The sequence below is a fragment of the Dermacentor albipictus genome, chromosome 5 (assembly GCF_038994185.2).
Source record: "Dermacentor albipictus isolate Rhodes 1998 colony chromosome 5, USDA_Dalb.pri_finalv2, whole genome shotgun sequence".
NCBI classification, from domain to species: Eukaryota; Metazoa; Arthropoda; class Arachnida; order Ixodida; family Ixodidae; genus Dermacentor; species Dermacentor albipictus.
The window spans coordinates 162,825,838-163,114,195 of record NC_091825.1 but is presented as its reverse complement, the minus strand read 5'-3'; the positions used below and the strand labels follow the sequence as shown (position 1 = coordinate 163,114,195).

At 47.5% G+C, this 288,358-nt stretch overlaps 5 protein-coding genes, 1 long non-coding RNA gene and 1 pseudogene across 10 annotated transcripts; 3 read left to right on the top strand and 4 right to left on the bottom strand.

Annotated features, from left to right (window-relative positions):
* Positions 1–4,096: 4,096 nt before the first annotated feature.
* On the bottom strand, positions 4,097–21,998 carry LOC135904009 (uncharacterized). Of its 3 annotated transcripts, none has more exons than XM_065434541.2 (3): positions 21,706–21,998; positions 6,523–6,630; positions 4,097–6,076 (listed from the first exon to the last, which is right to left on the bottom strand). In XM_065434541.2, the coding sequence occupies exons 1-3, from the start codon at positions 21,985–21,987 to the stop codon at positions 4,949–4,951; spliced, it is 1,518 nt and encodes a 505-aa protein (XP_065290613.2). In that variant the 5' UTR covers positions 21,988–21,998; the 3' UTR covers positions 4,097–4,948. The 3 variants fall into 3 exon arrangements, with proteins under 3 accessions (XP_065290613.2, XP_065290615.2, XP_065290616.2); XM_065434543.2 differs by having other exon boundaries at positions 21,627–21,847; XM_065434544.2 differs by lacking the exon at positions 21,706–21,998 and adding an exon at positions 7,617–8,014.
* A 22,201-nt stretch (positions 21,999–44,199) lies between these two features.
* ATPsynO (ATP synthase subunit O, mitochondrial) lies at positions 44,200–88,497 on the bottom strand. The gene is made up of 8 exons (XM_065434537.1): positions 88,428–88,497; positions 88,074–88,121; positions 87,587–87,697; positions 81,307–81,379; positions 67,787–67,846; positions 58,832–58,944; positions 57,738–57,824; positions 44,200–44,556 (listed from the first exon to the last, which is right to left on the bottom strand). Exons 1-8 carry the CDS (start codon positions 88,455–88,457, stop codon positions 44,443–44,445), a joined length of 636 nt encoding a protein of 211 aa, XP_065290609.1. The 5' UTR covers positions 88,458–88,497; the 3' UTR covers positions 44,200–44,442.
* A 295-nt stretch (positions 88,498–88,792) lies between these two features.
* Positions 88,793–94,205, top strand: mRpS6 (mitochondrial ribosomal protein S6). 2 transcript variants are annotated; one of them, XM_065434539.2, is made up of 3 exons: positions 88,793–88,936; positions 92,770–92,909; positions 93,834–94,205. In XM_065434539.2, the coding sequence occupies exons 1-3, from the start codon at positions 88,865–88,867 to the stop codon at positions 94,075–94,077; spliced, it is 456 nt and encodes a 151-aa protein (XP_065290611.1). In that variant the 5' UTR covers positions 88,793–88,864; the 3' UTR covers positions 94,078–94,205. The 2 variants fall into 2 exon arrangements, with proteins under 2 accessions (XP_065290611.1, XP_065290612.1); XM_065434540.2 differs by lacking the exon at positions 88,793–88,936 and adding an exon at positions 92,492–92,669.
* A 12,147-nt stretch (positions 94,206–106,352) lies between these two features.
* On the bottom strand, positions 106,353–192,438 carry Chd64 (calponin 3). The gene is made up of 4 exons (XM_065434536.2): positions 192,196–192,438; positions 119,474–119,610; positions 114,883–115,093; positions 106,353–107,136 (listed from the first exon to the last, which is right to left on the bottom strand). The coding sequence occupies exons 1-4, from the start codon at positions 192,247–192,249 to the stop codon at positions 106,966–106,968; spliced, it is 573 nt and encodes a 190-aa protein (XP_065290608.1). The 5' UTR covers positions 192,250–192,438; the 3' UTR covers positions 106,353–106,965.
* Positions 192,439–192,604: 166 nt separating this feature from the next.
* On the top strand, positions 192,605–197,133 carry LOC135904005 (uncharacterized). 2 transcript variants are annotated; one of them, XM_065434535.2, is made up of 2 exons: positions 192,605–192,744; positions 193,990–197,133. In XM_065434535.2, the coding sequence occupies exon 2, from the start codon at positions 194,025–194,027 to the stop codon at positions 196,206–196,208; it is 2,184 nt and encodes a 727-aa protein (XP_065290607.1). In that variant the 5' UTR covers positions 192,605–192,744; positions 193,990–194,024; the 3' UTR covers positions 196,209–197,133. The 2 variants fall into 2 exon arrangements, with proteins under 2 accessions (XP_065290607.1, XP_065290606.1); XM_065434534.2 differs by lacking the exon at positions 192,605–192,744 and adding an exon at positions 193,183–193,385.
* A 5,105-nt stretch (positions 197,134–202,238) lies between these two features.
* Positions 202,239–223,597, bottom strand: LOC135904004 (uncharacterized). Its single transcript, XR_010564988.2, has 3 exons — positions 223,405–223,597; positions 223,270–223,305; positions 202,239–208,251 (listed from the first exon to the last, which is right to left on the bottom strand). It is a non-coding gene; the product is annotated as an uncharacterized lncRNA (long non-coding RNA).
* A 40,947-nt stretch (positions 223,598–264,544) lies between these two features.
* LOC135904041 (uncharacterized) lies at positions 264,545–267,950 on the top strand (annotated as a pseudogene).
* The last annotated feature ends 20,408 nt before the right edge of the window (positions 267,951–288,358 follow it).

Below are 288,358 nucleotides of genomic sequence, written 5' to 3'. Positions count from 1 at the left end.
TCTTGTCATTTGCCCTTGCCGAGGTTGAAATAATTCAAGCTGCTCCGTAAGCGCGATTTTTGCATGCTACTCAACAAAAGAAAATTGTGACGACCTCGTCGTCTGCTGGGGATCGAACACCTCCTAGGACTGACAACTCGCAAAGGCGCACGAAGCAAACGTGAAAATGCACTTCATTTGCTGTGTAGCGTGTCAACAAACGCATAGCAATAGGAGAATGCAATCTGTACAAGTTTTTTATTCTCCCTTAATTCGCGCACGTACCTAATTCGACGATCCACGTCTCCGCGATTGCACTTGTCGTGCGAGACGCCATCAAAACAAACCGGCGAAATAGCTCCGTTGACAGCTCTCCGCGCAATTTCGACGGAAAATCGCAGCGATCGGTGCGACGGTGCGACTGTGCGACCAACCGGTTGGTCGCAGCCGAAAATCGGGGGGTCGGCACTGCGACTGCGATTTTCATCGCAAACGACGGAAATCGCACTTCCGGTGCGACGAAAATCGCATCATGTGAAACAGGCATCAGGCGTGCGGCGCTTGCTCAGGCGCACATTTCGTTGTCGCGCCGAACGCTGCGTTGCTCGACGCTCACCGCGACCGATGCGGGGGGCGACGCCGCGAGCGACGGCGCGAGTTGGAGCCCCGTTTCTCCTCTATCGTGACGTCACGGTGTCACGTGGTATTGAAGGCGACACCGCCGCGCCTGAGGAGCTGGGTTGAGCTCTAGTAATATGCTTCGCATAAAAAGAAGCGACGAACATGACGCTTCTACAGTTATCATTCGAGCCGCCTAACGTATCCACTTCTCTGCTGTGCTTACGTAGGTGTTTTTCTAACCATCCGCGGTGGGCGTAGTACGTCTAGAATCGCACCGTCTTGCGCCCTACGCGGTTGTACGGGACTGGCAGCCAGGCATCGTTACGTAACTTCCCAAATGACAATACGAGTCGGTTGCGGCACTTCACTTGGTAGAGCAGTAAACGAGGGATCCAAAAGAACTGTGATTGCTCTGCAAATATATATTTCTCTATAATTCTTCCAGAGCAAATTCAAAAAAGGCTACTATAGCCGGATACAAATTACATCTGCAGTGAAGCCCCGCCCACGCCCTTATAACCGCCAGCCACTGTTCCTCCGCGAGGCTGCAAATAATTCGTACTTCAAACTTTTTCTTTTACTCAAATAAGGCGGTAACCGCAAAAATAAAAATATTTGTGCGTAATTTTTCACCTTTTGTCTCGCCTATTATAGTGGAATGGCCAAAGCCTAATTTTTTATTGAACTGAAATAACATGCTTGCTTTGCTGCAACTATTTACTGCCAAGTTTGACTTCAGTTGGCAGTGAAGTTCTATGAGTAAAACGGGTTCACCAGTGAAATGAACGGCACCGCAGACTTTTGAAAAGTAAAATGCTCAGACTCCATACACTTGGTCCATATCTGTTGCACACCTCATTGCTTCCATCGATGAAAAAACTCTTCAAAAATAGCAGACGCCCCGAAAGTATCAAGTACGACGCCATTTTGAAAAGGCCGCATGAGAACGATTTTGTTAGCTCCTGTGATTGGCTGGCGAAGTAACACAACTCCGCGCGGTTTGTGTGCCTTGGTTGCCAACTGCTGTTTTTAAGTTGTATACTACTAAAGTGATCTCTATTTTACACTTTGGCTTCTGTGCTTGTTCTTGGCAGTGTTCTTCCTGCGTTTCTTTCCTACGCAAGTCCATTTGACGTAGTTCCTTGTTTGCCAAGCAAAGGGGAGGTGTATCGCACAGGCGTACCTGTAAAATATACCTTATTTCATTTGTATTTTGCAGATTTACACGTTTTTATGGCGAATGCTGGACGTTATTCACATTTGTACGTGTAAAGTACACCCCCCCCCCTCATTTGCATAGAAGTTACCTTGAGTTGCGCCCCCCCCCCCCGCCCCGCCGGAAAGAAATCCTGGGTACGTGCCTGATAGAACCCCAGTACTTATTTTGTCAAAATAAAGATACTTCACACGAGGCTCGAACAATGACTGCACAGCGCGTACGTCACGCACCCCACGTGCGGACACAGTTGCGTAGACTTGGCGCCCAGTTCGAGCAGGTGCTGCAGAATAACATGGATATGCGTCGAACACTGAGGGCGCGCCACATTTCACCTTTGTAATAGTACTTGAAAATTTTCGAATCTTCTAGAAATAATTAGAAAGCGCCCGCTGGACGTTTCTGTGGTGCAGTTCACCGCCATGGTTATAACCCTGTCACTATAGTGACAGAACCTTTTTGTCTAAAGCAAGTGCTTTCTTGCCCAGCGTTTTCTGTGCACAGTGTATGATTGCTGTAAAGCGACAGACGATGCACATTGTGAAATTTACCATTCCATTAAGAAGAACATCGCACTTTACATATACACACACTCTTCCTCTTCTATGCCACATGCTTTGTTTACTTATTTCTTCAAGTTCCAACAGATTAAATCCGCATCGCTTGCTGCAGATTATTCCACTTCATCAGATGCATCACTGAAACAGGCAGACGTTGCTTGCACGAGAAATCGCAATGCTTAGGTGGCAGATTACAATGTTTCTCTTTGAAATAAACAATATGTCCGAAATATCTTCCCGCTGCCCCACGCTAAACTCACTTGACCACAGTCATCGATATTCAGAATGCTTCAGACAGGGTCGTTCCCCTCGAGAGGCAGACTGAGCCGTTATTCACCAGAAGTAGAGCCGCAATGTCCGGATTGTGGCGCATCGTACTGCTCGCTAGCGCATATGCTCTGGCAATGCTCCGCGTTAAGCGGCACCGTGTTCACTAAAGAAGAAGACTGGGTGGACGCCCTGCGAAGCGACGACCACCAGATCCAGCTCCGGGCCGTCCAGAGGGCTCCCGAAAGGGCGGAGGCTCACGGGCTTCCCGTCCCAACGTGGGTGCGGCCCGCGACCCCTGCCGACCACTAAACCAAGAGTGGGTGGGGAGGGGTTCCTCGGGACCCAATAAAGTTATTTCCTCCTCCTCCTCCTCCTCCGAAATATCTGCTGACAAGTGAATCGGCGTTGCGGTTAATTTAGTCCTGATGTGCGTGAGCTAGGCTTTCGGAAAACCATTAATCCAAACGCCAATGCGTTTCTCAGCACCTCCTGGAGACGGCTTTAGACTTCTGTTAAATAGATACTACCCGGCTCCAATTCAATGTTTACAACTTGTACACTTAAATAATTAGTAGAAGGCTGCTAATTAGGTGTAGCAACATTGAGTAGTTGTGCCAGTTATGTCCCCCTTGCTGAAGGGGCCCAACCACGCTGCGTGCCACGGGGGATATCATTGAAAATATGTTCGAAGCAAGCAAACAACGAAACAGTCGAGAAAACGTTTTGCGCAAGCTGCACAGCCCGCATTTATCACATTTCGACAGAACCGCTGACCGTTATAAAAGGAATATCAGAGTGTCTATTAGAATCTGACTAAAACATAAATCACTGTGTTGAAATCAAGTACGCCTCTCGGCATCCGAGTGCCCTCTAGACTGGTATATTTCGGCTCCGTGTGAAACTGGTGTCCTAGCAGGGCCAAATCAACAGTGCCCACGTGGTGCCGCAGTGTAGATGTATTTACAGACGTCGATGACATAGGCCATGGAAGTCAGTGAATGATGCGGCGGCCGTGCTGATGCAAAGTCTATGCAGTGCATGCCTAACTGTGAGATGAGATGTTTATTTAATACAATAGAAATGTTGAGACGGATGCCAACATCCTGTACGGGACTGGCAAAAAAAATATTTTCAGCATGTTTATGTTCACCACAGCCAGTTTATAATCTGTTCTCCAAAATTAAGTTCTTTGCTAATACATATATGCACAGCGCAGAAGTACCAATTCCGCCTGATATGTAGTCTTTATGCATAATATGCTAAGAATACACATTTTCAGAAAAAGGTTATGTACGTGTTCTTTTCCGCATAAAATTGCGTTCAAATGCGCGAATGTTCCGGTTAAGTCCTGACTCTCGTTAGTATATAGGTATGGTGTACCTTTTTCGGTGTCTATTTCTGCCGGACACAATAAACAGACGCGAGACAGACACACACACACACACACCTATACAGTAAACGTGTTTATTTCTGCAGCGTATTTTCAGCCGCCTTGGCACCACGACAAAAAAAAAAAAGCACAGGAACTTCATCTCCGAATTCGAAAGACGTCGGCACAACTGATCCTTGAGTCCGCGCAATGTAAAGTTGCGACAAGCCTGAAGGAATGAGACGGTCCGGAAAGGCGCGTGCCGAAAATCGCGACCCACGCTCCTGTAAGACCAGCTTTAGGCCTGCGAATGCCGCCAGCTTATTTCTTCCAGCCGAAACAGGATTTACTTTAAAGCTTGTCTGAAAGACAACGAACGACAGTGCGCAGCCAGAGGCACCCGTGCATCTCGACACAGCAGCGCGAGTACAGACCGGCGGTGTGACGAGAAACTGTGAGACGCTGAGAGATCGGTGGGTATCATCCTAAATGCGCGAGCGTATTCCACCGCACGTTGTTTGCAGCGGCGGCGCTGCACTTACAGTTGGCAGTGCAATCGCGAGTAGATGTTTGCTCGACGAAAGATCAGGAAACGCAGCCATCCCGGAATGCGTCCGCCTTGGTGGGTTTCCGTCACGGTTTCAGAGAAGTTGACGTCAAGCGGATGCCTCTTGGCGAGGTACGACTGCATACGTAGGAGATCGTGACGCCCTGCGCACTGTCGGGCCGTCAAGCCCCTGGATCGACCCTCTTCCCAACTGGCCGGCTTAAGACGTCATGCAGGGGCTTTATCGGGCCGGAATGATACGAGAACAGGGAAGCATAAGTGTGGATCATCTCGCGTACCCGCCGCCAAAGATGCTTCTGCAAAACTGAGCGTGCGTCAGAGTGGGAATAGCGCATAAAGGCGAACGCGCGCGATCTCGTTTGCTCCTAGAAGGGGAACGCCACCACTGGCGGCAGGAAGGGTGCGTGGTAGGGCCACTTGAGCTGGCCGAAGGGAAAACCCGCGTGGCTCAGCTGCGCAGAGTGGAAGAAGGCGGACGCTAACGCTGGGTTCGCGTAGAATACCGGGTGGAAGGCACCATCCGGGTGGCTTGGGGCGAAGGACGACAGTTGGGGCACACCGGCGGGAAAGTACCCGAACGCGGCCGGCGAGAAAGGCGGGTGCCTCGCCACCTTGAACGGGAATCCCCCGTGAAAAGCGGCCACCTGGAAGCCTCCGGGCCTTCGGTGGAAAGGCACTGCCGGTGCCGGGTGAAAGGCGGGCCCGACGATGTGCACGTCTGCTGCGTCCACGTAGAACGGGTACCTGGGCATACTGACTTTGCGCCTCGGAGGGGCGCCGGGCCTTTTTGGAGATGGACCGGAAGATACCCCGCCGATCTCCTTAGCTGCCGGAGCAGCCAATGGCACGGACGGAGGGGACTCCGAGGGCACGGGTCTGGGCGCCGGAGACGGCGGGAACACGGGAGGCCTGGGCTTAGTGCGGCGACGAGCAGGCGGCTTCGCGCTAACCTCATCCGCATCGGTCAAAACTTCGGGCGGGGCAACGTCGCCTCCCGCATGGACACTCACAGACGTGTCCGCGTCTTTGGCTGCACCAGGCTGATTTTGGATAACGTCGGGCTCGATGCTCACTGGAGGCACCACCGTCGAACGACCCGAGGTGGAACTCGTCGACAACGTGGGCGCCGCAGGCACATCCGCGGTGCCTTCTGCAGGTAGCTCGGCCGTGGGTTCTGCGGTCACTGTAGCCACAGCCTCTTCGTCCTCGTCGGAGGGCTCGCCTGCCGTCAAGTCCGGCAGAGCAGCGACCGGCGGCGGGCCGCTTATGGTGGCGCCGGCGGGGTCCTTCATGGGTTCCACCCCCGGCTCGTTGGTCCGCACGTCGGCGCGGAATCCTTGCGCATCCGCCACGTAGTTGACGACGCGGACGCGGCCATCAATGTCTCGCAGCCCGTACGACCCCACTTTGACTCCATTGGAGCTCTCCTCTTTGTGAAAGCTGCTGCCCGAAGAATGAACTACGTCGTAGCCGAATCTGTAGTTTCCTTGGCTCTGCAAGGAGCAAGAAATGGATAACGCGTCGCTTGAAGGTCAAGAAAAATTGCTGATTACATAAAGTGCGCAAAAGAAGCAAGCATTCACGTTCGCCGAGTACATGAGTACCCATGATCTCTTTACTGTAGTACGTATAAGTGTGCGCCTGCATAGGCAGCATGTAAGACGCTGCCTTTGGGTGGGAAAGAAGCATTCCAATAAAACGAGCTGAAAGAAAGTAAGAAATGGCCTAAAATGGCATCAGGTTTCACGGATACATCATCACTTTCGACAAGAACATTGGATTGTTTTCAAGAAGTCGTTGCTGCCGGCTGCTCCATGCAGACGAAATTCTCCATGCTCACACTTAATACACCAGTGAAATTAGTTAAAAGACGATGGTGGCGGCGGCCATGGCTATAGACATCACATAATCAAAGGAATATATGGACGCAAATACTCACGTCCTGTGTCTTGAAGTGCGTACTTGTGCCGGTACGCGTTGCAACCCTTTGCTGGCTCACTGAACCTCCGCTCGCGAATGCGAGGACAGTCGCCAGTACTAGAACAGGCTGCGAGTGTGAACGCCAAAAATTAGCGCGAGGAAGATCACTATACGATTCGCACACTTGTAAACTTTTTTTTACGTCTTTGTGGCAGCAATGAAGGCTTTCCAGGCCCACACATTTTACAATGTACAAAGAACCGCGCGACCGCCGCCGCTTTACATCAGATTCTGGCTCACATAAGAATAGTAAAGAAAAATCCTCAGGTCATCTCATGTACATTGATGACATTCGGTGACACTGTTTAGATCAGCCCATAAGCTTTCACGCCTATCTGCGGTAGTAGCCGCCGACGTGATTTACATCATCGGTGAAACGTTGAGCACGGCCCCTACAGGAATTAGAGGAAAAGGTTTTGCAAAGCAAAATACCACCCACACAATTAAATTTAGCAGACAAAATGACAAGCCGATCATTTTGAATACCCCAGTTTTTAAGCTCAGATGATGTCGATTACAGAGCTGTCGGATACGGGCGGGAAAGGTACCAAACACAATTACTTTTGCTTGCAAGCCCCAAAAGAAACGTACGTACGTTGAGCGCAGACTGGGGCATCAGCACGCGCGTCGAAAAATAGGACTTGCCTAGCGTGGGTTAACTACGCAGGTCTCAGCGGTAAACATTGCTCAAACCTTCGACAACAGCGTCTGTTACAGGCAACGAGAATCGTATTCGAGCGGTGCACACATTGAGTGTCTTAGCTAGCTGCTGAGAGCAGAGTAGCAGAACTTGAGGCTACTACTATCTTTCCTCAATCAATTCTCATCTCTCTCTCTCTCTCTCGCTAAATGCTGCAAGTATAACCACATAAGCGACAAGTCTGAGGCTCAACTCTTCGCAGTGCCACGGTCACGCGTCTGTACCAGCCTGCACGTCTACCTCCGACAACCGTTGGACGCCGTGACAACTAGTGACGCGTCCATGGTGTACGCTCCACGTGGTGCCGCACAAGAGGCCGCAAAACACCGGCGTGGTGATCGCGCTCAGCTCACCGTCATGGTGCGCGGCTCCGCCGCGACGCGCACTGGGTGTCCTGCTCGTGAGAAGAAGCCTCTGCCGGCGCTCGCGTTAGCCTGCGCGCAATGGGCATCCGACTTGCCCCTTTATAGAAAAGCACACCGGCGCACACAAACATAAGCATATAGGCGGTCACGTGACGCTCCCGTGTAAACGGCCTGGGACAGCATCATCACCTCGCCAGGAAGGAAGCGCCGTTCAAGTTCATCCCTCCTCGCCGCTCGGGTGGCTTTCGCCGGAGCGGCGGAGACGAAAACAAACGTGGCCAAAGACGGGCTGGGAAGCCGTTGCTCCTTCGCCGTCACAACCGGACAGGCCGCGCCTGCGGACGTGAACCCCGGCGGTCACTGCGCGAGCGGCATCCATTAGCCGATCCCCGCCCATTATGCGGCGCCCTGTCACGAGCGCGCTCCGCCAGGGCGCGCAGCGATGCCCTTCCTCGAGACGACGCCGCGAGAGAGTCGAACGCGGATGTCGTCAACGGTCGGCAACGATCGGTGCGTGGCAAACGCGTATAACAACGCTCGTCGTCCGGAAACGGGACGATCTTGTGTTCTGCTCTTCGCGTACTGTAACGCATGCCTTCCGTGCAGCGACTGCTCTTTCGACCCACACACTTCGCACACCTTGGATGCCATTGTACACTCAGTCATCGTTCTGCATTTCTCCTCAAAAGCTCAGGCGCAGTAGTCATTCGGGCAGCCACTCACCTGTCACGTGACGTATCTGTATATTGCATATAGTCGGATTGCATTAGGATATTCCGATAGAGCGACTTTCTCTGGTCTCGATATGGTCGGCCTCAGTGCGCTTTAAATGATTGTGTAGACGCTCGGTCTGGATTAGAATCACAGCGGTACACCTGGGTCACCTTTGCTAGCAGTTCGCACTGCGTGGCCGCAACAGGTTCAAACTTATTCTCGCAGTGAGAAGGAAGAAATTAAAGTCACTAAATTATACTGGTATACGCGGGAAGACAAGCAAGAGACTGCCGCCGGAACGTTGACAATTAATGCGAGTTGACGTCCCCGCCGCATGCGTATAAGCTGGAAGCGCGCAGCTAGAACCGCTCCATCTTCGAGGTGACGGAAGAGCGCAATCGGCGCAGCTTCCCCCCTTCTCCCCGGCGCCACAAGCTTCGAGCGTAAAAGTGGTCGGAAGCGATGCTGTTCCTGGCAGAGAAACCACGGCTGCAGTCGCATCGCTTCTTCTTGCAAGCAACACAGCGGCGACCTTGAACGCGCTCCTCGAAGTGTGTTACGCTTCGCGTCCTCTATGTTGCTCCCGTTCGTCTGCCGTTCGTGCTCATGCCTCTCCGCAACAAGCAGTCCTAAAACCGCGCAGCACTGCGAAACCGACTGCGGTGCTGAATTCACAGATGTGGCTCTCCGGTTACAGACGGCTATGTTTGTCTCGACTTACACAAAAGGCGGAGAAGCGATTAGTGGTTATGGAAAATTTTGTTAATGGTTCGAAATACTTCGACTGGCCCAACAGAACAATATTCTAAAGCGTAAACATTAATTTCACCTGCACACGCGGGCAGTCTGCTGCGACACTTTGCCACAGCCGTGCAATTGCGCATATTTACCCAAATATCGTAGACATTTGTGCATGTTTTTTTGTGTCCTTGCCACTTCCACCTATTAGCCGGTGCTTTTCAGGTATTAACCTAGATGGTGCGGCGGCCGGCAGCCCATTCGCTTATCCTGGTCCTTTCTTTTCATTCGGTAAACAAACCAACACGGCCGACCACCAAACCACTAATAGGTGGTGAGATGTCTTGCGCGGTCATTGTTTGCCTGACTTGCATTAGCAGTGCGTTAGCAGTCACGATAGACGACAAAACAATGTGCAATGCAGCTACCAGACGCGAATCGTTCCCTCGAGCGTGTCAACGGTGCGGCTCTTCATTAGGTAACGCAGCAGCTCGCGCTGCACGGTTTTAGCGCCAACTAAAGCCCATACGGGGAGCGTCATGCCAACGAACTGTCGAAGAGGATGGGTGACCCGATGGGGGTTCCACCTGGAGCGGCGTGATTATGGTAATGCGGAGTCTTGCTAAATATGCACAGGCGTCGCCCACCAGAGGGCGCCGTCTGACATCTTGGGGAACGCCGTTGCCGCGCGTGTGCCCGCTCGAGCGCCTCGCGCGGATCCATTGCCCGGTCACCAACCTCTCCTCGCCCACAGCAGCGATCGAAGAAGTGCGGAAGAAAGCGCTGCAATGCTTGCGGCACATGCAGCTCTTTGAGCAAGAAACGAAAAAGAAGAATCGCGAGAGAAATCCGACCCAAGCTATTTAAATACGATTATAGCATTACAGGCTGAATGGTCATGCGGAATGTCGTTTTAACTTGTTCTTCGGTGCATTCCGCACGCCTTGCCGACACTACGGTAACAGCAGATGAGCTGAGTTCCCGCCGAGTTTCGATCTCATTTATTTCAACCAGTCACTCGGCTGGACAGCTTTTATCAGTCGTATGAGGGGATTCACACAGGTTCGCGTATATATAGACCGAGATTGAAGCATGCGAGATTTCTGGTTCAACGGACATTTCATTTGTCTGCCGCCACAAGATGCTCCCACTCCGCTGAACCGTGCTGAAGCGTATATATTGATGCGCGAAGGCGTTACTGGGTCTGCTTGAAATTATTTGCACACAAGCCCCGCCAGTCTGCCACACGTAAACGTCGCTGGTTGCAGGGCCATCGAAAGGCGTATCAAGGCAAAAAGCGTCTTTCTGCTCAAGAGCTGTGGTCCTTCGCGGATGGAGGCAGCTCGACCTGTGTGCGACTGCTTCTTGCGCACAGAATTCCGTAAGTGCGAACGAAAATGACCTGCAGCGTCGCTCGATCGCAGGCATCCTGAGGAGAGACACACGGTGTCTATCAACACACATCGTAAAGATCAAGAAGCTGAGCACTATTCTCGCGTCACCTCTCGAAATTTGTGCGTAAGTTTCTATCAATTATGCATGCAACATCGCGATGTAACTACACCTGTAGGAAGCAAAAAAAAGAAAATGCCTCTCGCTGCAAGATCGCATCACCGGCAGGGCTCCGAGTCATACGCCGGTACTGACCGCGAACGCTCGTAACCTCGCAGGAGTCGTGTATGTTCGAGCATTGGCGCAATCTCCCATGAACAGTCGCGGGGAATTGAGGGAGAGAGATAAAGAGGAAAGGCAGGGAGGTTAACCAGATATCAGTCTCCGGTTTGCTACCCTACGCTGGGGATGGGAGATAGGGGTTAGAAAGAGGACAGAAAGGAAAACGTTAAAAAAAACACGCACACACGGAGGCACACACACACAAGAGGCGTTCCAGTTAAAGACGTTCACTAAGGCCGGTAGATCGCAAAAAGCGCAATAGTGCTTGCACGGCCTTCTTCTGTGATGTTAGGTCCTTTCGATAGCGCAAAATTATTTTTTCCGATAGTGGTTGGTCGTCCAGCTGGTCAAGTTCGTGGCGAAGGCATTCCCACTGTGGACTGTACTGCGCGCAGGCGCACAATATATGTTCAATCGATTCTTCATGGCCGCAGTGGTCACAGGTTGCGGTGTCGGTCATCCCTATGCGGAATGCATAGGCTTTCGTGAAGGCAACGCCCAACCACAGTCGATATAGAAGCGTGGCGTCTCCACGGCGAAGCTGTGATGGCGCTCGAAGGCTTAATGTTGGATCAAGTGAGTACAGCTGCGTATTTCTTAAATGTGGCTCATTACATTGCGACATGGTGCACTGCCGAGCAAGTAGGTGGAGCTTCCGTGCTGCGTCAGTTCTAGAGAGTGGAATTAGGACGTGGTGCTCCTCAGTATGGACTGAGCGGGCAGCTTGATCCGCCCGTTCATTGCCGATAATCCTGCAGTGACTTGGAAGCCACTGGAAGGTTATTTCATGGCCTGCATCACTTATACGGTGTAACGTCTCCATAATATGAAATATTAGTTGTTCGTGCGGTCCGCGTCGTAAAGGTGACAGTAGAGACTGCAGTGCCGCCTTCGAATCGCAGAATACCGTCCACTTGTGTGGCGGTTCATCACCAGTGTGATTAAGGGCAGCAAAGAGCGCTGCGAGCTCTGCTGCCATCGATGTTGTCGCGTTGGTTGTCTTCAATTTGATTGTTGTAGCTTTCGCTGGTATGACGATTGCCGCCGCGGAGCTGTTTGGAAGGACAGATCCGTCAGTGTAAATATGTGTAGAGTCACGGTAGTTCTCGAACAAATGTAGCAGCGTGAGCTGTTTAAGGGCTGGTGATGATAGATCAGCTTTTTTCGAGATGCCAGGTATGGTGAAGTTGATTTTTGGCGGAGCGAGGCACCATGGAGGAATCGAGAGGTCTCGCAGCCGGAGTGAAACAAGCTGGCAATGGTTCATCATATGCGGTTATCGTTTGGCTGAAAGATGTGTGTGGCCTGTCCACTGGTAAAGAGGCTAAGTGGTGACGAGGAGTCCTTGCTAGATGCCTTATATGGGTCCTGAGCACTTCAATTGCAATGTGGGTCTTGACAAGGTGTGGGTCTCTAGCGATTTTTATCGTAGCCACTGTTGAAGCACTCTGAGGCAGGCCTAGACAGATCCGGAGCACTTGAGCCTGAAGACTTTGTATTGTGCGTAGATTATTTTTACCTGTGTTGGTTATTTCTGGCAAGCTGTGGCGCAGAAATCCTAGAAAAAGCACCCTGTACAGTTGTAACATGGCACTTGTCGACATTCCCCAGGTCTTGCCAGCGAAAAACTTGAACAGGTGGCAGATGCCTGTCAACCGTTTTTTCACGTATGATGCGTGAGGGCTCCATGACAAGTCCCTGTCAATTATGACACCTAGAAACTTGTACGATCGGACCCGTCGTATTATTTGGCCATTTATCATTGCGCTGTAGTTTGCCATGGGTTTGCGCGTAAATGGCACTAGTGCGCATTTCTCGGAGGAAATTTCCAGGCCTCGATTACGGAGGTAGATAGCAGTTTGTGTGGCGGTTCTCTGAATCCTCGCTCGCAACTGTATCCGTGTTACTGCAGACGTCCATATACAGATGTTATCCGCGTTCACTGATAGCCTGACTGTGGTTGGCACGTGCTCAAGGAGAGCAATTAGTGTTAGATTAAATAACACAGGGTTAAGTACGCCGCCCTGGGGGACGCCGCGGTAGCTATAATGTAGACTAGTATGGCCTTCCTCGGTGCTTACAAAAAAGGATCGCATGGAGAGATAGCTCCGTATCCTCCGTATCCATTGGAACATCCGACCACCCACTCCTACCTCTGCGAGAGCAGAGAGGATGGCTTCATTCATGCGCAACGTTGTCATACGCCCATTTAACGGCGAGGAATAAAGAAGCGCAGAGACGCTTACGGCATTTCTCATGCTGAATGTAGGTGACCAGGTCGAGACGTTATCGAGACGTTATCGACTTGCTGACATTTCCTTGATGTGTGATCTTGTGCAGATTGTTACCGAGTACACCAGAGAGGCTGGCAGCGCCCATTCTACAGTCGACCTAGTCTTTTTAAATTATAATTTATATAGTTACGCTGTCGCAGTTGACGATGGCATTTCAGATCATAAAGCAGTGTTTTGTCTTTCCGTACTGGCGAAAAAAGTGCACAGACAGGGTACAAGACATGTTGTTAAGGATTATTCGAAGTCTGACGACCAAGCCATTTTGGATCATCTGTGGCTTTTATGTGATATTCCTGATAATGTGTCCACCGTTTGGAATGAAATAAAATCTCTCATACATTGCTGTATTAATAGGTTTGTGCAGAGCAAGCATGCTAGTAAGAATAGAAATAACCCATGGGTTACTAGAGATCTAGTACATTCACACAGCAGACTAAAACGTGCCAGAAAGAAAAAAAACACACTGCAGATTTACTTCATTGAAGACCCAGCTTGCGGCTTGGTTAACCAAAGCCAAGACGAGAAACCATAACCACTCACTCCCTAACCTCTTGAAAAATAACCCTGGTAAATTCTGGCGGTACCTAAGCGACAAGAACAAAAAACCGACCGAGATATCAGTGGACGGCCAATCATGCCACCAAAATAGCAAACCAGTCCAATTGCTGTTTCCACTCAATATTCATTCAGTAACACCAGACTGGCACTAGTAATAATTCTCTTCATGTCATATCTGCCGATTTCGTAGCTGTCGAAGTTTTTCTTTGTTGCTGAACCTAAAGACTAAATCTTCTGTCGGTCCTGGCGGTCTACCTAATAACGTATTTCTGCAGCGGCACTCCGAGCCCGTATTTTTCGTCTCTCGTTGAATGATCGGCGTACGGCGCGTGTATTTCCTGTCCTTAAGAAAAGTGATCGCCTGCATTTTGAAAACTGCTGGCCTTATCGATAGCTTCCGGCAAACTTCTGGAGCATACCATATCTAGAGCACATTCCTTCCTCAAAGTAGACTCTACAGCCAAAGGACATCGTGCTTATTCAGCTGCTGGGGACTGAGGGCCGGGGTTTGATTGTTGTGTTCATATAGGAGGTTGTGGCCAAGTACTGCACCAGGTTGGCCAATCCTGCTCTGCTGAGGGAGTGCATTACCGGTTCTGGTCACAGGGATCAGGACACACTCCAGACCTCTTTATGCAATTTCATCAACACGCGGATTTTTTTTTAATCCGGTGGAAAATTGCGCGGCACCGGGATTCGAACCACGGACCCTCTTGCACGCGAGGCGGGTGCTCTACCTCTACGCCACCGCTGCACTCTACGCCACCGCTGCACCCTTATTGGTCGGTATCAACCTTATCGCAATCGATCCGATCGTTATCAATCCATATCTGTTCTTGCCAACCTTATCGGATATGATCGGACCTTTATCAACTCTTATCAGTCCTCAACTTGATCGGACCCTTACAACCCTTATCGCTGCGTATTAGCCTTATCAGAAGTGCTCCGACCATTGTAAGTCCTTATCGCTCTACACCTTATCCATCTGCGTCAAACCATTATTAACCGTGATTAGACCCATATAACCCCTCATGGATATTTATCAACCTTATCAACTCTGACTGCTTATCTGTCTGTCTTGCGCGATGTGAAGCGCATGAGCCCTCAGATATTGGTGGTATTTCGGTCGGCGAAGTAACGCCCCAACGGAAGGCGCATCCTGCGACCCCCGAAACGCATCGGGAATGTGGCGCGGGGGTGCGCGCATCGAGGCGCTCTTAAAGCCCATTAAACTTCGTAAAGTAGCGTCACGCATTGAAGAATGCCACTCCTCCTCGCGAGCTCTGGCCGAAGTCAACGCCGCGTCGCTATTGGCCTAATAGCATCTCGTTGGACCTCGCGCCGTGCATCAGCGCCATTTTTGCTCGAGAAGCGTCTACGGAGTGGCGAGGAGCTCATGTTGGCGCCGTTGCTACGCTCGAGCAGTGTAGGCGGCGCCACGGTCGAGGAGGGAACGTGAAAGAGAGGAGAAACGAGGAGTGAAGGCGGAGGAGGAGAGTGCCGCTACTTTACGAAGTTTAGGGCGTTCTACGCGTCGTCTGTTCACCAAAGTGCTGTGTGAGCGGTGGTCTATCTGCGGCGGCTGCTGTGAATCGCGCCCACACGTCATCCACGCTCTGCCTCTCGCGATCTCCCATTAGCGAGGCAGTCGCGCCACACTTCACTCATTTCGAACGTGCCGCACGACACACAGACTGTCCGCGCCAGCCAATATATCGCGAAATAAAGACACGTATAGAGAGGCGCGCTCAAATTTCCCATTAGAGAGTACCGACGGTGGTTTTCTTCCTTTCGATTTTATTGTTCTACAAATATTTCTATAGCAATTCGTCTTACGTGACGCACGGACGGGTTTCCTCATTTGTAAGCATGGAAATACGTATTTTAAAAAGGAGGCCTCCATGACTTACAATCAGTTGCCGGAAAACAGGCAGTGATTAAAATTACAAAAGAAAAATGCCAGAACCCATCTCAGGATGACTGGCGACATTTTTTTTACTTCACTTATTTCTCATTCTTACATGAATTGTACAAAAAACTGTTGGGCCCGTAGCCAAAGGCTAGTGTCGACCCATAGTCAGTCTACATTAGCAGCTACAAAATTTACACATATCTACTTCCCAATGCGATTAGCAATGCAGCGAAACACCCTATTGCCACTGCCGAAACGCGTCTCTCGCCCTTCCTTCTGGATACGTTGCGCCATCTAGTCCGCGCGTGGCGCGTGTGTAAATATTTTTTTTATTTCAAACAAAATTTGAATATATATTACGCTGGCCCGATACCTCCCAGCACCGGAGCAATATTAAAGGATTTTTTTGTCATTGAAGAACGCCTCATATGTGGTAAGCCATACGCGGTGACCCAAGTTGGCGTGAAAGAGGTTCAGTGATGAATGGCACATACCCGATGGCACATATCCAGTGACCCAATTTAGCGTCAAAGACGTTCATTGAGGAGCGGCACATGCCCACGTTTGTGCGAAAGATGTTTAGTGAAGAGCGACATACACCCACTCTCACGTACCGAGTCCCCGAAGTTGGTCCGATTGTTCGTTTCGAACTCTGTTCCCGCGGTACTATAGCCCGATGCGCCACGAACGCTAAACTCAGTGAACCCCACGCTGACCCAGTGAACCAAGTTGGCGGGAAAGAAGTACCGCAAGAATGATAATCGCATTACAATGTCTCGTTTTATCTTGGTATGGTCGCAAGTCACCTGCATCTCTTTGTTCGCTGGCGAGGCTGGGTGGCACCGTGCCATTGCTCACCTCATAGGCTTCCATTGTGTCGATCTTGCAAACAATCGTGCTCGGGCAGCGTGTAACAGGAGCACCTGGCTCGTTTCTTCAAGACCAGCCCGCACATTAAGGATTGCATTTGTCATTTCAGTAGGCATTCAGCTTGCTGAAAACACACTCAATTCTCTCTTTTTCCTAAAGGACCATTGATAAGCTACATGTCTGCCACACTTGAAGCACAAATTATTGTAAAATTTAAGTTTATGTACGTTCAGAAAGGAAGGCAACAGTAGATGAAAATCGCTAAAAAAGCCACCGCCCGTAAGGGAACAAGTCCGCCCGCTAGACAGCGCAAAAAAACGCTAAAACCGCAAGAAACAGTTAACCCCTGAGGTTGTTTTCTCTGATCCGGTGAAAAACGAAAAACCCCGAACTTGAGCTCTCCTTTTTCTCGTTTAACCGGAACACAGCCGCAATGAACTGCCCTTGGGGTCGTTCCTTCCTATGGGAACCACATTCCTTGCTCCGTTCTGTTCTCTTTACAAGAGTGGCGATTTCCAAGTATTTAGACCAGCATAAGTTGCCTGGAACAAGGAAAAGGTCACGGTAGTGCCTAGGACAAGCTCCCCCCGCAAGGCACTCTACTGTTTCCACTCGAGTAGAGCGATCGGAGGAGAGGAGGGAAGTCCCTCCTGGCCCTTCGGCGTTTTCCAAGCCACGGTAAACACCCATTTCTCTCTAGCATTGAAATTAGACACCGAAAAACACCGATACAAAGGGCAAAATGAGCACCAATAAGCAACCCTGAATGCGTTGAGCTTTCAGGCCTCCTGCGTCCGTGTTCCCACTTACGGTGCACATCGAGGTACTACAGCGAGCACGCGCGTACAGCAAGTGGTTTTTTTTTTTTTAAGACTAGTCGGGGGAACCTATTTCTGGCATTGATCTCTCATTGCATCTGCTATCTGAAATGCCCCCCCGTGTGCATGAGCGATGCGCCAACATAGTGTGCAATGACGCCACTTCAGAGGATGAGCCAGCTGGGCATATTTCTTTAATTCATCCTTAAATTTTTATATTAGGCTTAAACATCCTTCCATACCGCATAAATGCGACTACTTTCCCAACATTTTTTTTTTTTCACGCACAAGAAATCGTAATGAGACAAGGTGCAAAAATTTCGTTATCGAGTCGCAAAACGTTCCAAACTTTAAAAGCGCGTGGTATAGACAACAGTTTTCTACACGTTAGGCCTTTTACTCCACAGCCATACCAACTCTCCCACTGAATCAAGGCAAGCTGAATTTAATTATTCTTCGCCCGACAATTCGCGAAAAAGTGAGAGGCTCATATGTTTCTATTCTTTAAGGCACCTTGGATTAAGAGTTCAGTTTAAATTTCTTTTTTCTTCGTTGATCGTTAAGTGCTACGCGATTTACTCTCGCTTGAAATTGGAAGGCAAATTCGAAAAAGTGGGCATGAAAAGTAAGGTTTGCGCCTATCTTTCTTTTCTTTAAATAAAATAATTCCAGATCTGCAAAATTACTTGAGTCAGGCATGTACCCAGGATTTTTTTTCGGGGAGGGCCCAACCCAAGGTAACTTATATGCAAATGAAGGGGGGGGGGTGTACTTTACTAGTACAAATGTGAATAACATCCACCATTCTCCATAAAAACGCGTAAACCCAGAAAAGAAAAATGAAATAAGTGTATTTTAAAGGTACGCCTGTGCTATACACCTCTCCTTTACTTGGCAAACAAGGGACTACTTCAAATCGACTCGCGCAGGAAAGAAGCGCAGGAAGAACACTGCCAAGAACAGGAAGCCAAAGTGTAAAATAAATATTACTTTATTAGAATACAACTTAAAAAATAGCAGTTGGCAACCAAGGCACATAAACCGAGCGTAGTTGTGCTACTTCGCCAGCCAATCGCAGAAGCAAACAAAATCGCCGTCATGCGGCATATTGAAAATGGCGTCCTACTTGATACCTCCGGAGCGTCTGCTGTTCTTGAAGAGTCTTTTCATCGGCGGAAGCAATGAGGTGTGCAACAAACATGGACGAACTGTATGAAGTCTCAGCATTTCACTGTTCAAAAGCCTGCGGTGCCGTTCATTTCACTGCTGAACCCGTTTTACTCATAGAACTTCACTGCTAACTGAAGTGAAACTTGACAATAAATAGTTGCAGCAAAGCAAGCATGTTATTTCAGTTCAATAAAAAATTAGGCATTCGCCGTTCCACTATTATAGGCGAGGGGAAAGGCATAAAATTACGCGCTAATGATTTTATTTTTGTAGTTACCACCTTATTTGGGTAACAGGAAATGTTTTAAGTACGAATTATTTGCAGCCTCGCAGAGGAACAGTGGCTGGCGGTTATAAGGGCGTGGGCGAGGCTTCACTGCAGATGTAATTTGTATCCGACTATAGTAGCCTTTTTTGAATTTGCTCTGGAAGAATTATAGAGAAATATATATTTGCGGAGCAATCACAGTTCTTTTGGATCCCTCGTTTACTGCTCTACCAAGTGAAGTGCCACGTACAACCGACTCGTATTGTCATTTGGGAAGTTACGTAACGATGCTTGGCTGCCAGTCCCGTACAACCGCGTAGGGCGCAAGACGGTGCGATTCTAGACGTACTACGCCCACCGCGGATGGTTAGAAAAACACCTACGTAAGCACAGCAGAGAAGTGGCTAGTTTAGGCGGCTCTAATGATAACTGTAGAAGCGTGATTCGGAGCACACGGAACTGTTCTACATTCCATTTTTCTGTTCTACTTCCTTTTTAAATAAAAACATGTTGATCCATAAATATTTTCATAAAGTTAAATTTGTTAATTTTCGCTTTTCCTTCCTGTTTGGCTGTTGCCTCTCCCTTAGCAGATCACCTGATTTCTCAACTCCTTGCGGCTCTTGTTTCCAGATGGCAATTTTGCACGAAAAGAGCTCTACAATTAGGGAAAAAACCAGACGACTTAACGGGTGATAGTCATATTGCCAATGAGTTTAAGGGTTATTGCAGGATTTGGTGATGGACGCTGTCTCGCATTTTATTTTCCACCTTACCTAACCCATATCGCGGGTATATGGTTCCGAGAATATCTGTTAGCGTCGCGGCGAGCCGTTACTCGAGGAAATAATGAAGCAAAAGGAAAAGTTAAACGCAATTGGCGTTTTCTCTGGCCGTAACTCATTCCACGTGCATACGGACAAGCTGACCACGAACCGAATCCCTTTCCTGATCCCTGGACAAGTCTAAGCAAAGAAGGTTGAACTAACGAAGCAACAGCGATGCGCGTGACCGTCGAAAAGACGGTGACAACTAAATGCATCTCGAGCAAATCACGTGGGCACCGAATCGATGAGGAAACTGGCCTTCACACCCCAGGAAGTGCCGATAACTACTGCAATCCAAAAGGAGTGAAAAAGGCAGCAAAATGTTTACCACCGAATAGCTGTCAAGTTTCAACATTGATTTGGCGGCGCTTTAGGAACGCATGTGAGAAGTGGTAGCGTGGGCAGGGACGGGGGGGGGGGGGGGGGGGGCTATGCGTCTTAAGGTGGAAAGGGAGGGGGCGGGCCCCCCTGGGCCCGCCCTTGGGTACGTGCCTGACTTGAGTACCATCTCTTTATTAGCTTCCTGCAAAAATGTGTTGCTATACTCCGCAAATGATAAAGGTATTCAAGGTAGACTAGTAATATTTATCCGCTTCACTGTTCAACGGCGTAGGTAATCATGGTGAATGGCATACTAATCCCGATTTTGTTTATACAGCAACGAACTTTCACGGTTGTGGGACTTGATTGCAACAATGCACAGATAACCCGACCATTATCGTAATACAAGGCTATTTAGAATCACCCCACGAGGCAAATATACGTTGGCTAATTTATCACTCGCAAGGTTGTTTGAAAGGGAGGGTGTGAGGAAAGTCATATGTAAGTGCGAGAATCGCATCCTAAGGTTTAGGAGCTCTCAGAGAGTTCATTTGCATTATCCACAACCGGCAATAAGCAGTCGGGCAAGCAAATTTTTCAAACTACAAATTCACACCTTCTTCCATTCCGTGTTTGCGCATTATGCTACGTACAAGGAATGCCGTCGATCAGATTTTACGGTCTTCCAAATGTGGGTGGTCTGAATTCTTCGCAGCCACCCGAGACCTTTATTTTTTCTTTCGTTATCCGAAGGCTTCTCATTCACCCTTGTTCACGCGCAGTAAGAAAACCTTTTTCAATTTACCACCTACAATGTTCACAAAAATCACTTGTGCATGAAATGACCTCGGCGGATGGCGATCGCAGGTTATGTCATGTGGCTTGGTGTTTGACAAGCCCACCCACACCGTTGCAGGCATTTTTGCCGTGTCCTGTAGCCGTTAAAATTAAGCCACTTGGTTATCTTAAGCTCACTGCATTGCAACTCGTGCAGTTGGAAGCAATTCTTAAAATGGGCGGTTGCACCATCGCTCACGTGCCAATTGGAGAGTAATCCTCAATGTGTGCCCTGACTTTTCTCGGAGCCAAGCAAGCATATGCGGATTCGTAGTGGGCGTCATCGATAATCAGGACGTAGCCCCATGTCGACTTTCCTGACGATACAACGCAAGATGCTCATTCGCGCGCTCCGCGAATGGTATGATTAGATCTGGGAGTACGACGGACCAATTTTCCGCCACGCCGAAGTGAAAAACAATAGAACCCTTTTCACAACACTGCTCTTCTTCGTGCATGGCACTTGCTTGCGTGCGCCTAATGCAGTTACGAGGGATCCATTTCATGGTCACATATTGAAACTCCGTTAAAAATTCTAGAGGCATCATAGGCTTGTTTATTAGTTCGTCTGATTCCCAAGTAGCAACAATCATCTCTCCTTCAGGTTCAATGCCGAGAGTTTCCAGGGCCAGATCATATTTAGAGGTCATTGCACACTCGCCTAAGAAACATTTCGTGCTAGGCTGCGGGCATACACAGAGCGTCTGCACATCTTCGGTCGACATTGACGAGCCCGACGCATCTCGAACCAATAAAACAGACCTTCTAATTTGCACACTAAGGATTTTAACAGCGGAGCTGTGTAAGCTTTTAGTTCCGCCGTGGAGCATTACCAGAATACTCGGCCCAGCTGTGCGCAGCCTCGCATCGCCTGGCAACCAGCTGCCTACAGCACCGAGCCACGTAACGTCCTCGAACCCTACGCGCGTAGGGCGGAGTCGTGACGACACAGGCGAGCAAAAGCTCGGAACAGCCGGCGCGGCGACACACCTCTCACCTCCTCCACTCCGTGCGTACGTGCTGGTGCCATGGGAAGGCGGAATAAAGTCCTGCCGCCCGAAGAGGAAGCGGCTTACCAGGAAGAGCGCCGTACTGCCAAGCGAGAAGCGATGCGTCGCCGTCGAGCGGATCTGGAACACCGCGCCGAAGCTGCGGCAGAGGAGAGGAGACGCCGGATGCCGAGTTTCAGTCCAGGGAACGCCAACATCGGAGCCTGAACGCTTGACGTCGCCGAGAAAGCGATCCCGGCCTGCGACTGCACGTAAACTTCCAGCGTCAAGACCGCCAAGACAATATTGACACGTGTACTTATCTTTATCGGGCAACCACGTTTCGCCGCTTAACAACTGTAATCGCATACCGAGGGACGCGCCTGCATGTATCCGACGTTTCTGGAAAGTTATCGACGCTTCTATCCGCGTGTCTGTTGTCGCCGAACCTTGTGTTATCAGATTTCATCGCGTGACACGAATGGCGTAGAACTTTGTGGAAGACACGCGGGTCCCATCAGTTAATCTGGAACATTCGACGACTGATCTATAAAAGCCGACGCGCTTGACCCGCTGATCAGTTTTTCCGACGATCGCCGACCGTGTTCGCCGCTATCGTTGTGCTATAAGTGTAGCCTGTTTTTGTGGGCACAGGTTCGCCCAATAAAAGCTAGTTTTGTATTCCACCGTATTGCTTCTTTCTTCACCGTCACCACCACGTGACATCTGGTGGAGGTGCTGGGTAAGTCCGGTCATGAACGGTAATTCTTGCCGTGCAGATCCCAGTCGGCGTAATCAGGTGTCCTCCAGCGGTTGTCAGGATTGGGGGCTTAATCCCATCGTCCGTGGTCCTTTGCCAAGATTGGAGTACGGCATGAATTCGGAGGTAGCTGGCCCATGCCGTCGTCCAACTTATTTACGCTGAGATCGTTGATGAAGTGAAGAACTGCTTCTCATCGAGAACGAGGAAAAGGGTTTATTTACAGAAATTAAATCAGTCTAACATGACTGCTTGAGAAAAAGAGTAACAGTTCAACATGACTGCATGAGAGAAGTGACTCAGTCTAACATGACTGCTCAAGAGAAGTGTCCTCAGCATTCGCACAACCCCAGTTTTTATACACTCGATCCGCCGGTCCTACGACGCGGCGACTGTTCGTTTACTCGTCACCACCTCGCCGCTGCTCTGCTGATCAGTTTACAGACACAAAGGCACACACATTCCGAAGCCCAAGCGACGGCGTTGAAGGGGGTGCCGTTCCGGAAAGTATCGACGCCGCTCGAGGGTCGCTCGTTGTTTTGCGTCTGCCGAAACGTGAGAAGCGCAAAAATACGTCGTTCCCGCGGCAGCTTGTCCAGGCGTGTCAAATCAGCTCCGCGTTGGGGAACTCTGGAATCATTGTCCACACACCGAACTCGTCCCGTCACAATGTCGATGGGGCTGGAGGAAGGAAGCGGGTTTTCAGCACAAAGGCCGCTTCTTTGAACGCCTCGCAGCTGCAGCGACGGAGAGGGAGAGGTGCGCGTCTTGCACCCCTTGTCGTAATCGGGTGGCAAGGTGGCAATCCTGCTCAGCGGCTCGCCATTCTTGACAGCGCCTCCATGGCCCGAAAAATCTCGACTGTCTAGCGCTGACAACCGCTAGGCAGGAAGAGAACGGCTGCTGGTCAGGGGGGGATTGATGTCTTGGCTCGCAGCGACCACTTGTGCATTGATGTCACCGCCCCAAAACATCCAACAAGGACAGGCAACTGCAAAATGAACCCCACAACACGGCTCTGCGCCGAGATGGCGTGCATTGGCTATCACTTTAGACTTGCTAGGCTTCAAAAAAAACAACAACAACATAAGTGCAGAAGCAAACAAAAAATGCTGCATTTCGCTATGCCAATTTCTGAAGCAAATTCCTGCTGACACATTCAGCAATCATGGAGGGAATCCTGCCAAATGAGAGGGGATCTTCTTCGGTTAATAAAATTAACACTAGTAACCCTCAAATTTAGGCGGGACCCCCAAACGCAGAATTCAAATTAGCCTGCTCAAACCATCCGCATTGCTATGCAACTTTCCCTTCTTATATCTAACGGAGAAGTTGTACTCTTGGAGAGTGAGGCTCCATCGGAGCAAGTGGCCGTTTTTGTGTGACATTTGATTGAGCCACGTCAGAGGACAGTGGTCGGTCTCGAAGATGAACTTCGCTCCGTACAAGTAACACGACAACTTCTGGGCGGCCCAAACCAAACAAGCGCATTCCTTCTCTGAAGCGCTGTAGGCTTCCTCTCTTACATTTAGTTTACGGCTGGCGTAGAGGATAGGATGCTCCTCGTTATTGTCGCCGACCTGACTAAGTACCAAGCCCATACCTCTGTCGCTTGCGTCGCATTGAACTATGAATTCCTTTGTGTAGTCTGGCGCGCGAAGCACAGGGCGAGAAACCAATAGCGTTTTCAAACTTTGGAAAGCGTTCTCCTTGTCCTTATCCCAGTGTACGTTACTCGGTGCTCCCTTTCGGAGGGCGTCTGTCAACGGACTTGCCAATTGCGAGTAATTCGGAATGTACCGTTGATAGTACCCCACAAGTCCCAAAAATGAACGAAGGTCCGTTTTCGTGCGCGGCTGAGAAAAATCTCCAATCGTCGCTATTTTCAGCTCAGCCGGCCGTCTCATGCCCTGACCGACAACATGGCCCAGATAAGTAACCTGCGAACAACCAAACCTACACTTTTCCGCTTTCATCGTTAAGCCGGCTTCCCTCAACCGTGAGAACACCTGTTTGAGGTGCGATACGTGTTGTTCCCAGCTGTCCGAAAAAATGGCCACATCATCAAGATAAGGTAAGGCGAACTCCTGCAAGTCCTTTAGGACAATATCCATTAACTTAGAGAAGCTAAACGGCGCGTTCTTCAGCCCGAAGCTGAGTGCGAGAGGGCGAAAAGTGCCTACAGGCGAGATGAATGCGGCATAGCGGCTGGCACTTTCTGAAAGGGGAACTTGCCAGTACCCCCGCACGAGATCTATAGTTGAAATGTATTTAGCAGCGCTAACTCTTTCAATTCGTTCCTCAATGTTGGGTATCGGGTACAGCTGATCCCTAGTGATGGCATTTAACTTCCTGTAGTCAACACACGGACGAGGGTCCTTGTTAGGGGTTTCTACGAGTATTAGCGGTGACGTGTAGTCACTCTCAGCGGGCTCAATAACTCCCAACTCTAGCATGCGCTGTATCTCTGCCTCCATAATCTCTCTCTGTCTTGGAGACATCCTGTAAGGTTTTGATCTTACTGGTTCGGTAGAGGTCAGCTCAATTTCATGCGTTATCAGTTCGGTTCTACACGGCCGATCGCTGAATCTGTCGAGATATTCCCCTAACACCCCCTTTAGCTCATCTAGCTGCTCGGGTCTTAGAGCATGCGAGCTTACCGAGTGTTCTACAACTTCTTCTAGGCCGATTTCAGAGTTGGAGGTCGTCCTATACTCCTTAAACTTGGTACCAATGCCATCAGGCTCTTTGACGGTATAGTTAACGACTCCGCTCCGCTCTACATACGGCTTCATCAAATTACAGTGATATATCCTCACTTCCTTCCTGCGACCGGGCATTCTCAAAGCATAGTTGGTATCTGAAAGTTTGTGCAACACTTTAACGGGCCCGTCCCAGTGAACTTCAAGCTTGTTCTTTCTTGAAGGTTTGAGGATCATTACCTGGTCTCCGGCGTTAAACGTACGAAGCCTCGCATTCTTGTCGTAATAGAATTTGGCGTTCTTTTGAGCTAGTGCCATGTTCTTTCCGACTAGTTCTTGGGTTGCGCTTAGCCGCTCCAGTAAATTTAGCACGTATTCAACCACGGTTGGACTCTCCCCTCTTTCCTTCCACATCTCTCTTAACATTCTCAGTGGAGACCGGAGTGTCCTCCCATACACTAGTTCTGCTGGTGAGAACCCTGTCACCTCATGTGGAACCGTTCGCAAAGCAAACAAAGTTGCCGGCAGACAGTTCTCCCAGTCCTCCTTGTGCTCGTAACAGAGCGCACGCAAAACTCGCTTAAGCACCGAATGCCACCTCTCTACACTGTTTGACTGAGGGTGATAGACAGAACTGTGTATTAACTTTACCCCGCACTTTTGCAAGAATGTGGAAGTCAGTGCGCTCGTGAATACTGACCCTTGATCTGCCTGAATTTCGGCTGGAAACCCAACTCGTGCAAACACTGTCAAAAGCGCGTCTACTACTTCGGTGGAGCTGAGCTCTTTCAAAGGGATTGCTTCTGGAAACTTGGTAGCCGGACACAGCATGGTAAACAAGTACCTGTAGCCTGATTTTGTTTTTGGAAGAGGCCCCACCGTATCTATTACAAGTCGTCTGAAAGGCTCTGTTATTAAGGGCACTACCTTCAGTGGAGCTTTCCAAGTCTCTCCTGGTTTACCAGAACGCTGGCAGGCGTCGCATGATCTTACAAAGTTTTCTACATCTTTGAAACAGCCAGGCCAGTAGTATTCCATAAGCAATCTTTCCTTTGATTTGTTTATGCCTAGGTGGCCGGACCACCCATTTCCATGACAAAGACTCAAAAGGTCCTCCCTATACTTAGTAGGTATGACTAACTGATCTAAAATCCTACCCTTTCGATCTCTGTAATGCCGATACAACAATCCTACTCTCTCATGCATCGTTACGTTGCGCCTAGCAATGCCTTCTTTAGCTGTGTCACGTAATTTAGCTAAGCTCTCATCATTCTTTTGCTCAGCTGCCAGTGACTCTCTATCCACGCGTAAGAGTTGATCAAAGTTCTTTGAGGCCGGTGATAATAACGACCCTGTCTCGCTTGTGAGCGCGTCTGCTTGCTCTTCCTGCAGGCTAGAACTCTGACACTCTAGTGCTACGCTCTCATTGAGCTGGTCAACTGGCAGGCTCTCCTCAACTGTTCTTTTGTCCCTCGGGCCTAGCTCGGATTCGGGTATTGAAGCTATCCCCTTTTCTGCTTCAGCTGGAGGAGCTTGAGCATTTTCAGCCGAAAGCGCCGCGATCTTACGAGCTTGGCCTCGGGTCAATGCCTGTACTATGCCCTCTCCCAGTTTGAGCCCTCTGTCACGCAGTAACTGATTCGAACGATTCGAAAAGATGTAGGGATACTGCAGTGACAAAAATTTGGAAACTGCAGCCTCAGTCTCTAGCTCCCCGAATGGTCCACTGATTTTGACTTTGGCCATGGGCAGACACACGCTGTGTTCTTCTACAACCTGTTTTATCCATGCTACTTCTCCGGTGAAGTCATCTACCATCACGTAAGACGGATGGACAATGTCCAGCGTGGCGGCACTGTCTCTTAGCACTCGGCATGGTTTTCCATTAACTTGCAGGTCGTGGAGATATGGACTTAAAAGTTCCATATTCTCATCTTTTTCCTCCACGTAGGAAAAAACTACGCTAGACTTCTCGCAGTTTACAGCTATATGCCCCAGTTTGTGGCATTTGTAACAGCGAATTGGTCTAACAGATTCGAATTTTCTTTTCTGTTCTTTTTGTGCGGTTTCTCCGTTAAGTTTCTCCTCGCTCTTTTCTGCGGGCTTTTCCGCCATGTCTACAGGCTCTGATCGTCTAGTTTGCGCACCCTTTTTGAACGGAAATGGTTTCCGCGGTCCATTTCGACCGTCCCAGTTTCCCTCCTCGGCGTTCAACTTTCTACGGGTTGCGTACTCTTCGGCTAATTCAGCCGCCCTTTCCACAGTGTTTACATTACCTCTGTCTTGCACCCACAGTTTCACAGCTTGGGGGATGGTTTTGTAAAACTGCTCTAGACACATGCATTCAATGATCATGTCTCTGCTGTCGTACGCTTCCGCGCTTTTAAGCCACTCGACTAGGTTGGCCTTTAAGCTATATGCAAACTCCGGATAGCCCTCGCTATCTTTCTTGCCTGTGCTCCTAAACCTTTGCCGAAAAGCTTCGGCTGAAAGGCGGTATTTCTTCAGGAGACTAGCCTTAACTTTTGCATAATCATATGCATCCTGCACACTCAATCTGGCGATTACTTCCGCCGCCTCACACGGCAACATAGACAGCAACCGCTGTGGCCATGTACTCGGGCCGAAGTTCATCTTCTCGCAAGTCCTTTCAAAATTGCATAGGAACAAGCCTATGTCGGTCCCGACCTCAAATGGCTTTAATAGCCTGTCCATGCGGTACGATTCTGCCTCACTTGATCGACCCAGAGCGCCTTCACTTCCTTGAGACATCTCCAAACGTTTGCTTTCAAGTTCCAGTTGCATTTTTCTTAACTCGCGATCTTTATCGCGTTCCTCTCTCTCTTGTTCTTTTCTCTCTCGTTCTTCTCTGTTTTTCAGAAGTTCAAACCCCCTTTCAATTTCTTCCTCACTGGCCTTTTCGGAAATTAGCTCCAATAATTCCGATTTGAGCATTTCCTTGCGTACATCTAGGCCCAGTTCCTCACCAACAATCAACAACTCGTCTCTCAGCAGTGTCCTTAACTCCATGACTGCTGCTTTACTGCCTTGATTCTGCTCTCTAAATCTAGCTAGGAAAACACAACCTAGCTAACACACAACAATCTAGCTTCCCTACTGTTCTAAACAGAACAACCACAAAATGAAGCCTAGAGAGTCAAAGCAAAAACCAAGCACTCACCGCAGATACAGCACCATGTCGCAAAGTCCATCCCACCGCTGCCACCAGTTGTCAGGATTGGGGCCTTAATCCCATCGTCCGTGGTCCTTTGCCAAGATTGGAGTACGGCATGAATTCGGAGGTAGCTGGCCCATGCCGTCGTCCAACTTATTTACGCTGAGATCGTTGATGAAGTGAAGAACTGCTTCTCATCGAGAACGAGGAAAAGGGTTTATTTACAGAAATTAAATCGGTCTAACATGACTGCTTGAGAAAAAGAGTAACAGTTCAACATGACTGCATGAGAGAAGTGACTCAGTCTAACATGACTGCTCAAGAGAAGTGTCCTCAGCATTCGCACAACCCCAGTTTTTATACACTCGATCCGCCGGTCCTACGACGCGGCGACTGTTCGTTTACTCGTCACCACCTCGCCGCTGCTCTGCTGATCAGTTTACAGACACAAAGGCACACACATTCCGAAGCCCAAGCGACGGCGTTGAAGGGGGTGCCGTTCCGGAAAGTATCGACGCCGCTCGAGGGTCGCTCGTTGTTTTGCGTCTGCCGAAACGTGAGAAGCGCAAAAATACGTCGTTCCCGCGGCAGCTTGTCCAGGCGTGTCAAATCAGCTCCGCGTTGGGGAACTCTGGAATCATTGTCCACACACCGAACTCGTCCCGTCACAATGTCGATGGGGCTGGAGGAAGGAAGCGGGTTTTCAGCACAAAGGCCGCTTCTTTGAACGCCTCGCAGCTGCAGCGACGGAGAGGGAGAGGTGCGCGTCTTGCACCCCTTGTCGTAATCGGGTGGCAAGGTGGCAATCCTGCTCAGCGGCTCGCCATTCTTGACACGGTGCGTATTTGAGGGCCTTCCCATGCAGTCTTAACTTTCCTCAACTGGGCGGCGATGGATCCACTCATGACGGAGTAATCGGCTCCTGTGTCTATTAAGGCGGTGACTGCGTGGCCGTCGAGTAGCACGTCGAGGTCGGTGGTTCTTTGTCTGGCATTACAGTTAGGTCTCGGCGTTGGATCACGGCTGCGTCGTGTTGAACTGAAGTTGGAACGTCGCGTCGTCAAGTCGTCGTTCGTCGGTGTAGTCTTGCTTTCCTGACTTCGTCGGGACGGCGGCGTGTCGTTGTTATGTCGTCGAGATCGTTTCGTCGTCGTCTTCGTCGGCGGCGGAGGATCTTCGTCAGTTCGACGAACAGCAACCGCACCTCCATCGGTTGCTGCTTTTAGTTTTCCGGATATGGGCTCGCTGACCGGCCCCGGGCTGGGCCAGTATATGGTCGGCGCTGCGGCGACAGGTAGCGGCCTGGTGACGGCGAACGGGACGGCCGTCGAGGGCTCCACTGAGTAGCGGCGAGGTAATCGGCGATGTCACGTGGGCGCTCGCCAAGCTGTGGACGCGGCGCATTCACGGCGAACCCTCGCAGTCCCATCTCCCGGTAGGGACATCGTCGGTAGACATGACCCGCTTCTCCGCAGTGGTAGCAGAGCGGGCGGTGGTAAGGAGCGCGCCAAATGTCCGTCTTCCTCGCGTAGGTGCGCTGGGCGACGGGTGGTCGTTCTGGCGGTGGCGGCGGCGGACGACGGAACTGCGGCGTGACAGGGCCCTGGCGCGGTCGCGGAGGGGGTCCTTGACGGCGTGCGACGGCGGCGTAGGTCATCGCTTCTGGCTGGGGTTGCGGTAATTGAGGTTGCACCTCCGGAACTCCCAGCGACCGCTGAACCTCATCTTTGACGATGTCAGCGATCGAGGCCACTTCAGGCTGCGACGACGGCAGGACCTTGCGCAGTTCTTCGCGCACAATGGCCCTGATGGTTTCTTGAAGGTCGTCCGAACCTAGTCCTTGGATGGCATACTGCGGCGTGTGCCCCTGGCGGTTATATTGCCGGGTGCGCATCTCCAGAGTTTTCTCGATCGTCGATGCCTCTGCAGAAAACTCAGCCACAGTCTTCGGTGGGTTACGAATAAGTCCGGCGAAAAGGTCTTGCTTGACGCCGCGCATCAGGAAGCGAACTTTTTTCTCCTCCGACATTTCCGGGTCGGCGTGCCGGAAAAGACGGGCCATCTCCTCCGTGAAGATTGCGATCGTCTCGTTTGGCAGCTGCACTCTGGTTTCTAGTAGAGCTTGGGCTCGCTCTTTTCGCACGACGCTTGTAAACGTGTGCAAGAAGCCGCTTCGGAAAAGGTCCCACGTCGTTAAGATGGCTTCCCGATTCTCGAACCACGTCCTGGCGGCGTCTTCCAATGCGAAATAGACATGCCGCAGCTTGTCGTCGCTGTCCCAACTGTTAAACTTAGCTACCCTCTCATACGTTTCGAGCCAGGTTTCCGGATCCTCGAATGTTGATCCGCGGAACGTCGGAGGTTCCCTGGGCTGCTGCAGCACGATGGGGGACGCTGGGGCTGCCATTGGTGTTGCCTTGTCCACAATCTTCTCGGTCTTCTCAGGTAGAAGTCCGTGCTCCGGGGGCAGCTGTTGAAGACGGCGGCTTGCTCGATGCTCCGGGACTGCGTTGGTGTTCTCTTTGTGCTCCGGGCTTGGATCACGGCTTGTCGGGGACGTCCGGTACATGAACGAAAAGCACCTCCACCAGATGTCACGTGGTAGTGACGGTGAAGAAAGAAGCAATACGGTGGAATACAAAACTAGCTTTTATTGGGCGAACCTGTGCCCACAAAAACAGGCTACACTTATAGCACAACGATAGCGGCGAACACGGTCGGCGATCGTCGGAAAAACTGATCAGCGGGTCAAGCGCGTCGGCTTTTATAGATCAGTCGTCGAATACGACTGATAGTCGTCGATAGGAAAGAATACTTTCCTGTCGAGAATACAGGAAAGGTATTACTGGCCGCGTCTGACCGCCGACGTCGCCCGTTACGTCAAGACATGCCGAGACTGTCAACGACGCAAGGCACCACCGACAAGGCCAGCAGGATTACTACAGCCGATCGAACCTCCTCGCCGACCATTCCAGCAGATTGGGATGGATTTGTTGGGGCCGTTTCCGATATCAACATCCGGGAATAGGTGGATCGTCGTGGCGACGGACTATCTCACCCGCTTTGCTGAAACTAAAGCTCTACCAAAAGGCAGCGCAGCCGATGTGGCGAAATTTTTCGTCGAGAACATTCTGCTGCGACATGGTGCCCCAGAAGTCCTCATCACCGACAGAGGAACGGCTTTTACAGCAGAGCTCACCCAAGCCATTCTGCAGTACAGCCAGACAAGCCACAGGAGGACAACTGCCTACCATCCGCAGACGAATGGTCTCACGGAGCGCCTGAACAAGACCCTCGCCGACATGCTAGCAATGTACGTCGACGTCGAACACAAGACGTGGGACGCGGTCCTGCCGTACGTAACCTTTGCGTACAACACGGCGGTGCAAGAAACAACACAGATCACGCCGTTCAAGCTGGTCTACGGCAGGAACCCGACGACGACGCTTGACGCCATGCTGCCGCACGTAACTGACGAAGAGAATGTTGACGTCGCTAGCTATCTCCAGCGCGCCGAAGAAGCCCGACAGCTCGCCCGCCTACGGATCAAGACCCAGCAGCGTACCGACAGCCGACACTACAACCTCCGACGACGCTTCGTCGAGTACCAGCCCGGCGACCGTGTTTCGGTATGGACCCCGATACGCCGGCGAGGACTCAGTGAGAAGCTGCTGCGACGCTATTTCGGACCCTACAAGGTCATCCGACGTATTGGCGCACTAGACTATGAGGTCGTGCCAGACGGCATTTCGCACTCACAGCGGCGCCGCGCACGATCTGAAGTGGTCCACGTGGTGCGCCTTAAACCATTTTACGGACGCTGATGAACTTCCTTAGTTTGTTGTTTTCTTTGATACGAGTGCTTTTATTTGTTACTTTCGTTTGTTTGCAGCATCGGGTCGATGCTTTTTAAGAGGGGGGTAATGACACGTGTACTTATCTTTATCGGGCAACCACGTTTCGCCGCTTAACAACTGTAATCGCATACCGAGGGACGCGCCTGCATGTATCCGACGTTTCTGGAAAGTTATCGACGCTTCTATCCGCGTGTCTGTTGTCGCCGAACCTTGTGTTATCAGATTTAATCGCGTGACACGAATGGTGTAGAACTTTGTGGAAGACACGCGGGTCCCATCAGTTAATCTGGAACATTCGACGACTGATCTATAAAAGCCGACGCGCTTGACCCGCTGATCAGTTTTTCCGACGATCGCCGACCGTGTTCGCCGCTATCGTTGTGCTATAAGTGTAGCCTGTTTTTGTGGGCACAGGTTCGCCCAATAAAAGCTAGTTTTGTATTCCACCGTATTGCTTCTTTCTTCACCGTCACTACCACGTGACAATATAGCAAAACCTAGCATAACCTCGCAAAACCTAGAAACAACTTAGCCAAGCCTACCATAACCTCGCAAGACCTAGAAGCGACTAAATCAAGCCTGCCAACAACTTAGCAAAACCTAGCATAACCACACAAAATCTACAAACAACTTAGGTAAGCCACGTAAAAGCTAGGTAATCACATACTCCGCTGTTGACTCCAGCCTTGCACCACCAGTGCAAGCTGCGCACGTCTTTATATGTCTGGTATAAAAACTTAAGCGAATATCAAAAACAATCAGGACCGGTTTTGCGATTGTCCTCATGTGAACATACCCAGCTGATTCATCCACGGCAGTGACGTCATCGCGCTTTCCCACTATGCTGGCGCATCGTTCATGCAAACGGGGAGCAATTAAGATAGCGGATGTAAACAGGGAACAATGCCAGAAATAGGTTCCCCCCGACTTAAAACTTAAGTCTTAAGTCTTAAAAAACTTGCTTGCTGTACGCGCTCTTGCGTGCTCACTAGACCTCAAAGCGCACCGTAGTGGGAACACGGACGCAAGAGCCCTTAAAACTCAATTCATGGCGAAAGAGAGGAAAAAATGGCACAATCCGAGTCTGTCTTTACAATAGAAAGAGAGAGAGAGAGAGAGTAAAACTTTATTGATGTAAATAAAACAAGGCACGATGGTTGGAGCCCCTATTCCAGGGCCCCACTGGCACGAAAGAAGAGTCCAGCATTCAATAAGAATGCGATTTTGATTTTATAGTTAGAACGAGACAGATCGTTGGGATGATCATACATGGGTTTAAAAATGGGTTCGATTTCCTTACTTAAGATAATGCAACATGTTTTTGCAGTACTAGACTTGCCAGTCCTGGGTGGGTATTTTATAAATTTGCCGTAATAATGGGCGGTGGCTATTTCTTTAGATAACCCTAAAATATTCCAATTATTCCTCTTTGCAATTTTAAAATTTTATAACAAAATACGTGTTTTAGCAGCACACTTTTTAGTTTGTGAGATACCTTTTTAAGATTTGTCAGAAACATGTTTTAGCTTCATCGCCTTAGCTAAAATGGCGCAAAAACCCTACGATTTCAGGGTCAGTCAGAGGCAGTTGCTCGAAAGCCTCAGCTTGGCAATTTTTCAAACACACTGTGGGTGACATAAATGTAACTTCCCGTGGCCAATAGTGCTAGTGGTGTAGATTTGCCGAAATTTTTGGCGGGGTAGAATGCGTTAATTTTAGAGCAATAGATCGTCGAATTTCTAAAATCTTCAAGTCGTTAAAATGCTCTTTTCCATCTTTATTTAAATATTTTTTGCAAGAAACCCATGCTAAGTTTCACCAAACGAGCGCCGATTCCTTCCTACCGAGACATTCTCCCCCCTCATATTAAATAAGGGACGCTACATAAGGGACATAGTACAGTAAAAGCTCGTTCATTCGAACCGCAAGGGGAAGCCGCTTCAGTTCGAATTAACGAAAGTTCGAACTAACGAAAGTGAAAGAGCAACAGTACACTGCGATTTAGAAGCAGTAGGGCATGTCAGAAATTTGGCGTGTCAAAAAGTGATGGCGTGTGCCGCGGGCACACGCCATCTTGAAGTCGAAGCTCTGGGTCCGACTGTGCCACACTACCGATGTCCACCGAAACGAACGTTAGCCGAGGCTTAACACCATCACAATGATTCGCGATGGCCGATACCTCCTAAGCTGAAAACAGACGTGCACAACTGATGAAGACGGCCGAGGCAAAGACGTTGATTATGTGAAGGTGGCGAAGGCCCTGATTCGTTGGTTCTTGATTGCAAGCGCAGCTGCGACGTACTTGCTTCGCTGTGTTACGATGGCGCTTGCCATGCCATCTCCGCACAACATTAGCAGCTGTAGAAGATTTGCAAAGCCTCCGAGATTCGCAACGGGCACGAAGTCTCGGAGGTTACGTAGAACGGAGAGGCGGCAGCCGCCGCTGCCTACTGGCTGACCCCGCGTCGGTTAGATTTTTTTTCCGATTTTGCCTTCTCTCGCCGTTCTCTCCGTTTCGGAGGCAATACAGCCTTGTGTGTAGGCAGTAGGCGCGTTTCTCTGGCCGTGTGCCAGGCGAGCGTAGTTCGAATTATCCGTGAGGGAACCTTCTCGCGTTCGAATTAACGGACTTTTTTATACATACACTTCTGTGGAGCTTGGCCGGACCAAATCGTACAGTTCGAATTATCCATAAATTCGAATTATTGAAGTTCGAATTAACGAGCTTTCACTGTATATATATTGTGACGAAGAAGATCGGTAGGCTGAAAAGCCCCGTTGCCATCGCGTGGCTCGTACCCCGTTCGTTCGCTGGCTGCGCCCTACCTGTTGGTGCTTACCTTGTCGCTGCTGCTGCTGCTCTACGAGCCGAATAAACCCCCCTTACAATTGGTAGAGCTGCTGGGTACAACCGGAATTCTGGAACTTCGTAATCGGACACTGCAGCCCGTCTGCATTATGACGGAAGGAGGAGCGCCATAACCACAACCCGCTGCCCCGGTGGCTACCGTGGTCTGCCCCGGCCCGCTGCGTCAACGCGACCCACCCATCTTCAGCGGTAGCGAAGACCATGACGGAGAAGACTGGCTCGCTGACTACGACTGGGTGAGCATCCACAACCACTGGGACGACACCAAAAAACTGAATTACGTGTCGTTTTATTTGAGCGATGTCGCCAGCGTGTGGCCCCGCAACCACGAACATGATATGACGACGTGGATGGCCTTCGCCTTCAAGACTAACGTGACAGAGGTATTTAGGAGCCCCGCGGTTCGCAAGCTTCGCGCCGAGTAAAGTTTGCGTGGCCGTGCGCAACAGTGCGGGGAGACATTTACCAGTTATATAGCAGATGTTGTCGACCTCTGTAACCGCGTTGACGTCACAATGGCTGATGCCGAGAAAATCCGCCATATCTTAAAAGGAATTGAAGACGACGCCTTCCAGATGCTGTAGGCGAAAAATCCGGTAACAGTCTCTGAACTCGTCAGTCTCTGTCAAACCTCCGATGAACTACGCAAACGCGTAACCACCCGCCAATCTACACCTCTGGCCACTTCAATGTCGAGCTTGGCTGTTGCCCTGGATAACACTTCGCTGCTGCTGCAGATCAAGGAGTTCGTCCGTGAAGAGGTGGCTCGTCAGCTTTCTTTGATTCCACTTACACATGGCCAGTCGAGTAATCCGTTGGCGCCCACTCTCAAATCTGTCATCAAGGAGCAGGTAGCCGACCACATTTCGCCTTCTCTCCAGCAGGCTCCGACGGCCGCTCCCCTGACGTACGCCGAAGTCGCGACGAGGCCTGCGCCACAGACCTACGGCCCCCGGCCTTCGCCCACCTTTGCGCCCGCCCCCTCCAGTCCGGCCACTGGTGCACTGTGCACGACCTCAAGACCATTGGCGCACAGAAGATAATCGTCCGATTTGTTTTTATTGTGGCCGTGCTGTACACGTGGCACGTCACTGTCGCCTGCTTACACCGAACGTCCCCACCAATGTGCGTCCATATATATATATGCGCCACGTTTCCAACAACGCCGCAACTATTCAGACACCTTTGAATCTCCTCCTGCCGTCGAGACCGCATTCTCCGCCGCTCGCCGTTCACCTTCTCTTCGCCGCCGCTCCCTTTCTCCCATGCACCGTCGGCGGAGCCCTCTGCGTCAGGAAAACTAAAAATCGCAGTTCAGGAGGCGACAACTGCGGTGTCAGCGAAATGTATAAAGCTCACACTTCCCCGAAGAACGTTATTGAAGTCGAAGTAGAAGGAACATTGACGCTAGCACTTGTCGACACCGGCGCTGCACTTTCAGCGATAGATGCCCGTGTTTGCCGCAAGATAGCAAAAGTGACGACGCCGCTTTCTGGACTGTCCCTTCGGACTGCCAACGCGCAGCACGTCGAGCCATCCGGCGCCTGCACCGCTCGTGTCGGCATTCAGGAGGTCATATCATAGAATTCATCGTGTTGCCATCTTGTCAACACGACGTCATATTAGGTTGGGACTTTCTCTCCACACATCATGCGATCATTGACTGCGCCCTCGCCGAAATCGAGCTGTTTCAGTTTTCGGGCGATATTATCACTGACCACAGGGACCGTTGTCGCAAAATCGCTGTTTCAGAAGACACCGTTATACCTGCCTGGTCTTCCACTCTTGTCAGTATCTCTTGTGACTGTAGATGACGGCACAGTACTCTTCGCTCCGTCTGAACTCTTAGTTCGCCGTCCTCGAGTTCAAAGCTGGCGCCTCCCTCATGTGCGTCTCAAACCCATCGGCTGAACCAATTACTTTACGCCACGGTGAAAGCCTTGGCAGAGCAGAGCCACTGACCACGTCTTCAATATTTGACACGATGGACAACTCCACTTATCTTGCCGCTCTCGAGACATCGCCTCCTCAGTCACTGCCGCGTTCTTTTACGCCAGCTATTGCCAGTGACCTTACGACGACGCAGCGTGACAAACTTATTCTCTTGCTCCAAGGCTTCCTCTTTTGACTGCCAAGCAACATCACACGGCCGCACAATGACTGTTTCGCACACTATCGACACTGGGAGCCACGCACCAATTCGACAGCGTCTCTACCGAGTATCGGCGACTGAAAGACGCGTTATCAATGACCAGGTGAATGATATGCTCAATCGCCCGGACCAATTTACCCGGACCCAGAACTGCGAGCATATGCGGCATGCGATGCTGTTGGCAATCCTGCTGCCTATGTCTAGGCATTCTTCATTACAATGGTCCCATCGGAAAAAGGAGCCATCCTGGCTACTTAGACTGAAGATGAGGCCGCAGAATCATGATATGGCTTGAGCCGCTGGACGTGGACGAATTCGCGGTACGACGACGCATGCACGGATGTCAGACGGCGGTGTGAGTGGCTCTATGAGGTAGCTGACGGGAGCAGTTCGCTGCAGAACGCCGTGTGGTCCATCGTATTTAGAATGTGTGTTGAAGCGAGTCCTGGTGTGCGGGTCGGTACGGACAACCAAACGAGGGTTCCCGGTAGAAAAGTTGGAGTCGAGTTGCGAACATCGTGTTTTGACTTTTGGCGATTCTGATCGACCGAAGCGAAGCGGCGGGCCAACTGACGACATTCTTCAGCTTGTCTTGCGGCGTCCAAGATTGGCAGGCATTCTGACGGGTCCGGGTGGTAGGGCAGAATGGTATCGATGGTATGAGAAGGATGATGGCCATAAAGATAGAAGGGGGAGAAACCGGTAGTGGTTTGCGTAAGAACTAGGTCCCAATTGGAGCGGTCAGATGCGATAAGTCACCACGGGTGCGATTAAAGCATTCCGTGGCACCACTTGTTTGCAGGTGATAGGCGGTGCATGTGCGATGAACAATAGCGCATTCAGCGAGCAATTTTTCAACGACTTCAGACAAGAAGGCGCGGCCTCGGTCGCTGAGTTCGCGAGGGCCTCCATGGCGAAGCACAAAAAGGCGCAGTATAAAAGTGGCGATTTCCTGCGCTGTAGCAGCTGGGAGGGCAGCAGCCTCTGCATAAAGCATGTTAAATGGTCGACGGCAACTATAATCCACCGATTGCCGGACGTAGACAAAGGAAGTGGACGATATAAATCGACACCGACACGATCAAACGGTTGAGATGGGCATGGCAGGGGTTGGAGTTCACCGGCTGGGAGGTGCGGCGCAAATTTGCGTTGCTGACATTCCCGGCAATAGCGGACACAGTTCCGAACGAAGGTGTACAGCCCCCGCCAGTAGTAGCGGTGCCGAAGTCGCTCATAGGTCTTGAAAACGCCGGCGTGGCCCCACTGGGGGTCCGAGTGGAAAGAGGAACAGATCTCTGATCTCAATGTTCTCGGGATGACGAGCAACCACGTACTTACATCCCTCTGGTGCATAGTTGCGTCGGTACAGGAGCTGATCACGGATCGCAATATGAGGAACTTGGCGCCGAAGTGTTCGAGAGGCTCCACGACGTCGTGAACAGACATATCTTCCACTTAAGGCTGCGCAAAACGTTATCCATCATTCTTTCGAAAGTAGCAGGCACGTTGCAAAGTCCGAGAGGCATGACGCTGAACTCATATAGGCCATCTGGTGTAACAAAAACAGATTTTGGGCGATCGGCCTCAGTCATCGGGACCTGCCAGGATCCTGACCGCAAGTCCAATGAAGAACTCGGCTCCTTGTAACCTGTCCAGAGCATCATCAATGCGGAACAATGGTTAAACACCCTTCAGCGTGACCTTGTTTAAGCGCCGAAAATCTACACAAAAGCGTGTGGAACCGTCGTTCTTTGTGACAAGTACCACAGCAGAAGCCCATGGGTTCTGTGAAGGTTTAATCACGCCTCGACTGAGCATGTCGTCGACCTGGTCGACGATGACGCGGCGTTTCGCAACAGATACGCGATACGGGAGTTGGCGCAGCGGTGAGTGGGAGCCAGTGTCGATGTGGTGCTCGACTGTTGATGTGCGTGTGCGACGCCGAAAGTTCGGAAGTGCTGCAGAATGGTCAGAAGATGGGATCGCTGCGAGGGTGTCAGATCATTGGCGATGAATGGGTGAACACCGCTCTATTCAATGTTGGCGACAGCATCAGGTGAAATCTTCGATGTTGTCTTAGAACTTCTTTTCAAAGGATAGGCACAAAATGTGGACAAAGACGTTTTAAATCTATTATTCAGACTGCCTGCTTCAGGAGGCCAGTGTATGTCTTGACCTTGGTTGCAATGGACATGTCAACAAACTTGTCACCTATGCTGACAAGCATGCCACCCATGATGCTGGGGTCCACCTGCAATGAATGTTGGATCAGGAGCATAGGGCGCTCAGGTCAAGGACAGCCGTAGGGCCGCCTCGTCGAGGACGGATACAATCTCCAGAATCGATGGTCTCGACGTGGCCAAGGCATTCGTGACGAAGAAATGTGAGTGGGGATGAAAGCGTGTTATAAACGGGCATTGTGCTGCAACCGGCGGCGAGGTCAAGAGTAGCAAAAGGCAGAGGATGAGGTCGGACGGCATCAAGAAGACCGTTCCATCGTAGATAGCACCACATGAGACTGGTACAAGTGCTGACGAGCACGGCGGTATATCGGTGTCTTCCTTCACAAGTTTAGCAGAAGAATGAGGATCAATTAAGGTGAGGTCACTGAGCTGGGTGAAGTAAACCTCAGCGCGAGCGCAATTGATTATAGCGTTGTGGGAAGAGGGAAAATCCCATCCTAGAATAATTACGTGGGAGCCCGATGAGAGCATTGCAGATTCTATAAAGTACATAACGTCTTGAATAGGGACACGGGCTATACAGGCTGCGGTTGGTTCGACGGGTTGAGCACTTGCAGTCCGAAGCGACAATCCAGAAAGAGGCGTCGTTACCTTACGAAGTGATCGGCAAAATATGGCATCCATAACAGAAACAGCTGCGCTGGTATCAACAAGAGCGACTGTAGCGACACCTTCGACAAACACGTCAATAACATTAGCAGGCAAGGAACGAGGACTTCGGCATGCCGAAACTTGCGCAGTTCTTGCCTCGGGAACTGTGTCGTCTAGTTTCCCTCGTTGGTAGAGACGGGCCGCCGACGCATCGGCGAAAGCGACCCGCGACGTGGGGATGGCGAGCGGCGGTGGTCGAAGAGAGGACGATCAGTCAGTACGAGATGGCGGTGGGTCGGATGGAGTTAAAGGGCCCCTGAAACGGTTCGGACAAATTTTGTAGGCGCATAGGGTACAGCTTAAGTAGAACATTCGCACCACAATTTAAGTGAAGCGTTACGTATTAATGGAGTTACAAGCGATTAGAAGTTACCCTCCTCCCTAGCCATGCCTTTCCTCCTCAACTCGCTCGCCGAGCGAGCGGCGCTAAGCTCCGCCTTCACTGGTCCTGCGTCACGATGCGACGTCTCATCGTCCACTTCCGGTTGTTGGAGCACGCCTCCTCCCGCGCGAGACCTCTCCGCTGGCCGCTTGGCCGTCGACCGAGAGCCATTTCCTGAAATCGGGTCCCTTTCCTGAAACGATTTTCGCGATTTTCTACAAACGTACCGAGTCGTTAGAGTAGGTCCTTCTGATCATTAATTGACACATCTAAGTGATCTGCGTAAAGCGTGTAATTTATTATAAGGTTTTAAAAATGCACATCGCTGTCGATCGCAGCGCACTGCTCGGCGGAATTTTAAGCCGCCCCTACCCATATGATGCAAATAACCCATATGACGTCACATGGGCGAGCTATCTGATTGGCTGACCAGGGCGCGTGGTCGATAATTTTTCCAACTTTATGGTGAACAAATGATGCTCGTAATAGTTGGAATGTTAGTTACTTTGTTTTTGTAAGAAGAAAATAACTTAAAGAGAATACACAAGAATAGTTTTTTAGTACACTTGAGCACTTCCTGCACACAGCAAGTGTCGTCTGCTTGTGTTACAACGTGCGCAGTCTTTGACGAGAGCTCCGCCGTCAGTGTCGATCAGTCTTTTCGTGAGCACGATGAATCACCCTTGTTGCGTTGTGGGCTGCAGACGTAGCGACTGGAAAGATGTGAAGTTGCGAAATCGTCTCTCTCTGCAAGGCAGCATACGAGCGAACTGGCTGCTGCGCATCGGACTGCGGCTATCCGATAGGCGCAAGGATTTGCGCGTTTGTGGCCGTCACTTTACAGCGGAAGATTACTAACGCAATAGCGTTTCGCAAGTCCGGTATTAGGGCAAACACAAGCGCAAGGGGACAGGGTCTGGCCGCTTGACTGCGCCGGGACGAGCCATGAGATGAGCAGAAAGGTAAATGTGAATGGTCTGCACGGTGCAGCCACCTGGTGGCACAGAGCTCAACCATACACAGTAGCAGCAATTAAGTGCATTCTTCTTTGCTGCTGGTGTGTATTTTTCGCAGGAGTGCAATCATCAACACGTTGTTCTTATAAATGCTTAAAATGTTTTACACTTGGTTAGAGCAATATTAGCGCTTCGTTTGACTGGTTAAGCGCTGCGCCAACAAGTGTCTGGACAGTGCAGACCGATCAGGCTGCTCACGTACGTCTACTCTGAAGTTCCTTCATCAGCTTGAGTTTATGCCTCCAGTCATTTGCCGAAATGACCAGCTTGCCTGTGGTTACCGGAATACCGGCCACCTTCGGCGCTACGACAGAATGCTCGCAACGCACGCTGCGCAACGCAACGCTCGCAACGAACGCAGCAGCTGTTCGCCAAATGAACAGCTGCTGGACAGGCCGCCGATTGGAGGGCCGCCACTTGCGGGACGCAGACGCGTACTTTAAAAGCACTTTGTCGAAGACGAATTCGGTGCGACCGCCTTTAGTTCCGATCAGACCTCATCGGGGTGTCGCGAGCCCGCGCACGCGGCAGTCTTCGAGTGTGCGTGTCCACGGAAGGACACGAGCGTCCGGGCTTTGCGCCACGTGTAGGGGAGAAATGCTTCGAGTTGACTTATGTTGAATTCCAATGGCGGAGCCGGAGCAAGTTTTATGCGAAGCATATTACGAGAGCTCAACCCAGCTCCTCAGGCGCGGCGGTGTCGCCTTCAATACCACGTGACACCGTGACGTCACGACAGAGGAGAAGTGGCTTTGGCTCAACTCTTGCAAGATGGGCTGGGTGGGAATCGAACCAGGGTCTCCGGAGTGTGAGACGGAGACGCTACCACTGAGCCACGAGTACGATGCTTCAAAGCGGTACAAAAGCGCCTCTAGTGAATGCGGTGTTGCCTTAGAAACGAGCTGTTTCTAACGCTCAGGCGCACATTTCGTTGCCGCGCCGAACGCTGCGTTGCTCGACGCTCACCGCGTCCAATGCGGGGCGCGTAGTCGCTGCGCCGTAGCCCATAGTAATGGCGGGTCGACGGGAACGCTGTCGCGTTCCACTCTTGAAGGCGAAGCAGAGTAACGCATGAGTTGTTTCTTCGTCTAGCCGAACCAAATATAGCCAAGCAACAGCAGTTCACCAGGCTGAGCAGTGGTTCAACAACTAAAATAAAGGCTAGTATGCTTCGCATCCTGGGCTTAACCTTACCTAAGCCAGTCATTTTTTCTGCTCGTTTCGGAGCAAGTTTGTTCCAATGACAGTGAGGGCGGGAGTAAGGTGTTCCAATGAGAGAGTCGGAGTGGATTCAGGGCGGGATGGCGGGAGTCACTCCGTGGAGCAGAAAAAGATGCTCCGCCAAAATCGGCGGAGTGGACCAGAACTCTGCGTGACGTATTTCCTTTACCACGTTTGTCTGCTGGGAGGCGCCACCTGCCACGACTCGCGCGGAAGCAAAAGCTGCTGCACGCTTGGCGAGATATCCATTCCGCACTTTAAAAAAAAGAAAAAAAAACAGGTGAACGGCTCTGAAGAGTGAAGTGACCGGTGCGGTGTTTCTGGGAGCAAACAGCGGAAGAAAATGTAGCCGGGGTAACTCGGTGACGGAAGTTCCGCTTCTGCCTTGCTCCGGCGGCGCAGGTTGTGTTCCACTCGCGGATTTGGAGGGGGTTGCTCAACGCCAGAGTTGAGTGCTCGCTCGCGGAGGCGTCGGCTGCTCCGACTCCGCCATTAGATAATCATCGAGGATGGTCATGTAAGGATGGTTTCTGCAGTTTTATTTTTTTCTTCTTTTGTTCTGCATGAGCTTAGTTGAAATGTATGTGGGAGTGTGCACTGGTAGTGCACCTGCAATAATTGGCAGGTTCGCTAGGCCTCATCAAGCAACTGAATTCAGTCGTATTTACACATTGTATGGTTTACAGAGAGGCTTTGGCATTAAAGTAACTAAGCCAAGAGCTAGCGAGCGTGATGCAGCATGCTGTCAAAGTTGTGAACAGCATCAAAGCAAGGCCTAAGGCTAGTTGCTTTTTCAAAATGATTGGTGAAGACAAGGGTTCAGTACACCAGCACATCCTTCTACACACGGATGTGCGTTGGCTTTCGCAGGGAAATGTGCTGGTCAGAGTTTTTAATCTCCGGGAGAAAGTGGGGATTTTTCTAGTGGAAGACAAGGGGCTGTGAGAGCCTCTCAGGCTGTTCATGTCCCACTAAGCTTGTCTACATGTGTGACAGGTTTGAGCAGCTCAATCACCTTTACTCAAGCATGCAAGGGGTTGAGAGAAATTTTGTATTGTCTGGTGACAAAGCGAGGGACTTTTGTAGGGAACTTCGAAGTTTGGCAGAATCAGATGGGAAGAGATATTCTCCAAGTTGCTGAGTGACTTTGCAACATCTAGGACAGTACCTGCAGCTCAGAGACAGCAATAACACATTTAAGTGCACTTATGTTCCGCCTAATGATTTCCCCGAGTCTACTTCAGACACAAGTCTTGTGGCCCCTTTCCAGGCAGAATATAGCTTGCATTACTTGCTCCAGTATCATACACAATGTGTTGCTTGTGCAATCAATAAACAGTCCATTTCATGGTACAAGTACTTCCATCCTTCAAGACATTAACACAAGCGACTCATTTGTGGCAGAAGACATTATACACAAGCCACTCATTTGTGGCTGTGCATTGTCAGTGTATATTAGCCTCCAGAGCAACTCATGTTTGCTCTCAAGATCATACAATATGGCCACACAAATTCTGCTACAGAAAAGTATGAAAGTTTCTGAACAAAAGACAAAGAATTTCAAATACTTCACTATTATTTTCTGTACAAGTAACAACACAAAAATGTACTAAACAGTAAATACATTTGACAAGAAATTTAAGCAATAATGCTTCAGGCAGTCAGCCCCAGTTCTGTATTCACACCGCTCTATTCAATGTTGGCGACAGCATCAGGTGAAATCTTCGATGTTGTCTTAGAACTTCTTTTCAAAGGATAGGCACAAAATGTGGACAAAGACGTTTTAAATCTATTATTCAGACTGCCTGCTTCAGGAGGCCAGTGTATGTCTTGACCTTGGTTGCAATGGACATGTCAACAAACTTGTCACCTATGCTGACAAGCATGCCACCCATGATGCTGGGGTCCACCTGCAAAGGAGAATTTCATGTCACACACACTGCTACTCAACTGTGACTGAATGACACATGTGCCAAAGTTGCAAATGAGATGGAAGATATGGAGAGCCCTCAAGTCTACCTAGCTGCTCTCCAAAAAGGGACCCTGAAGCACCTGTAATGAATGGTGTGGAATGTCTGGTAATAACTCCGCAAACCCCACTATATCATTTTTGATGTTTTTTTATTTTATTTATTTTTCTTAATGTGCCCAAGAACAGCTTTACACCTTCATATTGGTGCACTAGTGTTACATAAGGAACATAAAACCGAAAAACAAAACAGAATATCTCAAAGAACCGTGGTACAACATGAAAAAAAAAATTGAATTATTCAGGCAGAAGGCAGATAATGAGCAAGTAGTAGAACTGAATATAACAAGATCATCACGTAAGTTATATTGTTGTGTTACAAGTCATGTTATAGCATTAGAGGTGCAAGAGCAATTCATATAGAAAATGCTAGGATTATGCAGGCTAGGGCGAGGCAGGCAGAACGTTACAGCTGACAGTAACTGCGAACAGGAAAAGTGGTTCTGAATGAGTTTATACAAAAATAAGTAATCACGGTATTTCCGTGATTTGATTTGTGACGAGCAAAACGATGCATAGAAAATGATTAAGTGCTGAAAAACTAATGTAGAAGCTATATTAGCCTTTTTGATATGCTCAAGGGAGTTTTCAGCTACAGAGTGTTTAAAAAATCAATTAAAGTATCATTCAGTTTTCTTTGCACCAATATACTTTCCATGGCGAGAAATAAATCTGGACAACTTAATTTTTCTTTGATGTCAAATGGTGTTCAGGCTTTGTGAGGTTAAAGGCCATCTCTTCGCAAATATTTCCTAACGAGAAAATGTAAATAAATGCAGCCACTGCTTCCCTTTTTCAATCAGTGCTAGCGCACTCTAAGCAATAGCACATCCACATCTGCAATCATCATTGCACCCAACTGTTATGCTGACATGACTGAGAGCACCTGGTGCAAATGTCACACTGCCCATTTTGGAGAGCACAGTATAGGCACTGTGGTATCATTCTCTACCGCAAGATGGCACCATCACACTCAATGAGATGAAACATAGAAGCACTGGGATTCAAAGTACATGGAAGCATTAACTGGTCAATAATTGAGATACGCAAGGCATTTGAAGTATTAAGCAGGGATTAGACTGACAGAGCCAAAGCCGTTACAGGCATAGGTAACTGTACAATACAGAGCTAGAGGTCGTAATGAAGAGAGAAGATCAAGGAGAGATAGGCAAACTGCTAGACTGCAATAGATGTGTAGCTAAACCTCGATAAAACGAACTTCAAATAACAAAGTTCTCGGTATAATGAACTATTTAAACTTCTAAAACTTCTTGTAGATAAAAACACCATGTATTTAGAACCTCAATATAACAAAGTGCATTCATAAACGGTCACGATACTTAAAAAGTCACCACCGAAGCACTCCATACAGATGGTTTACCAGCGAAGCTGAAACGTGCGGTCCCAGTGTTAATCCCTGGGTTATTCCTGATGGCTTATTAAACGACGGCTTGGTGGGCTGCCGGATTCTCGGTACGCAGGTGCTGCTTGCACTCAGCTGCACGAGCCTCCTCCTGTGCCTGGGCTGCAGCATCGGCACGGCATAGATGAGCTCGTTCCTGGTTCTGCTCACGGCGTTGCTGATCGAAAGCTGCCTGCTCCTTAGGAGAACGTATGACGCATGGCCTACCCATTTAGGAGACAGAGAGAAACTGCTATGCATGCGCTTGGCTGCGACGGAGAGCAATGACGTCACTACTGGCACAGCTAATCTAACCACCTAGTTAGCAAAAGGCCTTTTCACTCCGATCCATGACAATCCACTCTGATCCAGGCAACCAACAGACAGATGGACGGGCGAATCGGCTAGCCATGTACAGTTTCGCTGTGAAATATTTCACTGCCACCGCAAAACAATACAGACAATAAATGGAAACTTCTACGGATGGAAATGGTCAAATCGCAAGCAACTACTTGCGCGCGCACATCTACCACACAACCATGAGCAACCGCCTCCCCTTGGCAGCCTCTTGTTCCCTTTCGTCCTTCCTTGTTTGTGCCAAAGCCATCATATTAGACAGCTTTAGTTTAGCGTACACCATACCATTGCATACGCTATTATATTGCGGGTTGTTATTGTGCACGCGTAGACCGCTTAGCGACCCATAGCGTATGCACACTATTTCAGATTTAGCGTCAGCATCTTTGCGAAGTTTGCGTAAAACGTGGCGGCGGTCCCGGTTGCCCGCTTCGGATTGAATTTGGCATTGCTGTTGTAAAATTAAACTTCGTTCGTAGCAAATGACCGTGTAAACGGCTTTTGCTTAGTCTCAGGCCACTTCGACGACAGAGTATTATGGATGACCTTGTGGAGTTTTCGAGATCGCTTCTCGTTTGGAACGAGTCCAAGCCTAACGAAAGAAGAAACATTCGAGATGCCAGTGCCACTAATTGCTGCAGTCGGGAGATAGTCGCAACGACGGCATATGGCCTCAGAGATCGGAAGATTTCGCAGCACAACTAAAACTAACAAACATGTACTGCTTAGCGTATGCTATACTATAATGTATAGTGTACACTATGATCGCATACGCTTTACTTTAACTGTCTATTTATGGTCTACTCAGCCTAGGCAGAGCAGCGTCATGTTCCATAGAAAGTGCGATAAGATCCTATAGCGCCCACGCTCCGTATGCTTAGCGTACAACTGCGAGAAGGATGGTGGCTTGATGAGCGCAGTTTTTCCGCGCCACCACAAAGGAGGGAGGGGAGCGAGCTCACAGTAACGCGGCCAAGTGCGCGTTAGGCACGGTGGGGAGAGGAAATGGGACGGAGGGGGCAGAGTTACGTTGTCATGCGTCTCCTTTTCAAGCACGGCTGAGCACCTTCGCAGCCCGCACGCCCTGCTACGAATGCAATCTGGCACGTGTGTAAAGAGTGAGCATGTTGAGATGGCGTGGCATAACGTACACCATCTTTTCACGCATTTAATACTGGAGGTTGCGTAATCTCGAGTTTTGGAGACTGCCGCCGTCCTTCTCGCAGGAGGAAGCAGTGGCATTACGCCAGTTATGAACCGCAACTTTTCCCAATCTTGTCTCTCTCAATAAATTCTGCCCACACTGTTGTGCAGATCGCTGCCCTGGCTGTGGCAGCTCGCCCACAATCTTCCCCGTCACGATTGAGTGCACTGCAACCTCTTTCCTCCCTTGCCAACTCTCCTTTACCCCCTACGCAACAAAGAGCTGTGGGACGATGCCCTCCGCGACAGACCTCCCGAGGTCCTCCGAGCTGTGACACAACGGGCTCGAAACATCGCCGGAATCATCTTAGAGACCCTGGACTGAGGGTTCCTCCCACACTGCTCTCGTCATTCAAATATTATTAATAAAGATGTTTTACTCTCTCTCTCGTGCGATATCTAATTGCCTCTGGTTGGCAATCAGATGAAGATTAGTGGAAGTTGGTCAAACATTTTTTTTGACGGGCACACTGCTTTTTTGAGTTTGCTCACCTAGCAGTTCAATTCTCGTGTGCGCATATTCTAAGCTTTAAACAATAACAATACATGAAATGTTTAATTCGTATACCTTACTTCCTTTTTTTTACTGTTCTTATTCATGAATAAAGAGTGCATATGTACCAACGCAAAATGTCTTTTTCTCACTTTACGGTCACCCTAGAAAAATTACGGTAAATCTTTTTCGATATAGGTCCTTCACAACAATTGGAATCTGCAATAAAGAAACCGACCCTGGACAGTCGCACATAAAAAAAAAAAATCGACCCCAAAAGGATTAAATATATGCAAATACCACGTAGCTGGATAGAACCAAGGTAATGTTTGCCATCGCTTGGAGATACTGAGATTACATAATTAGTCAATTCAACTTCCAAATACTATAATCAGATGAAAAGTGTCAATGAGAAAATTGTAGAGCGACAAGAAAAGCTCCTGTAACAGCTTTCTGTTGTTCCATACGTGTTGCATAAAAGTTTTTGCGAGCGTGAAAGAAGCCACAAGCACACACAAAGTGCCGCAAGTGACCAGTGGCACGGCAATTTTGTGTGCATTTGCGGGCTTCTTTCACGCTTGGAAGAACACTTTCTGTAGCACATATAGAGCAACAGAAAGCTGTATTGGGAGTTTTTAATGTGGCTCTAGAATTTTCTCATTGACACTTATAATCTAATTATAATATTTGAGAAGTTGAAGAATTATTAAGGACTAATTATGAAATTCGGCGGAATGCAAAAAATATTCTGAGTATCTCCAAGCGACAGCAAACAACACTACCTTGGTTCTGTCCAGCTATGCGGCATTCACCTATTTTCAAACTCTGGCTCAAGTTAGCTGGGACACCCTGTATAAACCTGCTGCACTATCTGGAAGATAAAAATAAAAGCACTTATTTACAGTCAAGCCAAGCCAATGCAAACATGCTAGCCAGATTACAGCACTCTTCGTTTTGCGTTCGTTTTGAAAAAAAACGAAGAATCTCGCGCTGTCCCAAATGAACGAGTGCAGCACGCAAGAATGGAATGCATGCATATGCAGGGGTCACGTATGCTCACGTACCATTCGCATAGAGCTCTCCCCATGCACACTATGCAGAACGTAGCACACTCTTACATACGCAATGTACGCAGTACTAAAACTGGCACTATCGGCTGCGGGGGCAGAGTGGGTGTGAAAGCATGGACGCGTGGCTTCACTTCATTCCAACGATGTGAAGATATGGTCCACAAGGCATGAAACCATATCTTTCATTGTCGACTCAAATTTCACAAAATTAATTTTTCTTTATTTAAGTTTGCTCTTTCCGATGGTCATGCGGAAAATTTGGCGGTCACTTCTGTAGGAAAAAAGTCACAGTTTTGCCTCAAAGGCGAAGCATCAATTGCGATAGCAAGTTAGTAGACAGCTATACGAAGTAAGGATAGTAGTTTCATCGGCCGTATAAACTTGGACACATTCGCTTAATAACTGAAATAATAAGGATGGTGTCAGCGCAAATAAGCAAACATGAACACATCACACTCGAGCACGGACACTCGCTGTCAAAACACTGGTGTGAGCAAGTGCGGCAGCAGCAGCAAGCAGTCACCTTCGTGCGGTCTATCGCTTCAACACTAGAGTGGCGAGAACACAGCACGCACAAAGGTATGAGCCGTCCGCAGTACCTTTTCAAGATATACAGCGCGCGCGATCAGCCCTGCAATACAGCCCTGCAATGTAAGCACTTGTTGGCAGAGTCGAAGCCACCACCCCTACCTCCTGCGCTGCCTACCCGCTTTGCTCAATATATGGCCCGCAAGATTGAGCCGTGATCATCATTTGCCCTTGTGCATGTTCACAAAGCGCGCATTTGCTGCCAAAGCACAACGCCGCCCTGCCTCCCTCCCTCCCTCCCATCGCCCCCCCCGGCCTTTTGTGCAACGCAAGATGGGCATTTACTTGCCGCTTTGCACATGCCAGACCGAGCCATGATGGTCGGCTTCCCTTGCATGCTTGCACTCCCACATACAGCATACAATGTGCGGCGGCGGTGCTACCGCCCTTGGACTATACAGAACATCATGGCGATGGCAAAAATGTGGCTGGAGTGCCAATATAATTGCTATCGCAATAAAATACACCTACCATTATACTTGTTTGCATAAACGTCAAATTTCAATATAATGAATCAAATTGCCAGTTTTGCGGACTTCATTATATAGAGGTTTAAGTGGATATCAGTAGAATTTCAGTGATACAGTCATACAAATTACGGGATAATACGCTTTTTCCAAAAATCCTGGCCCAAGTCCATTAGCTTACAAGGTACTAAATTTCGAATGTCGCGAACCGCTTTTCGTGCTGCAGTGGATGATAACACTCGAGCCAACCTGCGATCCCCGGCTGAGCCGGTGAAGAGGCCCAGATCAGAGAGCTAAATTACTAGAGGGAACTGTGGCGCTACTGTCTATGGGAGCTGCAAGCAGGGCAGTTCAGCCAACATGGAAATGATGGGCAGCACATGGATTGGTGGCTTTTCAATGTGATTATTTTTAAGACAGTATAGCTTTACGAATAATTTTAAAATATTAAAATTGTCTGACGGCAGAATTCGAACACAGGACCTCCAGCACAGACACCAGATACTGAAACCATTACGCTACGGACCCACCGCAATTAGAAGTGATTATGCGTGCTTAGTGTTATTACCTTCTGCATTAAAAAGAAAAGTCTACATTCCTTTGAAGTTTAGGCCCGGCTAAAGCGTAATAAACTAAGCTACAAGAGCATCTGAAGCCCCAAACACAAAGATCAGATAAATCCATGTATTACCCACGATTCCCATGGTGGCTGCACAATACAAGCACCAGAGTTACCTCTAGTAATTGTAGGAAACTATAAGTGCGATGGCCCGGTAACGCCACGCACTGGTTGTCAGGCCGGCTGAGCAGCCTTGTTGCCAAGGCAACCTGGGTCACTCACCCTTGATCCCCTCCTCACCCCGTCTCACATCTAATTTTTTTGCTTTGTGCAGTATCATGCAATTTCTCGGCCACTTTCGAACACCTTGCAACTTTATCAGAAGCCGGCAATCCCACACAACCTAGTCCTTCCGCGACAACAAGATCAGCTGCATTCGCTTACATGGGTAGCCTAATCTCTATCTTCCATGCCTTCTGGCGTCTGAGGACAATCGGAAACTTTTCTACCTGTGCACCCGCCAGATCACACGATACGAAATAGCTTCGCCGCCGCAAGGAAGACATATGCCCTCATCTTGCACAATGTTCTTATCCCCATCAGGCAACAGCCAGATTGTAAAAACAAAACTCAAGAGAACCAGGCATAAAGGCGAGCGGGCGAGCTTTTCGGTAGAAACGCGGCCTCTTGCACGGGTCGCAGAGCCGTGGAGGCGAGCGACATCTGGTTGGTGTTGCAAGGAACTGAGCTCAGCATGCCACTCAATGAATGGTAGGAATGCTGAAAAATAGGTTTGAGTTTCTGCGTAACAGAATTTATCTTTTCTGGTATATTCAAATTACAATCCGACGTCATGTCTGTACGTTGTGTTTAGGCTGTACTTAACAATTCTTCCGATGCGTTTGAGCAATTCAGATAAGTAACGCCTCTGCGCCGCGCGGAGGACCTGCATGGTTGTGATTGGCAATAATTTTTCACTAACGTCCCACACAAGACACCAACACCGGATTTTATGCTATCACATTAAAATGTGCACAAAGAAAAGTGCCCCAGTGATTCCAATTCCCGTTAGCCAATAGGAGCTCCGCTCGCTGTGCGCCCCTTGACTGCCGTAACAAATCGCGACACTAGCTTTCCCTTTCCGCGCTCACTTTCATTTCTGCATAGTGAAACACAGTGCCACAGATGTCTGCATCTGATCTCTCGTGTTTACCTCGATACTAAGATGGAGGCGCTGCATCAACCGAAAGCCGCGATCAGCGGTGCAATAGCACCTTCAGCAGACAGCACATTAAAGAAGAGCAATCTTCTCAAACTCTGCAGCGTATTTCTTCCAAACATTTTACCATGAGATAAAGGAAGGTCCTAGGATTGCGGGGAAAAAAAATTGAAAATCATAAAAAGGAAAAAATTCAGAAGGCAATGAAGTAGCCGACATGCTCCAAATATAGGTGATGCGAATTTTTGCACTGTGCCAAGAGATTCATACCATCGAGAGTCCACTGTTATACCCCATTAGCTCAAGCAGGATCGCCATTGGGTTTCAAAGGTCATGCCAGTAGAGATCATCATGAGATTTTTCCATTTATTGCCACAACATTTATTGTTGTGAAGTTTATGAAAATTTGTCTAATAGATTGTGTTTACTCCTTAGCAAGAATAAAAAGAAATAGCACTGACATTTTTGCAAAGGTTAAGTGAAAGGGCCAGCACCTTTTCGAACAACACTTCGTTGTATAGAAATATTTGGCTTCGATGTCCGTGGCAGTATTGGACAGCGAATAAGCAGTTTATTTACCACATTCAAAAAGTGTTGCAAAGTGTGCTTATTGTGCACTATACCACCGTATGAGGATGCTGCACACTTCCATCCTAGAGCAAAAAAAGCAAGGACTTGAACAGACAAGTTGCAGTAAAAAAAGAAAAACCAGGTGCAAGCAAACTACACTGTCAACCCAAGCCCTGTGAGCTATGCTGCAGCTGACCTACAGGCTTGCTTGTTCTCAAAATCTTTACAACATTCCTACAAGCTGAGGGCAGCAGCGGCAGGTTTTCATCGAAGCTAGTGCTGCCATATGCATTGCCAAAAGCTGACTGTGCATGGCAATGCTCTTAACAGTGGAAAACACAAACTGCAATTTTAGAGGGGTGCAAACCTGAAAATACTGGCAATCTGTGAAGAAAAGCAACTATCCCCTTCCCGTATCAAAAGATATTAGGGGACAAAACTGAAATACCCGTGTATGAGCAGTTCTCCTCTCCACAGTTTACCAATGAAAAAATTCATTCCTTGTGCCTATTGCCCCCCCCCTCACCCTTTCATGAGCAATGCACATGCTACACATTTCAAATGCACAGCCACTTTTTGTTTGAAGACCTCTGAAGATACTAGATGGCTAAATGTTAGCAAGATGACACAGCCCTGTAAATCTGTCTGCGGGGTGAAATGGACACTGGTGATGTAAAGCACCAGTAGCCTTGGAAATCGCAGATGCCAAGGCATTCAATTTCGCACACTGGTCTGGATTCCAAACTCCTGCATGATGGGTGTCTGGAACTGGTTTTTGTAGTGTGCTTAGAAGATCGGGAAATTCTGTCTCTTTTGGTTCAAGGAACCACAAAACACGGACAAACAGGTCACTGAAACCATTCAAAGTCAGACGTGCTTAAGGGGAGACACGGGTCTTCTGGCCCAAAAAATCTTTAAAAAATTGACTTTTTGTGACAATTTTTTTCGCAATCTAGACGTCCTAGAGAAGCTATTGCTGCAATAATAACGCGTTCTGATGAGTACTTATTTTGTTATTGCACTCTAAAGTAAGATTCATCACCACTTTCGCTCGCAAACGCCACTCGAAAAGAGGCGAATTCAATGCCTTCGTCTATGCCAAGCGTTACCCGCAGCGCGGCCATGTTGAAGTCATCCGAAAGCTGGATTCTTCTACATTCCGTTTTTAGCGGGAAAAGGGCACAAAGTCTGGCTACTATGAAGGTACACGCTTTCAAAAAAAAGGGAATACTCGCACGGTATTGGCGCCTTTGTACCACGTGGGGAAAATCCTGATCTCCGATTGGTCGGCCGGGAGTTTCATTTCTCCGATGTGAGACGCCATGTTAGACGTGGTTTGCACGCAGTCTAGCGCGCCGTAGCAACGCGATGATGGCTGGCGGCAACGAAAGTTCGCGACACCTCATGCTTTCGGGAAAAAACGCAAGCGACGTTCTCGGATACCCAAGTGGCGTCGGATGAATCGGCAGTGACGGCAACCAGCACAGCGACATGCGCCAGCGAGCAAACGGCAGCTACCGAAGGTACAGCTGCGCATGCGATGCCTGCGGCCAGCAAAGCGCGTCAACACGCTTCTCATCACAGAAGCCGAACAAGTGGCAATTGAACGTTGCGCGGAGGAGCAACGACAGAAGCTGTATTCGTTATCAGCTACCCGCTGAAAGCTGTCACTTATCGGAGATTCTCCGGAAACGGCGGCGAGCGAGACCGCGTTTACAATTCTAAGCCTAGCGGCTGTAAATCGCCTGCTTTGGTGCGCGAAATGCGAATTCTGCCTTGGCCCTTTGAACGTGTTAAAGTGCGACTGGGAATATGAAGTGGCCGTGAAACTAGTGGTGAACTGTGCTATTTGCGACAACATAAGCACTGGATGGAGCTCACCAAGAAGAGGGGAATACAGGCTGAAAAAGACCAGCACCGGCTAGTGGCGTCTGACAAGAAGCATGCCAGAGCAGAAAACTTCATGCATGCCATAAATAAGAGGCGCATGAGAGAGAGAGCGATGGTGATTGTGTGCCTAGTGGCTTCTAGTGGAAGGTGGACTTGAATTCCTTGCTGTAATTGCCAAGAATAAATCTAGGTCATGTCCTGGAACTTCGTTTTGCGTTTTCTCAAAAGCTGCATTTCTCCTATGACACGGGCTGTTGCCCACAGTATCTTTTGATGTAATAGTCCGATTTAAATAATTCTTGTTGCATTCAAAAGCTTACGAGTTTCTACACACAAAACTAATAAAATCCCTTATGCTAGAATTTTTTATGTGGCAATACAACAGATAAGAATTTTGAGCTTCATAACCACCACATTAGATATGGCAATAACTTTTGTAACAATAGAGCTAAAATTACAGTGATGGTCTAATTGTGATCTCTGATTGTTCTATAATGTGTACATATAAATTTTTCTCTGATATTCAGTAGTAAAATTGTTGATAAGTTGGGCAAATTAATTTTCAGAAAGTATTATCTCAAAAACTGCTTAAAATAAAAAAAATTGATTGCATGTATGCTTCTAGCAGGCTAAAGTATACCTTGCCTGAAAGTTTCATTTGTATATGACAAAAATTTTTAAAAATATCAAACACCAGTGTCTCCTCTTAAGCCCAACTCTACTGTGCCAGTGAGATAGAACTGGCAGCAGTTGAGAAGTCGCATTTAGTGATGCTGTCTTTGTAGCATCTGAAGGTGTGCAACGTCACCAGACACAAAATACAACAGCTGCATGTTGCCCCAGCTATGACATCAATCCAGACTATACATAAAACTGGTTACACAACCTCCCTTGAAGTTTGGACATGCAACCTCAGAGAGACTCATCAGCTGCCTAACTAAAAGAGTGGACTCCTCATAAGTGCAACTTGAACGAAACCAAATTAATGGAAATCTCAGAATGGCCACTACAGATTGTAAATAAAGGTGCGTTCAGCAATATGGTCCATTGCTGGAACGCAAATTGTATGTAGTGTCGATAGTCATTAAAAGAAAGGGTAGGCAGATTTTTTTAAAATTAGTGAAATCTTGATATAACAAACTCCAGGGGACTGCAGTAAATGGTTCGCTATACTGAAGTCTTTCAAGTGAAAAGCCCCAAAATTAAACATTCCGCCCATCAAACAGTCAGTGCATCAACTGTCACTGTACGAGCCATCCAGGAAAACATCAGTGAAAACATCACATTGAACTGCTGGTGAAAGCGCTCGACCATGGCGTTGGGCATCGGCTGGCAGGCCGTCGTCTTGATGTGGCGGACACCCGGCAGTGGGGACATCGCACAGACCAGTGCATAGTCGAACTGACGACCTCGATCTGTTGTAATGGTCGAGGGAGCCCCGTAGTGACTAATCCATACTGCGACAAGGCCTAGGGCGACTTTCTCCGTGGCAATATCGCTAAGTGGCAATGCCACAGGCCAATGTGTGATCCAGTTGATGCACATTAAGATATAGCAACTGGACTGCTTGCGCTGCTGATGTGCCGAATGTCACTCGTGAATTTGGATATGTAGGCAAGTTGGCGAATCTCACGGGGAGTGTGGGCAAAGTTGGTAGCAGTCGAAGCATACATGAGCAACTTGTGGTCAGTGAGGATGTGAAATTGCCAACCTTCGAGGAAGTGGCGGAAATGTCTCATGGCCAAGTAGGCTGCCAGCAGTTCATGACTGGTAGTGCTGTACCTATGCTCGGCCTGAAGAGCTCTCGCGAGAAGAACGTGACAGGCTGTTACAAGCCGTGGACCAACTGCTGCAGCACTCCACCGACGGCAACGTCCGAGGCGTCCACCGATAGTGATGTCAGGGCATCACACATGGGATGTGCAACGAGTCACGTTGGCAAGAGCTTCCTTGATGGAACTGAAAGCTGCCTCAGCATCCTCTATCCAGAAGATTGGAGTGTTTGCTTTTGTCTGACCGGACAGGAGTGCATTAAGGGGTTGCAAGATGACAGCGCAGCGAGAAATGAATTGCCGATAATCATTGGCAAGCACAAGGAATTGACTCAGTTGCTTTGTGGTCGCAGGTCGTGGAAACTTCACTATAGCTTCCACACGAGCGGCAGGAGGAGATATCCCACAGGCATTGACGCAATGGCCCAAGTCCAGTGAACCAACACCAAACTCAACTAGTTCCAACTAGCCCGTAGTTCCGTACTCGTTCGAACACATGGCACAGGTGAAGTGCATGGTTGTCTGCTGAAGTGCTGAAGACGAAGATGTCGTCAATGTATGAGAAACAGCACGGTGAGGTGCATGGTACTGTAAAGGACTTTCTTTTTTTAGGTCACAGCAAACGGATGCGCGATACAATTGAGGGCAGTTTTCCCCCCTTTCTTTTTGATCACGGAAGACAGGTGCGCATTACAATTGAGGGCACGTTAGAATCGAGTAAATACGGTAGATAACGTAATTTTACGGCTCTTGTATGGCTGACGCATAGTCATAATGCCGAGACCACGATGTCTGAGAGATTCACAGAATGACGTCATACCGCAGTTGTTTCCGAAGTTTATGCTTCCAGTCAACTTGAACGCTTCACTCTCGTGTGCAGAATACAGTCATATCCTGCTCGTAGTAAAATATATCACAAGCTCGAATTAAGAATGGCAGATGCGCTTGCAGTTTCAAAATGACAAGATGATCGGAACCGGGTGCCATTTTGAAAGAGCTACACGACACCACACTGTGCTGTTTAGATGGACGTTTCTAATGGAACGTTTGCAGCTAGGTGCGAGAATGCACCGGAAAAAAAATGACACTGAAAATCCGGTTTTCGGAACTAAGTGCTGTCAAATTGTAACTACTAACGCACGCTTCAGTGTGCTTGATTTTTTAGCATTTTAAGGGCGAGTCAATATATAAAGAAATTGTGGTATAACGGCCACTTTTCGCAGAACTATCTAGTTCATTATAAATGGGTTCGACTGTATTATGTGAGTGGTTTTTTGTACTTCTCTCATGTAATTGCACTGCAAATGTGATGCATTGCACAGGCTTTCACACGTGAAACTGCTTAAGTAAGCTGCTATTCCACACGGCCAAAACACTTTGGAATCTGCTTTTCCCAGTCACAACACCACTCCCATGTGATGGAAAGCGGCACAGGGCATGCCGAAGACAACAAAGGATGGGATCAGTGTTACCTTCTTGGTGAGCACAAGCACCTCTCCTTTTTTGAGAAATGCCTTCAACGCTGACTCAAGATCCTTTTCCATGGCAGCATCCAAGGGCTGAAACAACAAAGTTCCACATGTGGAGGCCACATTTGGGGGATACTACACAACCACACTACAAAGAGACAAAGGATCCATTATTTCAGCATGCTTGTTGAAATGCATCTTCCAGAAGAGTTCAAATCTCCCTTCGGAATTATTTAAATCCCGATGTTGGAAAAGACATTTTTCACCATAGCAAGTCAGGATGGACTGCAAAACTGAAGCTTGGATTGGTGGACATGCCACTAGTTGCATTCGATTTTTTCCTGCCTGCGGGATTTTTTGTGCCCAGCCTTGTTTTCATTACTGCTGGCACTGCATATCTTCATATTAGTCCACATTCTTTCCACTAGTACATTGTCATCGACAGATACTCAGCACTGTGGTGGACTGCACCCGCCACAAAACCTTCAATGTGCGAAAGCGCTACAAAGAAGAAGCAATTGCCACTGAGCAGTGTAGAGTTGAAGGCATAACCTGTGCAGCAGGGGCACTCTATTTGGCGCAGTTGCCCAAAGAATAAAATGGCAGGTTTTTTAAATCTTTGAATTGATTTTTCTCAGGTTGCCCTTTTTGGTCAATTGTCACTTTTAGGAAAACTATTGTTTCAAAACTGCAATGACGAAAACTGTTTAAATAAAAAAATTAAATTATGGGCTTTTACGCAACAAAACCACGATCTGATTGTGAGGCACTCCGTAGTGGAGGACTTTGGAAATTTGGACCGCCTGGGGTTCTTTATCGTGCACCTAAATCTAAGTACACGAGTGTTTTTGCATTTTGCCCCCATCGAAATGCAGCTGCCGTGGCAGAGATTCGATCCCGCGACCTCATGCAACGAAAACTGTTTGAAAAATTGTTAGGCTGAAAATTTGTGAGGAACAAGTCTATGGATATCTTGAATTTCTAAATTACTTCTATCAAGAAAAAGGTATAGATTTCTGGATCACAGTAGCAACAAAAGGCAAAAACTTAGTCCCCACATCCCTCTTCATAGGCAAGCAAACCAAGGATTTTCTCACCTTGGCAGTAACCACCTCACATGGTACCTCCCCTCGCACGGCACCCATGATGCGTGAAAAAGCGCCAATCACCGGCTTCACATACCGTGACCGGCCATTCTCAGCCAGGGAGCCTGCACAGGTGGTGACACACAGTGAATTGACACACACCAGCAGAAGGCTGTCTAATACACACACACAGGGAAAAGCAAGGCACAGGTTGCCAGATGTGCATAAAGACAATGCTCTTAAGGTAAGGTACTTAGATAAAAAGTTTCTCAATATAGCGCCATTGGCTTATTGCGGTCACCCAGCATTTTGGCCGGTTAGCAGTGGTGTTTCTTTGTTGTTTTGAAAACATTCCAAAGCATGTTTTAAACAACACATGCAAGAATAAGAATTTACTGCATGGAATAAATAAAGTTTTATAATGAGTTTTGGTAAATGTAATACAACGTACACTAAAGCTACACATTTTTTGCAAGCATGTTGAAAGGTTTGGAACCTTTTGAGAGCGCTAGTGGTGCTCCATGTAGGCGGAGGATTAGAGGAGGAGGAAAGCTTTGCCTTGAAACTTATCTAGGGACCTTTCCTCTAGTGGCTGCCAACTGTAAACACTTAAGTGAGACTAAAGAGATGCCCAACACACAACACACTATATATACTGCACACACACACACACACCAGGGAAAACCTTGTGAACCAAATAATGGCACAGTGGGCAATCAGTATGGTCACAGCAGACAAGACACTCAGGAATGGAGACTACAGCTGATGGTGCAGATAAGTTTAAATATGTCCAAAATATGGCAGTGCAACCCTAACACAGATCTGGATCTTACATAAGAATAGATTATGTTCAGTGATAACCTTGCTGATGTTGGCTGCTGTACCCGTTGATTTAACTCGAAGTTGTACAAAACAAGTTCACTTTGCAACAGCAACTGGAAAGTCTGCAAAATAGTCAAATTGCGTCACACTAGCATAGGCACTCTTATACTGCTCACTGAGGATAAAACTTGACACTCAACAATGCATTCATAATCATGGAGTTGAATCACACATTGTGATTAAAAGCAGTCACTAAAGGAAAAGTGTTGTGTGCGGGCTAAAATGACTGCCATGAAATTAGTGCAGGCAGCCTTGGATATCCCGCTGCAATCATGCTTCTTGTCTAGCACACACATCTGAACTCAGCCTGAAGACAACACTCAGGCTGAATTGGTTTCGGTGTGCAGTTAAACAATATCCTTCAAAGAGGATTCCAAAGAGTCTCTTCACCATCCAGAATGCCATATTACATGCAGCAATAGCAAAACACTAATGAGAACTAAGCCAGTATGCACTGAGTGTTGCATAAATAAGGGAGCCAGGCATATTCATGACTGCTTCAGCTTGAGTGCTGGCTCCTTTGTGCTCAAATTTCATAAACAGATGGAATTTTGTCTGGAATCTAACCGGATGAAGTCAACAGACCAATGTAACCAAGGAAAGCTATGCTTGGCTTTACATGGCTGTAGCTAAAAGCCAACCCCATCAGCACAGTGGAAGAATATGAGATGTGCATGAACAAGCTTCCAAACGAGAGAGAGGGCTTGGTAGCATTGCAGCTTTTGGCGAGAGATGCGCGGGAGAGCGGACCATCTGGGGTCCCACCAGCTTGGGTATATTGTTACGCGAACGAAGGATTAACAACTGGGGTGGTATTCTGTAAGAGTCCACCTAGTGGACTGTCCATTTCGCTCGCTGCTGATTGGATGCAGCTGTACGAGCGACCCCAGCCAATCAGAAACGGCCGAAATGAACAGTCCACTAGGTGGACTCTTATAGAATACCTCCCCTGGAGACTATTTACAAAGTATATTTGCAAATGATAATGCAGCGCAAGCCAGTTCAGGCGACAGCTCGAGAGCCAGGGAGCGTTCGTCTTTGTTGGGGCGCCCGCATGCATTGTCCACAAGAAACACGCAATATGCATGTAATCATTATCCCCGGCGGTGCAAGCATTGTCCCGGTGCGTCTACATATCAGTGATAACAGGAGAGTAATATGGTTTGAGTTGTGCGATATGCACATCAGTGGAATTCGAGGCAGATGAGGCACTGGTACTGACTGGGGCCATTTCGTAAAGAACTTTGAGATACTTTACGGATACTTTACGAGAGTCTGTGCAAGCAAAATAACTTGTAAAAATTGTTTCCAAGCTCCTTTCCACACAATCTACCTTTTCAAAAGCCAGTAGTAGACTGTGCCGAGTACGTTGCCATAGCCAATATGCGTGCATTAATAGATATAAATAATTTTCTACGTAGACAAATGGCAGCTCCATTAGGCAGTTTATAGTATCTTATATTGCACCTTAATAAAAAGACTTCCGTTCATTCGATCGCGACTAAAGGTCACGGCTGGGGCCCATGCATTTCTATGGGCCCAAGCTCCGAAATTGATCAGTCACCATGCCCATGGTATCAATCGTCACTTACAGCGCATACATAGACGGAGGACAAAAAAGGACAACGTAGACAAGCGCTGACTTCCAACTGATTTTTATTTTCAGAAACAAACGTATATACCCTGAAACACCAAGACAAAAGCACCCTCTACAAGCAGCAACCCGACATGAGAATGCATTCAGAATTTATTACCTAAGATGAACGAGAGTGCATGTGCGATCTCAGGAAAACCAGTTCTTTGTCTGTTAGTGCGATTGATGGCTTCCTAACCGAGTCGCCATCGGCAATCGCTGCTGCTTCAATGATAATTCTGGTACTTTCATTGAAATGCCTAGCTAAGATAGTCGTCTCCTCAAAAATTGGGACGCAGCCGCATTGTGCGTAGTGAACACCTAGGAAGCCTTCCCACCCTCTGCGCAATTTATTGCTGTGTTCTTGTCATCATCATCATCAGCAGCAGCCTAGTTACACCCACTGCAGGGCAAAGGCCTCTCCCATACTTCTCCAGCTACCCCGGTCATGTACTAATTGTGGCCATGTTGTCCCTGCAAACTTCTTAATGTCATCTGCCCATCTAACTTTCTGCCGCCCCCTGCTACGCTTCCCTTGCCTTGGAATCCAGTCCGTAACCCTTAGTGACCATCGGTTATCTTCCCTCCTCATTACATGTCCGGCCCATGCCCATTTCTTTTTCTTGATTTCAACTAAGATGTCATTTACACGCGTTTGTTGCCTCACCCAATCTGCTCTTTTCTTATCCCTTAACGTTACACCCATCATTCTTCTTTCCATAGCTCGTTGCGTCGTCCTCAATTTCAGCAGAACCCTTTTCGTAAGCCTCTAGGTTTCTGCCCCATATGCGAGTACTGGTAACACACAGCTGTTATACACTTTCCTTTTGAGGGAGAGTGGCAAGCTGCTGTTCATAATTTGAGAATGCCTGCCAAACGCACCCCAGCCCATTCTTATTCTTCTGGTTATTTCAGTCTCATGATCCGGATCCGTGGTCACTACCTGCCCTAAGTAGATGTATTCCCTTACCACTTCCAGTGCTTCGCTACCTATCGTAAACTGCTGTTCTCTTCCGAGACTGTTAAACAATACTTCAGTTTTCTGCAGATTAATTTTCAGACCCACCCTTCTGCTTTGCCTCTCCAGGTCAGTGAGCATGCATTGCAATTGGTCTCCTGAGTTACTAAGCAAGGCAATATAATCAGCGAATCGCAAGTTGCTAAGGTATTCTCTATCAACTTTTATCCCCAATTCTTCCCACTCCAGGCCTCTGAATACCTCCTGTAAACATGCTGTGAATAGCATTGGAGAGATGCTATCTCCCTGTCTGACGCCTTTCTTTATAGGGATTTTGTTGCTTTCTTTGTGGAGGACTACGGTGGCTGTGGAGCCGCTATAGATATCTTCCAGTATCTTTACACATGGCTCATCTACACCCCGATTCCGTAATGCCTCCATGACTGCTGAGGTTTCGACTGAATCAAACGCTTTCTCGTAATTAATGAAAGCTATATATAAGGGTTGGTTATATTCTGCACATTTCTCTATCACTTGATTGATAGTGTGAATATGGTCTATTGTTGAGTAGCCTTTACAAAATCCTGCCTGGTCCTTTGGTTGACAGAAGTCTAAGGTGTTCCTGATTCTATTTGCGATTACCTTAGTAAATAGTTTGTAGGCAACGGACATTAAGCTGATCGGTCTATAATTTTTCAAGTCTTTGGCGTCCCTTTTCTTATGGATTAGGATTATGTTAGTGTTCTTCCAAGATTCCGGTACGCTCTAGGTTATGAGGCATTGCGTATACAGGGTGGCCAGTTTCTCTAGAACAATCTGACCACCATCCTTCAACAAATCTGCTGTTACCTGATCCTCCCCAGCTGCCTTCCCCCTTTGCATAGCTCCTAAGGCTTTCTTTACTTCATCTGGCGTTACCTGTGGGATTTCGAATTCCTCTAGGCTATTCTCTCTTCCACTATCGTCGTGGGTGCCACTGGTACTGTATAAATCTCTCTAGAACTCCTCAGCCGCTTGAACTATCTCATCCATATTAGTAACGATATTGCCGGCTTTGTCTCTTAACGCACACATCTGATTCTTGCCTATTCCTAGTTTCTTCTTCACTGTTTTTAGGCTTCCTCCGTTCCTGAGAGCCTGTTCAATTCTATCCATATTATAGTTCCTGATGTCCGCTGTCTTACATTTGTTGATTAACTTAGAAAGTTCTGCCAGTTCTATTCTAGCTGTAGGATTAGAGGCTTTCATACATTCGCGTTTCTTGATCAGATCTTTCATCTCCTGCGATAGCTTACTGGTTTCCTGTCTAACGGCGTTACCACCGACTTCTATTGCGCACTCCTTAATGATGCCCATGAGATTTTCGTTCATTGCTTCAACACTAAGGTCCTCTTCCTGAGTTAAAGCCGAATACCTGTTCTGTAGCTTGATCCCGAATTCCTCTAGTTTTCCTCTTACCGCTAACTCATTGATTGGCTTCTTGTGTACCAGTTTCTTCCATTCCCTCCTCAAGTCTAGGCTAATTCGAGTTCTTACCATCCTATGGTCACTGCAGCGTACCTTGCCGAGCACGTCTACATCTTGTATGATGCCAGGGTTCGCGCAGAGTATGAAGTCGATTTCATTTCTAGTCTCACCATTCGGGCTCCTCCACGTCCACTTTCGACTAACCCACTTGCGGAAAAAGGTATTCATTATCCGCATATTATTCTGTTCTGCAAACTCTACTAATAAGTCTCCTCTGCTATTCCTAGAGCCTATGCCATATTCCCCCACTGACTTGTCTCCAGCCTGCTTCTTGCCTACCCTGGCATTGAAGTCGCCCATCACTATAGTATATTTTGTTTTGACTTTACCCATCGCCGATTCCACGTCTTCATAAAAGCTTTCGACTTCCTGGTCATCATGACTGCATGTAGGGGCATAGACTTGTACCACCTTCAATTTGTACCTCTTATTAAGTTTCACAACACGACCTGCCACCCTCTCGTTAATGCTATAGAATTCCTGTATGTTACCAGCTATTTCCTTATTAATAAGGAATCCGACTCCTAGTTCTCGTCTCTTCGCTAAGCCCCGGTAACACAGTACATGCCCGCTTTTTAGCACTGTATATGCTTCTTTTGTCCTCCTAACCTCACTGAGCCCTATTATATCCCATTTACTACCCTATAATTCCTCCAATAACACTGCTAGACTTGCCTCACTAGAAAGTGTTCCAACGTTAAACGTTGCCAGGTTCAGATTCCAATGGCGGCCTGTCTGGCCTAACGTTAAGACATCTACCAGTCTGTCCTATATAAGACCTACCACATTTCAGGGGTATCTTGTACACTACACCTTTCGAACAACCTGTAAACTTCTTCCTATGATTAATGCTGCAAATACTGCGTTTCAAGCGTTTGAACTAAAAACTAAACTAAAACTAAAAAGTTTGTTTTATCGGCCATATGAACTTGTAAACATTGTGGTCTCCGCCTATATAGCGGTGCTCCGCCGGGAGTCACCTAGACCACCGCGCGGGTCCGAGGATCCGAGCCCCTCAGGGGGACGATCAGCTCAGCCGCGTGTGTAGCGTGTGCCCGAAGCGGACGCTCGTTCGGTCTCCTATGGGAGCGAAACAGAGCGCCGCAAGGAGAAGGCCCAGAGTACAAGGAAGGCGTTTATTGTACGACCACCTTGGCGTTCAAGATATCTGCATACACCCATTCCGGCGCGGGGCTCATGAGCCGAAGCTCCCGCAAGTCAAGGGGTGACACTCAGCTATCTCAAAACGCGGTAGCACGCCGCTATACGGGAGGATGGCTCCCAACGACCGTGCTACCAGGGCAACGTTCTTTCAGCTCGGGGTAGCCTCCGAGGGCGACTCGGCGCAGTACGACCGCGCACGTCAAGTGAGCCGCGTCTCTTTGGCGTAGCCTTCAGAACAGGAGCAGCGAGTAGGTACGCAACCGCCTCGGGTCTAAGACCTTCGGCGAGACCGGCCAACCAAAGGGATGACCGGGAGAATGGGAAGTGAGTACGCACCGTTTCGCTGTCCGAGAGCTTCTCCCCGCGTTGCCGCTCCCCGGTCGACTTGAGTCGCCAGGAGAGAGGGAACGCGGGTTCCCGCCCAAACAGACCAATCGGGTGAGCCCCTGGACCGTTCGGGGGCGGACGGCAGCAAGTGTTTTACGATCCCGCTGCCGTTCGGCGCCCTCGGAGGAATGAGAGAGAGGGAAAGCGGTGGACCGCGCGCGCGAAGTTCGAAAGCGACCTCGCCGCGCTCGGCTCCTATGCCCAAAACGTGCTGCGCTATGGCGCTGCAACGAAATGGGCTACGCAGTCCCCACAACATTCACTTGCTAACTAAATTAACAAGCACGGTGTCACACGCGCACAGGTAACCATGAACACATCTCGCTCGGTGACCGCGGAAACTCGCTGAAAAACGCTGGAGTGAGAAAACGCGGCAGTAGCAGCAAGTGAATTGACCTTCGTACAGCTCTCACTTCAACGCAAATTTAACGTAGAAAGCACATCCCATGCGAAGCTACCGGCACTACTCACACTCTGCAAACATTCATGCTTTGAAGATGGGGCCCATGTGGACGCGCACTTTGGCCATGTCACAGATCGCTTTCACGATACGGCACCCGCACAGCCGCACCGTAAACAGCAGCCACCAGAAAATAACATTAACCCCCCTTCCTCCCTTGCCTCACCCCCGTGCCTTGCATGCGACAGGAGAGGGTGCGCTCCACCCCGACTTTCTCGCTCGCGCACGCGAGATTAAGCCGCATTCGCCAACTCGCCCTCGCATACTTTCGCTTGTACACAAAGAACACGGCGCACGGCGACAGTGTTATCCGGCACCGAACATCCAAGAAGCTTGGCAGCGAATGTCACAGTAGCTAGGCCTAGCGTTGCCGCTGTGTGGGCTGCCAGCTGCGTGTGAGAGCGCTGGCTCAAGGCAGCGAGATATCAAAGTGGAAGTGGTGGTGGCTTCTATTAACGCCGTTTCGGACCAGCAGTAATGGTAAAAAGTCCGGAAAATTGGGCGGCGAAGGTTTTTTGCGTCCAAAATTTCAGACATTCTTCTAAATCGACTCTATGGGGTACATGGCGGTGCCACGAAAGCGTCCTAATTATCGGGGATGTCCGAAAAAATGGGGCTCCAGAAAAATCGGTCGTTGACTGTGCAGGACGCCCGTCACTAACAGAAGTAATTTGTCATGCGTGTCTGCACATGCCTGGGCACAAATTTTTGCCAGCTTTTTTCTTACCCCCTACCTCTCCCCCCCCCCCCGCACACACACACGCAACACTGAGGAGTCTTTTAAGCTCTTCCTCTATGATGGGGTCAGAGGAATGCTGGTCGGAGATGCTGCTGGGTGACTTGGCGCAGTGCTAAGAGTCGGAGCACAGTACATGTATGCTCGAGTTAACCGTCACAAATGCTTGCGCATTCAAATTACTGGGCGTTTTTGACCAATGGAATACACATAATTTTGACAGGACCGCAGTCTCACTTCAAATTAACGAGATTTGACCATATTTGTGCGGTACGCGGCCCACTGAAAACTGGCAAAATTTTATCGCATACATCGCAGTACAAAATTTTTACTTGAATATTTTATTGCTGTTGAACCGTACAGCAGTCTGGCAACAATGAACGGTGATGAAACTAAACTGCACCCCTGGAAACTGTTCCCTAGGAATAATGAAAGCCGATTTAAAATGTCATGCTTTTGTGTACTGCAAGCGCCGGAAGCAATTAGGAGACTAAAATATATCATGGCCACCATGCATCATTTCGATTCTGCATGTGCACCTCGGCAATCTGCTTTTTTATGGCGTGAGCGAAGAAACTGTGGGCACAGTTTAACGGTGTCACCCTTGCTGCATTGTTGGATACAAGCGGGACAAAACAGTTAATGTGGTCTCAATCTGTTTTCACCCAGGTAACGCAACTGGGGCCCTGCATTTCCTGACGTCACACAGTCTATGCCAAAATGGCAGTCGCTATTAATGAGAAAGGCTTAAATTAAATTAAACTGAAATGTTAGGTTAAAACGTGCGCTGAAAGCCTTTTTTTGTTTGTATGACTATATAGGTCATGTGCGAAACCCAACGTCTATGATGTGTTTGCAGCTCCCGCAGTTGCTTCTGCAGCATTCAACCAGCAAAAGCATCACCTATAAGATCCGCATATCGAATTCAGAAGGCGCCACTCTATGGGGGTGTGGATTTGGACACCATCTACTGGGCTCCCTAGGAATTCTCAGTTACAATGATAGCCTGAGAATAGTTGGACAACCTTGTCATGGCCTCTAACGTGTTAGGTCAATGAACAGAAGATGCGTTTCCCACTATTTCCAAGATATCCACACCCATGACCTTAAATTATCTTCTGCAGCCCTAAATGCATGAAAGAATCCCAAGTAACAAGCTCTTGGGTCATGCCTAGGAAGCGTACTGTAGTAATCGGAAAGGCAGTGGTGCCTCCTCTTACCAATCAGGTTCACAGTCAAACTGCTGAACTGCAATTTCTTGAGGGCATTCTGGAGGGCATCTAGGGGAGAGAGAAGCAGCAAACAATGAACTAGAGACAAGGCCTAGTTGCACTGCTGCAAAACAAAAACAATCCAACCAGCAGATTTCAAAAAACTACAACACACTTCAAGAATAGAGGTAAACAAGGGGCTCGATTTTATTGGTCACAATCATACAAAATGACACACAATGAAGCCAGAGAAAGTTATCTTTGCATCCACCTTTATTTTTCCTCTTTCCCGATTATTTCTACATTTCAATATGCATAATTAACTTCCCCTATGCTTTCTCTGGCTTCATTGTCGTTTCACACCACACAATTCCTTTTTCCCAGATGGTCGTGCCTGCAACATTTGCATGAATCCTTTCTAGATGGCAAGCCTCGGGGCTAAGGCATGTTCAGTGGCCAGTTGAACAAAGACACTACATCACTATTTCAAGTATAATTACACGTAGCTGCTTTGTTAAAAGCCAACAGCAGCAAATCTTCAAGCATGTAAAAAGGCCAGTTTCAGATAATTTAGAGTGATCTCTAGAGCTTTAAGGTTGAAATGCAAGTAGGTGCATCACAAAATGTGCGCATTTATATTTTTCATACCGAAACTTTACAAAATGCCATCATTACTACTCACTGGAAGTGAAGCAAAATTTAAGACTGTTGAGAGCCAGCACCTGTGTCGTCTGCTTCCCTTACTTGTATCGTTCCCATGTACCAGCGAACAGGTCCCGCATGTCGGCTAGCCATAGAGTTAATATACTCTGCTAGCTTTCTCGTATGCTGTGCCCCCGCTGTTGTACACCCACAATATTCCTTTAGAGCAAAGAATTTTCCAAATCAAGCCAGTTGTCTATGTTCAACAAGCAGAGCATCGATGTGTTCTGTCTCCCCTCAGAGATGAAGAGTGCATTAGGATGACCGAGCTAAAGACTCAGATAGTCTGGCGTAATGTGGATGCGATCCAAGCGCAGTGTAGTTATGCTATGTCGGCAAAAATTGGACGCTCTATAGTGAAGCGTGGCTGGCGTGGGAATAAATAATGTTTTATTCACGAGAGCACCTCTGGAGCAGAGTGCATCAGGTGCCAGCTGGCTGCATGCTGGCCTACGCTTCACAGTTCAAATCCACTAAAGCGAGCGTGCCGAATGTGTGCCTTCGACAATCAAAGCGCTTGCTCGCCACACTGCTGTGGGCTATGTTTAATGCACTATACAAAAGGCAATATTTTAGAGATCTTAGCGTCGCCACCATGATGTATCCGACTTTGCTGGCCGCTGCCCCAGCATGCTCCTTTAACCTTGGCTACCTTAGGGTTGACCAAGCAGGTAGTTACTGCCATCTGTAGTAAAAAAAATTAAAAGTAGCCGAGGCTCAGCGCAAAGTTCACAAAAAATCATGGCCAGACTAGCCGTGGTAAGTTTTGCGCATTTTGCTCTGGCGGCATCGCATTTTGGCATAGTCTGGCATCACATCTACAGCATGGGCGCCATGCCGTGTTCTTCGGAACAAATGCAGCATGCGCTTCCTGCCGACAGCGTTTTTGGCGCTGTCAGAAAGGCTTTCGTTCATCTACTTCAACGCCTCCGATGTAGAGACATGCGAAATGTCTCAAAGACGATGCACTACTGGAAATTATCACTCAAGAATACCACTCCAGAAAAAAATTTGCTTTTCATGCGCCATCACGGCTTACAGTACCAAGAAAGTCATCCCGAGAGGGTTTGGTAAGCAGATCTTGCATGGTTAAGAGACTGCTCACGAAATATAGCCTGTGCAGCTTCGTCAAGTGCAGTTTACAGGTTTCGTGTACGTTGGCTGGTCCGCCAAGTTCGCATCGCACTGGCCTGCCGCGGCGCACACTGGCACCCTGAAAGCTGGGACAGGAAAGATGCGCTCAGCCTTCCTCTGTGCAGCATTGTGTACTGCACAGCCATCATTTGTATTAGAGTATGTGTTCGAGCACCCGACGGCCATGCAACGCTCCAGCTTGCATTGTTGCAACAGGTTAAATCACATGTGAAATGAGAACGCATGCCAAGAGACACCCATCATCTTGCAAATATTAAGCAAATAATGTGCTCAACATGATGTGACTGAAAAGATCAGTAGCCATGTACGGTTCTGGGACTTTTGCCATATCAACATCACTACTGCTCACCGCCAAGTGCATGCATTGTCTGATTAGGCGTTATGTAATGACCGCTAATAAAAAAAAATTGTCAATTATCACCACAGCGACTTTGCCAAGATTTCATTATCTATGCTATGCATTTACAGCTAATTTAGCCCAAGTAAAAATTCATTGCAGTTGGCCTTTAAGCGTATGTGTTGCTCCAACCTCCATGCACCTGGTAACTACTGCAGTCGCATACATGCCACACTAAGCTTCACGGCCTGCATAATCAAGAGCTGTACAAGCTGCCACAACTATTTTAACTATAAACTATCTTTCATGAATTTGCTATACGCAGAAAAACAACATAGCCGCGAATTGCCGCCGGGTCTCTTCCGCCAAACTTTATCAATCCAGTCAGCGACCAAGTCCATGGTCATTCAACCTTTTTCATTTGCGCGCACAATCACGCCACTTGGAAACACGATTCCTTTTGGGAGAGTCTTCAGTCTGAAGATAAGATACGGAGGCAGCTTGTGCCCATCCGCAGTGCAACAAAGCATTGCAGTGACTAGTTTTTTCGAGGCCGGAAAACAAAATGCGCACTTGCTTCACCCCCTTCTTTTCAACGGTTGTGATGGCAGGCATGTCAAAGTAGAGCATCATCTGATCAGCATTTCCAATCTGTCCGAAGTGGTAGCCGTTTCTATGGCGCAACTTCAAAAAGTACTGCTGAAAACTGTGCAATTTCTCTTCATATTCTTCCGGCAATTTTTGGCATATCTCTGTTTGCCTTCGAAGAGAAAAGCCTTTTCATAAAATCTGATAGCCAGTACCCTGCTCGCTTTGAAGTCGCTCCGCATTAACCCTTTTGGTAGGGCGAACTGCATCGCCCGTACTTTGAGCAGATCGGTCATCACAGGCCACTGTGCAGCTCTTCTATTTCGACAAAGCGGCCCTGCTTCAGTCCACTGAAACCCTTCCTTGTTGCTTTGCTGGTAAAAATATTCTCCTTCTGTTCGCGCCAGTCCCGCACGAAGTTTCGGTAACTCCGAACGCCCGTGATGCGGCCCGATAACCGTCCATCGCCGCGCACATGATAACTTTCCTTTTAAATGCGGCATCATGGTGGACTCGGTGCGTCTTCACAGTCGACACTTCTATGCTGACTCAATAAATGCAGAAAACAGGAAGGCAAGCGGTAGACTAGGTTACACCAGCGCCTGGTTACACGTACAATATGCACATGGCAGCTAGGCTAGAAGCACGTACAAGGCAGCCATTTTTCGAATGCCAATGGCGATATGGTAACACCAATTTAGGGTCATACTCGATTCTAATGCTTACGCAATTTTTGGACCCGTTTTATCGAAAAAAAAGGTGTGCATTAGATTCGATTAAATACGGTAATTTGCCCCTGGTTCTTCATCTCTCCTACTGCTGTAGTGTGCTAATCTTTGTCGCCCTTTCCCAAATTTCTCAATCCTTGTGCCTCTACGAACTGGTCTGTTTGTTCTGCCATCTGCTCCACAGTTTGTGTTTTTTTTTGTTTAAGGAATATCGCCAAACTGCTGCTACATCTGGCAAGAAATTGTTCACCCATGACTTTGTCGTGAACCCCTTCATAGGTTTTGTCTGTCTCAGACAGCTCTATCCACCTGTCAAAATAATTTGGTAGACGACACGCGAACTGCTTGCCTGTTTCTGAATCTTCAGGCTTACATGACTTAAACTTCTCCCGGAACCTTTCTGCGGTCAACCTGAACCTTTGCAATGAAGTTTTCTTCACCTTGTCATAGTCTAATGGCTCCTCTGCTGGCACACGCCCAAAGACACTCAGAGCCTCGGCCACTAAACACAGGCTTAAGAGGAAGCTTTAGCTAAGGGCTAACTCCGAAATGGCTTATTCAAATACATGCAACACAAAAATGTTTTTTGGAGATAACCCCTGGACCGATATTAATGGAATTTGTTGCATTTTAATGAGAAAGTTAAATTCTAGTGACTGTTGGAAACAGAATTTAGATTTAGAACCTCAATGCTGTTAAAAAAATTTTAAAGTATTTGACAGTTAGAAAAAAATAGAAGCACGAAGTTTACAAATTTATACCTCTGAATCAAAAACGGATACTGAGGTTCTGTAAACGGTATCCATTACATCATTCAAAGCAGACAAATTCGATATGTAATTTTACTGATGTGAATTTGTTCCGTTGGTTACAAGGGTTCTGCAAGAGCTGTATTTCCATATAAAATTTTTTGATATTCATGTGTAACATCAATTTTGTCCGATTTAGATGTACTATTAGATGCAATTCATAGAAACGTATTATTTTTTGTTGTTGCATTACAGAGATGTAAATTGATACTTTAGTATTTCGAAAATTTCCGATTTTTGCCAATTTTTAATTAAATAATTGACTACCTAACTCAAAAATTTGAAACCAACAGTCACTAGATATTAAGTTTTTCTTTTAAATGCAACAAACCTTGTCAAATTTGGTGCAGTGGTTGTCTAGAAAAACGAATTCTCCTTTTACATGTATTTAGATAGGAGCACCCAAGCTAAAGCTTCCTCAAAGCATTAGCCCACTCGCACCTCTCCCAGCCTTGCCCGACTGCTATCCTTTCAAACAGATGCAAATACGCATCCAAATCATCCTTCCGCTCATCGAAAGGTGCCATCAACTTCCTAGGGCAAATCTGTCTTGGCCTGGAAAGAAAGACGGTGAGTAGGATGACGCCGATCCGGGTGTACTCGTTCCATCACAAGAGCCCGCGCCCATCTCTGCTAGCTTTATCTTCAGCTCCAAATTTATTTTTTTTCTTTCGAGCTCTTCACACGTTTGTTTGTATTGCCTTACTTTTTCTTGTTCAGCACACTCGAAGAACTTCATCGTCTCGTCCTTTGACAAGTTTAAATCTATAGCTATTGCCGCCAAACGTTCCCGCTCCATCTCTAAATCACCAAGATCAGTGACAGTGCTGGACTAGAATCCTGGAAAGTATCCTGGAACGGATCCTGGCAGGCTCACCAATTGGATGGATGTGTGTTGTTTAGTGGCGCAAGGGCCAGGTATGGCCAAAGAGCACCATGACTGATAATGTTGTGTTAAGCGCTGATTTGTGAGTGGCGATGGTGGGATGTAACATGGCTGTAAAGTGGCCTAAAATCAGTGTAAAATAGTATATAGCATAAAATTATGATAGTGATACATGTAGTGGTCTGTGGATATAGTACGCGTGATAAGTGATCATGGAGCTAAAATGCGAGAATACGTAAATAGCACTTATGCCTCCGGGGGGCCTTTGAGCCCAAAGGCTGGGAGGCAGGTGCTTTCTTTTATTGCACCTACCGCAGCAGAAACCTCTGTTAGAGGCTGTGCTATGGATTTCCTGGGGCTATAATATGAAAACTATCTACATCTTTTAAAAATCGAAACAGGCATTCATGTTTGAAGAGAGGTTCTATACCTATAATCATTTGAGGATGGAGTGGAATTAGCTGCCAATGTGGTAATGGAAAATGCTTATTACTATTAGCGTCTAATTGAGTGCATTGCAGCAGGATGTCAAGCACGGTAAGTGGCTCACCACATTTATCACACATGGGCGGATCGCCACCGGACAAGAGGTATGCATGTGTGCTGTATGTGTGTCCTATCCTGAGTCTGCAAAGTGTTACTTCTGTGTGGAGGTTCTTTGATACCGGTGGCCAGTTGCCAAGATAAGGCTTGATAACATGTAATTTATTTGCTGTTTCTTTGTCCCACAAGCACTGCCAGAAATCTCTTAGCTTTTTTCTTATTGAGGGCTTGAGGTCCATTACAGGGATAGTCGTGGAAGTGTCTGCAGCGTTCGCGTGGACGGATGTGGCTAGCTGGTCAGCTAACACATTTCCCTCTATCTCTCGGTGCCCCGGCACCCAGCATAGTACGATATGCTGCTTAGACGCATAGGTTTTTAGCAATGCTGAGTAAAGAGAAATAATTACAGGGTTCTGATATTTCTTGACAGTTTTCAAAGCATTTACGACGCTCAAAGAGTCTGTGTATATAACTGCCTTTGGGATATTAAATTCTTTAATGTGTTTAAGAGCAGCCAATATAGCGTAGGCCTCTGCTGTGAAAATACTTGTGTTAGGGTGCAGAACACCAGCATCCGAAAAGGATGGACCGACCGCTGCATAAGATACGCCAGAATTACACTTCGATGCGTCTGTAAAGAATTCAGGAGAGGAGTATTGTTGCTGTAATTCGAGGAAATACATTCGTATATGCGTGACAGGCGCGTGCTTTGTAACAGTTACGAAAGATATATCACAGTCTATTGGTTGCCACTGCCACGGCGGGGGCCGTATAGCAGGGGACATAAGGTGGTATTCAAGCAGTGGAACCCTTGTTTCTTCAGCCATGTCTCTGACACGCAGTGAGAAAGGCTTTGCCACTGTGGGCCAGTTGCGAAAAAGTTGACAACTGGACAAATCGTTTATGGTGGAGAACGCGGGCTGCTCACTGTTTGCATTCACTCTCAGAAAATACATGAAAGAGGAGCATGTTCTTTGCAGATGAAGTGACCACTCATCCGATTCAACGTAAAGGCTTTCCACTGGGCTTGTTCTAAAGGCGCCTGTGGACAAGCGAATGCCTAAGTGGTGGACAGGGTCTAGCATCTTCAGAGCAGTTGGAGTAGCCGACTGGTAAACTATGGCTCCATAGTCTAGTCGTGTGCGTATGAGGCTTTTATACAAGTTCATGAGACATTTTCTATCACTGCCCCAGGTTGTGCGTGAGAGCACCTTTAAGATATTCATTGTTTTCATGCACTTGTCTTTAAGATATTTTATGTGCTGTACAAAGGTTAGTTTCGCGTCTAAAATTGTGCCTAAGAATTTATGTTCCCTGTTTACGGGCAGACGCTCACCATGCAACACAATTTCAGGATCAGGGTGCAGGCCTCTTTTTCTAGAGAAAATGACACAGGTGCTGTTTTGTGAGTTCAGTCTGCACCCGTTCTCATCAGCCCATTTGGAGACCCTGTTAAGACCAAGCTCGACCTGTCGCTCACAGATTGCAAGAGAACTTGATTGAAAACCTATCTGCACATCGTCAACATACGTTGAATAGAACATGTTACGTGGTATGTGTAGACGAAGAGAATTCATTTTTACTATAAAGAGCGTGCAGCTGAGCACCCCGCCCTGCGGCACTCCAGTTTCCTGTACAAATTTCTGTGACAGAACATTGCCCACTCGAACACGGAATGTCCGATTCGACAGATAACTTTCGATAACATTGAACATATTTCCGTGTATACCTAACTGTGAGAGGTCTCTCAATATCCCAAACCGCCACGTTGTATCATAGGCTTTCCCCATATCTAAGAATACTGATAAGAAAAAACTGCTTATGGACAAAAGCTTCACGGATACATGCCTTGATACGTATGAGATGGTCAGTGGTGGATCGACCCTCCCGAAACCCGCACTGGTATGGGTCCAGCAATTTGATTCTAGGAAGTGTAGTAGGCGACAGTTAATCATTTTTTCGAATACTTTGCAGAGGCAACTTGTTAATGCTATAGGTCTGTAACTTGATACAGAGGAAGGATCCTTTCCATGCTTCAGTATTGGAATTATAATAGCCTCCTTCCAAGCAGAGGGGATCTCGCCGGAAGACCATATAACATTGTAAAGAGAAAGGAGGGTTTTCTGTGTTTCAGATGGTAGTTGTTTTAACATCTCATATATTACACGGTCTGAACCTGGGGCGGATGTATTACAGCAGTTCAGCACTGCCTGCAGTTCTGCTATGCAGAATGGTTCATTGTGCGGCGAACTTTTTGCATATTTCCTTTCTAGCTTTTGCTTCTCTATTCGTGTTTTGTACTTTAGGAATGTTTCAGTGTAGTGTGAGGAGCTGGATATGTGTTCAAAATGTGTGCCAAGAAAGTTGGCTTGATCTTCCAGGCTTTCTCCGTGACTATTTACTAAAGGCAGGGACAGGCACGTACCCAGGATTTTTTTTCGGGGGGGGGGTGAGGGGGCGGCCCACCACCTCCATCATCATCATCATCACCACCATCATCATCATATTTTATGTCCACTGCAGGACGAAGGCCTCTCCCTGCGATCCACAATTATCCCTGTCCTGCGCCAACCAATTCCAACTAGCGCCCGCGAATTTCTTAATTTCATTCATCGCTCCACCTAGTGTTTTGTCGTCCTCGATTGCGTTTTCCTTCTCTTGGTACCCATTCTGTAACCCTAACGGTCCAACGGTTACCTAACCAGCGCATTACATGACCTGCCCAGCTACATTTTTCCGTCTTGATGTCAATTAGAATATCGTCTATACCCGTTCGCTCTCTGATCCAAACCGCTCTCTTTCTCTCTTAACATTATGCCTAGCAATCTTCGTTCAATCGCTCTTTGCGCGGTCTTTAAAGGGCCCCTGAAACGGTTCGGACAAATTTTCTAGGCGCATAGGGTACAGCTTAACTAGAACATTCGCACCACGATTTAAGTGAAGCGTTACGTATTAATGGAGTTACAAGCGATTAGAAGTTACCCTCCTCCCTAGCCATGCCTTTCCTCCTCAACTCGCTCGCCGAGCGAGCAGCGCTAAGCTCCGCCTTCACTGGTCCTGCGTCACGATGCGACGTCACATCGTCCACTTCCGGTTGTTGGAGCACGCCTCCTCCCGCGCGAGACCTCTCCGCTGGCCGCTTGGCCGTCGACCGAGAGCCATCGAAGCAGCGTGCGTTGCGAGCATTCTGTCGTAGCGCCGAAGGTGGCCGGTATTCCGGTAACCACAGGCAAGCTGGTCATTTCGGCAAATGACTGGAGGCATAAACTCAAGCTGATGAAGGAACTTCAGAGTAGACGTACGTGAGCAGCCTGATCGGTCTGCACTGTCCAGACACTTGTTGGCGCAGCGCTTAACCAGTCAAACGAAGGGCTAATATTGCTCTAACCAAGTGTAAAACATTTTAAACATTTATAAGAACAACGTGTTGATGATTACACTCCTGCGAAAAATACACACCAGCAGCAAAGAAGAATGCACTTCGTTGCTGCTACTGTGTATGGTTGAGCTCTGTGCCACCAGGTGGCTGCACCGTGCAGACCATTCACATTTACCTTTCTGCTCATCTCATGGCTCATCCCGGCGCAGTCAAGCGGCCAGACCCTGTCCCCTTGCGCTTGTGTTTGCCCTAATACCGGACTTGTGAAACGCTATTGCGTTAGTAATCTTCCGCTGTAAAGTGACGGCCACAAACGCGCAAATCCTGGCGCCTATCGGATAGCCGCAGTCCGATGCGCAGCAGCCAGTTCGCTCGTATGCTGCCTTTCAGAGAGACACGATTTTGCAACTTCACATCTTTCCAGTCGCTACGTCTCCAGCCCACAACGCAACAAGGGTGATTCATCGTGCTCACGAAAAGACTGATCGACACTGACGGTGGAGCTCTCGTCAAAGACTGCACACGCTGTAACACAAGCAGACGACACTTGCTGTGTGCCGGAAGTGCTCAAGTGTACTAAAAAACTATTCTTGTGTATTCTCTTTAAGTTATTTTCTTTTTACAAAAACAAAGTAACTAACACTCCAACTATTACGAGCATCATTTGTTCACCATAAAGTTGGAAAAATTATCGACCACGCGCCCTGGTCAGCCAATCAGATAGCTCGACCATGTGACGTCATATGGGTTATTTGCATCATATGGGTAGGGGCGGCTTAAAATTCCGCCGAGCAGTGCGCTGCGATCGACAGCGATGTGCATTTTTAAAACCTTATAATAAATTACACGCTTTACGCAGAGCACTTAGATGTGTCAATTAATGATCAGAAGGACCTACTCTAACGACTCAGTAGGTTTGTAGAAAATCGCCAAAATCGTTTCAGGGTCCCTTTAACTTGCTTCCCATATGTCAGCACTGGCAAAATGCACTGATTGCACACCTTACTTTTCATTAATAATGCTAAGCTTCCAGTCAGGAGCTGGCAATGTCTGCCGTATGCGATCCAACCTATTTTTATTCCTCTGTGAATTTCTTTCTCATGATCAGGGTGCCCTGTGATTAATTGACCTAGGTAAACGTACTCCTTCACAGTCTCTAGTGGCCGACAGGCGATCCTGATCTCTTGTTCCTTTGCCCGGCTATTTATCATTATCTTCATCTTCTGCATATTAATATTCAACCCCACTCTTACACCCTCTCTGTTAAGGTCTCCAATCATTTGTTGTAACTCGTCTGCATTGTTGTTGAATACAACAATGTTATCGGCAAACCGAAGGTTGCTGAGATATTTGCCGTCGATCTTTACTCATAAGCCTTCCCAGTTTAATAGCTTGAGTTCTTCTAAGCACGCAGTGAATAGCTTTGGAGAAATCGTGTCTCCCTGTCTGACCCCTTTCTCTATAGGTATCTCCCTGCTTTTCTTGCGTAGAATTAGGGTAGCTTTAGAACCTCTGTAGATATTCTTACGCGAAGGCCGAGTCAGTAAGACGAGAAACTATTTACAGATTATATTTACAGCAACGGTTGCAGCGCTGACCGGTTAGATTCACAGCGCGAGCCCAGTTCGTTCTTCCTCCTCTTTTATGGAGTGATGGCGCCCACGCGCCTCGTTCAAACAAACACCACACGCATGTGGCAATATTTTACAAGCTTTTTACGTAAGCATTCTGTACTTCTTGATTACGTAGTGCCTCTATGACTGCTGGTATCTCTACTGAATCAAATGCATTTTCGTAATCTATATAAGCCACATAGAGAGGCTCATTGTACTCTGCAGATTTCGCGATAACCTGACTGATGACATGGACGTGATCCATTGTAAAGTATCTCTTCCTGAAGCCAGCCTGTTCCCTTGGTTGACACAATTCAGTGCTGCCCTTATTCTATTGGAGATTATTTTGGTAAATATTTTTTATAATTCTGGGAGCAAGCTAATGGTCCTATAATTTTTCAATTCTTTAACGTCTCCTTTTTTGTGGATTAGTATGTCTGCATTCTTCCAGTTTTCTGGGACCCTTGCAGTCAATAGACACTTCGTATAAAGAGCCGCCAGTTTTCCAAGCAATATGTCTCCTCCATCTTTGATTAAATCGACTGTTATTCCACCTTCTCCTCCCGCTCTTCATCGTTTCATGTCTTGCAGGGCCCTTCTGACCTCATTGCTAGTTATAGGAGAGTTTCTGTACCCTGTTAATTACTGTTTCTAAGTGAGGTATCGTGACTCCTCTGGGTACTGTATACAGGTCAGCTTAGAATTTTAGCGCTGCTTTTACTATATCTTCGAGATTGCTGATGATATTGACCTTCTTATCTTTTAGTGCATATATCATGTTTTGTCCTATGCCAGGTTTCTTTTTTACTGATTTCAGGCTGATTTCACATTTTTTACGGCTTCTCTAGTCTTTCTCATGTTATAGTTTTGAATACCAGTTATTTTCGCCTTGTTGATCAGTTTTGACAGTTCTGCAAATTGCGTAACGCTGTGCGGCCGCCAGTCCCATACAACCACGTAGAGCGCAGGACTCTGCGATTCTATAGACGTACTGCGCTCGCCGCGAAAGGTTAGAAAAACACCCACATAAGCACAGCAGAGAAGTAGCTACGTGAGGCGGTTCGACCGATAACTGTAGAAGGGTCATTCAAAACAAGTAATTGTTCTCCACTTCCGGCGGCATTTTCTCTACTTCCTTTTTAAATAAAGAGATGTTGATCCATAAATATTCTCATAAACAACGGTTAACTTTTTTATTATTCGCTTTTGCTTGCAGTTTGGTTGTTGCCTTGGCTCTCTCCCTTAGTAGATCGCTTAATTTCTCAAATCCTCGCGATTTTTGTTTCCAGTTGCCAATTTTGCACGAAAAGTGCTATACAATTAGGGGAAAACAGACGAGGTAACGGGCGACAGTCATCTTGCTTATGGGTTTAATGGTTATTGCAGGGTTTCATGATGGACGCTCTTTCACATTATTTGATTTCCGACCTTATCTAACCCATATCACGTGTATATGGTTCCGGGCATCTGCCAGCGTCGCGACGAGCCGTAACTCAAGGAAATAATGAAGCAAAGGGAAAAGTTAAACGCAATTGGCGTTTTCTCCGGCCGCAACTCGTTCCATGAGAGTACAGACCAGCTGAGTAACAGCCGCTTCCCTCTCCTGGTCCCAGGATCAGCCTAAACAAAGAAGGTTGAACTTACAAAAGCAACAGCTATGCGCGTGACGGCAGCATAGATGGTGACAACTGAACGCATCTCGAGTTAATCGCACGGGTACGGAATCTATGAGAAAACTGTCTTTCACATTACAAGAGATGCCGATAACTACCGCCATCTAAAAGGAGTGAAAAGGGCAGCATAATGCTGACCGATGAACAGCTTCCAAGTCTCAACATTGATCTGGCGGCGCTTTAGGAATGTGTGAGGAGTGGTGGCGTGGGTGGGGAGGGGGGGGGGGCATGCCACTTGATTTCGGGGGGGGGGCGGGCCCCCCCCTGGGTACGTGCCTGGGCAGGGAATATGTTTGTTGTCCATTAACTTTTTTCACTCTATTCCATACTTTTGTCTCATCTGTGTACGAGTTGACGCTTGATATAAACTTCGCCCAACTCTCTCGTCTTGCTTGTCGGCGCGTTCTCCTTGCCTGGGATTTGACATGTTTGAAGTTTTCCAGGTTTTCAGCTGTTGGAGAATTGCGAAATATCGCCCACGCTTTGTTCTGGTTCCTCCGTGCTTGCCTGCATGCATCGTTCCACCAGGGAACACGCCGCTTAGAACCCATGCCGCTCGTTTGTGTAACCCAGAGATTCTTAGCACCCTCTCCTGCGTTACAAGTCTGACTGCCACCTTAGGTGCTCCGCAGCTGCTGGGGACTGAGGGCCATTAGGTAATTGAGTGATTCATTTGGGACGGAATGGCCGAATACTGCACCAGGGAAGCCAATTCCTGTTCTGGTGAGGGAGTGTCTTATTGAAGCTTAGTTGGCCTTCCTAATTTGGTTGTACCTGGATAAGCATAGCCCAACTTGCTCTCAGCATTTTTGCCAGTGAGAGGCATCACTCCAAGCCTGCAGATGTTGCGCACTGGATGGAGGAGGTAAATTTCAAACTCGTATCCTAGCAAAATTACACACATGCACGCACACGGTTAGCTTATAGCTATATCAGAAATTGCTGCAAGATTATTTGCAACATCAGAAATACTGAAGAAAAATGTCAGACAAGTGCCTAGCACAATAACTGCAGCTCACTTCTATGCCCTAAGCATTATGCAACCCCCCAATTGTTTACCTCAGACAGCTGCTGTCTCACAAATCGATACATATCGATCTCTTCCCTAGACCATACCTCTTTTGACAAGCTTGTTGACAAGCGGGTTCTCGAGAAACTGGGCAAGCTTTGTGTCTTGCTCCATCAAGCCCTATAAGGAATAAAGAAATAAAGAATTAACATTACTGGACATCTCTAAATGTTACTATATTACTAGTGTTTTCTTGCATGACAAGGAAACATCTGCTAAAGCTTCAAAAGAATTTTACGCAACAATGCAAGTGCTGTTGTTGAACATTATAGCAAGCTAGAAGAATAAAGAGAATTCTGTAGTTCAATTTTCTGCAGACTGCAGGAAACCAAGAGACAAGGCTAAGGAAAGCACAAAAAAAATTTTTTTTTTTGTTATGGATCAGAGTGGTATAGTTATTTACAGAACAGCACTGAACTTGCAACATATTCTGAACAAAAAAGAAATGGAAGGAAAGACAACTCTTCCACCAGTGGGAGCTGAGTGTACAGTCTCAGCCACAACATACGAGGTGCTCCACCAGTTCATCTGTGATGACAGTTCCCCCCCCCCAACCTTTTGCAATCTAATTATCTTGCAATCTGTAAAGGCTAGTTAAGGTCCCTATGGTCTCCTTGGCTTCATTGTCTGTTGGCCTCAAATGATTATTACAAGGTAGCTGGATCAGATTCAATAAAAAAGTCACTACACGAAGTGGTGCATCAATACACAAAAGCAAACCAAACTTGGATGTTCTTTTCTGGACGACAGCAACAACAAAAACAGCTGCAAATGGCTGCCAGTATAGTTAAATGTGCCTGTGTTCTTACTGTTATTAAAGACTGCGCATGTGCGCGTATAATTAACCTCTGAAATGTTTTGGACAAGCTTGGCTCGTAAATACAATCCTGGTTAATTGTGCTTTGGACGAGCTCAGCTCAATAATTCTGTTTTCAAAGCGATTTGGTCGAACTCGGCAAGTCCATTTAGTTGTTTTTTTTTTTCTGCTACACAGACAGCTGCAGTGCCAGCATTCTAAATCCCAGTTATTTCACTCGTTCTTATTTTACTACATAGATATCGGTACTTTTTTTGCAGTGCCTCGAAGGCCGCGTTGATTGAGTCATGTTCTACTACATAGACGGCTGCCATTTTGTCAACACCGGAGGGCCACGTTTATTCCAGTCTGTTTTCTACAATACATAGATGTCATCACTTTGCAAACGTTCAAAGAACACGTTTTGTGAAATTGTGCGCATTTTGGCAGGTTTGGAACAATGGCGTCTGCCACTGAAAGCTTGCACGTGCGAAAGAAAGCAGCTGCTTGATTCTGATAGTGAAAGTGAGTGAAAGCAGTGGACTAGAGTTCTGTTCTTAGAGCAAAGAGAATCATAATAGTATTCTCATCACTCCTACCAAAAATGATGATTCTGAAAGCAAAGGCAGCATTGACTTGGCCCAGCAATGGTGCAGCCTTTTCACGCCTAAAACACAAAGCAAATTGGTTAAAAACATTTTAGAAGGGTTTACAATGGAGTTAAGTTTGAAAACAAACCATAAAATAAAAGCAAAAGTGGTCACTTTTGGTTAGACACTTAGGGGTTAAGGAACATGTGCTATGTCCCGTGACTCCTGATATGCTTCACCACAATATTTGGTGTATGCTTTTCTGCATAACACAGATGTAATGCTGCATTGGCGTAAGCAAAACAGTAATTATGCAGTGAAGATTGGACCCCTGCTTCAGGCACACTCGATGCGTATCTCGATTTGAAGCAAGCTGAATTAGGCTAGTTAGGCCTGCAATGCCTACACAAATGGCTTGGATTTGAATCTGACTTCGGCCAACTACCTGAAGCATAAGGGAAGTTATGATGTGGCTCTGCTGCATGACACATTCTTTTCTTCTCTTTCACAGTGTGGTTGGGACACCTCTTTAAGATATTTATGGCCATGCCTGCACAATAGAGAGGATTGGTCGGAATTCATCGGAATTCCAGGACACTCCCGTTCAAATTGGGAGAGTTGGCAGGTATGCTGGCGTCACTGTCTATCCGAGTATCTTAAAGGGCAGAGTAGCATCATATGAATCTGCCTTTATTTTCCTGTGCTGCTCTCTGCTGCACGCCACTGGAAACGTTTTGGAAGGGTGCCGGGGCTTTCACCGATTCATTTGTGTACCTGTGCCCATGCTGAACATGGGCAGCCTTGGAGTTTGTTGTTGCTGATTTCTGCACTTGCTCCTCCCTTTTTGTATTCCTTTTACACATTCTTTAGGCATTTCACATATTTAAGAAGTCTTCGAGCGCAGCCTTTTGTAGGATTTACCAAAGCAGTTCGTTTGTTTACATCAACATAAACAGATACAGCCACAGGTCATTGTGTGCTTCAAAATATTGTGAAACAGGCGCATCCCCGATATGAAACCCTGCCAAAACATACATATTGGCGCATGTGAGCCGCACTGTTCCATCCTGAGACGAGTCAAAATGAGCTGCTGAGCCAGTTAAACAAACAACGGCAACTGCATACCTGCCAAGATCAAAAATCGGGAGACATTTTATTCACACCAATGGGAAGAGGGGGGGGGGGATCATTCAAACTTTCAGGCAGTGTTCGATGAGCCCTTTTGCAGGGACCTTGCAGTAGCAGACTTTGCTCACTTCCAAAATTTGACGGTGTAGTTTTGCTCAAAACATGGTCCAGACTGACGGCCCTTCACTAGCAGCAGGTGTTGGATGGGGTTGTGTCCCACATTGACGAGCGGAATTCAGTCCTACTTTTTCATGCCATGCTAAAAATCCTCTCACACTCTGCCTTGCTGTGCGGTATCATGAGTAAATCAATCATCACCTTAGAAACTCGGTGAAACATGTTTTCCATCAGTATTTTTCATTTTTCCAACCATAGACCACTGCACGTCCCACCTTTTTTCATTCAGGATGTCCTCTTGAAGGCTGTACGCCTGTAGTGTGGCATACTCGGCTTCGAGAGCATCTAAAGCGTCTTCAGCAGATTCATTAGTATCTCGAGGCAACAGCTGAGGGAAACTCTGAATAAAGAAACAAAGACTTGAGAGCGATGCCTGTGAAATAAATTTCAGGTTGGCCACCTCCGCGTTCTTGAAAGTTGCGTTTCAGAGTTTCGTCCACATCCATAATGCTTCGCCTCATATTTCGGAAACATTTTCCGTAGGAGAGGCCCAACGTGGTCGCTGACACTAAGGGGTAGGTCGTGTTCGACGAGGAATCCCGTAACCAGGCACTCCACACGCTGTCGCAGTTGTTCAGGAGAAAGTTCACTATGTTGTCTTGCTGCTCAGCGGTGCGAACATAGCTTTGGTGGTGCTTCACCATGGAAACGTGCAATTTCAAGTCACCTTTGCCACTGTGAGACACGCTGACATCGCATCCACACGTTGTACAATATGCAAAATGTTCTTTTCTTGATGTCAAAAAGCACGGAAATTCAAAGTATAATAACGCAAAATCTTCTGCAAATACCTTGTCTTGGGCTTTGATAGCGCCATGGCATCAGCACACGAGGACTGTAACTTTACACGGTGCACCGCACCCACACACCTAGCCAACATGAATCACACACACAAGCAGCAGCAAGATGCACCATGGAGGAAGGAATGCACGAAATGCAAGAGCTACATTGGCTCTGGCTTTGGTCGGCTTACTAAGCAAAGTATTCGGCTGCTTAGTCTATAATACCGATGGTACTAGTAGTAGTGCTGTCGTTTGTGATGCCGATGATTACGATGTGGCCGTAGGTCCCGCGGTGCCGGTCTTGCAAAAACCATTATTGCGTGAACAGAGACCTCTTTTCGGGACATATAGGAGGATAGTGATCATACAATCGGAAAATTCAGTCAAAAAGCGGGAGTCTGCCGGGTGAATCGGGAGGGTTGGCAGGTATGCAATTGTAATCCAAAAGCATATTATATTACGGACTGTTATTACCGATTCTCACTTTTCTTTACTGTCATCATACATAGTTTGCACATCCATGAAGTACAACGAGAGAAAACTGATCACATAAGCACTCATTTATAAGCCATGTAGTTCTTTTGCGAAAGCACGGATGCCATCGCCGACACCGTTGGCAAGAGAGGTGGCTGTTTAGGCTGCTGGACCAAATGCACCGTCTCTTGTTTCTCGTTTAAAGCAGAGGCACAGTGTGTCTCTAGAATTAACAAATGTGTCGGCATAACAACATCTACAGTGCCGTCCACTGCTGTGTAGAGTGCGCAAACGGTCGGCTTTGTCCTGCGGAACAACACCTGGCGGCTGCTGCTGGGTCCGAAATAACATGCCCAGGAGCATGCGTGGCCTAACAAGCATGCAAACTTGTACTTGTTGCAGGTAACCAGAGGCGATGTTTATAAGTGTCTTTGTTATCTCCAATACACTGTGAGCACACTTAGTTTGTTGCAAAAGGACCGGCGCGCATTTATCAGCCCATGCGCTTCATTCTATGGCATTTGCGGTACCGTAAGTGCCCTCAGACTGTGCAGATTAGGGTAAGCAAAGGTGCTTTTTAAGCATCGCCACTCGTCAAAAGCAGTTCTGCATGTATTAGGGTGCACATGCTCCTGGGCACACTATCTAGGCCCCAGCAACTGCCGCCAGGCATTGCCCTGCAGAGCAAAGCCGGCCGCTCACGCGCTCTACGCCAGCAGTGGACGGCACTGTACAGACCCACTAAACTACGTAGTGAATGCAACTGGCAGCCTTCAGGAACAGCAACGTACAGATGTTGACACAAAGTGCTGTGTCGTCGCTTGCTGCTTAATGTGTACGCGTCATGAAAAGTGAAGAGTAGTCGATTTCAAATCGCTAAGGCCAGAACTGAACTATAAAAGCAGTTTCTTTTGTCCTAACTGCTAATTTTTAAGTTCAGTTCCACCGGTAGCACGTACCAGTGCACAAACTTCACAGCGCCAAGCCTAACCTTCGCTGAGCAGGATCATCTTTGGTTCAAACTTCATGCACACAACTTCAGAAGGCTGAAGTTTATGCATTTCAACTTCGAAGGCATGTCTCAACTCATTTTTAGCAGGATAACTTATATATACAAGTGAAAACACTGCGGCTATATTGCATTGTCAGTTCAATGGCTGATCGCACGGGTTTCAGTCAAATAATGAACAGCATGCCGATTTTGTCGATGCCGTCCACAAGAAAGGGCGTCGCACTACAATAGCTCACGCTTGTCAGTTATGTCGTCGGCTTGGTATGATAAAAGGGTCTCAACAACACACTGTGCTATTTGAATAGTTGGCGAATCGTTGCTATCAGCATTTAGTCGGTCTCGTATCAAACCAGTGATACCGTGAGTATGTGAAGTCAGACACACAATACCAACACCAGCAAATGAGGGCCAACACTGCAAGAAGACTTCGTCAAAAAAGGGATGTTCTTGAATTGTCGCCCGAGTGTAACACAGGGGTTGTTAGCTAAATTTGCTGAACAATCAGTGAAAAGTAGGAACTACATGGTTCATGGGGCAGCCCGGGCAAAGCCCTGGGTGCTTTAAGTTTTAATGTACAGCTCTAGTCTTATGTTAGAGATGGTTTAGGCACTGTGCCAACGCAGAGCTAATAGTGGAGTTGCAATGCGGTACATGGCATGAGTGTTTGCAGCAGTGCATGTCTGTGCGTTTCCTTTTTTTTTCTTTCTTTCTTCGGGGGACTTTGCCCAGAGATGGGCCACGCGGCCGCATGCACGACCTTTCCTCAATTTTTGCAACTAATCCGCTAGGGCAGGGCACATGCACTATCGGGCTGCGAAGAAGCCAGATATGCATGGTCCTGCTTGCCTTGGCTTTGTACAGAGGAAGCACATAAAGCGTTCTTCGAATTACATTTGTATTAGAAGTCTCAGTTCTCGCATCATTGATCTCGGACTGATGCTGACATATTTGTGAAACAAATAAAGGCAGAAAATAAAAATGTACGAATGAAACTAGCACACAGTGGGCACAGGCCTAATCTTTCATCCTTATTTGACAACCTGTTGATTGTACTGCTTACGTAACTGCACACCCTAGTATGAGAGAAAAACTTTTTTATAATATACAAACAATGCATTGCACGCTGTTGGAATGGAGAAAATTATTGTTATGGATTGAATACTAGTTGCCAGACTCATTTTCAAGGTGCTCTGGTGCTTCAAGGAAGATGCCACTACCAATCGCCTACATCAGCAGCAAGCATCTACCCTCCCATGCATGCAACATCAGTGCAGCGAAACCTGCCTGAAAGTGCCTACATGAAAAGGGTACATGGACAGCCCTTGCAGCAACTTCCCTTAAGCACTTCCACATCAGAGCAATGCTAACCTTGAACCTGATGAGCTCCTTTTCAACAGCATCAAGCTTCTTTTCCTTGGAAGCCGCCGAGTAGAGAGCGGTCGCATACCGGCCTTCAATACCGAACACTGCTAAAGGAGGCTGCAAAAACAAACAAGTGCATTGGTCATATTAGGCTTCCACCGTAGCACCAGCTGTAATGAATCGGGTATACTCATCTCTTCACGCGTTCATTATTTTGTCTAGTACCAGATTGATGCAATAAAAAGTTTATATTCTGACAAACGCTAAGCAAATAGCGCACCTTCCTCCATGTAGCCCACCGACAAAGGGCAACGGGAAAGCGCTACAAGTTGAACCACACGCTATGCCTCGCATTCACCACGTCCTCGCCATTCGCTGAAGTATGCATTAAGAGAAAACAGAGTGGCACCAAAAGATGCAACTATTAAATCTTCTCGCAGCAAATGTGAACCGGCGTGGTTTTAATGTTAGGACGAAAAAAAAATCGGCTCACCTTCACGAGACCGGCGTTGACCGCACCGGTCGTGGAGAAATGACGAGTCTGAAAAGACGCCACAGGGACGACAAAAAAAAAAAAGTAAGACGAGCGGAATAGCTCCAGGGCACTTTGTGCAGATGCAAACTGAACCCCAGTGGCGCGCACAATGAATAGCACTCTGCCATGCACGAAGAAACAGCCTGCCGTAAGCAAAGGCTTACACACTATTTACAAAGAGCATTTACGACTGCACATCAACTTCTTAGCTATCATATGCAGGCAATAACTGCAAGCATATTGTTCATCCTTGTACTTTAGTATTTACTAAAACACGGTAACTACCACAAAGGAATGAAAAAAAGGACTTACCAAACTCAGCAAACGACCCCAACCCGCCATGTCGAAGGTCAAAGCGATGGCAGCACAGCACGTTGGTCGACTAGGTAAGATCATATGGTAAGATTGCATGATGATGATGATGCAGTAGTGGAGTTACAGCCATAGAGTTTCATACTCTATGCATAGCTCTATGCGTGTACTACTATCACTCTATATATGCTAAATTCATTTCAATAAAAAAATATATTTTATTTGGCATAGTTTGAATGCGTAAGCTTTCTGTATATATAAATGCGGGATTTCATGTTTTTTTTTTTTGCGTGATACAGTTTGAGCAGGTTTGAGACTACCCATACGCTGCAAACCTCGGAGCAGTCTGCAGTACACTGTATCTGCAGCAAGGGGCGAGTTGGGGCAGGCGTTGGTTGGGGCGAGCCCTGAAGTGTGATGTGGTGGAGGTGAACCGAATGATTGGAGGGAAAAACTTCCCCCCTTTCGGCCCGGATGGCATCCACTACACTACACCAGCGGGATGTCAGGTAGGAACGAGGGTGGGTCGTAGGGCTCAGGCTTTTTTGCAGGCGCGCAGGGCGACCGCAAGCCAAAACGTAAACGATGAAGGACAGGGGAAGGGGGGCAGGACAGGAGCACGGAGGAGGAAGAGGAAGAAGGCAGTAAATGTAGGGTTCATCAACATGCAGGGGGGAAGAAATCGCATTAAGTGGGACGAAATAGCAGAACAGTTACAAACGGAAAATTTTCAGGTATATGGAGTTGCCGAAACCCATTTAAGAGATGAGGAAGAGCCACCATTCATTGCGGGATACACCTGGGTTGGTTGCAACAGAAAAAGGGAAGAACGCAGAGGAGGAGGCCTTGGGGCGCTAGTGAAGGGACAGGACTGGGAAAGGGTAAGAGAGAGCTGCAGTGAGCACATGTGGCTCAAGGGCACCGTAGGGAATGTTGAGACAATACTGGGAGTTGTGTTTCTGAAAACGGGGAATGGGTCGAAAGAGGAGAATGCAGAACATTTCAAATGTATGGCCAAGGACATCAGGGAGGTAGCTATGAAACGGGAGATAATCATCCTAGGGGACATGAATGCACATTTGGAATACTTTGACGGGGCGACAGATGCAACAGGGCAGATGTTAGTAGATTTTTGTGAGGCTCATGATTTTGTGATAGTTAATACTGAAATTAAATGTGATGGGAAAATAACATGGGAAAGAAATAACACCCACTCGACAATCGACTACTGCCTAATGTCCCACAAGCTGTATGAACGGTTGGGATGTATGGAAATTGATGAGGAAGGTACAAAAAGCCTGGGGAGTGATCACAAACGAATCAAAATCAGTTTTGGAAGGACAGTACCACTGGTAGAAACTAAAGAAAGGAAAAGTATGAGCAAATTGAATGACAGGCAGCTACAAGAAGTGGCGAAAAACATTGAAAGCATGGTATCCAAGCAACCACAAAGGGCATGGACATACGACGAGTTAATAGGTATTTTTAAACGAGAGCTAGAGAAGGGACAGATTAGGAAACTAGGAAGTAAGCAGGGTAAATATAAACCGAAAAGCTGGTGGGACCGAGAAGTTAAGGAAGCCGTAGAGCAACGCAAAGATGCGTGCAGAAAACACAGAGCAGCGAAGAAAAGGGGAGCCACACCAGAAGAGGTGGAGACTAAATGGGAGCAATACCTTGCAATGAAAAGAGAAGCAATGGCATTAATTCAAGCCAAGATAGCAAAAGTTGGGGTACAGTGGATGTTAGAGATACGAAAAAAAGACAGGAATGCCTCTAAGAAATTTTGGGAACACATTAGGCAACAGAATAAGAAGACAGAGGTGGTTCAGCACTCACTGACCACGCCAGATGGAACAAAGGTAGAGGGAGAGGAAGCTCAGGAATATATTAGGTTAACAATAGAGGCAGCATTTGCAGAGCCAGTGGGTAACGAAATGGAGAATAATGACAACAGCAGGACAGAATTAGAGGAGGAGTACAGAAGGATGACAAGTAAGGAATGGGACAGAATTGAACACAAGGTCCCAGTGGGAACAGCGACAGGACCTGACGGCATACCTATGAAATTGATAAGCATATTAGGCCAGAAAAGTAAATTAAAATTACGACAACTTATTGAACAAATAGTAGTAGGGGGAGATGTTCCACAGGACTGGAAATCAAGCAGAATGTTATTAGTTTACAAAGGTAAGGGAAACAAGGACAACATTAAATCCTACAGGCCAATAACTATCACATCAGTCATATACAGAGTAGCAATGCAGATGGCGAAGGAGAGAATGGAGGAATGGGCAGAACGAGAAGAGATCTTGGGAGAACTGCAGAATGGATTTAGAAGGAACAGAAGGCTAGATGATAATTTATTTGTTATAACACAGTGCATAGAGATAGCGACAGCCAGGCAGAAACCACTATGGATAGCCTTTTTAGACATTAGAGGAGCTTATGATAATGTAAACCGAGAAAAGTTATGGAGCCAGTTGAGGGAATATGGTCTAGAGAGAAAGATGATAGAGTTCCTACAACAAATTTATACAGATAATGAGGTAGAGATAACATGGGAGGAGGAAACTACAAAGCCAGCTAAAATAAGAAGCGGTCTCAGACAGGGCTGTCCATTGTCACCTCTGCTTTTTATGATCTACATGAGCCAAATGGAAAAGAGACTAGAACAGAGCACAATAGGAACCGACATAAGCTATATGCTGGAAGGGCAGAAGGTAGTTCAAGTACTAGCCGGACTGATGTATGCAGATGATATAGTACTGTTTGCTGACACCCGAGAAGGACTACAGGAACTAATGAGCATATGTGGAGAGGAGGGAGAAAAATTGGGACTCCAATTCAGTAGAGAGAAGTCTGGGGTAATAGTATACAATGCAGAAAGGGGGGAACCATTGGAAATACAAAGCACTAAGATTGATCATGTTGAAAAATACAAGTATTTGGGCATATGGCTAAACGAGGGCAAAAAGTACTTGGAAGAACAGGAAAAAACTATGATTGAAAAAGTGAAAAGGAACTCGGCTGTAATGAAACACAAGGCACTTTGGAACTATAATAGGTACGAGGTGGTTAGGGGCGTATGGAAAGGGGTTATGGTACCTGGCCTCACATTCGGAAATTCAGTACTGTGCATGAAATCGGAAGTTCAGGCATGCATGGAAACGAGACAGAGAAGTGTAGGCAGGTTGGCCTTGGGAGCACACGGGAACACCCCTAATGAGGGAGTGCAGGGGGACATGGGATGGACGTCATTTGAAGGTAGAGAGGCAATAAGTAAAATAAAATTTGAACAGAGACTCTCAGCACTGGAGGAAAAAAAGGTGGGCAGGAAAAGTGTACAAATATCTGTACATGAAAAGTTTGAACACAAAGTGGACACTCCGAACGAGGAAGCTGAGGAATAGATACCTACAGCCGAAGGAGGGTATCCAAAGTGGTTCTAGTGTGGGAAAGGAGGTGAAGGAGACGGAAAGAAAAATGTGGGAAGAAAGAATGCTCGGAAAGCCATCGCTATCAATGTATAGGTCACAAAAACAGGAGATTAAGAGAGAGCTCTTATTTGATAACTCGCGGGGCAGCTCACTATTATTCGAGGCTAGGACGGGGGTTTTGAGGACGCAAACATACAGGGATAAATTTGAAGACGTGGACCTTCGGTGCGCAGCTTGCGGAGCCGAAATGGAGACCACTGAACATATAGTGCTGAGATGCACAGCCCTTCGCCCGATCCTGGCAGAGGGAACAGTGGCAGATATGGAAGGGGCATTAGGTTTTCCCGGGGAACGAGGGCAAATAGACGAGAAAAGAGTGGCAGTAACGAAGGGGAGGCTAGAGGATTGGTGGAGGAAGTCAAGGGATAGATAATAACATAATTCGGGGACAAAATGTTTCCTCTACTGTTTTAGATAGTTATCTTGGGGGGGGGGGGGGAGTAAAAACTAGGTTGAGAAAAAAAAAGGATATAAAGATAGAAAAAAAATAATAATAAAATAGGAGGGGGGAGCAAAAGGCTAGGTGGCGCCAGCCGCCGCCCGTTACAAAGGGTATAGTCGCCATCCATCCACCCAGGCCTACTGGTCTGCAGTCAGCACGCCGTACCATGGCCGTGCCCTTGTGATGCTTCCTCTCGCAGTACTGCTGTAGGTGTTGTTGCTTAAACCCTATTTGTCTAAACACCACTGAACGATCATGCCAGCGTACGAAATGACTATGATTTTACGTAAAATGGCGAAAGTAAGTACGTGAAATTTCCGCTGTCTCCGAGAAAAGAAACTCGCGTCGCGTGCGTTCTGGTGGGTTGAGATGTTGACCATACTTCATTTTTCTCCTTCAGCCGGAACTCACCAGTGCGCTCAAACGTATGGGTGAGTATGTACTACAGAACGGAGCGATCCTCCGCTACATTCAAAACCTGGGCACGAAGGAACTTCCTCTCAAGATGAGCAGACATGGCCGGACGAATTGGCACGGAAGGTTTGTAACGAGTCGGTGTCAATTTGTGGTGGCCGCTATTCATAGCTCTTGGCGCAAAGTAGCCAGTAGTGAGTCGTTTACTTTCCACGTGTGCGTTTTGCGACTTTAATATTAAGCAGTGTATATAACGTGTGTTACTCTGTGAGAACCATCTGTCCGATGATAACCAACAGCCTTTTGAGATGCTTATTCTTCTGAACTCGCTCAGCGTTAGTGTGCACGTGCGTAGATAGACTTTCGCATATGTAATGGCATAGCACACGCACACTCAACTTGAGTCATTGGTCGTCAAAGAGATTGTTTGTGTCAGCAGAAGTTAGAATTTAAAAAAAAAGTGCCGTAAGACAAAGTTAGTCATAAACACACAAAATGTGTGGTGGAATAAAGGATGTTAGCTTTCCAATTCTCTGTGACATGTGCGTTATGTGCCTCTGTAGCAGTAACTTGACACTGGATGTAACAAACGTATGATTGCAGCCTTCTGTGATGAAACTTAATACATCATTAGCAACTTCCTCAGTCTCTTTGCTAGACATTGCAGTTACTTCTCTCTAGAGTAAGTAATGGCACACTGTACAACTGCAACTTTAGTCACGACTGACTTATAGCTATGCACTTCTCAAAAGTAAGACTGGGACCTACATCAATTCAATGAAAAGAAAGAAGGTCCTATGCACCCCTGCACATACTTTGGTGCTTTTGTAACCTGAATGTTTGCCTATTTGGTCAATGTATGTAGTCCTGCAGGATAGCAGTAATAACTGTGCCAAAATAGGAGACCTTGAATAACAGTCGATCTTGATATTTGGTTGAAGGCACAAACACACCTGTAATAATTGAATGATGAGTGTACCTTGTCTTTTACAGTGTAGTGTTGTCATTGTGAAGTACATGGATGAGCGTACCTTTTCTTTCTTTCTGCAGCTACTTTCTTTTTCGGTTTGATGCGTCACCGGAGCTTACAGCGGCATTGCGTGGAGAGATCAAACGAGACGTGGACATTATTCGTGCCACCTTCATTACACTTTCACCGCCAAAGACTATTCAGTGCACCCTTGAAAAAGAGATGCAGCCGCCTGCCTACCGACCCAGCGTGCAAGCGCTCATGGCACAGAGCCAGGCGAAGAAGAAACAGATCTTCGAAAAACACACAGATGGTCCAGTCTGAGCAGAAAATGATTGTCACACTTTTCTGCCTTTAGCATTATGCATACCTTGTACAGTTATAGCTTTTCTGCGCGTACTCAGATCTATGGTATTGTGCCTAACTACGAATAAAGCCTTGAAAGAATGAAAGGTTACGCTAGCAGTTACTTGTCCAAGATGGCACAGCCATGCTCAGTATCACCTACAGCATGACAGAAGCTGGCATTCAGTTATTACATTCTACAGTCCTGTGCCATGCAAATGGAAATGCCGTGTCCCCCTTCGAAAAGAGTTCAATGCAATGATCACAGGCATAACCAGACATACTTCTTGTAACAGTAGCTAGCGATAATGCTTTGTGTATTGTAAGCTGCACCAACTGTGGCTGTAGGGCAGAACAAAAATAACTGTTGTGCAAGTCATGACTTAACTACAGAACCTGCATGGCCATGTGCAGAGTATAAATGATTCGTTGCTCACATTCCAAAGCTTGCCTTAAAAAGTTACTGCCCAAGCACTCCGCACAGATGGTTAACCAGCGAAGCTTAAACATGCAGCCCAAGTGTTTTTACTGGGCTAATCCTGACATTTCATTAAACGATCGTTTGGTAGGCTGCCGGATCCTCGGTAAAATGTTGCTGCTTGCACTTGGCTGCGCGAGACTCTTCTTGGGCCTGGGCTGCAGCATTCGCATGGCGTAGACGAGCTCGTTCACGGTTATGCTCGTGGCGTTGCTGATCCAAAGCTGCCTGCTCCTCAGGATACGTATGACATGTGGCCTAGGCATTTCGGAGCCAGAGAGAAACTGCTGCGCGTGAGCTCAGCTGCAATGGAGAGCAATATCGCCATTGGCGCAGCCAATCGCGCGCCTCTCTTTCGCTTTCTTTTTTTTTGCGCATGCACATGGGGCTGTGCCAGACGAGTTTTCAGCGTACAGGCGACAGACAGATGGACAAATCGGCTAGCCATGTACAGCTTCTCTGTAAAAAAAAAGGGGGGGGGGGGTGTGCCAGAGAGCCAAGGGCTATACAATGCAAAAGATACATTTTTTGAAGCACTTACTAAAGATGCTAGAGCTCTATGCTCAATCTGTGCCAAATGCTCTAAATATTGTTACGCATGAAGAAAACGAAGACCAGTGAACGTGCTTGCGGTCCCGAGGAGAGGAAGGAAGGTCGAGGCAAGGACTCGTGTCCACACTGGCAACCGTCGTAACGTTTGTCAATCGACCAAACTTTGGCGCAATCCGACACATCTTGAGCGTTTCAAAAGTTCTGCAGTGCCGAATGACGTCAGACACAGAACTGAGGCTCTCCTTTCCAATTAGAAAATTATACACATCCTCAGCCACTACTTTCAGCAAATGTCCGACTTTATCTTCTTCCGACATGCGAGCACTGACCACCTTGCACAGCTTTAATACTTCTTCGATATATGTTGTGCATGTCTCACCTGGTAGCTGCACCCGTTGAGACAGTGTCTGCTCCGCACGCTTCTTTTTGGCGACTGAGTCCCCAAAACAAGCCTTTAGCTCGTCAACAAAATGTTCCCACGTCGTAAGCGCGTCCTCGTGGTTCTCATACCACACGAGGGCGGTATCGGTTAGGGAGAACACCACATTGGTGAGCTGAGCGGTTGCATCCCACCCGTTGGATTTGCTCACTCGTTTGTAGTGGACGAGCCACTCGTCGGCATCTTCCCCCGCTTTGCCTCCGAAGGTGGGTGGAACTCGGTAGTATGGCAGTGGACTGCTAGGCGCTGCCCTCGGAGTGGCTCCTTCTTCTGGCATGTCGAAGATGGTCACGGCTGATGGCGGGAGGCCGGCAAGTCGACGGCTTCGATGAAGCTGCGGCAGTGATGGTTCCGTTGTTGTGAGCGGTACCCCGCACCTCCACCACTTTGTTGCGTGCGAAGGAGACCGTTTGTAACCCTTACGGATGAAGGGGACCGTTTACTTTAAGTCGCGAAGGTGAGCGCAAGAACGGTCAGCTGGTTTATCAACTGAGCGTCGTCCTCTTCTTCCTTCCTCTCCTCGGGACCGCAAGCACGTTCACTGGTCTTCGTTTTCTTCATGCGTAACAATATAATAGGTCGTACAAGTGCCTTAATACCTATTGCGGGTACACTATTTCACCTTTAAATCATACACTCTTTCAAAACTCAGTCTGATTTGTTATGTATTAGCTATATGTTGCTACTTTATGTAAGCAAGAATGGGTTGTCAGGTTTGTACTCCATCCCTGTAATGGCCAATCGGCTAACAGTAGTACCTGCAAATAAATAAATAAACTTCTGGAGTAGTTTATATAGTACTTATATTTGCTACATGGTGTACAGGTACTTCTGGTTACCAATTGTGAGCGACCGTTCCAACTTTGCAGCATTTCCACTGTAGGTGAGAACAATGCCAGTGCTCCGAGCTATTTGTTAACCCAAGCGATGTCTGGTGCTATTCATCAGCATCATCATAAGCCTGTTTTATGTCCACTGCAGGGCGAAGGCCTCTCCCTGCAATCTCCAATTACCCTTGTCCTGCGCCAGCGGATTCCAACTAGCGCCTGCGACTTTCCTCATTTCATCGCTCCACCTAGTCTTCTGCCATCCTCGATAGTGTTTCCCTTCTCTTGGTACCCATTCTGTAACCCTAATGGTCCCACAGTTATGTAATCTCCGCATTACATGACCTGCCCAGCACCATTTTTTCCTCTTGATGTCAATTAGTATATTGTCTATGCCCGTTTGCTCTCTGATCCAAACTGCTCTATTTCTGTCTCTTAACGTTATGCCTAGCAATCTTCGTTCTCTCGCTCTTTACATGGTCCTTAACTTGTTCTCAAGCTTCCTTGTCAGTCTCTGCCCCATATGTCAGCACTGGTAAAATGCACCGATTGTACACCTTCCTTTTCAATGATAATGGTAAGCTTCCAGTCAGGAGCCGACAATGTCTGCCGTATGCAATCTAGCCCATTTTTATTGTATGAATTTCCTTCTCGTGATTAGGGTTCCCTGTGATTAATTGACCTAGGTAAACTTACTCCTTCACAAACTGTAGAGGCTGACTGGCAATCCTGAACTCTTGTTCCTTTGCCCGGCTATTCATCATTATCTTTGTCTTCTGCATAACTAATCTTCGACCACACTCTTACGCTCTCTATGTTAAGGTCCTCAATCATTTGTTGTAACTCGTCTGCATTGTTGTTGAACAGAACAATGTCGTCGGCAAACCGAAGGTTGCCGAGATATTCGCCGTCGATTCTTACTCTTAAGCCTTCCCAGTTTAATAGCTTGAATACTTGTTCCAAGCACACAGTGAATAGCATTGGAGAGATTTTGTCTCCCTGTCTGACCTCTATATAGGTATGTTGCTGCTTTCTTGTGTAGAATTAAGGTAGCTGTGGAACCTCTGTAGATATTTTCCAAGGTATTTACGTAACCATTCTGTACTCCTTGATTACATAATGCCTTTATGACTGCTAGTATCTCTAGTGAATCAAATGCCTTTTCGTGATCTATGAAAGCCATATACAGAGGCTTATTGTTCTCTGCGAATTTCTCGATAACCTGATTAATGACATGGATGTGATCCATTGTAGAGTGTCCCTTCCTGAAGCCAGCCTGTTCCCTTGGTTGAATGAAGTCCAGTATTGCCCTTATTCCATTGGAGATTATTTTGGTAAATATTTTATATAATGCTGGGAGTAAGCTAATGGGACTATGATTTTTCAATTCTTTAACGTCTCCCTTTTTTTGTGGATTAGTATAATGTTTGCATTCTTCCAGTTTTCTGGGACCCTTGCAGTCTATAGACACTTCGTATAAAGAGCTGCCAGTTTTCCAAGCATTAAGTCTCCTCTAATATTGATTAAATCTACTGTTATTCCATCTTCTCCTGCCGCTCTTCCTCGTTTCATGCCTTGCAAAGCCCTTCCGACTTCACCGCTAGCTATAGGAGGAGTTTCCGTATCCTGTTAAAAACAGTAATAGAGGCATTCCGACTCGTCTGGGTATTGTATAGGTCAGTATAGAATTCTTCCGCTTCTTTTAATATATCTTTGAGATTGCTGATGATATTACCCTGCTTATCTTTCAGTGCAAACATCTTGGTTTGTCCTATGCGAAGTTTCTCACTGATATCAGGCTGCGCTCATTTTTTACGGCTTCTTCAGTCTTTCTCACGGTATAGTTTCGAATATCACTTATTTTCGCCTTGTTGATCAGTTTTGACAGTTCCGCGAATTCTATCATCTCTTGAGTTGGACACTCATTATTTGTCGTTTATTAGGTCCTTTGTTACTTGGGAGAGCTTGCCTACTGGTGGTGCCTTGCCTCCCACTTCAACTGCTGCCTCTGAAGCCAGCCTAGTTACGGTTTCATTTATTAGAATCAGAATTGGTTTTATTTTCCTCAAGGAAAGGAAAGACGGACTCCAGACAAAAAGCTGCTCATTGAGCAGCTTGACGAGGCCCGAGGCCCTACAGGCAGTGGCAACAGCGGTGTATGTCGTACACCCATACTAGAAGAAAAAAGAAGCAACTCAAGAAACAAAAAACTAAAAGAAAAGAAACTGTTAGCCCCATGTCATCAGCTCTATGTCATCATCAGTTCTAAGGCTGCATATTTGTTTGCAAGTACCAGCCGGAATTTATCTGCTTTTACCCTTATTGCCTCTAGGTTGACTCTTCTTGGCCATTATGGCTCTCTTTCCTCAAATTGAGGTGAATCCTAGCCCTCGCTAGCCTATGACCACTGCACCCTGCCTATGACTGCTACATCCTACAAGCTGGGATCATGCAGCAGAAAGTATGAGGACAATTTAATTTCTTGTTTCACCATTAGGGCTTTTCCAGGTCCACTTTCTCTTGCTACACTTCCTGAAAAAGGAGTCCATTACTGGAAGCTTATTCCTTTCTGCAAATTCTACCACCATCTCTCCTGTAGCGTTACAAGAATCGACGTCGTAGTTGCCAATTGCTTGTTCACCAGCCTGCTTTTAACGCGATAGCATTAAGGAGCTCGTGTCGCAGAAAAGCCGGTGTCGTCGGTGGCGTTGGCCGTGAGCGAAAAATTCCGAAAGGCAATTTATAAATAACTTGCAAGATGGGCTGGGTGGGAATCGAACCAGCGTCTCCGGAGTGTAAGACGGAGACGCTACCACTCAGCCATCAGTTTGATGGTTCAAAGCGAGTCGAAAGCACCTCTATTGAATGCGGTGTTGCCTCAGAAACGTGCCGTAGAAAGTTATACCGCGGCTTATATCAGTAATTATGAGCATGTAAATTACAGAAGTCGCAGTTAAACGAGTAGCGAAGTACATTTCCGCTACATTTCTTGTGCGCACACGCAGAGCCATCTTGCGGCAAACACAGAAGCTAGGTAGCGTCGTACATTGCCCCCCTCCTCGCAATGTACGACGCTGCCCCAACAGGTGGTGCGCCACTCGCCCGCTTCTCCCCTTCGTCTCGTTTGAGCGCATTGGGGCCGTGCGGGGACCAGTGCGAGGATGCCCCAATACCCTTGCGTTGAATAAGTTTTCTCACTCTCGCCCCTTCGAACTTTCAGCGTGCGTCACTCGAACGCTCGTGTTTAGGCGACGCGGCTCCACTTTCCTCTCACAGTGCGATTTCTAGGTGCAGCGTCCGATGCGGGACGCCTCTGACGCGATCGCTGCGCCGTAGCACGTCTGGTGAGAAAGCGTCCCCTGCGATATGTGCCGGGCTGCTGGCGAGGTGTCATGCGTCTGCGTGGTGCTCCCAAGCGAGATAGAGGATGATCCCATCGAGGCGTCAGCCCCATGATTGCGTCTGCCTTTATGGCGCGTCGCGGCCCGGTTGTCCGTGCCGATCACGCTTGGCTCACGTAAATCGTTTCTCCCTCCGAGACACAGAGTTCTTTGGTTCGTTCTGCTTGCTCAGGCGCACGTTTCGTCTTTGTGTGACTCAAGAGCATGCCGAGCGAATGAGTGGGCGGTGCAAGCGGGGTGTGATGACGCTATCGCATTCCGCTCTTGAAAGCGAAGCTTAAGCGTCCTCCAATTTTTTCCCCACTTTTGCATTGAAGTCGCCCATTACTACAGTATACCGAGTTTGCACTTTTCTCATCGTTACTTTGCCATCTTCATAAAACTGATCTACTTCCTCATCATCGTCACTGGATGTTGAAGCGTAGGCTTGTACTACCTTTAATCTATACCTCTTATTAAGTTTGATTAGCTACCCTCTCATTAATGCTGTAGAATTCGTCAATGTTGCCCGCTATGTCCTTATGGATTAGGAATCCTACCCCGTATTACTTATCTAGGAGGCCTATATAGCAGATGGCATGTCCCTTATTCAGCAACGTATAAGCCTCACCAGTTCTTCTAATCTCACTATGAAAGGCCGATGATATCCCGAACAATGTTCGATAGTTCCTCGAGAGTCCTGCTAAACTAGCCTCACTCGAGAGAGTTTGGGTCTTAAACGTTGCAAGGGTCAGTTTCCATTGGCGGCCTGTCCGGAGTCTGGACCCCGAGATTCTTAGCACCCTCTGCTGCATTACGTACAGGTCTGACCGCCACCTTGGTCAGGTGCTCCACAGCTGCTGGGGACTGAGGGCCATTGGGTAGTTAATCCAAGGCGATAAGTCATTTGGGAGGGAGTGGCCGAATACTGCACCAGGGAGGCCAATACCTGTTCTGGTGAGGTAGTGTCTTGTTGAAGCTTGGTGGGCCTTCCTATTTTGGTTGTACCTGGATTAGTATAGCCCCACTCGCTCTCAGCATCTTTTGCCGGTGACAGGCGTCACTCTAAGCCTGTAGATGTTGTGCACTGGAGGAGGTGAATTTCAAGCTCACCATCGTCAAAAAAAAAAAGAACTTATGGAGGGATTCGAACTTTTGACTATGGCAACCGAGCATTCAACATAGCTCAGTCAGATAATCCCACAGGCGGCAAGGCTACCTTATCGCCGACAGGTACAGCCCAGAGGGCCCTACATGCCTAAGAACTTTTTTGATTTATCTGCGATAGAAATGTTTTCCTGATTGCGATAGGTAACTCAATATAGGATGATTTCTAAATGGTTCTGGCCTCATAGTTCCGGAATCGCAAGTGTGCAGACGGCCGTGAACTCTGCTAGGCAAATCCTACAGGCATACCGACGACCAAACACAGTTGCAAATACATGCTCGTGATCTACAGGAGTACACAAAAAGTGGGGCATCTCAGTAGGCACATATCGGCAGCGCATTTTGGAGATTTCTGCAACCCATTTTGTAACTCTTACGTGACTAAAAACTTGATGTATCCGCGATAGCTGTGTTTTCCTGATCGCGATGGGTAACTCAATATCGAACGATTTCTAAGCGGTTCTGGCTTTGTAGTTCCGGAATCGCATGAGCGCAGGCGGCCGTGAACTCGGCTAGGCAAAATCTACAGGCGTACCGACGACCATACACGGTTGCGAATACATGCTCGTGATCTACAGAACACAAAAAGGGGGCATCTCAGCAGGCACATATTGGCAGTGCATTTCAGAGATTTCTGCAACCAATTTCCTAAATCTTATGTGCCTAAAATCTTGATGTATCCGCGATAGATGTGTTTTCCTGATCACAATGGGTGCTGTTCAGGGTGAAAGAAATGAAAAAATTTGCAACTGCATGGTTTGTTCGTCGTCACTGAAAGAACAAAACAGTAGCTGCAGTCTGAGCTGCTCAGGTGGTGCATCCCTCTGATGTGCAAGAGTCATTGTTGAAGGAACCAGTTCCAAATCTCTCACACCTTGGTTCATTGTCAAAGGAAGGGTGGTACAACAGTTGCCAACAAACAACTTGAACAAGGCGAAAACAAGTGTCGAGCATAGCCAGCTCTTCACTGGCACTTCTGTCCCTGTGTTGTGAAGCAGCTTTGACTAAAAGTTTGGGCTAAATCATTTAGCAGTAGCTTCTAAGCACCTGCATCCTTCTGGTGCTTGGTCAACTGGAGCGAGAGAAACAACATGAAGTGGCCATTGGTAGACTCGTGACAGAAGGTGTTGGTAAGGAGCAGAGTAGAGCCAGTTGATGAATTATAGTATAGTCGACTTCAGTTAATTGAACGCTGACGGGACCGAAGAAATTCATCGAATTATCCGGCGAGTCGAACTAAACATGCAGAAAATACTCCAAAATGCTGCTGATTCACTTCGCAGTATTTGCCCAATTCTAACACGCCCCAAAATCAAACGTGCGCCCGGCCTGCCTTTTATGCATCTAAAGTAGAAAACCAGCATAGAAATGACATTAAAGCCCCTAAACAAAGTAAAAATTTTATGTGCACCGGCCTTTTCAACCAGAAATAAGGGCGAGGGTCCTGTTGCACAGCGGCAGCCGGTTTCCTAAAGTCAGCCTTGTCGCAGTGCAGCCGTGTTGTGCGGTAAAGCGTACAAACGGCGTGAACGCGGTTTGGTATCTGATTGTCAGTACAATTTTCTTGGAGTAAGACGAGCATTAAAATTGGGTAAATACTGTAATCAGACGTTGCAAGCTGCCGTTATTGCTTGAAAGTGTTATTGGTGAAGGCCGAAAATGGGCATTTTCAATGGGAGATGAGTTCAATGCATTCACTGTCCCCTAAGCTCTGCCGCGACATGCTGCCACGAAAGGGGTCGTGATTGGGGTCACACGCCTGCATGCTGACTGGTGAAGTTCGCATTATCCGATGTAGGCCAATTTTTAGGATAATGGAAGCTTGGGCCAATAGAAATGCATGGGTGCCGACGTGGCCGGCATCTTCGGTCTATTAGCCGAAATAACAAATTAATGGAAGTATGCTATAAAGGAGTGCACAAGTGAAGGAACAAAAAAATATATAGGAGTAGTAGATTGCAGTGTGGGCAAGGGAGCAGACAAGTCTAAAGTTGAGATCAGTTGGGACCGGTCAAGTATTCTTTTGAAATTCTTGTTGCATGCATGAAAGAAGCTGGTTGGTACCAGTGCACAAAATAAATACCAATTTTACACCCAAATTATACTGCCAGCATGGTGTCACATTAGTGTGTCTGTTTGGGCCTGTTCGCACATAAAAGAGTTTTCAAAACTCTTAAGTATTTGGCTTCTTTAGAACCCAATATAATGCGTTTTCATCAATGGACAATTAAATAGACCGGAGAAGATGCAAAGTCAATATCACAAAAAGCTAGTGCATGAGCTTCACTGTGGTGCATCGCACCACCCTTCTGTTGTTTTGGCATCTTTTTTCAGTTTATGAAGCCTTCATTTAAGACTGACTTTTCTTGGTGTACTTGAATAAAGTAACCTACTAACCTAGTTCAACCCTCCAACAAGCGCAGTACATATAGTACACACTAATGATCATGCTTGCAAAGCATTACACCCCTACGTGCCGCAATAAGAGCTGAAGTTTCAAACCCAAGTGCGGTGCCCTCCTCCTTGCGGTCGCCGCACTCCCAGCCGGACAGTCGATGTCGCTCACAGTGACACGAGACTGAGAATTATTCAAGGCAACAGCAGTTATTTGTTTGAACTGTTGCTTCAATAGACAAATTATAAAACTTGCAAAGTGAGTGATGCGTGTCTGTTTTATTTAGTACCGCAACAAGAGAGATGTACTTCTGTTTCGTCTGCTTGTTCCCGTGTCATGCAGTCGCGCGCACAGAAAACAAAACTCATTTTCTACCGTTTTCCAGCGCGTGGTCATGCTCTGTGATCCACTTGCATCTGCCTCAGTGTTCGTGTAGCACTGACCTGTATCGCTAGTCAGATGTTGTCGTGCGCTGCGCGAAACGAGACAAACGCAACAGCTCGCATGCGTGACCATCACCTAAAATGTGCTCGCATCAAGAAAGAAAAAAGAAGATTATGATGATGATGTAAAGAAAAAGATGACGTATGCGTCACGCTCGCCTCCAGCTCCGCTATGGGAGAGCACAGGGAAGGAATTTCACTTGCGAAGGTTAGGCGGGGGCAAGTAGAGAGAGTATGTTAGCGGTGACGCTCGTCCTGAAATTGTGGGTTCGCAGCACTTAAAATATTTCTAGCGCGGCTTTAATGAACCAATTTGAAAAATTCTTGTGGTAGAATGCTCCGTAGAGGGAACGTAACAACTTCCAGCATATAACCAAAATTTGCTATGTGGCTTGGTGAGGAGCCCTTTGAAAGCAAGAAGTGGAGTTATACAAGTCATGTAATGCACAGAGAGCAGCCATTCTCTTACTGAAAATCTGAATTCATTGCATCACATGTCCCTTGTGTAAGTGTAAAATGAAGTGTAAAGTTAGCCTCTTGGTCATCTGTGTAGCAACGGTTCCTCGCCAGGCGAATGCTAAAGTATCCCGCCTTCATCAAGCTGATGATAATCAAGACGATGCGCCTTTCATAGCATACACTGATGCCAGTGTTAATGGCACCATGATTCACACAGCTCTTGTGTGTCAATTGATACCAGAGGCAGGCCACACGTGCTCATGTGTTGCCGATCCCGCACCGCCAGCCCATCTTGCCGAGCTTGCCGCCATACGTGATGGCTTGGCCGCGTTGCTCAGTTTTGTTCAAGCTGCTGAATATTCTCAGCTTGTTATTCGCACAGACTCAACTCGAGCCATCCACGACATACGTGGAGTATCTCGGTACACTCTACTCTCATATGGCATTCATTGCTGCCATGACGATATCGTGATACATGTCCAGTGCGCGCCTCAAGCAGCCTTGGCAACCCACCCACAGAATTATAATGCCCCAACTTCCGCATTTTTCTGAAGATGCCTGCGGACAACTGATCTGGGAAAAAGAAAATTCTGAGGTACCACACAAGCTCTTATACCTCTGTGTTGGTAAGACCTCCCTAGTGGATTAACCCACCGAGAGGAGGTTATATTACAGAGGCTGGATGTCGGCACTGCACTCACCCTATCTGCTACTGCGCTCCAGCCACAATAGTACCGTGGTCCCTATGATGCATTGTGCCCAAAATGCAACAGTGACACACTTGCTATGGACGTGCCCAGGACTTGACCTAAGCCGTCTCTGCCACCTCTGGGCAGCAGGCCTCAGGCCTGGCCACCCACCTAACCTTGAATGTTGGATTCATGGGTCATTGCATCGTTCACTTCTAGATTTTTTACATTAATCAAGTCTGTTCGTGTACTTTTGGCGTGCTTTGTACGAGGGCGAATCAGTCTTTGCCCCTATTTTTTATTAGCCAAAATATGATACATAAAAGCAATTACAAATAGATGTACTATTCTAAATACCTTACACTATTTTTCCCGCATAGTTCCCAAACCAATTCAGACATTTGTCCGATCACACCACTAAATTTGAGATGCCCCTGTGGTGGAATTCAACTGGCTGACTGTGGAACCACCGTCGGACTGCTGTCTTGGCTTCATGGCCCCTTTTGCAAACTCTCCCACCTCACACTTCTCAAAACGAGATACCTTTCCCCATACGTGGGCTGCATTTCCTTGTGGGTTTTGATGGGTGTTTGTCCCTTGCTCCGTAGAAAATGAATCGCACTTCGTTGCTCATACGCAGTGCCATGGAGCTACCAGCACATAAGACCGGGCGGGTCCAATGGGAATGGATATGTTGACTTCGCATTTACAGCTGTAATTTGGCTAAGATAAAATAGAGGCAAAGACTGATTTGATCTTGTATTAAGCCTAAGGGCAAGCTTTCGAAATTTAAAAAAGAGTAAAATTCATTTAGCAAGTCTGTGTCAAAATCTAACTGGATCTGCACTACCAGTGTATAGCTAATCATGGTTCATCTCTAAATGGTAATTCAGAAGAGTGGATTGATTTAAATATCCTGTTTACAGTCACTAAAAACTGCATTTATCTATAGTTCAGAATCTAGCAAGGATGTTAACATTCAACACCACATGTGTGTGATCTAGAAACACCCATTAAGTAACCTCCCAATCTCATTACCTAGTGGAACGCCTCCCACTAGGTTGTGAAGTCCGCAACAGTTGTTTGTTCCCTTTGCTTATTTCCTCAGCACAGTTATTAGAAGCTGCAAAACAAAATTAAGCATCAAAATGTTAATCATTCTACTGAATAGTTATTTCAAAATACAAACAGATTTTGTGCCTTATGTGTGTTGTGCATTGGGATTATTTCAGACTGGCTTTACTGCGAGACCTGATAAATTAAGTTTCAGTTTTTAAATGTTCCTTCAAGGCTCTGAAGTATCAATACTGCCACATAGTAGCTGAACATGAGACTGGTAATGCAGATGCTTGCATATCATGAAGTCTAGTCCTGTCTGATTCACAGTATTTGTCTGTTCCTTATGTGTGGTGTAATGAAGACATGTTTAAAACTGTAGTACTTTATTCAGTACGAAAATAACAGTTTAAAATTGGAACATTTTTGCACAGGTAACAAATTCTGCTCTTCAAAAGGCCACTCATTGTTCTTTCTAACTGTAGAGCATCAAAATTTGGCTTCCAAGTGCTAGGTAACCTTTGGAAAATGGGCTTGAAGCAAGAACATGTGGCACATAGTGTCTATACATTAATGGTGGCTGCAACGCTCAGAAGCACATAACTGCCCTGCTATCCAGGCTCTTTGTGCAAAAGTGCAACTCTCCATGCTACTTGTCCATTTGTACCGTCATGGTACATACGAATAGCCAAGTAGTTGCATTCTTGACAGAAAGCTAGTGTCTGTAAGTAAGCAGAGGAAGTTCTGTTTGCAACTAGACTTGGAGTGCCATCAGGCTCTTTCTTCACTTATGTGTTTAGCCACCCTGGAATGTACAAATCCCTATTCCTAACCGGCAAAGCATTTAAACAGACATGCAGTGAGCATCACGCCTTTCCAATTTGACACTTCTGCAGATGTGGGATGGCCTTTGTTCCCCTCTAGTGTTTTGGCATCATCCCAGCCATTTTGACTGAGGTACGGGACTGTTCCAGATGGATCTTTACATGTGGCGGGTGTTGCCAAAGTTGATGCCACTTTGTGTGGCACCCTTGTTGGATCCATACTGCAGACTGATAACATTCTGGCCAGCCTTCAGCTGCTCCTCGCTGAAGTTGCGAACATTTGCTTCTGCCTCTTTAGGTCCCATGCCCTTGACACCAAACTTGGGAGCCTGCAAGCAATGGATGAGAGCACAACTTAAATCTTAGAAAAAAAGAAAGGCAAGTTAACTTTCCTGGATATGGCAGAGCATAAATTATCTCTAAATTACAGGAACACTTGCTAACATACATGGCTTTCATTGCAATTAACAATAATTTTAGAGTACATAAAAGAAAGGTCACTTATGAAGCACAAGAAAGTAAAACCGCAAAGCAACGATGCCTATGCAAAAGCATCGAAACAAAATTTTGCCAAATTTGAAACTGCAATACAACATTATAGTGCCAAGGAATGTTAGGTACCTATATCCTAAGTACCAAATTTTAGAACGGAATTGCTGTCATGATAAGCACAGACACCTAAGAGAGAATGTGAATGGTTTAAGAAGAGGAAGCAAATGATTGTTGCAAGATAATCAACAATTTTTTCATTTACTAGCTCTATAACTTGTAACATACATGATATAGCTCATCCAGTTATTTCTCATGTCTGCTGCCAAAGGTGAGCTGAAATCATGCACACTCAATTTTACCCATGAGACAAGAGCAGAGTGTGCTAATTTAATTGGGAATGTTTTCAAACATGCATAGAGCTAAAAAAAAACAATTATTGGCTCATATTGTTTCATGCTGATGAGAATGCAAATGGCATCAGCAAAAACTAGTGTTTTCAGTAGGAGCAACTATGTGCCAACAAAGCTTAAAAAAACAAGTGATCTGAGACGTTTTTCAAAAGTGAGAGATAAATAATTTATAGTCTGTTTACTACTCCTGCATGGAGCCACTGTCCCCAGAATTGTACAAAATAATGCATAAAGCAGTTGGGACACCCTGTATAATCTTGAGAATAGTGTGAACATGCCAGTTGTTTCCAACTGTCTTGCACCAAGATTTGAAAATATTGTGGGAATTTATAAGCTATTCTTTGTCATCTGTACACGATCATCATCATATGGGGTTCATATGGGGTTCTTCTTCATCATCGCTTGTGGGGCTGGCTCTCGAGTGTGCTCCTTGCTGTGGGCGTGGTCGGTTCGCCTAACCTTTTGACGCGAAATAAAAGCCGTGATTACTGCTGCGTCACAAGTGGTGGAGTGTGCTCTTCGGTCCCCCGTCCTCTGACTCCCCGCTCAACCTCCTGGAGCTTCGATCGGGTCGCCGATTGTGCCAGCTGTCCGCCAACATGTCGCAGGACGAGCCCACAGGCACTTCTACTTCCACCATCTCGGTCTCGACTACCCCAGCCGCTCTGTATTGTGTTGTCAGTGGGCACCAGCGTGATCCCCATCTGTTTGCTGGACTTCGCGGTGAAGACGTCGAGGATTGGCTGGACGACTATGACCGAGTGAGTTCGGCTAACCGTTGGGACGATGCGTCCAAGCTGCGTCACGTCGCCTTTTATCTGACAGGCGTAGCGAAGACTTGGTTTTTCAACCATGAGGTTGATTTCACGAACTGGGGCGCTTTCAAACCAGCTCCGCCAAATCTTCGGCACACCGGCTGTTCGTTCTGCCCTCGCAAAAAAGACGCTCGACACTCGCAAGCAACAACCCGGTGAATCTTATACGTCGTACATCGAGGATGTGCTTGCTCTTTGTCGACGCGTGCACACGGCCATGACCGAATCAGACAGGGTTCGCCACATCCTCAAAGGCATCGGAGCTATTGCTTTCAATGCTTTAGCCATCCAGAACCCCACTACCGTCGCTGATATCGTCGCTACTTGCCAGCGCCTTGACGAACTGGAATCAGTACGGTTGCAGCTGGACACCACTGCAAACACTAGCGCCAACGACCCTACGTTACGAGCAATGATACGCGCAATAATTCGAGAAGAGCTCCAGTATCTTGGCTTAGCAGCAGGACCTATGCCTTCTCATGCCTCCGATACCAATCTGCGAGATGTCATCAAGGAGGAATTGGCATCCATGGCTGGTGCAGCGTACACGGACCCTCTAACACCTAGGGCCCCATCGACGTACGCACAAGTAGCCGCAGCTCCTCCAGTCATCGTCCCACCGATGCCTCCAAAACCAACACCGGCTCACATCGCTTCCATGACTACCAGCGCACCTACCCAAACCAGCTATCCGCAGTGGCGTCCTCCTCGTCCCATCTGCTACTACTGCGGCTATCGTGGCCACATAGCGCGTTTTTGCCGCAAGCGCCAGCAAGACGAGCGTCGCGGCTATGACGTATACGAACGGGATGACTTTTCGCCCGGAGCTACTTTCCAACGTCTAGGGAGCTTCCATGACCAACGCCGTCCTTATGGTCCACCGCGCGGACGCTCTCCATCGCCTACTGTAGCATCCGAGACGGCTTACCGTCCTGCGAGACGCCACTCGCGGTCACCCCTTCGCCGCTCTACGTCCCCACTGAGACCTGCTTCTCAATTCGCCAAGCATCGTCCGGAAAACTAAATTATGCAGCTTTTGGAGGAAAAGCTGCATCGAACGACAGGACAGAAATTCCTCCATCGCGTCCGTACTATGTGATATTGGTTGTAGTAGAAGGTGTACAAGTAGAAGCTTTAATAGACACTGGTGCTAGTGTTTCAGTCATTCACCGTGATTTGTGTTCGCGACTTCGGAAAGTTACGACCCCCTATGAAGGACCTACGCTACTCGCTGCTCAAGGGGCCTCCATTCGACCTATCGCCATGTGCACAGCTCGTATTTCCATCGATGGACTTCTACATCACGTACAATTTGCAGTGCTAAGTTCGTGTGCCCAGCAGCTCATATTGGGATGGGATTTTCTTTCTATGGCCTCCGCCTCCATCTGCTGTGGACAACGCGTTCTCCATATGACCGACACGACCTATTCACTTCATGCAGATGACACACCCCTTCACTTCCTTGCTGCAGAAGATACCGCGTTACCTCCTCGCCATCAAAGCATCGTTACTATCACGTCTGATGTGATTGACTGCGGCGACGTGCTCGTCTTACCATCTGCACGCTGTCTTGCAAGAGGGATAGCCTTTGCATCAGGGCTCGTTAGGTTTGATCATGGCTCTGCACTTCTCTACGCTACAAACCCGACATCCGAAAAGATTCTCATCCCTAAAGGCACTACATTGGCTTGCGCCACTGCATCAGAGTCTATATCTGTTATTTCCTTTAAACCAGCTTCCTCTGAAGGTCCTTGTACCGGACGGGCCGCATCTCCTTCAGCTCTTGCAGCTGCCATCAGTTCCGACCTGACACCTTCGCAGTCACAACAATTGCTTGCTTTGCTCCAAAAACATGAAGCTTCCTTTGACGCGCATTCATCTTCGTTGGGAAAGACTTCGATTACGACGCATCGGATAGAGACAGATGGTACATCCATCGTGCGCCGTAGACCATATCGCGTATCGCTAGCCGAGAGGAAAGTCATTGACGAGAACGTCACCGACATGCTCCAACGCAACATAATATGCCCCTCTGCTAGCCCTTGGTCTTCCCCCGTTGTTTTGGTTCGCAAAAAAGACGGCTCTGTTCGATTTTGTGTCGACTACCGAGCACTTAACAAGATCACACGCAAGGATGTATACCCTATGCCGCGAATAGACGATGCCTTGGATTCCCTGCAGGGTGCAGAGTACTTCTCCAGCATCGATCTGCGTTCCGGCTACTGGCAGATACCTATGCATGAGGATGATAAGCAGAAAACAGCGTTTTCAACACCAGATGGGCTCTACGAGTTTAATGTCATGCCATTCGGCCTTTGCAATGCGCCCGCAACGTTCGAGCGCATGATTGACACCGTTCTTCGTGGCCTAAAGTGGAAGACTTGCCTGTGCTATCTCGACGATATTGTTGTTTTCTCGTCAACCTTCTCTCAGCACCTGCAACGTCTGGATGAAGTTCTCATGTGCCTTGCCAACGCTGGACTTCAGCTAAACACCAAGAAATGCCATTTTGCGAGCAAGACGATCAAAGTTCTAGGTCACATTGTGAGCAAAGATGGCATTCGTCCTGATCCTGACAAGGTTTCTGCAGTTCAGCACTTCCCTCGTCCCAAAAAGACCAAAGATTTGCGTAGTTTCTTAGGCCTCGCTTCCTATTTTCGGCGATTCATACGGGGCTTCGCCTCAATAGCGTCACCTCTGCACAAATTACTGGGTTCTAATGTTCCCTTTCTGTGGTCTCCCGTATGTGAATCTGCGTTCACCCATCTGAAGCAAGCTATTACATCTGAACCAGTACTACGCCATTTTGATGAAGCTGCTCCTACCCTCCTGCATACGGATGCTAGTGGTCACGGAATTGGTGGCATTCTCCTACAGCGAGACGACACTTTAGGTGAGAGGGTCGTCGCATACGCAAGTCGCGTTCTGACAAACGCCGAAAAGAATTACACCATCACGGAGCAGGAATGTCTAGCTATCATTTGGTCTGTGCAGAAGTTTCGACCTTATCTTCACGGCCGCCACTTTACGGTCGTTACAGACCATCATGCATTATGCTGGCTTTCGACGCTGAAGACCTTGTCTGGATGACTTGGTCGGTGGATTCTTCGTTTGCAAGACTACGACTTTACCATTACCTACAAGTGCGGGAAAAAACACCAAGATGCAGACGCGCTTTCTCGCTGTCCGCTTCCTACGACACCATGCAATGGAGCTCCAACTACCATCCGTGACAAGCTTCCGCTCAATCCCTCCTCAGATGCTTTCTTGTTGGCCACTGTCGACGAGATGCCTCCACACGACAGCAAATCCTTCCCATTTCATCAACTTGCCCACTCTTACAGTGGGCGCATCATTGACCACCTTCAAGGAGCTTCGCGCCCGCCTTCGTCGGCAGCTGACGCAATTTAAGATTGACAACCGCGTCCTATACCGTCATGTCTATCACCCTGACGGTCAACGCTGGGTTCCTGTTCTTCCACGCTCTCTACGTGCTCATGTCCTGCGGGCTTCTCACGACGACATGTCTGCTGGTCACCTTGGTTTCCAGAAAACCTATGACCGCATCAAAGGGCGCTTCTACTGGCCTGGATTGTCTGCCAGTGTAGCGAGGTATGTCGCTTCCTGCGCTCTATGTCAGCGTCGAAAGCTCCCTACATCAGCTCCAAGCGGACAACTGCAACCGGTTCCTTGTCCGTCGCAACCATTTGAGGTCGTTGGAGTTGACCTATATGGCCCACTTCCTGTGACTCTCACCGGTAAACGATGGATTGTGACAGCCGTTGATCACTTGACACGCTATGCCGAAACAACTTGTGTGAGTTCTGCCTCAGCCTCTGAAGTTGCTGCATTCGTACTTCAATCCTTAATACTGCGTCACGGTGCTCCTCGCGTCCTCCTGAGCGACCGTGGAAAAGCGTTCCTCTCGCAACTACTAGACGAAGTACTCAGAGCCTCCGGAACCACCCACAAGACTACCTCCAGTTACCATCCGCAAAGCAACGGCCTCACAGAGCGATTTCATCGCACGCTGTCAGACATGTTAGCCATGTACATTGACCCGGATCACAGAAACTGGGACGCAATTTTACCATTCGTGACCTTTGCATATAATACCGCCGTTCAACGCACGACCGGTTACTCGCCATTCTACCTTGTCTATGGTCGTTCGCCCTCTTCCTGTCTTGACGTCTCTTTCTTCGCGCCAACTGTCCATCAATGTCCTTCCTCCTGCGAAGAATATGTGTCCCGCATACTGCGTTGTCGCCAGCTCACCCGCATCAACACCGAAGCACGGCAACAGGACCGCAAGCAGCATTACGACGCCTCTCATCGCGTCGTGTGCTTCCGCCCTGGTGAGGAAGTGCTACTCCGGACACCAGTTTGTACTCCTGGCTTGTGTGACAAGTTTCAGCTTCGGTTCATCGGCCCCTACAAAGTCTTGTAGCAGACTTCTCCAGTGAACTATCGCGTGGAACCAGTTATTGTTCCAAATGACCGCCGCTGCCGCGCCGCTGAGATTGTCCACGTTTCTCGTATGAAACCTTTCACGCGACGTTCACCGCCCCTTCGAGTTGCGGCCAGGATGGCCGCTCTCGCGCGAGGGGACATTAGTGTGGGAATTTATAAGCTATTCTTTGTCATCTGTACACGATCATCATCATATGGGGTTCATATGGGGTTCTTCTTCATCATCGCTTGTGGGGCTGGCTCTCGAGTGTGCTCCTTGCTGTGGGCGTGGTCGGTTCGCCTAACCTTTTGACACGGAATAAAAGCCGTGATTACTGCTGCGTCACAAGATGCAAATGCTACATAGCTGGATAGAACCAAAGTAATCTTGTTTGCTGTCACTTGGAAAAACATTATTTCTTGCATTCCACCTAATTGCATAAATAGCCTTAATTAATCAACTTCTCGAATATTATAATTAGATGAAGTGTCAATAAGAAAATTACAGAGCAACACGAAAAACTCCTGATACAGCTCTCTGTTGCTCAATACGTGCTACATAAAAGTTTTTCCTAGCGTGAAAGAAGCCCGCGAATAGACAAAATTGCCGCACGACTAGTTGCTCGAGGCACTTTGGGTGTATTCACGGGCTTCTTTCATGCTCTGGAAAAGAGTTATGAGCAACAGAAAGCTGCATTGGGAGTTTTTCATGTTACTCTACAATTTTCTCACTGACACTGTTAATCTAATTATAATATTAGAGAAGTTGATTAATTAATACTAATTATGTGATTAGATGGTATGCAAAAAGTAATCTGAGTATCTCCAAAGGACAGCAAGCAACATTACCTTGGTTCTGTCCAGCTATGTGACATTTGCACATTTTTTAATCTTGGTGCATGATAGTTGGACCAACTCCACCTATTATACAGGGTGTCTGTAAAAAAGCATTAGGTCAGTGATGAAAAAAACTTGTTATAGCAATGACCATTTACAGAAGAATTGCACTGAGGAAACAGACAAGTAGCACCCATGCGTAGAAATGCAAAATGTCAGTGGGATGGAAACAATACTCTAACTTTCCTGCACACTTCAGGTGCATTTTCTAAATGCTCCCAATGGGTTTATTCTCCCTTATGCATTCATGTCCTCAGGTCCTATCTTTGTGCTGTTCTCCCTAATGGGCAGAGACATTCTCGAGATGCTCCTGTACTGCTATTATGTCTCGCTTTTAGCCACTGCTCCGCAACTTAAGCAAGAAGCATATCTCATCAAGTTTCTTTTTTATGAAATTGAGTTAAATAAAATTAAACCTAACTTGTACCTTGTAAAAATAAACCTAACTTAATAATAAAATAACAATAAAATTAAGCCTAACTTGTAATTGTACCTAGTAATAACCATCAATGCATTTTGTATCAAACTCATTGGTTTGATACTTGAGAGAGCAGGGCTCTCTGAAGAGTGGGTGCATTGCCTTAGAGTGAACATTTTCTGTGGCGTGCTTGCTCCTTTACCACAAACCTTTAAATGCATTACGAACAGTATGCAGTGTCTGCCTAACGTTGAATTACTTGAACCACAGGTTGCTGCATATGAATGAGGTGATTGCAAGAGGGCAGTGAAGAAGCATGGAGAAAATTTTAAGATCACTGCCTTGTGCACTTTGCACATCAACGACTCCATTGCAGCTGAAATATGCACCTTTGTAGCTCATGTGAAAAAACATATGGAAAATGTTGGTCGCAGGCACTAGCTATGCCACTAGTGGCTGGCAATAAACCACTTCAGAGCATTCATGTCGGAATCTGTCGGTATGAGAAAAGGAGGAGAGGGGGGTTCTTTTGGCTGCAAAGAATGGCATGGGTGTCAAACACAGTAAGTCAAAGCACAAATCTGGAGAACCCACCTTCCTGGCCAGTGACTGCAGGCAGATGGAGACCGAGAGCAGGTTCTGCTTCTCCCAGAGGTCAACGGTCTGGAAGGTCTCCTGGGCAGGAACACCCATCTGCCGTGCATGCTCCAGAAACAGGTTGATGTTCTCCATACATTTAAAAGCCATCTTGCTCCGATTGATCTTCTTCTCTGGGATGCTGCCCGCCTTGATCGAGTTTACTAGGCTGCACAAAAGTGAACTCATTTGTCAGCATCCTCTGATGTGGCTCAAGAGAGTGAAACTTGACGGACTACTCATTTATATTGCCTGTCACCTTGTATCTCAAGCTTAGCCACTGTCCTTGTCTTGTCATCATCCCTGATCTACATTTTTCAACTTTGTTGTCGAATAATACACATCACTTTGTTTGAACAAGCTGACAATCAATATTTAGGGTCTCTTCTGAGTAATCGAAAGTTTATTGCTAATAATGCTCAAAGGTGAAATGGTTGTATGAAAACGAGATGGAACTTCAATTTTCTTTTGCAAACAATCACAAGCTTATATTATCTAATGCTGGAAAGAACAAATGTGAGCATAATACTGACTGCACATCAGCATGAGGAAGAAACCGAAAACAGGTGTAGCTCCATCTATAAGGAATTGATTCTATAAAGGCATTTGGTCATTATGGTGTACACATTCACAAGTGATGGATTATTTGTATGTTAGTACATACCTGTTCATGCTTCTGATTAAAATTCTGAAGGAGAGGGCTATGAATTATCGACCATGTGGGGTTCTCTAACATGCGCCTAATAGTCGGTACACAAGCCATCACAGTCAGGAATTGAACTGACAAAGAGCGTAGGTTAGGGCATGTTGGTATTCCATAACTGAGGTTTTTTAGAGCACGAAAAGGGACGCGAGACAGTAGCAAGACGTGAACACAGCGCTGTGTCCGCGTCTTGCCACTGTTTCGAATCCCTTTTCGTGTGCTAAAAAACCTCAGTTATGAACTGACAACCTTGTGCTCAGAAGCTGAATGCCAGAGCCAAGTAACATTTAAAAAAAGAAAAAAAAAGGTCTTGTCAAATTACCATATACTTTGGTCATTTTCCTATAAAATGCAAGTCTTTGAAAATGAGGCAATGTGAGCATGGCTGCACTATTGTTCCACATGTTTCACACATGTGCTTTGTAATTTTGTGGCATGTAATCTTCGGGGAACACTGACTGCACTTCATAGCACACAGGAATACTCACAAACTCGCAACATACAAAAGTACTTATGCACCTCCATGCAATAAGTTGAAAGCATTTGAATTTATCAAACAGTATTTTAAATGTATAATCATGTGTTTGTCTACCCTTCGCGCATCTTTGTCAACGTTAGAACGTAACACCTGCATTGTTACAACCATTGAATTAGTATTAGCTGTGTGGCTGCAACACCTCCATAGTTCAACTATTGAATATGATGCCATTTCTCGTGTTAACAGGTCTGTGTGCTATGCAGACACTAGAGCCACCTCTTATGGCATTATATCATTATTTATGGTTTGATTGCACAGAATGAAGATGCACTCACTAGCACGGCATTTTGCCAGTCAAAGGGTTCACTTGGACTTTCTGCAGCTCAAGTAATGTTTCATGTAGGCGTGTTTTATTCCTAGTTCTGCACTGTGCAACTGTAGCAGTGGGTCAGGAATTCACACACAAATGTACATAAGTCAGGATGTCGAATGAAAATTATGCCGGTTCGGTTCAGATTCAGTGCATTCTGATTTCATTCCAGTTTGGAGAAATTAAATGTAATAAGTTTGCAAACTAATTCGGCAGAGTAAACCTTATTCTACCCTACAACGACATGCTGCTCAGTGCTATCAAATTGTATGCATGGTGCATGTGCAGACGTTATCAGGAGGTGGAAGAAATGGGCTGCCTGGCACATGAGACAGAAATTATGTCTTCTTTTATGTGAATATGAATGACCTTTAATGTTATACAGCTACAGCATCCACACACATAAAGACTGTCACCTTAGGCAATGTTGTCACAAGAGTGCGATACGTGTTGCATTGTCTCGAAACACAGTTGCTCTTTTCAGCGTTTCCTTTTATTTTCCAGTCTAATGAGTATGGGAAAAATGGAACATTATGGAGCTTTTTGAATAGCAAAATTTTCTAATCAAATACGAGGATGCAGCGTAGATCTAGGCATTAAGATGCCAACAATGCAGGCACTTGCTGCTTGGATAAACTTTTCATCGTGCAGCCATCGCCATGATTTTAGCGATAGCCTTTTAAAAATTGAGCTACTGGAAAGCAGCTTTGATAACCGTGAGTAACGTTTCTCTTTGCAAAGTGCAGTTAATGAATAGAGTGCACAGATATGGAGAAGCTTTTTTTTGTGCATATAAAAGGCAGACCTGTAACAGACAAAGACATTGAGAGTGCCTGTGTATGCATAGGGTGGGTTTAGCTTCCAAGCCTTGACAGCAGCATAGCCAGTTAATATTTTTGCTTCAAGTAGTTGCTTTACTCACCACAGTTGTTTACTCACCACAGTTTACTCACTGGTGGTGAGTAAACTGTGGCGAGCGACACAGGGCCGATTCACATTGTACTACCTAATTTATTACTACAAACTTCTAGTCTGTAGCAAAGAAAGAAGCCAGCAAGCTTATTTTCCTCAGTTTATAGTTCTTTTTGAAATAAAATGACGTGAAGACATTCATGCTTCAGAACGATGAACGAGGACAGTTTGTGCTGAATGATGTGGTGATCTTTGCACAATTTCATGTGGTACAGAGCCTTGCGCTGACAGACTGAACTCTGACAAAATTGTCCAAATCATGCACATTGTGTCCCGGGATTGACTTTTAGAAATCAAAGAGTGTGCTATACTCTGGTTGGAGGCACCAAACATGCGTTGAACCATGGCATGCAACAAAATCAAATTTCCTGCACCCTTTGGAGTCGTCACTGCGCACTTGGAAGATGCCAGTGTCCATTAGCGACCACAGTGTTATTGTTGCCAGGAGCCGAGCTGATGAACTAGTTAGTTTTCCAGTTTTCCATTCTTGAGGTCACCATATTTTTTGCTCTCTGTATGTCCCGGTGTGTGTGTTTTACTGTATCTAGTAATCGTACCGAGCTGGCCTAAAGGCCGAAGTGGGAGCTTCAACAGAAGGTGGCCCTGAAATAATGTTTTGGCCGCAGAACACAACTGGCATGACCGAGTTCAGAAGTACAAGCATCTCTGCCAAGGTGGCCGTACAGTCATCAGCACATACCTGCTGTTTACTCCCATTGTCGCTCATAGCACAACTCGTGAGCCATAATGATGTTCTTGTTGGGTGCATCGACTGAAAAGTAATTACTTCAAAGAAACACTTATGTATTTAGCACCCGTTTGTATACTATATGCTTGAACAGTTTCATGCCGAACCGGTAACTTATTTTATCTGGTTCGATTCAGTTTTAGTTCGGACCAGGATTCCAGTTTGGGTAAGGTTTTTGGCTCGGGTTCAGTTTGACACTCTGGTACACATGTCTCCACTCAAGGTTTGTGTTGTACGACATGTCCTGTGGCAACTATTGATGTCCTGCACAAGCAAGCAGCTGCGTATGTAGTAATTTGCTAAGCCAAACAATTATTTTTCAGGCTGGTTTAAAAGCACCATCTACTGGTCCAGAAGGTAACCATAAGATAAGCCTTTCAAGGTAACCAACTACCACTTGCTTCACAATATTTTGGTAGTCATGAATCTACTCAATACTTTTTTTGTGTAACGTATCTCTTTGCTACATCTCATCTAACACTGTGTGTGAATGAAGAACAGAGCTAGTGCATAAGATTATATGATCACTAGATTTTGTGCGACAGATGACAGATTGGAGCTGCTCTGTAGCAGGGTGTCAACAATCTTCATGCTCAAGACTTAGTCAAAGAGGGGAGCTGGACCGTTCTCAAAGGACATGTTTGTTCGCTCATCACCTGCATCTGTGATGCGCACAGTAATATAACTCGCTACTGCACAATGTATGGTTGTGGTTGTATGGTCTGCACTGGTTGTTCACCAGTGCAACAACGGCTTTCCTTGGCAGCTCTTGTATAGTTCACTTTGCTGCCCACAATGGGGAAGGTGAATAAGCAGGTGTGAACCCCTGCTTCTTGGGAGAACTGGCAGCACTGTTTGCTGATAACATTGACTGAATGTGATGACAGTGTTTCATACATACCAGCAAAAGGAAAAGGCACAAGTTTAGAAGCAGTGAAGCGGAGTGCACAAAGTGCCATTGTACATGGATACCGACTTTTATATAATATACAGTGCAAGCTTTGCAGAATATATACAGCTGACAGAACAACAGTTTGCAACACTGAGAAACAGCCATACAGTGTGTGTCAGGTTCTGTTTGACAGTGCTAGTACTTGCTTCCTTTACGTAGCATTAGAAAGCTGTGCTTTTTCTGTGAAAAAGAAAAATGTGATAATTGCCATGTTTTTTTAAGAAAATCAGTCCTAAGTGCTCACAGCAGAGCGGTATACCACGTGTAGTGCATGCACTGCCATTCGTAGGTCAGCCTCATTGCAAGAGCACAAAGTTGTTCCTTACTGGCAGAGGAGAACGCCATCCTTGAGTGTTTCATAGAAGTTGTCCATGTCGCCTGAGGTGTTGATGTCCTGACCCGTGACATCCTTTACCCAGGCAAGCAGTTGACCCGCCAGCTCCGGGTCATACTTGGATTGGATCTGCATAATATATGTGCACAGAAGTGGAGTCTTGTACCTCGAAAAATAATAAAAATGCGATGCAGAAGACCAAACACAAAGTACGAGGCCAAATACAAACTTAAAACAACGCACATTGGCAGCCTTTACTGCGATAGAAAACCAAGCTTCAACTGATCAAGATTTTTACTTTCTATGCTTTGGCTGTCGGGGTGAATCTGCATTTGTTGGCCAGGTTTCTCTTCAGTTCAAGTAGCTTTTCCATGCACTAGCTGCACTTTGCAGTTCCACAATAGCATGTATAGAGGGCATTTGGATCGTAAAACTAGCAGCATGATTCTCACTTGCAGCTACATAAAGGAAGTGGCTACAATACACAGTTTAATTCTCTTCAGTTTCACAATTTATTCATGTCACACCTAAAAGCCCTCACGGGGAGGGTATTACATGGGGGGAGGGGGGGGGGGAATGCTACCATTAATAACGCTGTACATATTAGAAAGTGCAACAGCAATACATAGAGCAATAAAAAACAGCAATTAAAACATAAAACATATGAAAGCAAAGGATGAACAAAAGAACAATCAAAATATTATTACACATTTCTTTCACAGCAAAGTAAATCTTGGAATATCTTTGTGTAAGTTTCTGAGGCGATGTATAATGGCAAGTTGTTCCACTGAATGATCGTGTGTGGAATGAATGAGTTGGCATGAGAGGATGCATGGCACTTTACACATCTAACTTTGAAAGAATGATCACGTCGTGGAAAGATGACATGGGGTGACTGAAAGAAATTGTTGTGAAGGTATGGATGGTGATAAAGCTTATGGAATAGTGTTAAACGAGCGAGCTTGCGGCGATACGATAGGTCTTCCAGTTTGGCACGTTTTTTTTAGTTCCGAGATGCTTGTATAGGACGAGTTTATAACCAGTTGTATAATAATGTTTATGGTACATATATTTGCTATGTACAATGGCAACATGTAATGTGTTCTGTCACATTTAAGTGCCTGTATGCATAGGCGTAATTACCTGGGGGAAAGGGTACTTGCTGGTCGGTAAGTTGCTTATTACTGCAGGAGGCACTTATGTTGTACCTTTGCTTTGTAATCGAAATGTGCAGCACGACTAGACAAATAATACGACACACACACAGTGATACTTTCAACTACAGATCGGTAGAACGGCAATAAAAACTTACATTCACAGATACTCAATGTAATCAAAGCATACATGTGCAGGGCTATCTCGTGAAATCAAGAAACTGCATTTCTTTTTTCTAATATCGTCACAGAAGGCATGCTCATGCACAGAATTGTATTTGGGCTTTAGATGCCTTATCTTGTAATCTATTACTTTGGGCCCACTCCAAGATGAGAGTATTCTCAGAGTGAGACACAGCCACACTCTAGCACTGCATGCATAATGCCCTGAAAGCTTTTTTGTAGCATAATGATGCTCATTCAGCTCTCGACTAATGCGTTCACTTGCATGACAAGGGCATCGAGTAAACATTTTCAGTCCAATGATTTCACAAATTGCTCAAGTTTCTGCCTAAGACATGTGGTCATCTCTTGTCCACGTTGCCCAACCTGAAGCTATGTCCACTATGCCCTTTCTTTGTATCCTTTTCAGATTTCAACTCGTGCCAGTATCAGAAAAAAAAATGCTGTTTCTTAATTTGTCAAGGTAGACCTAGCTGTGTGTGCATTGTATATGTTTTGATTACAACGTGGACAAATGTAAGGTTCTGCTATATGAATACCTATGAAAGTGCATTGTTTATTATTTCAGTCTGGCTGATATACTGTGTACCTGCAAAAATAAAAATCTAGTTGAAAGCAGCTGTATGTATTCTTTTTTCTTAGTCTAGCCGATAAAGAGAGATATACATTCATTGTGCTAGAATAGCTGAGAGGTCGGCCTGGATCAAAGTTCTGTGCTGCTATACTGGGCACTGGGAAAGGTGAGTAAAACGAGAGAGAAGTGCTGATGACGGGGTCGAATACGGTGGTGAATGAACTTGAACAGTGAATACTTTTGAAAGTCTCAAATCTAGGCCATAGAAAGAAGTTGACGAGAGCCTTTAGAATATTGCGCCAATGACAATTGAGTCCCGGACAAGGTTCCAATAAAACTTTTTTTCAAACAAAGGTTGACTGATGAGTTTGGACAAATGCCACAGTGCTGTGGAATCCATTGAATTATTATACAATGGCCAGTTCTCTGGGTGAAATCAAAATTCTATCACATCTTGAGTAAGGAGAAAATAAGGTTCTCATTCATAAGGACAGAGTGAATCACTTGTAGCGCTGGTATCACGTCACCAAATACAGTCCAGACATTAGCAGATTCCATCAATATAGAACAGACTGCCTCACGGATGGCTACAATCTTGACCGCCATTGATGTAGTTTGGTGGTTGAGGCAGAAGTGCTTATCGATTGTCAGATTTGGTATTACAAATACCGCGGTGAAATAGTTGGCGACACAGACCCGTGAGTAATCTGGCCACTAACATACACTATAGGGAAGTTCACTTTTGCTTCAATTTCACCCAATTTTGTGCTGCAGGTACACTACTTTCAGGCGCTAGCGTAATGCTAGTGCTGCAATATACAATATATGTTTATAAAGGGTGTCCCACGTAACTTGAGCCAAACATTAAAAATGTATGTGAACACCATGTAGCTGGACAGAACCAAGGTAATATTTGCCGTCGCTTGGAGATAATTTCTTTCATTCAGCTTAATGAGATAATTAGCCTGAATTAATTAAGAAACTTCTTAAAAATTTTAATTCGATTAAAAGTGTCAATGAGAAAATTGTAGAGCAACACGAAAAGCTCCTGTTACAGCTGTCTGTTGCTCAACAATAATCATCATCATCATAAGCCTGGTTACGCCCACTGCAGGGCGAAGGCCTCTACCATACTAGCCCGGTCATGTACTAATTGTGGCCATGTTGTTCTTGCAAACTTCTTAATCTCATCCGCCCACCTAACTTTCTGCCGCCCCCTGCTACCCTTCCCTTGGAATCCAGTCCGTAACCCTAATGACCATCGGTTATCTTCCCTCCTCATTACATGTCCTGCCCATGCCACTTTCTTTTTCTTGATTTCAACTAAGATGTCATTAAGTCGCGTTTGTTCCCTCATCCAATCTCTCGTTGCATCGTCCTCAATTTAAGTAGAACCCTTTTCGTAAGCCTCCAGGTTTCTGCCCCATACGTGAGTACTGGTAATACACAGCTGTTATATACGTTTCTCTTGAGGAATAATGGCAACCTGCTGTTCATGATCTGAGAATGCCTGCCAAACGCACCCCAGCCCATTCTTATCCTTCCGATTATTTCCGTCTCATGATCCGGATCCGCCGTCACTACCTGCCCCAAGTAGGTGTATTCCCTTACGACTTCCAGTACCTCGCTGCCTATTGTAAATTGCTGTTCTCTTCCGAGACTGTTAAACATTAGTTTTCTGCAGATTAATCTTTAGACCCACCCTTCTGCTTTGCCTCTCCAGGTCAGTGAGCATGCATTGCAGTTGGTCCCCTGAGTTACTAAGCAAGGCAATATCATCAGCGAATCTCAAGTTACTAAGGCATTCTCCATAAACTCTTATTCCCAATTCTTCCCAATCCAGGTCTCTGAATACCTCCTGTAAACACGCTGTGAATAGCATTGGAGAGATCTTATATCCCTGCCTGACGCCTTTCTTTATTGGGATTTTGTTGCTTTCTTTATGGAGGACTACGGTGGCTGGGGAGCTGGTAAAGATATCTTTCAGTATTTGTACATATGGCTCGTCTACACCCTGATTCCGCAATGCCTCCATGACTGCTGAGGTATCGACTGAATCAAACGCTTTTGCGTAATCAATGAAAGCGATGTATACCATATAGCTATATATGTTGCTCAATACTTGCTGCTTATATACTAGTGCTTTTCCGAGCGTGAACGAAGCCCACAAATACAAAGTGCCCCGAGCAGCCAGTTGCGTGGCAATATTGCATGTATGTAGACTGTGCCCCCAAAGCAATCTGCTTTGGGCACGGCAATAGGTCGGCCAAGCAGAAGAGCGAGCCTCGGAGATCAGAACGGCCTCCAAGCACAAATGCAGAAGGCGCTTGGAACGATGAAGCCACAGTAACGTCAACATCATTTCGGCGCTGATGTGGCTGGCTAGTGGTGGCATGTGGCATTCTAGAACACTCTAGTGGTGGCCTGTGTTGTGGCATCGTGCAAGTGAGGATTCGCATCATGTCAAAGCTCGGACATAAACCAGGTGCTCAGCATAAAAGAAAAATTGGACATCACTCGTGCTATCGAACGTGGCACAAAGTCGGCGCTGGCACGTGAGCGGGATCTATCTTTGACTACGGTGTGTGGTATTTGGAATGCAAAGGAGAAGATGCTCGACAGTGCTGCTGGGACAACGAAAAGATGCCAGCTACGAGGTTCAACTTTTCAACGTTCGACTTTTCGCCATCATTGCCTCTGTTATTGCTGAAGTGTCGCCTAACGACAGTGACGAGGACGACACAGAAAGTGACAGCACGGGCGATTCAGGCCAGACAGTGGCAGAAGCTGCACATCATGCCAGCCTCATGCGGGTGTTTGTTGAGAAGAGGTGGCTGGCGGAAAAGCTGGCTTGCAGCTTAAGGGAGCTTGAGGCCGCTGTTGTCGCTGCTAGGCCACCGTGGTATCAAACGAAAATAAGACTTTTGTTGCTCAAAATGAATAAATACTGCATGTTTTTTGCCCTTTCATTGTACTCTCTCCGAGTTCAGTTTTTGACAGGTAAGTGGGCAATCTCACGCTATTTTGGTTAAGCAGTACAACCATCTATAGACGGATGCAACTTCAGAAAAAAGGGGGCATTTACTCCTCCGAGGCGGAGGCGCACGAGCACCCAACAATGGGCGCGCACTCTGGACTAACGTCATCAGCCGGACGGCCGATGAGCTCGCCGACGAAGAAGATGGCCGCCCGCGCTTTGAACTGGGTGAGGTCACGTTAGCTGTATGTTTCAGCCCCTCGTCAGAGTGAATTCCAGAACTTTTTGTGATGGTCTGTCATGCCGGAAATATTACTACGAGCTTACGATACGGCATTTGTGCTGCGTGCGTTTATTCTGAGCCGTGATCCGGCGAAGGAACATTGCAGCAAGCATCGCTGGCGCTGCGCTACGCTTTGCCTGAAAACAGGATCCCGCGGTGACTGCTACGAACACACATCCTGCATGTTTGTTCCATGTTTTATTTCACTCCTGAGTGAAGTTACAACGAGAAAAGTTTTACAATGACTGGTGCCTACTGTTAGCGGCGGGTGTGTTCATGTACTGTGTCGCTGCGTTTTTCGTCAGACGGGGTTAAGCGATGGAGCGAAGCCATTCTCAGGAGAAATCGGAAAAGTGGGCGCGCATGAAACAAACCTACGAGTGTCTCAACAGAAAATATTTGCAGAAGAAGCCTTCAACGTAAAGATTTGTCACCGTCAACTTAGCGTGAACGATCATTGTCAGCAGTGAGATAGCCGAGCGTCTAGCAACGGTGTTCGAGCGTTGTGTAGCACCGTCGATTGATTGCTGTCCACCAGTGCTCACTACACACGCAAGCTGTAGAATGCGTGCTGTGAAACAGTGAAAACACAAAAAAATATAAATTTTATGCTATTTAAAACCAAGAGTATTTATTCAAAACGATGAATGAAGCATTCTTGTGCCTTCCTGCCTCGACCGTATTCTCTCCCCGGGTTTGTAATCGTTGCGATAAATGCATTGTTTTATATAAGTACTTTTTCAATAGCAACTGATTCATTTAAGCTTGAAAAATGATTAATAGATACGCCGTGTAGATGTAAACAAGCGCAAAAGCCATGCAGAGCTGCTCATTCGACTTTTGTCACTTGCAATGAAGCTAAAGAGCAGACAACGGGCAGCGTTGTAGAAGGCACGGGGTTATTTTCCTGTCGCTACACTCTTAGGCAAAGTTACACCCTTTGGCTTGCCCCTTCTACCACACAACAGTACTCGTTATCTGCATTGATGTGTTTCCTTTCTTTAACGCTGCGAGCCCGGAACTTTCCAGTAATGAACGGCACGCGCATTATCAGAAGGGGCACTCGAAGGGGTGTAAACTGTTCTATGCTGATAACGCATGTGCCATTCGTTACTGGAAAGCTCCGGGCTCACAACGTTAAAGAAAGGAAACGCATCAACGCAGATAACGATTATTGTTGTGTGGCAGAAGGGGCAAGCCAAAGGGTGTAACTTTGCCTAAGGGTGTATCTGGCATGTGCTGTAGCACATGAGAGCTCTACTAAACCAGTCATCAAAACACAAAAGTCTTTATTTATACCGAGAATTACGCGTTTCAGGAGCACGATTTTTCGAGCGGGACTATTTTAGTCACAGAGGCAATCGGCTATCGCGCTTCGGTCGTCTGGGCGGGGCCTCCCCTTTTTTCTAAAGTTCCCGAACATTTTGCTGCGAGAGTTCTAAAAAAAATCTTGCGCTCACTGCTGCACTGTTCTTGCTCAAATTTTGCAGAACGATCACATTCTGGCGTCGACTTCGTTGAGTATAACACTTGGCACAGTTAATTGCCTGCTTTTTAAAAAAAGAATGCTAATTTTCCTGTGCTTGTGGGAATGCGAGCTGCTGCTACGACGGCGCAAGCGTAAACTTGTGTCACCACCTTTCGTCATCTGCAGTAAGCAGCGTTTCAGGGAAGGCAGTCGTGTTTCTCGCAGCTGACGGTAAGCAGCGACACAAATTTATGCTTGCGACGTCGCTACAGTAGCTCTCATTACCACAAACACAGGCAAATTTGCATTTTTTTTTCTTAAAGACCAGGCAATTAACTATTTGAAGTGTTATACTAAACGAGGTCGACACCAAAATAGGATCGTTCTGCAAAATTTGAGCAAGAACAGTGCAGCGGTGAGCAGAAAATCTTTTTAAGAACGTGCGCAGCTAAGTATTCAGGGCCCTGTACTTTTTCCCAGCTCTAGCCAACTACGGTTTAACGAGGTTTCACTGTAGTAAGTGAATATTTACAGTGGGGCCTTCTACTCCAGTCGCTGCTGCGTATGGCATGGCCGCATGAGCCATGTCTTGAATGCAATCTGCGATGCGGACAGTGTAGGCGTCTGCGCACTGAAGGCCGATAGTGTCGTGTGCGCTAACGCAGCCACACCCTTGCACTTCACGCGTGTTCACGAAGTGAAATGTCACTAACTTTTTCTTTTCTATTCACCTTGCGCTTTGTTGTATGTACAGAACCCAAATTTTTAAAATTCTTTTTCGAATTTATATTCGCCTGCAGTATTTCTTTTTATGTATGCATGAGCCACCACTCAGATATTTGGTTGTTCCTAGGCACTGTGAATGATTCATTGACTGATTATTTCTTTTTTGCATTGGGTCTATGGGGAATGCTCATTCATTGCTCAACATATCCGCGAATTCGTCTTAGCGGGAGTCAGTTGTATTTTTACTGTGCGCTATTTAAGAATACAATGCTGAATTGCAGTGCGTAAGTGGGGTTCCGGCAGCACGTCTTTTATTGACATATGCTTCACCGTTACGTAGCGTCCCGCCTATGCTCCTTGCCCTGTGTAAACAAACGTGTATTAATTAGTAAGCCTTCTGGCTTGGTCGTTTCCCAAAGGCGGAGCCGGCACAGCTCGGCGTCGTGAACTCAGCCGCCAAGCGCGACCGGCTGCTGGGCACCGACGCATTGCCTCCCGACATCGACTTGGGTGCGCCGCGGCGACGTTTCCTTATAAGGCGTAGATACGCGGGCCCCTCTCGCCGATGGCGTCGGACACGCAATCCAGCCGAGAATGCTGCCGATACGAGAGAGGATGCGCGCCCGCTGCGCCTGTTTTCGCTTCCTCCCTCCCGCCAAGATTAAAGGCACGGGGAAAAAAAAAAAAATGTGTGCAGAGACGAGCGCGCGGGGGTTGCCGAGGGCTGGTTGGGCGGGTATTTCGCTGGGGTCTGCTTTTCCTTATAGATCGCTCGGTAGTGCGTCGTTTCCCGCACGGCTAGCGCCGTACCCGTGTCTGCCCCTCTGGCAGCATTGCAGAGCAAATGCGCACGCATTGTAATCCGGTTATCGTGGGATTCCCCATTGCGTCTCGTGTTTGCAACACTTATCTCTCTCTCGATGCTCGTCCGTCGTATCGGCGGCTTCGATGACGATCGAGGGGAGGGAAATGATGCCAGTACAGATAACGGTACAGCTAGCGCTGGTTCGACCATCTCCTCCTCGATAATACTCCTTATGACTCCCGTGTTACCGATCGCGATGAAGTGGATTAATCGCTCGTAATGAATCAATCAAGCCCAATTGGGCAACTTTGTGTGGTAATTACTCCACGTACTGGAGCCCGGAAAGGCATTCAGGAGAAATCAGTTGTGCGAGACCACACAATTCAATGCTTAACATTCGACACTTAGGGCGCACGGGCGTCTTTGCACTTCGCTCTCATAAAAATGCGGCCATTGCAGACGGGAATCGAACCTGCGACCTCGCGCGTAAAAATAATGCTAATCTCAAGACACACCTTGAGCAACTGACGATATATGTCTGCCGAGGGACAGTGTCAGTTCTTTTTAATGCGTTAACAAGAGGAGTCTCAATGCGGGGAAAAAAGTGTTTCTGTGCGTGGGCATATAGGGTGTCCCACACAACTTGAGCGAAGAATTTAAAAATGAAAGGCGCGTCGGAAGCGAATTGAACCGAACGCATACTATTCGCAATAGCTTACAGTAACTTGGACATTTTTTTGTTTTCCCCATAACTTAACAAGTTTAATTACCTACCTTTTTTAATTATTGACTGAAGACCCCAAGTATGATAGGCAGATTTGTAGAGCACCTTCATAAACCACTGATCGAGTTGTTTCCTTTACGATACGTCTCGCGTAGTGCTTTTTTCCGGGTTGCAAAGAAAGCCCGCGAAATATGAAAAAAACCACGTGACGGAGCGCTTGCGCAGTGGTATCGTGCGTAAGCGGCCGATTTCATGATGTCGTTTGATGGATTGATTCAAGCTTTTATTAGAAGGGATGGCCCGTGGCCTAAGATAGAGGTAAGGGATCAGGTGAAAGGAAGGATGACTGCCTCCTTCGCAAAGGACAGCAAAGCGTTAATTCTTCTGGTGGCATCTGCTTTTACGGTGCGACCAAGTCTTCGTACGATGCCACCTTTAGAGGTAGGGTGTGCTTGTCCCTGAGGGTGGCTGTGGCAGGACAGGACCAGATCAGGTGTTTGAGATCGACGTTGACCGCAGGGCAGTTGGGGCATTGCAATCGTGTTCCTCTCCACTTGCTCAGAACATCCGGCGTAATAGATGCCTTAGCTCTTGCTTTGTGGATGAGAACCTGGGCTGTTCTGGGAGGGCGGGAGGGAATGGGAGGAAGGATGCTAGGAATAGGCGACTAATCGCGCCAAGTGCTATACTAAACGAAGTCGACAACAAAATGCGATCGTTCTGCAAAATTTGAGCAAGAACAGTGCAGCTGTGAGTGCAAAAACTTTTTTTGAACACGCGCAACCATATATTCAGGACCCTGTACACACACACACACACAGCCGACGGTCTGGAGCAGACCACCGTCAGTTGTGCTTCGCTTCTCGAAGAGGCAGGACGTTTTCCGAGTGAGCTCGTGAACATTTGTAATGTGGTGAACGCGCTTTAAATCATGGATCCAGTTGCGCGACGTAATGCATGCTAACGCATTTCTCTGGTATTCAGCCGCTAAATCTGTACTGAATTTTCTGTTTTTGACGGGGTCCGCAATATATCGTAGACTTGTCCGAGTGTGTGTGTGTGTGTGTGTGTGTGTGTGTGTGTGTGTGTGTGTGTGTGTGTGTGTGTGTGTACACACAAACACACCGTGCACACTATCTTCTGACTTAGCGTTACGTATCCTCTGGTGCCCCTGCTGTGTGCACGTATTGGCCTCGAGCTCCACCACTGGAAAAGCTGGCGCCACCGTCGGCGTGACGTGCTAGGAGGGATCACGTGGACATAGCGGCCGCGTCGGCTGCTTCGGGCGCGCCGAAGCGAGCTGAAAACGAGCTTAAATTCCCTCGTACGCTGCGGTTTTCATTTAGTGGCGAAATTTTCCCGCTTCGAGTGTCTCCTTTACAACGCTTGAAAGCACTACAATAGGTAGTGGCTGCCTTTGAAGGCGCGCGACATGGTAGGCTACTGCTCGGTGCCGCAGGGCCGGACGCACGTAACTGAGGCCGGTGTCAGCCTTATTCGCACGTAGCCGCAGGACAAGCTGGGTGAAGCTTGGCTCGCGAAACATAAAACCGGTAAACAGTCATCGGCTACAACTCGGGTATGCAGCAAGCCAAGACGCGAGGAAGATTTCTGCTACGGCGCCCGGTCCGCGACGTTCTGAAAACGCGCACTGAGACGCTCGCGCGGGTCCACTGCCCGACTAATGTCATGACGGTTTAGTCTATGAACTTGTGATATTATAGATACTGGCAAGTTCAGTGGAGTGGAAAGGCAGCGGTAAGAAGCACATTTAAAGAAAGCATGGCATATGGTCATGTTTGTGTTATGAATTATAGCACTGGATTACAAAAAAGGAGCATCGAGAAATTGCGCGCTGAGAACGCCGATAAACATACAGTGCGACGCAACTCGAGAAATAGTATTGAAAGGTCAAAGAATTTAGAAGAAAAAAAAGATTGAATCGTCGCGACGGCACATCACAGTCCCGTAGGCGTCAAGTCTCTACAATGAAATTATTTTTGAACAGCTTTGATAGCGCCCACGCAACAATGGTTGCTTGTATACTGTCAAATGCTCATATTCTGCGGCCTTAAGCTCATGGCACGGTGCGAAAACGCGCGCGCGGAGAAAGCGAAACAGTGCGCGGACAAGCATGCAGACGCGCAGTCGGTCGCGGCGAATCTGCGCGATCGCTGCATTGAGGCTTCATTCTATTCAATCACCTATATATGCAATCACCTATATATATGTTCTTCGTTTCAATAAAAATTTAGTTGAGAGTTAGCGCTCGTCTTGTCTGCTGCTTTCTGTGTCCGTGTTTCACTTCGCGCTAGAAGCCAAAATCATGTTCATTCTATTACGCTCCATTTAGTTATACAAACACTATAAGAACATATTTCACATAGTTTGCTCTAAGCGTTTACCTACCTTTCACGCAAGAAGCCGGTTCGGGAGACTCCATCGCGGCGACCGCGCGCAGTGGCGTTCACTGTACGTATTCGGTAAAGAGATCGCGGCTGTAAACGATTGTGTGCTTTCAGTTTGCCAAAGATTATTATTTAGACAGTAAGAAACTTCTCTCGTTTCGGAAGTACTCACAGAAATGTCCGGGAGAGCTCGCACGTGGTGTTTTCAGTGAGCGCTGACAGCAAAACCTATGAGGAGCGCGCCACGTGATCCCTCATACTACGCCAGCGAGGCGCTTCCGATAGAGGGCGACTCCGTAACTCCTCGCCGCCAATAGCCGCCTTTTAACATCTCTGACGGTTTAACCTTTAACAAATGCGAGCCGTTTGGAAGGAACATCAGATACCTGGAAAGACAGTGCGTTAAGCTCGCACCTTCAGTGCCCACCAACCATAAATCACCATTGCATGGATGAGAATGTCCAAAGTCAATTCCTAGAAATTTGTTAAGCAGTGTTGCATTTGGAGACGATCCCACCGCTGTCAACCAGTTGCAGGAGTTGAGGAGGACTATGAGATGAAAACTGGAGGTTTATTTCCATTATTTACAATGAGAGTAACAAGAAATTAACAGTCATAAAAGTCATTAAGGGCCGGCAGCAACTCGGACGCTGCGGCCCGTGGCAAGAAGCTCGAAAGAGATGAATCAAGGAATGTTCCCTTGCTGCTCCCGGTCTCTGGCTTTTAAGCCCTTCGGTGTCTCGAAGTCACGTCACGTTCGGCCAATCGCCGAGCCCGCTCAGGTGACGCCATTTTCTTCCAATCGGCGAGCCCGCTCAGGTGTCGTCATTTTCGGCCAATGGTAGGCGCCCGTGCGATTGTGTCACACCCGGCGGAGAGGGTCGCTCCTTGGTCCCCAATTGTCCGAGTGCTTACTTCTCTCTGCGGTCTTGCCTTCCCGGTCTGCAACTACCGTGACAAAGGCGGACGGGGGGATTGCTGCCAGGGCTTCACGGTGCATTACACCCGTCTTGCTTCTTGGACCCACGTTACCTGGAACAGTGCCAGGCTCTCGCTTCACTTTCGGGAAGAAGCAGTGAATAGCTCCAGATGCGGCGTACGAGGTGGGGGACGCCAACTTGCTTGCACATGCCGCGCCTCGGGAATGTGGTATACGTGCTTCTGCGCTCCTTAACTAGCTGTGGCGCGATTCGATGTGGTCTGGTGAACTTGAAGGAGGCTCAGGAAAAGGTCCCGTATCTAACAGCAGGCACAATTTCATTTTGGGGCAGACAAATTCTGATCATGGAGCAATATGCAGTACATATATGTTATTAATGGAGAAGTCTGGAGCAAGAAATTTTTAATTTAGAGCACTTATATGAAGTTGCGGTAACAGTTGCGAAGCCTTGCATTTTGCGGCATTAAAGAAGTGTTGCAGAGAAGCCTAAAAACAAACAACAATGGGAAAGCAATTATATGGACTCTACAGGCGCATTTCTGCCGTCGGCGTCGCCGTGAGGTTCCGCATAAAGCACAAGGGCGATAAAATCGTCGCCGTATGTGCGAGGGTGTGTCGGCGATCGCGGCTCAATCTGGCGCGCGCGAAGGAAGAAAGCGGACAACAAACGCGCCGTCGAACCCTTCGGGTGTTCCTCCCATACCCAACCCTTTCCTCTTGGGAGTCTGCGCTGCTCAACACAAGCCGGCAGGAGCAGCAACGGCTGATCCAGCAGGCTCGCGAAGTCGCGCATGGCAATGGAGCCCTGCACTGAGGGCCCCACTTATTGAGGAAAATTTCCTACTTATTTTGCCAAATAAATGTTTATTATCTCTTCCGTCGCGCGAAAGGCCGTCGGGGGATGGGAGGGAGGGAAGGAGTGGGGGCGGCGTTGTCCTCCGGCAGCAAATGGGCATTTCGCGACAGGGCGAAAGGGGAACTGACGATCGTGGCTCATAGCGGGTCTGGGAGGGAGTTGGGGGGGGGGGGGGGAAGCTGCACCTTCGACTCCGCCAACGTGTGCATACTTAGTACAGTCTCGCGCGCCTTTTCTTGAAAGGGATCTGCAGACGGCTCAAACCTTTGTGCGCGCTGTGTCCTCGCCGCTATAGCGTTGAAGCGATAGATCACACCAAGGTCACTTCGTTTGCTGCCGCGCTTAATCGCACCAGCGTGTTGACGACGCGTGTCCGTGCTCATTGAGTGTGACGTGTTCATACTTGCTTCTGCGCGTAACAACCATCCTTGTTAGTTCTATGAAACATTTGCTTACTAATTGAGTTGCGAATGTTTCAAAGTTCATACGGTCGATAAAAACACTATCCTTACTTCGTATAGCTGTCTACTAATCTGCTATCGCAATCTATGCTTCGCTTTTCGGGCGAATGTGACATCTTTTCGTTCTGTTCTCGAATTCAATTTTGGTGAAGCGACTGGAGGTACTTTCCGGTAGATGCAAACGAACGTAAGTGGTTCGTTCACTGAGCACGTGCTGGTGGGGGAGTTGGTTATGTAGAAACACGTTTCTAGGTAATCTATATCAGCGCTAATTACTTCAAACAGAAGTTCTACTAAGTGACAGACTTCGCTTTGCCAGCACTCACGAGAAGCAGAGCAACACGTGAGGATCACATTAGAGGGAAAGTTTTTCTCTCACACACACACACATTAAGGGGACTGATAACCAATTTGCATGGTACCGATTTTTTAGTGCAATGGAAAGCTTACCGGTCAGAGTGTAATCGCGGAATGGTAACGCGGAAAATGCCGTGGAATATTTTTCATCAGAATTTTTCGATCTCCAGTAAGGATGTAGTCGTTCACTGGAAGCATGCTGAAAACGATGATAAGTGAGCGCGATAGCGCTTATACGCCGGCATGAGTGGGAGGCACACGACAAGTGTGGCCGTGCTGTAAAAAAAGTATGATTTTGTTTATAAAGTCGATGTTCCTGCGATTCGCTTTCCGAATTATTAAATTATTTCTGCGATAATAGCTACGTGTTTTCGTGGTGTCCTGTCCAACTCACGCGGTATTTAACCAGTGAAAACGAAACCAGACGGATCGAAAACGAAACGACGCCTTTACACGTGATACGGAGTTCAGGGCGTTGCCGTAGCCACTGTTAAAATGGCGTCTGGCACCACGTGCGGAATGGATTTCATCCGACCATCTTCGTCGAAATGAGGCGTGACTTCTGCGATGGTTGGCGTCCCGCACCACGTGCAGAAAGAACTTTCTCTCACCCGACCTCCTTCCACCGGGCCTCGTCGAAATGAAGCGTAACTTCCTAATTCGCCATGACCATTTCGAGTGCCTGCCGGTCTGGCGGACGCTCCGCAGTGTACAGGCCTCTTTTTTGTGCGTGCGTGCGTGCGTGCGTGTGTGTGTGCACGCGTGTGTGTGCGTGCGTGCGAGTTTAGAAAGACCCTTTCCTCGAACAAACTACAGGAGAACTTCCACGAACCCGCAACGCGCAGAAGAGACGGACAGGCGTCTACGATTCCAGGAGGCGGGACGACCTCCTCCTTGCAGCAGACTCGGTATAAACGGAGGAGGAGGGGCCCTCTTTCTGTGCCGGTCATGTGACGTCGACGGAAGTAAGATCCCGCCCACGAATGTAGAAAGCCTATTTAAGGGGCTCCGAAATGTACTTTCACCAATCACCACTTATCCTAGCCAGCTTAGTGACACTATATTTTTCGAGCCTACTGATGCAAATGAAGTTTATAACGTGTACATGGGAATTAGTAACAGCAAAGCCTTAGATATCAACAGTATGCAGATGAAACCATTGAAATATGTGCTACCCATAATTTGTCCCTTGATTTCACACATCTACAATCTTCCATTTGAGTGCGGGGTTTTTCCCAACGCAATGAAAACTGCAAAAGTGTCTCATTTTTAAAGGGGGCGACCAAAACGTACCAACAAATTATAGACCGATTTCAGTACTCCCTGTGTTTTCCAAAGGTCTGGAAAAAGTCATTTTTTCAAGAATAAGTAAGTTTTTTGACAAACAAAGTAATATCTGAGTCACAATTTGGTTTCAGAACTGGTAAATCTACAGAAACAGCGTTATTAACAATGAATGAAAAAATTTTAAATAATATTAATAAGAATTTGTATACGGTGGGCTTTTTCCTTGATTTTAGTAAAGCTTTTGACTGCTTAAATCACACGATTCTTGTTAACAAACTTAAAATGTACGGAATCCGTGGTAGACCACTCACATTGCTTGAAGGATATCTCCAAAACAGAAGCCAGTCGGTGTCTTTAGATAATGAACTTTCATCTCTTTTGCCTATCAGTTGTGGTGTCCCACAAGGGAGCATATTGGGACCCCTTTTCTTCAATACGTACATAAATGATATTGTAAGCATAGATCCTTCCATTGATTTTGTAATATACGCGGATGATAGCACACTACTTCTTTCAGGCCCTAACCTTAATGATTTAATGGTGAAATGTAATGACCTGATTAAATTGTCTAGGTGGTCAAGGATGAATAAATTAAGAATTAATCCTACAAAGTCCAGGGCTATGATATTTCGCGCAAGAAACAAACCGATAGTACCGCATTGCAAGCTTCACTTTGAAGATCACCAGCACAAAATACTTGGAGTACATTTTTCCTGCTATTTAAACTCGGATGCCCATACTGACTTTGTCTGCAAGAAACTCTCTTCCGTCTGTGGGGTCACATCGCGATGTCGTGAAACGTTACCTTTAAAATGTAAATTACAAGTTTATTACGCACTTTTCTTTTCTCACCTTAACTACTGCAATTTAGTATGGGCCACAATGACCAAAACTAACATAAATAAGGTTCTCGTACTGCAAAAGAAAAGTGTTCGAATAATCGCCAATATTGATAATACAACTACCTCCAAATATGCTTTTGAAACACATAACAATGTCCGGGTCAACCATTTGTTAAGTTGTTATAAAAGATGTATTTTTCGACGGCATCCATTGCCGATTTTTATTCGAGTCTGGCATCTTTGGACGTGCATCATGCTAACATACACACAAGAACTATTAATACTTGGAATATACCACGTTTTCGTACTAACTATAAATTACAAATGTTGTCCTACAACCTGCCCCATGTTCTAAACACATATAAACATAATAGGATACACTAAAGCTGAGCTGCGGAAATATTTTGTTGAAATGTGATTTTATGTTCTTTACGTTTTGCTTGATTATTCCTATTTTATTCTGAACATTTGTATGACCATTTGAGCGTCTCTATTTTCGATTTTATTGTTTTATTTTTTTTTGCAATACATCGTTACACTCTGTATGTATAACTGGTGAATGTTTTCTCTTCATTGACTATAACTATTGTATGTGTGTCTGATTTCTGTACCACTCGTGTGCTACTGCTTGTAGGGGTTTTCTGGACATAGTCAAGCTGCTCATGCAGCTTTTTGCCAGAAAACCCTCCAGTTGAACCTGGAAAATAAACTTACTTTTGATCACTTCATGCTCTTCTCATTTTCTTTCATCTACCTTTGAATAAACCGTGCAAGTTTCCCACTAGAAATCGTGTCGTCCTGGCTTGATCGCCATGGTCTACCGGATGCCTGCAGCCCGCCGACAACGCCACGCTGCCCAATAAGTAACGTCGGTCGAGCTTCAATAGGCAGGCGTCGCTACAACTCGGGAGCAGTACGATACGCTACCCTGGAGCACGCAACACCACGCGTGGGTTTTTGCTTTCCGAAGCTTAGAAAATGTGCGTGTATCTAATAATATACCAACTGCAATCTTAAGCAATAATTATGATGTACTTAACAGTCGACTTACGTACAGTGATCTCACAGAATACATCCGGAGTATTAAGATTTCACCGCCAGGTCTCGCCACTTACTAGTTTCTCACACTTTCTTTGCCAATTTAAAGTTATCATTTCTACTGAAATCATGGTCATTTCTTTTCCATCAACGTCTCGCAACACACCAGTGGTCAGCCTTAAGTGATTGGGTGTTAAAGTAAGCCACAGGTGGCGACATTCTCCTCCTCCTCGCCCTTTTTGATGGCGGCGATCGCGCTGCGCAGCACCGAGCGCGATATCGGGATTCGCGATGACCGCGAACGCAGGGCTGCGACAGCGGGCTTGTTTCCACGGGAACGACGCCAGCACAACCACGCGACTTCGTTCCACCAACAAGGAGGCACGGATAAGCCCCTGACTTCATCGCCTGCCCTCGATCGCCGGCTCGGGTAACACTGTCGCTTCCTTAAGGGTGCATAACCTTGTGCGGCTATCCGCGCGAGCTGGCGAGCAGAATACATTTACTTCACACATCCTCGGAGATTAACGACACAACGCCGTGCACCACAGAGAAACATACCTACGTTTCTTTATGCCTGCACCACGCCGGCGATTTTTCGCGACGGTGGCACGCATAGTTTTCAAGATGCAAACCAACTCCCTATTGACCATTTTGTAGCATACGTTCGCTGACACCTGCCGAAGCCGAAGTCGTCAAAGCTACTCTGGCGCAGCGTGGCGCAATTTGGCGCGTCAACTTGCGTGAGTATCAAAACAGCGCAATCTGTCATCAATGAACGTTCGGGTTAAGCGCCTTCTCCTAAAAATTTCTCCCCATTCCTTCGCTTTCGCAGCTTTGCGCTACCCATAACCCTTTGCCGAACGTCTGGCACAGATTTGAACTTGTTTCATTTTGGGGCTGGCATTTTCGTGCGTCCTACAGGGCGAACGAACGAGATTGGTGGCATGTACGTGCCACTCACGATCGCTGGCTATGCGGATACACGCTTGATGGTATACATATATGCTAAAGCGTTGGTCTCGCGGCATCGGGTCTACATCGCGGAGAGGCCACAGCGACCGAGAGGCACGGAGACTTGGAACAGCCGGTATCACGAGATGCAAACGGCGTATCGGCGAACGTACAACCAGCTGCACCAGCATAGACGATGATGTGAAGGCCTACACCGGGCCGACATTCAATTCGGAATATACCATCGCGGTAGGAAACTATACGCCGCGTCTCGTTTAGTTTTACCAGAATAGCGCATCTTTCAAAGTTACCGCCATAACATTAGATTGATTTAAGGATGGTGTGGTGTCATACTGAAACTGCTTTTTGCCAGCACATATCTAATTCCGCCATCACCAAATAAATACACCCCTGACAAGAATAATAAATACACTGTACCTATATCTGACTCTTGCAATATACTTGGGCACGCACCTGCTCAAGACTTGTCTTAGCCGAATCATGTAATCCATACAATCAATTCCGGGAACAAAGTTCTTGGACATATCTCCGCCGTATGACACCGTATTCTGTCGAATTGGTTGCCTATAAGGCCCTAGTACGAGCAGAACTTGGATATGAGTGAGCTATATACATTTGAAATGCACACCAAACTCATCTCACCAAAACTCTCGAATCCGTCACGAACCGTGCTGCCATAGGTTCGTTCTCTCGGATTATTCGTATACCACACTATAGTGTCTCCTCGCTAAAATGCAAGCCACAGCTTTTATGCTCTTGCCTGTCGTCAAATTTCACATCTCTGTCACAGCTCATTAATTTATTTATTCATTTATTTATTTCATTTGACGTGGGAGCCGGCTGATTCAACAAGCACGTCGCACTGGAATGACCTTCCGAGGCAAACTGCACTGATCGGCGATGCAGCGCGGTTCAAATCTGCCACCGAGTTTGGTTAGCCATCCTTCGCAACCTGCCAACCCGCCAAGTAATGCCCTGGTGGGGCTCCCCTCGGGCCCGCCCGGCTCCTCCGAGGCCGCCTCGACGTCGCGCCGGGGCCTCGAACGCGTGCCCGACCACGGCGCCGGACGAATCGCGTGTCGCGGCAAGGAACGAGGTAACCGATGCTTGACAAAATGGGCGTCGAGAAACAGCGATTAGATGCTGCCGTGAGGTTGGGAAAATTTCAGGTCTTGCAGCGAACATTGCAGAAACGCCGGTGACGACGAAGGCCGCGGGTGAATGAAAGAACGAGCTCGGCTACGCGCTCTCTCGGAGCACCGGTTCGCGACCGGCGTGAACGACGCACTTCGAGAAGGGCGCGCGCGCAGAAAGCGCACCACGACCGGCTGACCACCGCAAGGCGAGTGGTCAGCCGGTGCAGTGTTTTCAGCGGGTTGCTTCGACGGTTCCGCTGTTGAGAATGATGTCACCACTTAGATTCCTGGCCGCCGCATTGTCTGAAATTTGGCCGCGACGGAACGAAACAGTGATTCGGCGAACAGTTAAGGGCATCTCGCCACGCGGTCGACCCATTGCTCGACGCTGGTACGAGGTGAAGCACGCATGCACGAGGTGAAGCAAGGAGCGCGGCGGAAAACTAGAAGTGAAGTTCTCGGGCTTTGCATTAGGCACGGTAGCGCTAACTTGACGACACACGATCAAAAGAACCAGGCGGGTATTCAACGGCAAGGCGCTATGAGCACGAGGTCGCGCGTTCGAACCCAACCGTGGCGGTACGCATAAAGAATGCCGCGTATTTGGGGCAGCCCTCGAAGCAGCACATCGTTTCTCAAATGCATATAGCTTTGAGACGTACAACGTACTATATACCCGTACAAGTGTATGTGAATTATACAGTCTGATCATTCTTAAGTTTTATGGGATTTCCTTTTTTTAATCCCCTGTTGGAAATAATGTAATTCCAGTCCTTGAGCTGAATTGTTCACAGAGGCGGACATCACTTGCACGAAAATTTGACACACATATTCAACTAGTTGGCAAAAACTGGCTAATTAACTTAATATTTACGTTACGGCACACATTGCAATTAACGAATTGTAGCCGATGAGCTTTTCCCAAAGCGTGGGACGAAATGCATATGAGAAGTTATGCTGGAGCACAAAAGTTAAAAAAGTAAGAGGACCAACAGTGCACGCCGAGTTTTGTGGCGCACATCTCGAAGCTGGTGTCATTCTGAAAATTCATTCCAAGTGGATGACAAACTCGCCGGCCACAATTTGTAAACTGCGACATGTGCCGTAAAGTAAATAATTAAGAAGTTTGCGAATTTCTGTTAATTGGCTGAATACATGTTTCCAATTTATCGCGCATGTCCGCCTAAATAATGCCCACCAATCTTATAAGGACAAAGTCCAGTGTCTCACATGCCAGGCATGCGCGCGTGCGACTGGCGCACCGAAAGCAATTGAAGGTGTTGCGACAGTGCGGGCTTTCGGTCTCCGACGGCCGCCGCCGTCTGCGAATCCATCGTTTCGAGAGCCTCTGGCTCGACGAGGGCTCGCGGATACGCTGCCTTCGTGTTCTCAGCGCAAGTGCAAGGGAAGCATTTCGGTGCCGCACAAGCGGGCAGCTCTCTCACGCGACTCCGCAAAACGCGAGGGCTGCTTCGCACCACTGAATCCGGAGAGAGAGAGAGGAGCGTCCTTGAGACGTCTGATTTGTGCATCGAGTCTCGGCGGAGGAGCGTTCTGTCGGCCGCGCATCCGCGAGGTGAGTCACGGCCGCATTCTCCGCCGCTCGCCCCCGCGCGCCTGGACGGGTGTCGCCGAGCTGCGAACGAGGAGAAAAGGCGTCGGAAGCGTTGGTGCAGGAAACACATCCTTCGAGTAACGGACGCCGTGATAGGCTCGACGCCGCGTCTTGCGTGCGAGTTCGAAAGGCGCGACACTCGGTCGCTGTGTTCCCGTTGCCCACACTCGAAAAGCGAGTTGTCAATGTAAGGAGTGCGGGACATGTGACACCACGCACGGAAGTAGCCGCAACTTCTGCGGAACGGAAAATAAAGCGCGAGGAAAGTTGGGCTTCTTGGCTACTCGCGGTTGTGAATAGCAGAGAGGGAGAGAACCAGTGCTGCAAGACGACGACTGTTCACGAGACGAATTGCTCAACGCATTCGTTGTGGACCTCCTTTCTCCGTGCACTGCACAGAGAACACGCACACACAGCTAGTGTGCGTGCGTTTTTCATTCTGGATTCTTATAACTCGTTTATTCTTGCATTTTGATACTTTTTGGTAGCCTTTATGCATGAGTGCAGAATAACTCCTATGCGCACATTATATATTTCTAAATTATTTTTCTTTGTAATAAAATATTGCATTCGCAATTCATGGACCTATTTCGACTTCGTTCTCAGTCTAAGATTCTTTGTCTAAGATTTTGGGGTAGCCTGCGCCATCCCAGTCACCAAAACCGCAACTTTCACAACTGTATAAGAAGCCACGACTACGACGCATAAAGGACCCTGTACTTCCAACGAACGTTACCTTTGCCGACAGGCAGTATTATATTTCGCACGAACATTGTAATAGGAATGTAAGAGCATCAACAGTGCTCACTCTTCATCGTCGACCGAGTCTCCAAAATGTTGGCGCCTAATCAGAAAGGGCAACGGCTGGGCTACCTGAAAACTCAAGGCACAACAATGAGGCCATGAACCTCACGAGAAAATTGGGTGCCCGTGAAACAAGTGCGAGCGTCGCAGAGTTGCTGCACCGGACGACGACTCGCATCGATCGATCGGTTGCCGCGCGCGAGGCGGGCTTTCCCTCGCGTGCACGCAGTACCGCCATGGGAAGACAGTCTCCACAGAAGGGCAGTCTCACACGTGCCGAGTGAGCGAGTAAAGACTATTTGAAAACAAGGTATTGACGGATGACCTTGTTGTTAGGCAGCCACGAGCCCCTGGGCTCGGGCGGCTTCTTCAGCTCTTTTGATGACCTTGGCCTGCAGGTCAGGGTCGGAGCTGAGCAACACGGCCTCCTACTGCTCAGTACTACTTACACCGTGATTTGTGTGATTTTCTGCTGGGCACGACCACATAATATGGAACAGATCCGCTTTTTTCTTACAATGGTTACATGTATTAGGGTATTGGTCCGGGTAGTAGTGGTGATAGGCTACGGGGTTGGGGGTTGGTGTTTGTCTGAAGTCGTCTCCAAGCTGCTTCTTGTCGCTTGTTAATCGATTTGTGTGCTGGCTGGTACACTGTCCTGGCTAACCGGTAGTGCTGAGTTACTTCCTGGTAACTGACCATGCGATCCCTCTCTGATCGTATAGCGTGAGCCGTGCGGGTGCTCGGTTGGCGAGTCCTCGAGCGGCGGTGTGGGCGGCATCGTTGCCAGGTAGGGAGGAGTGTGCTGGTGCCCAAATGATCCGGATTGATCGTGGGTGTTGCTTGGTGTCTAGTATGTGTTTTACGAGAGATGATATCCGACCTTTCGCAAAATTGCGTACTGCTGCTCTGGAATCGCTAATAATGTAATGACAATGTGTGGAGGCTAGTGCCAGAGCGATAGCAGCCTCTTCCGCTGTTTCAGAGCTTCTGGTGCGGATTGAACCGCGTATTTGACCTGAGGAGTCCACTACTGCAAGGGACATACAGTTGCGTTCTATGTATTCTGGTGCGTCAACATAGACTACGTCTCTGAAGGCATGGAATTTCTGATGTAGGGCTTTGGACCGCTCGGCCCTCCTTTCCTTGTGGAATTCGGGGTGCGTGTTTTTAGGGAGTGGGTTAATTTTGAGATGGCGCCTCTGATCGTGAGGAATGTCTGCTTTAGTGCTTTGCATCGACTCGTAGTTGATGCCGAGATTCTGGAGGATTTCTCGCCCCGCGGCACTTTGAGCTAGCGTTTCCTATTAAGATATAAGGTGCGCTTAATTCCACAAGATCCTCGAGGGTTATAGGGCTACCTATAAGAACGGCCAATGCTAAATTGCTAGCCCTAGGTGTTCACAATCAGAGGTGCCGAACTAAGCAGGCAGAACCCATTATTGGCCGTATACATGCCGAATTATTCGAATGGCGAAATTGAAGGAACTTTGACGTAGCGCATAGGCATGCAGATCTTTTAGCAGTGTGAGTAGGGGAATAATTAGTGTTAAAGTGCACCATACCTTAGTGGTCAGATGGCGACCGCGACAAACTCGCTTCGATGCCTAGTTAGAATAGCCAAGTGGGCCTTTATCATTTTTTCATGTAACTTAATTTTGCTGCGGCACGTGTTAGTATAGTTCTGTTCTTTCTATTTAAAAAAACATACAGTTTTTGCCACGCGGTGAGTCACACCGTCGGGCATTCCAGCGATGGCATACACTTGCAAGACAGCTATACGCATCCTCGTTAAGTGATCGAAAGTGCGTTTATAAGTGATCTGATGCGCGAAAAGGAGCACTTCTGCATTACCGGTTTCAGAAGTAGGTCGTTTATAAAAATAAGGTTAATTTACCATACAGTGCGCCACACTGACGTGTAGCGTAACCTCGGCGTCTATTCTCACATTATACTAAGACGCCTGGTGACGTAACATTTGTGCAGGTCATTAACACACTTTGCTTTTGAATGGAACAACGTACGTGAACAGTAAATAAGAGGACGAGCTCTCATTTCTTCCATGGTAGTGGTAAAGCATCAAATATGAGTTTCTCGCCTCCTCCCACGATTACCGCTAATGGGTATGCTGAGCCAAGATCGGCAATGCGTGAGCCAACGGAAACAAGCGGAAAGCAAAAGATCGCATTCGATCGGCAGTTCGCCGGATACTTACACCCTTATTAACAGCCCACCTTAAAGAATAGCGGGTGCTATTGTTTTTAATAGGAAATGCCCCAAGCATAGTCCCAGCTAAGTCCCAGTTCTTCATGATGTGCATTCAAACATAGATACTAATACACAGGCTGACGCAATTTTCCTCGATTTCGCAAAAGCTCATCAACGCCTGCTTCTAGAACTTTCACAGTTGAATATTCACCCTAACGTTCTAAGATAGATAAAGGGATTTCTTACTAATCGCTCACAGTTTGTGCAAATCAATAATAGTGCTTCTAACCCGCCTCCTGTAACATCAGACGTTCCACAGGGTTCTGTGCTAGGACCCTCCTGTTCTTAGAGTACTGACACAAAAATTTCAAGTCGAGATAACTTGTGGGATCGATTTAGTTGGTCACACACACATCGTCTATAAAATATCAGTGGCGAATATCGCTTAGAACATATTTAAGACCAATATTAAAGTACGTGCACGCAGCCAACCGCAAAACAGAGCACCTCGCGACATTGACATCAAGCGGGACTGCCAAGAAAACGCTACGTCACGAATTGGCTGCCATGCGGCTCACATGCGCTCTTCTCTGTTGTTGCTTGTTCTAGCTGTTGTAATGGGACGCTCTCCGTGTCGCTGCAACTGTAGTTTTTGTCGTGTCCATCGGGATATTTCCCACACTATCAGCTTGACTGCGCTGCCACAACGTTCAATGCCGATTTGTTGCGTCTTACCATTGATTGTGGCCGATGCGAGGGTTTTGTTGAGGTTCGTCCTCGCTATCGCCGGCCGCAATATCTGAGTCGCTCAGTGATTGGCCACGTCTAAAGCGCGCACGGTGCGATCTGTCGTACGGCGCGTCGTGTGCGACTTGCCGCATGCGGCGATTCGGGACACATGGTACGAATGAGCGAGCCCAGAACCGGCGACCCTGCGTGGAAGTTCGGAATGCTGCGTAACTTCGAACAGAAAGTGAAAGCAACCGTAATTGCACAGCTATCTTGTTTGAAACAAACGATGACAATATAAACACGTCTATCCGGGGCCGAGGGTCCTTGCGATGCGTCCGCAGCTCGTAATAAAGCGCCTAAATTCGTCAGCACAATCAATGCCTGAAAATTTATGCTTCTCTTAAGTGAAAATACGGTTAGTTTCCCGGTGCCGTTATTAGCGATAAGTAAACACGCCAGTCTGGCGAGCCGCTTCGTATGCAGACGATTGCTGGCGCGTCTACGCTTACCGCGTCCGAGTAGAAATCACGTGAACGATTTACTATTTCGCACAACGTTTTGTTACTCGCATTCTTTCGAGTTCACTTAATTCTACAATTTATTTCGTGTCAGAAACAAATTGTAGCCGATTTATGTGCCGCCGTCAGTGGCGAAAGAGGCCCGCGTTTCGACCAGGGAGAGAAAAAATATATATACATGATTGGAGCGGCGAGGCGCCCGCTCGCCGGCCCCGGCCAGCGTGGTTTACCACGTGGCCATGACGTACACACTACCGGCGCTGTCATTGGCTGCGGTCGTCCGACCGATGCGGCAGTCGCACGACAATATTCAGCAAGTTGGTCGCGCACGATGGCTGCGCGTCAGAGCATACGTCATTGCTTTTTGCGAACACGTGACCACTTTGTTTACATTCCCGTTTCTCGCGTCTCGTTGCTCTCTGGAACCGAAACTTCGACTGGTCGCCTACAATAAAGACTGCAAATAATTACCTGTCGCGCTCTGAAGTAAATGAGGTTTCGTGCCGCGATTACTGGGTCATTAGCTACTTATTAAAGCAGAAAAAACAACGTGGATTTTTTTATGTCAGTACTCCTTTAATATATATTAATGATCTACCACTTAATGTCTCTAGTCACATCCGCTTATTCGCTGACGATTGTGTTGTCTAACGCACAATAACTAACATCAGTGACCAAGTATTGCTTCAGAACGATCTAAACAATATTCAATTTTGGTGTGATGACTGGCTAATGCTATTAACTCCTAAATGCAAAGCAATGTCAATAACCCGCCGTCGAAATCCTCTCGTATTCTCTTATGTAATAAAAACAAGCCTATTGAACCACTTAAATCTTTCCACTACTTAGGCATCACTATTTCTTACGACCTTGACTGGTGTTCGCATGTGGCTAACGTTACAACATTTGCTAACAAAAAGCTCGGTTTTTGTAAGCGCCACTTACGAAAAGCTCCTCCCCACGTAAAGCCACTAGCATACAAATCGTTCATCAGACCTAAACTTGAATACGCTTCTGCTATCTCGTGCCCGCATGAATTTTACTCTATTAACACCCTTGAAGCCGTACAGAATCGCACTGCTATGTTCATTCACTCAGCATATTCTTACGACATGAGCGCATCATCCTTAGAAGCAGACTCCAGTTTACCAACTCTTTCGTATCGCCGTCACATCGCGAGCCTACCATTATATCACCATTTTTTTTTACAGTACATTACCATACATTTCACCGCCGGCACGAACATCACGTCGTACTGGTCATTCATTAAGTGTCGCTCGCCCCAAAACGCGCACTGTCACTTGTTCGTCTTTCCTTACGACAGCGCGCTGCCATCACCAGTTCATCTGCATTCACGGAAGAAGGGTCAGCGATGCTCTCGCCTTAACTAATATTGTTTTAACAATTGTTGCAATCCCACCCGTTACGTGATATCCCCGTGTGGGGTCTTTAAGTAAATAAAGAAAGAAAGCGCACACGCAGCTTCGGCAGATGTCCGCGGGGAGGCCAACACACGAGGCAGCGCAGCCTCAACTTTACGGGGTGATCATTTTTTTTTTTAAGTTTAACGAAATATTTTAAAGATCGCCTGTGGCAGATAGCATAATTGCGGTCCTTGTGGTGGATTATTCAGAGTCGGACAATACTTGCACGAGAAATCGAAAAGCGTAATCGACCAATTAACAAAAAAATCACTAACGAACGTTACAATTATTGGTACTTCTGTATGCATGGTACGACTTGATTGCACGCGTTTAGAAATATTCACCGTGACGCATAAAGGAACCGCCGTTTTATGTACTGAAGCACGAAACCAACTGGAATGCCTACGTCATTTGTCGCACACTTTGGAAACGAATATCTCCAAAGTGGTGCCATCCCGAAAATTCATTCTAAGTGGATATGCCTTGCCAACTCGCCAGCTATAATTCGTAAATTGCGACATGTGCGGCAAAGTAATTAGGAAGTTAATTAGTGAATTCTGTTGGTTGAATATGTGTTTCGATTTCTAGTGCAAGGAATGTCTGCCCAGCTCACGGACTAGAACTATGCCACACGCGATTTCCCGAAACGCGTCGCGGCCGGCACACGCGGCAGAAGCCACGGGCGGCGCTGTGTACGCGAACCTGTCAGCTGTGTCCCATTTGCTACCGGGGCGTGTTTTAACCCCAGGGGGCTCAACGGGTCATTTTTGATGGGCCGAGTTCGATGCCTGAAAATTCTGATTTAGGCGCGGGAAACCCCCAAGACCCTGAGTGGCGCTTTCTATACATGCTGGAGCAATGTTTCGGAATAGTGGTCGGTCGACCGCGCTAACTTACGCAACGTCTTTTTTTGTTTGTTTGCCGAATGTGCTCTCCGCGGCCGGAAATGGAACGGCGCGTCGACTGAGCAGCGAAGCCCAGCGGCACGGCATGCCGGCTGCGATACGAAAGAAGAAGAGAAATGCCCGCGCAGGCAGCGAGCAGCAACGACGCGGGCGAGAGGGCATTCGGGGAAAAAAGAGCGCGCGCAGCAGCTGCCGTCGTCGCCGCCCGCGACGAGGGCCGCCGGCTCTGCGCAAACCGCACGCCCGTTGTGGCCACCTTCGCCAACGGATACGTCGACCGTCAGCATTACTCCCTTCGGTGTAACGCGCTCCGTTTACGGAGGAAAACGGGGGACCGTATACTGTCCACCTTTATCGCTTTGATTCTCTTCGTCATTGGCTCGGGCGCCCTTGTGGCCACTTGTTGCGTTTGGATTAACAATGAAAAGTGGAAAGTGAAACGAATCATCTGCGAGACACGGCGCTTGGCGAAGGACTGTTTTCAAGAGCGAACCCCGCAGTAAATTTACAGTGCGTGTTTGACGGGGCACTTCGGTATTTAGGGTTGTGCTGTGATGGCTCAATTTGCGCCTCGGTCTTTCGTACTTCAGCGTCTCAATGCATGCTGCAAGGAAGTTGGGACTTTGCACGATATCACTGACGGCCGATGATGCCCCGTTTGATTTTGCGCCTTCGCTCGGCAACACGAATGCGGAAAAGATGCGACGTCGCGGCGGCGGCCAGGTGTGTCGGGTGCCCCTGCAGCGTGGCGCCTCAGTCTTAACTCCTCGCGGAATGGTGAGAGTTGGGACGTCCCAGAACGGCTGAGCTGCATGATCCATTGGGCGCCTCCAATTACAGTAGATTAAACGCTTTCTGTGTAATTGCTTATTAAACTGGCTCCCTAGCTGTCGCGCATATACTAACTAAAAAAAAAACATTTGTATCGTTGTTATAACACTTAACAAGTAACGACAGGTGCCATTTTTCTCGCGCACGTGCTACTATCGTGCCCCTTCGTGACCAGCATAAAAGCGAAACGCATCGATGTGTCTTGCAGGACGATCGCTCTCATTTGTCGGCGCATCAACTGGCACCGTTTTCTTTGCAGCGAACCTCTGCACCTTCTGGACGTACTCGACAGCATTCGCGAGAATACATGGCGCGCGTTCAAATTGGACTCGCCCAGGGCGCAACCGTTGGCGACGTCGTGTTTGTCCTCCATCCTTGCTTCGCGTCAAAGCACGCCGAGCTGAATCATTCTTGACAACCAGAGGCAGGCGCCTTTAAATGCACTTCAGCCTCGTAACGCGGAAATGTTTCCAGGCATTCGGAAGCTTAGGATGTCTGCAATACCGCGTTGTCTCTAATTACCGCGGAAGAGGTAGTCACTTATAGGCAGATGCTTAAAGAGTCGGCATTGAGTAAATATTGAGAAATGCAATAAATTGGTGGCGTCTAGTTCAGGCTAATTGACAAATTTAACGGTTTCGTAGTCTCGCTTAAATCAATATTTAGCACTCCGGTACTGTGTGCCCATTCAGACTCCATTCCGGAATCTCTCTCGCACGCATGCACGTACGCACGCGTGGGTCACCGTGAACCAAAGGTGCTCGGTGGCAGAACGGCAAAGGAAATGAGCTACAGTGGCAGACTCGAAGGACGCGAACAATAGCGTCCTTTCAGAAAGCCGCAGGCACACAACACCGCTTGGCTTTGAACAACCCACCCGAGTCAAGCGGGTTGTATACTGCACATCGTAGCAGCAAATGAACGCCCTGGATATTGCGGATGCGACAGCGCACTACCCCGAAAAACGGCGTTTAACTTTTATACAGCCACATGCGTCGAAGGAACAGTAAGAGAAACAGCGAATCGGCTTAGATTTGTAGACTGAGACTGGCAGTGACCGTTGAATTATTAGCGAGAGAAGCTTCTTATACCGAAGTTCCAAAACAGTGGCCGTGTATTTGCTTAGTACTGGATGCAATGCGATTTCCTACATGAAAAAAAAAAAAACCCGAATGGGTACGGTAATGTCAAAGCGGGGGTGCCATCCGTCCTGTACGCCTTTATCAAGCCTCCACTCACGGCAAGGGTGATCTATAGGTGGCACGACAGAAACGCAGTCTACCGGTATACTTTAATTTCGTACTACTCTGGTGTCCCTTAAGGTGAAGGTATTTTGCACATTGGGCGGTCATATACATACGGTATACAAAAAAAGAAAGACAGCCATTCCACCTTGTGAAGGTGGTTGACCAGCGAGACTGCTACACTCTTAAACAAATGTACACCCTTTGGGGTGTATATATGCCACACAACAATAGTCATCTGCCTTGCTTGCGTTTCCTTTCTTGAAAACGCTGCGCTCGCTACTTTCCTATCGAGAATGCTTTGTCATGCTGATAACGCGCATGCCGTTCGTTACTTGCAAGTACCGGGCTCGCAGCGCTAAAGAAAGGAAATGCGGTGGTATGGTGGTAGGCCTTCCCATAGCGAACGGTGGAGCGAAACGGTACGAAAATTCCCATTGGTCGCCTTATAAGAGACGCACTACGTCACGCTCTGCGTCACACACATACACGGAGCCAAGGGCGTTCTGCAGTCGACGCAGCTGCCACCGAGCCTCGACGCGAGCGACGACACGCGTCGACCGGGGCGCAGTCACACGAGCGCACGAATAAAGACACGTTTGCAAACTGCCATTGAGCATACTTCCTAGTTAATTAGCTGAATGTAACTTGGAAGGACTGGATTTTTATTCTGGCAGACAAATTTGGGACCGTCCGTTTCCCTCCCGTAGAAGCCCATGTATAGACAGCAGACGGGAATTTACGTTTACAACTTCACGGTGAACTAATTATGTCAAGTAAATGAAACTCGGCGTAATGATAGAGCCGTCTTAGCCGCCATTTTCGGTAGGATTTTTTTCCAAGATACCTAAATTAGATTGAGAGCTGCAGAGCACTCGAGAGAAAGTTGGCTTTGCCGCAAGGCGTTTTCTGTTTTTCCGGAGGATAGCCACAGACAACTTTGTTGTAAAAAGAAACAAGCGATACCACGCACCTGCCCTGTTCGCGTGCTATTCACGTATACACCGCTGACTGCGACAGCAGGAAGTGGCTCTCGCCTCGCCCCAGCACGTTAATATATTCGTCGTCCAATATTCTATTCGTCCAAACGCCGCTTCCTCGAACGTGGAAATCTATGGATCACGTGACACCACTGTGATCCGACGTACAGGTGGCGCCTGCGAGGCGGATGACACCTTAGAATGAGGCGGCTGTCTGCTACGCCACGAGGGCATGCGGGAACGCGGAGTATTTCGAAGCGGCGACGTCACGGGAGAGGCACTCGGCCGCGACTGCAGTGACCGGAGAGACAACGGCGAAATCGCGGCCGCAAAGGAAATCCTGAAAGAGAAAAAAAAAGATACCCAGATCCCACGCACTGTGGGAATCGATGTAAGCGAAGCTCTCCGTGCTGGATGCTTTGGTTGACGATAATTAGCGGTGATGTTGAAGGCTAAAGCTTAATTTATTCAATGTTTAGGCTAATACGAGAGTGGTGAGTTGATGTTAAATGTTACCTTGCGTGCACCACTGCTGTTTGTCTGCGTAGTACACAGAACACACAGGGAGAGGTGTTTGCTTGACGCGTTGTTGTGCGCCATAATTAAAACCTCTGAGAGGGTTCAGCGTTGTCATTTCTTCACATGGCACATCGCATTGTGACAGAACTATTAAACTGGAATTGGATTATAGGGCTGTACGTGCCAAAACCACACTCGGATTATGAGGCAAGCCGTAGTAGCGGACTACGGATAAATTTTGACACCGTGATGTTCTTTAAAGTGTCCCAAAATCCAAGTGCACGTGGGTTTTCTATTTCGCCCCCGTCGAAATGCGGCTGCCGCGATTGGGATCAAATCCGCAACCTCTAGCAATGCCATAGCCGTAAAGCTAACCCGGTGGGCGCAAAAGTGTTGATTTGACGGTCGACCGCTTCCGTAGTGTTTCCTGGACCCTGCGGAGCGCTTTAACCAATGCGGCGCTGCTTCTGCACGCCCTGCGTAAGTTGCCCGCTTGACATATTTGCATGGAGTTTATTTTTCAGAAATAGCAGCAACGTACTGTACCGTACCTTGAACTTGAGCTTATCCGCTTTCCCCGCAACCGCTGTCGTACAGTAGTGGGGTTTCCTTGCGTGCTCACGTCACCCCCCCCCCCCACCTTCTCTTATATGGGAACTGCCTCTTCTCCCTCTCCTCTCTACAGTTCTATCTACGTCCCCTCTGGCCTCGCACGTTAGTAGAAAGGGAAGCGCTGCAGTTTCTGCAATGCTTCTGCGGGTAGTCACGGATAATTACAGCTGTCGATGGAATGATGGATGCATAGATGGATGTTACGAGCGTCCCGTTTGGAACGGGGCGGTGGGTTGCGCAACCAAGCTCTTGCTATTACACTGTGTAATGTCTTACCTAGGTTAAACAAGAAAAGAAAAAAGACACTATGAACTCCTACAGTCAAGTTTTCTGATCCCCTATTGGGAACTTTGCTTTTGTACGTCTCCGTTTTTTGTCGTTTCCCTACTTCCACCAATCCTCCAATCGCCTCTTACTGTCAAGCGGCTAAAGTGGCGACGTCCAGGGAGCTCCAGAGGGCATTGTGCACATTCGACGCGGTGCGGTGAAAACGAGTTTATCTCGTCCCTTTTCCTCTCTTACTCGCGCTTGTCATCATAAACCATTTTTTTCACGGGCGCCACCATATTGCTACGCAGTGGCGCCATCTATGGGCAGTCGGCATGTTGGCTTGGGCGAGCGCTCCGTTTTGCATATCAGGTATAGGGAACCCAAGCTCAAGTTCGGGCGCGCGACGACAGCGCCCACTGCTGCCCCAGCGAGCGAGCAGTGCAAAACTGGGGATAGATGGCGCCCGCGCCGCCAGGCGCAACCAGTTTGCAGGCGGCCACTGCACGTGCGGGCCCGCGCTATTCAGTCGAGCCGGGGCACTGGCGCGTCGCGCCGCCGGCTGGGAACGTTGTCAAAAGGCTTCTTGCGCGAAGTTGACTTTCCACAATGGCAAAAGCGGCCCCGCCGAAGCGAAAGTGCGTTTCCGAAGTACTGCTGTGTCGTGGGCTGGTGTGTCGTAACGAGCCCCTAATTCTCGTACCTTCAGTACTGGCACAGTTACTTCACTGAAGCAGTGCATTCTACAGCATGAATGTTTTTCTTACTCATTTGGGAAAAGGTCCGAGACATCTTGTTCTAGGCGTCTCTTTGGCTTTCCGCTTGGCTTGCCCCTATTCTGTGGCTGGCTGATGCATGAATTTACTTCTTTATTGTTGACGTAAATGCACACCGCAGCTGCGTGCTTGCACTGAGCCGTAATACCAGCTTTGCAGGTGCATCTCCTTCTCGAAAGCAAGAATTCCTCTTTTCATGGCACGACCAGTGCAGCTATGAAAGAATGAAAATGAGGGCGAGACAGTGAAGCTATTTGCCACTACTTTTCAAATGCAGCTGCCTTACAAACTTGCCTCTACAAATATTCAGCAACATCGCATGGTGCGCATTTCCAAAGCTAACTCCAAGTTTGCACCTCTGCCACAATACTCCAGGGTGCCCTATAAAGGGAAAATAAAGACAACATAATATGCTTACGTTTACTAATATAAACATTCAGCACAGTGTTTCGAGTGTGCGTTCACTAGCGCGTTAAATACCCGAGCGCGTCACGCGCACGATACCATATCGCGCCTTTAATTCTGCATCACTCACACTAAACTGCGTTCGCGCAGCAGGTTTTATGCGCCTGTAAAGCCGATACTTTCACAAAACTCGAGTGCAGGCATGACGCGACCACCGAAATCAACGAGGTGAGCAGTCCAACTAGCTTCGCAGTGCTTAAATTTCAGCTGCCTCGCCACCAAGTCAGTGGGTGATCCTCCAACGGGCGAAGCACAAGTGTTGTATCTTCCCAGGCTTTTCAGTGGGATGCCATGGCCGTACAATTATTTTTTTTCGCACGCCGCAAACGTTCGACCCCGACAGTAGACGACAACTGTAAGGCTGCCATATCAAAACAACTCAAGCATACGCTTTATATTCGACAACGAAAAACATCGAGAGTGCGCGGCTTCATTTCGCAGTGTGTGTAGACAATTAGCATGTTTAACATATGACAGAATGACCCTCACCTCGAGGTACACGTCGTACACGATGTTGTCGCTCACTTGGGAAATACATTTTGCATTGAGCTGGGCATCGTTGCCGTTGATTGTCTGCTCCACAGAGTTTACGTGACTGACGAGCTTTTCTCCTTTTAACCAGTTGGCTTTCCTAAAATAGCTGGCCGATCTTTTTGAAGCCGCACTGAAGGCGATACAATGTGACGCGCCGCACGTGCAAAGCGAGGAGAGGGCCCTGCACGTTTACAAAAAGCAAGCGGCTGCAGCGCGGCGCAGCAGAAATGCGCAGTGGATATTCCCAGTTTCGACTTTTTCTGCCACAGGTGGCGCTACCCGTCAGGAGCAGTGGCGCCGCTCGCGGTGCTTGGGTAGCCTATACACTCGGCGGTAGTTGCTGGCGTTTCTTTTCACGCTCGTGCGGTCTATTTAGTATGACGTGCGTCTTGTACGTGGTAAACGGTTCTGTGAGACGTACTGAAGTGGTTTAGGTCAGTATGGCCGGACTTTCTGCTGGCGTTGAGGCGGACGGAGCACGCACCGCGATGTGTGCGCTCATATTTGAGCCTACAATCAGCCTCGGAGATCAATTGTGTATATCTGAATGTTCCATTCACTAATGGGACCTTACTGCAGTATTATCCTCTAGTTCTAAGCTGCGGTTTAGGAGCAATGAAACATAGGCGACGATCGTAACAGCGTGGATACTGTTCTGCTACGATAGGAGCTGTGCTGTTATACTTTGACAAGCGTTGAAAGTGTATGTTGCAGATTACATTGCGTGACTACTTGCTTCGGTGGATGAGGTTTCTACTCATGAATAAGATAGTTTTGGTTAGCAATAACAGCACACCTTACAGTGTGAATTAACCTTGTCCAGCAAAGCGACCATTTACTAACTGCGCGAGCGTCCTAAGTAGTGGTAGGTGCTTGATTACGGATATCTTATATATCTTATACAGATATCTTCTATATAGCGCATGGTCCAAGCATACGGCATCAACGTTTATAGATCTATAAACATTGTGCGGCGTGTATATGCGAGGTCGTATTACGGCCTTAGCCCGTTTTCTCCTTTTTCGAGAAAGAGGATGATAACCTTTTTTTTTTCAGTTGTGTTCTTTCCGTTCTCTACGACGCACTCACACGTATTACGGAAAAATTGTCCTGAAAAATAGCCATTGCATTCTTTTTATGCGATCCTTCTCATATATTACGGCTTTACAGGGCAAAAAGGCAATACCGAAGCACGTAGCTTGTACGTATATGTACCATACTGGTTCACCAACAACAATGATCGCTGTGTTGAGCAGCGCCATCGGCCTCATGCAGAAGGACATATAATGATTTCAAGCCTACTAGACTTGAGATGCGCGAGAACGCATTTCACGTTTCGCTTTAAAAGAGCGCAGCTATCTGCGCTGAAAGAGATATGGGGAAGACAAGAGGGGAAAACTGCGTTGTGCACAGTTGAATGGTGATTCTTGCTGGAAAGAGCGAGGTTTAGGAAGAGTGACAACGCCTGTATAGAGTGTGCCTAATGCGAAGGGCCACTGGCAGAAGGGGGTTGAGTCGTCACCGCAGTGGACGGCTGGGCACAGTAAAGATGGCAGCCAGAGAAACGAATTCAGACGAGCGCCTCGAACTGGCGTGTCCCGAGAACCACAGCTAAGCATCGCGTAACAGAAACGACGCCGCCGGATGCGATGACCCGGGAAACCGTTCGGGAAAACCTATGAAATTCGTACGCCTCGACGCAGGCACACTGTTCGTCTCTGTCCACAGAGGCTGCTTTCGAGACGCGGGCATCCTCAACGCGCCAAAGTTGACGAATTCTATACATGAATGAACGGCGGGTGCGCGAAAGCGCCGCCCCCACAGCAACGTGCGGCTTCCCTAGGCGGACATATGCGCGTCCCGACGGCATAATTTCTCGTGTTCTGCCCCGACCGAGTGCAGAGCCAGTGCCGTTCCGCGAAGCGTTACCCGGTCACGCTCAACAGGGGTGGGACCCTTGCGCCGATTCCGCCATTTTGATACAAACGCAAATTCCTGCGCCAAACATACAAAATTGACAGAAATTGCGCCACGCTGCGCCAGAACGGCTTAGGCATGTGTGCCCCGGCAGCGACCGCGAACAGCGAGCGTACATGTGAAGGCTGACACCGGGCTTCGTTGCGTACGTCCGACACTGCGGCACCGAGCAGTAGCCTACCATGTTGGACGCCTTCAAGAGCAGCCACTTCCTATTATATTGCCTTCAGGTGTTGTCAAGCGCACGCCCAAAGCGGCGAAAACCGGGTCCCCACTTATTCAGAACCGCAGCGCAGATGGGACTTTAAACTTTCGTGTTCAGCTCACTTCGGCGCTTCCGAAGGAGCCGACGCGGCCGCTGCGTTCACGTGATCCCTCACACCACGTCAGGCCGACGGCGGCGCCAGCCTTTCCAGTGGTGGAGCTCGCCCCCAATATCAGAAATACTTTGCCGAAAAAAAAAAAAGACACAGTAGTTTCCGTGCTCCTGCCTCATTTGGATTGCTGCAGGGCCCAGCGCGCGCTATTAGGAACGGCCTGCAGAGGTGCCGACATGCAAAGTTTTCTCCGCCCGCTGCAGCTGCGGGCGTGGCGAGTTTCCCGGAAGAGACCGTGGAAGCCTTCAACACCTGCCGCGGTGACTCGTTTCGTAGGGACCACGAGGTGCCGCGTCAACACCCCCTCGGCGCCGCTATGACTAAACGCGATCGGCGGACCAACTATTGTTAGTGAACTCGCCACCACTGACCCGGTTTTTCGGGAGCGAGGGAGTTCCCGAAGGAATGTATTTGGCGGCACCGTCCCACGCACCTTTCAAGACGATGGAGAACCACGGCGGCCACGCTGCGGGGGTCAGCTCGGGGAATAAAAGGCGCCTTCTTTGGGCAAGACACAGTTCTGAGAAGACCGTCTCACCTCGGTGGGGGCAGTGAAACCAGCGCGTATGTGTGTGTGTGAGCCCTCCTCCAAAAAGGCGGGTCAACTACGATGACGTTGGACGCTACGAATTGGCGGTGAACTGCCGTTTTCCCTCACCTAGCGATCTAGGGAGGACGGAGTGTTTATAAGCAGCTGTTTGTCGGCTGCTAAAGTGTGCTCGTGATCGTGCTCGTGAGCTGTGTGCTCGACAAGCGGTGTGTTTGAAGCTTCGTGCTCGTATGCTGTATGCTTCGTCTTGCGCGCTCCATTTGGGAGTCACGCTAGACTGTCGAATGTATCTCTTGTTCTAATGTAAATATCTAAATAAATCATGTACGCCTAGCTCCTGACGAAGAGCCAAGATCCTCCCTACAACCTCCAACTCCTACAGCGCCCGTAATCGCGCTGCCCTGCTTGTGCTATTCTCGGCGCGCTTTCCATCGGTGAGCGCAACGGGGATGAGACTGCCCATAGTCATCTTGGAGCAATTTTCGGAGGAAGTAAAACTTGAAGCTAAAAATTTCGACACAATTACCTGTCTGGTTGGGAAACTCATGAGGACTTTCAGACTGAGTCCAACCAAATAAATGAATTTTATTAGCCCGACGTTTCGGAGTCTGTTCTGCTCCTTCAGGGGGTATACCTCCTGAAGGAGCAGTGTTCGCTCATTTGTTGGACTCAGTCTGAAAGTCCTCAGGATGTAAAATAGCGTTTTGGAGCAGAATAAATTTTATTTTGGAGCAGCTAAAGTTTCATGTTGAAGCACTTTAGAGCAAGCCAATCTGAATATTGGAATATAGAATACGGCAGCGCACTTCGAAACCACGATGAAACACAGTATAAAGCAACACGAAGTGCACAGTAGAAGCGCGCTTTGCAGCGTACTGGAATATAGAAGAGCGAGTGCAGCGGCGGCACGGCGCATCGGCTTTCTTGTAAAGTCGAAAGCATCGGTGGCACTACGTACGATCGAACTATCCATTCCCGCGCCGGCGCTCATGATGATAGCGAGAAATGTTCTCAAATTATGCAGTCCAGTCGACGCGGAACATAATTTCTCCGTCATCATATGTCACCGCAGACCAAAAGCAGCGATCAACCATGGGATGGTATAATGAAAAACTATTCCAATCTGTTTTTATTGCGATAGCAATGATATGGACATTCCAGGCGCATTTCTGCCGTCAGTGTCACTGCTGTTTCTTACAAATTCCAGGGGGCGATAACATTGTCGCCGCGCGCCGTATGTGTGCGGACAGAGTGCGAGTGCTGATAGCTTCGTGTGCGCTGTTTTCGGCGTTCAGTTCGCGTTGAAGTGAGAGGCAGCACGAAGGTGCTGCATCGCTCGCTGCTGCTGCCGCGCTCCCTCACATCCTGACGGCCAGTTTCCGCGGTCATCGAGTGAGATATGTTCATGTTTGCTTATGCCCGCGTGACACCATGCTTGTTACTATAGTTAGTAAGCAAATGTTTATACGGCCAATAAAGCTACTATCCGTGCTTCGTATGGATGTTGTGGGATTCTCACACCCGTACTCTTGGGACAAAGGAATGACAACACAGTAGTGCAAACAGTCACAAGGGCATTTATTGCGCCTTTCATAGATCAATGCCTGCTAGCCGAGTTGCTGTACACAAAACATGCCGATGGGCGCGCGACAAATCTAGAAGTCCGACTCACCGCGACCGGATATAGCGAGCGAATATGTTCGCCCCATGCTGGATCCCAACACCTGGTCGTTCGCGCGTACGGTCACGCGAACGGTGGCGCGTTCGAACGAGGCCTCATGAGACGGTCTCACAGGAGCATGGATCGGCGCACGCGCGGAACGTCCGCGCTGCTTGACAATCTCGAACTAAAGAGAGCCTGTTCTCTTTTGCGCCCCCAAGTAACCCTGCCGTGAGGCGGCGTTAGTAGCGCAACACTCGCGCCATCTCTCGTATTGCGCTTCAACCACGCCGACCGCTTCGGGCCACAGGCCACGCGGCGAAGCCGCACTGCAGGAGACGGAAGTTTACGGGAAAAACAACGTATCAGGGGACGCGTGAGAGTCGCGCATCCCCACAATGTCCACTAATTTGCTATCGAAATCGATGGTTTGCCTTTCAGGCGAAACTGCGACTTTTTATTCCAGATCGACCGTTCGGTCAAAATGGCTCAGTCCTCGCCCGTACGTGCACAAAAGCAGATTGGAATAGTTTTACGCTATACCGGCCCTGCGGACAGAGCCGCCCGCCCGCTGAACGCGCTGCAGAGTTCGCCCGAAGATCTCTCAACTTCGCCCGAGCTATCGGGAGTGCCGCGTCGCTCTGCCCACTCAACCGCATTCTGGTACGCACTAAATACAGCCGCCCCGGCCGTTCCGACAGCAGCGACAACAACCAAGAATGGCCGCACGCGCACCGGCCACTTGCTGGAAGCGGCGAAAAGTCCAGTGCCAAAATTCTGTGCGGGAGTTGTTGTGAAGCTTGGATGGCGAAACTTAGAACCGGCAAGCAGCCATCGGCTACAACTCGGGTGTGCAGCAAGCACTTCCACGAGGAAGATTTCCGATACGGCTTCGGGCGGGCCTGCGATGTTCGGCGAGTAGCAGAAAGAGCGCACTGAGACGTGCGCCCGCGTGAGCTGCCCGGCTAATGTCATGAAGATTTGGTCCACCAACTTGTTGGTGCTAGATACTGGAAAGTTCACTGGAATGGAAAGAGGACGGTAAAAAGCGCATTAAGAAAAGGCATGACATGCATGTACCCATGCTTGTGTAGCACCAAACAGTGATTAATGTACTAGATTAAGAAAAAGAAATAGCGGGTATAATTGTTCGCTGAGAAGATCGATAAACATGCAGTGCGACGCAACTTGAGAAATTATATTTAAACGTCCAATACTTTAGAAGAAGAAGAAAGATTGAACCGTCACGACGGAACGTCACAAGTCGCCGCAGTAGGCGTCGTAGCCTCTAGTTATAAAATTTTTGAACAGCTCTGATAGTGTCCACGCGGCAATGGTTGCTTGTGTACCGTCCAATGCTCATATATGCTGCGACTTAAAGCTCGCGGCAAGGCGCAAAAACGCGCACGCAGCGAAAGCGAAACATTATGCGCGGACATGCATGCAGACCCGCAGTCGGTCCCCGCGAGCCCGTGCGATCACTGCATTGAGAGAGATAAACCTTTGTGTCCTTGATGGGGTCCAGGGGTGGCGGGGGTCGGGAGATTAACCCCCAGTTCCCCCTTTCCTCAGACGGCAGCCTGTCCTTGCTTTTCTGGCGGCGTCTTCGGCCATCCGGTCGGCCCAGAGGTTTTCTTCTGGGCCCAAACTGGGCAGCAGTCTCCCACTGCTCGGCCGTAGTTATGATGCCTGTAGGGTTAGTGCGGTGTGTGTGCGTTGGTGGTTGAGACTTTGGGGCATTGCCAGATAGTGTGACCGAGGTCAGCGCGGGCCTCGCACGCTTTGCAGAGTGGGGATTATGCATCTGGGTAAATGCGGTTGTAAAACACGGGGTTTGGGAAAGTTCGCGTCTGAAGTAGTCACCAAGTGGTGGATTGGGATTTGTTCAGTGTTTTCGTGCTGGGGATAGTGTAAGCGCTCTCTGCGGTAGTGGAGGAGGATATCTCTGAACGTGACCATTCGGTCCCGCGCGTGATCACGATACAGAACAGAGGGCTGGTCGGGATCGGAAGACTCAGGAGAAGGATGCTGCGCCCGGTGTGCGAGAGCTCGGGCGGCGTCGTGGGCGGCTTCGTTTCCAGCCAGACCCTAGTGACCAGGGCCCAGATGATCCGGACGCGGCGTTGCTTTGAGAGAGGAGTGCCGGAGAGTATCTTCTGCGCTTGGGGCGCTATCAGTTCTCTTGTGTAGTTGCGAATGGCTGTTTTCGAATCGCTGATGATACAGTGTGTATTGGTAGAGGCGTAGGCCAAAGCGATGGACGTTTCTTCTTCTTCGGGTTGAGTGGTGAGTATTGATGCGGTCGCGGCGAGGCGGTACTGCCAGCCCGCGACTACGACGACCGCCATGGCGTTCTGGATGGGGTATTCTGCTGTGTCCACGTAGGCTAAGTCAGCGGCTTGGTCGTAGCGCTTTTGTAGTCGTTTAGCGCTTTCTGCACGTCGCTCCGGATTATGTTCAGGGCGCATATTGCGAGGTATGGGTGGGATAACTAGCTGAGCGCGAATGTTCGGAAGGAGGGGTACTTTTGGCCCGAATTGGGTTCTGTAGGTTATACCTGCGGTGCCTAGAATGTGCCTGCGCGTGATGGAATTGGCGAGTCGTTCGTATTGGCTAATACGCTGAGCTTCAATAAGCTCGTCTATGGTGTTGTGAATGCCGAGGGCGTTCAGTTTCTCGTTAGAGGTGGAAATGGGAAGACGTAGGGCTTGTTTATAGGCCCGCGATCATTGTATTGAGTTTAAGCTTGTCAGTTGCACTGAGGCTAAGGTACGGGGCCACACAGCCGATCCTGCTCAGGGCGTAAGTGGTTACATGGCGTACAAGGTTGTTTCCTTTCATGTCGTGACGTCGATTTGCGATGCGCGCAATGAGGCGAGTGGTTTGGTGTACACGAGTATCTTCGTGTTTCTGCCGTTTTGTTAGATGCGTAAGCCAAGGATACGGATGCTAGGTACAGTAGTTATGGGTTGCTGATGCACGTGGAATTATACGTCGGGGAGGGGGGGGGGGGGCGTGAGGGTCTGGACGTCGTTCTCCCCAATTAGACTTGTATAAAAGGAGCTCCGATTTCTGTGGGGAGCACTCCAGGCCGCTCGGTTCGACGCAAGCACCAACCTCGTTGATGGCTTGCTGCAGCGTGTCTTGCATGTCCCCGTCGCCGCCCTCGGTGACCCACAGGGTGATATCGTCTGCGTAGAGGCTATGCTTGAGGTTTGGATGCTCGCTAATGCAGGCGGTAGTCCAAGCAAGGCCACGTTAAACAGAAAAGGGGACAGAACCGATCCTTGCCGGGTGCCTTTGCTGCCGAAGTGAATAATTGGCGACTACAACCTGCAAAATTGGCTTGCTCAATTCTGGGCAGTAGTACCGTTTCCAGTTTCGCAGTAAGGAGGGTATCGATTGCGCGTTCGAGAGCCTTTGCAATGGAGGCGTCGACCAATGTGGCGAGCTTGCAGTCTAATTCTTCGCTCACTGCATTGAGGGTTCATTCTGCTAAGCTCAATTTGGTTTTACAGACAGCCACATGTTTCACAGTTTGCTCTCAACGACTGCCTACCTTCCACGCAAGAAACCGGTTCGGGGGACTGCATCGCGGCGGGTGCGCCCAGTAGGCGTTGACTGTACGCATTCGGTAACCGGTTTTTCTGTTTTCCCAAGATTATTATTTTTACAGCAAGGAACTTCCTTCGTTTTGACAGCACTCACAGAAATGCCCAGGCGGGCTCCTGCATGATGTTCTTATTGAGCGCCGACAGCCAAACATATGAGGAGCGCGCCGCGTTATCCCTCATACTACGCAAGTGAGGCTCTTCCGATAGATGGCTACTTCGTAAGTCCTCACGCCCAATAGTCTAACTTGAAATTCGTTTCTCGGCTTCGGTAAAAAGTGGTTCAGTGCCCCTAGAGTTGATACACGCCGCGGCTCAGGCTGTGTCCTCGACCCCGCATTTCGACCGGGGGCGAAGTGCGAACACGCTCGTCTATCCCGCGTGCATTATGGGTGCACGTCGGTGGTGCACCCAGGTGCTCAGAATTCATCCGGAAAACCCACAATTTCGCAAATCGATGTCGACGTGCGCCACGCAGCTGCGCAGACGAGCAGCTGCAGCAAATCGAACCGAAGACAGGCAGACCACGCCGTCGAACATTGGCTCGGCGCCGGTCTTCCGTCGATCCCGCTCGTGCACGACGGCATGTCTGACGGACAACGCCTCGGAACAGGCGCGTTCATCGCCGATGGACGCATACGCAGCGCATGCATTTTCACCTGACAGTTGAGCGTGCTTCGAAACTGCGCGCGTGCGTGAGTTCAGCAGCTGCTTGCGGCGCAGGAAGAAACGTTTCCCGGCGAAGCGCCCTACACGCCAGCAGCGGCCTGTGCATAATAAGAGGCCCGGCGAAGAGTGCACTCGCGTACACACGTCACCGCTTGCGCGAAGACGGGCGAGAACCGGCCCGGCCCGTCGTGCATGCGATTCCCGGCGTAACGAGAGACTCGAGTGTTTGCTCTCCACAACGCCCACACGAAGGCCCCTAAAGATAACGGCGACGTCTTTTACAGTGCTGTGCACTCGGTCGAGCACGCCTTCAACGATGCAGCACCGGAGCTCAGGAGTGGAGATCCCAGTAATCCTCTTCACTGCTCGGAATGGTCAATAGCTGCCCCACGTACTCATTTAGTGGTTGAGCTGATCTATTCCACTACTATCACTCCAGTATGTGACACACTTTCTTCTAAAATTGTTTACTTCATGCGCTTGCTTGCCTATAGTAAGTAAAAACGCAACTTTGAAGTTGAAGCTTCCGCGCGACTGGCCGCTCGAGGCACTTTGCGTGTATTCGCGGGCATCTGTGACGCTCGGAAAAACACCTTTATGTAGCACGTATTGAACAACAGTACGCTGTATGGGGAGTTTCTCATGTTGCTCTGCAATTGTCTGACACTTTGCATCTAACCATAATGATTGACAAGTTGATTAATACATTAAGCCTAACTAACTAATTAGGCGGAATGCTAAAATAATTATCTCCAAGCGACGGCAAGCAACATTACCTTGGTTCTGTCCAGCTGCGTAGCATTTGCGTATTCGTAAGGTTTGGCCCATGTGGAACAACACCCTGTGAGCACGAGGCTCACGCTTGTGTGTGTCGATGCCCCAGTTCAGATGCCTCGTTTTGGACACTCTATCTGTCTTCCATCTCTTTCTTCAAGATATTTCCTTTTTAGTTATATATAAAGCAAATTGGGAATGCACTCTTTCACTGTGTCCTCTACTCCACTACAACAGGCGTTCCTGCGAAGACTAAGCAATCTTTAAAAATCGCCCGTGGCAGATAGCAATATTCCGGTTCTTGAGCTGGTCCCGACGAAAAGGCGGACGTAACTTTAACGATAAATTGGAATGTGTCATCGACTAAGTAACAAATCTCACTAAGTCACTTTTAACTAATTGCCTTACGGCATACTGCAATTTCGAAATCGCAGCCGGGGAGCTAGACTGCAAGTCATATCCACTCGAGAAGTATTATGTAGATAGCACGTACCATTTTCGAGATATGCGCCGTCAAGCTTGCGGTAAAAATGCACGGTCGTTCGACTTACATTTCTAACAAAACGCCGTTTTATCCAATTTTATGCAATGAAGCGAAAAATTATGTGCACCGCCAAAGTATTTCGTTGCAAAGTTCCTAAGTCAATATCTCGAAACGTGGTGCAATCCTGAAAATTCGTTCCAAGAGCCTTGCGAGCTCCCCAGCTACAATTTGTAAATTGCAATATGTGCCAAAAGGTAATTAGTTAAAATCTTCCTTAGTGGATTTTCCTTCATTAGTTATGCGCTCACTTGGAGTTTTCGTGCAAATAATGCCCGCTGCTTGAGCAATCCAGCTCAAACATAATTGTCAGAAACCCGGAACACAGCCGTTGTGTCAGATCACGTGTCGAAATCAAGGGTACGATGCAGTCGGCAGTTATTTCTTTCTTTCTCCTCATTTTTAAAAGAATTTCATAAACAACCACTACTACTGCTTCTTGGAATGTATTCACTGTGGCACAAATTCCATCAAACTCCTGGGAAACGGAAACTTATTGCTGCAGCAAGTCGTATGCGTGTACCTTCCAGTGGCATTCGCACAGACACTGAGGGGGGGGGGGGGGGGGGGCGTTGCGAAACTGTAACCCTGTAATGCCGAGCAGAGCTCTACAAAACACGAAGAATTGCAACAACTTGTTCACTTTGATTTCCGGCCACGGAGAGCACATTTGTACAAGAAAATCAATAAAATGTTATTCGAGTTAAAAATTAGTATAGCAGTTAGTAACTGGTTTGCTGAGCTATCCACACCTGAAACTTGCTCCGGTATATCAATATCGCTACTGCAGGCTGTGCGTTAAGACTCCCGCGCTTAAATTAGAATTTCGAGGTATCAGACTAACGCAACATATAGTACGATATGTCGGGAACTGCAAGGCTAAACCACCGAAGGCCGTGAACGAAGCGACCAGTTCGCCAGAGGTGCGGCGCCGCTTTCCCCGTCGAGTGCACGAACCGTGAGGCGTGGCATGTCCGAATGCTCGCCCATATTTGGCACGGTCCATTTAAAGGGACACTGAAGAAAATTTGTTTGGACAGAAAGTATTCTTGGAGAACTCGACTTTCGCTGACTTCGCGGAAATAGGCTTACTTCGCGCCGAAATCCCAGGGCCGGTACGTCAGTGTGACGTCACAGATTCCGATACGCTTTTCCGCCTTTCGGCGGTTGTGGTTCAGCAACTGTCCTTGAAACTTGCCAAGTTCAGCCTCTTACTTTTTCAGAATACAACACAGTCTATTTTTACCAATAAAAATTTTACTAGGCCCGAACAGACGGCGTGACGGTATACAGCTTGCAAGTTGGTGCGGCCATGTTAAGGAGGACTTCGCGGTAATTCACTCAGAGTTGAAATAGTTTCTTTACTTCAGCTTAGGCTACCAGTATATTATTCAAATTATGAGGGAGAAGCGATCGCATTCTTAAAGGCAATAGAATGTATAGAATCAAAAGGATTCAATCACACATTTCGAATTCTTACAGACAGTCTCTTATGCTTACAAGCAATAAGAAACCCAGAAAATACCAACCCACTTATAGTCGAAATAAAGAAAAGAAAAACTTTTAGAGATATCAGAAGATGTAATCCCGTCATCATTCGTTACAGGACACATTAATACAACAAACGAAACGACATGGCCGACCTGTTGGCAAAAGAGGCGAGTGCAGTAGGAGAGGACACGTACTTATTACCAGCTACAAAAGCATTTATGGAAAAAAAAAGAACTCGATACCCCTGTGAATTGTGAAAGAGAAGTGGAACAGCTTATTGCAAAAGGAAGGAAAAAAAAACAGCTATGTTTATTACTGGGTAGAAAATGTTGATACAATCCCAGAGAATTTTATAGATAATTATTACACATGCCAAGCAATTTAAGGTCATGGGAGATTTCCCTATTACTTCTTCAGACTCCACTTGTCCAGCACAACTAGGTGCAATTGCAGACAAACTGTTTCAACTTTTGACCACTGTTCGGAATCGTATAAAATCACAGAAACCCAACGTAAGAACCTATTCAAACAAATTGTAACAAACCCAGAAAGAAGGAAACGAGACAATAAAAAAAACAAGAAAGCTCTTGAAATTATTGAAGAAATCATAAGAATAATTGGAGACACTCCATTGCACAAATCTAACTCCTAAATACCTACTCAAATTATTTTAGTAGTGTTCATTCGATACACAGACGTGACCTTGCACGGAACGAGAGCCGACCCCCGGAAGGGCTAGGCTGCGCAACATGCCTTTTCGTCCGACACAGGGTGCAAGCTACACTTTGCAAGTCATACAAAACACTCCTGAGGTGAATTCGAAATATCACTTGGGACATTCCTGGGACATTGTAGAAATCGCAAATCCCTTCTGTAAAGAAGCTCAAGACTCAAAGCCTCTTACTACATTACAGTCAGTGACCCAACCGACAAGGATAAAGGTTGATCACTGTACTTCAAAACCAAGTTACAGCTCAGGCACAAGAATAATTGAGTCAAGAAAAGGCAAGCCTCAGCGAACCTCTTCAAGAAGAAGTAATTTTATACAAGTTGAAGCCACCGTTCAAGCTCAACAATCAAGACAAGCAATCGGACCAATTGTACTCAAGGAGAAGTACTCTGTAATCAAGACGAAGAACTATCCCACGACAGCTGTTCGCGAACTATTCATGCATACCAATTTTAGCTGCAATAAATCCCGCACCAACCCGCTCCCTGGCGGTGGTTTCGCCGATGATTAACATTCTCTTTTCTACTTTAACTTATCCTCTCCCCTTCCTCCTTTCTTAAAAAAAATGCGCACCTCCCCTCCATTTTCACATTCGACTTACTCGTCACACTCGCGATGCACTGTGGCAGTGCAGGTTGAGGCACCTCTCCTTCAGGCCTCTGAGTGTCCCTGCAACCGCCTTTATGCGCACAAACTGCGGAGTGTAATTTCTTAACGAGACGCATATCGCGAAAAAAGATGCATCCCGCTTCACCTTCATCCGCGAGAGGCGACTCGAGTGCGCCGACTCGGCCTGCACGGGACGCGCACGAGCGCCGACGCCCACAGACAGAGGGTGCGGCGGGGAAGCCCGCGAATACACGCCGCGCGAGGCACTTTGCGAGCATTCGCAGGCTTCTTTCACGTTTGGAACAACACTGATGTAGCACCTATTGGGAAAGCTGTATCGGTAGTTTTTCACGGTGCTCTGCCATTGCCTCTTTTCATCTAATTATAATATTCGAGAAGTTGATTAATCAATTGAGACTAATTATATGATTAGGTGGAATGCAAAAGAACAATCTGAGTATTTCAAAGCGACAGCAAACAAAATTATCTTGGTTCTGTCCAGCTACGTCGCATTTGCATATTTTTAAATCTTGGTGCATGACAGTTGATACAGCCTGTATATAAGTGTGTGTGTGAGGGAGCGTGTGAGAGCGAGTGTGTGTGTGTGTGTGTTTGTGAGCGAGTGTGTGAGAGAGCGAGTGAGTGAGAGAGCGAGTGAGTGAGCGAGTACTCATGCGACAATTATTCGCCCCATTCGTGAGGTGAACCTTATTTCACAGCATCGTTCTTATTCGAGTAGTCCACATACTTTTTGTATGAATGGTCGTACGTGATTTTATTATCTCTTTTTTGACATGCCGTTGTACTGACGTTCCGCTTCATATAACAGACAGGATTGCCGTCCGTCGTATGCACACGTTATTCGCTCACACCGTGTACGCCACAGGATGAGAAACACCGGGTTCATGGACACTACGCCACTTCGACTATGTACTGAATTGAAGATATATGTGCAATATCCTAGAAAGCTGAGGCTAACAAGACGAAAGACGACGTCGAATTCGATAGTTACAAATGTTTAGGTGTTCTTTCGTTGTTTCATCTCGCATGGAGAATTATAGCCTCGAAAGCGTTGGGAAAAATAACCATCCCCCACTGTATGAGCGAGAGAAAGCTTAAACTAGAACAAAAAAAAATTACGGCTCAAGAGATATTGACACGTGTACATTTTGATCTTTCTCGGGTGGCCACGTTTCACCACTTAACAAATGTTATCGCACAGCGCAGTATGTATAGGAAGTTTCTGGAATGTTATCGATGCTTCTATCCGCTGTCTGTTGTCGCCGAACCTTGTGGTATCTGATTTCATCGCGTGACGCGAATGGTGTAGAACTTTGTGGAAGACACGCGGGTCCCAGCGATTAGTCTGGAACGTTCGACGACTGCTGTATAAAAGCCGACGCGCTTGACCCGCTGATCATATTTTCAACGATCGCCGACCGTGTTCGCCGCTATCGTTGTGCTATAAATGTAGCCTGTTCTCGTGGGCACAGGTTCGCCCAGTAAATGTTAGTTTTGTCTTTCACAGTATTACTACTCTGCTCTTCAACGTCACCACCACGTGACAATATCAATGACAAACTACTATCTTGCCAGGGACGGACACAACACTTCATTTGCTAACATCAAGTATACACTGTAAACGAAAATAAACCCAGCTGAGAGTTTTTAAGAGGTGATGTGCCCTAAAACCTCCCCTCCTCAAATATTTACTCCGATGTATGGGAGCAAAACAGCGCCATTCCCTCGTTTCACTCCGCTGGCTAGCTGCCGGAGTATTAAGGCGACATGACGCGATTTTACTCCGCTTAAAAATTTTGTTCTCCCGTGAAACTCCGACAGGGAGTTTTGAAAAACTCCCCTCCGCCGATACAGGTTAGTCACGTGGCGCTTCCCATGAGGCTGTGCCCCTCGCCAGCGACCGGGCGCGTTCGGCGGAGCGGGCAGTGCTCATGGCTGACGGTTTGTTTACGTCTGTGAAGTGTCGTTCCGTGACAGCGTTTCGTCAATTTGTTTCCCGTATCTCCTTCCAGAAAGTGTTATAGGCATGCCTGAAGCTCACTGTATCTCAGCTTCAAGTACATTAGCTGTGATCACTTTGCTGACAACGATGATTGCAAGAACCACGTTTTCAAGTGCGGAAAAAGGCTTAGGTATACCTCGAAGCTGCTCACTGGCTCGTGATGTCGGTTCACGTTCTGGCTGTGTTTCCGTGCTGCGTAACCCTGTCTTGTGTTCTTCAGTACGTGAAATGCCACTTCTATGTCCTTTTGAGTACATGCTGACAACGTCCGGTGTAATGTTTGTAAGGACCGCGTAGCAATGGCAACAGCAGCCACTGATCGAGCGACGACATCCGTGCTAGTCGCGCATGAATGGCGTAACCCAAGTTCGTTGCGGTGCTGTGTTGCCAGTGAGAAAGACCGGAGTGCAAGCAACTGTTTTTATTTATCTGTGAACGGATATCCTCGCCCGAAGAAAAACGGTAGGACATAAGTATATATGTGTGCTTAAAATAAAGCTTCTTATTGAGCGATGTGAATCGAATTGTTATCGCGCATATAGGTTTTGGTCACGTCGTTGCTTCCGATATTGCATTAACATTACGCTCTATCCGAGACACTGATTTAGACGCATGCCTGCTGGCTACGAGTTTAGGGGTTCACCCGACAGATCAGCAATGTAGCTTTTTTTCGCAACCGAGACAGATTGCTTGTACTCAGAGCAAGTAGTGCGGTGTATAAAATGTATGTCTGCGCATTTTTCGGTGTTACGTCGGCTGCTGCGGGTCATGCTCACACGTAATAATTTCTTGCTACGCTACCACTATATCGAAAAAATGTAATTTTACTATGCAGCACATGCACTTACATTTTTCTAGCTTACTGTAACTAACGCACTACTTTTTGGCCGCGAACGCCGGCAGTGTGCGAAGTCGCTTCTGCACTCACAGAATGGCATAGTTTTGAAAAATAACGCCATTAACTTTTTTCTCTCACTATTTTCAATTAACAGTTTTGTGTTGATTAAGGTATTCTGTTAGTTTCAAAGAGGCAGATCTCGTGTGAACGAGCATGTGAGTCGTAATTCTGAAAACAGCACAGCTGCTCCCTCGGCGGTTTCGAGGCACACAGTATGGTGGCTATATATACTGGCACCGTTGCATCTTGAGTATCGCGTGTACGTGGGATGTCTTTCAAATTTCTGCATTGGGCGTTTCTGGAATGTTTATGTATGTCATGATATATGTGCTTTCATTGACTTGTTTCGTCGAATTTGACGCGGTCTCGTGTGCATATTTCGAAATTTGACCAGCAGCCTCTGCATGTAAACATGTTCGCGCAAACTGACGCGATGCCTCTTTTTATACTCCCGTTGCACCTCGAAAAAAGCTCCGTCAATTGCAAAGCAAAAAATTAAAAAAGACAGAAAAAAACCTCCCATAATTCCACGCAAAAATTCCGCTCGTACGGAGCAAAAATTCTACTCCGATCATACGGAGCATAATAAACTCCGAACCGGGGGGTCGCTAGAGGACAAGCAGTATACTCCCACCTCGGAGTTATTTCCGTTTACAGTGTACAGTGTCATGACGAGTATAAAAGATAAGCCTATTAATTGCGCGCATACAGAAACACAACCTGTCAGACATTAAGCAGAAGTTCGCAGCACAGCATTAATGTTACTGCCTTCCACAGAAGCACACGCCCAATGCGATTATTATGCACTAAAACTGTTCAATGCACTCTGAGATGACAAATCAGAGCGAGCCACATAGGCATAAGCACGCGCCATCCTCAGTTGTGGCCTCTGGCCAATGAGCCGCAGCATCGCACGTTCCAACGCTTACCTGCGTCAGCTAGAGCGGCGCAGATAGACCTTTTTAAGACTGCTGTTCCCCCATCGCAGAAATTTCTTACGACGGCAGCTGCGACGGCTCTTTATGTTCTGTGAAGCCACACGCTTACTATTGGCACAAGTGGTGCTGAAGTTCGCACCTGTGCTACCATTACATGCACGCCTTCTTTCGACTACAGCGGTCGTCTTTGCAGCGGCGGGCATGACTAGCTTGCGATCTTACGAACAGTTGTAGCCTTTGAATGCGCATTTTAAGAGCGCAGCTCCCGTTCCTGCAGCGAGCGTCGGCGGCGTAGAGCACAGCGAAAGACGGAAGCCAGCGCAAATCGCAGCGGGGGATGAAACATGCGAGGAGGAAAGCGGAGAGGTGGGTACGGCGACGATGCCTACGAGATGGCGCCAGAGTGACGCGCGTAGTAAAGCCCCTAAATTTAGGGGCTTTAGCGCGTCGTCTGGTAGATTTGTCGGCGGCGGCTGCTGCGAATCGCGCTGGCTCGCTGTCTCCAGGTGAGCGAGGCGGTCGCGCCACACTTCGCTCCGCTTGCAACGTGTCGCACGGGACTGGCTGTTCGCGCCGGCCGATAAATCGCGAAAACACGCATACAACTGCGCTCAAATTTCGCATTACGGAGTATCGTAATCGCCGGTGAATTTTTTCTTCCCTAACATTTTTCTTAAGCCAAAATTTGTTCGCAAGTTCGCTTAGTGAATTCCGCCCTTGGTTAATGGCACCGTTGCTGCAGTACACATTCGCATCCGTGTAGAATTGAGCGCTCCTTGGCAGGCCTGCGCATCGTTCACCTTGAGTCACATACTGCGCGACAGCGGTGATAGCGTTTAACGGAAGTCTGAGGTGACCTCGACACTGAACCCTTCTTGTATACAGTGAGCGGCGGTCGCCCTGCGGAACGCGTGCGCATGCGCGACGAAGCTAGACCGGCCTCGGCCGTCGACGCCCGGTGCTGCTGCCCGCGGACCCGGCAGAGAAACCCGTTCGATAACGGGGTCACGCCGCGGAACACACGCCGCCGGAGCTGGCGTGCACCGAGAGCCGATCGCGGAGGGCTGCGCGTGCGAAGAGCGCACTCCAATGGAATCACTTGCGGACGCTTTCGAAACGAGGCACACTATATGCTGTCTGCACGGGACAGACGAAGCAAGATCCTGCAAACCTGTGAATCCGCAAGAACCCTGCAGACTGTTTTATACACGCTCAGTACCCCCATTTCCGCAAAGCGAATCGCACGCATTCTTGAAAAGTTTGCCCTGCGCACACAGCTTATGTGGGACGCGCTTTACTAGCGGTGCGTGGCCTCTTCAGCCGCAGCACACAAGCAGCAGCAGAGACTGACCAGCAACGCACAGTGCTTGGTCACTGAATGGTCACGTTGACCATTCGGCCGGCTTTGGGAACTTGTCCGAAGCAACTACGCATCCTCGGGCACACGCGCCATCTTGCACTGCCACTAAAGGGCGGCGCATTAAGCACCGTCACAGTTCCGTGTGCATTTTTAGCAATGATGTGCCGCCTGACATTTGTGGATGCCTTTAAATCATTTCCGCGTACTTAATAATAATATTTGGGGTTTTACGTGCCAAAACCACTTTCTGATTATGAGGCACGCCGTAGTGGAGGACTCCGGAAATTTTAACCACCTGGGTTTCTTTAACGTGCACCTAAATCTAAGCACACGGGTGTTTTCGCATTTCGCCCCCCATCGAAACGCGGCCGCCGTGGCCGGGATTCGATCCCGCGACCTCGTGCTCAGCAGCCCAACACCATAGCCACTGAGCAACCACGGCGGGTTCCGCGTACTTCGTAAAACTTGATGAAACATTCGTAAAATCGTACAAGTGCCAATTCGAACACCTAACGAAAAATGCGGGGAGGCCTCGATTGAAGCTTTCGGATCTTGTCCATTTTACTTCAAGAATTCGCAGTATGCAGTCGCAGTATCAGTTCCTCAGCAGAATACACATACACAAGTCTCACGGCACCTCAAGAGGTTCACTGCTTCGCACATTGGGCGAAACTGAAAATGTCCAACACAGCGTCTGCCACACGAATTTTCAGACGGTGACGTCCAACCGTCAGCTGAATCAATTTGCGCGCCGGCGTACGCTAATGCATCGCTGCAATGCGTTAACAATCAAGAAAGCAGAATCGGTAAACACTCAACAAACGCGTAGGACAACATTGCACACAACGCTGTACAGAACAGTATACTGGACAAGAACTGTCCTCACTACGTCTATACCTTGCGTTTCAACGCGACAGCGTTAAGGAGCTCGTATCGCAGAAAAGCCGGTGTCGTCGGCGTCGGTGTCGGCGTCCGCGGCGTTGGCCGTGAGCGATAAATCCCGGCAAGCACTTCATGAATGAAAAACAACTTGCAAGATGCAGCGGCTGGGTGGGAATCGAACCAGGGTCTCCGGAGTGTGAGACGGAGACGCTACCACTCAGCCACGACTTCGATGCTTCAAAGCGGTGCAAAAGCGCCTCTAGTGAATGCGGTGTTGCCTTAGAAACAAGAGGAATGTTATACTGCGGTGTATATCGGTAATTATGAACATGTAACTTACAGAACTCGCAGTTACAGGAGTAGCGAAGTGCGTTTCCGCTACATTTCTTCTGCGCTTTCCGCACACGCAGAGCCATCTTGAGGCAAACACAGAAGACCCCTCCTCTCAATGTACGGCGCTGCCCCGACAGGGGGCGCGCCATGCGCGCATTGGGGTTGTGCGGGGACAGGCGCGAGGCGCGTCGCGGCTCGGACTCCCTCTCCCCTGACGACGTTTCTCCTTGCTCCCTCACGGGTTGCAGAATCAAGACGTCCTTCCATTCTTTAGATCACTGTCTATCTCTCTGCCCGTGCACATCACGACGTTTGGCTGGCGTGCATCGTTTTCCCCTCCGAGACACCGAGTTCTTTGGTTCGTTCCGCTTGCTCAGGCGCACGTTTCGTTGCCGCGCCGAACGCTGCGCTGCTCGACGCTCACCGCGTCCGATGCGGGGCACTTCGTAAGTGATAGCTGCGCCGTAGCCCATTGTCTTACACCCCTTGACGGGTCGACGGGAACGCTGTCGCGTTCCACTCTTGAAGGCGAAGCTTAAGCGTCCTCCAAATTTTATCTTTTATGTGAAGCATACTAGCCGCACAACCACGCTCTTCCTTGCTGCGCCGCGCGCGGCCGCGTAGCTACCATATGACGTCATAACAGCTGCAAAAGCGGAGGCTCAACTCGTGCGCTCGCTTGCGGCCGCGTAGCTACATAGCCGGGTCTCAGCTCGTGCGCTCACCTGCATGAGTTGTTTCTTCGTCTAGCCGAACCAAATATAGCCAAGTAACAGCAGTTCAACAGGCTAAACAGTGGTTCAACAACTAAAATAAAGGCTAGTATGCTTCGCATCCTGGGCTTAACCTTAGCTAAGCCACAGCCATTTTTTCCGCAGGTGTTATACAGGGCCAAGGCTCCCGTATCACACAGCCTGGCACACTTGAACACTTCAGCTTACGCCTCACTATCATCGAAACGAGCGAGCGGTGCCACAAATGTGCCAAGTGGCAACGGTTTTAACGCGACAGCGTTAAGAAGCTCGTGTCGCGGAAAAGCCGGTGTCGTTGGCGTCGGTATCGGCGGCGTTGGCCGTGAGTGATAAATCCCAGCAGGCACTTCATGAATAAAAAAATTGGAGGACGCTTAAGCTTCGCCTTCAAGAGTGGAACGCGACAGCGTTCCCGTCGACCCGCCAAGGGGTGTAAGATGGCGGCACGCAGCGACTACGCGCCCCGCATCGGACGCGGTGAGCGTCGAGCAACGCAGCGTTCGGCGCGGCAACGAAATGTGCGCCTGAGCAAGCGACGCACGCCTGAGCCTTAGAAACAGCTCGTTTCTAAGGCAACATCGCATTCACTAGAGGCGCTTTTGTACCGCTTCGAAGCATCGAACTCGTGGCTCAGTGGTAGCGTCTCCGTCTCACACTCCGGAGACCCTGGTTCGATTCCCACCCAGCCCATCTTGCAAGTTGTTTTTTATTCATGAAGTGCATGCTGGGATTTATCGCTCACGGCCAACGCCGCCGACGACATCGGCTTTTCTGCGACACGAGCTCCTTAACGCTGTCGCGTTAAAAACAACTTGCAAGATGGGCTGGGTGGGAATCGAACCAGGGTCTCCGGAGTGTGAGACGGAGACGCTACCACTCAGCCACGAGTTCGATGCTTCAAAGCGGTACAAAAGCGCCTCTAGTGAACGCGGTGTTGCCTTAGAAACGAGCTGTTTCTAAGGCTCAGGCGTGCGTCGCTTGCTCAGGCGCACATTTCGTTGCCGCGCCGAACGCTGCGTTGCTCGCCGCTCACCGCGTCCGATGCGGGGCGCGTAGTCGCTGCGCCGTAGCCCATTGTCTTACACCCCTTGGCGGGCCGACGGGAACGCTGTCGCGTTCCACTCTTGAAGGCGAAGCTTAAGCGTCCTCCAATTTTTTGTCCTTCCGAACGGAAGACGCCAAATGCCGTCAACTATAGCGACGACTCGCGGAGCCGGGACACCCACGGCTACAAAGGCGTCTCGAAATTGCGGCAGATCACCACACAGCGCGAGAGATGACAGCAGGCCAAATAGCTACAGGACCTGCTGCGTATACACAACTGTGGCACAGCCATACCGACTGCACCCAATAACAAACTCAACTCCCATAGAGCTAACCCTCTACTTTAGATAAAAGCGACCTGAGTCACTGCGATTGTAGCGCTTTATGTTCTGACGACTAATTAGACAAAGTGAACTAATGAATAAGCATGCTTCAATTCTAAGCACCCTCTGGCTGTTCAGGAGTATGCCCCATTTGGGAGTGAAAGCATGCGTTTAGTAAATTCTGCGATATGCATTTAGCCGTAACGCTGTGCGAGCAGCTTGGCGACACTCAAGGTTGCCGGGATCAAGTTCGTCCCTGCAGCCCGCCACTTGGCTTCATCAATGTCCATCCGGCTTTGTCGCCTCTCTGCCCCCTCCTTTCCCATTCAACCTGCGACGGAGCTCATTCCCCTCACCTCCGGCCGCGCCTGTGAACAAAGTAACTTGGAAAGCCTTCGCCCTGTATACCGTCAGAAGCAAGGTCGGCCAGGAACGGGTACAATGGAGTGCACGGAATTTGCCACGCGCGGTCTTTTTACTCTGCGTTGACTCGGCAGCTGTCCAGCGCCGATTTGCACGTGTCGACCACGATACCGGCCGGCCGTTCGTCGCCTGATAAGACAACACGAGGGAACGCTGCTCGTAACGCCCATGGGCCACACCAGCGCAACGCATTCTTCGAAGCACGTGGAGGCGCTGCAGTGAATATACAAGCCAACGAGGTGCTGCTGCATGAACGTGCGAATAGGTGCAATCTCGGGGCACACACCTGGCACATCGAAAAAAGGATGTCCTAACTATGGCATCATGAATGTTTCTTTGCACCTTGGATCATGAAAATTGTGTGAATTATACAGTTGGGTCAAGCCATTGCTTTGAATTGTTCCGCGCCGAGTTGTTTCCGTTGCCGCCTTTGTAAGCAGGGGGTGGCGGGGCTAGTCAAGCTGCTAAAATGCAGCTTTTCTTCCCTTCCCCGCTATCACCATTTAGGTGCATTTTCTTACGTACTGAAGCGCCAGTGCAATGACATAAACCGTGCTAACCGAAGCTGACGAACGACGCGACATGTGCGAAGCGACCGAGCACAGAAGACCCGAGCGCGTCGGCCGAGGTGGCATCGGCGAGAGTCCGCCGGAGTGGCCGGTCGCTCGGCACGGGGCGCGCTTGTACGCCGTGCCGTGTATGCGCACGGCAGAGACAGGCGGGGCGCAGTCGAGGTCCAAGAACAATGCACAACACGCCCAATCACTCGTTCGAGCTGCGACCACTACATATACAGCCAAGTGTGATTGCGCAAATGCAATTATGTCTGCCACGGATAACGAGCGAGTCATACGAGCAGGGTGGAATTCCGCGAGCATTATTGCGGAGGCCGTAAATGTACGCCGAGGTGCTGCTCGCGTAATTGGCGCCAGAAGCCATGCCTCGCTGGAATGCAACCTCTTTGGATCATGTCGAAGCGAACAAGCAGAAGTGAAAAAGTAATGTAAAATAAAAATGGTGTCGATTATGCAGGCATTTGCCGCTTTCGGCAAAACAACTTTCCCTCCTCAGCGGCTGAGCTGCTCTGCACAAGCGGCACTCTCCAGTCAGCAAACTGCGGCTTCATTGCATGCACAGAGACACAGCTTTCTTCAATGGCAACCCGGAGCCCCTCACAGCTCCAGAGAAAATTGGCGCTGTTGTATTATGTGCACAGGAATGGCAAGATCTAGGTGTTCCGCCTATAGACTACTGTGGTTCAGTCTGTGTGCCGCTTTTGCGTCGTTTTAATAAATTTTTATATAATAAGCATTTGGCATTGCAGTGCGTACAATTATATAAAATGTCAATATTATACATTGTTGTATACCCGCCGACCGCTTTAACATACTCGGCCCGTTGTGTCGCTATACTTACTGTGCAATTGTCTGTGTTCGTGATCACTGTGCGCCGCTTTCAATTGCACGTTTTCTTTCTTTTCTTTTTTTTTTTGCTTGCTTGCTTTGTATACGTCCTGTGTAAGCAAACAAAAGGATGTGCTACAGGATAACCAACACCTTCTATGAAGACTATTCGAAGGAAGATTAATTTGCACAAGTTACAATCAGTTATATAGGGCGAGTTACGTACATTCGAATCACCCAGAAGCTTGCTATATATATATATCCTGTTATTCTCACGGCTTCGGATTTTTTTTTTTTCACTGCACGAAATTACGTTCACCTTCTGTCGCGGCTATAGCGCTGGACGTTCGAGGGTTGATCGCCATCCGGCGCGTCCTCTTCGCGTCGATAACAAAAGTGAGAAGCGATGCACAGACAACGACGGCGCTCGAACGCGGGTGCACAGCCAACATTGCTGGCACCGTACATGCGCCGCGCCAGCGAAATTTCATCACTTTCAGAGGGTGAGCGCAAACATTTTTTTTTTCGTGCTTTTCTACAGTCCGAAGATACGAGTAAAACGCCGTGTGCTGTGAATGAAATGGCTGAAACTTTTGCTTACACGCTGAAATTTTCGAAAAGTATGGGGAATAATTCAGTGAAGTACGTAGGCCATGGTTTGAGCAACTTTGCCGGTTCAACAGCATATCATCTGTCTAATCACACGCGGGAGAGGTAAAAACGTACCCGATTAAGGCGAGAGCGTTAAAGACCCCGTGTCGCAGAAAGACCGGCGTCGACCGTCGTTCTGGCAAAAATTATTTCGGACCACGCAGCCCCCCCCCCCCCCCAATGTAGCGCAAGTAATTAAGTTAGTGAACTAATTGAATTCCTCAAGGTAAAATACGTCATAAAAATAGTAAAGTACGACTTACACACAACCTACAGACATGATAACGTCGGATTGTAATTTGAATACACGAGAAAACATCGTTACACAGAAACTCAAACGCTAACCCCTTTTAACGCGACAGCGTTTTCCAGCTGCCGTTTGAGGTCTGTCTCTATGGAGCGGCGCGGCCCCCTCCGTTCCTTGCAGGCCAGCGAAAAAAAAAAAAGATTAACCGCAAAGCTCGCGTTCGTGCACATCGTTCGCCGCCGGCGTATCGCGGTGAACGTTACGGTTACATAAGCTGCAGTTGCCGGGAAGCGTGAGAAGTCTTTTCTGTCTGCGTTTCGCAAGACCATGCTGATGGAACCACATATGCGAAAAAATACACACGAGAGATACGTGCTGCTTGAAGAACAAGAAACATATTTCGTCTCCAAAGGGAACCGTACAACAACATTGTAGAATGAAAGCCGACACTGCGGCCGCAATGCCCGCGCAATCACCGAGCGAAAAAATAATAAATAAAGAGAAAGAAAGGCATCTGTTCCTAATTAAGGCATAAATACGTGCCATATCCAATTATAAACAGCGTTTGAGCGGTCTGAACTCACATAGCAGCGCGCAATGTTCCACGAATGAACCTTCCGAGAAGTATCGCCACCAGTTGCCAACAGCGCGACCTTCATGCGGCCCAATTCACTTCGATCGCAGCGCCGCCACAGTATTTTTCGTCATCGCACGCCTCACTGCAAACATGCGCCGTCCCAGCCGCCCGTCCCACTCAACCGTATGCTAGAGCACTCTACCGAGGCTTCTCCCTGCTTCCCTTTGTTATCCTTTTCTGTGTTATTTGTACTTGACAAGGGTCTCCTTGTCAGTTGTCCTTGTCAAAAGGGGCTTCTTGGCTATTTAGGCACATCTGGCCACCTTGAAGCCCTTGGGTTCAGCGAGCAGGGGGAAAGTAAACATTTAGATGGATTTAGATGACTATACCGACAACAACGGGAAGTCAATGCTAGACCTTTTGTGAGCAACATAACCTCGTTATCGTGAATACAGGGCCTAAGTGTGAAGGGCAGATCACGTGGATAGTGGGGAACCGGCACTCGACCAAACTGTCTGATGAGAAAGAATTCATGATAAGTTCATAAACGGTAATTGACGAGGAAGAGTACAGCAGCATAGAGAGTGACCATAAACGCATCATTCTGAAAATGGGATATTTAGTTGGGAAACAGAGCAAGGAGCACAAAATGGCCAGTCCAAATTTGAACGCTGAGCAGGTCACAAATGTAGTCGCGAGAGTCGAGCAAGAACTTGGCAAATGGCCAAGCAAAGAGTGGTGAATATAGTGAGCTTCTAAGTGCATGGAACGACACAAATGCGGAAAGAGAAAGAACATGTTCGTTGGAAAGGAAAAAAAGAAACCGAAAAGCTGGTGGGACAGGGAAATACGAGAAGCGATCGCCGAACGACAGAAAGCATCCCGAGAGAGCACAGGCAGGCGAAAAAAGCGCAGTGGACAGGAATGCAAGAATTTAGGTCTGAAATTTAGATGGCTATCTAGGTCTGAAAAATCAAGTGGTATGATATTCAATGAAAACAGTGAACAGAGAGTGTAAATTCAGGGCAAGTAAATACCTCGGGTAAAAGAATATAAATACCTTGGTATATGGATAAACGAAGGCAATAGATATATGGAAACACAGGGAAAAGCAACAACAGCAAAGGGAAAGAGAAATGCGGCGATAATGAAACACAGAGCGCTACGTGGGATACAATAGGTAGGAGGTTCTCCGTGGTGTGAGGAAAGGTAATGGTTCCAGGACTTACATTTGGAAATTCGGTTGTTTTCTTGAAATCAAGGGTACAATCGGGACTCGATGGCGACCAAAGGTCAGTGGGACGCCTCTCATTGGGCGCTCACGGGAAGGCTACCAAATGAAGCTGTGCAGGGTGATATGGGCTGAACAAGCTTTGAAGTGAGAAAAGGTCACAGTAAAACTGATTACGAAGAGCGATTCAGGAATATGGAAGAAAGTAAATGGCCTGGGTATTTGTGGAGGAAAAACGTTGATTCACATTGGAGGAAAAGGAAGTAGGCAACTTACCAGAAAGTATGCGACCTGTAGGGTGAGCAACACAGCAACAAAGAACGTCAAGCAGAAAGTCAGAGGCTGAAATGATCTCATGGGTGGCGGCAATGGAAAGAAACCTGCCATGAGTAACTACTTAAGATGAAAAAAGGAAATCAGGAAAGAAACAATTTAGACAACTCAAAGGGAAGCTCATTATTTTTCGAAGCCAGATCAGGATATGCCTGAGAACACGCTCATATAAAGCGAGAAGTAAGAAGGAGCATGTGCTTGCTGCGGTAAGGCTAGGGAAACGATGGAGAAACGATGGAGAATGTTTCAGTAGAATGAAGATATCTGCCCAGGGGTCGATTTAGGAACCACTGGCCTCTTTGAAGCTATCGTGTTCAGCGAGAGCAGGGGGTTAGTAAGCATGCCCGCAATAGAGATAAAGTAACAGGCGATCGGAAGATTGGTGGAAGTAGGAAAACGCAAAAAAACTGAGACGAACAAAAGCAATGTTCGCCATAGGGGGTCAGAAAATTTGGTAGTGGAAGTTCATAGTGTTCCTTTTTTTCTTTCTTTAACCTAGGTAGTACATTATAGGCAATATAATAAGGGCTTGGTGGCGCAACCAACCACCCCGTTTCAAAGGGGACGCTCATAGCATCCATCCAAGCCGTCATTGCAGGACGTATGGGCTTCTATGTCACCTTCGCTACAATGTGTACATGCACCTTGCAGACGTCTGCTCGCTGCTTGCGCGAGCAAAAATCTGCTGACGGCTCCAAGTCCACGACTTCCGGTCCGTGAAAAACGAACGCGATTGTGGCCGCTCTCGGACTGGTGGGCGGAGTTTCCGAAGCTGTTTGAGAAAATCAATGGAGGAAAGAAACAAAATAGTAGAGGCCCTGACGTCATGTTTTCGAAGCCGGAAGTGCAGCCACGTTGGTGTGCCATCTGCCTTTGCGCCTCCTATAAGCTCGCCGGAGCAGATAGGCTTTTAACTTACATTGCTACGAGTCGCCGGAAGTGTGTGCTGCTGACGAGCGTCAGAACAAAGCCTACGAAACTTCTGTTACAGTTTTAGTGAAGCAGACGCGCTCCAGTATTTTTCCGTGGCACGTTGAAGAAGATGACGAAGACCCACGCCGCGATTTACTGGACTGGCTGTCGCTGGCTGACATCCATGCTCAGAGAGCCAAAACAACTGTCAAGCTTACACATCGCACTGCAAAGTCATCTTGTCTCGCCAACACAATTCTCTACGACAGAGACACGGGCCGAAAAATCTCACTTTTCAGAGACCGAAAGCAGCAGCGAGAGCTTCAGGCGCGCGGTTGCTATGGCAACGTTGACGTTTGGAGTACTTGTCCCAGTGCTCCTTTGCGAAAAACAGCACGTGGCTTCCGCCACATTTTCGCCAAGTCTAGGCTGGCCGAGGCCTGTCCTACGCTTTCCTTCCTCCATGAGAAAATCGAATGCGGGACAGCAGTCCCAAGTAGTCCAGGACTGTTGGAGACTGATAATCGAAGAGGCCCAGTGCTTGCGAATCTGTGCTACTGTAGGTAATTATTTTCCTACTCGGCACGACTCCAGTGCTATGAGCACGGCGAGCGCTGTCTCTTCCACGTCGGATGTTTCCCGTTACCGGTCGCTCGTCTGCGGTGCGCGATGTTCCCGATTATTGGCTAAACTAACAAGCCGAACAGTTCTGGCTGACAATGAGCGAATTCACGTTGGTAAAAAGCCGCGCCTCGCTTGGCGCTACAGCACACGACGCGGCGAAGCCCGTTCTTGTCGCACGCTGCCGTGTTCAGCTTGGTTTGCCGCTTTACAGCACATATTCTTCGGGAGCGAAAATTCCGACGCTCAGTCGCCCAACAGCGCTTAACCATTCGTAGTTTTCCTCTTATGGGCACTTTGTAGAAAAATCAAGCCAAATAAAACGCCCACTTACATAATCCTCAACAATAAATGAATGAAAAAACTTTCATCGATCAGGAAAACTAGCTAAAAAACTGTCTGGTATTCTCCGCCGGCTATTAAAAAACCAGCAGTGCTTAACATGCTAGATGAATATATAGCAGCAATAAAACTTGGAACCTTGCTTATTAAATTTTGGAGGCATATATTTCTATTGAAATCCTGCAACCAAGTATAATCAGAGCTGACCTGCGTGGATTGAAAGTACTACTTTGCTAGCATTGCTTGGTTTTCGCTACTTCGAGATATTCAGTGCACATGCATGGAGTGCTTATGTGTATGTGCGTGTAGCGGAAGGAACTAAGACAAAAAGAGTCGCAAGATTCCAGTCCCTTATTTATTGAAGAAAAAGTGGTGAAGATAGGGGTTCGGTGTGGAAAGAAGCTGCAAACAGCATTTCTTTGAAGTGGAACATTTTCAATACTTTATCAACAGTTCACATGAGAACTGAGTCGTCATTCAACTGCCGTAATCTGCACACTTACTGGGAAAAGGTTTTACACCGGTTGTTTGTATGCATGTTGGCGATGTTGCCCCGAGCTATCGCATGTGATGTGAGCAAATATGAATGCCTGGCGCTGTATATTTTTTCTCTTTATCGTAGACTCCAGACTCCATTTTAATTTTTTTGTATTTCTGATAGTTCTTAAGGCGGTCTCCTGATTAGCCTGTCTTTATAATATATTTCCGCACACTTAGATATCAGCATAAACATCGCGCAGCGTGTTGCCTCTGTGCAGACGATCATTGCTCCCACACTTGCACCCTCCACTCGCAAAATCATTGCACAGCTGCCACGCACGGATCCTGGGATGCTAGAATCTGCATGAGCCTACTTTGCTAAAGTTGTGCAAGTACTACTCATGTTGCTCGACACTCCTCGCTTCAGTGTTTCCACTAATATAGCAAAAGTGGGAGAGGGGGGGGGGGCTCATTTCGGCAAAGCCACGAATACTTCTAATAAGCAAAGAAAGCATGCTGTGCCAGAAACGAGTGTTCTAGAAAAGTCGAAACGGTTTCGCCTCCTTATTTCATTTCATTTATTGATACTGTGAATCCCATCAGAGATTGCAACAGGAATGGCTGTATGTGATACATAGGAACATGGTATGAGGTGTTACATACTTAAATTTATACAATAAAAAATCTGCGCATATAACAATTTGATTACGTCATTATACAAGAGAATAACAAGCACGAAGAGGATATGACAACAATAATTGCAGTTGCAGAAACCAGTTACAGGGTCAGTATTGAGGTAATAACAGTCACGCAACAATCAAGGCTACAAAAATGCCAACAAGAAAAGAAATATATTGCATCATTGCCGTAATTATATTCAAGCACAAACACCATTAAAATAACAAGGCAACAAAGAACTACGTAAATAATGAGAAGAATTATTGCTGCAATACGTATAGTTGATCAGCAATAAGGGTACCAAACGTATCTAAGGATGAGCTGTCAATGATACCTGTGTTAAGGTTATTCCATTCGCGTGTCGCCCTCGGAAAAAAATGAGTATTTGAAAATATCAGTGCGGAATGAAAATTCGATTAATGTGTGTATGAGTTTATGACGAGTTAATCTATTCGAGGACGTTGATATGTATTTCATAATAGGCAGTTTGAGTTGATTGTGTATATATACATGTGAAAACGTATACATGTATACGTGTATGTATACATGATTTTTAGTCTACCAAGCTTGGCTCTTATCTATGGTTAGAAGTTCTGCCCTTTCAGCAATGCTGTTGGCGAGTCTGTGATGGAATGTTTATTATATATGTATCTCAGCGCTTTTCGCTGTACCCCTTCAAGTTTTTTAATCAGCTTGTTAGTAAACGGGAACCAAACGGTGTTGGCGTACTCTAGAACCGGTCTTATAAGTATTTTATATACGAGTAACCTTGTTTCAGATGGTGCTAGTTTAAGGCGTCTGTTAATGAAGAATAACTGTGTTATTGCGGTTGATGTGATATTGTTAACGTGAGAATCCCACCTGAAGTCAGATGTTAGTGTCACACCAAGGTACTCATGCTCATGAACAGATGCAAGAGGAATGTTGTTAAGGGTGTACTGGAAGGCTGATGTATGTTTTTTTTTTCTGGTTATATATACTAGAACGGACTTCTTTAGATTGATATCCATCTGCCAGTTCATGTACCACTGGGAGACTGCTGCTATGGCGTTATTTAATGTTCTATGGTCATGAGGCAGTTAATTTCCTGGAAAAGAACGCAGTCATCTGCAAAAAGTTTGATATTCTGTGAAGCATATGCTGGTAAGTCGTTAATAAAGATTAAGAATAACACTGGGGCTAAAACACTTCGGCTAAGACACTTCCTTGGGGTACTCCTGATGTAACGTTAGTTGTCGCGGACATCTCGTTGTTAATTTCAACAAATTGTTTGCGATTACTAAGATAGTTTTTAATCCAATCAATGATAGGGCCGCTTCCCAAAGTTAGTTCTAGTTTAGCAAGTTTAGGGTGTCACACGCGGTCAAATACCTTCGAAAAGTAAAAATATGAGGTCTACTTGTTTTTATCGTGCTGATACCGAAATTCTCACGAGGAATGACCTCCAGCCTATGGTGAAACTCCTAACGTAGCTCTGACACCTGTCCTATGCTCCAAACAAGTCGCACGAAACTGAGTTTATGGGCTCTGTTAATGAAAGTGCATAATGTACGTTCACCGTATTAGAGGAAGGTCTTGAAAACCATTCAAAAGAACTGTTCTGAGCAGGTTACTTCCTGTTAGTTGGAAATGTGCCATTTATGACAAGATGACGATAAACAAGCGAAGTGCATTACACATTTTCAGAAACATCTGCAATATGCTCGCGAGGAATTTCGCAATGATACCTTGTCCGCATGCAATGTTACAGATCTGAATGACGCTCTATTGGTCTTGCACGCTATATTGCTGAACAAAACCACATATGAAAAAAAAAACTCGACACATTTTCAATATAATTTGCGGAATATTTATCGGCACATTAGCACAAGGAGAGCTATGCAGAAAATTGACTATGTAGAGCATGTTTTTGGACTAGCAAGTACACACCCGTTGTATTGAATAAAAAAAGGAAGTTTTTACTGGCATGCGAAAAATGTGGATCGGCTACTCTTGACAATCGTTTTTATTATTCACAAGTAACTGTCCCGACAAACAATTGCTTTATTAGAGTTGTGTTGTGCACGGCAAGCAAACATGGCCTCTGTAGCAATTTTCTGGCTATTAGAAATTGTAGGAAGCTGTCCCATGTATGTATGATCGCAGTACAGAATGCGCCCATTTGTATACTGACTAAGGAGATACTCAGTTCTACATTATTGTGCTGTGGATTAAATGCCTTGCTGTGCGATAGGCTGCTAATAAAAAACAGTGAATAAACTACATTTTCCTGCCTACCTATGTTTTGCCGAAACAAAATAGCCGTGCCGCATGCAATACTGGCTCGGGCATCTTGAACAGAAAAAAGATAAATTTTTACACAGATGCGTTGCCCATATGTTGCGACTATGAAAAGAAAAACTAGAACACGAAGGGTATTGAAAACAAGATCTGAAAGCGGAAAACAATCTGAATGATTAAATGCAAGCGGCGTTGGCTTCCGCCGGCGCCCGCAGAGAAAGCCGTGTGCCCGTCGAGTGCATAGCAGACGACAAGCACGATGGCGTTTCCACCTCGCGCATCAACGAAACCGTTGCCATGGCAGCATGCTTGATTTCTTTATGTTGTTTCTGTTGGAAGTTTGGCCTACCAAGCAGCAGGGGAGAAATTGGCGCTCGTGATGCAATTCCCGTAGAGTCACCAGTGACTCTAAATTCCCGTTTACGTGGGGGGTACGCCACCTGACGTAGCCGTGCCTATATTTTGACGCCCGTAAATGACGCTACAGAGAGCCCATGCAAGCCGCGCTAAGCGAGGAGCACGCTCTCTCATTCGTGTCCGAGAAGACGTCGAGGTTGCGCCTTGATTCAGGTATACGCCGCGAGAGTGCGAGCTAACGTTATCGAACTTGTTACGCAAGCGTTAGTAAAGGAGGCAGACGTGCCTTCCTTTGCTAACGAACGTACACAGCTGTACAAGAGTCGCTAAAGGTCACAGAGGACCAGTGTAACGGCGCCACAGCTTTCCCCCTCGTGGAGACGCTCCCGGACCTTCGAAGCGAGCGGTCGCATCGCCCCTCGCTCCGACGACTACGGCTCGCCCGCCACTACTTGCGCGCGTGCGTCTCCTCCTTCGTCCGCGCTTACGAGCGCAGCCCTTTTCAGGGCTCGCACGGCAGCCGGCTCGATTGCCTGAGCCGCGCTGCTACACGGAGGCCCCATCCCATGGGTGACGCTCCGAAGCAGCAGCAACGGAAGAGGCCGAAGAAGACAACTCCTGGCCTCAACGACTCGGAGCACCGACGGGCCCGGCAGCACCAGCCGCGTGGACAACAACCACGCACCGGCGCATCGCCTCCCGCGTTACGTTGGAAGCGCGGGCTGAAGGCTCGCGCGCTGCGTGCGCTGTCGGCTGATTCGGCGGACTCCTCGCCGTCATGCCCGCCGTCGCGCGAGAGTGGGACGCCGACCGCGCGCGCCCCATCATCCACGGACGCTCCCTTCCGCGCTTTTCCGTTTGATGTGCGGAAGAAGACGAGTCCCAGCGGCCACGACGCCGCACTGTCCGCCTCAACGGACACCAGCACAGAGGCCCCCACTTCGGCTGCCTCCACCGACGACGGTCCTAGCTGCGCGTCGTTGGGCGACACCGACGAGAGTGCCGGCAGCTTCTTCTTGCCAACCGCAAGTATGATTGGCGCCGACACTTCGTCCTCCTGTATGGACGCGACGGCCTCGCCCGAGGCAAGTCCTTTCCGGCTGGATACCCCATCACTGTCGTCGCCGGCGGCCTGCGCGTCGCCCCCACTCTCCAACATCGCGCCCGCCGCTCCTGCGGCGGGGGAGGGCTCACGCTCGGCGGCGGTGGCTGCTCCCGTCGACGACGACAGACCAGCTGACGGCCCCTCGCCCAACGAGAGCCGGCCGAGTGCGCCCACACCTGCTCCAGCTCCCGGGGGATCGAGGGAGCGCAATCAGGAAAATCCTCCGCTGCTGCCTGCGGCCGCCGAGGATGCCCAAGCCTGCCAGCCGGCAGCGGCGCAGCAAAAACAAGCCGCACGAAGGAGACGCCGTCGCCGACGGCTCGTCGACTTTGAGCCGCTCGCCCCACCCGTTGACGACGGCGTCGCCCGCGATACCGACGTCACGGTCCTCTACCGTCCCACCGGGCGCAAGGCGACCTTCCTCGCACTCACACGGGACGGTATCGCTGCGCAGCTCTCCTCTGTGCCGGGCGTGAGACGCGTTCGCGTCAACTTCCGCCGGAATGTGGTGGCTGCAGACGTGATTCGCGGCGCCGACTTGGCGCCCCTCCTTGACGTGTGCGACCTCGGCGGCGTGACGGTGCGCCCCAAGGCTCTCCACAACAACTCCTGTGTGGGTGTCATCCATGGGGTCGACCCTTCTTTCGACGCCCGCACAGTGCGCGAGAACCTGGAGGCGCCCGTCGCGGTGCTGTCGTGCTCGCGGAGTGGCGCCGGCGTCACCATCACTTTCGTCGGGAGTGTCGTGCCTCCAAGCGTGCGGCTTTTCAAGCAGTTGCGCGCCGTTCGTGCCCGACTTCCTCGACCGCTACAGTGCGACCGCTGCGGCGTTTTCGGACACGCCGGCGCCACCTGTTTCCGCGACGCCCGCTGCCTCCGCTGCGGTGAGTCGCACCCTACAGGAGGCTGCCCCGCGGAGAAGGCACGCTGCGTGAATTGCGGTGGTCGACATCCCTCGACAGAGCCGAGCTGTCCGGAGTGGCAACGTGAAAGGAAGGCGGCCGTGCTGTTGTCTTCGTCCGAGCGACCCCTCTCGAGGAAGAAGGCGCTTCAGCTGGCCGGCGACACATCGCACGAGCCGCATCTAGCCACACCTTCGAAGGAAGCTCGCGCCCCGCAGGGCCGATCCTACAGTGACGCCCTGCGTGGCCGAAACACCCAGACGGCCGCTCCCGAGTCGTCACGCGGCACACAAACCGCACCAAACAGCGACCCCAGGGACGCGATCATAGCCGCTCTCGCGGCTGCACTTCGTGCCGTACTTGACCAGTGCCCAGCCATCGACAGCAACATCCGACGGATGTGCGACGCGGCTATCGCGGCACAGGAAGCTTTGCTGCTTCACTGCGACTAGGAGCGTCACCGCGCCTTACAAGCGAATCCAACAACCTGCCCGCGCACTGTCTGGGCAGCCGCCGCCGCGTCTATATCACCCTTCTTTCTATTCCCTTCTTTCTATTCCCTATCCCTCTTGTGCAGTGCGGTTGAGGTGTCCTCACCTGAGAGACAGTTACTGTGCTGCACTTTACCCCATTTATTTCCTTCCCCAACAAGAACCTCTCTCTTTCCCCCTCGTGTGCGCGAGGAAAGTGCGGCGGTAACCGACAGCGACTCGCCGCCGTTCACACCTGAGCGGCTGTCCGTGAAAAAACATCGGATCCGGTCTGTCCCTCTTCCACAGTTGGTCAAAGCCAAGTTTCACTGAAAAGCGAAACGAGCGTCGGCATTTTTTAATGATTTTGCCTCATGGGCAGAAAAATATTTGCAGTCACTTACAGTACTGATTACACTCTTATACAAATGTACTCCCTTTGGAGTGTATATTTGCCACACAAGAATAATCGTGATCTGCATTGCTTAAGTAAATGATGGGGTTTTACGTGGAGGACGAGGAGGAGGAAAAGAACTTTATTCTTGTCCTGTACAAGGTGTAGCCACCTGCCTGGCTAGTCCCATTTGGGACCGGGAGGTCAAGCCTCCTAGCCCTATCACGGGCGTACTGGACAGCCAGGACTTGAGGGATATGATCTGGAGATCTGATCATTCCTAAAAACCGATTCCGGGAAATGCCAGGGCCGAGCGACCCACACTCCCAGAGCATACGTTCAAGCGTGCATATCTCCTTTTTGCATGATTTGCATATAATATTCATGTCTGCAATGTCATACCATTCCTTTATTTGTGCAGGTGAATAATAAGACTATGCTTGTAATTGCCTAAGTGTAACTGCTTGTGCTCTGTTAGTCTATAGTGAGGGGGTGGAAACTCCCTCCTTCCCATGTAGTAATGTTTTGTAATTTTATTGTATGTAATGAGCGTATCTCACTGTAAGTTCTCCAATCCAGCAGAATCAAAACCATATGTAAAAGCGGCCCGGACTAAGGTCGCGGGCGACGCTGTTGGCCGATTCATTTGGATTGACAGGAATACCATTAAGTGAACCAAGGTGCGCCGGGAACCAATAAATGTAACGTGTAACATTTGTTTGCCTTTTGTTAATTATTTTCGCAGCCTGTGGGGCAATTTTTCTCCTATTGAAAGCTCTAATAGCTGTTTTCGAGTCGCTATAAATTTCTGTAAATCTATTATCTGTTAGTGCCAATGCAATGGCAACTTGTTCAGCGACTTCAGGTTTGCTAGTGTAGACCGCGGCGCAGTTGGTGCAATTGCCCTGGTGATCCACTATCGCCGCCGCGAACTCAGTTCGATCGTTGTAGGCAGCCGAATCAACAAATCAGGCTCCTCTGCCCCCTTTATCCATTTTCTTGATTAACGCCCAGGCTCGTGAAACTCTCCTGTTGATGTTATGCTTTGGGTGCATATTCCTGGGTAGCGGTGCGACAATTATGTTGTCTGCGAATTCTTGATTAACCTTAGTGTACTGTGCTGGATCCGTAATCGGGTTGATCATGATCTTGTCCAGGATTGATCTTCCCGTGCTGGTTGTAGATAGTCTCGCTATTTGTGATGTTTCTTGAGCCTCCGCGATCTCCATGGTCGTGTTGTGTATTCCTAAGTTGAGCAATTTTGCAGTGCTGGTTCGAATTGGGAGCCCCAATGCGCTTTTAACAACTTTCTTGATCGCTGAGACAAGCTTTTTGAGTTGAACCTGCGTCCAGTTGTACATGGCAGCGGCGTATGAAATATGACAGAGCACGAAAGAGTTGATTAACCTGATGAGGTTATCTTCTTTCACGCCCTTGTGTCCTCCTGCCAGGCGTCTGATCATCCTGCAGGCGTTATCCGTTTTAAGGGTGATTTTCTTGACCTCCGTATGGTTTTACGTGCCAAAACCACTTTCTGATTACGAGGGACGCCGTAGTGGGGACTCCGAAATTTTAGACCACCTGGGGTTCTCTAACGTATGTCTAAATCTACGTGCACGGGCGTTTTCGCACTTTGCCCCCATCGAAATGCGGCCGCCGTGGCCGGGATTCGATCCCGCGACCTCGTGCTTAGCAGTCCAGCATCACAGCCACTAAACAACCACGGCGCGATCGCGCGACAAGACCGAGCGATCTGTTCAAGCGACGGCCCGATCCGTCGCTCGAAGCTGCTGTCGCGCACAAAGTTGCCCTCACGGGGTTTAGCCTTAAGAATCTACTGCGAGACCTTCACAAATATTTTATGCTGCTTTTTACAGTAAAACACGTCAACTTAATTTAATAAAGCACGCGTTACGCTAGTTTCGGCGCCTATATTGCTGCCCTCATACCGGCAACACTGGGGCGACGTCGCTCGAAGTCATCGCTCGCATGGGGTGCGAGGCGACGAGCGAACGCGACCACCATCTCCATCGCTTGTCGCGCGCAAGACCGCTGGCATGGAAGAGTTTTTACAGAATAGTTTCTTGGGTCTGAACTAATGCAGTGCTCCTGTTTGGTGCTACAGGCTAAGATAAGCCGTAGTGGGTGGCTGCGGGTTAATTTCGACCGCCCGTGTTTATTCACCGTGCAAGGATGTGCACGAGGAGATTTGTCTTCAGCCGCTGTCGGCACGCGGGCTGGACCACCTGGGCGGCGGAATGCGCCGCGACTGAGCCGCCGCACAGCGGGTCGAACGCCACCGGCCATCCGGCGTATACGTGCCGCGTGCGGCTCCCGAGGTGGGCGTGGTTGTCGCCACTGAATTACGTTACAAGGTTTGTTTTAAGAATTAAGTGTGGCGGAAAGGAGTTTACTGGCGGCAAAGAAAAAAAAAAGGTAACGCCGACGTTATTGAATGTCCCGCCCAAGTTCATTGCGATGTAACGGATGTCTTAATATTTTAATGTGTGCATTTCTGTAATGTCTTGCTGTTTGTATTTCGCCTGTTACACACACACACAGGCGAAGTTTTCTTCACATATAGAGCGCGATGCCATCCTCCATTAACAACCGAACAGAGGTTGCGAAAGTACTACCTGAGGCCAAAGGGCGCTGTATACTACGGGAACTTCAAAGAGGCGTCTCCACACGGCATTTCTTGCTGGCTCGCCAAGTCTCCGCTTACGGCGACAGTGAACTCCTGTGGAATCGTACTTTACTAACAGAACTAAAGTGATCACCTCACTCTGGTGTCCCTCCAAATGAAATGGCGACTGGATCGCGCGAACATTCCTCGACGGCCCTGTTACGTACCCGGTCTGCAGATCGACACGGCAAAATCGTCAGTGTAATCATCACCTGAATTTCACCATCGCTTTTTCTGGCGGTTTGTTGGATATAGGGGGATAATCACTGGCATCCCACGGGCAATATTAATTTTCTTAAAGAGAGCGGTTTGGATCATTGGATCAGACAGCAAACGGGTATAGACGATATTCTAATAGACATTAAGAGAAAAAAAAAAAGGCGCTGGGCAGGTCATGTAATGCGGAGCTTAGATAACCCTTGGACCATTAGGGTGACAGAATGGGTACCAAGAAAAAGGAAGCGCAGTAGAAGACGGCAGAAGGCTAGGTGGTGCGACGAAATTCGGAAATTTGCGGGTGCTAGTTGGAATCGGTTGGCGCAGGACAGGGGTAATTGGAGATCGCATGGAGAGGCCCTCGTCCTGCAGTGTACACAAAATAGGCTGCTGCTGATGATACAAAACTGCGCTGCCGTACACTTTATTTGCACAGACCTGGTCCAGTGCCGCCCCACTTATACGGTCTCTGCAAGAGACCCGAATTCATGACTCCTTTTTCTGCCACCAGTGAAAACGGTTCCATTCCGCCTTGGGCTTACTTCAGCTATGGCCGTTTACGACTTCCCCCATGACAAGACTGCCGTGTTAACTTCCTGAACTTATCTCAAGATTCCAGATGGTCAAAATCAATGCCTTCTATTCTTGAAAAGTTCAAACGTTTTACTATACTATGGCCAGTTTTGTAATTAGCACGCTTGTACTGTTACTCTGGTTGCCTGCAGTTTTTTTTTTTTCCTCGTTAACTTTTATCTCTTGTTTCGACTCACCGGCGGTTTCGGTCAATCGGGCGCGCTCCGCGTCAACTATAGCGACACTGATAAGGCGACCCAGCAGATGCGAATGGCCAGGTACCGATTTGCACGACTCGCCAGCGAGAACGCGGCTGCCGCTACATGTCAGTTGATTTTCTCCTTTAGCAACACAGCCTGGAGTTAGCTTCGCTTGGTTCCGGACCGGAACGCGGGAGAGCCGCTTCGCTTCTCTCATCACACGTTTTATCCGACACGAATGGGGCATAACGCAAACTTAGCAGGATACTGCGAATGACGAACAAAATTCCCGAATCTTCCACTGAAGTGGATCCTGGCGTTACAGAATGAGTAGCTGGGTGCACGCGCAGTGCGACCAGCTGCCGTGCCTTGATGCTGCACAATGGTGTCTCCAGTTCGCTAACCGCGATGAGCTGGGAACATATACGCCAGTGAGCTACTATCAAAACATGGACAAGCTTACCTTGCTGTGAGCTTCGGCCGCGAGGCCGGATTTAGTGGCACGGTGTTCAGCCATCCTGTCGTCTTTTCCGCTAAACGAACTCTATCCGCGGTTGAAGGTACCGGTAAGAAGAGCGAGGGCTCACGTAGCAACTTTCCTTGCCGCCCAGCAGACGACGACACGGCACTCCAGCGAGCGTATTCCGCCTACACCGCCTGGCGTTTGATCGGCTTGATCAAGTGTACCGCCGGAACTGTGCTGAGCCGCGCCGGTGCCGCCGCTCCTCTCGACGAAAGCACTGGGAGAGCTAGGAGAGTGAAAATCACGTGCTCCCCGTTCCCATAGCAACTACAGCCGGCCGATGGGCCGATGGGCGTCGTCTGCTCAACATGACGTGGAAGCTGTTGCTCTTGCTGTCTCTGAGTGGCCTCGCCGACTTCTGGTGCTGGTGCAATATGCCCCCTCCCAGCTCCAAGAAAAGATGAATTTTGTTGCTGTTTGAGCTGGTACGCTGGCTGATATGCCTGGTACTACGGCTCTACAACCGGAAAAGCTCGCAGTCGCGCCAAGGTGGGCGCTAAATTTGTTTACGAAGTTCGTCTCGCAACTGTTTCGTCGTGCCGCAATGGTTTGTTTAGTAGGTTGAAGTTTAGTATGGTGAAATTTTTACCACGATTGTGTGGTTACAACATATACCATATGCCATTGCACTTAGAAGAAACACACACGCAATGAGACATGAAACGGAGAAACTTCGTTACGCAAGTTGACGGCACATAGCTGTGCGGGAGCACAGTGGTAACTTCAAACTGCGAGTGCAGATGGCAGAACGAAAACGAAATAATAAATCTTGTTTTATCCTAAAGTAATTTGTTATTTAGTTATTTTGAGTGAATTGTTTATCTCTTATGAAATAGCAATGGGATTGGCATGAATTGCCTCGCATAGTGCACAAATGCCGAGTGTTCGATACGAAATCCGTGTGTGGTGAATTTACACGTATACGTACGTAAGTGGCGCCGCAGTTCATTTTGCATGACACCGCTAGTTTCGAACATAGATGCGTGCTTGGTGTGGTTTCTACGAACGTCGCCAACATAGATTCGAGAACTTTACACTTTGGTCGATACTTCGGACTATTCTAGTACACTTTAGACATGTTACTGTGCAGGCTGCTACAAGACAACGTTCGATCGGCACGTTTCGTCAAGGTGAGAATTATATCCCGACAATTTAAGTTAATTCATTGTGCTTGTTATGAGAATTCATAACAAGCATAATGACATGCAGACAACTGGCACCGGCTCGCCGTGACAGACAAATGACGCCGCCGAGCCGAGGGGGCTCGATCCTTCTTTTTTCTTTCTTTCTGGGGTTGGGGGTTTCAGAATGCAGTGGTTGTCTCGAGCATCGACAACACGCTGATCGGGATCGATACATCGCATAATATATATAGTTCAAAACATAACTGAGATACTTTGCATACAGAGTGGAAACCTGGAAAAAAAACTGATGAAAATTCGTTTGATTAGTGCAGAACTCAGGACATCACTAATCGTACCGTAAATCACATTATTATAATTTATTTGCAAATTGCAGCCCCACCCTCCACCACCCTTCCACTGTAATGCATTCTTGGAACTGTGGGCACAGCATAAATAAATAGGTAACTTGAGACAAAAATGGCACACCAAAAGATGTATTTAAAAAAAAGAACATAAAATGCATTCAACTTCATTTACATATAGTATCACTCACTGCGCAGGTAAGAAACTATTGTATTTGTAATGCTCTCCTTCACATTTTATTTTGCAGGCAAGCTGAATGCTGATTATTGGTCATCTGCTGAAATGGCTCTTGAACGGTGCCTGGTCGAGTTCTTTGCTCTTCAGGTAAAGAGGGCTGGTGGAGCCCTCGTAGTATCCCAAAATGACACAATCAAGAAATATGAGAAGTATGCACCAGTCACACTGGTCAACTACACGAATTCCAAGTACAATGGTGCACTGGCACGTTTCTTAAGGGGCCACAAAGACTTCTTTGTCTTCACCAGCAACAACAAGGTGTGTTTGCAACCTCATTTTGATGCAGTGAGCATTCTGGTGAATCCAAACAACCTGGATATCGTCCAGTTCTTTCTAGACCTTCTCCAGAAGATAGGAGCCACACAAGAGCAGCCATGTTCAGCGCACATTCTGTCCAAGTATATTCAATATATGGATCACGATGCAAGACTCTTCTTTCATAAGACGTATGGCAACAGCCTCAACATATTTTTTACTCTCAATGTTACCCACTTTCATATGACATCACCTGATCGAGGCTTCGTGTCCTTGAGGCGGCCTGTTGCCGCTTCAAACTGCATTGCTGCACACCTCAGGAAATGCTTACACAAAAGCAATGCTTTCACCTGTTCAAGTGGGCTCAGCATGGAGCAGCTTCAGCACGAGGGAACGGAGACTTGGCTTCCTGACCTCAGGCAGTACTTCAGTGATCGATCAAGAACAAAGCTGATTGATGTCTTGAACTCTTACCCCAATATATTCAAATGGCAGCCCCGTGAAAAAGTGTGGCTTCGCAAGAAGTATGAGAAGTGGAATGACGCGTGGAGTAGTGCCGAGGAACTCTTACTTGCTATTCACTTCATGGAAATGTTGAAGGACATAGGTGCCATGTCATCAAACCCAATATGCTTCAACTACATCCTCTGCAGCACACAGTCTGTGCCTCAGGAGTGTTCAGTCTACATGAACCGAGTTTTTCCTGGCATTGACCTCATTGATTTGTTTCATTTGCACCCCGACAAGTTTGATCTATCTACAGTCAACTGTGTTTCACTGAAGTGTGGCAGGGAGGAGGTTGAAACGAAAAGATCCCCAGAACTCCTGTCAGCCTACTATGCTGCCCAGCTGCTAAAATATGCCCCAAACCTGACACCTGATCTCTTGAGTATCTGTGCAGAGCAAGCCCCTAAGGCTGTAAAGACCTATTGTGGGTCTACTGTACGACACAGGCTTCACACCATTCTTGATTCAGGACAGGAATTGCTCACCAATGGCGCTCTAGATTGTACAAAACTCATTGACATGATCAAGTCTGTCTGTGGAAAACCTGTTTTTGGAGCGAGCAAGGACAAAGGATCGGGAAAATCCAAATTTTCAAGTTCAAAATCTGCTGTTTCTATGCCAGAAAAAGCCTCCACAAAGCATTCTAGGAAGGCAAAAGAGGCTCCTGTCTTGGCAAGTGCCATTCAACCAGAACATAACATGCCAAATCTTCAAGCCCTGATAGTAAACGTGCCAGCTCCTGCCTTAGGCAGCTTGACCCCACCAGAGCCACTGCAACTACAGCACAGATGGCCTAAACCAGGGAGCCGAAGTGAATTGAAGGAATGTGTGGCTACGTCTGGTTCTCTAGTGAGGTCCCACTCACTTGTTTTGATACCAGCATCGCACAGCATGGAGTTGCTTCCTCAAGAGGTGCCATTTGGAGAAAACTGCGCTCCCGAGTTGAAGAATGACAGCAGAAAGTCTGTAACTATGAAAAGATCCAGCTCTTTTGTGTGTTTGGCACTGAACAACTCTGCTGATTCAGCAACAAAGTTTGTAGGTGACAGTGCAGAAGCTCAGAGAAACTCCTCCTCTGTACAGCTGTGTGGCAATGCAGCAGAGATTTCGGCACCATCGACTTCACTTGAAAACACGAATAGTTTAGCCAAGTTTAAGAAACAGTCCCAAGAACAGACAAGCACAGTTGATGAGAATGTTGAGGGAGCAAATGATGCAGGCATGATTGACGATGGCTCTGATTCCTCACCTGACTATGTGTACAGTAAGATGGAGTCCATGCTGTCAGAGTTCATTAAGAAACGGCTTGAAGCTAGTCCTACTCACTCAGAGAATTTCACAAGCTTGCATGAAGCTGTTACCAAATATTTTGGAGCTGTGTGTAGTTACGAGATTCACCTAGCGGTGCTTTTTTGTGTGGGAACACTCAGTTTTGATGGAAAGAATGTACATTATCACTCCGGTTAGTGTGGGAACACTCACTTTTGATGGAAAGAATGTACATTATCACTCCGGTTAGCGAGGATTGCAGTTGTTGCAATGACAGATTGCTCAGTAGCAGCAGCATTGCTTCCTTGAATATTCTTACTGTTGTCCCGTGAGCTTCATTAAAAATTTCCTTGTGAATTTCACTGACAAATTAATTTTGAAAAAGCCGAAGGAAGTTGCTTATGTCATTTATGTTGTATGAAATTACCATATTTATTAGATTCTTTTGCTTACCTCATGTTCTTGTAGGCACTATTTCTTGCACATTTCACTTGGAAGTTCTGCTAAAGACATTTTTTTATTGGTGTTTGTCAACTGCATTACTGACTCCTTACCTGATGTGCAGTCAATTACCTAAATTGTTAAAATTTGGATTAGGTAAGACTTGTCAGAAGACTATACGAAACAAGCAAAATGGAAGTTGTTTCGACAAGCTGGTGGTATGCCATTTCATGTAATGTAAGCCTTTCAGTCAGCTGATACCCCATGTTGCACATTTGAAAGCACAACATTCTTGTCAAGCCTTGTCTAATGTGTCTTTCTGTCTTTGCATTTGCCATTATACACAGCAGTAGTGTCATGCCTTCTGTGTTCATGTTATTTTTATGTCCACTACCATGAATTTTGATGGACCATTACAATAGAAAACACAGGATTGTGCTGCAATCAGCATACTGGCACAGAAATTTGTGAAAAGGAGGCAGTGCACCAAGCATGAAAATTACCTGCAGGATGAACTTATTAAGCCGAGCAGTAGTTAGTTGCAAAATACACTTCTACTGAACATATAGTGCATGGTGGGAAGCAGTGCTGAAAAAAAAAAGTAAGAATTGTGGATTACCTTGTTCGAAAGCGTTCATGGCAATTTTCAATTCTGTAATAAATATGAGCTAGGAGCGCAAAATTGTACAAGTGTATCTTGAGATGTCTAAGTATGCAGAGTGAACAAAGAGTGTCATAGAAGGCACCAAATAACTTTGTCACATCTCAAAGAAGGCATCGGGGAATAAGCTGTAACTAAAATTGAAACATTGAAAATAATAAAGAAAGGGAAATGAAAGTGGATGAAAAAGTAACGTGTTGCCAGTGGGAGCCAAACCCAAAACCTCTGCATTACTCGTACATTGCACTGTCAATTGTGCTACAGTGATGGCTACCAAGCTGTCCAATAACTCGGATATTTATGTTTACTAGGTCTAGCCCTAGGAGTGCTTTAGCCAGGGCCACTCGGAGCAAAACGGGACGGATGTGGAACATCCTTTTTTGGCCGATGGCGTCACGTAACACGTGATCTTGGAAGAGTAGGCGCATGGCAAATAAACCCTTGCATGCTACCTAATGACATCAAGGCTGCCAGATTGGAGACCTTTGCTATAAATAAACAAGAGAAGAAGGGGAACTGGGGTGCTCGATTTTGTTAATCATGACCCTATCAAGACAACGGACAGTGAAGCCAAGGAAAGTATCGGGGAAATTACCTGTGGTTGAAATTGAAATGTAAAAAATAATAAAGGGGGGAAATGAAAGTGGATGAAAAGATAACGTGTTGCCGGTGGGAGCTGAACACAACCTCGGCATTACGCGTGCTGTGCATAACCAATTGTGCTACAGCGACAGCTATCTAACCGTCTACTAACTTGGGTATTTGTTTACTAGATCTAGCCCTAGGAGTGTTAGCGAGCAGGCAAGATTGATTCATAGGGAGGGTCTCGAATCTGGCAGCCTTGACGTCGTTAGACAGCATGCGAAGGTTTATTAGTCACGTGCCTGCTCTCCTAAGATCACGTGTTACATGACGCGATCGGGCAAAAAAGGATGTTTCACATCTGCCCAGTTCGGCTCTGAGTGGCACTGGCTAACACACCTAGGGCTAGATCTGTTAAACATAAATACCCAAGATAGCGGACAGTTTGATAGCCATCATCATAGCACAATTCGTAGTGCAAAGCATGTGTAATACAGAAGTTGTGGGTTTGGCTCCCACTGCCGACATGTTATATTTTCATCCACTTCCATTTCCCTTTCATTACTTTCTACATTGCAATTTCAACCACAACTAATTTCTCTGATGCCTTCCTTGGCTTCATTGTCTGTTGTAATTATATGGTCATGATTAACAAAATCGGTTCTCCTTATCTCAATTTGTCACATCTCGTGCCCTGCAGTATGCCTTTTGCTGTTGTCACTACACTTTTGTTTGAATGTCCGACATTTTTTTTTCATGTGCTCCTAAAACAAGTTTAGTATGAGAATACGTAAGGGTGAATATTACAAAGATAATTTGGCTGCTGACACCCATCTTGTCCAAGATAGGCTTGGTTTGGCCGTTCCTTCTTACTACTTACATGCTTGGTTTTGCGTCTATGATGAATTTTTTACCATGGAAGGACAACACACTGTTACGGAGCACCAAACTTAGGAGCCTTTGAACAACTTGAAAACAATGTTTGTAACACAGAATTTGTCACTCATGTATTCACCTCTCATGAATTTATCACCCATCTTTGTACTGACAGCAACCAACTTTTTGCTGTACAAACAGCTGCTCATGGCTCAATCAAAATATGCCGGATATGCTTCTAGTAGCCCAATTTCTTAAGATTCGGAACGTGAAAACGAAATATTACAACTCAGAGAAGAAGACAAAGCCATCATGTACTAAGCAGTGCTGAGGAAGACTAGCTTTGCAGATGAAACAAAAAGGCAATTTGTTTGACAACACACTTTGTGTTCAGCTGAAAAATTAAGTGTGAAGTGTTCTACTGCTGCTCTTTACCATGGAGTATAAGTGTGCTGCACTAAACTAGTACTACAGATGCTTGTAGCTGTATGCTGCAAAGTTGTGCAACGTGACTGTCCTCTAGGAAACACTCTGCATGGTGATCTACCTACAGAAGTGAGAAATCAGTACTGGGAACTGTGCCTGAAACTTGACTGCATTTCACTGAGGCATACAGCAATGTAGTGAAAAGGAAGGGGGCGAGGACACCAACCAAATGATTTAAAAGCATTTTTTACGTTTTGGCTCCCCCATGAAAGCCTTGTACACAATGCAATAGCGTTATAGGTGGTCGTCGCACGCTTTGTAGGTATCTGTCTGATAAAGATTTTGAAAGCAGTGAAGTCTAACATAGCATCTCAAAGTGGTAGCTGTCACCAGGGAAGAATACAAGAAACTGGCACGTGACGCGCATACCAAATGTTTCAAGCAGCAACTTTGGCACAAGACAAGCATGTGTGCGATCGTGGCCTAATGTTTAAAACATTAGCTTGCAGAGCTTCCATCCCACCATCAGTCACGCATTTCTTTATATTATTGCAAGCATACTTCACCCACTTTGGAGGTATGTAAAAGAAAACTAGAGGTGTGTTGAGTGTATGCGATCACATTGCAGCGTGCACAAAGTCGCAAAAGAGATACGAACTACAGAAATGTCACTGATATACGAGTGTACAAGGTCACCAGTGATGTGCACAGCTGTAGGGATGTCACAGTCATCACTATCTAAATATATGTGCTAAAGCAGTGCTAAATTTTTACCTAATCTTTTTTTTATATCGACCAATGATTTGCCAATACTGCACGACACATTAATCGAAAGCATATCCCGTTTCCCTTAATACACATGAATGAATGCATGAAATTTTTACAATTTCAAGATTAATCTTGTGCTGCACCGTTTTATAACTTCAAGTTACTGATAAAACAGTTATAGGAGGATATGCACAACAGGTAATCGCAAATAGAATCAGGAACACCTTAGACTTCTGTCAAGCAAAGGACCAGGCAGGATTCCGTAAAGGCTACTCAACAATAGATCATATTCACACTATCAATCAGGTGATAGAGAAATCTGCGGAATATAACCAACCCTTATATATAGCTTTCATTGATTACGAGAAAGCGTTTGATTCTGTCGAAACCTCAGCAGTCATGGAGGCATTACGGAATCAGGGTGTAGACGAGTTGTACGTAAAAATACTGAGATATCTATAGCGGCTCCACAGCCACCGTAGTCCTCCATAAAGCAAGCAACAAAATCCCAATAAAGAAAGGCGTTAGGCAGGGACATACGATCTCTCCAATGCTATTCACAGCATCTTTACAGGAGGTATTCAGAGACCTGGATTGGGAAGAATTGGGGATAAAAGTTAATGGAGAGTACCTTAGTAACTTGCAATTCGCTGACGATATTGCCTTGCTTAGTAACTCAGGGGACCAATTGCAATGCATGCTCACTGACCTGGAGAGGCAAAGCAGAAGAGTGGGTCTAAAAATTAATCTGCAGAAAACTAAAGTAATGTTTAACAGTCTCGGAAGAGAACAGCAATTTACAATAGGCAGCGAGGTACTGGAAGTCGTAAGGGAATACACCTACTTGGGGCACGTAGTGACGGCGGATCCGGATCATGAGACGGAAATAATCGGAAGGATAAGAATGGGCTGGGGTGCGTTTGGCAGGCATTCTCAGATCATGAACAGCAGGTTACCATTATCCCTCAAGAGAAAAGTATATAATAGCTGTGTCTTACCAGTACTCACCTACGGGGCAGAAACCTGGAGGCTAACGAAAAGAGTTCTACTCAAATTGAGGACGACGCAACGAGCTATGGAAAGAAGAATGATAGGTGTAACGTTAAGGGATAAGAAAAGAGCAGATCGGGTCAGGGAACAAACGCGAGTTAATGACATCTTAGTTGAAATCAAGAAAAAGAAATGGGCATGGGCAGGGCATGTAATGAGGAGGGAAGACAACCGATGGTCATTAAGGGTTACGGACTGGATCTCAAGGGAAGGGAAGCGTAGCAGGGGGCGGCAGAAAGTTAGGTGGGCGGATGAGATTAAGAAGTTTGCAGGGACGGCGTGGCCCCAATTAGTACATGACCGGGGTTGTTGGAGAAATATGGGAGAGGCCTTTGCCCTGCAGTGGGCGTAACCAGGCTGATGATGATGATGCACAACATATCAGTGCTGCAAGATACACATCAATACACTTACAGAAATGTTACAAAAGCTGACTGAAGGCACTGAACACAGCGCTTGATGAAGCAATCGGTTAGTGCAATCCTGTTACTTTTCTTAAGGCGAGACTTTCTAGGTGAACCCTCCTAAACTGCTGACCATGGCTTTTGCTGCTGTCTTTCTGAGTAGCTCACACACAGGGCAGCACTTGTATAAAAAATCTGCTTACATGTAACCCAATCTGTACTACACCTACAGATGTGCCAGTGGTCGGCACTCGTCTCTAGGAAATTACACAGCGAAATAACAAATGGTACCAAAATATCTTCAGTGCAACAAATATGTGTCTTCAAGTGAGACAATTGCATATCATCTTTGTGAATGCTCTCGCTTGAGTGCACAGAGAAAAAAAACTCGACCGTATTGGACAGACTGGACAATCGCCCTTTGTCAAAAGTGGTAATCTTCGAACAGTGGTTGAGGCCTTTTTCAGCAGGGAAGACGTTGACCAAGTTGTTGCACTTCTTGAGGACAAGTGGACAGAGTGAAAGTGAAACACTTTAAAAAGTGTCATGTGCTATTTCACTCTTGTACAGCTTTTCTTTTTTTGCATAGACCACCTGGCCGCCCCTGCATGCGGTAGCCAGGTTGTCTATGCACAGGCTAACCTCCTGGTCTTTCCCTCAGTTCTCCTCCTTCAGGTGTGTAGTTGCTATAATTAAGCAAAGCTTGCTATATCTTCTTTTGCTAGTTTTGGCATGGCTGCTCAGTCAGCTTCTTATGGACTAAAGTGAGCCTGTCCTGAATATTGTGCAATAGTAAATGACTCATTCCGGAAATGTGATGAAATGTGGGCCCATCCCAGAGCCAGGTAATCTGCAAACACGTGGGTCATGTGGTGGGAGTTTCCACGTCTTGATGATTTTCTGGGCAAGTAATGCTAAGCTTCACAACGGGTTGCAGAAGGTGACCAGTGTTACAATGTTTAATTAATGACTTCATGAAGACATTGCTCAATTCACACAGATTCTAAAATGTGGGTTGGATCTGCATTTATTTAATGCCTTTCGCACAAAAGAAGGGCGTTCTGAAAAACCAGTCAGTTGAAAAGAAATGAGCGGCAGAACAAACTGTAGTACAGGAAAACAAACATAAATGTATGGAAATTTTCATTGCTGTTTGTGAGGAACGGTCGTCCTGTACAGTGACAATTTGCAACTACAAATCACATGACCAAGTAGGCCACGCTTTCACAGTGAAATGGCTCACTCAATGTAAACTTGTGGTACTCCCACATGTGGATTCCATGCATTCAACAAAGAAATGACAGTGGAATGATGATGACAGTGTGACAACAGTGGGTTAACTTTGGAATGACCATGACAATGGTGCAATGATACTGCTGAATTTGCAACAGAATGATGTTGACTGCATAATGATGGGATTATGATGATTGTCTGATGACAACGGCATAATGATGATGCATTAATAATGCTAGAGTAAAAGTGATGACAGCATGACAATGAAGGAATGACGTAAACTAGCGTTGCAATGCAGCCTGTTGGTATGCCATCTTAGAATCTGGTGTAGCACATTCAAGACGAGTGAAGTGGAAGACGAGAGGGGTGTTAACGGAGGGGCCCAATTTTTATTAATCATATCAAGAGAAGCCAACAAACACTGACACCAAGGACAACATAGAGAAAATTACTTGTTTTTAATAAATGAAATAACTTGCAGCAGGTGGGGAATGATTCCATGTCCTTGCATTACACGTGCAATGCTCTCTTAATGAAATAAAGAAATGATAAATTAATGTAAATGAACGTGAATGAAAAAACAACTTGCCGCAAGTGTAGAACGATCCCACAAATTCACATGACGCGTGTGATGCTCTCTCAGAGCATTAGAACATTCCCCACCTATGGCAAGTTGTTTTTTCATCCACTTTCATTTCCAATAATTTAGTGTTTCTTGATTTCATTTATTAAAAACAAATAATTTCCCCTATGTTGTCCTTGGTGTCAGTGTTTGTTGGCTTCCTATGATATGAGGGAAGTAGAAGGGCACTTTAATGCAAAGACATGGAGCTAACTTCTGAAAACACAATGCATTAACTTCCAGCAACTGGATCTTCGAAGCTTGTGTCGCATCTTTTTCAAGTGCCCTTCTACTGTCCTTGTCTTGTATATGCTACACTAGCATTTCAAGAAGGAATGACAACTATGAATTGACAATGGCGCAATAACAGAGTGAAAACAATGGAACGATGACAATGGCATGGTAATGAAGTAACGAAACTGGCAAAAAGGCTATGATGGTATGAAGACAAAGTTGTGTTCATGTTGAAGCTCACGACTTTGCTTACACAGATCAACTGACTCCCCAGGCCAGGTGTTTATTTTTTAGAAAGAGCAGAAACGTACTGCACTATACATTAAACTTAAATTTACCCACTTTGCCTGCAACCGCTATCATGTATAGTAGCGTTTCCTTGCCTTCTTACAACCCTCCCCCTCCTGCCCTCCTCGCATGTATTGACCTCGAGGGCCACCACAGGAGAGACTGGCGCAGCTATAGCTGTGACGTAGTAAACGACATCACGTGACTCTGCTTTGCCAGCCACGCCAGCGCTGCTCGCTGCCTTTCAGCCCGAAGACAGTCATTTCGTTTATTGTTTCAGCATGGTTTACTGCTCGGTGCCACTGTGCCAAACGTATTCGACAGAGCCCACTGTGAGTTTTCATGCGTACGCCAAAACCAAGCAGCAGCAGGGTGCATGGTTGATAAAGCTGAGAATGGGGAAGCAGCCCACCATTCATTATCGCGTGCGTAGCAAGCACTTCTGCAAAGAAGATCTTGTGTACGGCGTTGCAGCTAAAATGTTCGGTTAGTTTGACGTGATACTTCCCGGGGCTGTACGTATTAGAATTCACGACGTTTATTCGTGCCAGGCTGGAAAAGATGGGGCCTTGTTTCCGAAGCAGTGCCATCGCAGAACTTTCTTGTCCGGCCCTTGGGCCGTCCAAAACACATTGTGCTATACCGGAATTGGGAGCTGGAGATAAGCTCGCAGCCGATTCCCTTTGGGTTGCATAACTCTTCGGAGGCTACGTGCAATGCAGAACCTGATGATTTGCTAGCCTTCGTGAAGCGCTCGGTGTGATTTCATTACGTAAAGTTTTTATTGCTAGAGCAAGTATATGGGCACTCCAAGCGCATTTCAGCCGTCGCCATCACCGTGAAGTTCCGTTGAAGTCCAAGGGCAATAACACTGTCGCCACGCACAATTATGTAAAATTGCCACGGGACTGCCCGCTCGAGGCACTTTGCATGCATTCGCAGGCTTCTTTCATGCTCTGAAAAACACTGCTGGCACAGAAAGCTGTGCCGGCAGTTTTTCATGTCGCTTTACAATTTTATCATTGACACTTTTCTTCTAATTATAATATTTCAGAAGTTTAACTAAGACTGATTATTTAATTAGACGAAATGAAGAAATAATTTAGGTATCTCCAAGCGATGGCAAACAACGTTACCTTGGTTCTGTCCAGCTATGTGGCATTCGCATACTTTTAAACTCTGGCTAAATTTAACTGGGACACCCTGTATAACGTCGTGCTGACTAACATGAAAAAGAACAGAATGAAGCAAACAGCACAGCTTTGAAGTGTGCTGCGACAAATAAGATGAATAAAGCAAAAGCATGAAATATGCACTGAGCCTTTTCTAGTGCGACCCGCTGGGCCAAATATTTGTCATTTTCAACGTATGACACACTACAAGAAGTAATTGAATATATCAGACTCTAGTCACTTTGGTGCATCCCAGATAGCCAGATACATCCATTAGATGTGAATAATATGGTACACCTTGGAAATTCAGTACGTCCATTAGATATCCAGATTTATCCAGAAAACTTTGCATGGATGTACTCAGGATCATCGCATATTCATCCGGAACATGTAAGTAGTATGTTGTGGGGATGTCAGCGCTGGATATATGCAACATCTAATAGACGTCCAAGACATCCTGTTTGATGTACTTATTACATCCAATAGATATCCAAAACATCCAATAGATATTTAGTACATCTAATGAATATCCATATTAACCACACTTACGTCCATAGAATATCCACTGTACTATTTTTGGCCGTTTCTTTAATTCGTCATGCATGCATGCACGCACTGGGCCTCTTCAATTTGTTGTCCCAGACTGCTTGAGACGCTACTGCAGCCAGCGATTATTGGCGTACGCAGCTTCTCGGACAGTCCTGGACTGTTTGGGACAACAAATCAAGTGCCACTATTACTAAGCGAAGAGAAACTCAAGTTGTCACCACCAGTCTTTTCTTATTGGTATCAACCGCTTGACAAGTACGTAATGATGTACACAATATTTGCAGTGAAATACAATGGCAGACTGGAGCTGTCTTATGAAAATAATGTGAACGCCAAAAATGCAGCATAATGCCATCTCTCGGTTTCTGAAAGGCACAATGAACACTTAACACACGAACCAATACAATGATATCACTTATGCATAACAACTAAGCATAAACATACTCAATGGTAAATAGAATAAGACAGTAAAACAATGCATGAAAAGGAACACTGCTCTCATAAAAAAATGATTTCTTAGGTGAGCAACAGCGCAGTGTTAGCTGCATTCTCTCCAGTAAAATAACGCAGAGGGCACACTATGAGACTTACTTCTCATGAACAAAAACAAAACCAGAATTCACATATGGAAACATCAAATCACTATTTGACTAGCCTTGTATTCAGCAAAAGAGAAAAGAAATACAAACAATGTAGTGAAACAAATGAGAGCAACAGCTGAAGACCCAAAACAGCAATATATCCTATAGGAAAAACAATCTGAAAACCATCAATATTGCTATGGCATGAGCCGGGCAAGCAGAAGAGGTAGAAGACCTGGTGGAGCGGTTGTAGGGTGCTTGTAGCGTTGACATTGTTCGCAAGTGGCGACGTAGTGCTTCACTGTGTCCCGCATTTTGGGCCAGTAAAAACCCTCCTGTATCCGGTTCAAAGTTCTGATGAATCCTAGATGGCCAGAGGTCACATCGTCGTGCATGGCTCTCAGTATGTCCGTTCGCAGACTCTGCGGCACCACCACAAGGAAGCGTGTGCCTTTAGCTGAATAATTGATCTTGTAAAGCAGGCCGTCGCGGACACAAAATCGACCGGTGGCTCCAGGACATGATGCGGCTACAAATAGAGGTTCCAAACTAATATCATTTTCCTGCTCTGCTTTGAAAGTCGCCGAGTCTGGGAATGTAGAAGAAATGGGAGCAAAACAGTCATCAAAATTCTCTTCGTCACACTCCGTCGTCGTCAGAGGAAGGCGGGAGAGACTGTCCGGAGTTGTAGGAAATAACGAAATCGTACTCCTGCAGTTGAAGAGCCCAACGTGCCAGTCGTCCACTCTGGTCACGGAGATTCACCAACCAGCATAACGCGTGGTGGTCAGTAACGATAGTGAACGGGCGTCCGTAGATATAGGGACGAAATTTGTGGACAGCGAAAACAGCTGCCAAACATTCTTGCTTGGTCACAGTGTAATTGCGTTCCGCCTTAGTCAAAGGGCGACTAGCATAAGCCACAATGTGTTCAGCTCCATGATGACGTTGCACTAGTACGGCACTGATGCCGATGCCACTGGCATCCGCGTGCACTTCCGTAGGTGCGGATGCATCGAAGTGATGTAATATGGGCCCTGATGTTAGTAGAAATTTTAGCTGGCGGAACGCGTCATCGCAAGCCGATGTCCAGTTGAAAGGGACGGCTTTTCGGAGAAGACATGTTAGGGGGTACACCACGTCAGCGAATCTTGGGACGAAGCGACGAAAATACGAGCACAGGCCCAAGAAACTCCTGAACTCCCGCACTGACTTCAGTGCTTCGAAGGAGCTGACCGTCTCAATTTTCCGTGGATCTGGCCTCACACCGTTTTTGTCGACCAGATGCCCAAGTACTAACGTCTTGGTTTCCCCGAAACGACATTTCTTGGAATTTAGGATCAAGCCGGCTTGTTTGACACAATCCAGAACAAGACTGAGATGGCTGTTATGCTCATTCAATGTGCTGCCAAAAATCACCACATCATCAAGCCAATGATAAATTATGTAAGAGAACCAGGCAACCCCCTGCAGTAAAACAGGGCCAAATTAGCTTCTCCAGAAAGGATAAATTATTTGGAACACAGCCGCTGCAGTTTTAACATACTGTTCTTTCTTAGAAATGAAGACTGTTATAACAAGGAAGTATCTTAGTTTTTGCCTCATTTTTCTCGAATAAGTAAGCATGGAGTCCAAGTACAACCATGCTATGCTCTATAAATTATTCAAGAAAAATAACTACATCATATTTCCATGCAAGTGAGACTACAGCCAATTCGTATGTAGATTCATGGATCATAAGGAATGTCAGTGTAATTGCAGTTAGTGGTTACCTGATAGCACAGCACACTTGGCATGCACTAGTCAACCAAGTGCAGTGGCACCAGGCCATACCATGCTGCCGAGAGTGCTGAGCCACTTGAATCAGTATCAAATCAGCCCTTTCCTTTTAAACTGTCTCAATGCTTTCCGTACACTCAGCCTGACACAGTACTACTTACAGCACTACTTATCAATCAGGTGCCACGAAAGGCCAAAGCACTGATTCAGCCGATGCTGGAGATGAGCTGATACATCTGCATCTCCGTAGTGTTATCTGGTTGGTGTTCATACACCAAGCCTCAACACAGCAACAGTGATTAATTGCATTGGCCCCCGCAGCAGTACTACCAAGGAAACATGTTGCAGTGAGTGCTCATCTTAAGGTTGCCACTTCAAAGGGAACATTATTTTTGTACTCTGAAGATAGGTTTATCCTTGTAGTTGTTACCGTGATTAGAAGTAAGACCACTACCAGTTTCAAAAGAGGAAGAAAATTTGTGAGCACTCCTAAAGGCACATAGTACGATGCTACACTGGGCTGGAGGGCGAATTGTACTTGGAAGACCACTCTCTTGCTGGCTGGCTTGAGCATCCTAAACATGAAAAAGGACAGAATCATCACAACTATGAAAACACATTGCTTATTACTTACCCTGCAATTAGGTATTCACCCTTACTTAAAGCCCATGCTTGACTGTCACGATAACGACATGTGTGAAAGTGTCCAAGGCACTCAGTGCATCTCCTTGGGCGCGTTCGCATCAGGCTTTATCTTGACCAAATCAAGCATGGGCTTCCAGTTAAGGAACATTTATTAACTGAGGGGGAGAGGGGGAAGACATACAAAGTAGCTTAAGACGCTTAGAGTAACAGGTTTTCAGCTCCTCTAAATTCAGTGATTAGGTTAAAATCCCAGAGTAGAAATATACAGCTATAGCATCTCCTTTATCATGGAAGCAGATCTGAGGCATCTGGTTAAATAGTACCACTGAATAAAATTTGTTCTAGCAAACAGTAGGGCACAGCGAAGCTTTATATAATGTGCAAAAAGATGGACTGTTCAAAAACACGTGAAAGTTTATGCCTTGTTCTTATAAATGATACAAGCACGTAATACTGCACGCTATACACAGGAGCTAGGTAAACGTACAGAGGTGAAACAAAGAGTGCAAAAGATCACTTAGCTCTACAGACAGCCCTTATTACAAAAGACCTCCACCGGCAGACAGAACAAAAGCAATGCATGAACGGTGACTACCTGACAACATCGAGCACCACTATCGAAAACATGTGCCAGAACTACTGAAACCATTGTGCTGTTGTGTACAAAACCTGCAGACCGCAAGAAGCACAGTACTATCAGCGTCAAATGAAACTTGAACAGCGGAGCGCATGGCCCAAGCGAGGTGAAGGTATAGTGCGTGCCGTCCAGGCATCACCACTGACAGCATAGAAATTCTAAATAAGTACCCTAGAGGGAAATGTGGCGTTAGTGTCTACAGGGGCTGTCATGAGCGTTGCCTCAACCTACATGGGAAGGATGGGAAGTACAGGCTTCGAATTGACTTCAATCTTTAGACTAGTGGCAGTTGCTTCCGGCGCAGTAAACAAAGCTATAATCAAATATTGCGTAACATCTAATTTTATTTCAGCAGTATCTTATATAATGTACAACACGTTACATAAACCTTGTATGACTTGAAGATTGAAGCACGGTTAACTATGGGTTATCAACAGGGCACGCCAGGGTATGCATTCTTGTGCAATTCGGTTCCCGATTTAATGCCAGAGAATAATTATTTATTTATTTTTACAACAGCAATAACAACCATGCACGTACTTATATAAAAATACTCACAAACTATTTATGGAAATAAAAATGTTGCGTTGTGAGAAAGTATTGCGCCCTTGAGAGGAATGCTACAAGTGTCGTCTGCTACGACGCCTGCTCCCTGCAAACGTGATACTTTTCTCACAGAAGACAGGCACTTGCGAACTCTCGCTCTTTCGAAAGGCTGCGTTGGCTGTCACGATTGCTAAACGTCTTCAAGTACTTTTAAGCACATCTGCTGCAGTGCTAGCTAGGACACTTGTGGCCTCCTACGAGTATACTTTATTATATTTTATATTGCCATACCGCTTCCGAAGCGTTATGGCGTGGCTTTGCATTTACCCACTTTGCGACACTAGACTACAGCCAAGAAGCAGCAACCTCTTCTACCACAAGTAAGTTTGTGTTCTCGAAGTCCTAAAACACGCATTTCAGTGAGCACATAAACGAGCAATGCATAATGAAGCCGGCAATAAAATTTTTTACTCAAGCCACTAGAAGTACAACTGTCTTTATCTTGTATCAGTAGTGTGTTCTTTTTCCTATTCTGAAGTTTCATAAAGCACGTAACGCTATAGCACCAACCTAACACACTTGACCAAGGTCCCAACAATCGAAACACGTTCTTTCAACATTTACGATGCTGTCGCTTTCTCGTCAGGGCTTCGATGTCACACTGTGACACAAACATCAGCCCAGCCGCTGGCCCAGCGCACTATTGCCACTTCGAGCAACAGAACAAAAGCAGAGAGCTTTGCGCCGCACCATCCCACTGCTGGTTATAGCAATTGTGCCTGAAGCAAAACCGAAACTACCAAAAAATACCTGTAGACTAGTTCGCCAGTCAACAGAATGCCAATCCGTAGACTGAACTTCCCATCATTCCATGATGGTTGAACGATCGCAGCGCCAGATTTCCCTCTATAGCCGGATACAACTTTAGAAAAAAGGGGACATTTACTCCTCCGAGGCGGAGGCACACTAGCATATACCAATGGGCGTGCACTCTGGACTAACGTCATGAGCCGGACGGCCGGTGACCCCGCCGACGGAGAAGATGGCCACCCGCGCTTCGAACTGGGCGAGGTCGCATCAGCTGTAAGCTTCAGCCCCTCGTCAAAGTGAATTCCAGAACTGTTTGTGATGGTCTATCACGTAGGAAATATTACTGCGAGCTTACGATGCGGCATTTGTGCCGCGTGCGTTTATTCTGAGCAGTGATCTGGCGAAGGAACATTGCAGTGAGCATCGCTGGTGCTGCACTATGCTTTGCCTGAAAAAAGGATCCCACGGCGACCGCTACGAACACACATCCTGCATGTTTGTTCCATGTTGTTTTATTTCATTCCTGAGTGAAGTTACGACGAGAAAAGTTTTACAAAGACTGGTGCCTACTGTTAGCGGCGGGTGTGTTCGTGTACTGTGTTGCTGTGTTTTTTGTCGGACGGTGTGAAGTGATGGAGCAAATCCATTCAAAGGAGAAATCAGAAAAGTGTGCGTGCATGAAACAAACCTACGAGTGTCTCAAGAGAAAATATTTGCAGAAGAAGCCTTCAACGCAAAGATATGTCACCGTCAACTTAGCGTGAACGATCATTGTCAATAGTGAGATAGCCGAGCGTCTAGCGACAGTGTTTGAGTGTTGTGTAGCACCGTCGATTGACTGCTGTCCACCAGTGCTCACTGCATGCGCAAGCTGTAGAATGCGTGCTGCGATACAGTCACGCATAAGGTGTGTTGACAGCGCTCTATACGCTTTCCCACAACACAGCTCCGCGCTGCTTTTCGATTCTCGTGATATGTTGCAATTAAAATTCCCAAGACAGTGTTAAGAGAACGGTAAAAAGAAAAACATACGAGAAGGTAGGGACAGCAGCTTGTGAACCCGCTCCTAATACCTGTACCCGCGTCTGTTTGTAAATGCGTGTGTATGTTACCTTGCGTTTGTCTAATTTTTTTTAATTTTCCACATTTGTTGATATTTGAGATTTTCTTAGTATACAAATTCTTGTGTGAATATGTGCCTGCTTCCATGCGTGTTTGCGCTTACTCTTATTTCTGTCCTTTTATTTTATATTAGCATTTGTTTTTGCTAGTTTTCTTTCAGCAAAGTCTTTTTAACTTTTTTCATTAACCCATCTCATTCAAAGCACTGACTCCTGTAAACTGCAGGGCTGGCCTCTTCCATCTCATTAAAGCCTTTCTCACTGGTCTACCTCGTCTTCTCAATCAGCCTTCTCACTGTGTTTTCTGTCCTTGCTTTTTGTTGCCGCAATGCGACTAACCAACTTACTCAAAACAAATTTTGATCACTTATGAAGACAAAGGTTTACAGATACATTTTCTTAAAAAGCGGCATGTGGGTTGCAGAGTAACTTTGCCTCTTACCTCTGCTCATGTTTATGCATCAGTGCATGCGGCAGCTCGCCAGAAGTGCACATGAAAGGGTGCCATATTGTGAAAAAATTTTTCAAGCTTCCAGTCATAGTAAATAGACGGTTTCACTGCCCATCACATATGCTGGTACAAATTTTCAACACTAATAACATCGTGCAGTGCAGTGTCATTTCCTGCCTGACGCTTTCATCGTTACAAAGGCATTTTTCAGTGAATGGAGCCCAGCAAAGCAGTGCACTGAGAGTTTTCGTAACTTTCACCATTTATTACTTCACTAATGTCATTGTCTGAACCTGGCCGTCGCTATGCCGACAGCTTGTGAATTAAAACATTGCCTCAATAAAACACATTCAACTTTACTCAGGATTTTTTAGCACAAACAATGCTAGCAGAGATATTCAGGGTGAATAATTGTGCTTACATTTGTGTTACATGCCCAGTCAGATAAACAAATACAACAATGGCTACGGCATGACTGTGATATGAAGTGCAGACTGCAAACGGTGCCTTTCAAGTGTGCCCTCAACTACTGCTATTAATAGCTAGCCAAATGAGTTTTTTAGGCCTCAGTTAGCTAATGATGTTTGATAATTGTTATCTTATTTGCATTACTTGCCTGAGCCAGATAACCAAAATAAACAATGCAACAACATGAACGTGGTTTTGCATGCAAGCTGCAGACAGTGGCTCTCATTTTCGCATTGATTACTGCCGTTTCACCAACAATGGCTACGGCATGACTGAGTTTTGATGTGCAGACTGCTACTGGTGCCTTTCAAGCATGCCCTCAACTACTGCTATTAATGGCTACCCGAATGAGCATTTTGGGGCTCACTAAGCTAATGATGTTTTATAACTGTTCTCTTATTTGCATTATTTGCCTGAGCCAGATAACCAAAATAAGCAACGCAACCAGATGAATGTGCTTTGGCATGCAGGCTGCTAACAGTGGCTGTCAATTTCGCATTGACTACTGCTTTTTTGTGTCAAGCTGGACAGTGGCTGCACGAATGAGCATTTTGGGCCCCACATTGTTATTCAGGGTTAATAATTGTATTTGCATTTGAACACGTTTCCACGCCAGTACTTATATTGAGCATGATCTGTGGAGGACGTTGCTTTTTCAGGATTGAGCTTCCATTAAAAGGAATATGTCACCAAATAACTGCTTATTTATTTGAGAGGTCATGGGAGGATGGTTGGTTGCTGCAAACCTACAGGCAAAGTTTTGGTAGCCCTAATAAGGGCTGTTATTTTGTTAATAAGAAGCTGTTATGCTTCATCGAGTGGCTCAATGCCGGACAGCTCGCAGTCGGAGTCGCTTTCTTCACTGTCATCTTCACCCACTTGGATGATGATGGGTTGGATGCGGTCACTTCCAGACGTATCAAGCCTGAACTTTACGTCCAGGTCCATCACGTGGTGAATGTTCTTCCTCCAGTCTTCTGCCGTTACGTGCTTGATTTTTTCCCTGAAGATGTCTTCGACCGTGGACAGCTTGAAGTCTCTGTTATCCGCAGCGATGCCATTTTTCACCTTTGCCCACACGAGCTCCATAGGATTAAATTTGCAGTGGTACGGTGGGAGCCTGAGTACAATGCAACCCCCCCTTTCAGCTGCATTGTCTACGATGTAGCTCAGAAAGTGTGGCCTTACAGATGCTACCAACTCAAACAGCAGATTTTTCACCATCCTTTCGCTGTAGGTGATGCTTTTGCTTTTGATCCACTCCTGTATTTTTCCTCCTTCCAAGCTGTCGCCTGCAATTTCTCTTCTCGCCGGGTATGGTAAAGTGCATTGTCCAAAACAACGACGCTACCAGCTGGCAACTTTTGCAGAACGTCATTAAACCATCCCTTGTAGCGATTGCCGTCCATTTCTTTGTGGTAGTCGCCTGTTTTTTGCCTCGGAATACATCAAAGCAGCCATCGACGAAGCCATCCTCGCTGCCGATTATGGGCGTAGCCAAGGGGGGGGGGGGGGAGGCTTATGGAACTTTAGCCCCGCTCCCCCCCCCCCGAAATTTTTTTGTGCTGTGATGTACTGCTGACCAAACAACCCCTGGCACCGGAAATCATGATGGCTTTTGTCTAGAATGTGTTTTTCACGCTCGAAAAGACATTTCAGCGCGAAGATTGTGAACTTGGGCTGGATTTCGTGTGGCAACGCCCATGCACCTGGAGTCACATAACGCAAAGATCCACATCCAAGCACTAAATTTCGAGGGCGTTTTGATGGCAAGCAGGCTCGTCACGGCATCTCGCAGAAGCCGAAGTATCTACGGACCGCATAGATTTCAATTCCAAAACTTTATGGGCATAAAGATCACATAAACGTTTGAAGTGAAAGGTGCACCGACATTTCCAAAGTCGTGCTTTACATTTTCAATTCTGCATCTTGGCGAGTTTAATGTTCTTTGAAACATTTGACTCCAAAGCTGCAATGACATTTCTAATGTCATTCATCAGACCTTACAACAAGACAAGCCAAATCAACACACTATCAGACAAGTTGACAAAGCACGCAGCGAGGTCCGATGAAACGAACCATTGTGATGATTCATTTGTGCCATCATGTCACAGAAAAGAATATCAACATGTTTTTCACTTGCGCCAAAGCATCCATGTCAAGACGCTAAAGCCAGCATAGGTAACTGCGTTCTTATTCAGTTTTTCTACTTTGACTTTTATTCGCGAGGACACATTGAGTCTCCTCAATTTTCTTGTTCTTGCTACCCGCAGCCTGCCAGAGCCAGCCAGAGGTCATCCGTTTTTCACGTGTTGGCCTGACAACCGCGCGGCACACTTTCGAGCGTGTTCGTTTTTCTCTGGCCGAGTGGATTTCGGTCTCAGAGTTTTGGATGCTTACTGGCAAGCAGACGACAAAAAGAAGGAATGGTCGCTCGCCGCCACCATTGTGGGAACTCGACAGATTGCAACGCGTTCACTTGAGGGCATCAGCATCATTTTAATCTTATCGCAAGGTCTGCTGAAAGTATTTTATCTTGCCAGTGTAGGGTAATGAGCAGCATGGATATGGTTCTCTGTGGACCATGCGTCTCACGTTTGCTTCGATATTCCTTGGATAGCTACATCAGGCGCCCCAAGTAGGCATTCGATTGTGGCCAACATGCGTTCCTTTGCATTTCTTCATTTCGATGCCCCCGCCCCACACACACACATACAAAAGACGTTGCGGCGCAGCGAATTGACGCATGGTGAAAGTTCGATTTTGTTACTTCTTTGGCGAAAAGTAATGGGCAACAGGACTCGTAGTTGCCGAATACTCTTATTGTATTATTGCAATTATATGGACACTCAAGGCGCATACCTGTCGTCGCCGTCACATTCCATATGAAGTCCAAGGGCGATAACATCGTCAGCGCGCGCCGCATGCTGTATGTGCGAGTAAGAGCGCAAAGGAAGAGGGGGGGGTGGGGGGTGGCCCAACGATGGTGGGTCAGTCTTGTGTGCGCAACGGAGAAAAGCAGGGAGGCATCGGCATTCATCACGCCGCCTTCCATCGCGCGTGATGCATCGGGGGAGTGTGTGGGCGGGCTTCAGGATTCTGTGATAGAAAATTATGGGGTTTTACGTGCCAGAACCACTTTCTGATTACGAGGCACGCCGTAGTGGAGGACTCCCGAAATTTCGACCAGCTGGGGTTCTTTAACGTGCACCTAACTAAGTACACGGGTGTTTTCGCATTTCGCCCCCATCGTTATGCGACAGCCGGGATTTGACCACGTGACCTCGTGCTCAGCAGCCCAACGCCATAGCCACTGAGCAACTACGCCGGGTCTTCTGTGATCTGTGATTGCGCAACAAGTTTATTTGCCTTGCTTGACACATCATACAGTGTGTTTTAGCTAACTTTAGCCAGAGTTTAAAAATACGCCGATGCACTCTAAGACGACGCGACCAAATGCATGTTGCTCACTCTTGTATGCAGTGTGTCAGTTGCCAGCCTGCTCCTCGCTTTCCCTTCCCTGTTAATTGTATATATGTGTTCAAAACAAATGCAGTGTTTCATGATATATTTGTATGTTGTTTAATGAGATAATTAGTAAAGATTAATTACCTTCTGAAGCAACGAAGCTAGGAAACAATTCCAATTAAGAGAGTTGCAGAGCGGTTCGCAAAACACCAGAATAAACAATTTCCGTCTTTCTATTTATTAAGTATAAGTGTTTTTCGGCTCACTGCGGATGCCCGCGCAATAAAAAAAAACCTACGTGACATGCCTGCTTGCGCGTCGTGATTGCACTGCTCCCAAGCGTTCCGTGCACAAACAGCCATAGGTGCACTGCCACTTAAAAAGTGACAGGGCAGCGACGCAAGCATTTGCTGTTCGATTTAAGCTAGCAACTGTTATCTCCTGTGCTGCATAAAGCGACTGACGGACGTGGTGGTGGTGGCAGTTCCAGACAGCGATACTCACATTATTGTGCATCGGCTGTTAAAGCACGACCAATTTCGCGACGCCTTTTTTGAACGAGGAAAGGAAAAGGCAGGCAGACATGATGCTTGCCCTAGGAGCTGCAGGCAGATAGAGATGGCAGGTTGCAAGAATATTTCGAAGCTGGCACCCGGGTACGCGACCGAGCCTGATGACAATATTCAACACCTACGAGCTGCTCAAGCAAGCTGGCAGCTTCACAAGAAAGAGGCAGAGAGCTTCGGTCATAAATAATGAGGTTCGCTCCAACGTTTTGTCTTTCATGGTGGCTAATCCACATGATAGCACGTGCGGCGTGAGCGCACAGCTCGCTGTGTGCAACTCAACTGCCTAATGATTTTAAAAACAGCTGGACTGCACCCTTATCACCTGCAGTTGAATCAATGCCTGGAGTCAAGGTATCTCCAAAAGATACTCGACTTTGCGAATTGGATTTTCATTCAGGAGGATCAGGATTCTCACTTTCTCAACCAAGGTTTCCGGACTAACGAGGCGAGTTTTCCCCGAAATCGCCAAGTAAATATCCACAACGCACACTATTGCAGTGAGCAAAATCCCCACTGGCTAGGAACATCCCGCCACCAATAACAGTGGTCTTTTAAAGTTTGGTGCGGAATATGTGACAGCACAGTCACTGGCCCAAAGTTTTTTGACGACACTCTGACAAGCAAGAGGTATGCGAGTTCCTCAAAGGGCCGGTTGAAGACTTCTGCTGCCCAGCTAGCCCAGCTTGACGCATTATGGTATCAGCGCAACGGGGCTCTAGCCCAAAGCTGCAGTCAAGCACGAGCATGGCTTGATGTTACCTACTCAAGGCAATGAACAGGGAGAAACGGGCCCGTCCTGTAGACGGCAAGGTCATCCGACCTCAACCCTCTTGATTTTGTCTTGTGGGGCTATACTAAGGATCACATATACCCAACGAAAACAACTCCAGAAGCCTTACAGAAGAATATAACTGAAGTTTGCCACAGCATTTCACTGACAGTACTCAGGGCAGTGACAGCAAGCCTTGTCAGAAGATCCCAGTGTTGTATCGCTACAGAAGGCGACCTCTTCAAGCGCTTGCTGTGAAAGCGCGTGAAAAACGTAACCTCAGTGAAATACTGCATCTGGTCCATTAGGATACTCTTATTCTACCATTTCCAGACTTCTAAGTTTTTTTATTTAGGAAAGTTCAATTTGCTTACAGCCATCACGAAATGACAGACCTGTTAGTTCTGGCAGCACAAGCGATAACCGCTGTGTCTGCGTAACGCTGTAACAAACTTTCGCGAGAGGAGCACATCACTGGCCTAAATGGCACAGCCAGCACCTACATCGCTGCCCTGTCGCCTTTTAAGCGGCAGCGCGCCTTTTAAGCGGCAGCGCGCCTATGGCTGCTTGAGCGCGGAACGTTGGCGAGCAGTGCAACCACGACGCGCAAGCGGGCATGTCACTTGGTGTTTTCCATTTTGCAGGCATCATCAGTAAGCTGAAATACACTAATAGTTAATAGATTTATAGCAAGACAAACTGTTTATTTGGATGTTTTGCAAACCGCTCTGCAATTTTCTCATAATTTTTTTTCCTAGCTTCATTAAATCAAAAGTTGGTTTATTAATTTTGACTAAATATCTAATTAAGCAAAATACAAAACAGTGTGACACACTACGTACAAAAGTGAGCAACATGCACTTGGTTGCATCGTCTTACAGTGTATCGGCATATTTTTTAACTCTGGCTAAAGTTAGCTGAAACACCCTGTATACAGTGACTTTTGGTTAGATACGTAGATTTATTGGATACTTATACGTATATTTAGATATCTTCTTGCGAGGTTTTGTGGAGACATGCAATGAACTTTGTTTGCAGAGACACTTTTTTGCTTTTGATCAAGCTTTATCTTCACATTTGTGGATTCCATTGTACTTTGCATTTTTAATGTATATTTTGCAGAACTGCTGCTTCTTATATGTGATCTCTGTTGCGACTACAATTTCAGTGCAATTACAATACACGACCGGTGACAGCTGCTCCTGTGCAGTACACTGGAACGAAGGACGGCGTCATTGAGATTTCTCCCTGGCCATTGCATATGTGCAAAAATGTAAACAAGGTTCTTGAATGACAAAGTTTCATTAAAATATTTGTCCTCAACTTGTTCACTTTACGGTCTTTACATTTATGATATCAGCAGTATGCACTGCTTTGCTGGTTCCGCACCGATATGGTTCCAAAGTTCGTGTGATATTTTCTTTCATATTTAACAGACAAAAAACATGGAAGCATTGATATCCGTTAGTTATGGCACAATTTTTGGGACATAAGAATATATTCTTTTACGAAAAAATACATATTTTACTTGTCTAGACATTGTGTAGCACCCAAGAATTTGTTTCCAGCATCTTTGACAATACAATGCAGTTTTATTAATGTATTTGATCCCTCGTCAAATTCTGTGAGGAGGCCGAGCTCCAACGCGAGCTTCCTTTTTGTTGTCATACTGTATCCTTGTATGCGTTTGTATCTTCCACTCCTGTAATAGCCCTTCATGGGCTGACAGTATTATTAAATTAAGAAATTAATAAATATTATGCCGAGAATTATGCGTTTCAGGAGCACGGTTATTCGAGCAGTACTATTTTAGTCGCGGAGGCAATCGGCTGTCGCGCTTCGGTCATCTGGGCGGGCCCTCCCTTTTTTTCTAAAATTGTATGCAACTATGGCCGTCTTGCACTGAAGTTTGAGGTATAGTAGCGGTGCCTGGTGGCAGCATGCGAAACGTTATCTGGGTAGTACCGGCTTGGGTTGTATTGAGCCCTGGCTGTGGCGACGCACATTTCTAGCCCAAGTTTTGCATCGATTCACACTTTTTTCTGCCCTGTTGCGAGTGCGAAAAGGCTCATCACTTCTCACAGACCACGCCGACCACGCTGCGAGCTGGTCGCAGCCTATAGTTTAACGAAAACGGACTTTCCGTGAGGCGTTAGGATGTATTGTTGGGCGTGTTGGTTGAGCATAATCTGCAGTGAAGACGCTAAACGACGGTGGACGAAGAAGGAACACACACACAGACTTCCACGCCTGTGTGGTTGCCAGAAGCCATGACAAATGGATTCTATTAATAAGTGAGGCCAAAAGGATCATTAAAGCAGGTGATAACTGTGTAAGTGTTGCATCCATATCACTATCACGCAAAGAACTGCTTTACCTGAACGCAAATGCGCACTGAGAAACTGTGATTATGCTCCTAGTATAAATCAGTGGCGTTTTTTCCTTATTAAACATTGTTGGAAGTGGTACCCTGTGTGTGTGTGTTCCTTCTTCGTCCACCGTCGTTTTAGCGTCTTCACTTCAGATCATGCTCCGTGAGACGTAACACTGGAAGCAGAAGGAATCGGCGACGCCGATCTGCAGAGACCTAGCTCAGCCTCGAAAAACCGTCACCGTCGTTACTTCTTCATTGTGGGCTGCAATGAACAAGAAGGCCTGAATCCCAACATCAGATTCTACCGTTTTCCTTCAAGGCCTCACAAAGTGGAGCGTCGGGCGCGCTGGATAGCCACAGTTCGTTGCGCTGGTTAAGAGAAACTTCTCGCCATGCTGACTGCTTCGCCTGTCTTGAAGCTTGCTTGATTATTTGCGTTCTAAAATTCGGTCTTTTGCACCTACAGCAGGCATGGCTGGTGATTCACGATTCGAGACCCGGCCACAGTGACAATTAAGAATTCGACTGGTGTGAAGTGGTGAAGTGACCTGGTGTGTGCAAACGACCACAAATGGTCGGGCTAATTCGTTGACAGTTCACTAACCCACTACAAGCAGCACAGGTTAGAGAGTTAAATGTGCTCATCCTTGACCTCAAGCCAGCACGCTGAGGCAGCGCAGCAAGGTAGTATTGATTGCAGCACATTGATGTTCAAGTGCTGTCATTAAAAGCTACATCAAGCGAGCAGCCCGATTCGCACGTACGTTTCTGCAAGCTCATATGCATTGCATCAGTTATTTATCAGTTGCTAAAGGGACAGATAGCTGCTACTACAGTGCAGGCGTAACTACTTGTCTAGCGGCATGCAGTCAACAAAGATTGCAGGAGGCCCGCAGTTTCGCGGCATGCAGAAAGACCGCTGCCATCGCGGTGGGTACGACCATGCGCTTGAGCAGTTCCGTACACATGATGTCTGCTTATCGCTGCTGTGAGTTCATTTATAGCAAGCATTTCCTCGCCTTTGTGCGCCTGAATCTAGCAGCGTGCAAACCTTACCTGAAGTTCAACTTTGTACGCGACTCGCTTCACTTGCGATTGACACCGCGCTAAAACTTCGCCGCTTATTTCTTAAACGGTGCACACGTATTCGGCGTTGCATAATTTATTGCCTTTACGCAGCATGCAACCCCTGAAAAAATATTCGGCGGCCGATATTCGCTGCAAGCCGTTGTACAACACAACCGAGCTTGGTACTACCCAGTGCAGGACAGAGGGCGCTTTTTAGCACCATTTTGGTGGAAGAAAAGTAGGGAAACGACAAAAGACGGAGACGTACAAAAGCACAGTTCACAATAGGGGATCAGAAAATTTGGCCGTGGTAGTTCAGTGGTTTTTTTTTCCTTTTTTCATTGTTTAACCTAGGTAGGTTATTAGGCAGTATAGTAGCAAGAGCTTGGTGGCGCAACCCACCACGCCGTTCCAAAGGGGACGCTCATAATATCCATCCACCCATCCTTCGCAGCGCCCCCTGGGCAATGCAAGAGCCCCATAGCTATGGGGCTCTTGCATTGCCCAGGGGGCGCTGTGAAAAAGGTGCTAAAAAGCGCCCTCTGTCCTAAAATGGGTCGTACCAAGCTCGGTCGTCTGCTTCGGAAAGCACGTTTACAATATGGACCCGCCACTTTAGGTTGTGTTGTATCACGGCCTGCACCGAATATCGGGCGCCGAAGATATTTTTCAGGAGTGGCAGGCTGCGTAAAGGCAAGAAATTATGCAGTGCCGAATGCGTGTACGCCGTTCAAGAATTAAGCGGCGAAGTTTTAGCGCGGTGTCAATCGCAAGTGAAGCGAGTCGCGTACGAAGTGGAACTTCAGGTAAGGTTTGCACACTGCTAGATTTAGGTGCACAAACGCGAGGAAATGCTTGCTCTAAATGAATCCACAGGAGTGATAAGCAGACATCATGTGTACGGAACTGCTCGAGCACACGACGGTACGCGCCGCGACGGCAGCGGTCTTTCGCCATGCCGCGACACGGCGGGCCTCCTGCAATCTTTGTTGACTGCATGCCGCTAAACAAGTAGTTATGCCTGCGTTGTAGTAGCGGCCATCTGTCCCTTTTAGTAACTGGTAGTACTGATGCAATGCATATGAGCTCGCACGTACGTGCGAATCGCGCTGCTCGCTTGATGTAGCTTTTAATGACAGCGCTCGAACATCGATCTGCTGTAATAAATACTACGTACCTTGCTGCGCTCCCTCAACATGCTGGCTTGAGGTCAAGTATGAGCACATTTAACTCTCTAACCTGTGCTGCTCGTAGTGAGGTAGTGAATGGTCACCGAATCTGCCCGGCCATTTGTGGTCATTTGCACACGCCTGGTCACTTCACCACTTCGCATCGGTCGAATTGTTAATCGTCGCTGTGGCCGGGTCTCGAATCGTGAATTACCAGCCATGCCTGCTGCTATGTCGGTCTGCTGTCGGGACTGTAGGCGCCAAAGACCGAAATTTAGAACGCAGATAATCAAGCAAGCTTCAAGACAGGCGAAGCAGTCGGCATGGCGCGAAGTTTCGCTTACTCAGCGCGACGAACTGCAGCTATGCAGCGCGCCCGACGCTCCACTTCGTGAGGTCTTGAAGGAAAACAGTAGAATCTGATGTTGGGATTCAGGCCTTCTTTTTCACGACGCAGAAGTAATGACGCTGACGCCTTTTCGAGGCTGGGCTAGTTCTCTCCGGATCGGCTTCACCGATTGATTCTGTTCCCAGCATTACGTCCCACGGCACACGGAGAGTCCGTTTTTGTTAAACTATAGGCTGCGGCGGGCTCGCAGCGTGGTCGGCATGGTCTGTGAGAAGTGACGAGCCTTTTCGCACTCGCAACATAGCAGAAAAAAGTGCGAATCGACGCAAAACTCGGCACAGCCAGGGCTCAATACGACCCAAGCTGGTACGACCCAGATGTCGTTTCCCGCGCCGCCACCAGGTGCCGCTACTATACCTCAAATTCCAGCGCAAGACGCCCATACCATGGTTATACTAGTATGAAACTCTATGACAGTTCGCGGCGAGTATTGTCGCGCAATTCGCCGAAACCTTAAGTGCTATGGGCGCGAACGGCGCGAACAGCGGTGCGCGTAGTGCAGTTTGCACCGTCTTTATAGATTCGCTCATGTGGTTTGCCGCTTGTGCACCACATTCATTCTTTCAATCAGCAAGTTTGCACAGCTCGGTATCGCTGGCAGCCGCGACGGTGGCCGACGTGGGCGTGCCGAGCCCGTTTAACCGTTGGTTTGACTCCCAAACGAGCGCCATGCGGCCAAATCGGATGTGCGCGCTTGTCAATGGTGATGACTGGACGGCGCGCACTACGCTTGGGCCATGCGCTCCGCTGTTCACGTTTCATTTGACGCTGATGGTACAAGAAAGACCAAAACGAGTATGAGAAGCTGAACTGAAACACGGGACAAAGGGAGACAGACAAGAACATCGCTTGTCTGTCGCCGCTTGTTTCGGGTTCCAGTTCAGCTGTTGCAAACTCGTCTTAGCCATGCACCAATTGGCTCAGTTTAATCTCTATGGTTTAATACTATTCCGACAACACTGCCGACATCCCTTGAAGGGTACTGCCGAAACTGTTGTGCATTTGCGTTGTACATAAGCTCTTCGGCCCATGCTAAGCACTCATTACCAGCATAAAAGAGAAGAAAGCAAAGGCAAACTGCCGACATACCTTGAAAAACATGTGCCTACTGACGACCGGACACCACTGCAGACATGGCGAGAATAAGAAATGAAGTGTCACAGCGTCAGCGCCGCAACCTAAGAGTGGCTCGTTGTGAGAACGGAAAAGCTTTCGCTATCTTACCATCTTCCGCAGCCCTTCAGGGAGAACCAGAGCACGATTTTTCACGCCGAAACTCTATCGAAACACGACAAGCTGGCACATGCCAGCGCACGCTTGCTTGATCGCTGCGCTTATAGTGACGTATGACGGGCACGCGACTGTGAGAATAACTGATAATTGGACAATAATGCTACGTAAAATCTCTTTAAATCATTTCACTTTTATAACCTCTTTAAACATCATTTTTCATTTAGTGCGACGTTTATGGCGTCCTTCCGGCTCCTTGCGTTCGACACACATGGCCCCCGAGACTAGTTGTCAAGTATCGGAGGCCACGCAGTAACTTGCCCACATGAGGGTTGTCGCCGTTTTAAAACGTATGGTGGTGCTTAATGATGATGACAAAATGTATTTATGAAGGAATGGCGCGAAGGCCTATAATGGGGAATAGGAAGAGACATTATATTCCGCGCTCGTAACAAGTGTATAAAACAAGAAATAGTAATCCAATTTTGCGATGAATTTATCGAACGTGTACCAACACATAAATTTCTTGGTGTCATCTTTCACGAGCATCTTGACTGGTCACCTCACATTGAAAAAGTTCGCACTAGTATATCTAGGTCCATTGGTATCATGTAAAAAATAAAGAGCCGTTTGCCCATCTGGCTAAAAAAACAACTATACTACACACTGGTACATTCGCGTTTCCACTATTGTCTTCTTGTCTGGGGCACAGCACCTAAAACAAGCATAGAAAACATATATCTATTACAAAAGAAATTTTTGCGCCTAATAGATAATGCACCATACCTTAGCCACACTGCCCCACTGTTTAGAAAACATCAACTGCTTACACTGTGGAATGTTATAAACAAAAAGATAGCGTTAGCTAGTTACCTACAAATGCATTCCGATCCTACGGCTTTTTTTCAACAATATCTAACGAAAACACACACCTACAACACCCGGCACATATGTTACAATAAGGAAAACATACGTACAAACTACGGCACCCAGAAACTTAGCTACAGAATTTCCAGTTTTTTAAACGATCACCATCCTGCTGTAAACATTATCCAAGAAAGTAAATCATTCAAAGCTTTTAAAATAACATCACTATGTATCTATTGTCACTGCAGGCATAACCACTCCTTTTGTTTTTTTTTTCTGTTATCTCTTACATCAATTTTCCCAATTGTACATAAATATTCAATATGAAATAACTCTCGTCTCAATGTTACCAACCACTCTGTATTTCCATCTTGTTTAGTGTTGATTTTATGCGCTGAATGTCTTGTGCTCTCGAATGGGAGCAAGGGCAGAGACTCCTTGTCAGGCAATCACTTTCCTTTTGGTCTGCGCCCTAGGCAACTGTACAACGTTGTCTGAATAAACTCTTTGACTTTGAAGGGGGGAGGCGTATTCAGAGCCGTCCTAGAAGCTACAGCTACAGCGCTGGTCGAGGTACACTGGTCGTCTGCTACAGCGCTGGAGCGCGCCGCTCCGGCTTTGCTGCAAAGTACACTTCGCTAGACCCAGGTGACTGAGCGACCGAGGCGGCGTTGCGGGAAGGCGCACTTCACTAACTGGAGCATCTTCTAGCTGGTTCGGTCTACAGCTTGTGAACAGCCTGCTTAATCAATATACATTAACAGAAACGAGCTTATCACCACATAAATCACTTAACATGTTTTTAATAAGTGATGAGGGTAAAAATACAGTCATTTCTTCGCGCTCTTTATTAGGCTGGGGCGTAGAGGCGACGCTTGATAGTCGTGTCAGGGACGTCACCCAGCCAGAGGCTGTTCTTAATTTCCCGAACGATAAAGGTCGGGTTTCCAGCAGCCGCCGCAACAATGGTCATGTATTATGAATTCAGCTTCAGTGGTCACTGTTTGCCGGGCTTTACGGGGAGCATCCGCAATTATTCCATCCTTCTTGTAAGCCTGGACTATTCGATTCACTGTTTTCCGTGGCCTTTTTGTGATCTACGATATAACGCGTTGAGAATAGTTTTGCAGGCACAGATCTACAATGCGTCGTCTTTCTTTTTCCGGTACCCGCGACATGGCCAGTTTCCGAAAGAGCACCGGGGAAATAAAATCCTGCACTGTTACAGCGTTTTTATCGCCGAATTGCCACGGCAACCGGCAACCGAACAAAATGCAATTCATCATACAAGTCGATAGAAATGCGTTTAATGGGAACACCTCTGGTGTCTTTCGATTTGACGAGTCATCCGAGAATCTTTAATTCGTGAGCGGCCAGTCACTCACTTGAGCAACCGTTGGCTGCACCACATCACCATATTAAGCTAAAATGGAGTAGCATGACCTAAGCCAAAAAAAAGGGGGGGGGGGGGCGGGCTCGGCGGTAGATCCAGCTGACGCCCATGGTCAGTTAAAAAGTAGACTGGCCCGAACATAGCAATCTGGCTTGGGCCGGGCTTGGCTTTTACAAATGTCGAGCCCGTTGGCCGACCACCGGCATGCTGTCGGCAGACGACACCGGGCCGGCCTCATGACCACCGGTTTAATTATCGTGGCCACGTTCGTCCAACACACGGACCGGCCACTTCCCCACGACGGCAACAGCATCACTTGTTCAAGGCAAGGGTTCCTGTGCCGTATTCATATTTGGCTTTTACCCGCTCAGCCTTGCCACCTCCCTAACCCCTAAAAAAAGAGAAATAAATTCCTCCTTTTCTCCAAATTTATCCGATGCCCACCTATATGGCGTAACGCAGAGGCCATGTGCCGCTTCGGGACGCATACCGCACAATTATTTGCTAGTGAGAATATGCATATGACCTATTCCGAGGAAGTACTGAAATGAAATACAAGCGAGTAACGACTTAATTACCCGGCAAGACGTAATTTAAGCTAGAAAACAGACATGTAGATTATAGATTTTCCACTTCAATTACCCATTCAAAACAGACAAAAAGGGCATTCGCATGCGGCGTGCATCGACTCCAAGGAGGAAAAAAAACAACCAAACAAACGATGGCGCCACATGTTTCACTCCACCTAATCAATGTAACCAAATAACTGACCGACGATTCCTCTAAATAAGAATGCGACTTCTCACGTCAGGTAGCCGTCAAAGGACCGACACCGCTTCGGCGATTTTAACCAATCTGTGACAACAAAAAGTAATTTTTTTATATGATGTAGAAAGATGAAAAGGGGGAGTAAAACTGCCGCCAAATCAATTGCTATGCAGGGGAGAGCCCTTTCCTACATCGCGTGAAGCGCTCCATGCATCCCTACCAGCGACATTAACGCGTCAATAAGAAAGTCGCGAAGTAGTGGATGTCACTTCTTAGTTGCTGTCGAAGTAATATTATTGCCCTCCTTAATGGTAAAATCGATGGCAAACATGATGGTGCATGATTGAACAATCGCTCTCTAACTTTCTGTAAAATTTATTGCGGGTTTCGGTCGCTTTTTTAAGTCAATTAAGCAAATTCGTTCTAGCATCAAGACATGCGTGAAATGGCGCGCTAGGCTCATCACATGATGACTCCAACGAAGAAGAGCGCGCCTAATAGGTTTCTCGGTATGCACTACACCAAGTGCTGTGGGAGTAAAATAAGAGGGCCCCAGCCTAATAAAGAGCGCGAAAAAATGACTGTATTTTTACCCTCATCACTTATTAAAAACATGCTAAGTGATTTATGTGGTGATAAGCTCGTTTCTGTTAATCTGTATTGATTAAGCAGGCTGTTCACAAGCTTTAGACCGAACCAGCTAGAAGATGCTCCAGTTAGTGAAGTGCGCTTTCCCGCAACGCCACCTCGGTCACTCAGTCACCTGGGTCTAGCGAAGTGTACTTTGCAGCAAAGCCGGAGCAAGATCGACTGTCCCCTTCAGGAAGCACAACATGCTTGTCTCAGTAAACATAAATGTACACGAGGTGTGTGAGTGCTTCGAGTTGTAGAATTACTAGGTAAATTTCATAACATCTCCCATGTACGCGAGTGGCCTTTTCACGTTCGTTGTCCATGGCGCCACGTGCACACGCTCCAACGAGAGTAGACGATGCCGTAGTCCCTTGTTACGATGTAGATGATAACTCCTTTGTTAGCCTGCACCAGGCTGTTTTACATGTAAGACGCACGCATTCCATGCTCGCAACACGAAAACAACTGTGGCTGAACGAGCTGAACCACTGGAGACGCATCATTTCGCAATCGGTATCACGTGATGACGTTTTTTACGTCACGGAGAGATTCCGGCAGACGGCGCCACGAGAGTGTTTCCTGTGTCGGTTCTACCAACGTTTTACCCATGGAGGGAAAAAAATCCCCCAAGGTACTATACCTATTCTCTGCCTCCTGTCTGGCTGTTATACTCCGTGGCCCCTCGCAAAAGCATTGCAAAAGCTGCAGCGCTTACCTTTGTACTAATGCGCAACCGTCCAGAGGGGAGGTAAATGGGATGGTAGAAATGAGGCATGCATGCAGGCCCCTCGAAAAAGCGTTGCAGAAGCGGCAGCGCTTACCTTTGTACTAACGCGCAACCGTCCTGAAGGGAGATAAATAAAATGGGAGCGATGAGGTAGATCCCTACCTCATCTCTACCATTCTATTTACTTCCCCTCTGGACGGTTGCGCGTTAGTACAAATGTAAGATCTACCTCATCTCTCCCATTCTATTTACCTCCCCTCTGGACGGTTGCGCGTTGGTACATAGGTAAGCGCTGCAGCTACAGCTATGCTCTTGCGAGTGGCCGCGGGGTATGGGCGTCTTGCGCTGGAATTTCAAGTATAGTAGCGGCGCCTGGTGGCGGCGAGAAGCGTTATCTGGGTAGTACCAGCTAGTACCAGCTTGGGTAGTATTGAGCCCTGTCTATGGCGAAGCACGTTTCTAGCCCGAGTTTTGCGTCGATTCACACTTTTCTCTGCCCTGTTGCGAGTACGAAAAGGCTCGTCACTTCTCACAGACCACGCTGCGAGCTGGCCGCAGCCTACAGTTTAACGAAAATGGACTCTCCGTGTGCCGTGGGATGTAATGCTGGAAGCAGAAGGAATCGGCGATGCCGATCCGGAGAGACCTAGTTCAGCCTCGAAAAAGCGTCACCCGTTACTGCTGCGTCATGGGCTGTCATGAACAAGAAGGCCTGAATCTTAACACCAGATTCTACCGTTTTCCTACAAGGCCTCACGAAGCGGAGCGTCGGGCGCGCTGGATAACTGCAGTTCATCGCGCTGGGTAAGCGAAACTTCGCGCCAGGCTGACTGCTTCGCCTGTTTTGAAGCTTGCTTGATTATCTGCGTTGCTAAAAATCGGTCTTTTGCACCTACAGACCCGACGGCAGACCGACATAGCATCATGGCATGGCTGGTGATTCACGATCCGAGGCCCGGCCACAGCGACAATTAACAATTAGACCAGTGCGAAGTGGTGAAGCGACCAGGTGCATGCAAATGACCACAAATGTCGGGCTGATTCGGTGACCATTCATTACCCCACTACGAGCAGCACAGGTCAGAGAGTTAAAGGTGCTCATCCTTGACCTCAAGCCTGCACATTGAGGTAGCGCAGCAAGTTAGTATTGATTGCAGCACATCGATGTTCGAGCGATGTCATTAAAAGCTACATCAAGCGAGCAGCGCACGAGCTCGTGCTGCAGCGCGATTCGCACGTATACGCTACTGCGAGCTCATATGCATTGCATCATGATCACTTATTTATCAGTTGCTAAAGGGACAGATGGCCGCTACTACAGCGCAGGCATAACTACTTGTCTAGAGGCATGCAGCCAACGAAGATTGCAGGAGGCCGGCCGTTTCGCGGCATGTCGAAAGACCGCTTCCGTCGCGGCTCGTACGATCGTGCGCTCGAGCAGTTCCGTACACATGATGTCTGCTTATCACTGCTGTGAATTCATTTATAGCAAGCATTTCCTCGCGTTTGTGCGCCTGAATCTTGCAGCGTGCATACCTTACCTGAAGTTCAACTCGTACGCGACTCGCTTCACTTGCGATTGACACCACGTGCCTTCCGAAGCAAACGACCGAGCTTGGTACAACCCAGTTCAGGACAGAGGGCACTTTTTAGCATCATTTTCGCAGCGCCCCCTGGGCAATGCAAGAACCCCGGAGCCTAGGAAGAGCCGCCAGTGATTGAGAATTACGTTTGGGAAGGGTGCAACAGAACTAAGTCGGAAAGAAAGGGAGGCGGGGGAGTCAGAATCAATCAGGGAGCCAAATGGAAAAGAGTAAATTCAAAATGTCAAGAGCATTCTTTGGTTATCAGGTACAATGAGTGGGAAAGAAACTTGACTGGATGTTGCGTATTTGTAAACCGGAAATAATTGCACAGAGAATAAAGATTTAGTGGAATACATAAGCGCTGATATTAAGGGTTTCGGGAATGGTGCTGCAATTATCCTATTAGGTGACATGAATGCCAACGTACAGGATTTAGATGGCTATACCGACAACAACGGGAAGTCAAAGCTCGGCCTTTGTAAGCAACATAACCTCGTTATCGTGAATACGGGGCCTAAGTGTGAATTGCAGATCACGTGGGAAGTGGGAAACCGGCAATCAACCATTGATTACTGTCTGATGACAGAAGGAATTCATGATAAGTTGAGAGAAATGGCCATTGATGAGTAAGGGCATAGCAGCATAGGGAGTTACCATAAACGCATCATTTTGAAAATGGGATATGTAGTTGGAAAACAGAGCAAGGAGTGCAAAATGGCCAGTGCAAATTTGAACGCTGAACAAATAACAAATATAGTCACTAGAGTCGAGAAAGAACTTGGCAAATGGCCAAATAAAGAGTGGGAATATAGTGAGCTTCTAAGTGTAATAACGACAGAAATACGGAAAGAGAAATAACATATTCGTTGGAAAGGAAAAAAGAAACTAAAAAGCTGGTGGAACAGGGAGATACGAGAAGCGATCGCCGAACGACAGAAAGCATCCCGAGAGCCCAGGCAGGCAAAGAAGGCGCAGTTGCCGCAGGATGAAGTAACCAGTAAATGGGAAATATACCCAGGAAAAAAAGTATATGGTTCCAATACTGGTGCAAGCAAAGATAAAAAGTGAAAGCGAACGTTGGTTGTCAGAAATACTTGAGAAAAAGAAGGCCGCATCTAGAATATTTTGTAACCACATAAAATTATAAGGCCAGGAAGTCAACAACAACACAACAACATATCCTAAACGAAGATGGAAACAGACTAGAAGGAGAAGCGGCAGGCACGTACCCAGGATATTTTTTCGGGGGGGGGGGGCCCACCACCTCCATCATCATCATCATCATCATCATCATCATCATCATCATCCTGTTTTATGTCCACTGCAGGACGAAGGCCTCTCCCTGCGACCTCCATTTACCCCTGTCCTGCGCCAACCGATTCCAACTATAGCGCCCGCGAATTTCCTAATTTCATCGCTCCACTTAGTGTTTTGTCGTCCTCGATTGCGTTTTCCTTCTCTTGGTACCCATTCTGTAACCCTAATGGTCCTACGGTTATCTAACCGGCGCATTACATGACCTGCCCAGCTACATTTTGTCCTCTTGATGTCAATTAGACTATCGTCTATACCCGTTCGCTCTCTGATCCAAACCGCTCTCTTTCTCTCTCTTAACGTTATGCCTAGCAATCTTCGTTCGATCGCTCTTTGCGCGGTCCTTAACTCATTCTCAAGTCTCTGCGCCATATGTCAGCACTGGCAAAATGCACTGATTGCACACCTTACTTTTCAATAATAATGGTAAGCTTCCAGTCAGGCGCTGGCAATGTCTGCCGTATGCGATCTAACCTATTTTTATTCTTCCGTGAATTTCCTTCTCATGATCAGGGTTCCCTATCATTAATTGATCTAGGTAAACGTACTCCTTCACAGTCTCCAGTGGCCGACTGGCGATCCTGATCTCTCGTTCCTTTGCCCGGCTATTTATCATTATCGTCATCTTCTGCATATTAATATTCAACCCCACTCTTACACTCTCTCTGTTAAGGTCTCCAATCATTTGTTGTAACTCGTCTGCATTGTTGTTGAATAGAACAATGTCATCGGCAAACCGAAGGTTGCTGAGATATTTGCCGTCGATCTTTACTCCTAAGCCTTCCCAGTTTAATAGCTTGACTTCTTCTAAGCACGCAGTGAATAGCTTTGGAGAAATTGTCTCCCCCTGTCTGACCCATTTCCCTATAGGTATCTCCCTGCTTTTCTTGTGTAGAATTAAGGTAGCTGTAGAACCTCTGTATAGATTCTTACGCGAAGGACGAGCCAGTAAGACGAGAAACTATTTACAGATTATATTTACAACAACGGTTGCTGCGCTGACCGGTTAGATTCACAGCGCCAGCCCAGTTCGTTCTTCCTCCTCTTTTCTGGAGTGATGGCGCCCACGCACCTCGTTCAAACAAACAAATACCACACGCATGTAGCAATATTTTTCAAACTTTTTACGTAAGAGTTCTGTAGTCCTTGATTACGTAGTCCCTCTAGACTGCTGGTATCTCTACTGAATCAAATGCATTTTCGTAATCTATATAAGCCACATAGAGAGGCTTATTGTACTCTGCAGATTTCGCGATAACCTGATTGATGACATAGATGTGATCCATTGTAAGGTATCTCTTCCTGAAGCCAGCCTGTTCCCTTGGTTGACAAAATCCAGTGTTTCCCTTATTCTATTGGAGATTATTTTGGTAAATATCTTATATAATACTGGGAGCAAGCTAATGGTCCTATAATTTTTCAATTCTTTAACGTCTCCTTTTTTGTGGATTAGTATAATGTCTGCATTCTTCCAGTTTTCTGGGACCCTTGCAGTCGATATACACTTCTTATAAAGAGCCGCCAGTTTTCTAAGCATTATGTCTCCACCATCTTTGATTAAATGGACTGTTATTCCACCTTCTCCTCCCGCTCTTCATTGTTTCATGTCTTGCAGCGCCCTTCTGACCTCATCGCTAGTTATAGGAGAGTTTCTGTATCCTGTTCATTACTGTTTCTAAGTGAGGTATCGTGACTCCTCTGGATACTGTATACAGGTCAATTTAGAATTTTTCCGCTGCTTTTACTGTATCTTCGAGATTGCTTATGATATTATCCCTCTTATCTTTTAGTGCATACATCATGGTTTGTCCTATGCCAGGTTTCTTTTTTACTGATTTCAGGCTGCGTTCATTTTTTTACGGCTTCTTCAGTCTTTCACATGTTATAGTTTCGAATATCAGTTATTGTCGCCTTGTGGATCAGTTTTGACAGTTCCGCGAATTGCGTAACGCTGTGCGGCCGCCAGTCCCATACAACCGCGTAGAGCGCAGGACTCTGTGATTCTAGACGTACTGCGCTCACCGAGAAAGGTTAGAAAAACACTCACATAAGCACAGCAGAGAAGTGGCTACGTGAGGCGGTTCGACCGATAACTGTAGAAGCGTCATTCAAAGCAAGTGATTATTCTCCACTTCCGGCGGTGTTTTCTCTACTTCCTTTTTAAATAAAAATATGTTGATCCATAAATATTCTCATAAACAACGGTTAACATTTTTATTATTCGCATTTGCTTGCAGTTTGGTTGTTGCGTTGGCTCTCTCCCTTAGTAGATCGCTTAATTTCTGAACTCCTTGCGATTTTTGTTTCCGGTTTCCAGTTTTGCACGAAAAGTGCTATACAATTAAGGAAAAACAGACGAGGTAACCGGCGACAGTCATTTTTCTTATGGTTTAAGGGTTATTGCAGGGGTTTCATGATGGACGCTCTCTCACATCATTTCATTTCCCGCCTTATCTAACCCATTTCACGTGTATATGGTTCCGGGCATCTGCCAGCGTCGCGGCGAGCCGTAACTCAAGGAAATAATGAAGCAAAGGGAAAAGTTAAACGCAATTGGTGTTTTCTCCGGCCGCAACTCGTTCCATGAGAGTACAGACCAGCTGAGTAACAGCCGCATCCCTCTCCTGGTCCCAGGATCAGCCTAAACAAAGAAGGTTGAACTAACAAAAGCGACAGCTATGCGCGTGACGGTTGAATAGATGGTGACAACTGAGCGCATCTCGAGTTAATCGCGCGGGTGCGGAATCTATGAGAAAACTGTCCGTCACATTACAAGAAATGCCGATAACTACCGCCATCTAAAAGGAGTGAAAAAGGCAGCATAAGGCTGACCGATGAACAGCTGCCAAGTCTCAACATTAATCTGGCGGCGCTTTAGGAATGTGTGAGGAGTGGTGGCGTGGGTGGGTGGGGGGTGGGGGGGGTATGCCACTTGATTTCGGGGGGGGGGGGCCCGGGCCCCCCCGGGCCCCCCCCTGGGTACGTGCCTGAGAAGCGGCAATAAATTACATCCGAAAAATAACAGCTGAATCTTTCGAAGGCAATGACGAGGTTGTACTTGAAGAAAAAGAGAGCATGAAAGAGACCCAGGTGGAAAAGGAGCTGGTGCTGACAAATTTCAATTGGAAGGAAGCCGAAGAGAAAATTCCTAAGCGCACAGCCACAGGGCAAGACGAGGTTCCCGTTTAGGTTGATTGATGAACTAGGACCAAAAAGTTAGGAAGCTCTGGTGAAATCAGTGGAAAAAAATTTTAAATTTAGACGAATACCAGACAGTTGGCGACAAAGTAGAATGAATTTAATTCATAAAGGTAAGGGGGAGAAAGAGAGAATTTGCTCGTATAGACCGTTGGCCATTACATCGGTAATATACAGGCTAGCAATGCAGGCAATCAAATTAAAGCTACAAGCATGAGCAGAGAATAATACGTTTTGGGAGAACTTCAGAATGGCTTCAGACTATAGGTAGGCGTTTAGATGATAACTTATTTGTACTAACTCAGTGTATTGAAATATGAAAAGTAGAAAGCAGACCGTTATATCTGGCCTTTTCAGACATTACAGGAGCCTATGACAACGTAGACCGCAACATTTTGTGGGATATTCTGGAAGGGGAATGCTTAGATGGCGATTGTCTACAGCTTTTGAGGGAGATTTACCTAGAAAATACCGTTTGCGTTGAAAGGGATTGGATGAGGAGCGAGGAGAAAGTTCATATCAGCGAGGGACAGAGGCAGGGGTGCCCTTTATCGCCACTGCTGTTTATGACGTACATGGAGAAGATGGAGAGGGTGCTAGAAGAAAGTAATATCGGGTTTATATATACAAACAGGCGGGTACAGTAGTAGAGCAGCAGCTTCCAGGTTTATCTTATGCGGACGACATTGTGTTGCTAGCTAACAAGCAAAGTGATTTGCAATGTCTGGCTAATATATATGGACAGGAAGGCAACAATTTAGGTTTGAAATTTAGTGTTAGAAAATCAGGTGTTATGGAGGCTGAAATAATCTCATGAGTGGCGGCAATGGAAAAGAAACCTGCCATGAGTAACTACTTAAGAGGAAAAAACGAAATCAGGAAAGAAACAATTTATGATAACTCAAAGGGAAGCTCATTACTTTTCGAAGCGAGAACGGGATGCCTTAGAACACGCACCTATAAAGCGAGATATAAGAAGAAAGAAGAAGCATGTGCTTGTTGCGGTAAAGCTATAGGGAAACTATGGAGCACGTTTTATTAGAATGTGAAGACATCTGCGCAGCGGTCGATTTAGGCAACACTGGCCTCTTTGAGTCCCTTGGGTTCAGCGAGAGCAGTGGAAAAGTGAACAGGTCCGCAGTCCGCAGTAGGGATTAGTAAGAGGCGTTTGGAGGATTGGTGGCAGAATAGTAGGGAAACGACATAAAACGGAGACGTACAAAAGCACAGTTCGCAATAGGTGTCACAAAATTTGGTTGTGGGAGTTCATAGTACTTTTTAAGATTTTTTTCTTGTTTAACCTAGGTAGAACATCAGGCAGTATAATAGCAAGAGCTTGGTGGTGCAACCTAAAGCCCCTGCATCTATGCGCCACCGCCGCTTGGCCGGCGCTGGCGCGTAGATGCAGGGGCTCTAGTGCAACCCACCGCCCCGTTCCAAAGGGGACGCTCATAACATCCATCCATCCATCCATCCATCCATCCATCCATCCATCCATCCATGGTGGCGCCCATTAGGAAACGGTATATAAAGACACCTGCAGAACATCACCAAATGTTTAGGTAAGTAGAGGTGGCGCCAACGCCCGTATGTTCGCGGCGAAATCGCGCTCCTTCGATTCATGCCGCCACCACAGTGGTCGTGGTGGCGCTGCGGTGAGTATTGCGACGTCTCTCCCAGCCCCTCCGCCTCTTCCGCCCGCCATCTGTGCGCGAGCACGTGTGGGTGTCGTCTTCTTGGTTCCACGTTGCGCGCATGTAATTTTCGAGGTGTTTTCTTTGTGGTGAAAGATTGCTCGTTAGCATGAAGGCTTGAGTTCCGTGCCCTGTTCCAGCCAAATGGATCCTCGCGTAAAGAAAGCGAAGCAGGCGCTGCTTTGAGCCTCGCTGCACGCCCGGTTACGTATCGTCAAGGAAGACGGGAAGCGTGTCACCTTGTTTTCTGTGCCAAAGGACCCCCAACGTTTTCAAACGTGGCGGTGGGCTGTTCCCCGGGCTGACAAATTTCTCGACGAGAAATCGGCCCTCTGTGAGCTTCACTTCCAGGAACAAAACATTGTGCGGCACTTCATGCACTTGGTCAACGGCGAAACAGTCAAGATTCCCCGTTGTTGCGTACTCCAGGGTAGCGAATCGTACTGCTGCCGAGAAGTAGCGACGCCTGCCTATTGAAGCTAGACCGACGTTACTTATTGGATGGCGTGGCATTGTCGGCGGGCTGCAGGCATCCGGTAGACCATGGCGACCAAGGAAGGGTGAGACGATTTATAGTGCGAAACTTGCACTGTTTATTCAAAGGTAGATGAGATGAGCATGAAGTGTTGAAAAGTACATATCGGAGCCCCTTAAATAGGCTCTCTACAATCGTGGGCTGGATCTTGCTTCCGTCGACGTCACGTGACCGGCTCAGAAAGCGCTGCTGCAAAGAGGAGCTTGCTGCAGAGAGGAGGTCGTCACGCCTCCTGGAATTTAAAGAATACATTGTTGCGCCAAAAAAGGAAAATAAAGACTTGGGAAGGAAGAGCACGAAACGACAGATTGAGCGCTGAACTTCAACTGATTCTATTCGTACAGCAGGGCAGGGAGAATGAACAAATGCGCATGCGTACATCAGTGTTGCCTAGAGCGATTCCAGTGACGTTTTTAACAGTTGCAACTCGTTTTCAAACAGAAAAACAGACGTGTCACTAATACAACTCGTGCCTCTCTTTGTAATGTGATACGCCTCCAAAAGTTCTCTTGCTAACGTATCACCACTCCTGCCAAGTGTCCTTATCTCACGCAGCAGTGGCTGGCATCTGCCTTCCATGCAAACCGTGCAATGCGCAGGTAAATGCGCATTACCTTTATTGATTGCAGACAATTCATGCTCCCGGGCCCGGTCATTAACACATCTCCCCGTTTGTCCAACGTAGGATTTCCCACATTTCAGTGGTATTTCGTATATAACGCCCGTTACACATTTGACGTACTGTCTAGTGTGATTTTTTCTGGCGTCCTGACTTTTTGTCAACGCGGCTTATGCGCGGACACAGTCCAGCCAACTTGCGTGGTGCCGAGAAAACAACTGGCGCACCAAACCTAGTAGCGACTTACGAATAGAATCATAAAGTTCCATGTGCTCACAAGGCTCCATTTCTACGTCAAGTCTCAGAACGCTAAACGGGACGAAACGCGGGGAAAAAAAACTAAAACTGCGTGGAGTGCTAGCTCTGATTTGTGCCTCGGCAACTTTGCTACAAACATTTTTTTTTATCCCTGACATTTAGTTTTTTATGTGCAATTTCTCTGTGATTTGTGTTGAGAAGAAGTACTATTTTCTGAATACAATGTGCGATAAATGTTTTGGAAACCTGGATTTGGTTGCTGAGGTTCGTGACTCCTTCTGCTGTGCTCCGTCATTAGTTGGAGGACGCGCTGTGAACATGCGCCGATAAGTTAAAAGCGCAAGCACCTATAGTGAATAAATTTCTACACGCAGTTTCAGCTCTTGAGAGCGATTGATTATCGCACCGCACTCGATAGGCAGGAGGAAACTCATGATTCTCATTGATGTCGGAGCTCACGACGCCTGCTCCAACTAATGAAGGAGCACAGCAGAAACAGTCGCGAACCTCAGCAACCATACCCAGTTTGCCAAAACGACATTTATTGCACACAGTGTTCAGGAAATAGGACTCCTTTTCAATACAAGACACAGAAATTGGTAAACGGCGCCCGCAGCCAGGCCGGCCGCGCGTGTGTCGCTCAAATACGCACACCAATGGGCGATTTGATTATTTCTCTTTCGCAGCAGTGCGCCACGCAGCATGTCGGCGGCGGGGTCGCAGTCGGGGTTGTGGCAGATATGCCGGCGATGCAGGAGCGCGACCGGATGGCCTCGTGCATCCCGCCGGTGGACGACGCGGAGCAGCTCGCCTCGTACCTGAAGCCCGGAGGCAGGTCCCGCCGCTTCGTGCGCCAAAGGCCTGGTCACGTTCGCTACGACAGCGAACGGGCAGCGTGGGTGTAGCCAAGGATTCACCGAACGCGGCCGCCGAAGGATGGCTGGCCGAGTACTTGGCGCGGCGGATCTCGCAGGGATGCCACGAGGTCGGCGCCGGGGCCTCCGACAAGTGCCAGTCGGCGCTCCCGAAGTGTATGGCTGCCCATCTGAACACCATATAAGGAGGCAACTTGGCGCTCTTTTGCAAGACGCACCCGTCAGACTTCACGCTCGGTGGGAGTGATCTGGCACTGCTGACGGTGCGCTGCGCCGAGAGGAGCATAACGTCGTACACTAGGGAAGAAGGCCTGGTCTCTTTTTTCGTCGGTCTTCTGCACAAGATAGGAGCGACCGAGCAAAAGCCGTGCAACGTGCACGTGCTGACAAAATACCTCCGCTTTATGAGGGGCAGGGAAAGAAAGCTGCTGGGCGAAAGCTATCGCGACAACCTGAACGTGTTTTTTTCTGCTGAACCCCGCAAACGTTGCGACGACGAGATTCCAAAAAGGCTCTGTTTTGCTCAAGAACCACGACCCGCAGTACGCTGTAGCTTTGTTCATAAGGCAGCAGCTCCAAATCCAGTGTGCGTCCGCAGTGTCTCTGGAAGAGCTCGCATTGCGAGCCAAGCACTCGTATGAATGAATGAATGTGTGGTGTTTATTGGCGCAAGGGCCAGGTATGGCCAAAGAGCGCCATGTCCGTGGTGATGAGTTCGCAATGTAGGTACGAGTTCTGACAGAGCACTCGTTGTCACCGATAGCACGATCGTGCTAACTTTCTTTATTTCACACGGATGAAAAGGGGCGAGAAGGTGCAGCTCCGCGATATGTACCCGCCAGGTGCCCGCTGGAACGCAGACACTGAACTGTTGGCGGTGGCCTATTTCATTGACATCCTCAAATGTATAGATGCCCCGTCACTTTCGAGGGCCATATGCTTTAACTACATCGTATGTGCTTCTAACGCTACGCCACAAAGCTGCAAGAACTACTTGGACGTTTTCTACCCTGGACTGGAGGTCATCGGACTGTTTCACCTGCATCCCGGCATTTTTGACCTGTCTGTGAACCGCATTTCTCTTATTCAGACGACGGAGACACCTGAGACGACGGCCGCCGAGTAGTGCAGTGAGCAGCAGATTGAAAATCAAGCGGTCGAGTATGCGGCCAAGTTGATCAAGTACGTTCGCCACCTGACCCCCGACCTTTCTGGCTGTTGCTCAGAAAGTCTGTCTCGCAACGTTCGTGAGTATTGCGTGGCTCTAGTGAAAGGCCGTCTGCAGTCCATCGGCAGAGATGCGTTGGCCGCGCTCAGCCTGCGAACTGCGACAGCCGAGGGCTTCGACACAAACCGCCGCGGGGCCCACGCCGCCGCTGCCACTGATACCTGCAGCGAAGGATAAAAAACCCGACTCACTCAGAAGGCCCAAGTTGAGAATCGAGCAGCGGCAGCGACTCTTCGCAGAGAGTGCAGCTGCCGAACCTTACGTCTCGGAATTCTCAATCTGACATTGCCCTCGGTACTATAAAGCCAATGCCTTTCCAACGTCTCTTGTAAAGACAAATAGCGCTGTTCAATTCAACGCTCAAAAAGATCCAACTTGTGAAGTCGTTCGTGCGAAAGTCGCGACTCAAACCGTCGCAACGCCTCCTGGCAAAATGGTTGCTGCCCAGCCTATAGCAGTAAAGAATGCAAAATTCGGGTCGTCGTCAATTATAGGAGGGAAACCGCTACAGCGTCTTTTGGAAAGGCTTCTCCAAGCATCCAGGAAGCTAAACTTCGCGTCGTATCCAAATTTACGAAGCTCAGCCATTTGACCGTGTCGGCACTGATATACACGGGCCTCTTCCATCTACTGGCGCTGGCAACCGATGGATTGTTGTCGCCGTAGATCATTTGACACGGTATGCTGAAACCGCCGCCTTGCCTGCCGTATCAGCAAAAGACGTCGCCTCGTTCATTCTAAACAGCTTCGTTCTCGGCCATGGCGCACCTCGTGAACTGTTGAGCGATCGGGGCCGCGTATTCCTCTCGGACGTCCTGCAGTCACTCCTATTAGAATGCCAAATTGTTCACCGCACTACTACTGCTTATCATCCACAGACCAATGGCTTAACAGAACGATTCAACAGAACTCTTGGTAACATGCTCTCAATGTATGTTGCATCTGACCACTCCAACTGGGACCTTGCACTTCCATTCGTCACTTACGCATATACCTCTCAAGCCACTACCGGATTCTCACCATTCTTTCTGCTTTACGGCCGCCATCCCTCCAACACCATTCAGTTTCAGTTTCAGTTTATTCGTCATTCAAAGAACAATAAGTAAACAACAAATAGTATGAGGACCAGGGTCCCAAAGTCAATGACTGCAACGGGACCCTCGGTTCTAAAAAGAAAAAAAAAGATGTGCACAAAACGTGGGTTAAAGCAGCAAATATAAAAAAGTACAAGTAAAACAAATGAATGCGCGTAATGCAACACATTAGTAAGAGAAAACAAACAAAAAAGTACATATATCAAAAAACATAGTTCTACAGAGAACATGTTATAGGACATGAAACTATTTACAAAAAGAAATAAAGCATCTTAACTTATATTTGAATACATTCAATGATGACGTTTGTTTAAGTGAATGGGGTAGGTCATTCCATACATTTAAAGCGGAAAACGAGGATGCCATTTTCCCATAGCTTGTGTTACATTTAGGTAATAAAAAGTTGTAATTGTGCGCAAACCATTGATACGGTTCTCCCGTACCGGCCGGACCCTGCTGAGTGCTGGGGAGGCTTATGGAACTTTAGCCCCGCTCCCCCCCCCCCGAAATTTTTTTGTGCTGTGATGTACTGCTGACCAAACAACCCCTGGCACCGGAAATCATGATGGCTTTTGTCTAGAATGTGTTTTTCACGCTCGAAAAGACATTTCAGCGCGAAGATTGTGAACTTGGGCTGGATTTCGTGTGGCAACGCCCATGCACCTGGAGTCACATAACGCAAAGATCCACATCCAAGCACTAAATTTCGAGGGCGTTTTGATGGCAAGCAGGCTCGTCACGGCATCTCGCAGAAGCCGAAGTATCTACGGACCGCATAGATTTCAATTCCAAAACTTTATGGGCATAAAGATCACATAAACGTTTGAAGTGAAAGGTGCACCGACATTTCCAAAGTCGTGCTTTACATTTTCAATTCTGCATCTTGGCGAGTTTAATGTTCTTTGAAACATTTGACTCCAAAGCTGCAATGACATTTCTAATGTCATTCATCAGACCTTACAACAAGACAAGCCAAATCAACACACTATCAGACAAGTTGACAAAGCACGCAGCGAGGTCCGATGAAACGAACCATTGTGATGATTCATTTGTGCCATCATGTCACAGAAAAGAATATCAACATGTTTTTCACTTGCGCCAAAGCATCCATGTCAAGACGCTAAAGCCAGCATAGGTAACTGCGTTCTTATTCAGTTTTTCTACTTTGACTTTTATTCGCGAGGACACATTGAGTCTCCTCAATTTTCTTGTTCTTGCTACCCGCAGCCTGCCAGAGCCAGCCAGAGGTCATCCGTTTTTCACGTGTTGGCCTGACAACCGCGCGGCACACTTTCGAGCGTGTTCGTTTTTCTCTGGCCGAGTGGATTTCGGTCTCAGAGTTTTGGATGCTTACTGGCAAGCAGACGACAAAAAGAAGGAATGGTCGCTCGCCGCCACCATTGTGGGAACTCGACAGATTGCAACGCGTTCACTTGAGGGCATCAGCATCATTTTAATCTTATCGCAAGGTCTGCTGAAAGTATTTTATCTTGCCAGTGTAGGGTAATGAGCAGCATGGATATGGTTCTCTGTGGACCATGCGTCTCACGTTTGCTTCGATATTCCTTGGATAGCTACATCAGGCGCCCCAAGTAGGCATTCGATTGTGGCCAACATGCGTTCCTTTGCATTTCTTCATTTCGATGCCCCCGCCCCACACACACACATACAAAAGACGTTGCGGCGCAGCGAATTGACGCATGGTGAAAGTTCGATTTTGTTACTTCTTTGGCGAAAAGTAATGGGCAACAGGACTCGTAGTTGCCGAATACTCTTATTGTATTATTGCAATTATATGGACACTCAAGGCGCATACCTGTCGTCGCCGTCACATTCCATATGAAGTCCAAGGGCGATAACATCGTCAGCGCGCGCCGCATGCTGTATGTGCGAGTAAGAGCGCAAAGGAAGAGGGGGGGGTGGGGGGTGGCCCAACGATGGTGGGTCAGTCTTGTGTGCGCAACGGAGAAAAGCAGGGAGGCATCGGCATTCATCACGCCGCCTTCCATCGCGCGTGATGCATCGGGGGAGTGTGTGGGCGGGCTTCAGGATTCTGTGATAGAAAATTATGGGGTTTTACGTGCCAGAACCACTTTCTGATTACGAGGCACGCCGTAGTGGAGGACTCCCGAAATTTCGACCAGCTGGGGTTCTTTAACGTGCACCTAACTAAGTACACGGGTGTTTTCGCATTTCGCCCCCATCGTTATGCGACAGCCGGGATTTGACCACGTGACCTCGTGCTCAGCAGCCCAACGCCATAGCCACTGAGCAACTACGCCGGGTCTTCTGTGATCTGTGATTGCGCAACAAGTTTATTTGCCTTGCTTGACACATCATACAGTGTGTTTTAGCTAACTTTAGCCAGAGTTTAAAAATACGCCGATGCACTCTAAGACGACGCGACCAAATGCATGTTGCTCACTCTTGTATGCAGTGTGTCAGTTGCCAGCCTGCTCCTCGCTTTCCCTTCCCTGTTAATTGTATATATGTGTTCAAAACAAATGCAGTGTTTCATGATATATTTGTATGTTGTTTAATGAGATAATTAGTAAAGATTAATTACCTTCTGAAGCAACGAAGCTAGGAAACAATTCCAATTAAGAGAGTTGCAGAGCGGTTCGCAAAACACCAGAATAAACAATTTCCGTCTTTCTATTTATTAAGTATAAGTGTTTTTCGGCTCACTGCGGATGCCCGCGCAATAAAAAAAAACCTACGTGACATGCCTGCTTGCGCGTCGTGATTGCACTGCTCCCAAGCGTTCCGTGCACAAACAGCCATAGGTGCACTGCCACTTAAAAAGTGACAGGGCAGCGACGCAAGCATTTGCTGTTCGATTTAAGCTAGCAACTGTTATCTCCTGTGCTGCATAAAGCGACTGACGGACGTGGTGGTGGTGGCAGTTCCAGACAGCGATACTCACATTATTGTGCATCGGCTGTTAAAGCACGACCAATTTCGCGACGCCTTTTTTGAACGAGGAAAGGAAAAGGCAGGCAGACATGATGCTTGCCCTAGGAGCTGCAGGCAGATAGAGATGGCAGGTTGCAAGAATATTTCGAAGCTGGCACCCGGGTACGCGACCGAGCCTGATGACAATATTCAACACCTACGAGCTGCTCAAGCAAGCTGGCAGCTTCACAAGAAAGAGGCAGAGAGCTTCGGTCATAAATAATGAGGTTCGCTCCAACGTTTTGTCTTTCATGGTGGCTAATCCACATGATAGCACGTGCGGCGTGAGCGCACAGCTCGCTGTGTGCAACTCAACTGCCTAATGATTTTAAAAACAGCTGGACTGCACCCTTATCACCTGCAGTTGAATCAATGCCTGGAGTCAAGGTATCTCCAAAAGATACTCGACTTTGCGAATTGGATTTTCATTCAGGAGGATCAGGATTCTCACTTTCTCAACCAAGGTTTCCGGACTAACGAGGCGAGTTTTCCCCGAAATCGCCAAGTAAATATCCACAACGCACACTATTGCAGTGAGCAAAATCCCCACTGGCTAGGAACATCCCGCCACCAATAACAGTGGTCTTTTAAAGTTTGGTGCGGAATATGTGACAGCACAGTCACTGGCCCAAAGTTTTTTGACGACACTCTGACAAGCAAGAGGTATGCGAGTTCCTCAAAGGGCCGGTTGAAGACTTCTGCTGCCCAGCTAGCCCAGCTTGACGCATTATGGTATCAGCGCAACGGGGCTCTAGCCCAAAGCTGCAGTCAAGCACGAGCATGGCTTGATGTTACCTACTCAAGGCAATGAACAGGGAGAAACGGGCCCGTCCTGTAGACGGCAAGGTCATCCGACCTCAACCCTCTTGATTTTGTCTTGTGGGGCTATACTAAGGATCACATATACCCAACGAAAACAACTCCAGAAGCCTTACAGAAGAATATAACTGAAGTTTGCCACAGCATTTCACTGACAGTACTCAGGGCAGTGACAGCAAGCCTTGTCAGAAGATCCCAGTGTTGTATCGCTACAGAAGGCGACCTCTTCAAGCGCTTGCTGTGAAAGCGCGTGAAAAACGTAACCTCAGTGAAATACTGCATCTGGTCCATTAGGATACTCTTATTCTACCATTTCCAGACTTCTAAGTTTTTTTATTTAGGAAAGTTCAATTTGCTTACAGCCATCACGAAATGACAGACCTGTTAGTTCTGGCAGCACAAGCGATAACCGCTGTGTCTGCGTAACGCTGTAACAAACTTTCGCGAGAGGAGCACATCACTGGCCTAAATGGCACAGCCAGCACCTACATCGCTGCCCTGTCGCCTTTTAAGCGGCAGCGCGCCTTTTAAGCGGCAGCGCGCCTATGGCTGCTTGAGCGCGGAACGTTGGCGAGCAGTGCAACCACGACGCGCAAGCGGGCATGTCACTTGGTGTTTTCCATTTTGCAGGCATCATCAGTAAGCTGAAATACACTAATAGTTAATAGATTTATAGCAAGACAAACTGTTTATTTGGATGTTTTGCAAACCGCTCTGCAATTTTCTCATAATTTTTTTTCCTAGCTTCATTAAATCAAAAGTTGGTTTATTAATTTTGACTAAATATCTAATTAAGCAAAATACAAAACAGTGTGACACACTACGTACAAAAGTGAGCAACATGCACTTGGTTGCATCGTCTTACAGTGTATCGGCATATTTTTTAACTCTGGCTAAAGTTAGCTGAAACACCCTGTATACAGTGACTTTTGGTTAGATACGTAGATTTATTGGATACTTATACGTATATTTAGATATCTTCTTGCGAGGTTTTGTGGAGACATGCAATGAACTTTGTTTGCAGAGACACTTTTTTGCTTTTGATCAAGCTTTATCTTCACATTTGTGGATTCCATTGTACTTTGCATTTTTAATGTATATTTTGCAGAACTGCTGCTTCTTATATGTGATCTCTGTTGCGACTACAATTTCAGTGCAATTACAATACACGACCGGTGACAGCTGCTCCTGTGCAGTACACTGGAACGAAGGACGGCGTCATTGAGATTTCTCCCTGGCCATTGCATATGTGCAAAAATGTAAACAAGGTTCTTGAATGACAAAGTTTCATTAAAATATTTGTCCTCAACTTGTTCACTTTACGGTCTTTACATTTATGATATCAGCAGTATGCACTGCTTTGCTGGTTCCGCACCGATATGGTTCCAAAGTTCGTGTGATATTTTCTTTCATATTTAACAGACAAAAAACATGGAAGCATTGATATCCGTTAGTTATGGCACAATTTTTGGGACATAAGAATATATTCTTTTACGAAAAAATACATATTTTACTTGTCTAGACATTGTGTAGCACCCAAGAATTTGTTTCCAGCATCTTTGACAATACAATGCAGTTTTATTAATGTATTTGATCCCTCGTCAAATTCTGTGAGGAGGCCGAGCTCCAACGCGAGCTTCCTTTTTGTTGTCATACTGTATCCTTGTATGCGTTTGTATCTTCCACTCCTGTAATAGCCCTTCATGGGCTGACAGTATTATTAAATTAAGAAATTAATAAATATTATGCCGAGAATTATGCGTTTCAGGAGCACGGTTATTCGAGCAGTACTATTTTAGTCGCGGAGGCAATCGGCTGTCGCGCTTCGGTCATCTGGGCGGGCCCTCCCTTTTTTTCTAAAATTGTATGCAACTATGGCCGTCTTGCACTGAAGTTTGAGGTATAGTAGCGGTGCCTGGTGGCAGCATGCGAAACGTTATCTGGGTAGTACCGGCTTGGGTTGTATTGAGCCCTGGCTGTGGCGACGCACATTTCTAGCCCAAGTTTTGCATCGATTCACACTTTTTTCTGCCCTGTTGCGAGTGCGAAAAGGCTCATCACTTCTCACAGACCACGCCGACCACGCTGCGAGCTGGTCGCAGCCTATAGTTTAACGAAAACGGACTTTCCGTGAGGCGTTAGGATGTATTGTTGGGCGTGTTGGTTGAGCATAATCTGCAGTGAAGACGCTAAACGACGGTGGACGAAGAAGGAACACACACACAGACTTCCACGCCTGTGTGGTTGCCAGAAGCCATGACAAATGGATTCTATTAATAAGTGAGGCCAAAAGGATCATTAAAGCAGGTGATAACTGTGTAAGTGTTGCATCCATATCACTATCACGCAAAGAACTGCTTTACCTGAACGCAAATGCGCACTGAGAAACTGTGATTATGCTCCTAGTATAAATCAGTGGCGTTTTTTCCTTATTAAACATTGTTGGAAGTGGTACCCTGTGTGTGTGTGTTCCTTCTTCGTCCACCGTCGTTTTAGCGTCTTCACTTCAGATCATGCTCCGTGAGACGTAACACTGGAAGCAGAAGGAATCGGCGACGCCGATCTGCAGAGACCTAGCTCAGCCTCGAAAAACCGTCACCGTCGTTACTTCTTCATTGTGGGCTGCAATGAACAAGAAGGCCTGAATCCCAACATCAGATTCTACCGTTTTCCTTCAAGGCCTCACAAAGTGGAGCGTCGGGCGCGCTGGATAGCCACAGTTCGTTGCGCTGGTTAAGAGAAACTTCTCGCCATGCTGACTGCTTCGCCTGTCTTGAAGCTTGCTTGATTATTTGCGTTCTAAAATTCGGTCTTTTGCACCTACAGCAGGCATGGCTGGTGATTCACGATTCGAGACCCGGCCACAGTGACAATTAAGAATTCGACTGGTGTGAAGTGGTGAAGTGACCTGGTGTGTGCAAACGACCACAAATGGTCGGGCTAATTCGTTGACAGTTCACTAACCCACTACAAGCAGCACAGGTTAGAGAGTTAAATGTGCTCATCCTTGACCTCAAGCCAGCACGCTGAGGCAGCGCAGCAAGGTAGTATTGATTGCAGCACATTGATGTTCAAGTGCTGTCATTAAAAGCTACATCAAGCGAGCAGCCCGATTCGCACGTACGTTTCTGCAAGCTCATATGCATTGCATCAGTTATTTATCAGTTGCTAAAGGGACAGATAGCTGCTACTACAGTGCAGGCGTAACTACTTGTCTAGCGGCATGCAGTCAACAAAGATTGCAGGAGGCCCGCAGTTTCGCGGCATGCAGAAAGACCGCTGCCATCGCGGTGGGTACGACCATGCGCTTGAGCAGTTCCGTACACATGATGTCTGCTTATCGCTGCTGTGAGTTCATTTATAGCAAGCATTTCCTCGCCTTTGTGCGCCTGAATCTAGCAGCGTGCAAACCTTACCTGAAGTTCAACTTTGTACGCGACTCGCTTCACTTGCGATTGACACCGCGCTAAAACTTCGCCGCTTATTTCTTAAACGGTGCACACGTATTCGGCGTTGCATAATTTATTGCCTTTACGCAGCATGCAACCCCTGAAAAAATATTCGGCGGCCGATATTCGCTGCAAGCCGTTGTACAACACAACCGAGCTTGGTACTACCCAGTGCAGGACAGAGGGCGCTTTTTAGCACCATTTTGGTGGAAGAAAAGTAGGGAAACGACAAAAGACGGAGACGTACAAAAGCACAGTTCACAATAGGGGATCAGAAAATTTGGCCGTGGTAGTTCAGTGGTTTTTTTTTCCTTTTTTCATTGTTTAACCTAGGTAGGTTATTAGGCAGTATAGTAGCAAGAGCTTGGTGGCGCAACCCACCACGCCGTTCCAAAGGGGACGCTCATAATATCCATCCACCCATCCTTCGCAGCGCCCCCTGGGCAATGCAAGAGCCCCATAGCTATGGGGCTCTTGCATTGCCCAGGGGGCGCTGTGAAAAAGGTGCTAAAAAGCGCCCTCTGTCCTAAAATGGGTCGTACCAAGCTCGGTCGTCTGCTTCGGAAAGCACGTTTACAATATGGACCCGCCACTTTAGGTTGTGTTGTATCACGGCCTGCACCGAATATCGGGCGCCGAAGATATTTTTCAGGAGTGGCAGGCTGCGTAAAGGCAAGAAATTATGCAGTGCCGAATGCGTGTACGCCGTTCAAGAATTAAGCGGCGAAGTTTTAGCGCGGTGTCAATCGCAAGTGAAGCGAGTCGCGTACGAAGTGGAACTTCAGGTAAGGTTTGCACACTGCTAGATTTAGGTGCACAAACGCGAGGAAATGCTTGCTCTAAATGAATCCACAGGAGTGATAAGCAGACATCATGTGTACGGAACTGCTCGAGCACACGACGGTACGCGCCGCGACGGCAGCGGTCTTTCGCCATGCCGCGACACGGCGGGCCTCCTGCAATCTTTGTTGACTGCATGCCGCTAAACAAGTAGTTATGCCTGCGTTGTAGTAGCGGCCATCTGTCCCTTTTAGTAACTGGTAGTACTGATGCAATGCATATGAGCTCGCACGTACGTGCGAATCGCGCTGCTCGCTTGATGTAGCTTTTAATGACAGCGCTCGAACATCGATCTGCTGTAATAAATACTACGTACCTTGCTGCGCTCCCTCAACATGCTGGCTTGAGGTCAAGTATGAGCACATTTAACTCTCTAACCTGTGCTGCTCGTAGTGAGGTAGTGAATGGTCACCGAATCTGCCCGGCCATTTGTGGTCATTTGCACACGCCTGGTCACTTCACCACTTCGCATCGGTCGAATTGTTAATCGTCGCTGTGGCCGGGTCTCGAATCGTGAATTACCAGCCATGCCTGCTGCTATGTCGGTCTGCTGTCGGGACTGTAGGCGCCAAAGACCGAAATTTAGAACGCAGATAATCAAGCAAGCTTCAAGACAGGCGAAGCAGTCGGCATGGCGCGAAGTTTCGCTTACTCAGCGCGACGAACTGCAGCTATGCAGCGCGCCCGACGCTCCACTTCGTGAGGTCTTGAAGGAAAACAGTAGAATCTGATGTTGGGATTCAGGCCTTCTTTTTCACGACGCAGAAGTAATGACGCTGACGCCTTTTCGAGGCTGGGCTAGTTCTCTCCGGATCGGCTTCACCGATTGATTCTGTTCCCAGCATTACGTCCCACGGCACACGGAGAGTCCGTTTTTGTTAAACTATAGGCTGCGGCGGGCTCGCAGCGTGGTCGGCATGGTCTGTGAGAAGTGACGAGCCTTTTCGCACTCGCAACATAGCAGAAAAAAGTGCGAATCGACGCAAAACTCGGCACAGCCAGGGCTCAATACGACCCAAGCTGGTACGACCCAGATGTCGTTTCCCGCGCCGCCACCAGGTGCCGCTACTATACCTCAAATTCCAGCGCAAGACGCCCATACCATGGTTATACTAGTATGAAACTCTATGACAGTTCGCGGCGAGTATTGTCGCGCAATTCGCCGAAACCTTAAGTGCTATGGGCGCGAACGGCGCGAACAGCGGTGCGCGTAGTGCAGTTTGCACCGTCTTTATAGATTCGCTCATGTGGTTTGCCGCTTGTGCACCACATTCATTCTTTCAATCAGCAAGTTTGCACAGCTCGGTATCGCTGGCAGCCGCGACGGTGGCCGACGTGGGCGTGCCGAGCCCGTTTAACCGTTGGTTTGACTCCCAAACGAGCGCCATGCGGCCAAATCGGATGTGCGCGCTTGTCAATGGTGATGACTGGACGGCGCGCACTACGCTTGGGCCATGCGCTCCGCTGTTCACGTTTCATTTGACGCTGATGGTACAAGAAAGACCAAAACGAGTATGAGAAGCTGAACTGAAACACGGGACAAAGGGAGACAGACAAGAACATCGCTTGTCTGTCGCCGCTTGTTTCGGGTTCCAGTTCAGCTGTTGCAAACTCGTCTTAGCCATGCACCAATTGGCTCAGTTTAATCTCTATGGTTTAATACTATTCCGACAACACTGCCGACATCCCTTGAAGGGTACTGCCGAAACTGTTGTGCATTTGCGTTGTACATAAGCTCTTCGGCCCATGCTAAGCACTCATTACCAGCATAAAAGAGAAGAAAGCAAAGGCAAACTGCCGACATACCTTGAAAAACATGTGCCTACTGACGACCGGACACCACTGCAGACATGGCGAGAATAAGAAATGAAGTGTCACAGCGTCAGCGCCGCAACCTAAGAGTGGCTCGTTGTGAGAACGGAAAAGCTTTCGCTATCTTACCATCTTCCGCAGCCCTTCAGGGAGAACCAGAGCACGATTTTTCACGCCGAAACTCTATCGAAACACGACAAGCTGGCACATGCCAGCGCACGCTTGCTTGATCGCTGCGCTTATAGTGACGTATGACGGGCACGCGACTGTGAGAATAACTGATAATTGGACAATAATGCTACGTAAAATCTCTTTAAATCATTTCACTTTTATAACCTCTTTAAACATCATTTTTCATTTAGTGCGACGTTTATGGCGTCCTTCCGGCTCCTTGCGTTCGACACACATGGCCCCCGAGACTAGTTGTCAAGTATCGGAGGCCACGCAGTAACTTGCCCACATGAGGGTTGTCGCCGTTTTAAAACGTATGGTGGTGCTTAATGATGATGACAAAATGTATTTATGAAGGAATGGCGCGAAGGCCTATAATGGGGAATAGGAAGAGACATTATATTCCGCGCTCGTAACAAGTGTATAAAACAAGAAATAGTAATCCAATTTTGCGATGAATTTATCGAACGTGTACCAACACATAAATTTCTTGGTGTCATCTTTCACGAGCATCTTGACTGGTCACCTCACATTGAAAAAGTTCGCACTAGTATATCTAGGTCCATTGGTATCATGTAAAAAATAAAGAGCCGTTTGCCCATCTGGCTAAAAAAACAACTATACTACACACTGGTACATTCGCGTTTCCACTATTGTCTTCTTGTCTGGGGCACAGCACCTAAAACAAGCATAGAAAACATATATCTATTACAAAAGAAATTTTTGCGCCTAATAGATAATGCACCATACCTTAGCCACACTGCCCCACTGTTTAGAAAACATCAACTGCTTACACTGTGGAATGTTATAAACAAAAAGATAGCGTTAGCTAGTTACCTACAAATGCATTCCGATCCTACGGCTTTTTTTCAACAATATCTAACGAAAACACACACCTACAACACCCGGCACATATGTTACAATAAGGAAAACATACGTACAAACTACGGCACCCAGAAACTTAGCTACAGAATTTCCAGTTTTTTAAACGATCACCATCCTGCTGTAAACATTATCCAAGAAAGTAAATCATTCAAAGCTTTTAAAATAACATCACTATGTATCTATTGTCACTGCAGGCATAACCACTCCTTTTGTTTTTTTTTTCTGTTATCTCTTACATCAATTTTCCCAATTGTACATAAATATTCAATATGAAATAACTCTCGTCTCAATGTTACCAACCACTCTGTATTTCCATCTTGTTTAGTGTTGATTTTATGCGCTGAATGTCTTGTGCTCTCGAATGGGAGCAAGGGCAGAGACTCCTTGTCAGGCAATCACTTTCCTTTTGGTCTGCGCCCTAGGCAACTGTACAACGTTGTCTGAATAAACTCTTTGACTTTGAAGGGGGGAGGCGTATTCAGAGCCGTCCTAGAAGCTACAGCTACAGCGCTGGTCGAGGTACACTGGTCGTCTGCTACAGCGCTGGAGCGCGCCGCTCCGGCTTTGCTGCAAAGTACACTTCGCTAGACCCAGGTGACTGAGCGACCGAGGCGGCGTTGCGGGAAGGCGCACTTCACTAACTGGAGCATCTTCTAGCTGGTTCGGTCTACAGCTTGTGAACAGCCTGCTTAATCAATATACATTAACAGAAACGAGCTTATCACCACATAAATCACTTAACATGTTTTTAATAAGTGATGAGGGTAAAAATACAGTCATTTCTTCGCGCTCTTTATTAGGCTGGGGCGTAGAGGCGACGCTTGATAGTCGTGTCAGGGACGTCACCCAGCCAGAGGCTGTTCTTAATTTCCCGAACGATAAAGGTCGGGTTTCCAGCAGCCGCCGCAACAATGGTCATGTATTATGAATTCAGCTTCAGTGGTCACTGTTTGCCGGGCTTTACGGGGAGCATCCGCAATTATTCCATCCTTCTTGTAAGCCTGGACTATTCGATTCACTGTTTTCCGTGGCCTTTTTGTGATCTACGATATAACGCGTTGAGAATAGTTTTGCAGGCACAGATCTACAATGCGTCGTCTTTCTTTTTCCGGTACCCGCGACATGGCCAGTTTCCGAAAGAGCACCGGGGAAATAAAATCCTGCACTGTTACAGCGTTTTTATCGCCGAATTGCCACGGCAACCGGCAACCGAACAAAATGCAATTCATCATACAAGTCGATAGAAATGCGTTTAATGGGAACACCTCTGGTGTCTTTCGATTTGACGAGTCATCCGAGAATCTTTAATTCGTGAGCGGCCAGTCACTCACTTGAGCAACCGTTGGCTGCACCACATCACCATATTAAGCTAAAATGGAGTAGCATGACCTAAGCCAAAAAAAAGGGGGGGGGGGGGCGGGCTCGGCGGTAGATCCAGCTGACGCCCATGGTCAGTTAAAAAGTAGACTGGCCCGAACATAGCAATCTGGCTTGGGCCGGGCTTGGCTTTTACAAATGTCGAGCCCGTTGGCCGACCACCGGCATGCTGTCGGCAGACGACACCGGGCCGGCCTCATGACCACCGGTTTAATTATCGTGGCCACGTTCGTCCAACACACGGACCGGCCACTTCCCCACGACGGCAACAGCATCACTTGTTCAAGGCAAGGGTTCCTGTGCCGTATTCATATTTGGCTTTTACCCGCTCAGCCTTGCCACCTCCCTAACCCCTAAAAAAAGAGAAATAAATTCCTCCTTTTCTCCAAATTTATCCGATGCCCACCTATATGGCGTAACGCAGAGGCCATGTGCCGCTTCGGGACGCATACCGCACAATTATTTGCTAGTGAGAATATGCATATGACCTATTCCGAGGAAGTACTGAAATGAAATACAAGCGAGTAACGACTTAATTACCCGGCAAGACGTAATTTAAGCTAGAAAACAGACATGTAGATTATAGATTTTCCACTTCAATTACCCATTCAAAACAGACAAAAAGGGCATTCGCATGCGGCGTGCATCGACTCCAAGGAGGAAAAAAAACAACCAAACAAACGATGGCGCCACATGTTTCACTCCACCTAATCAATGTAACCAAATAACTGACCGACGATTCCTCTAAATAAGAATGCGACTTCTCACGTCAGGTAGCCGTCAAAGGACCGACACCGCTTCGGCGATTTTAACCAATCTGTGACAACAAAAAGTAATTTTTTTATATGATGTAGAAAGATGAAAAGGGGGAGTAAAACTGCCGCCAAATCAATTGCTATGCAGGGGAGAGCCCTTTCCTACATCGCGTGAAGCGCTCCATGCATCCCTACCAGCGACATTAACGCGTCAATAAGAAAGTCGCGAAGTAGTGGATGTCACTTCTTAGTTGCTGTCGAAGTAATATTATTGCCCTCCTTAATGGTAAAATCGATGGCAAACATGATGGTGCATGATTGAACAATCGCTCTCTAACTTTCTGTAAAATTTATTGCGGGTTTCGGTCGCTTTTTTAAGTCAATTAAGCAAATTCGTTCTAGCATCAAGACATGCGTGAAATGGCGCGCTAGGCTCATCACATGATGACTCCAACGAAGAAGAGCGCGCCTAATAGGTTTCTCGGTATGCACTACACCAAGTGCTGTGGGAGTAAAATAAGAGGGCCCCAGCCTAATAAAGAGCGCGAAAAAATGACTGTATTTTTACCCTCATCACTTATTAAAAACATGCTAAGTGATTTATGTGGTGATAAGCTCGTTTCTGTTAATCTGTATTGATTAAGCAGGCTGTTCACAAGCTTTAGACCGAACCAGCTAGAAGATGCTCCAGTTAGTGAAGTGCGCTTTCCCGCAACGCCACCTCGGTCACTCAGTCACCTGGGTCTAGCGAAGTGTACTTTGCAGCAAAGCCGGAGCAAGATCGACTGTCCCCTTCAGGAAGCACAACATGCTTGTCTCAGTAAACATAAATGTACACGAGGTGTGTGAGTGCTTCGAGTTGTAGAATTACTAGGTAAATTTCATAACATCTCCCATGTACGCGAGTGGCCTTTTCACGTTCGTTGTCCATGGCGCCACGTGCACACGCTCCAACGAGAGTAGACGATGCCGTAGTCCCTTGTTACGATGTAGATGATAACTCCTTTGTTAGCCTGCACCAGGCTGTTTTACATGTAAGACGCACGCATTCCATGCTCGCAACACGAAAACAACTGTGGCTGAACGAGCTGAACCACTGGAGACGCATCATTTCGCAATCGGTATCACGTGATGACGTTTTTTACGTCACGGAGAGATTCCGGCAGACGGCGCCACGAGAGTGTTTCCTGTGTCGGTTCTACCAACGTTTTACCCATGGAGGGAAAAAAATCCCCCAAGGTACTATACCTATTCTCTGCCTCCTGTCTGGCTGTTATACTCCGTGGCCCCTCGCAAAAGCATTGCAAAAGCTGCAGCGCTTACCTTTGTACTAATGCGCAACCGTCCAGAGGGGAGGTAAATGGGATGGTAGAAATGAGGCATGCATGCAGGCCCCTCGAAAAAGCGTTGCAGAAGCGGCAGCGCTTACCTTTGTACTAACGCGCAACCGTCCTGAAGGGAGATAAATAAAATGGGAGCGATGAGGTAGATCCCTACCTCATCTCTACCATTCTATTTACTTCCCCTCTGGACGGTTGCGCGTTAGTACAAATGTAAGATCTACCTCATCTCTCCCATTCTATTTACCTCCCCTCTGGACGGTTGCGCGTTGGTACATAGGTAAGCGCTGCAGCTACAGCTATGCTCTTGCGAGTGGCCGCGGGGTATGGGCGTCTTGCGCTGGAATTTCAAGTATAGTAGCGGCGCCTGGTGGCGGCGAGAAGCGTTATCTGGGTAGTACCAGCTAGTACCAGCTTGGGTAGTATTGAGCCCTGTCTATGGCGAAGCACGTTTCTAGCCCGAGTTTTGCGTCGATTCACACTTTTCTCTGCCCTGTTGCGAGTACGAAAAGGCTCGTCACTTCTCACAGACCACGCTGCGAGCTGGCCGCAGCCTACAGTTTAACGAAAATGGACTCTCCGTGTGCCGTGGGATGTAATGCTGGAAGCAGAAGGAATCGGCGATGCCGATCCGGAGAGACCTAGTTCAGCCTCGAAAAAGCGTCACCCGTTACTGCTGCGTCATGGGCTGTCATGAACAAGAAGGCCTGAATCTTAACACCAGATTCTACCGTTTTCCTACAAGGCCTCACGAAGCGGAGCGTCGGGCGCGCTGGATAACTGCAGTTCATCGCGCTGGGTAAGCGAAACTTCGCGCCAGGCTGACTGCTTCGCCTGTTTTGAAGCTTGCTTGATTATCTGCGTTGCTAAAAATCGGTCTTTTGCACCTACAGACCCGACGGCAGACCGACATAGCATCATGGCATGGCTGGTGATTCACGATCCGAGGCCCGGCCACAGCGACAATTAACAATTAGACCAGTGCGAAGTGGTGAAGCGACCAGGTGCATGCAAATGACCACAAATGTCGGGCTGATTCGGTGACCATTCATTACCCCACTACGAGCAGCACAGGTCAGAGAGTTAAAGGTGCTCATCCTTGACCTCAAGCCTGCACATTGAGGTAGCGCAGCAAGTTAGTATTGATTGCAGCACATCGATGTTCGAGCGATGTCATTAAAAGCTACATCAAGCGAGCAGCGCACGAGCTCGTGCTGCAGCGCGATTCGCACGTATACGCTACTGCGAGCTCATATGCATTGCATCATGATCACTTATTTATCAGTTGCTAAAGGGACAGATGGCCGCTACTACAGCGCAGGCATAACTACTTGTCTAGAGGCATGCAGCCAACGAAGATTGCAGGAGGCCGGCCGTTTCGCGGCATGTCGAAAGACCGCTTCCGTCGCGGCTCGTACGATCGTGCGCTCGAGCAGTTCCGTACACATGATGTCTGCTTATCACTGCTGTGAATTCATTTATAGCAAGCATTTCCTCGCGTTTGTGCGCCTGAATCTTGCAGCGTGCATACCTTACCTGAAGTTCAACTCGTACGCGACTCGCTTCACTTGCGATTGACACCACGTGCCTTCCGAAGCAAACGACCGAGCTTGGTACAACCCAGTTCAGGACAGAGGGCACTTTTTAGCATCATTTTCGCAGCGCCCCCTGGGCAATGCAAGAACCCCGGAGCCTAGGAAGAGCCGCCAGTGATTGAGAATTACGTTTGGGAAGGGTGCAACAGAACTAAGTCGGAAAGAAAGGGAGGCGGGGGAGTCAGAATCAATCAGGGAGCCAAATGGAAAAGAGTAAATTCAAAATGTCAAGAGCATTCTTTGGTTATCAGGTACAATGAGTGGGAAAGAAACTTGACTGGATGTTGCGTATTTGTAAACCGGAAATAATTGCACAGAGAATAAAGATTTAGTGGAATACATAAGCGCTGATATTAAGGGTTTCGGGAATGGTGCTGCAATTATCCTATTAGGTGACATGAATGCCAACGTACAGGATTTAGATGGCTATACCGACAACAACGGGAAGTCAAAGCTCGGCCTTTGTAAGCAACATAACCTCGTTATCGTGAATACGGGGCCTAAGTGTGAATTGCAGATCACGTGGGAAGTGGGAAACCGGCAATCAACCATTGATTACTGTCTGATGACAGAAGGAATTCATGATAAGTTGAGAGAAATGGCCATTGATGAGTAAGGGCATAGCAGCATAGGGAGTTACCATAAACGCATCATTTTGAAAATGGGATATGTAGTTGGAAAACAGAGCAAGGAGTGCAAAATGGCCAGTGCAAATTTGAACGCTGAACAAATAACAAATATAGTCACTAGAGTCGAGAAAGAACTTGGCAAATGGCCAAATAAAGAGTGGGAATATAGTGAGCTTCTAAGTGTAATAACGACAGAAATACGGAAAGAGAAATAACATATTCGTTGGAAAGGAAAAAAGAAACTAAAAAGCTGGTGGAACAGGGAGATACGAGAAGCGATCGCCGAACGACAGAAAGCATCCCGAGAGCCCAGGCAGGCAAAGAAGGCGCAGTTGCCGCAGGATGAAGTAACCAGTAAATGGGAAATATACCCAGGAAAAAAAGTATATGGTTCCAATACTGGTGCAAGCAAAGATAAAAAGTGAAAGCGAACGTTGGTTGTCAGAAATACTTGAGAAAAAGAAGGCCGCATCTAGAATATTTTGTAACCACATAAAATTATAAGGCCAGGAAGTCAACAACAACACAACAACATATCCTAAACGAAGATGGAAACAGACTAGAAGGAGAAGCGGCAGGCACGTACCCAGGATATTTTTTCGGGGGGGGGGGGCCCACCACCTCCATCATCATCATCATCATCATCATCATCATCATCATCATCCTGTTTTATGTCCACTGCAGGACGAAGGCCTCTCCCTGCGACCTCCATTTACCCCTGTCCTGCGCCAACCGATTCCAACTATAGCGCCCGCGAATTTCCTAATTTCATCGCTCCACTTAGTGTTTTGTCGTCCTCGATTGCGTTTTCCTTCTCTTGGTACCCATTCTGTAACCCTAATGGTCCTACGGTTATCTAACCGGCGCATTACATGACCTGCCCAGCTACATTTTGTCCTCTTGATGTCAATTAGACTATCGTCTATACCCGTTCGCTCTCTGATCCAAACCGCTCTCTTTCTCTCTCTTAACGTTATGCCTAGCAATCTTCGTTCGATCGCTCTTTGCGCGGTCCTTAACTCATTCTCAAGTCTCTGCGCCATATGTCAGCACTGGCAAAATGCACTGATTGCACACCTTACTTTTCAATAATAATGGTAAGCTTCCAGTCAGGCGCTGGCAATGTCTGCCGTATGCGATCTAACCTATTTTTATTCTTCCGTGAATTTCCTTCTCATGATCAGGGTTCCCTATCATTAATTGATCTAGGTAAACGTACTCCTTCACAGTCTCCAGTGGCCGACTGGCGATCCTGATCTCTCGTTCCTTTGCCCGGCTATTTATCATTATCGTCATCTTCTGCATATTAATATTCAACCCCACTCTTACACTCTCTCTGTTAAGGTCTCCAATCATTTGTTGTAACTCGTCTGCATTGTTGTTGAATAGAACAATGTCATCGGCAAACCGAAGGTTGCTGAGATATTTGCCGTCGATCTTTACTCCTAAGCCTTCCCAGTTTAATAGCTTGACTTCTTCTAAGCACGCAGTGAATAGCTTTGGAGAAATTGTCTCCCCCTGTCTGACCCATTTCCCTATAGGTATCTCCCTGCTTTTCTTGTGTAGAATTAAGGTAGCTGTAGAACCTCTGTATAGATTCTTACGCGAAGGACGAGCCAGTAAGACGAGAAACTATTTACAGATTATATTTACAACAACGGTTGCTGCGCTGACCGGTTAGATTCACAGCGCCAGCCCAGTTCGTTCTTCCTCCTCTTTTCTGGAGTGATGGCGCCCACGCACCTCGTTCAAACAAACAAATACCACACGCATGTAGCAATATTTTTCAAACTTTTTACGTAAGAGTTCTGTAGTCCTTGATTACGTAGTCCCTCTAGACTGCTGGTATCTCTACTGAATCAAATGCATTTTCGTAATCTATATAAGCCACATAGAGAGGCTTATTGTACTCTGCAGATTTCGCGATAACCTGATTGATGACATAGATGTGATCCATTGTAAGGTATCTCTTCCTGAAGCCAGCCTGTTCCCTTGGTTGACAAAATCCAGTGTTTCCCTTATTCTATTGGAGATTATTTTGGTAAATATCTTATATAATACTGGGAGCAAGCTAATGGTCCTATAATTTTTCAATTCTTTAACGTCTCCTTTTTTGTGGATTAGTATAATGTCTGCATTCTTCCAGTTTTCTGGGACCCTTGCAGTCGATATACACTTCTTATAAAGAGCCGCCAGTTTTCTAAGCATTATGTCTCCACCATCTTTGATTAAATGGACTGTTATTCCACCTTCTCCTCCCGCTCTTCATTGTTTCATGTCTTATTTGCAGCGCCCTTCTGACCTCATCGCTAGTTATAGGAGAGTTTCTGTATCCTGTTCATTACTGTTTCTAAGTGAGGTATCGTGACTCCTCTGGATACTGTATACAGGTCAATTTAGAATTTTTCCGCTGCTTTTACTGTATCTTCGAGATTGCTTATGATATTATCCCTCTTATCTTTTAGTGCATACATCATGGTTTGTCCTATGCCAGGTTTCTTTTTTACTGATTTCAGGCTGCGTTCATTTTTTTACGGCTTCTTCAGTCTTTCACATGTTATAGTTTCGAATATCAGTTATTGTCGCCTTGTGGATCAGTTTTGACAGTTCCGCGAATTGCGTAACGCTGTGCGGCCGCCAGTCCCATACAACCGCGTAGAGCGCAGGACTCTGTGATTCTAGACGTACTGCGCTCACCGAGAAAGGTTAGAAAAACACTCACATAAGCACAGCAGAGAAGTGGCTACGTGAGGCGGTTCGACCGATAACTGTAGAAGCGTCATTCAAAGCAAGTGATTATTCTCCACTTCCGGCGGTGTTTTCTCTACTTCCTTTTTAAATAAAAATATGTTGATCCATAAATATTCTCATAAACAACGGTTAACATTTTTATTATTCGCATTTGCTTGCAGTTTGGTTGTTGCGTTGGCTCTCTCCCTTAGTAGATCGCTTAATTTCTGAACTCCTTGCGATTTTTGTTTCCGGTTTCCAGTTTTGCACGAAAAGTGCTATACAATTAAGGAAAAACAGACGAGGTAACCGGCGACAGTCATTTTTCTTATGGTTTAAGGGTTATTGCAGGGGTTTCATGATGGACGCTCTCTCACATCATTTCATTTCCCGCCTTATCTAACCCATTTCACGTGTATATGGTTCCGGGCATCTGCCAGCGTCGCGGCGAGCCGTAACTCAAGGAAATAATGAAGCAAAGGGAAAAGTTAAACGCAATTGGTGTTTTCTCCGGCCGCAACTCGTTCCATGAGAGTACAGACCAGCTGAGTAACAGCCGCATCCCTCTCCTGGTCCCAGGATCAGCCTAAACAAAGAAGGTTGAACTAACAAAAGCGACAGCTATGCGCGTGACGGTTGAATAGATGGTGACAACTGAGCGCATCTCGAGTTAATCGCGCGGGTGCGGAATCTATGAGAAAACTGTCCGTCACATTACAAGAAATGCCGATAACTACCGCCATCTAAAAGGAGTGAAAAAGGCAGCATAAGGCTGACCGATGAACAGCTGCCAAGTCTCAACATTAATCTGGCGGCGCTTTAGGAATGTGTGAGGAGTGGTGGCGTGGGTGGGTGGGGGGTGGGGGGGGTATGCCACTTGATTTCGGGGGGGGGGGCCCGGGCCCCCCCGGGCCCCCCCCTGGGTACGTGCCTGAGAAGCGGCAATAAATTACATCCGAAAAATAACAGCTGAATCTTTCGAAGGCAATGACGAGGTTGTACTTGAAGAAAAAGAGAGCATGAAAGAGACCCAGGTGGAAAAGGAGCTGGTGCTGACAAATTTCAATTGGAAGGAAGCCGAAGAGAAAATTCCTAAGCGCACAGCCACAGGGCAAGACGAGGTTCCCGTTTAGGTTGATTGATGAACTAGGACCAAAAAGTTAGGAAGCTCTGGTGAAATCAGTGGAAAAAAATTTTAAATTTAGACGAATACTAGACAGTTGGCGACAAAGTAGAATGAATTTAATTCATAAAGGTAAGGGGGAGAAAGAGAGAATTTGCTCGTATAGACCGTTGGCCATTACATCGGTAATATACAGGCTAGCAATGCAGGCAATCAAATTAAAGCTACAAGCATGAGCAGAGAATAATACGTTTTGGGAGAACTTCAGAATGGCTTCAGACTATAGGTAGGCGTTTAGATGATAACTTATTTGTACTAACTCAGTGTATTGAAATATGAAAAGTAGAAAGCAGACCGTTATATCTGGCCTTTTCAGACATTACAGGAGCCTATGACAACGTAGACCGCAACATTTTGTGGGATATTCTGGAAGGGGAATGCTTAGATGGCGATTGTCTACAGCTTTTGAGGGAGATTTACCTAGAAAATACCGTTTGCGTTGAAAGGGATTGGATGAGGAGCGAGGAGAAAGTTCATATCAGCGAGGGACAGAGGCAGGGGTGCCCTTTATCGCCACTGCTGTTTATGACGTACATGGAGAAGATGGAGAGGGTGCTAGAAGAAAGTAATATCGGGTTTATATATACAAACAGGCGGGTACAGTAGTAGAGCAGCAGCTTCCAGGTTTATCTTATGCGGACGACATTGTGTTGCTAGCTAACAAGCAAAGTGATTTGCAATGTCTGGCTAATATATATGGACAGGAAGGCAACAATTTAGGTTTGAAATTTAGTGTTAGAAAATCAGGTGTTATGGAGGCTGAAATAATCTCATGAGTGGCGGCAATGGAAAAGAAACCTGCCATGAGTAACTACTTAAGAGGAAAAAACGAAATCAGGAAAGAAACAATTTATGATAACTCAAAGGGAAGCTCATTACTTTTCGAAGCGAGAACGGGATGCCTTAGAACACGCACCTATAAAGCGAGATATAAGAAGAAAGAAGAAGCATGTGCTTGTTGCGGTAAAGCTATAGGGAAACTATGGAGCACGTTTTATTAGAATGTGAAGACATCTGCGCAGCGGTCGATTTAGGCAACACTGGCCTCTTTGAGTCCCTTGGGTTCAGCGAGAGCAGTGGAAAAGTGAACAGGTCCGCAGTCCGCAGTAGGGATTAGTAAGAGGCGTTTGGAGGATTGGTGGCAGAATAGTAGGGAAACGACATAAAACGGAGACGTACAAAAGCACAGTTCGCAATAGGTGTCACAAAATTTGGTTGTGGGAGTTCATAGTACTTTTTAAGATTTTTTTCTTGTTTAACCTAGGTAGAACATCAGGCAGTATAATAGCAAGAGCTTGGTGGTGCAACCTAAAGCCCCTGCATCTATGCGCCACCGCCGCTTGGCCGGCGCTGGCGCGTAGATGCAGGGGCTCTAGTGCAACCCACCGCCCCGTTCCAAAGGGGACGCTCATAACATCCATCCATCCATCCATCCATCCATCCATCCATCCATCCATCCATGGTGGCGCCCATTAGGAAACGGTATATAAAGACACCTGCAGAACATCACCAAATGTTTAGGTAAGTAGAGGTGGCGCCAACGCCCGTATGTTCGCGGCGAAATCGCGCTCCTTCGATTCATGCCGCCACCACAGTGGTCGTGGTGGCGCTGCGGTGAGTATTGCGACGTCTCTCCCAGCCCCTCCGCCTCTTCCGCCCGCCATCTGTGCGCGAGCACGTGTGGGTGTCGTCTTCTTGGTTCCACGTTGCGCGCATGTAATTTTCGAGGTGTTTTCTTTGTGGTGAAAGATTGCTCGTTAGCATGAAGGCTTGAGTTCCGTGCCCTGTTCCAGCCAAATGGATCCTCGCGTAAAGAAAGCGAAGCAGGCGCTGCTTTGAGCCTCGCTGCACGCCCGGTTACGTATCGTCAAGGAAGACGGGAAGCGTGTCACCTTGTTTTCTGTGCCAAAGGACCCCCAACGTTTTCAAACGTGGCGGTGGGCTGTTCCCCGGGCTGACAAATTTCTCGACGAGAAATCGGCCCTCTGTGAGCTTCACTTCCAGGAACAAAACATTGTGCGGCACTTCATGCACTTGGTCAACGGCGAAACAGTCAAGATTCCCCGTTGTTGCGTACTCCAGGGTAGCGAATCGTACTGCTGCCGAGAAGTAGCGACGCCTGCCTATTGAAGCTAGACCGACGTTACTTATTGGATGGCGTGGCATTGTCGGCGGGCTGCAGGCATCCGGTAGACCATGGCGACCAAGGAAGGGTGAGACGATTTATAGTGCGAAACTTGCACTGTTTATTCAAAGGTAGATGAGATGAGCATGAAGTGTTGAAAAGTACATATCGGAGCCCCTTAAATAGGCTCTCTACAATCGTGGGCTGGATCTTGCTTCCGTCGACGTCACGTGACCGGCTCAGAAAGCGCTGCTGCAAAGAGGAGCTTGCTGCAGAGAGGAGGTCGTCACGCCTCCTGGAATTTAAAGAATACATTGTTGCGCCAAAAAAGGAAAATAAAGACTTGGGAAGGAAGAGCACGAAACGACAGATTGAGCGCTGAACTTCAACTGATTCTATTCGTACAGCAGGGCAGGGAGAATGAACAAATGCGCATGCGTACATCAGTGTTGCCTAGAGCGATTCCAGTGACGTTTTTAACAGTTGCAACTCGTTTTCAAACAGAAAAACAGACGTGTCACTAATACAACTCGTGCCTCTCTTTGTAATGTGATACGCCTCCAAAAGTTCTCTTGCTAACGTATCACCACTCCTGCCAAGTGTCCTTATCTCACGCAGCAGTGGCTGGCATCTGCCTTCCATGCAAACCGTGCAATGCGCAGGTAAATGCGCATTACCTTTATTGATTGCAGACAATTCATGCTCCCGGGCCCGGTCATTAACACATCTCCCCGTTTGTCCAACGTAGGATTTCCCACATTTCAGTGGTATTTCGTATATAACGCCCGTTACACATTTGACGTACTGTCTAGTGTGATTTTTTCTGGCGTCCTGACTTTTTGTCAACGCGGCTTATGCGCGGACACAGTCCAGCCAACTTGCGTGGTGCCGAGAAAACAACTGGCGCACCAAACCTAGTAGCGACTTACGAATAGAATCATAAAGTTCCATGTGCTCACAAGGCTCCATTTCTACGTCAAGTCTCAGAACGCTAAACGGGACGAAACGCGGGGAAAAAAAACTAAAACTGCGTGGAGTGCTAGCTCTGATTTGTGCCTCGGCAACTTTGCTACAAACATTTTTTTTTATCCCTGACATTTAGTTTTTTATGTGCAATTTCTCTGTGATTTGTGTTGAGAAGAAGTACTATTTTCTGAATACAATGTGCGATAAATGTTTTGGAAACCTGGATTTGGTTGCTGAGGTTCGTGACTCCTTCTGCTGTGCTCCGTCATTAGTTGGAGGACGCGCTGTGAACATGCGCCGATAAGTTAAAAGCGCAAGCACCTATAGTGAATAAATTTCTACACGCAGTTTCAGCTCTTGAGAGCGATTGATTATCGCACCGCACTCGATAGGCAGGAGGAAACTCATGATTCTCATTGATGTCGGAGCTCACGACGCCTGCTCCAACTAATGAAGGAGCACAGCAGAAACAGTCGCGAACCTCAGCAACCATACCCAGTTTGCCAAAACGACATTTATTGCACACAGTGTTCAGGAAATAGGACTCCTTTTCAATACAAGACACAGAAATTGGTAAACGGCGCCCGCAGCCAGGCCGGCCGCGCGTGTGTCGCTCAAATACGCACACCAATGGGCGATTTGATTATTTCTCTTTCGCAGCAGTGCGCCACGCAGCATGTCGGCGGCGGGGTCGCAGTCGGGGTTGTGGCAGATATGCCGGCGATGCAGGAGCGCGACCGGATGGCCTCGTGCATCCCGCCGGTGGACGACGCGGAGCAGCTCGCCTCGTACCTGAAGCCCGGAGGCAGGTCCCGCCGCTTCGTGCGCCAAAGGCCTGGTCACGTTCGCTACGACAGCGAACGGGCAGCGTGGGTGTAGCCAAGGATTCACCGAACGCGGCCGCCGAAGGATGGCTGGCCGAGTACTTGGCGCGGCGGATCTCGCAGGGATGCCACGAGGTCGGCGCCGGGGCCTCCGACAAGTGCCAGTCGGCGCTCCCGAAGTGTATGGCTGCCCATCTGAACACCATATAAGGAGGCAACTTGGCGCTCTTTTGCAAGACGCACCCGTCAGACTTCACGCTCGGTGGGAGTGATCTGGCACTGCTGACGGTGCGCTGCGCCGAGAGGAGCATAACGTCGTACACTAGGGAAGAAGGCCTGGTCTCTTTTTTCGTCGGTCTTCTGCACAAGATAGGAGCGACCGAGCAAAAGCCGTGCAACGTGCACGTGCTGACAAAATACCTCCGCTTTATGAGGGGCAGGGAAAGAAAGCTGCTGGGCGAAAGCTATCGCGACAACCTGAACGTGTTTTTTTCTGCTGAACCCCGCAAACGTTGCGACGACGAGATTCCAAAAAGGCTCTGTTTTGCTCAAGAACCACGACCCGCAGTACGCTGTAGCTTTGTTCATAAGGCAGCAGCTCCAAATCCAGTGTGCGTCCGCAGTGTCTCTGGAAGAGCTCGCATTGCGAGCCAAGCACTCGTATGAATGAATGAATGTGTGGTGTTTATTGGCGCAAGGGCCAGGTATGGCCAAAGAGCGCCATGTCCGTGGTGATGAGTTCGCAATGTAGGTACGAGTTCTGACAGAGCACTCGTTGTCACCGATAGCACGATCGTGCTAACTTTCTTTATTTCACACGGATGAAAAGGGGCGAGAAGGTGCAGCTCCGCGATATGTACCCGCCAGGTGCCCGCTGGAACGCAGACACTGAACTGTTGGCGGTGGCCTATTTCATTGACATCCTCAAATGTATAGATGCCCCGTCACTTTCGAGGGCCATATGCTTTAACTACATCGTATGTGCTTCTAACGCTACGCCACAAAGCTGCAAGAACTACTTGGACGTTTTCTACCCTGGACTGGAGGTCATCGGACTGTTTCACCTGCATCCCGGCATTTTTGACCTGTCTGTGAACCGCATTTCTCTTATTCAGACGACGGAGACACCTGAGACGACGGCCGCCGAGTAGTGCAGTGAGCAGCAGATTGAAAATCAAGCGGTCGAGTATGCGGCCAAGTTGATCAAGTACGTTCGCCACCTGACCCCCGACCTTTCTGGCTGTTGCTCAGAAAGTCTGTCTCGCAACGTTCGTGAGTATTGCGTGGCTCTAGTGAAAGGCCGTCTGCAGTCCATCGGCAGAGATGCGTTGGCCGCGCTCAGCCTGCGAACTGCGACAGCCGAGGGCTTCGACACAAACCGCCGCGGGGCCCACGCCGCCGCTGCCACTGATACCTGCAGCGAAGGATAAAAAACCCGACTCACTCAGAAGGCCCAAGTTGAGAATCGAGCAGCGGCAGCGACTCTTCGCAGAGAGTGCAGCTGCCGAACCTTACGTCTCGGAATTCTCAATCTGACATTGCCCTCGGTACTATAAAGCCAATGCCTTTCCAACGTCTCTTGTAAAGACAAATAGCGCTGTTCAATTCAACGCTCAAAAAGATCCAACTTGTGAAGTCGTTCGTGCGAAAGTCGCGACTCAAACCGTCGCAACGCCTCCTGGCAAAATGGTTGCTGCCCAGCCTATAGCAGTAAAGAATGCAAAATTCGGGTCGTCGTCAATTATAGGAGGGAAACCGCTACAGCGTCTTTTGGAAAGGCTTCTCCAAGCATCCAGGAAGCTAAACTTCGCGTCGTATCCAAATTTACGAAGCTCAGCCATTTGACCGTGTCGGCACTGATATACACGGGCCTCTTCCATCTACTGGCGCTGGCAACCGATGGATTGTTGTCGCCGTAGATCATTTGACACGGTATGCTGAAACCGCCGCCTTGCCTGCCGTATCAGCAAAAGACGTCGCCTCGTTCATTCTAAACAGCTTCGTTCTCGGCCATGGCGCACCTCGTGAACTGTTGAGCGATCGGGGCCGCGTATTCCTCTCGGACGTCCTGCAGTCACTCCTATTAGAATGCCAAATTGTTCACCGCACTACTACTGCTTATCATCCACAGACCAATGGCTTAACAGAACGATTCAACAGAACTCTTGGTAACATGCTCTCAATGTATGTTGCATCTGACCACTCCAACTGGGACCTTGCACTTCCATTCGTCACTTACGCATATACCTCTCAAGCCACTACCGGATTCTCACCATTCTTTCTGCTTTACGGCCGCCATCCCTCCAACACCATTCAGTTTCAGTTTCAGTTTATTCGTCATTCAAAGAACAATAAGTAAACAACAAATAGTATGAGGACCAGGGTCCCAAAGTCAATGACTGCAACGGGACCCTCGGTTCTAAAAAGAAAAAAAAAGATGTGCACAAAACGTGGGTTAAAGCAGCAAATATAAAAAAGTACAAGTAAAACAAATGAATGCGCGTAATGCAACACATTAGTAAGAGAAAACAAACAAAAAAGTACATATATCAAAAAACATAGTTCTACAGAGAACATGTTATAGGACATGAAACTATTTACAAAAAGAAATAAAGCATCTTAACTTATGTTTGAATACATTCAATGATGACGTTTGTTTAAGTGAATGGGGTAGGTCATTCCATACATTTAAAGCGGAAAACGAGGATGCCATTTTCCCATAGCTTGTGTTACATTTAGGTAATAAAAAGTTGTAATTGTGCGCAAACCATTGATACGGTTCTCCCGTACCGGCCGGACCCTGCTGAGTGCTCACCTGTTTCTGCGATCGCTCAGCACGCCGAGAAATGCCGACAACTGGCCCGTTCTTTGACGTCTGCTCAACAGTGCCGCAAAAAGAACGTCATGACCTCAGTCCTCCCCCTCACCCCTTCCCCATCGACTCACTCGTGTGGCTTTGGGTCCCGCCTGTTGCTGCTCCTGGCCTTTCGTCCAAGCTCCTCCCGAAGTACCACGGGCCCTACCGTGTGGTTGCGCAAACATCACCAGTTAATTACGTGGTCGAACCCGTGTCGCCATCTCCCGATGTGCGTCGTCGGGGGCAAGAGGCTATGCACATTGACCGGCTGAAGCAGTATTGCAATCCGCTCACCTATTCCTCGGTCGCCAGGATGGCTACTCTTCGATTCCTGGGGCGATTGTGACGAAGAAGATCGGCAGGATGAAAAGCCCCGTTGCCATCGCGTGGCTCGTACCCAGTTCGTTCACTGGCTGCGACCTACCTGCTGGTGCCGAGTTTGTCGCTGCTGCTCTACTAGCCGAATAAACCCCTCTTATACTTTATTTATTTATTTGGAATACTGCCAGTCTCTGGTTGTGAGAGAGCGGAGCAGCTGGGCAATACATTCGTCAGATTTTGACAGCTATAGTATAATTGTTCACAGCAGCTCTGCATAGACAATAATTACCAAACAATTTTAGAGTAATAAAAGGTGAAAAACAACAAATTAGTACAAACAAGTTTCAAAAAGCACATATAGGTTCAAATGGAAAACATGATAACAATATAATGTATACTGTTTAGAGCCGACAGAATAACCGCATAACTACCGTTTAAAACGCGTCGTCTAGCTGGGAACAAAAAAAATGGAAATGAGTCAGCGTTAGCAATGGATACGTCCAGGCAGTCCCATTATCGTGTTATTAGCGGGAAGAAAGAGTGTTTAAAGGTGTCGCTGTGATATGAATACTCGGTTAGTGTGTACGCGTGCTTGTGAGTCAGTGAAACATATTTTGATGAGTCGATCTTAAATGCGTTATGAAGTAGCTGATAGAGGAATTTCCGTCGCGTGAGCTTTGCCCTTTGTGTTTCAAGTCCGTAGATTGCAGCTAGTTTATACTTATCTGTTTACACTTGTTTATACTTATTGTATTGTGTATTGTATTGATTGTAGCTTGTTTGTATTTATTGTGAATGAACCTGAATGCCTTAGGCTGTATTCGTTTAAGTCACGAAAGGTTATTTATAGATTGAGGAAACGAAACTGTGTTAGCCTATTCTAGTACAGGTCTAATGAACGTTTTATAAGCCAAAAGTATAGTTAATGCAGGAGCAAGGCGAAGACACCTTTTAAGAAAAGACAATTTCCGCAATTTGCCAAACATTGATGGTTGCTTTTTCTGGTTACTGAAATTGCTACAGATTTGTTTGTGTTAACTGACATCTGCCAGTCATTACATCAAGACGCAATTTTATCGAATAATCTGTTAAGTATGGCATGGCCTTGATGGCTCCTGGATTCCCTGTAGATTATACAATCGTTAGCAAAGAGTTTAATGTTACAGTTGATATCGCTGCTAATGTCATTAAGAAAGATGAGGAAAAACAAGGGCCCAGGACAGAGCCCTGAGGGACACCGGACGTGACTGGCACAGTTTTGGATTGGACGAGATGATATAAAACGATTTGTGAACGTTGCCGTAAGAAATCTTCTACCCAAGCCACAATTTCTCCATCACAAATGAAACACCAAATTTTTACGATTACTTTGAAATGGCACACGCAGTCGAAGTCTTTAGCAAAGTCGAGTAATATAATGCCAGTTTGGCTGTTATTGTTGATACTTAAAGGGCCCCTGAAACGGTTCGGACAAATTTTGTAGACGCGTAGGGTACAGCTTAGGTAGAACATTCGCACCACAATTTAAGTGAAACGTTACGTATTAATGGAGCTATAAGCGATTACTAGTTACCCTCCTCCTGAGCCGAGCCATGCTTTTCCTCCTCAACTCGTTCGCCGAGCGATCGGGGCTAGGCTCCGCCTTCACTGCTTCTGCGTCACGATGCCACGTCACATCGTCCACTTACGGTTGTTTTGTAGCCCGCCCCCGCCCGCGCGAAACGTCTCCGCAAGCCGCTTGGCCGTCAACATCAAGCGAGAGCTATCGAAGCAGCGTGCGTTGAGAGCATTCTGTCGTAGCGCCGAACGTGTCTGGTATTCCGGAAATCACACACTTGCATAACGTTTCGCGGAACGGTGGATGCATAAACTCAAGCTGATGAAGGAATTTTAGCGTACGTACGTGAGCTGCCTGATCGGTCTCCACAGTCCAGCCACCTGTTGGCGCAGAGCTTAACCAGCCAAAGAAAGAGCTAATATTGATCTAACCAAGTGTAAAACGTTTTAAACATTTACAAAAACAACGTGTTAACGATTACACTCCTGCGAAAAATTTACACCAGCAGCCAAGAAGAATACATTTTGTTACTGCTACTGTGTGTGGTTGAGCTCTATGCCACCAGGTGGCCGCACCGTGCAGGCCATTCACTTTTGCGCTTCTGTTCTGCGGGGTTCTCCTCCGGTACTCTTGGGACAAAGGAACGACAGTACACAGTAGTGCAAGCAATCACAAGGGCATTTATTGCACCTTTCATAGATCAATGCCTGCTAGCCGAGTTGCTATCCACAAAACATGCCGATGGGCGCGCGACCAATCTAGAGGTCCGACTCACCGCGACCTCGCGAGCGAATAGGTTCGCCCCATGCTGGATCCCAACGCCTGGTCGTTCGCGTGTATAGTCACGCGAATCGTGGCGCGTTCGAAGGCGGCCACGCGAGACGGTCTCGCCGAAGCATCGGTCGGCGCGCGGCACGGCACGTCCGTCCCGCTTGCTTCCCGAACCCAAAGAGAGAGCGCCTTGTCTTTCCCGCACCCAAGTAACCGCGCAGCGGCGCGACACTCACGCCATCTCTCGCACCGCGCTTGTACCACTCTGACCGCCGCGGCCCACGCGGCGACGCCGCACGGAGACGGGGGCTATGCGGGAAAACAAGTTATCAGGGGAGGCGCGACGGTCGCGCATCCCCACAGTTCATCCCATGAAACGACACGCAAGGGGACATGGCCAGGCGCTGTCCATTTGCGCTTGCGCTTACCCTAATACTGGGCTCGCGAAACGCTATTGCGTTAGTAATCTTCCGGTGTAAAGTGACGGCCGCAATCGCGCAAATCCTGGCGCCCATCGGATAGTGTCAGTCCAATGCGCTGCAGCCAGTCCGCTCGTCTACTGGCTTGCAGAGGTACACGATGTCACAGCTTGAGATATTGCCAGTCGCTACGTTTGCTGTCCACAACGCAACAAAGTCGAATCATAGCGCTCGCGAAAAGACAGACCGACACTGCCGGCGCTCTCGTCAAAGACGGAGCACGTTGCAACACAAGCAGATGACACTTGCTGTGTGCCGGAAGTGCTTAAGTGTACTGAAAAATTGTTCTTGTGCATTCTCTTTATGTTACTTTCTTTTTGTAAGAACAAATTAACATTCCGACTATTACGAACATCATTTGTTTACCATAAAGTTGGAAAAATTATCGATGACACGCCCTGGGCAGCCAATCGGATAGCTCACCCCACTGACGTCACATGGGTAGGGACGGCTTAAAATTCCACCGAGCAGTGTGCTGCGATCAGCAGCGATGTGCATTTTTAAAACCTTATAATAAATTACACGCTTTACGCGGAGCACTTATATGTGTCAATTAATGATCAGAAGGACCTACTCTAACGACTCAGTACGTTTGTAGAAAATCGTCAAAATCGTTTCAGGGTCCCTTTAAAGCTAGGTCAGGCACAACTTCTGTTAATTGGGTGACTGTTGATAAAGCGCGGCGAAATCTATGCTGGTGAGGTGATAATAAGTTATTGCGCTCTAAAAACTCAGTTAGGTGCTTTGAAATTATATGTTCCAGTATTTTACAATCCCAAGTCAGACAAATCCCATTGCGGAAGCACGCCTCAGAAGCAGCGCGTCGGTCCTACAGCTTGTGTTCATATACCAGTGAGATCAAAAGTGCTTACTACGGCGATTATACGGGTATACATCTCACTCACTATCGGTTAATGATTGACGGTATCAATTTGTGAGGACATCCGCAAGTTAGGCGTATAATAAACCGGACAAATTCTCAGCGTGCACAAGTGTATTTACATGCCTGCCGACGGTGCGTTGCTGAAAACAGTGATGCCACTTCCAAAACGACACCAAACTCGTATACATTTACGAACGAGGTAGCATGACTGAGCAACAAGTGCGGGCAATGCATGCATGAAAAGCTCCAGCGAGTGTGGCCGCCTAAACCGTTATTTCTCTTTCTTTTCGGTTTTGTGCTGGAGCGAAAAAATTTTAACCTTTCGGTTCAGTTTCGACTCGATACCCTGAGTTAGGTACATATTGCAATGGCGGAATTGAAATGGCGCAGTAGTGAAGTTATGTCTGCTTAACGGATACCCAAGACTAGCACTACTTTTGAGATATCTATGCTTAAAATATACTACGAAATACTTGCGCGTTGCAGTTTCCCAAACTTGAGCATATATAGTAGTTCGGGAAGATACTACCTGCAATACCAATTCAATCTTTTTCTGATTTTGGGGATGGAGACCTAGAAAGTGCTGCTATAGTATAGTCTTAGCATTTCTTCAATGCAGAAGTCGCCTTTAATAGCGCAATTACAACATGCGCCCTAAAGTGAATAATAAAAAAAATAATAAATATTTTTAATTAGCTACTTGGACGTTGCGACTCGTCGCGCAAGTGATATGTCCCTTCAGGCATATAATCCACCTGAACACCGCTAGGCCAGCTATGCTATACTCTACATAGCCTAAAACGGGGAACACACGCCTGGCTAATTTGTCGGGCAACCTCGTGTGCCTGTAATTGCTGCGCAGGAGGTGCTCACCGGAGGCGCAAGTGTAAGCGATATCCTAGATGACGGTGATCATCCCTAAGACAAAATCGCCAAATAGCCAAGTGGGAGAGAAAAAGGCCAGCCGGAGGCGCGTCCCGTTTGCTACCCTGCACAGGGGGAGATGCATGGGGTTACAAGGTGGGAGAGGTAACACTAAAGGTGCCGCTCCGTGCGGAGTGGCACATCTACGCCGCAGCGGTTGCTGAACTCTGCTTAGAGGTCGGCTTCTCATCTTGATTCTAAACGTGGGGCTGCACCGTATGGAGAACATATGTGAAGTCCGTGCAGATATAAGTGAACACCTAGCTGTATGGTAAATCAGCTCTGCGGACGCCCGCAAGCTGGAGGAAAGTGCATGAAAGGGAAAAATTGACATCATACCAAATTGTATAGCATGAAGCTACAAAGGAAACCAATACGGGTTCTACCTATACATATGTAGCCGCCGCACGTTTCGGTGAAGTCCGTTGCTCTGGTCGTCGCACGTCGTGGAGCTGACGGGACGTAAGAGGTCTGTGCAGATATAAACAACGACCACTGCTGCTGTGGTCACCGAATGTTGAAGAGTTGATGAGTTGGTCGCCAGTTAGTGTAATGGAACTTGATAGGTTAGAGGCTCATTTGAGAAAATGTACTGATGTAAGGATAAAATATGAAACATGACGCCTCTATAGCATTCACTAGCACATCGCTAAACTTCTTAACTTCTGTCTAAAATGATGAAACGAGCCATCTATGATGCCTACTGAAGGCATGAAAACACTGGATGCAGGTCGTCCAGTTCTTCAAAAGTGCTTCGCTAGCTGACGGTGTCTGCAGCTTAGTAAAGGAATCCCGCGAAGAACATCGAGCAGTGACTGCAGTACATGGCAGTTTCTCGGGAACAGATGAGGAGTTCGACGCTGTCGTGTCGTGCAAATCAGCTAGAGGATGGATCATGCCCTGAGAGTACAGGTCAATAATCAGCAGTCGCGTTGTCCGCAGCTTGCCTATCATTTGTGTCATTTAAGTTGGGACTGCCGAAGAGCCAAGTGAAAGGTAAATATACAAAGACTGTGTTTTGTGAGCACGCGAAATACCATGCAGCCAAATTATGGTGGTGCTAAAGCTTTCAGCAGGAACTGGTTGATTTTTCAATCACGCGATTTAGTTTCTCTGGTTAAAGGGCCCCTGAAACGGTTCGGACAAATTTTGTAGACGCGTAGGGTACAGCTAAAGTTAATCATTCGCACCACAATTTGTGTGAAACGTCTCGTATTAAGAGAGCTACGGTCGTTTACAAGTTACCATCCTCCACAGTCATGCATTTTCTCCTCAACTCGTTCGCCGAGTGATCGGGGCTAAGCTCCGCCTTCACTGGCTCTGCGTAATGATGGCACGTCGTGTCGTCGACTTCCGGTTCTCTAGAAGCTAGCGCGCGAAGCCTCTCCAAACTCTCCGCCAGCTGCTTGGAAGTCGAGCCCAAGGGAGAGCTATCAAAGCAGCGTGCGTTGCGAGCAGTCTGTCGAAGCGCCGAACGTGTCTGGTATTCCGGTAACCACAGGCAAGCTGAGCATTTCGGCAGATGGCTGGAGGCATAAACGCAAGCTGATGAAGGAACTTTAGCGTAGACGTACGTGGGCGGCCTGATCGGTCTGCACGGTCCAGTCACTTGTTGGTGCAGCGCTTAACCTGCCAAACAAAGCGCTAATATTGGTCTAACCAAGTGTAAAACATTTTAAACATTTACAAAAACAACGTGTTCATGATTACACTCCTGCAAGATTTGCACCAGCAGCAAACACGAATACATTTCGTTACTGCTACTGTGTATGGTTGAGCTCTGTGCCACCAGGTGGCTGCACCGTGCAGACCATTCACGTTTGCGCTTCTACTCATCCCGTTATACGGCACAGTCAAGCGGCCAGACCCGGTTTCCTTGCGCTTGCGTTTGCCCTAATTCCGGACTCGCGAAACGCTCTTGCATTAGTAATCTTTCAGTGTCAAGTGACGGCCGCAAACGCGCAAATCCTGGCGCCGATCATATAGCGGCAGTCCGATGCGCAGCAGCCAATTCGCTCTTCTGCTGCCTTGCAGAGGGACACGATGTCGCAGCTTGTCATATTGCCAGTCGCTACGTTTGCAGTCCACAACGCAACAAAGTCGAATCATAGTGCTCGCGAAAAGACTGAGACCCACTCTGACCGCGGAGCTCTCGTCAAAATGGAGTACGTCGTAACACAAGCAGACGACGCTTGCTGTGTGCCGGAAGTGAGAAATTGTCCTTGTGCATTCTCTTTCTGTTACTTTCTTTTTATAGAAACAAATGAACTAACATTACAACTATTACGAACATCATTTGCTCGCCATAAAGGTGGCAAAATTATCGATGACACGCCCTTGGCAGCCAATAGGACAGCTCGCCCTAATGACGTCATATGGGTGATTTACGTCGTATGGGTAGGGGCGGCTGAAAATTCCGCCGAGCAGTGTGCTGCGATCGGCAGCGATGTACATTTTAAACCCTTATAATAAATTACACGCTTTACGCAGAGCACTTACATGCGTCAATTAACTATTCAGAAGGACCTACTCTCTAACGGCTCATTACGTTTGTACTCATTACGTTTGTAGTCGGCACGCATAAGATGCGCGGTATGTATACACCGAATGCGAAAACAGCCGACCGAACTTAATTGCAGGCTGACATGTTATGCGCATTGCATGGGCAAAAGAAAAAACAAATAGAAGAAACGAAAGAAAAAGTACTTGCATAGAGCCGATCTTCAGCAATGTAGCCGCTTCCGGATAGGTGACGTCCATGGACGAGCTTCAACGGAAGCTGCTGGATGTTGTACTCAATTGCCGGCGGCTATTTAACCAATCTTTCTTTTGAGGTGTGCGAGTCATTTCTTTGTGGGAAATAACTGCTCGCGATGCGAATAAGCAAAGAAGCGTCTTGATCGAGCGCTCACACTTGCAGCTCCTGCAGTGCTGCAGTGTGCTGTAATCAGCCTGCAAGTCCATCATGTTCAATCAAAAACTCCTATATCCCTGTGTTTGGTTTGAAGCGTTATTCATTTCATAATTAACCCAACGAGAGTTAATCTTGTCGAAACGTATAGCTACCAATCTGCACGTTGTGTTATTAGAGAGTTTTAGAATAGGGGACCCAAACGTTTTGGGGCCCCAAAGAAGTAGCGTCGAAGCCACTGCGCATGCGCGAGACGAGAACGGCGTTTGGGTTTTGCGTTGGGCACGCTATTTCATGATTTAGCGAGAGCCCCAAAAGTTGCCCCAAAAGATTTGCGTAAACAAACATGGTGGCACCCATTGAAGCGACGGCTCTAACCTAGCGCCAAACTGGGTTCGATTCATAGTATAACGCGTGAAGTTCGCGAGCTAAGAGAAGTGACTGCGGTTATCGCTTTCTCTCAACTAGCGTGTGTTATGAAGATTGATTCATTAGACGCCGTTGATTCCGAATTTGATTGTGGATTTTATGGCTCGTAGGCGTAACAAGGCTTAGCTTGGCTGGTGAAGGCACGTAAAGTTGGTTACTCAAAGCTATAGTTAGCGCAACTAATTGTTTGCTGCTTACATAATAACATCTAAATTGTAAATAAACGCGAATACACGAAAGTCAATAATACTATTCTTATCATAAAACGGTATATTTTATTTGATTATTTAGAATAGCTTTTCTTTGAGACGCCGTAGTGGCGCTGTCAGCGCAAGACACTATCCGCAAACGCAAAGCCCTATATTCTAAAATTCCTCACTCCTGCGTGCCCCAACGCTAACACCCGCAAAGCTATTTGGAGCCCCAAACTATTGGGGCCCCTATTCTAAAACTCTCTATTATTATTAAAGAGACCTAAATATTATTCTCCATGCTCCACTGTTGCATTCTGCAAACGTATACGCGCCATTCCTCAAGATATCCTATTTAGGCTCTTAATATTGCTGGCCTTGGAACACCAAGCCTTTCACATCATCATGATCATTTATTGTCCTTAAGGACCCTTTCAGGGTATTAATAATACCCTGAATACCCTTAATACCCTTTCAGGGTATTACATAAGGGGGGTGGGGGCTAATGCATCAATAAACACTATGGTCATTATAAACACTATGGTCCTTATAACGCCTCGTGCACTGCCTATAGAGGCACCATTGATAGCCACCTAGCGGGCGCTTCCAAAAGTACGCGCGGGAGCAGTAGCAGACGACAACCTCTTGCAGCAAGCATGGCTGAAGTTCGCGGCTACGATTTCTCCTTTGTTCGGGTGGCAGACTGCTTTTTCTGCGGTGACAGCTGTAGGGAAGACGCTGACCTCTGTGGGAGCGGGTATGAACACGATGTTACCGGTGTTTGGGGCAACATACAGTCCACATACGTGCCAGGTGCGTCCCGCGGACAAACGACATGAACCCCATTTACATGAAGTGGAGCTCATGCTAACTAGCCGATAAATTTTGTTGAGTAATGCGATCTCTCGATCGTATCTTTTTTTGTTAAATTCAACCCTTGCTGCAATGCTCATTCTGTACCTCAATAATAAGCAGCCGTCGTTAGTGCAGACTTATATCAAACAAATCCGCACGGTGCGATGTCTGCATATGCCGTTTCGATTTTTCTGCTGATGAATACATGTGACATCGCCGAATAAGTGCAGTTGAAGTCGCCTCAAGAAGAGTAATTGCGAATTTATTGATGGAAACGCGTACACTAGTCAACGAAGTCACCATACGCACGGGTTAATAAAAGCGCGTGTTAGTGCCGCCGATGTAATTCTGCTGCATACGCCGATGGACTGCCGTTCCCGCTGCAGTTTTTGGAATCTTAAAGTCTGACTAACTTTTCAGTACTTTTTTTATATTACTAGACAGAGGTGCCACATGATATATTTAAAGGCACAGCAGCGCCAGTCAAAGTAGGTGAGCGCTGACGGCAAGGCCGGGTTTAGTCCTCTGCAGCGTAAGCATAATAAGAAAGAATGCAGTTGAGTACGAAATTCAAATGTAAGAAGGGACTACGTTGTGAAACAAACAAATCACTCGGCGTGTTAAGTCTGCTCAGGGAACATCGAGGTGTGATGACTTCCTAAAAGTGACGCGAACTTTTCAGCGAAAAATGAAACAAAAGTACCATATGCAGCAACTATTAGCAATTCTGGCCCTGAACTACCTATTTTCTAAACACATTTCCCCAAGAAACACAATATCTAAGAAGCCCTCGGGCAAAGAGAATAAAGCTGTTGAAGAAGCACTTGCTTGGTATCATTCCGATAAGACACAGCGTGATTTATACCCTTTACAAACGAGGCAGGGTGAAAACCTCGCAGCTCAAAAGAATCAACAAAAGTTATGTATGGAGCAACTAGCAACAGTTAAACATGTGCGAAGCCATGCATAAAATAGGTGTAAAAACATGCAGTGCGCGACAGCGCTGGTGCGTGGATTTACCAGGCCACATAACACCAACAATTTCAGTTCTTGCAAACTTCAGTAGCTTTAACATACAACACAATGCGCTCGTGCAGTCGTGCTGCCTAGCTAGCGCAAAGCGGTAAAGAAGCGGAAAACAATGCGGCAAACGTCCTTCCGAACTTTAGCGAAATGCTTTTAAACCGCATGCTGCGCTGCAGACGAACTTCGTCGCGTACGCGTCTAACTATGATCGAGTGGGAAAAAACACCGACGAGGCAAAGGAAAGGATGAGAGCTAGAAATTTCCCGCCGAGCGATGATCCATTTTTGCTACTATTGCTCCCGCTGATGAGGCTTTGCCGGGAATGATTAGAACCGTATCGCCGGCACGGTTTCACCGGTATTTGAGCCCCCCACCCTGCAACTATTCTTCTTCGACATTCCCTGAAGCGTTGGCCACCCTACACGTGCGAATGGTGTTGCCTATCTTGCTCTGAAAACGAAGACAGAGACAGAGAAGACAGAGAAGCACGATCAACGACGCAACAAACTACGGCGCGCGCCAGGCTCCTCTCCCGCGTGTTCTGCGCAAGGCCGCCACCAGTGGCGCGTCCATCGGCGCGCACTACGCGTATATAGAATAAGGGCGGGAATAATTACACGAACCTTCACACAGGGACCGCGCTCACGAGTCTGTCCTGTAGCACCAGGGTCATATAGGTCACACTGAAAACGCTGTTTTCAAAAAACTATTTGCTAATCAGAGTGTTCATTAATTGGAAATGGCGTGAGCAACCTCGTTTCCGGCACGCAGCCGATGCAACTGTTTCGTCGACCGTTGGATGCAAACGATCGTGTGCATAAACGTAATCCCGGGCATTGCTAATGTGCTTCAAAAGCTTTGCTCCTATAGCTTGATATGAGACCCTCTGTAGGCACACCTGCATCTTCGGATCGTGGTCAAGGCGGGTCACCGAGTGCTCCGTATATATAGGGCGCGCGATGTTGCGAGTTTTGCCCCTTGTCCAGTCCAGGTCATCCACCGGTGTCCCCCGAAGCCGGCTGACCTGCTGGCCTCGCATACAGCTGCGCCCAACTGGAGCAGTTGGCCGCTTCCCGCAACAGAAAATCGCGGTTGCGGTGTTTGCGGACCACGCGCCCACAGCGGTCGAGGAACTCCCGGCCTGCCGATTCGAAACAACGGCGCGGCCCACCCGGGTCAAGGTCCGCAGGTTTCGTTTCCACGAGCGTCAAGCTGCGATGCCGGCGGCCGGTGTCGGGCACAGTTGATCGATCCGTACGTTGGTAAAATTGGATGGAAATGATGATCACTTGTATATTTATGCTGCTGAGTATACTTTATAATCAAACTCAAATAGAAAAGATAACACGCACGGCAACGATTTATTTGCCTTCGCAATGTTTGCATTAGCCAAGAGCCCGGAGTTTCCTGCAATATTTTTATAATGAAACTCTATGGCCTAGAGCGCGGCCGGACCAGCCGGAACTCCTAGAGCAGCCATCAGCAGCAGCGCCGTTCAAGCCATCCTGTGGCTCTGGGTTTGACCAGAGTACACAGAACGTGGTCGTCGAGATTAACGCCGCTTAATATCTCGGAAGCAATGCACATGACTGTAAATGGTACTGTTTACTTATCCGCGTGGGAGCCGATGGGAGCAAGACGAGAGCGCACATGCGAAATACAACGTTTTTAGCGCGTTAAGTTAGCTACGTGCGCTGCGAAGTCTTCTTCCCCCGCATTCGGGGCTAATGACCTTCACCCGTTACCTTGACACGTAGAGCAGCTCGCCACCATCTGACCACCCTAAATGATGCAGTGGAATGAACAGCGAGCGGTGACGATGTGGAAAGTGTCGAGCAACGCTGCTTGCTATATACTTATACGGGCACAATGTTTTTATCTATATTGTTGGTCATTTATTATTTTGCCTCATAAGCTATGTCTCATGAGCTATTCCTCTCCTCTTGGGCCATAGAAGCGCGATCACGGGTGCACAAGAGTGGTTGAGAACCGCTTAACACAACGACGTTGTCGCACAGCATAGCGAAGCAGATTCCCTCCGGAACAGAGGCGGCGTTTCTCGCCTGAAACGAGTGGAAAGAGAAGCGCCGGGTGCGATATCGGTCAAGGCTATGTTTGGCCAACGGCTGCTCCATTTCGCGCTCGCGGAGCATCGCACCCAGCTCCAGTCGGCGCCTTGTTCGCGCAGCAGCGAAAGGGAAAACCGCCATCGTTCACTCTGGAGGTCACTGCCAGGAAGGAAGGCGGCTCGATGTGGGTTAGAGGGAGAATCCACCTGGGTAGGGGGCGAAGCGCGCAGCAGGTGAGGCCCCTGCGAGCCCCTCCCCAAGTGGCTGCCATGGGCTCGCCTGCTCTTCGCAGCGCCGCCCGTGCTGCCGCCAGGTGCAGCGCACTAGCGTCATAGAATTTTTTTTTTTCTTCTCTATGCTGGCGTCCAGTTTGCTGGTGGACAAAGTCATAGAATTTCTCACTGTAACTGTATGGACAAAGTTTTTGCATAAACATGCCTTCACCTAATTAGTTCGAAATGTTAAACACCCCGGCGCTCTAACAATTATCTCTTTACAGAATTTACGAATGGGACAAGCACTATAAGGATCGAAACATTTTATTGAAGAAAGGCAAAGATGACGTTGAGTCGGCGTGTACCCTGTCTTAACTCTTTTGCATATTTTTACCGTAAGAACAATGTTTAGTCTCCTTGGATCGCGCATCCAGCGACGGTTCCCTCCGAGAAGCAGAAACCAATCTCGAAGGCCATACTTTCACATGCTGCTGTCACCGCAAGCAATTACAGGTGCCGGAAAAAAATTTCCTTGCTGCCTCTTTTACACCTCTTGTGGCTTGCTTCGTTTGCTGAGATAGGTGGCACACGAATCATTACACGCAACATGCATTGTGCGGATATCGAAGCAGAAAATGAGAGAAAGACAATACCAGCTAGACCGGACCAAGTGAGGCTGCGTGCAGTATTGTCATACTCACCGGCCCACAGTCATGCAAGTATATCCGCTTATACAATCAAAGATGACTTTTCATCCTTCGATGAAATAATATCGGTGATTAAGATGGAAGCTACACGTACTACAACCATCTAAAAGAACATTATGACCCTAAAGTTATCTGCAAACAAGATTTATACACTGTTACCACTTGCAAGATGCATTACCAAATATGTCAGCGGTCCATGCTCACGTCGATTTATGAAGCGAACACATACTTTGCGACGATTGACTGAACGGTAACGGGGAGGAAAATGTGCCTACGCGTCACTACCAGACCTCCGAGCAGCGGAACAAATTGCACTGCGCCCACTGCGCCACCGCTCCATGCGGGTCAGTCTTCGTTACCGGAGGCGGGGGGTGCCGCCGCCGGCGCACGGACGAGTCCACCCGAGGCAAGTGTGCGTGGTCCGGATGGTTTGGGCGGTTTGGGGACTGCCGGGAGGTGTGCGTGTGGGAGTTGCGCCGGTGTGGCCTGGGGAGTGGTCTGGGGACTCCGGGGCGTGGTGCGCCCCGTCGGGGGACGTCGGGGGTGTCCGCAGGGGAGGTTCGGACGGGGCCAAGTCAGTTGGGTCCCGGTTTCGGCGGCAGCGGCCCGTCACCCGCCGCTGGCTGCGTGCCGCGGAGGAGAGGGCGAGGGTCCTCTTCCTTCGGCTACCATCTCGGGGGGCGGGTCGCCGAGCCAGCCACCACCACGTGGGGTGCCACAGGAGGCGGCCCGCGGTCACTCGCCTCGGGCTTTACCGGCTTTACTCCCTCCGCGCCTATTTCGGGCTCTCGCGGAAGATGCCGGGAGAAAGAGTAACATGTACTAGCGGAAGAAGGTGTGCCCAGGTGTGCAGAGCATTCGTACCACAAGGAGATGCGATGAACGCAAAGCTGAGCATCTGAGAAACCCTGTTTCTGATGTCCACTCGCTCATCGCCACGCCCACATTTACGCCACCGGGATTCCCTTCAGCAAAACGCATGCTGGCAGACGAACAAGTCATTAAATCATTCAGGAAAATGCGAAATTTACTCAACAACGGGATACTGCTTTCAAACACAAATAGCAGCTAGTAAAACTGCGGAACATTAAAGACGGCGTCGAAATAAGAAGACTGCAGCGATGTGTGCACAAAACGCTCTGCAAATGTGTGGTTGTGCTTTAATCATGGTAATTTTAGTGTAGACACATCACATTGAGCAGGTAACAGCTGCATTCCTTAATGCTGCACACGGTGACCGACATATGACCGACAGTCAAATAAAAGCACACTGGGTGCGACTGCGAGTAAATTACCTCATCAGAGGTTATGTGCAACGTCTTGCAGCAGCTCTGGATAGGCGACCATGCTAACCTTCCTTCCGATATATTGACCTTCGGCTGTAGGACGTTGTGGTTTAGCCCGCAATTGACTGCATACTTATTAAAGAACAAGACTTTTATTCTGTCATGTCACAAAAACGTGCCAAAGCAAAATCTATACATTTTCAGACGGTGCATTCAGCTTCAGCATTATAATGTTGCACGTCACTGCCTAAAATGCTTGGCCAAATGCTGTAGCTTCTTCAGCACATTTACAATCTTCTAACCCATGATTTACTTCACTATGGTACCCGCTTACTGAGCTACTGCCGACACTAACAACGATAGTCTACGATAGTCGCGAATGTCGCGACCTCTCTCGGGCTACTATAATAGCACTATAACGTGGTCTCTCCACTCTGTACACAGAGGGCGCAAGTCGTCAGGCACTCACACGCATGCATAAAAAAATGCTCTTGCGCAAAAAAAAAAGAACACACACATATATTTATGGTCTCCGAGATCAGTTGCGCTTTCACATCTTGGAGGCCGTAAATAATTCCCACAAGTTTGTTTCATCTCTCGTAGAGAGCACGAGATCCCGTTTTCCTCACGCTGGACTGTTTTGGGCCGAGCGGCTGGGGCGGCGCATGCTTTGCAGTGAGTCGCGGGACGTAGAAAAATACTGGGGCGGCGCTGCGATCGAAGTGGATTAGGCCGCATGAAGGTCGCGCCGTTGGCCACTGCTGGCCATACTTCTGGGAAGAGTCATTCGTACTACTTCGCACTCTGGTATAGGTGTTGAGACCGCTCAAACAGTGTTTATAATTGCGTATGACATGTATTTATGCCCTAAGAATAGATAACTTTCTCTGCTTGATATCATTTTATTTTTCTTTATTGCCACTCGGGGATTGAGCGTGCATTGCGGCCGCAGTGTCGGCTTTCATTCTACAAGGCACGTACCCAGGATATTTTTTCGGGGGGGGGGGGGGGCAACCCAAAGTAACTTTTCTCTGCAAATGAGGGGGAGGGGGGCACCTTCAATAGTACTAATATGAATAACGCCCACCATTCGGCATAAAAACGCCTAAACCCACAAAAGAGAAATGAAATAAAGTGTATTTTACACGTACGCCTGTGCGATACACCTTTCCTTTACTTGGCAAACAAAGAACCACGTCAAATGGAGAGAGAGAGAGAGAGAGAGAGAGCATTTATTTTTCATGAGATTGGGTGTCTTGCTCGCACCCAATCTCACGACAAATAAATGTTTTATCTCTCTGTCTCTCTCTCTTTCTTTCTCTCTCTCCATTGGACATGGTTCTGGACTCGCGCAGGAAAGAAGCGCAGAAAGAACACTGCCAATAGCAAGTAAAGAAGCAAAAGTGTAAAATTAAGATTACTCCGCCAGCCAATCACAGAAGCAAACAAAATCGTCGTTATGCGGCCTTTTCAACATGGCATCGTACTTGACATCTCCGGAGCGTCTGCTGTTCTTGAAGAGTCTTTTCATCGGCAGAAGCAATGAGGTGCGCAAAAGACATAAACAAAACTATGGAGTCTTCAAAAGTCTGCGGTGCAGTTCATTTCATTGCTGCAGCCGCTTTACTCATGAAACTTCACTGCCGATTGAAGTGAAACTTTAGAACAAATAGTTGCAGCGAAGCAAGCATGTTATTCCAGTTCAATTAGGAATTAGGCATTCGCCATCCCACTATAATAGGCGAGGAAAAGCTATAAAATTACGCGCTAATAATTTTACTTTTGTAGTTACCGCCTTATTTGGGTAACAGAAAATGTTCGAAGTGTGAATTATTTGCAGCCTCGCGGAGGAATAGTGGCTGGCTGTTATGAGGGCGTGGGCGGGGTTTCAATGCAGACTTAACTTGTGTCCGACTATAATACGTTTTTTTTTAATTAGCTCTGGAAGAATTATACAGAAATATATATTCGCGGAACAATTCTTTTGGATCCCTCGTTTACTGCTCTAACAAGTGCCACAACCGACTCGTATTGTTATTTAGGAAGTTACGTAACGATGCGTGGCCGCCAATCGCGTACAACCGCGTATGGCGCAGGAATATGCGATTCTAGACGTACTGCGCCCACCGCAGAAGGTGGGCGCAGAGAAGTGGCTACGTTAGGCGGCTCTAATGATAACTGTAGAAGCGTCACTCAGAACACATGGAATTGCCCTCCACTTCCGGCGGTGTTTTCTCTACTTCCTTTTTAAATAAAGAGATGTTCATCCATAAATATTTTCATAAAGAATGGCTAAATTCGTTAATTTTCGCTTCTCCTAGCTTCCTGTTTGGCTGTTGTCTCGGCCCTCTCCCTTGATAGATCGCTTAATTTCTCAACTCCTTGAGACTATTTTTGCACGAAAAGTGCTGTACAATGAGGGAAAAACCAGACGAGTTGACTGGTGACAGTCATATTGCCTATGAGTTTAAGGGTTATTGCAGGGTTTGATGATGGACGCTGTCTCGCATGATATTATTTTCCACCTTATCTAGCCCATATCATGGGTATATGGTTCCGAGGACCTCTCAGCGTCGCGGCGAGCCGTCACTCGAGGAAATAATGAAACAAAAAGAAAAATTAAACGCAATTGGCATTTTCTCTGGCCGCAACTCGTTCCACGTGCATACAGACCAGCTGACCACGACCTTTATCTCTTTCCTGGTCCCTGGATCAGTCTAGACGAACAACGTTCAACTAACAAAGCAACAACGTTGCGCGTGACCGTTGAATAGACAGTGACAACTGAATGCATCTCGAGTTTCACGCGGGCACCGAATTGATGAGGAAACTGGCCTTTACATCCCAAGAGACGCGGATAACTACCTCCATCCAAAAGGAGTGAAAAAGGCAGCAAAATGTTGACTGCTGAATAGCTGTCAAGTCTCAACGTTGATTTGGCGGCGCTTTAGGAATGTGTGTGAGAAGTGGTGGCGTGGGCGGAGATGGGGGGAGGGGTATGCGTAGGGCGGGGGGTGGCCCGTGCCCCCCCTTGGGTACGTGCCTGCATTCTACTATGTTATTGTACGGTTCCCTTTGGCCACGGAGGAAGGAAAACTGAGGAGGGGCCCTGACGTCACCCTTTGTGAAGCTACCCCAAACGGTGTCACTTTGCCTAAGAGTGTACACCCTTAGGCAAAGTTACACCCTTTGGAGTGCCCCTTCTGACACACAACAATAATCGTTATCTGCCTTGATGCGTTTCCTTTCTTGAAAACGCCGCGGCTCGCTACTTTCCTGCCGGAAATGCAATCATGCTGATAACGCGCATGCCGTTCGTTACTGGAAAGTACCGGGCTCGCAGCGTCAAAGATAGGAAACGCATCAAGGCAGATGACGATTATTGTTGTGTGGCAGAAGGGGCTCTCTTTATTTTCGTGTTACTTCCGGCTTCGTAGGCAGCGAGGGTTAACCTTGTGCATTATATCCAGTCTTGGGTATATGTATTCGGTTACAGCGGGGTTGTACCACTGGCATGCACAGAGCTGAACATTTCCATCCCGTGTCATCCCCTGGTTGGGCTCCATGGTGGGCGGCGGCCATCCCTGCCGAAAACACCATACTTCTAATGACCACTTCTTTTCCCTGACTACCTGATCGCCCTCAGAAACGAGGGCGCACCGAAGATATTTTCCAATTTCATGGAAACAAACCGCCAAACTTCCCCAGATTCCATGTAGTTCCTTCAAACAAACCTGAAAAGACCACCAGAATGATTCCTCCTTTCCTCGAGTCTAAGTATCTCACTGAAAGTCTTGGTACAGGCTATAACGCCGCGAAAATGGCTAGCGGCGATCTCCATTTGGAACTCCGCGATCCGAAACACTTTGAAAATCTTCCTAAAGTTGAGTCATTTGGGGAAATCCGAGTAACAGTAACTCCACACCGAACTATGAACACCAGCCGTCGTGTTGTTTCTGACGACGATTTGATGGAGCTAACAGAAGCTGAACTGTTGGAAGGCTGGAATGAGCAAACCGTGATCAACGTTAAAAGAATCATGCCAAGGCGCGACGGGAAGGAGATAAAAACCAAGCATCTTGTACTGGCTTTCTTCTCAAGCATTCTGCCTGAGACACTCGAGGCCGGCTATGTAATGCTACGGGTCAAGTCGTATGTTCCAAATCCTCTCCGCTGCTTCAAATGCCAGCGCTTCGGCCACAGTTCCCAGAACTGCCGAGGCCGGCAGACATGTGCAAAATATGAGACCGAGGAGCTTAACCCCAACATACATGATTGCTTAAGAACGTTAGCTCCAAGTCTAAGAAACGAAGTTTGTTGTCTGACGGATGCTCCGTGGTCAATTCGAAAGAATCTAGAACTGTGCGGAACAAGTCAAATATTATAGCAGCAGCAGGCTGCGCGTCAGTGGCGTTAGTATTGTAAAAGATTAGAAAGTCATCGACGTATCGCATCACTTTTAAAGTGCTTGTCTGGCTGAGCTTAGTTACAAGATTGCGGTCATAGCTGGCTAATAATATGTCACTAAGAACAGGGGCTATACATGAACCGATGCACACACCTTTCTTCTGTATAAAAAGCTTATCCTCCATTGAAACGAAGGTGGAAAGCATGTAAAACCTTAAAAGCTCTAAAAACTTGTCGACGTTGATGCCACATGCATTCTGAAACCTAAGAACACCATATTTGTCAATGCAATGGCCGACTTCAATGCATACATCTTCTTGAGGCAAGGAGTAATACAAGTCTTTGATGTCCACGGAAAAGGCTCGGACAGCCTTTGGACATTCCTCACGGAGGAAGGTGGAGACAGTACCTGGCGTCTTTATGCTACGTTATACTACGCCAGCGAGGCGCTTCCGATAGATGGCGACTCCGTAACTCCTCGCCGGGAAGTCAATGACCGGAAGTCAATGCTGGACCTTTGTGAGCAAAATAACCTCGTGATCGTGAATACAGGGCCTAAGTGTGAAGGACAGATCACGTGGGAAGTGGGAAACCGGCAATCGACCATTGATTACTGTCTGATGACAGAAGGAATTCATGATAAGTTGAGAGAAATGGTCATCGATGAGGAAGCGTTGAACAGCATAGGGAGTGACCATAAACGCATCATATTGAAAATGGGATATGTAGTTGGCAAAGAGAGCAAGGAGAGCAAAATGGCCAGTCCATATTTGAACGCTGAACAAATAGCAAATACAGTCACTAGAGTTGAGGAAGAACTTGGCAAATGGCCAAGTAAAGGGTGGGAATATGGTGAGCTTATAAGTGTAATAAAGACAGAAATACGGAAAGAGAACCAACATATTCGTTGGAAAGGAAAAAAGAAACCGAAAAGCTGGTGGAACAAGGAGATACGAGAAGCGATCGCCGAACGACAGAAAGCATCTCGAGAGCACAGGCAGGCAAAGAAGGCGCAGTTGCCACAGGATGAAGTAACTAGTAAATGGGAAATAAACCGGGAGAAAAAGTCTATGGTTCAAATACTGGTGCAAGCAAAATTAAAAGGTGAAAGTGAACGTTGGTTGTCAGAAATACGTGAGAAACAGAAGGCCGCACCTAGAATATTTTGGAACCACACAAAATTATTTGGCAGGAAGTCAACAACAATACAACAACATATCCTAGACGAAGATGAAAACAGACTCGAAGGAGAAGCGGCAATAAATTACATCCGAAAAGCAACAGCCGAATCTTTCCAAGGCAATGACGAGGTTATACTTGTTGAAAAAAAGAGCATGAAAGAGACCCAAGGGGAAAAGCAGCTGGTGCTAACAAATTTAAACTGGAAGAAAGCGGAAGAGAAAATTGCTAAGCACACAGCCACAGGGCTAGACGAGGTTCCCATTAGGCTGATAAATGAACTAGGACCAAAAAGTAAGGAAGCTCTGGTGAAAGCAGTGGAAAGAACTTTAAAAAATAGACGAATACCAGACAGCTGGCGACAAAGTAGAATGAATTTGATTTATTAAGGAAAGGGGGAGAAAGACAGAATTCACTCGTATAGACCGTTGACCATTACATCGGTAATATACAGGCTAGCAATGCAGGCAATCAAATTAAAGCTTCAAGCATGGGCAGAGAATAATGGCATTTTGGGAGAGCTTCAGAATGGCTTTAGAATAGGTAGGCGTTTGGATGATAACTTGTTTGTTCTTACTCAGTATATAGAAATATCAAAAGCCGAAAGCAGACCGTTGTATGTGGCCTTTTTGGACA

Excerpts from the sequence above, each read along its gene's own strand:
- LOC135904009 (XM_065434541.2), bottom strand. The coding sequence starts at position 21,987 with ATGCGATTACAGTTGTTAAGCGGCGAAACGTGGTTGCCCGATAAAGAT. Across the intron at positions 6,631-21,705 it reads GCAGTACGGCGCTCTTCCTG|CCTGTTCTAGTACTGGCGAC; the intron begins GTAAGCCGCTTC and ends TCACACTCGCAG. Across the intron at positions 6,077-6,522 it reads CGCACTTCAAGACACAGGAC|AGCCAAGGAAACTACAGATT; the intron begins GTGAGTATTTGC and ends TGCTCCTTGCAG.
- ATPsynO (XM_065434537.1), bottom strand. The coding sequence starts at position 88,457 with ATGGCGGGTTGGGGTCGTTTGCTGAGTTTG. Across the intron at positions 88,122-88,427 it reads GGGGTCGTTTGCTGAGTTTG|ACTCGTCATTTCTCCACGAC; the intron begins GTAAGTCCTTTT and ends GCGTCTTTTCAG. Across the intron at positions 87,698-88,073 it reads TCAACGCCGGTCTCGTGAAG|CCTCCTTTAGCAGTGTTCGG; the intron begins GTGAGCCGATTT and ends TTGTTTTTGCAG.
- mRpS6 (XM_065434539.2), top strand. The coding sequence starts at position 88,865 with ATGATTGGAGGGAAAAACTTCCCCCCTTTCGGCCCGGATGGCATCCAC. Across the intron at positions 88,937-92,769 it reads CTACACCAGCGGGATGTCAG|CCGGAACTCACCAGTGCGCT; the intron begins GTAGGAACGAGG and ends TTTCTCCTTCAG. Across the intron at positions 92,910-93,833 it reads CGGACGAATTGGCACGGAAG|CTACTTTCTTTTTCGGTTTG; the intron begins GTTTGTAACGAG and ends TTCTTTCTGCAG.
- Chd64 (XM_065434536.2), bottom strand. The coding sequence starts at position 192,249 with ATGGCTGAACACCGTGCCACTAAATCCGGCCTCGCGGCCGAAGCTCAC. Across the intron at positions 119,611-192,195 it reads CGGCCGAAGCTCACAGCAAG|ATCCAATCCAAGTATGACCC; the intron begins GTAAGCTTGTCC and ends TATATTATGCAG. Across the intron at positions 115,094-119,473 it reads GATGGCGTTCTCCTCTGCCA|CCTAGTAAACTCGATCAAGG; the intron begins GTAAGGAACAAC and ends ACTTTTGTGCAG.
- LOC135904005 (XM_065434534.2), top strand. The coding sequence starts at position 193,235 with ATGCGTGCTTGGTGTGGTTTCTACGAACGTCGCCAACATAGATTCGAG. Across the intron at positions 193,386-193,989 it reads GATCGGCACGTTTCGTCAAG|GCAAGCTGAATGCTGATTAT; the intron begins GTGAGAATTATA and ends TTTATTTTGCAG.